We start from the raw sequence: 286,493 nt of genomic DNA on the forward strand, positions 1-286,493 counted from the left end.
GCAGCCACGGTAAGTCAGTGGTGGAGGGAGTGAATGTTTACGGTAGTGGATGGGGTGCCAATCAAGCGGGCTGCTTTGTCCTGTATGGTGTAGAGCTTCTTGAGTGTTGTTGGAGCTGCACTCATCCAGGCAAGTGGAGAGTATTCCATCACACTCCTTACTTGTGCCTTGTAGATGGTAGAAAGGCTTTGGGGAGTCAGGTGAGACACTCGCTGCAGAATACTCAGCCTCTGACCTGCTCTTGTTGCCACAGTATTTATGTGGCTGGTCCAGTTAAGTTTCTGGTCAATGGTGACTCCCCAGGATGTTGATGGTGGGGGATTGGTCAGTGCTATTGTGGGGAAACACTATGTAGATAAACCTGTATAATCCCCTTTTAACTGTATACCCCTCCCCCTGCAAGACAGTTGCAAGCCGAGAGGAATAAGGCACGTTCAGACTTGCCTGCTGCTGAGAGAAGGAAAACCAATCAGGTTCCAGCAGGTGACCTATCCGTGAGTCATCACAGGCTCGCGGGCTTCACGAATTCAGTACTGTATTGCGAGAGTTGGAGTAAAGACCTATTTCTTGTAGCTCGCTGTGTTGCCTATTTTTTTTTTTTTTTTTTTTTAAAACGCGGGAGACCGTAGTCCCCCACATTGGTGACCCCGAATGTCGGCGGCCGAAGCCCCCGACTCACGCAGCCCTACAGAGGCCAGCAACGACCCGATGGCAACCAGCAGCAGCCTGATGTCGGCCGGCGCCGCGTCCTTGAAGCTCCCCACCTTCTGGGAACACCAAGCACCAGCTTGGTTCGCGCACTTGGAGGCCCAATTCACCCTTCGCAGGGTTCAAGATGAAGAAAGGTACCTCCACGTAGTCTCAGCACTAGCAAGCTCGACCGCCGCCGAAGTTCTCGACCTGCTGGGGAATCCACCACAGACCGGCAAGTACTCAACCATTAAGGGCCGCTTGCTGCAGGCTTACGGCCTGTCCAGGGAGGAGAGGGCCCGCAGGCTTCTCTCACTACCAGGCCTCGGCGATTCTACCCCGGCCCAGTTGATGAGCCGGATGCTTGCGCTCCTGGGCTCTGAACCGCAGTGCTTCTTGTTTCGGGCCCTTTTCCTCAGCCTGCTTCCTCAGCAGGTACAGACTGCCCTCGCGGGGTCCCCGATCACGGACTGCGTACAACTGGCAGCCGCCGCGGACAAAGTCTTCGCCATCGCCCAACTCGGCTGTGCAGCCGCGAGGCTCCCCGACACCACCGAGCGCGCGCCGCCACACCAGGCCGCAGAACTATGCTACTACCACGCGCGTTTCGGCCACAAGGCCCAACGCTGCAGAGCACCCTACTCTTTCGATCAAACCAAGATGGCCGGCTGGCCCAACGCACCAGCCCCGCGCCGCCGCCTAGGCCCGCTCGACCACACCCCCGCCGCCACGATGGCCATCGGCACCGCAGGTAAACTGCTGTACATAACCGACTCTCAGGGCGCAGATTCCTTTGCGACACCGGAGCCCAATGCAGCATAATTCCTGCCTCCCAGCTCGACATCCAGGCAGGCCGCAGCGGCCCGCCCCTCGTGGCGGCAAATGGCGCAGCCATCGCTACTTTCGGAAAGCGACTGGCCAAGGTTTGTTTCAACGGCCAGCGATTTACGTGGGATTTCGTGACGGCCTCGGTGGCACATCCCTTGCTGGGGGCCGATTTTCTTTGCGCCCACGGACTCCTGGTCGACGTCCATGACAGGCGCCTGATCGACGCAGCAACTTTCGCTTCACTGGCCTGCCAGCAGAGCAACAGCCCGGCCCTCGTCGGGTCCTACTCCGCCCTGGCGCATGACGACTACGCCCGCCTACTCGCAGATTTCCCGAGGCTCACACAACCGACCTTCTCAGCCGCGGCAGTCAAGCATGGGGTCGAGCACCACATCGCCACTACGGGACCACCAGTGTTCGCTCGAGCCAGACGCCTGGACCCAGCCAAGATGGCGGTGGCCAAGGAAGAATTCGCCATGATGGAAAAACTGGGCATCATCCGCCGCTCGAACAGCCCTTGGTCATCCCCCCTCCACATTGTGCCCAAGCCGGGCGGTGGCTGGCACCCCTGCGGCGACTACAGACGGCTCAACGATGCCACCACGCCCGATAGATACCCCATTCCGCACATCCAAGACTTCTCGGCACACCTAGCAGGAAAGTCCGTCTTTTCCAAGGTCGACCTGATTCGCGGCTACCATCAGGTCCCCGTCCACCACGCAGACGTCCAGAAGACGGCGGTCATCACCCCCTTCGGACTGTTCGAATTCCTGCGCATGCCCTTCGGGCTTAAGAACGCCGCACAGGCCTTCCAACGGCCCATGGACTCCGTCCTACGGGACCTGAGCTTCCTGTTCGTCTATCTGGACGATATCCTCGTGGCCAGCACCAGCAAGGCCGAGCACATCGCGCATTTGCGCTCCCTTTTCCAGCGCCTCAGCCAACACGGGCTAATCGTCAACCCGGCCAAATGGCAGTTCGGAGCAGCCCAAATTGACTTTCTCGGCCACAGAATCTCGCTAAGGGGAGCCATTCCCCTACCTTCCAAGGTGCAGGCGGTGGCGGACTTTCCCCAGCCCACCTCGGTCAAGGCGCTGCAGGAATTTTTGGGGATGGTCAATTTCTATCACCGGTTCGTGCCCAAGGCCGCCGCACTCATGCGCCCCCTCTACGAAGCCACCAGGGGCAAAACGGGCAAAGAGCAACTCACCTGGTCCAGCAAGATGGCGACAGCCTTCCACCAGACCAAAAGCGCCTTGGCCAACGCCACACTACTGGCCCACCCCATCCCGGGCGCCAAGACCGCCCTCACCACGGACGCCTCGGATTACGCCGTCGGCGCCGTCCAGCAAGTGGGTCGAAGGCGCGTGGCAGCCACTGGCATTTTTCAGCCGACAGCTGCGCAAGAACGAGCAGGCCTACAGCACGTTTGACAGAGAGCTCCTGGCCATGTTCCTGGCAATCCGGCACTTCCGTTTCCTCCTGGAAGGCCGGCCGTTCACCGCATTCGTGGACCACAAGCCGCTCACTTTTGCCATGGCCAAAGTAACCGAACCCTGGTCCGCGCGCCAACAGCGCCAACTCAACTTCATCTCGGAGTTCACCACGGACATCCGCCACGTCGCTGGCAAGGACAATTTGGTGGCCGACTGCCTCTCAAGGCCCTCGCTCCACGCAGTGCACCTGGGCGTCGACTACGCCAGCATGGCGAGAGACCAGGCCGCCGACGCGGAGTTCCAGGCCCCCAGGACGTCAACTACCAGCCTCACCCTGGCCGACATCCACTTCCACACAGCCGGCACAACCCTCCTGTGTGACGTCTCAGTCCCCTCGCCTAGGCCGGTCGTTCCATCCGCCTGGCGCAAGCGAGTTTTCGACATCATCCACGGCCTCTCACATCCAGGGATGCGTGCGTCTCAGAAACTTATGTCCACCAAGTTCGTCTGGCCTGGACTCCACAAGGATGAGAGAGACTGGACCAACACATGCGTGGCGTGTCAGCGCGCTAAGGTCCAGCAGCACACCAAGGCGCCATTGGAGTGTTTCCCGGTGCCCGAGAGGCGTTTCGACCACGTCCACGTCGATCTGGTAGGCCCCTTGCCGCCGTTGCACGGTTTTACACACCTGCTCATGATCGTCGACCGCACCACCAGATGGCCAGAGGTGGTTCCCCTCGCCTCCACCACCACGACCGACGTCGCGCGAGCATTCGTCTCGATATGGGTGGCCCGGTTCGGCGTGCCGACCGACATATCCTCGGACAGAGGCCTCCAGTTCACCTCCCACTTGTGGAATGCCATCACCGCCGGCTTCGGCACCAAGTTGCACAGGGCAACAGCCTACCACCCGCAGGCCAACGGGCTCTGCGAGCGCTTTCATCGTTCTTTGAAAGCCTCCCTCCGCGCCAGCCTGGCCGACACCAGCTGGATCGACAAACTACCCTGTGTTCTCCTGGGATTGCGCACCGCGCCCAAAGAGGGCCTCCATGGCCGAGATGGTCTACGGCTAACCGCTCAGAGTACCAGGCGACTTCCTCCCCGACAACGGAGCCGTGGTCGGCCGCCAGACAGCTTTCCCTGCACCAGGACGCGGCCCAGCAATTCCGTCCAGTGCCCACTTCGCAACACGGCCCGCAGCCGTCCTACGTGCCTCGAGACTTACGACATGCGGAGTTCGTCTTCGTGCGCCGGGGCGCGCACAGAGGCCCGCTGCAGGCACCATACACCGGCCCCTTCCCAGTATTGGAGACGGGGGACAAAGCTTTTCTTATCGACGTCGGCGGGAAGCCGGACCTTATTTCAGTAGACCGCCTCAAACCGGCGCACCTGGACCTCAGCTTCCCTTGTCGGCCGGCTCTTCCCCCACGGTGGGACAGACCTCCCGCGTTGGCGGTGGCCCCACAAGAGGACCAAGACACGCCAGAACCTTACTTCCCAGCCGCCGCCCCACCTTCGCCGGCAGCCCATCCAGCCAGCAGACCAGCCGACGAACCAACCGGCCGACCTCCCAGACAGCCCTCCTCACACGCCAGATGGCTACTACAGCCGCTACGGCCGCTTGGTCAAACCTCCGCAGAGACTGACTTTTACAGTTAACGAGGATTCTGGGGGGGGGGGGGGGGGGGCGTATGTTGCCACATTGGGGAAACACTGTGTATGTAGATAAACCTGTATAATCCCCTTTTAACTGCTGTATTCCCCTCCCCCCGCAAGACAGTTGCAAGCTGAGAGGAATAAGGCACGTTCAGACTTGCCTGCTGCTGAGAGAAGGAAAACCAATCAGGTTCCAGCAGGTGACCTATCCGTGAGTCATCACAGGCTCGCGGGCTTCACGAATTCAGTACTGTATTGTGAGAGTTGGAGTAAAGACCTATTTCTTCTGGCTCGCTGTGTTGCCTTTTTTTTTTATAAACGCGGGAGACCGTAGTCCCCCACACTGTGACAATATTCTCTACTTCTACATGTCTTTAGCATGCATTTTAGCAACTATACAGTATTTACTAAACGTACTCAAGACATCTAATGGCAGATTAATACCGCACTTATCTTTGACAGACTGTTCAATTTGAACACATTTGACCTTTCTGTGCTGTACAGTGGAGTATCATCTAGCCATTAACATTTACTGGTTCTACTTTTGGCATAGATGCTCTGATCACGAGATCTATTGCTCCATTTGCAGCCATACAATTAACTGAACATATTAAACAAAAATAAAGGGACTCATTTTGGTAATGTTTACCTTTCAAGGGATGGGATCAGAGAATTCAGAAACAGGATCTCAATATACAGCATCTGTGAAAAGAAAAAGGAATCTGCTCAATTATTCTTTAAAATTGAATGTTTTGTCCCCATTTCTCCCTTAAGACAGCCATCTCTGCCCCCAACTTCCTTTAGTTGAGGTCACTGAAAACCTCTCTAGTGTACAGCTCCCACCTATTCAGTCATTTTACAAGGCAAAAATAAAAGTTTAAAAAAGTTCAACTTTTTTAAACTTCCTTCGTCTTTAGCAATGGTGCTGGTATAGGAACAGGTTCTTCCCCTTCAGTGTCATCCTAAGGCTGAATTTACAAGTCACATCTTCAAATACGTCTTTACCTCCTCTAAATAATCCACGTGGTAGTCCTCAGCAGTGATGCTGAGAGAGTGTGTATTTTTCTACGTTCTGCAATGCAACTGCTCACTCCTCTTTCACATCAGGCTGAATAAGCATCATGGACAGTTTGCAGATGGATAAACGTCAACTACTCCTCAGATAAAATTAGGGACCAAAAAGCATTAAAATCCTTCCTGTTTTGATAGAAACATAGAAGATAGGAGCAGGAGTAGGCCATTCGGCCCCTCAAGCCTGCTCCGCCATTCAATGCGATCATGACTGGTCATCCAATTTCAGTACCCGGTCCCTGCTTTCTCCCCATACCCCTTGATCCCTTTAACCTTAAGAATTATATCCAACTCCTTCTTCAATATATTTAATGAATTGGCCTCTACTGCCTTCTTTGGTAGAGAATTCCACAGGTTCACCACTCTCTGGGTGAAGAAATTCCTCCTCATTTCTGTCTTAAATGGCCTACCCCTTATCCTTAGACTGTAACCCCTGGTTCTGGACTCCCCGACCATCGGGAACATCCTTCCTGCATCTAGTCTGTCCAGTCCTGTCAGAATTTTATAAGTTTCAATGAGATCCCCTCTCATTCGTCTAAACTCCAGCGAGTAGAAGCCCAATCGTCCCAATCTCTCCTCATACGTCATTCCTGCCATCCCAGGAATCAGCCTGGTGAATCTTCGCTGAACTCCTTCCATGGCAAGAACATCCTTCCTCAGATAAGGTGACCAAAACTCCACACAATACTCAAGGTGTGGCCTCACCAAGGCCCTGTACAACTGCAGCAAGACATCCTTGTTCCTGTACTCAAACCCTCTTGCTACGAAGGCCAACATACCATTTGCCTTCTTAACCGCCTGCTGCACCTGCATGCTTACCTTCAGCGACTGGTGCACAAGGACACCCAGGTCTCTCTGCACTTCCCCTTCTCCCAATCTATTGCCATTCAGAAAATAATCTGCCTCCTGTTTTTGCCACCAAAGTGGATAACCTTACATTTATCCACATTATATTGCATCTGCCATGTTTTTGCCCAATCACCCAACCTATCCAAATCATCCTGGAGTTTCTCGGCATCCTCCTCACAGCACACACTCCCACCCAGCTTTGTGTCGTCTGCAAATTTGGAGATATTACATCTAGTTCTCTTGTCTAGATCATTAATATATATTGTGAATAGCTGGGGTCCAAGGACCGATCCCTGCGGTACCCCACTAGTCACTGCCTGCCACTCGGGAAAAGACACGTTTATTCCAACTCTTTGCTTTCTGTCTGCCAACCAGTTCTCTATCCAAGTCAATACCTTGCCCCCAATCCCATGTGCCTTAACTTTACACGCTAATCTCTTATGCGGGACCTTATCGAAAGCCTTCTGAAAGTCCAAATACACCACATCCACTGGTTCTCCCTTATCTATTTTACCAGTTACATCCTCAAAAAATTCTAGTAGATTAGTCAAGCACGATTTACCTTTTGTAAATCCATGTTGACTTTGTCCGATCCGGTCACTGTTTTCCAAGTGCTCTATTACATCTTTTATAATGGACTCTAGCATTTTCCCCCACTTCCGATGTCAGGCTTACCGGTCTGTAATTCCCCGTTTTCTCTCTACCACCTTTTTTGAATAGTGGGGTAACATTAGCTACCCTCCAATCCATGGGTACTGTTCCAGATTCCATCGAATGTTGGAAGATGATCAGCAATGCATCTACTATTTCTAGGGCCACTTCCTTAAGTACCCTGGGATGTAGATTATCAGGCCCTGGGGATTTACCGGCCTTCAATCCCATCAATTTCCCTAACACCATTTCCCTACAAATACTGATTTCTTTCAGTTCCTCCCTTTCATCAGACCATCGCGAATGGTCCAGTATGTTCCCCGACATCTCCGGGAGGTTATTTGTGTCCTCCTTTGTGAAGACAGAACCAAACTATGTATTTAATTGGTCTGCCATTTCTTTGTTCCCCATTATAAATTCCCCTGACTCTGACTGTAAGGGACCTACGCTTGACTTCACCAATCTTTTTCTCTTCACATATCTATAAAAGCTTTTACAGTCAGCTTTTAATGTTCCCTGATTACATTCTGTTCCACTGGGTACTCATTCGGACTCACGATTTGCTATTTAAGCATTCTAATGTTGCATTTAAAGACTCACTTGATGGAGTACTTCCCCAGCATAGGCTGTTGTTTCTGCTGGTGCAGAAACCACCTTCGACATTGCAGGGATGGTTTCTACAGCAGTTGGACCCAGTTTAAAACTGCAAGGTTCTACATGCACCATTGAATTGATGATGCTTACAAACCACTTCCCATGGGGAACCTTCATACAATAAATTCAGTACACTGGATTAAATGGGGCGAGTGTAAGCATTTCAGTCTCAGCCGAACAACAGCTTAAAAAAAAATAATGGCTGCCTTGTTCCACATTTACACAACCTAAGGCACAGGATGAAGCTACCTCTCTGGACAGGTACACTATCCATGGCAATGCAAGCACCGCTGCTGACTTTGAACGCAAGAATTAGGAGCAGGAGTAAGCCATACGGCCCTTCGAGCCTGCTCCGCCATTCAATACGATCATGGCTGATCATCGACCTCAACTCCACTTTCCCAACCGATCCCCATACCCCAAGATTCTCCTAGAGTCCAAAAATCTATCACACCTTGAATATACTCAACAACTCAGCATCCACAGCCCTTTGGGGCAGAGAATTCAGAAGATTCACAACCCTGAGTGAAGAAATTCCTCATCTCGGACTTAAAAGGACAATCCCTTATCCTGAGACTATGTCCCCTAGTTCTCGACTCTCCAGCCAGGGGAAACAACCTCTCAGCATCTACCCTGTCAATCCCCCTCAGAATCTAATATGTTTCAATGAGATCATCTCTCATTCTGCTAAACTCCGGCGAGTACAGGCCCAATCTACTCAATTGAAGCTGCTATCAGTGGGGAATCAGTCATTTAAATATCCTTAAGAGTGTAACCAGATGATGCTACATACAGCTTAGAACCCCCAACTAAAGATTTTCTATTTACAAAGATACTTGGCTCATTCATAGTGTAGTATAAATAAAGACCTGCTGCACAGTGAAGGATTTCCTAAGCTCTTGTGGCTTTTCACTTGGTGGGTATTTCATGAACAGCTTACTTTCCATGGTGAAGTGCCAGAGTTGCTAGCAGTTTTGCTTTTCATTTAAGCTGTGCTAAATGGGAACCGCTTGCCAGTTATTTTTGCAGACTCCTTGAACACTAACATAGACAAGAAATGTTTGACAAGCCGATTTGTGCATATCAATGATCCTTAATATGGTTCCCAGATACTCCAGCAAGCCCCAACTACAAAATTCAAAACACTAAAATCTAACGGTAATGTGCCACTAAAAGATATTTGCAGTGGTTGTTGGGTGCCATGAGAGCGGAGCTCTAGGATAAACCTAGAATCAGTGCTTTCCCTATTTATGTTTTGCAGTGTTCCAATGTCTCTATTGATTCCTTTGTATCGTGGTCCACATATTACACCGCCTCTAACAGCAGCTCCAAGAACTCATCACTGAGCTCACTTCATTTGCATCAGTGTAAAACCAAGAGCTACAGATGAGCAGAGGACAGTTCAATACAGAAGAGCAGAGGAGAGTGTGATTTAGAATCAGATTTTCACTCCATTCCTGATACTTTGTGCACACAGTGACAATTATTAGTGGCAGCACCTACTTTGGGAAATTATTCTATCAATTATTGAAACTTGGGTAGAGAGTACAATGTAGTTATTAAATCCATTTCAGGTCGTTGCACTGTAATTTGAATCCCAGCTCATTCACATCACTAGTAAATTTCTCACTGGGTACATAGGCCAATTTCTAGTGCATGAGCTGAACAAAAAAAAATCAAAAACTGGTTGCAAAAGTAAAACATTTACCTACATGATCTGAATTACCACAATGTGGGTATTGTACTGCCACACCTCACCACCAACTGAAGTGATCACTGAAAATACATACATCAATTCATTGTCAGAGCCTTACTTAGTGGACATTGGAAGTCATTTCTATAATTTCACATCAGACAGGAACACTGTTATTCTACACAATCTCGTACATATATCTGTTCTGTACCGCTGCTGTTTCACAGCTATTCACCTTGATTAAGACAATTCAACCAGCTGAAATCTACACTAAGGATTAAACTTCCTACACATCACTAATCTATAATCAGGTTTGTACTACAATTTCCCTCTTTGTCAGATCAATAACACCTCAATAAAATGAGAAGTATCCAGTATCAGGTGCAGCATGTATTAGATGCGTAGTAAAGATTTTTTTAAGTGCATTCCCGTCCGACAGTTCTGGCATTAGAGGATTGGTCAGAGTTGCATGCTGTCGGATCACACTCCAACAGTAATGATGCAAACTTAGCTCTGAGGAATTATTGAGACATTATTCAGAAAATTAGCAGGGACAGAGATGTGACATGGGAGACCACCTTTCCGTCCCTCAGTTTCTCTTTCCCACCCAAATTAAAAACAAAAAACTGGGATTCAAACTACAGAATCAAAAGCTGTTTAAAAAACACAAGGGGCATTTTCAAATATCACATTACTACAGCATCAAGCAGGGCTATAACCAACCAACGAAATAGTTCAATTATCTTAACGATGGTTTGAATATTCAATAAGCCACAAACAGTGTGAAATGTTCATTAAATGTGAACTCTGTCTTCCATATTAACACACAGCCATCAAAATGCAAGCACCCAGGTCACTACAATGGTATATTGTACCCATTCCACACATCAGCTGCCTGCCTAACAGACCAGAGACTGAAGTAATTAATCGCATTGCTTGCTCAGTTAATGAAATGCCAGCAGTCTCCTGCAGCACAAAATCCACAGTCACATCAATATTATATACAATACTGTGCCGTGCACATTCTGGTTGGCATCACAACAGGGTGATTAGTCAATTAAAATCTGTAAAGTTAGTCACTAATTTGCACAGATCCGATGAGATTTTCAACAAGTACAACAGACCGAAGGATTGTAATTTTATGGCTGCTGAGTTCCGAGTTGGACTAACCTCGGTTAAACCACAAAGAAAGAGTCAAATATTAGCTTTGTCGCAACAGTGAGCTCCCTCTTAATTCCGAGCAAGACTGCGTTTTGATGATGTAGAAATTTCCTCCACTCCAAACAATGATCTCCTGTTATTGATTAAAGTTCAAAGTGTTGAGAAAATCGTATTACGTACAGAACAAGTTTTGTTAACAACCCATGTCCAATGAGCAGTTAAGAGTTGAACCACTGAACATTTTTAGTCATTCGATTTTTCCTTTCCTCACAAACTAACCCTCATGACCTCATCACCCATGAGGGTAATGCAGTCCAGTTGAGACACAGTGATAACCAACAAGAGGCAATTATAACAAGGCGAGAAGTCTTCAATCTCTTCTCCAAGTGTCGGAATAGCTCAGTAGGCAGCACTCTTGTATGAGTCAGAAGATTGTGGGTTCAAATCCCACTCTGGGACTTGAGTGCACAATCTCAGCTGATATTTTAGTGCAATACTGAGGGAGTGCCACACTTGGATGAGCTGTTAATCCGAAGCTCCACCTGCCTGTTCGGATGACGTCAAAGATCCCATCGCACTATTCACATAAGTGGAAGGAGTCCTCCCGGTGTCCTGGCCAACAGTCAACCCTCAACCAACATCACCACTGTTAACAGATCGACGAGTCCTTAACCTCATTGCTGTTGGTGGGATTTTACTGGGTGAAAATTGGCTGTCGTGTTTGGACCTCAAAAGTAATTTGTGTAAAGCGCTTTGAGATGTTTTTCTATATGAATGAAAGTCTTTCTTTCTCATCCCAACACATGGCATGTACCACAAATGTGAAGGGTCAATCTGAACAAGAAACCGAACTTCAATCATTTAAAGAAATATTCCAAAATTCTCAACGAACACACATTCCATTGAGAAATAAAAACTCCACGGGAAAAGTGATCCATCCGTGGCTAACTAAAGAAGTTATGGATAGAATTAGATTAAGAGAAGTTTAAAATGTTGCAAAGAATAGTAGTAAGCCTGAGGATTGGGAGAGCGAAACCAGCAAAGGATAACAAAAAAAAGATTAAAAAAGGGAGAAAATAGAATGAGAGTAAACTAGCAAGAAATATAAAAACAGCTTCTACCAGTATGTAAAAGGAAGATATGAGGAGAAGGCAGGGACAGGGTACTGAATTTGGATGATCAGCCATGATCTCATTGAATGGTGGAGCAGGCTCGAAGGGCCGAATGGCCTCCTCCTGCTCCTATCTTCTATGTTTCTATGTTTTAAAAGTAAGCGTTGGTCCCTTAGAGGCTGAGACAGGAGAAATTATAATGGGAAACAGGGAACTGGCAGAGATATTAAACAAATATTTTATATCTGTCTTCACAGTAGAAGACACAAAAAGCATACCAAAAAGAGTGAGGAACCAAGGGGCTAATGAGAGTGAGGAACTTAAAGTAATTAATATCAGTAGAGAAAAAGTACTTGAGAAGCTAATGGAACTAAAAGCTGACAAATCCCCTGGACCTGATGCCCTACATCCTAGGGTTCTAAAAGAGGTGGCTGCAGAGATAGTGGATGCATTGGTTGTGATCTTCCAAAATTCCCTAGATTCTAGAACAGTCCCAGCAGATTGGAAGGTAGCAAATGTAACCCCACTATTCAAGAAAGTTGGGAGAGAAAACAGGGAACTACAGGCTAGTTAGCCTGACATCAGTTATCGGGAAAATGCTGGAATCCATTATTAAGGAAGTGGTAATAAGACACTTAGAAAATCATAATATGATTAGGCAGAGTCAACATGGTTTTATGAAAGCAAAATCATGCTTAACAAATTTATTTGAGTTTTTTGAGGATGTAACTAGCAGGGTAGATAAAGGGGAACCAGTGGATGTAGCATATTTGGATTTCCAAAACTCATTCAATAAGGTGCCACATAAAAGGTTACTGCACAAGATAAGAGCGCATGGGGTTGGGGGTAATATATTGGCATGGATAGGGGATTGGCTAACTAACAGAAAACAGAGAGTCGGGATAAATGGGTCATTTTCCAGTTGGCACTCAGCAACTAGTGGGGTGCCACAGGGATCAGTGCTGGGGCCTCAACTATTTACAATCTATATTAATGACTTGGATGAAGGTACCGAGTGTACTGTAGCCAAATTTGCTGATGATACAAAGATAGGTGGGTTAGCAAGTTGTGAGGAGGACACAGAGTCTGCAAAGGGATATAGAGAGGTTAAGTGAGTGGGCAAAAATTTGGCAGATGGAGTATAATGTGGGGAAAATGTGAGGTTATTCACTTTGGAAGGAAGAATGAACAAGCACATTATTTAAATGGAGTGAGACTACAGAATGCTGTGGTACAAAGGGATCTCTTCTCCTCCTCTTCTAGTACATGAAACACAAAAAGTTAGCATGCAGGCGCAGCAAGTAATTAGGAAGGCTAATGGGATATTGGCCTTTATTGCAAGGGGTATGGAGTATAAAAGTAGGGAAGTTTTGATGCAAATTTACAGGGCGTTGGCAAGACCACACCTGGAGTACTGTGTACAGTTTTGGTCTCGATATTTAAGGACGGATATACTTGCATTGGAGGCAGTGCAGAGAAGGTTCACGAGGTTGATTCCTGGGATGAAGGGGTTGATGTATGACAAAAGGTTGAGCCTATACTCATTGGAGTTTCGAAGAATGAGAGGTGATCTTATTGAAACATACGATTCTGAGGGGGATTGACAGGGTGGATGCCGAGAGGATGTTTCCCCTAGTGAGGGTATCTAGAACGAGGGGGCATAATTTTAGAATAAGGGGTCGCCCATTTAAGACGGAGATGGAGGAATTTCTTCTGAGGGTCGTGAGTCTTTGGAATTCTCTTCCCCAGAGAGCTGTGGAGGCGGAGTCATTGAATATATTCAAGGCGGAGATTGACAGACATTTGAACTACAAGGGAGTCAAGAGGTATGGGGAGAGAGCGGGAAAGTGGTGTTAAGGCCAAGATTGGATTAGCCATGATCTTACTGAATGGTGGAGCAGGCTTGAGGGGCCAATTGGCCTACTCCTGCTTCTTATGTTCTTATGGGTAAAATATTAGCACGGATAGAGGATTGGTTAATGGACAGAGAACAGAGAGTAGGGATAAACAAGTCATTTTCCAGTTGGCAGGCTATAACTAGTGGAGTGCCGCAAGGATCAGTGCTTGGGCCTCAGCTATTTACAATCGATACTAATGACTTAGATGAAGGGACCGAGTGCAATGTATCCAAGTTAACGGACGATATAAAGTTAGGTGGGAAAGTAAGTTGTGAGGAGAACACAAAGAGCCTGCAAAGGGATATAGTGGGCAATAAAGTGGCAGATGGCGTATAATGTGGGGAAATGTGAGGTTATTCACTTTGGTAGGAAGAATAGAAAAACAGATTTTTTTTTAAATGGTGAGAAACCATTAAATTCTGGTGTTGAGAGATTTAGGTGTCCTCAAAGTTAGCATGCAGGTACAGTAAGCAATTAGGAAGGCAAAAGGCATTTTAACCTTTATTGCAAAGGGAATGGAGTATAAAAGCAGGGAAGTCTTGCTACAACTGTACAGGGTATTGGCGAGACCACACCAGGAGTACTGCATACAGTTTTGCTCTCCTTATTTAAGGAGGGATATACTTGCATTGGAGGCAGTTCAGAGAAGGTTCACGAGGTTGATTCCTGAGATGAAGGGGTTGTCTTATGACGAAAGGTTGAGCCTATACTCATTGGAGTTTAGAAGAATGAGAGGGGATCTTATTGAAACATACAAGATACTCAGGGGGCTTGACAAGGTAGATGCAGAGACTATGTTTTCCTCTCATGGGGGAATCTAGAACTGGGGGGCATAGTTTCAGAATAAGGAGTCACCCATTTAAAACTGAGATGAGGAGGAATTTCTTCTCTGAGGGTCATAAATCTGTGGGATTCTCTGCCCCAGAGAGCTGTGGAGGCTGGGTCATTGAATATATTTAAGGTAGAGATAGACAGATTTTTGAACAATAAGGGAGTGAAGGGTTATGGGGAGCGGACAGGGAAATGGAGCTGGGCCCAAGATCAGATCAGCCATAATCTTATTGAATGGCGGAGCAGGCTCTAGGGGCCAATTGGCTTACTCCTGCTCCTATTTCTTATGTTCTTATCTCATTGAAACATAAGATTCTGAAGGGGATTGACGGGGTAGATGCCGAGAGGTCATTGCGCCTAGCTGGAGAGTCTCGGACTAGGGGGCATAGTCTCAGGATAAGGGGTCAGCCATTTAAGACTGAGATGAGGAGGAATTTCTTCACAGAGGGTTGTGAATCTTTGGAATTCTCTACCCCAAAGGGCTGTGGATGCTGAATTATTGAGTATATTCAAGGCTGAGATAATCTAGGGAAATCAAGGAATATGGAGATAGGGCAGGAAAGTGGAGTTGAGGTCAAAGATCAGCCATGATCTTATTGAATGGCGGAGCAGGCTCAAGGGGCCATATGGCTTACTCCTAATACTGGTTATGCTCTAAATCCAAAACTTGAGAATCCAGCACTGAGCATCAAACTAGCACTCTGCAAAAATCTATCACTTTGGTCATGGAACATCTTATCCATCAAAGCAATTAATGAAATAGAGCTACAGTTCGATCAGAAAAGCATAATATTGCAATGCCTTGATCTGAAAGAGTGTGAAAGTATGAACGGCGAGAGGCTGCACCCCCCTCCCTCGTTCTCTGCTCCACCACCACAAACCTTGTCCAAGTGGTGGCATCGCACGTTACTGCTCATGGTGAATCAGAGAATGCACTGTTCGTAGGAGGGAATTGGGGGAGGGGACACATCGAAAGTCAAAGAAGTTCTTTTGCTCGTTTCTTGTAAAAATAACATTTTACAAGCAAGTTTAATTGTTGTGAAATATCTATTATACAGAAAACTTTCTGGTATCCGGCACTGACGGGACCGAGCTGGTGCCGTTAGATCAAAACTGCCGTATAATCCAGCCCTAATGTTGAAACATAGAGCTTTTCAGCTCCGTGTGAATCAACAAACGCTGTTGCTTAGCAACAACTTCAAAACACTCGGCTGCAGCTGCAAGCATCTCTAGCTGAAGCTGTTGCTTAGCTACAGACCTTGCAGAGCCTGACTGGGAAAATAAAAGCAACAAGTAAAAAAACCTATAGAAAACGGCTCCTGAATTTTGCCGGTAGATAGAGCTTTCCGGACTTTTAACCTCTGGTTAAACGAAAGTTTCCTGTAGAAGCTTCAATGTGAACCCAGAATGCGTTTGTGGGGAAAATAATGTAAAGCTTTAAAAAATCATTTTGAACAACTTAACTGATTGATTTATCAGTTCTCAGTTACATCTAATTTGTTGCAGCTGTGAATTTTAAAAATTAGAGTAATTTGACTGATCTTTAAAGAACTTAACTATAATAGAAGAAAATCTACCAGAGTTGATTTTACTTTTACAAATATAAAATCTGAGCCAATCAGCTGCAAGAAATTAGCATACAAGAAAGCATGATGCCCAAAGTGACATGGACAGAAAGTGACATGGACAGGAAGTGAGCACTGCCATCTCGTTAATGTTCTAATGGCACTCACACATCTCCCATGGCATTGCTTGCAGTGAGCGAGTGGTTATGCTGTTGTAAGGACTGCTGAATTCACGTACGAACCGGGGTCAAGCAAGGCTGTGTCATCACACCAACGCTCTTCTCGATCTTCCTTGCTACAATGCTCCATCTCACCTTCAGTAAGCTCCCCACTGGAGTGGAGCTAATTTACAAAACAAACGGGAAACTGTTCAACCTCCGTCGCCTCCAGTCCAGATCCAAGGTCGTCCCATCCTCTGTCGTCGAATTACAGTAGGCAGACGACGCGTGTGTCTGCGCACACTGAGGTCAAACTCCAAATCATCGTCAACACCTTCACCGAAGCGTACGAGAGCATGGGCCTTATACTAAACATCCGTAAGACAAAGGTCCTCTGCCAACCTGCCCCGCCACACAGTATTGCCCCCCGATTATCAAAATCCACGACAAGGCCTTGGACAACATGGACCACTTTCCATACCTCGGGAGCCTACTGTCAACAAGGGCAGATGTTGACGACGAAGTCCAACGCCGCCTTCAGTGTGCCAGTGCAGCCTTCGGTCGCCTGAGGAAGCGAATGTTTGAAGACCAGGACCTCAAGCCCGGCACTAAGCTCATGGTCCACAGAGCAGCAATGATAACCACCCTGCTGTATGCCTCAGAGACATGGACCATGTACAGCAGGCACCTCAAAGCACTGGAGAGGTGCCACCAACGCTGCCTCCGCATGGCAAGATAGGCGCACCAATGTCAGTGTTCTTGCTCAGGTCAACATCCCAAGCATTGAAGCTTTGACCACACTCGATCAGCTCCGATGGACGGGTCACATTGTCCGCATGCCCGATAAGAGACTCCCAAAACAAGCGCTCTACTCTGCTCAGACACGGCAAGAGAGCCCCAGGTGGGCAGAGGAAACGCTCAAGGGCACCCTCAAAGCCTCCTTGAAAAAGTGCAACATCCCCACCGACACCTGGGAAACCCTGGCCCAAGACCGCACAAAGTGGAGGAGAAGCATCCGAGAAGGTGCCGAACACCTCGAGTCTCTTCGCCGGGAGCAAGCAGAAGCCAAGCGCAGGCAGCGCACGTCAACCCAAGCACCCCACCCACCCACCCCACCTGTGACAGAGACTGTAGGTCCTGCATTGAACTCATTTTTAGTGTGCTAGCAAGTCATCCTCGGTTCCGAGGGACTGCTTAAGAAGTAACTGTGTGCAAATGACATGAGATCTGCTCGTATCTGTTTATTTCTGTTGTCACTATTTTGTCATTTTTTTAAATCAACATTTACCATTGTAAATTGCGATGTCAATACTTCCCATTCAGTTTTACTCGGTCAACTGTCACAATATAGTTGCAGGCTCTGTAGAGAAACTTTCTGAAGTCTTACTTCAAACACCATCTTGTATATAAAAATAAACTTATCGTCATCAACTGATTGTGGGCAATACCATCGGCAATTTGCTAGTTAGAAAAAAAGATTTGCGTCTCTTTCAGTCAGACTCTTCTCAAATAAGTTACCAAAGATTTCTTTGCATGGGTTTTCTTTAATTTCTTAGGATGTGGATGACACTGGCATGGCCACATTTATTGCTCATCCCTAGCTGCCCCAAGGGCATCGAGGCAAATCCATATAGGCTAGGACTGGAGTCACAAGTAGGCCAGACCATGTAGGAGGTGGCAGGTTTCCTTCCCTGAAGTACATTTGTGAACCAGGTGGGTTTTTACAACAAACCAGTTTTCATGTTCACTTTTTTCCCCCCCTGTTGCCAGCCCACAGATGACACTTTCGATGGAGATGCAACATTGCTGAAGCCACACTGTGAGCCCTTTAAAAAAAATGTGACACTACAGATGCATCAAGGCACAAGGCTTTTCATTACAGTAGAATGGGAAAAGCTGAGTGCAATGTTCGGTTTTGAACAGCTCTATTACATATTAAAATCTGGTAAAGCACAGTCAAACCTGTATTTACCAGTCAGCTTAGAAAAAATCAGATGGTTGGTTGGTTGGTTGAAAAATCAGTAACAAGGGTGCAAAAGACTTTTAAACCCCAATCCTGCTCTCCAAGTCACGTTAAATGATTGAGACAGTCTACAATGGTGCTGCACATTCCATTGCCTTTTGTGTTGCTCTGAGCACAATGTATCTCTTTAATCAGGAGGAGTGAAAAGCTAGCTTCTCAAGACTGTCGAATGAAAAACTCAAAAGAAAACCAGTATTTCCAGCAAATATTGTCTGGACTATCATGCCTGCCAAGTAATAAATGTAAAATCATGTTTCCATCCTCGTAAGTGACCCACTGGACAATACTGGAAGTGGCCATTTTGGAACCCTGGGAAATGACAGCATTCCAAATGATGCAGCAGTAACCCCACCCACATAAATCAGTGGATTATATAAATTAGGTACATACTTCAGACATGTATTTTTGTTCTCATTTTCTCCCTGCCCCTCCCTGTAATGATCAGTAACCTGTCATTCTAGAATGGTGCACTAGGTGGAGCTGTATGTATATATAAGAGTGGACTACCCACGATGCACTAGGCTACCCAGAAGGCAGTAGTCAAGATGGATGCTGTAGAAGTCCACATGGCATGAATAAAGTGACTAGCTAGAAGCTAGCTATTCATAATGAAAACGACTAGTTATTAATGAACATAACACTCCCCACCCCACAAAGCCACCAACTCATCTCCCAAGTAGCAAGTGTCAACACAAATTTTGTGTTCTTCCAATATCTGACTAAGTTTAAATCATCAAGTTTAGGAACCACGGGCAGTTGAATTATAAAGCGCCTTTTTTTAAACTGTTAGTGTAAGGAGCTCCCTTGAAATTCCTGCTCCTTCATTTTTAGAACATATACATTGGACAGAAACGATCAGTAAAGTGGACAAGTGAAGTAGCAGACCATGATTACAGAATCTAAAACCAGATCCAAAATCAGCATGCCATTTAATTAGACGGGTGGGAATTCAGCACAGCTGGGATCCACCAGCAGGAATTCGGTGCCGTGGGATATTTAGCTAACAATATTATCTTTAGTGGCAATACAGAAAATACTCAAGATGCCAAAACAGCAGTTGCAGCAGATTCACCTGCATGATGGCAGAGACAGGAAACAGTCCCTGAATCTATCCCCATTTAAAAAAAAATTGAATATAACGTTTCACAAATATAGCACAGAAACCGACAAAGCCATCCACAGATTAAAAGGAAATCATAAAATGTGGGTAACAAGCTATTGTATGTGAAGGAGGCACAAATACAACAGAGAAATTTCTAATGAGTCAGGTCAGACCTCTTACAGAGCAATGCTGTACACCACCAAAACCAAACAAAAACCAGTTAAAACCTGCCAGGAAACAAACTGTTACTTTATTACTTTTCAAACAGGAATCACTGCTGACAAAGAACAAGTCAAACAATACAGCTACTTACATGTTTAACGCAGCATTCTGCTCAAGGCAAATTCACTCCTGCAATTCGCAGACTGGTGTGAAACTCTATACCGCACTCAGAAGTCTGCAGCTCCCACTTATAGAAAGCCTGTAATGTGAGGAGGCAGGATAGAAGAAAAGAATGTCACTGAGCTGTCCATAGCGCACACAAATAAAATAGCATTTCTCATCTTTATTTTAAAAAATATTTACAAACTAATTTTCACTGCCCTCTCCAGCTGGGAGAGCTGATCAATGAGGTGAACATATCTCTACACTCAGTCTCACTGGCTTGCTGTGGATCAACAGGTGCTGTATGTTGCTCCTCCCCCCGCCCCATCCAGGTAAGACACACAACAAAAGAATCACCCATTAATGATCCAGCAGAGATCAGGTGGTGGGTGGAGAAAGCGCAGGAGATCCAGCAGCTAGCCGACAACCATGACGTGCGTGGCTACTTTAACAGTCAAGATCGCCTACGGCCCAAGCACCCAAGATCCTACCCCACTGCGGGCCAAGAACGGAGAGGTACTCATCAAGGACATAGAAACATAGAAGATAGGAGCAAGAGTAGGACATTCAGCCCCTTGAGCCTGCTCCGCCATTTAATGAGATCATGGCTGCTCATCCAAATTCAGTACCCTGTCCCTGCCTTCTCCCCATATCCCTTAATCCCCTTAGCCTTAGGAAATATATCCAACTCCTTCTTGAATATATTTAATGAATTGGCCTCAACTGCCTTCTGTGAGGTAGAGAATTCCACAGGTTCACCACTCTCTGGGTGAAGAAATTCCTCCTCATCTCAGTCCTAAATGGCTTACCCCTTATCCTTAGACTGTGACACCTGGTTCTGGACCCCCCCGCCATCGGGAACATCCTTCCTGCATCTAGTCTGTCTAGTCCTGTTAGGATTTTATACGTTTCAATGAGATCCCCTCTCATTCTTCTAAACTCTAGCGAATAGAAGCCTAATCGACCCAATCTCTCTTCATACGTCATTCCTGCCATCCCAGGTATCAGCCTGGTGAATCTTCGCTGCACTCCCTCCATGGCAAGAACATCCTACCTCAGGTAAGGCGACCAAAACTGCACACAATACTCAAGATGTGGTCTCACCAAGGCCCTGTACAACTGCAGCAAGACATCCTTGCTCCTGTACTCGAATCCTCCTGCTATGAAGGACAACATACCATTTGCCTTCTTAACCGCCTGCTGCACCTGCATGCTTACCTTAAGCGACTGGTGCACAAGGACACCCAGGTCTCGTTGCACTTCCCCTTTTCTCAATCTATTGCCGTTCAGCTAATAACCTGCCTTCCTGTTTTTGCCACCAAAGTGGATAACCTCGCATTTATCCAAATTATACTGCATCTGTCCAATCATCCAACCTGTCCAAATCATACTGGAGTTTCTCTGCATCCTCCTCACAGCACACACGCCCACCCAGCTTTGTGTCATCTGCAAACCTGGAGATATTACATCTAGTTCCCTCGTCTAGATCATTAATATATATTGTGAATAGCTGGGGTCCTAGCACCGATCCCTGCGGTACCCCACCAGTCACTGCCTGCCACTCGGAAAAAGACCCGTTTATTCCAACTCTGCTTCCTGTCTGCCAACCAGTTCTCTATCCAAGTCAGTACCTTACCCCCAATCTCATGTGCTTTAACTTTGCACGCTAATCACTTATGCGGGACCTTATCGAAAGCCTTCTGAAAGTCCAAATACACACATCCACTGATTCTCCCTTATCTATTCTACCAGTTATATACTCAAAAAATTTCTTTTGTAAATCCATGTTGACTTTGTCTGATCCTGTCACTGTTTTCCAAGTGCTCTGTTATTACATCTTTTATAATGGACTCTAGCATTTTCCCCACTACCGATGTAATTCCCCGTTTTCCAATCCATGGGAACTGTTCCAGAGTCTATAGAATTTTGGAAGATGACCAGCAATGCATCTACTATTTCTAGGGCCACTGCCTTAAGTGCCCTAGGGTGTAGATGATCAGGCCCTGGGGAAACATAGAAACATAGAAGATAGGAGCAGGAGTAGGTCATTCGGCCCTTCGAGCCTGCTCCGCCATTCAATGAGATCATGGCTGATCATCCAAATTCAGTACCCTGTCCCTGCCTTCTCCCCATATCCCTTGATCCCTTTAGCCTTAAGAAATATATCCAACTCTTTCTTGAATATATTTAATGAACTGGCCTCCACCGCCCTCTGTGGCAGAGAATTCCACAGGTTCACCACTCTCTGGGTGAAGAAATTCCTCCTCATTTCAGTCCTAAATGGCTTACCCCTTATCCTTAGACTATGACCCCTGGTTCTGGACTCCCCGGCCATCAGAAACATCCTTCCTGCATCTAGTTTGTCGGTGATCGGCCTTCAATAATTTCCCTAACACCATTTCCCCACAAATACTGATTTCATTCAGTTCCTCCCTCTCATTAGACCCTATGTTCCCCGACATCTCTGGGAGGTTATTTGTGTCCTCCTTTGTGAAGACAGAACCAAACTATGTATTTAATTGGTCTGCCATTTCTTTGTTCCCCATTATAAATTCCCCTGATTGACTGCAAGGACCTACGCTTGACTTCACCAATCTTTTTCTCTTCACATATCTATAGAAGCTTTTACAGTCAGTTTTTATGTTCCCTGCAAGCTTACTCTCACACTATTTTCCCCCTCTTAATTAATCCCTTTGTCCTCCTTTGCTGAATCCTAAACTACTCCCAATCCTCAGGTTTGCTGCTTTTTCTGGCCAATTTATATGTCCTCTCCTTGGATCTTATGCTATCACTAATTTCCCTTGTTAGCCACGGTTGAGCCACCTTTTTTGTTTTATTTTTCTGCCAGACAGGGATGAACAAATTCTGTAGTTCATCCATGCAATCTTTAAATGTTTGCCATTGCCTATCCACCGTCAACCCTTGAAGTAACATTCCCCAATCCATCCTAGCCAACTCGCACCTCATACCATCGTAGTTTCCTTTATTTAAATTCAGGACCCTAGTCTCTGAGTCAACTACTTCACTCTCCATCTTAATGAAGAATTGCATCACAGGGAGGCAGTCAGTGCCCGCTGGAAGGAGCACTTCGAAGATCTCCTTAACTAAGACTTTGTCTTCGACGCGAGTGTCCTCAACTCCGTCCCACAGCATGCTACCCGCCACCATCTCAGCACAATCCCAGCCGGCATGAGGTTGAAAAGGCTATCCAACAACTGAAGAACAACAAGGCCTCAGGAGCAGATGGAATCCCTGCCGAGACGCTAAAGCATGGCGGAGAAGCACTACTAGCACAAATTCATGAACTCAGTTCTCTTATCTGGAAGGAGGAGAGCATGCCAGGGGATCTCAGAAACGCCGTAATTATGACCATCTTCAAGAAAGGTGACAAGTCCGATTGCGGTAATTACAGAGGAGTTTCCCTGCTGTCTGCCACAGGGAAAGTCATCGCAAGAATCCTCCTCAATCGCCTTCTCCCAGTAGCTTAAGAGCTCCTCCCAGTGTCACAATGCAGATTCCGCCCACGAAGGAGCACAATGGACATGATCTTCACCCCGTGCCAATTACAAGAGAAATGCAGGGAACAGCACCAGCCGCTGTACATGGCCTTCTTTGACCTCACAAAGGTCTTTGACACTGTCAACCGTGAGGGATTATGGAGTGCCCTCCTCAAATTCGGCTGCCCTCAAAAGTTTGTCACCATCCTCCGCCTGCTTCACGACGACACGGACCGGGTTCAAGCAAGGCTTTGTCATCGCACCAACGCTCTTCTCAATCTTCCTTGCTACAATGCTCCATCTCACCCTCGGTAAGCTCCCCGCTGGAGTGGAGCTAATTTACAGAACAAAACAGGAAACTTTTCAACCTCCGTCGCCTCCAGTCCAGATCCAAGGTCGTCCCTTCCTCTGTCGTCGAATTACAATAAGCAGACGACGCTTGTGTCTGCGCACACTCGGAAGTCGAACTCCAAACCATCATCAATACCTTCACCGAAGCGTACGAGAGCACGGGCCTTACATTAAGCATCCATAGGACAAAGGTCCTCTACCAACCTGCGCCCGCCACACAGAACTGCCCCCCGATTATCAAAATCCATGACGAGGCCTTGGACAAGGTGGACCACTTTCCATACCTCAGGAGCCTGTCAACAAGGGCAGACGTCGATGACAAAGTCCAACACCGCCTTCACTGTGCCAGTGCAGCCTTCGGTCGCCTGAGGAAGAGAGTGTTTAAAGACCAGGACCTGAAACCCAGCACTAAGCTCATGGTCTACGGGGCAGCAGTGATACCTGCCCTGCTGTATGCCTCAGAGACATGGACCATGTACAGCAGGCACCTCAAAGCACTGGAGAGGTACCACCAATGCTGCCTCCGCAAATCCTGCAAATCCATTGGCAGGATAGGCGCACCAACATCAGTGTTCTTGCTCAGGCCAACATCCCCAGCATCGAAGCTTCGAGCACACTCAATCAGCTCCGATGGACGGGTCACATCGTCTGCATGCCTGATACGAGGCTCCCAATACAAGTGCTCTACTCGGAGCTCCGGCACGGCAAGAGAGCCCCAGGTGGGCAGAGGAATCGCTTCAAGGACACCCCCAAAGCCTCCTTGAAAAAGTGCAACATCCCCACCGACACCTGGGAATCCTTGGCCCAAGACCGTACCAAGTAGAGGAGAAGCATCCGGGAAGGCATCGAATACCTCGAGTCTCTTCGCCGGGAGCAAGCGGAAGCCAAGCGTAAACAGCATCAACCCAAGCACCCCACCCACCCGCCCCTTCAACCACCGTCTGCCCCACCTGTGACAGACTGTAGGTCCCACATTGGACTCATCAGTCACCTGAGGACTCATTTTTAATGTGGAAACAAGTCATCTTCGGTTCCGAGGGACTGCCTAAGAAGAACAACGAGGAGAGTGCAGATTAAAATGATGCAGGATAGCCATGAATGGAACGAAATAATAACCACAGGACCCCTTAGAACATTGTGTTGACTAAGATTATCGGTCAGATTGACGGCCTTTTGATTGCATATTTACACTACTCAGCTGTGCTGGAACAAATTCAATTTTCATGCACGAGCTTGAACTACCTGTGCACTCAGTTACAGAACTAATGGTAACAAGGCAGAATGTGAATTACTGGAGTATGGGAAGTGTAGAGGAGGGGGAGCAGTGGAGAGATAAGATATGAGAAACTACAGATGGTAATGAACTTTCAAAGTCAAAATAAGCACCAACATTAAAATCAACCAAGTCTTGTTGCAGTCTAATAATCCCTTCATATTTTCCCACTCTCAAAGGCACTGACTTGACCAAGAGGCCACTCCAGCAGGCTGTTCAACAGTCATTTCACCAGAGTTCAATCCAGTCTTCATTCTACATCCACACAGCTACACTTTCCACCAGGGATCACTGGGTTGTGATCACTGGAGATTTTGTCTGATTTTTTGTTTTGTCTAACTGTTGTTCCATTGAGATTGGCTCAGTGTAAAATGAATAAACCAGAGTGCCTTGGGCTGCATGATTTAGTACCACACCCTGTCGTGCATTTACTACTAAGAAACTTTCCACTTATAATATCTTTAATTCAGGGATTGGGGCAGTAATCTGCATTCTCAAAAGTATGCGACAGGATTGAGCGCACAAAACATTTTGAAAAATGCTTAGAGGGTTTCATAAGGAGCCTTTTTAAAATTAATTCACATACTTCTTGCTTCGATTTTGTAAACATAACTTTCACTTCAAAACCAACACCAAATGATACCATTGCTCAGCTTAGCTCAGTGCTACTCTCCACCTGTATCACGTGGGCTCAGAATCTGCAATGGGTAATGATGGTGATCTGTCATCGTTCACCATCATTACCCCTCGGAAACTGACCACAACTTCAGGATTTAGCGTGAAAATCCTGAAGTTGTGGTCAGTCATTCACTGCTCCGACACTGGCTGCGCTTTGGGACCACCCCCTGCACCCCCCCCCCCCCCCTAAACAGCCGGCAATCAGTGAAATAATTGAAACTGACAAAAACCTTGGGCTTTTCCGCATTAATATCGCTGTTAAATACTGCATTAAATATTAAGGTTAGTTGGAATAGGTGTAATTGGGGTTAACAGTGTATTGATTGGTAACATTCTGGGCCTGAAAAAATAATTTTTAGATTTTTGTGTCAAATTTTGCATGATAAAAATTACAATTTTTTTTTATACTTGATTTTTTTTTAAAGTTTGCTCATGATATTTCAGCTTCTACCTTATCTCTATGTGAAAGTCCCAATCTTTATTTAGCTCTCTAACATTTTTTTTAAAAAGTCTGGATAAAAGCAGCTTCTCATTTTCCTGGTTGTGAAAATCCTTCAATGTGATTGGCTGCTTAGATAGCTTGTTGACATCACAGCAACTCTTCCCTGGGAATCCCCATGACAGAGCACTGCAATCAATTGAACGTGGAAAAAGTCAAAATTCTCACCACAGAGATCGAGAGATGTCTGGCAGCTTTCTTCGGGGCCAGCAGCGAGCGCATTTGGTTAACCACTGACTGCAAATTACAGGCCAAGGGTTCATGTCAAGCCACACTCCAGGGACATGAGCACATAAACTGGGCTGGCACTTTAGTCCACTGCTCAGGAAATTCTACATTGGATGAGACGTTAAACCGGGGCCCCATCTATCTGTTCAGGTGGGCATGAAAGATCCCATGGCAAGAGTTCTCCTGATGTCCGGGCCAACATTTGTCCCTCAACTAGTACCACCATAACAGATTATTTAGTCCTTTATCTCAATACTGTTTGTGGGACCTTGCTGTGCACAAATTGGCTGCTGCAGTTACCTACCAAACAACAGTGACTACACTTCAAAGTTAATTCATTGGTTGTGAAGCTCTTTGGATGTCTGGAGGCATAAAATGTGCTATATAAACATAGGTTTGTTCTTTCTTTTACAAAGTAAGGTAAAGCACATTCCTGTGGGGACAAGGCAGGAAAAAAAAAAATCGACCAGCAAAGTCAGCATCAAAGTACAGCTGAAACATCTTCACTGCGGGCTCTAGGGATATACACAATCATACTTGAAATATTTTCATTTTAACAATGCAAAATGGAGAAACTGCCCAAGGATGAACTCTGTCAGCTGTGGCTCAGTGGGTAGCACACTCGCCTCTGAGTCAGAAGGTTATGGGTTAAAGTCCCACTCCAGGGTCTTGAGCACAAATATCTAGGCTGACACTCCAGTGCAGTGCTGAGGAAGTGCTACACTGTTGCAGTTGCCGTCATTCAGATGAGATGTTAAACCGAGTCCCCGTCTGCTCTACCAGGTGGACGTAAAAGATTCCAAGGCACTATTTCGAAGAGCAGGGGAGTTATCCCCGGTGTCCTGGCCAATATTTATCCCGCAATCCACGCAACAAAAACAGAATTATTTGGTCATTATCACATTGCTGTTTTTGGAAGCGGGAGCGCAGAGAGCGCCGAGAGCGGGAGCGCAAAGAGCGCCGAGAGCGGGAGCGCAAAGAGCGCCGAGAGCGGGAGCGCAAAGAGCGCCGAGAGCGGGAGCGCAAAGAGCGCCGAGAGCGGGAGCAGTGGGACAAAGAGCGCCGAGAGCGGGAGCAATGGCGCAAAGATCGCTGAGTGCAGGAGCAGCACCGGAAGGAGTGGACCTGTTGGGGAGCAAGAGCGAGCAGTTAAAAGGTGCAGTCCCGAGCAGCAGCAAGTTAACAGAGGCAGTTTTTGAAAAAGTGACATCAGAGTAAAAAAAAGTGACGCCGGCACAAGGGAAGGAGCTGATTGGCGAGTAGCTGGCAAGTGTTTTTTTTTCAGTTTATAAGTTTATTTCTGCTAAGTTAATTAATAGCCTATTAAATAGAGGGAGAGAGCTCATTGGTGAGTAACTGGGGAGTGTTTTTTGTTAAGTTTATTTCTGCTGGGTTAGTTCTTAGTCTATTAAATAGAGGCATGGCAGGCTAGCTCAGTCCCATGGAGTGCACATTCTGTGCCATGTGCGAAGTCCTGGACGCTTCGCGTAGCCTGGACTACCACATGTGCAGGAAGTGTCGGCAGCTACAGCAACTCGAGCTCCGGGTTTCGGAGCTTGAGCAGCGGCTGGACTCACTGCGGTGCATCCGTGAGGCTGAGAGTTACGTGGATAGCACATTTCTAGAGGTGGTCACCCCGCAGCTTAAGAGTATGCAGGCAGAGAAGGAATGAGTGACTGCCAGACAGAAGAGGGTGCCAAGCAGGTAGTGCAGGAGTCCCCAGAGTGCATCGTGCTCTCCGACCAGTATCTGTTCCGAGTACTGGTAAGGGCAATGGCTCCTCTGGGGAGTGCAGCCAGAGTCAAGTCCAAGGCACTATAGGTGACTCAGCTGCACCTTGGGGGGGGGCGGGGGGGGGGGGTAGGAAAAAGAGTGGAAGCGCAATAGTGGTAGGGGATTCAATAGTTAGGGGAGCAGACAGGCATTTCTGCGGCCGTAGAAATGACTCCAAGATGGTATGTTGCCTCCCTGGTGCCAGGGTTAAGGATGTCATTGAGCGGCTGCAGGACATTCCAGGGGGGGGGGGGGGGGGGGGGCTGGTGGTGAACAGCCAGAGGTCGTTGTCCATATCGGTACCAACGACATAGGCAGAAAGAGGGATGAGGTCCTACAGGCAGACTATAGGGAACGAGGAGAGAAATTAAAAATCAGGACCACAAAGGTAGTAATTTCCAGATTGCTCCCGGTGCCACGTGCTGTTGAGTATAAGAATAGGAGGATAGAACAGATGAATGCGTAGCTGGAGAGATGGTGCAGGAGGGAGGGCTTCAGATTTCTGAGGCATTGGGATCGTTTCTGGGGAAAGTGGGACCTGTACAAGCCAGACGGGTTACCCCTCAACAGAGCCGGGACCAATATTCTCAAGGGGAAGTTTGTTAGTGCTATTGGGGAGGGTTTAAACTAGCTTGGCAGGGGGATGGACACCAGCATATAGGAGTAAAAAAAAGAGGAATAAGATGCATAAAAGATTAATTGTATAAACAAGGAAGGCTAGAGTGCAGTTTGCCACGGAGTGCAGCTTGGAACAGAGTGTAAGCCTGCAAGTTTGGTGAGTAAGGGAGTTCAGTGAGGAGAGGAGGGAGGTGCTCCTTTCTTCTTTTTATATCTTTGTCAGCCTCCAGGAGAGCAGGGGTTAAAAATCTGCTGCATGAGAGGGGGGAAGAGAAGCAGCGGGAGTTCGGTTCTGTGAAGTCCCCCAACCGCATTCGGAGAAAAATAAAAGGTGACATCACAGGGAAAAGGCAGAGGCAGCAGACCTGAGCGGGAGCGAGAGCGGAGCAAATAAACAGCGTGGCAGAGGAAGGCCTGAGAGCAGAGGCAGCGGATCGGACAACAAAAACAAGGAGTGATGTCACAGGAAAGCAGGGAAGTGATTGGTTGGTCAGTATTTCTCGGTTTTCTTGGGCATTGGTTTAAATTAAGAGCCGGGATTAAAAACTAAACGTTCAAAACTTAAACACTTACTTAATTAAATATGTTAGAGATGGCAGGGCAGGCGATGTGTTACTGCTGCAACATGTGGGAGCTGGTGGACACCATTGAGCCCATGGCGACCACATTTGCAGTAAGTGTTGGTTGCTCGAGGAGCTTCGGCTCTGTGTTGATGAGCTGGAGTCCGAGCTTCAAACACTGCAACACATCAGAGAGTTACCTGGATGCGGTGTTCCAGGAATCAGTCTCACACCTTAGATTTAATTAATTCAAATTTGGTCCACGGTCAGGGACAGGTGGGTGTGACTATGAGCGAGGCAGGTATGGGGACCCAGGAGGTATTGGTGGAGGAACCTCAGCCCTTGCTCTTGTCCAACAGTTACGAGGTTCTTACTCCGTGTGAATGAGAGCAGGGACTGCAGGGAGGATGGGCAAACTGGCCACAGCACCGTGGTACAGGGAGTCATTCAAGTGGGGGAGGGGAGCAAAAAGAAATGTGATAGTGGTAGGGAACAGTTCTCTGCAGCCAAGAGCATGAGTCCCGAAGGTTATGTTGCCTGCCCGGGTTAAGGAAATCTCCTCGGGGCTGGAGAGGAACTTGGAGTGGGAGGGGAAAGATCCAGTTGTCCTGGTCCATGTAAGAACCAACGACATAGGTAGGACAAAGAAAGAGGTTCTGCTGAGGGAGTATGAGCAGCTAGGGGCTAAATTAAAAAGCAGAACCACAAATGTAATAACCTCTGGATTACTACCTCAGCCACGTTCAAATTGGCATAGGGTAAATAAGATCAGAGAGATAAACGGGTGGCTCAAAGATTGGTGTGGGAGAAATGGGTTTCGATTCCTGGGGCACTGGCACCAGTACTGGGATAAGAGGGAGCTGTTCCGTCGAGACGGGCTTCATTTGAACCAGACTGGGACCAGTGACCTGGTGAATCGAATAACTAGGGCTGTAGATAGGGCTTTAAACTAAATAGTAGGGGGGGGCGGGGATACACTGAGCAGAAATTTAAAAAGTCAAAGAAAAATGAGAAGGCAAAAGTGAAGGGTAGCGATAGGGGTAATGATAACCAGAGTGTGACAGGAAGGGACAGAGCGTATACACGTATGAGTGCATCAGAAAGAGGGGTCAGAGTAGGGAAAAATGGTAAAAAGACATTAAAAGCTCTATATCTGAATGCACACAGCATTCGTAACAAGATAGATGAGTTGACAGCACAAATAGAAATAAATGGGTATGATCTGATCGCCATTACAGAGATGTGGCTGCAAGGTGACCAAGGCTGGGAACTGAATATTCAGAGGTATTTGCCATTTTGTAAGGATAGGCAGAAAGGAAAAGGAGGTGGTGTAGCTCTGTTAATAAGGGATGAGATCAGTGCAGTAATGAGAAATTATATTGGCCTAGAAGATGAAGACGTAGAATCAATTTGGGTGGAGATATGAAATAATAATGCTAAAAAGTCACTGCTGGCCCCCAATCAGAAGCCACACTGTAGGTCAGAGTATAAATCAAGAAATAATAGAGGCTTGTAAGAAAGGTACGACTGTAATCATGGGAGATTTTAACCTTCATATTAATTGGACAAAGCAAATTGGCAAAGGTAGACTTGAGGAAGAGTTCTTAGAGAGTGTATACGGGATGGTTTCTTGGAACAATATGTTGTGGAACCAACCAGGGAGAAGACTATTTTAGATCTGGTAATGTGTAATGAGGCTGGATTAATTAATGATCTCGAAGTGAAGGATCCTCTTGGGAAGAGTGATCATAGCATGGTAGAATTTCAAATTTAGTTTGAGGGTGAAAAAGCTAGGTCTCAAACTAGTGTCCTGAACTTAAACAAAGGTACATAAGAACATAAGAAATAGGAGCAGGAGTAGGCCAATCGGCCCCTCGAGCCTGCTCCACCATTCAAGATCATGGCTGATCTGATCATAACCGCCAATCCACTATCACAGAACCATCTCCTGAATCTAACAGAATTAGACACACGAAATAGGAGCAGGATCAGGCCATACGGCCCCTGGGCCCGCTCCGCTACCCACAGGGCCATGACCGATCCGAACCTAGACTCATGTCCAAATTCCTGCCCGCTCCCCGTAACCCTTAATTCCCTTTACTTCTAGGAAACTGTCTATTTCTGTTTTAAATTTATGTAATGATGTAGCTTCTACAGCTTTTTGGAGCAGCATATTCCATGGACCTACCACCCTCTGAGTGAAGTAGTTCCTCCTCATCTCAGTTTTGAAAGAGCAGCCCCTTATTCTAAGACTATGCCCCCTAGTTCTAGTTTCACCCATCATCGGGAACATCCTCCCCGCATCCACCCGATCCGACCCCTTCACAATCTTATATGTTTCAATAAGATCGCCTCTCATTCTTCTGAACTCCAATGAGTAGAGTCCCAATCTACTCAACCTCTCCTCATATGTCCATCCCCTCATCCCCGGGATTAACCGAGTGAACCTTCTTTGTACTGACTCACGAGCAAGTATGTCCTTTCTTAAGTATGGACACCAAAACTGTACGCAGTATTCCAGGTGCGGTCTCACCAATACCTTGTACAACTGAAGCAATACCTCCCTATTTTTATATTCTATCCCCCTAGCAATGAAAGCCAACATTCCATCACTTGCTGCACCTGCATACTAACCTTTTGAGTTTCGTGCACCAGGACCCCCAGATCCCTTTGTACTTAAGTAATTACAAAGGTATGAAGGCAGACTTGGTTAAAGTGGACTGGGAAAATATATTACAGGGTAAGACTGTAGAAAAGCCGTGGCAAACATTTAAGGAGATATTTCATAACTCTCAGCAAAGATATATTCCAGTGAGAAAGAAAGACTCGAAGAGAAGGATGAACCATCCGTGGCTAACTAAGGAAGTAAAGGATGGTATCAAATTGAAAACAAAGGCATACAATGTTGCAAAGAATAGTGAAAGGTCAGAAGATTGGGAAATTTTTTTAAACCAGCAAAGGGCGACTAAAAAAAATGGTAGAGAGAAGATAGCTTATGAGAGTAAGCTAGCAAGAAATATAAAAACAGACAGCAAGAGCTTCTACAGGCATATAAAAAGGAAGAGAGTAGCTAAAGTAAACATTGGTCCCCTAGAGGATGAGACTGGGGAATTAATAATGGGAAACAGGGAAATGGTGGAGACTTTGAACAAATATTTTATATTGGTCTTCACGGTAGAAGACACTAAAAGCATCCCAATAATGGATAATCAAGGGGCTATTGGGGTGGGGGGGACCTTAAAACAATCACTATCACTAGAGAGAAAGTACTAGGCAAATTAATTAGACTAAAGTTGGACAAGTCCCCTGGAACCAATGGCCTGCATCCTAGAGTCTTAAAAGAGGTGGATGCATTGGTTGTAATCTACCAAAATTCCCTGGATTCTGGAGAGGTCCCAGCAGACTGGAAAACCGCAAATGTAACGCCCCTATTCAAGAAAGGAGGGAGACAGAAAGCAGGCAACTGTTGACCGGTTAGCCTAACATCCGTCATTGGGAAAATGCTGGAGTCCATCATTAAGGAAGTGATAGCAGGACAGTAAGAAAATCATAATAAAGTAAACTCTTGTTTAAATGGCACTTCATCATTCGGAATATTTTAATAACCGGCAAAATAGATATATCTCAATACAAAACACCACCTCAATAACCGGTAATCGTGCCGAATCCATCCAGCACTCGTTTTGCCGAGTCCGAGTCTCCCGTGGTGGCCGAGTTAGTCAGTGGTGATGGTGAGTGGAAAAGCAGCACCGTGGTAGGTATACCCCTCTGTTATCCAGAATTTATCAACCGGCACCATCCTTGTCCCATAGGTGCCGGTTAAGAAAGAGTTTACTGTATAGTCAAGCAGAGTCAGCATGGTTTTATCAAAGGGAAATCATGTTTGACAAATTTGCTGGAGTTCTTTGAGGATGTAACGAGCAGGGTGGATAAAGGGGAACCAGTAGATGTCATGTATTTGGATTTCCAGAAGGCATTCGATAAGGTGCCACATAAAAGGTTACTACACAAGATAAGAGCTCACGGGTTTGGGGGTAATATAGTAGCATGGATAGAGGATTGGCTAGCTAACAGAAAACAGAGTTGGGATAAATGGGTCATTTTCAGGTTGGCCAACTGTAACTAGTGGGAAGCCACAGGGATCAGTGCTGGGGCCTCAACTATTTACAATCTATATTAATGACTTGGATGAAGGGATTGAGTGCAATGTAGCCAAATTTGCTGATGATACAAAGATAGAAACATAGAAGATAGGAGCAGGAGTAGGCCATTCGGCCCCTTGAGCCTGCTCCGCCATTCAATGAGATCATGGCTGATCATCCAAACTCAGTACCCTGTCCCTGCCTTCTCCCCATATACCTTGGTGGCATAGTGGTTAGCACTGTTGCCTCACAGCGCCAGAGACCCGGGTTCGAATCCAGCTTCAGGCGACTGTCTGTGTGGAGTTTGCACATTCTCCACGTGTTTGCGTGGGTTTTCTCCGGGTGCTCCGGTTTCCTCCCACAGTCCAAAGATGTGCGGGTTAGGTTGATTAGCTATGATAAATTGACCCTTAGTGTTAGGGGGATTAAATACGTGGGGTTACAGGGATAGGGTGGGATATGTGTTGGTGTAGGGGTTACGGGGATCGGGTGGGATATGTGTCAGTGCAGGCTCGATGGGCCGAAATGGCCTCTATCTGCACTGTGGGGTTTCAGTGATTCTGTGATTCTCCCCATATACCTTGATCCCTTTAGCCTTAAGAAATATATCAAACTCCTTCTTGAATATACTTAATGAATTGGCCTCAACTGCCTTCTGTGGTAGAGAATTCTGCAGGTTCACCACTCTCTGGGTGAAGAAATTCCTCCTCATCTCAGTCCTAAATGGCTTACCCCTTATCCTTAGACTGTGGCCCCTGGTTCTGGACTCCCCGCCATCAGGAACATCCTTCCTGCGTCTAGTCTGTCTAGTCCTGTTAGAATTTTATAAGTTTCAATGAGATCCCCTCTCATTCTTCTAAACTCCAGCGAGTATAAGCCCAATCGACCCAATCTCTCTTCATAAGTCATTCCTGCCATCCCAGGCATCAGTCTGGTGAATCTTTGCTGCACTCCCTCCATGGCAAGAACATCCTTCCTCAAATAGGGCGACCAAAACTGCACACAATACTCAAGGTGTGGTCTCACCAAGGTCCTGTACAACTGCAGCAAGACATCCTTGTTTCTGTACTCGAACCCTCTTGCTACGCAGGCCAACATACCATTTGCCTTCTTAGCCGCCTGCTGCACCTGCATACTTACCTTCAGCGACTGGTGCACAAGGACACCCAGGTCTCGTTGCACTTCCCCTTCTCCCAATCTATTGCCATTCAGATAATAATCTGCCTTCCTGTTTTTGCCACCAAAGGTGGGAAAGCAAATTGTGTGGAGGACGCAAAGAATCTCCAAAGGGATATAGATAGGCTAAGTGAGTGGGCAAAAATCTGGCAGATGGAGTTTAATGTGGGAAAATGCGAGGTTATCCACTTTGGTAGGAAAAATAAAAAAGCAAATTATTTTTTAAATGGAGAGATTACAAAATGCTGAGGAGCAGAGGGATCGGGGAGGTCCTTGTACATGAATCACAAAAAGTTAGCATGCAGGTACAGCAAGTAATTAGGAAGGCAAATGGAATGTTGGACTTTATTGCAAAGGGAATGGAGTACAAAAGTAGAGAAGTCCTGTTGCAACTGTACAGGGCATTGGTGAGACCACACCTGGAGTACTGCGTACAGTTTTGGCCTCCTTATTTAAGAAAGGATATACTTGCATTGGAGGCAGTTCAGGGAAGGTTCACGAGGTTGATTCGGGAGATGAAGGGGTTGTCTTATGAAGAAAGGTTGAGCAGGTTGGGCCTATACTCATTGGAGTTTAGAAGAATGAGAGGGGATCTTACTGAAACATAAGATTCTGAAGGGGCTTGACAGGGTAGATGCAGAGAGGATGTTTCCCCTCGTGGGGGAATCTAGAACTAGGGGGCACAATTTCAGAATAAGGGGGCGCCCTTTTAAATCGGAAATGAGGAGGAATTTCTTCTGAGGGTCGTGAATCTTTGGAATTCTCTTCCCCAGAGAGCTGTGGAGGCTGGGTCATTGAATATATTTAAGGTGGAGAGAGACAGATTTTTGAAAGGTAAGGGAGTCGAGGGTTATGGGGAGCGGGCAGGGAAGTGGAGTTGAGGCCAAGATCAGATCAGCCATGATCTTATTGAATGGCAGAGCAGGTTCGAGGGGCCAAATGACCTACTCATGCTCCTACGTCTTATGTCCTTATGTGTTGGATAGTACTAGAGGCAGTAGTAGTACCATATTAGATAGGAGCAGACTAAGAAAAATTCAAAAATGGGTTTAGAATGCATGTATGTAAATGCACAAAGTATGGTGAATAAGGTTGGTGAGCTATAAGCACAATTAGCCATGTGGCAATATGATGTTAAGGCAATAACGGAAACATGGCTTAAAAACAGCGAATCAATACCTGATCAAACACAAGAAGGGAAACAGAAAGCAGCGAGGACTGGGCACTTAACATTCAAGGGTACAAGGCGTTCAGAAAAGATAGGGCAGGAAAGAAGGGAGTTGAGGTGGCAGTGCTGATTAAGGAAGACATTGTAGTGTTGGAAAGGGAGGATGTTCTTCAGTGGACAAGGACAGATTCCATTTGGTTAGAGTTGAGGAGCAAAAAGGGTATATCACACTACTGGGGGTACTCTATAGATCCTACATGCAGAATTCTGTAAAAGTATCCTCCGGACTCAAAGGAAAACCGTAAACAATGCATGCAGGGCAGAACTAGGCCAATATCCATTAATAATTACTATCCAAAAAAGAGCCACCAAATTTTGGAAACACCTAAAAATGAGCAACCCCCACTGCTATCATTACGAAGCCCTGAAATGCCAAGAGAGGACCATAAAGAAGAATACCCTCAGTCAGCTAGTCCTGGGACTCAGTGAAGTAACTACTAACACTACTAACTGATATACCTATCAATTCCTCCAATGAAAAGCGACGAGTTAAGAAAGTAACTATAGGTTTTTATTGGCTAAATAACAGAGCCCACCCTCGTGGGTGATCGGATCCAACAAGGAGGAATACCAGCCAGTCGACCACCTTTATACCTGGGCAGGTAGGTGGAGCCATGGGCGGAGTCAGCAGTGGTCAGCCCAGGTATAACAGCGTGACAAGAGGCGACCTCGTATAGTGATACAACAGTGTGAACAGTGATAACGATATAACAGTGATAACTATAGTGTAACGATAGTGAACGATAAAAGTGGTTTACCACACTAACAATAACCAGCCCCAGGACAGTGACATCGTAGCACAGAGAATTCGACCCAACACAATTGTCACTAAGCAAAAGGAAAAATATCTATATATTGGGCAGAAACAACAAAAACCCAAAACAAACTCATTTGCTACTTGGCACTAAACAGACAATACAACATGGCTGAATATCTGACCATGGTAAAGGATAGCAAACTGAGAAAAACCTTGACAAGGTACAGACTTAGTGAACATAGCCTGGCCATCGAAAAAGGCAGACACAGACAGACCCGGCTGCCAAGAGAGAACAGGATATGCTCTCACTGCAGTCAGGGAGTGGTGGAGACAGAGATGCACTCCCTCACAGCTTGTGGAAAATATCAGGGCATCAGGGAGAATTTCTACCCAAAATTCACAAAAATATGCCCTGAATTCAGAAATTTGAATGACGACCAAAAACTCCCATACCTACTAGGGGAACAGAGAAATTGTGTAACCTTAGCGGCACACTATGTTCCAGCTTGCCATAAACAGAGGGACAACCATTAAACCTAAGAAAAGAGTACATACAAATTATACGAATGTATATTTATACACTCGGGGGTATATCTGTTTATACACTGTATGGATAGATCTGCGTTTATGTGTTCAACCATAAATGTTTTCGATGCTTTGGCAACATAATATGTACCTTATCATGCCAATAAAGCGATTTGAATTGAATTGAATAGTGAGAGGGAGGTAGAGGAGCAAATCTGCAGGGAAATCGCAGATATGCAAGAGCTAGAGTGGTGATATTGGGGGAATTTAATTACCCAAATATCGATTGGGATAATGCTATGGTAAAGGGAAAGGAGGGGGAGAAATTTCTGAAATGTGTTCAGGAGAATTTCCTCGACTAGTCTGTTCTTGGCCCAACTCGGAAGGAGGCATTGCTGGATCTGGTGCTGGGGAATGAGGTGGGCCAGGTCGACCAAGTGTCTGTTGGAGAACACTTGGGTACGAGTGATCATCGTATCATAAGATTTAGATTAGCAATGGAGGGGAGCAAGGAACAATCTAGAGTGGAACTTCTAAACTGGAATAGGGCTAACTTCAATGGGATGCAAAAGGATCTAGCCAGGGTAAAATGGAACCAAAGACCGACAGGAAAACTGCAACGGAACAATGGGTGATCTTTAAGGAGATGTTCCAAGTACAGGCTAGTTACATTCCAACAAGAGGGAAGGGTAAGGGAACCAAAGCAAGGGCTCCTTGGATGACGAGAGAGAAGGTGATGAAACAAAAAAGGAGCGTATGGTGCATGTCAGGTGAATTCTTCAAGGGGGAACCAGACCAAATACAGTAAGTTGAAAGGGGAAGTGAAGATGAAAATAAGATTGGCAAAGAGAGAGAGTAGAATGGTGGTTAACATAAAAGGGAACCCAAAAATCTTCTACCAGCATGCAAACAGTAAACGGGTAGTAAGAGGTGGGTGGGGCCTATTAGAGACAAAGAAGGTGATATATGCTTAGAGGCACAGGGCAAGGCTAGAATACTCAATGAGTACCTTGTATCGGTGTTTGCTAAGGAGATGGATGCTGACAAAATATTGGGAGAAGTGGAAAAGATAGAAGCAATGGAAGGGGCGAAAACTGATGGGATGTACTGGAAAGGCTGGTATACTTCGAGTGGACAAGTCGCCTGGTCCACATGGCTTGCATCCCAGGTTGCTAAGAGAATTGGGGGAGGGGATAGCAGAAGGGTTTGCCATAATTTTCCAATCTTCCCGACATGTGGGGGAGGTGCCAGAGGATTGGAAAGTGGCAAACGTGACACCATTGTTCAAGAAAGGGTGTAAGGACAATCCTAGTAACTACAGGCCGGTCAGTTTAACATCAGCAGTGGGTAAAGTTTTAGAAACAATAATCAAGGAAAAAATTAACGGGCACTTGGAGAGGTTTAAGCTAATTAAGGAAAGCCAACACGGATTTGTAAAAGGTAGATAGTGTTTGACTAATCTAATTGAATTTTTTGATGAAGTAACAGAGGAAGGGAATGCAATGGATGTTGCCTACATGGATTTTAGGAAGGCGTTTGACAAAGTACCACATAGAAGGCTGGTTAACAAAACTGAGGCTCATGGAGTAGGTGGGTCAGTAGCTTGGATAAGGAATTAGTTGAAGGACAGAAAACAGTGAGTTGTGGTAAATGGCTGTTTTTCAGACTGGAGGATGGTAGACAGTGGTGTTCCCCAAGGGTCAGTGCTGGGGCCACTGCTATAGCTATATATATATATATATAATTTCTAAATTTGCCGATGACACCAAACTTGGGGGTGTGACAAACAGTGAGGATGATATCAATCGACTACAACAGGACATAGAAAGGCTAGCAGAATGGGCAGACAAGTGGCAGATGGAATTTAATACAGAAGTGTGAGGTGATGCATTTTGGCAGAAGGAACAGGGAGAGGCAATATACACTTAATGGCACGGTTTTAAAGAGTGTGCAGGGACAGAGGGACCTGGGAGATATTGAGAGAGTGGTTAACAAAGCATATGGGATATTGGACTTCATAAATAGAGGTATTGAGTACAAAAGTAGAGAAGTTATGCTGAACCTTTATAAAGCGCTGGTTAGGCCACAACTAGAGTATTGCATCCAGTTCTGATCACCACACTTTAGGAAGGATGTGAAGGCCCTTCAGAGGGTGCAGAGGAGATTTACCAGAATGGTTCCGGGGATGGGGGATCTTAGCTACAAGGACAGGTTGGAGAAGCTGGATTTGTTTTCATTAGAGCAAAGAAGGCTGAGGGGTGATTTGATACAGGTGTATAAGATTATGACGGGTTTGGATAGGCTAGATGGGGAACGGCTGCTCCCACTAGTTGATGATACAAGGACTAGGGGACACAGATTTAAGGTTTTGAGCAAGAGATACAGGGGAGAATGTGAGGAGAAACTTTTTTATGCAGCGAGTGGTGATGACCTGGAATTCACTGCCGACGGAAGTGGTGGAAGCGGAGACACTCAATGTTTGCAAGGGGAGACTGGATAGGCACTTGAGGGAAATAAACTTGCAGGGCTACGGGGATAGAGCGGGGGAATGAGACTGACTGGATTGCGCTAGAGAGCCAGCATGGACTCGATGGGCCGAACGGTGTCCTGCTGTGCCGTTATGACTCAGATGTCTGGTGGTCGTGAAAGGTGCTATGTAAATACAAGTCTTTCTTTCATACTATAACTGTAGTGGTTTCACTTTGCACTGACATTTGTGAGTACGCACGACTGAGAAATTTTGACCATCGCTAGTGCCCATCACCCATGATTTTCTATCAACTGATTTCAATGAATGGAAACGGTAGCATAGTGGTTATGTTACTGAACTAGTAATCCATAGGCTTGGACTAATGATACAGAGACGTGAGTTCAAATCCCACCATGGCAGCTGGGGAATTTAAATTCAGTTAATTAAATAAATCTGGAATAAAAAAGCTGGTATCAGTAATGGAGATTATGAAACCACCAGATTGTCGTAAAAACCCGTTGGGTTCACTAATGTCCTTACCCGGGCTGGCCTACATGGCTCCAGACCCATAGTGGTCGACTCTTAATGGCCGGGCAAGCCACTTAGTTGCCAAGAAGATGGCTCATCTCAAGGGCAATTAGGGATGGGCAATAAATGCTGGCCTTTCCAGCAATGCCAATGAAACAAAAAAAAAAATCACAGCTGCATGTCTGCAACTTTCTGATATTCACTGGTGGTGGAAAAAGATCCACGTCAACCAGCATGCACTCGTAAAATGTAGGCTAAAGTGTAAATAAAACCTGGAAATGGAGCAAGTGCCCACTAGGGTGAAGAGCCTATTAGACACATTTGTACCAAACTGAAAGATAGAAAGTTGGTCACACCAGTGCTATACCAACCTCCTGGCACTGCTCTCCCCCGTTTACACTTCCAGCCTTCCGAATTGTCCATAAGAGTCCGTGATCCCATAGAACTGCAGTTAAGAGAATTTGTGTCTTTGCCGTTGCTGCAATTTTATAATTCAAGAGCTTCTACAAACATTGATGGCTTCACTGACTCTTACTTCAACTCAGCTGCCTACATAACAGACTCAGGAAATCCTTTAAATCTATATCCTAGACTTAAAATCATCAGCTCTAAAGTTCTGATTTATGCTTGAAATATGATTATCTAATGATGAATACCTCATATCGGTTCTATCACTAAGACCACTTACTTCCATCTTTGTAACATCGCCCGGCTCCGCCTCAACTTATCTGCTGCCGAAATCCAAGCCTTTTTCACCTCTAGACTTGACTATTCCAACGCACGCCTGGCTGGCCTCCCACATTCTACCTTCCATAAACTTGGTCATCCAAAACTCTGCTGCCCATGTCCTAACTCGCACCACTCACTCACACATCACCCCTGTGCTCGCTGACTACAATGGCTCCCAATTAAGCAACCCTCAATTTTAAAATTCTCATCCTTGTTTTCAAATCGCTCCATGGCTTCGCCACTCCCTATCGCTAATCTCCTCCAGTCCTATAATCCCCCTAGACCTTTGCATTCTGCCTATTCTGGCCTTTTGAACATCCCTGATTTTAAATGCTCCATCGGCAGTTGTGCCTTCAGCTACCTCAGTCCTAAACTCTGGAAGTCCCTACCTAAATCACACTGCCTCTCCACTTCTCTTTCCTCCTTTAAAACGCACCTTAAAACCTACCTCTTTGATCAAGCTTTGGGTCATTTGCCCTACCATCTTATATGGCTCGGTGTCATTTTTTTAATAATACTCATGAAGTGCTTTAGGGACATTTTATTACATAAAAGGCACGATATAAATTGTTGTTGTTGAGTGTTGTCTATACAATGAAGGAAATTAACTTCTCGCTCTCCTGAAGGCAGTGAGTCATGATGGAATACAATGCTGAGGTTAATGCTTGCACCTGATCCAATATCAGCAGCTCACCCAAGGAGCCATTATTCAAATGTGTGCCCAGGCAACAAGTGCTGGTAGGCTGTTTGACCATGGAACAGCACACTCTACCAAGTCCAATCTCATCCTCACCAGATGTCCGTGCGCACACATTCCTCCAGCACAAGCTGCCGAATAGTAATCAGGCTTATATTCCCTTCAAGCAGAAAAACCAAGGTTAACAGTGGCTAGCATTTAAAGAAATATTTCATATTTCTCAACAAAAATACATTCCATTGAGAAATAAAATCTCCACGGGAAAAGTGATCCAACCGTGGCTAACTAAAGAAGTTAAGGATAGCATTAGATTGAAAGAAGCTTATAATGTTGCAAAGAATAATAGTAAGCCTGAGGATTGGGAGAGCTTCAGAAACCAGCAAAGGTTGACCAAAAAATTGATAAAAAGGGAGAAAATAGAATGAGAGTAAACTAGCAAGAAATATAAAAACAGACTAAGAGCTTCTACAAGTATGTAAAAGGAAGAGTAGCAGCAAAAGTAAGCGTTGGTCCCTTAGAGGCAGGCTGAGACAGGAGAAATTATAATAGGAAACAAGGAACCGGCAGAGATATTAAACAAATATTTTGTATCCATCTTCACAGTAGAAGACACAAAAAGCATACCAAAAATAGTGAGGAACCAAGGGGCTAATGAGAGTGAGGAACTTAAAGTAATTAATATCAGTAGAGAAAAAGTACTTGAGAAGCTCATGGGACTAAAAGCCAACAAATCCCCTGGACCCCATGGTTTTGATCTTCCATAATTCCCTAGATTCTGGAATGGTCCCAGCAGATTGGAAGGTCGCAAATGTAACACCGCTATTCAAGAAAGGGAGAGAAGAAAAAAAAATAGGTAACTACAGGCCAGTTAGCCTGACATCACTCGTCGGGAAAATGCTGGAATCCATTGTTAAGGAAGTGGTATCAAGTCACTTAGAAAATCATAACATGATTAGGCAGAGTCAACATGGTTTTATGAAAGGAAAAATGTGTTCGACAAATTTATTGGAGTTTTTTTGAGGATGTAACTAGCAGGGTAGATAAAGGGGAGCCAGTGGATGTAGTATATTTGGATTTCCAAAAGGCATTCGATAAGGTGCCACATAAAAGGTTATTACACAAGATTAGGGCTCATGGGGTTGGGGGTAATATCGTAGCATGGATAGAGGATTGGTTAACAGAGTAGGGATAAACTAGTCTTTTTCAGGTTGGCAGGCTGTAACTAGTGGGGTGCTGCAAGGATCAGTGTTGGGGCCTCAGCTATTTACAATCTATATTAATGACCTTGGTGAAGGGACCGAGTGTAATGTATCCAAGTTTGCTGATGATACAAAGCTAGGTGGGACAGTAAGCTGAGGAGAACACAGAGTTGGCAAAGGGCTATAGATAGACTAAGTGAGTTGGCAGTAAGGTGGCAGATGGAGTATAATGTAGGGAAATTAGGTTATTCACTTTGGTAGGAAGAATAGAAAAACAGAATACTTCTTAAATGGTGAGAAACTTTCAAATGGTGGTGTTGAGAGATTTGGGTGACCTAGTGCAAGAAGGGGTTTGAGGGGGAATTTCTTCACCCAGAGGGTTGTGGGGGTCTGGAACTCCCTGCCTGAAAGGATGGTAGAGGCAGGAACCCTAACCACATTTAAAAAGTACTTGAATGTGCACATGGGATGCTCTAACCTGCAGGGCTACGGACCAAGAGCTGGGAAGTGGGATTAGGCTGGATAGCTCTTTGTTGGCCGGCGCGGACACAATGGGCTGAAATGGCCTCCTTCCATGCTGTAACTTTCTATGATTCTAAGAAACACAGAAAGCTAGCATGCAGGTACAGCAAGCAATAAGGAAGGCAAATGGCATGTTGGCCTTTATTGCAAGGGGGTTGGAGTTTTTTTTAAAAATTTGTTTATAGGATTTGGGCATCGCTGGCAAGGCCAGCATTTATTGCCCATCCCTAATTGCCCCTGAAAAGGTGATGGTGAGCCATCTTGAACCGCTGCAGTCAGTGTAGTGAAGGTACTCCCACAGTGCTGTTAGGTAGGGAGTTCCAGGATTTTGACCCAGCGACCATGAAGGATCATACTTCCAAGTCAGGATGGTGTGTGACTTGGAGGGGAACTTGGAGGTGGTGGTGTTCCCATGCGCTTGTTGCTACAGTATTTATGTGGCTGGTCTAATTTAGTTTCTGGTCAATGGTGACCCCCAGGATGTTGATGGTGGGGGATTCAGCGATGGTAATACCGTTGAATGTCACGGGAGGTGGTTAGACTCTCGCTTGTTGGAGATAGTATAAGAGTAAGGAAGTCTTGCTACAATTGTACAGGGCCTTGGTGAGACCACACCTGGAGTACTGTCGAGTTTTGGTCTCCTTATTTAAGGAAGGATATACTTGCCTTGGAGGCGGTGCAACGAAGGTTCACTAGATTGATTCCTGGGATGAGAGGGCTGTCCTATGATGAGAGATTGTGTAGAATGGGCTTTTCTCTCTGGAGTTTAGAAGAATGAGAGGTGATCTCACTGAAACATACAAGATTCTGAAGGGGATTGACAGGGTAGATGCGGAGAGGTTGTTTCCCCTGGCTAGAGTGTCTAGAACTAGGGGGCATAGTCTCAGGATAAGGGGTAGGCCATTTAAGACTGAGATGAGGAGGAATTTCTTCACTCAGTGGGCTATGAATCTTTGGAATTCTCTGCCCCAGAATCATTACGTATATTCAAGGCTGAGAGAGATTTTTGGACTCTAGGGGAATCAAGGGATATGAAAAATCGGGTGGGAAAGTGGAGTTGAGGTTGATGATCAGCCATGATCTTATTGAATGGTGGCGCAGGCTCGAGGGGCCGTATGGCCTACTCCTGCTCTTATTTCTTATGTTCTAACTATACCAACTCAAGTGCTACTCTGGTCAAGACTGGTAAACAATGTTAATTACAGGATTTGAACCTTGGATCCCTCTGCATGGCCAAGCAACACATGCTGCATTTCCCACTGAGACAGTGTTTCTTTTTCCAGATTATCTGATCCAACTACCAAAATCACCAATCCCACAATTAGTGGAATCCAGTTGAATGAGCACCAGTTGCTCCTAATTCACTGGAAAGGTTTTATTAACTTTGCGGATAACTGTCTTTCTGGAGACAATTTCAGGGATTGAAACTTTCGACCAAACCTGCTAGTCCAAGGTGTGATGATGGGTCCTGAAATCAAACTGCTTAAATAGAGAATTCTTACCATGAGTCACGCCAGTGTGCCGTGCAATAGCACTTGTATATTTAGTAAAAGGAACACAAGAGTGCTCCTGGCATACTTATATTGCCAATTTCTTGAAATTGTGCTGCAATAGCAGTTCCTAGTTCAGATACTGTTCAAATCACTATTTAACTGGTGGCAGCACCTTCTTCAATGGCTTGGGAATGGTCCTAGTCATTTTGCTGACCAACTTCAGCCACTCGACCCACCAGTTATCAAATATAGCTGCCTCTGATGACACCAACCACAACTACTTGGGGTGTTACACCATACTTACAATCGCAACAGCATCTTATTTACATTTGCAATTTGCTACAGACAGATCAGCAAACAGGCAAAGTAACTGCAGAATTAGACTTCTCAATATGCAACGAAGTTAGAAAGAGAAAATTCTGACGAAAGGCCATCGACCTGAAACGTGAACTCGGTTTCTCTCTCTACAGATGCTGCCTGACCTGTTGAGTTTTTCCAGCATTTTCTGTTTTTATTTACTCGTTTAGCACCTCAGCCTTCTGCCTCCACCGTTAGATCCCCATTTTCATCCCTAACCAGCCCCATCGCTCCTCTGACAACCCTTTTACTGTTAATATGCCTGTAGAAGACCTCTGGATTTGCTTTTATGTTAGCCACCAATCTATTCTCGTACTGTCTATTTGCCAGTCTTATTTCCTTTTTCACTTCCTCATTGTACTTTTTATATTCAGCCGGATTCTCCCTTGCATTATCAAGCTGACATTTATCATACACCCACTTTTTCTGCTTCATCCTAGTCTCTAACTCCTTTGTCATCCAGGGAGCTCTGGCTTTGGTTGCCCTCCCTTTCCCCCTTGTGGGATTGTACCTAGACTCAAATTACACCTACCACAATAACAGAAAATGCTGGGAAAACTCAGCATTAGTGTTATACAGCTCAAAAGACTCTCTCCAGATACCATCCAGGTCTGGAAAGACAGCATCATTGTACTTCTGAAAGTTTTGCACAGTTCAAGTGGGCATAATGTGGCAACAGCACGGTTTTCATCCCGTTACAAATCAGAAATTTTATTATTGTATCTTTTCTATGGGATTTTAGATAAGGTATGTAAGTGAATTAAAAATTGGCTTCAGATACCTGCAGCTGGGGAAAGAATTCCTTTGTATTTATGACTGGGGGGAGGGGGTTTGGCCAATACACAAACCTGTGCGGATTCCTTCTCACTTTCATTGAGACAAGCTATCAATGCGAGTGTAGACAAGTTTTTGACCTGCAAGTCAGCCAGGATGCAGAAGCTTTGTTCTAAGTGGTACGGACATTAAGGGGTTCTCTGTAAACTGATTTTTGTTGCTATCAAATGTTCGTGTTTGAGTTTTCAGACTAGGGGGAAGTGGACAAATTCACTCTTAACAGCTGGCCCATTGGAGGATATACGTTCAAAAAATTAATCTATCAAGATTAACACCGGATATGAAAGGCTTATATCTTAAAAAAATCACTTGCAATTTCTCATACAGTAATTCACTTTCTCCTTCTGGATTGAAAGGGGATCCATGCCATTAGTAGGAATATGTACTTTAATACTCAGGTACAAACATTACCATCAGGAAGTCTACAAAAAACCATTTGCTCCAAAAGTTCACAGATTATATCGATAGTCCCAGAAATACATGATGAAAATATTTTGAACTCATGACAGAGATTCACACTTCAATTAACTCCGAGATAACACTACGCAAAAGACCCAGATATAAATTAGGGGAGAAAAAATGTTGGGAAATACTTTAGTATAAAGCACTTCAGCCCTGCACTTTCTGCCCCAAGTTCTCAGCTCAAATCCCTCACAGTCAGTACCATGGACCATCATAGATCCTAATCCACAGGATTTCCTGTGCAGCCACTTTGCTCATGCTCAGATAGCTGACCAATGGAGCAGCTACTGTATGAAGAGAAACCCAATACAGTGTTCTTTCCTGGCTGGAAAAAAAGTACACTGACATTTTATACGGTCACTTGTACAGTGGTAGACCTATGACCTAAAAGTACCACTTCACTCTGATGCTCTCTTGTGGCATGCTGTCAACTGGCTCTGTTTGAAAGCCAACAGGATAGCTGTCTGCTTTTTGGGTAACTTCCAACAGCTCCTCTGGATGTCATCAGGTTAGGTCACCTCTTCTATACTGGCAGGTACTATCTGCAGTCAGTGTACCATGTGAATGCTGGCAATGGCACATTAGGTAAAAAGACCTTGGGGTTAGCATTATTGTCCATGAGAAATGCCCCCACTACTGACTCTTGGAGCCAAGAGAATTTGCAATTTTAGCCCCTTGCTGAATCAAAGGTTAGATAGCAATCTAATCATGCAGTACAAAGAATGCCAGCATTCAACTTGACAGCGCCAATTAGGGCCCATCTGCTAAACAACCAGCTGGCTCACATTCTTCTTTCAATGCAGGCTGACCAATTTACAACACAACATACGTAGCTTGAGGCTACAAATTAAACACCTTCAAAAAAAAACCTTGATCATAAAGTTAAACAGCTCCAGAGCTCCCGTCTCTGCCTCCACTGCAATTGTTTGGCAGATAACGCAAATGGCAGGATTTAATGAGCTTTGCAGCATAGAATGATTAAAACTTAAAAATAGACTGCAAATAACTCCCTATTACATGAATGTTCACAAAATAGAACTAAAGGCATTTTTCCATTTCTGTGGATTCTCCTTCCTGGTCTTGAAAGAGTGCTCTATATGTACAGCTCTCCTGCCTTTACACACTTCAGTGGAGCCAGCCTCAATATAGGTCAGCTCCACAACTAGAAACCCGCTTAATCATCAAAACAGGCTGTACCATTTTCAAGACATTCAAAATCATGACGGCAGCCTGTAGATACGCTGAAATTGACTCAGCGCATTTGTTGCCGAAGGCTCAGGAGTTACAGCAACCAACAGAAAATCAGGAGATGCAACAAAATCTGCACCGACTCTGCCATTTACAAAACCGGGTCTCTTTATCTTTGGTAGTGATGTCAACTGAATGGGAACTGCACATCAGGAGTCGATGGCACAACCATAATTCAGAAGCCTCTTAAAAGCAGTTCATTCGTATTTCAGAACTTTAAAGTAAAATTTCTGTGCAGATGACACAAAACTTGGAAGTATAGTGAACAGCGAAGAGGATAGTGATAGACTTCAAGACGACAGACAGGCTGGTGAAATGGGCGGACACGTGGCAGATGAAATTTAACGCAGAAAAGTGCGAAGAGATCCATTTTGGTAGGAAGAACGAGGAGAGGCAATATAAACTTACGGGTACAATTCTAAAGGGGGTGCAGGAACAGAGAGACCTGGGGGTATGTGTGCACAAATCGTTGAAGGTGGCAGGGCAGGTTGAGAAAGCGGTTAAAAAGCATACGGGATCCTGGGCTTCATAAATAGAGGCATAGAGTACAAAAACAAGGAAGTTATGAAGAACCTTTATAAAACACGGGTTTGGCCTCAACTGGAGTATTGTGTCCAATTCTGGGCATCGCACTTTAGGAAGGATGTGAAGGCCTGAGAGAGGGTGCAGAAAAGATTTACAAGAATGGTTCCAGGGATGAGGGACTTCAGTTACGTAGATGGACTAAAGAAGCTGTGATTGTTCTCCTTGAGCAGAGAAGGTCGAGAGGAGGTGATGGGTCTAGACAGAGCAGATATAGAGAAACTGTTCCCATTGGCGGAAGGGTTGAGAACCAGAGGATACAGATTCAAGGTGATTGGCAGAAGAACCAAAGGTGATATGAGGAAAAACTTTTTTTGCACAGCGAGTGGTTAGGATCTGGAATGCACTGCCTGAAAGGGTGGTGGAGGCGGACTCAATCGTAGCTTGCAAAAGGGAATTGGATAAGTACCTGAAGGAATTTTTTTTTTGCAGGGCTACAGGGAATGGGCAGGGTAGTGGGACTAGCTGAAGTGCTCTTGCAGAGAGCCGGCACCGGCACGATGGGCCGAATTGCCTCCTCCTGTGCTGTAACCATTCGATGATTCTATGAATAGAGAGGTATCCTGATTTGAATATTGAGAGTTATGATTGTCAATAGCTTCATCCAGATAAAGACTTTTCATATTGCACCTTTCACATCCTCAGGATGTTGAAGTTTTATTTTATCAAATACAGCAGCCAGTTTGCAGAATTAGGTAGTTGTGCAAACTGGCTGCTGTATTTGCCTATAAAACAACACTTCGACATCGTAAAGAAGTGAAAGGTGATTAACTCCAAATAGCCAGGTGTTAAACTTTGGGCTCCATCTTCCTTATGTTCATGGCTAGACTACAGTTTTTTTTTTAAATGGTGAGAAACTATTAAATGTTGGTGTTCAGAGAGATTTGGGTGTCCTCGTACAGGAAACATGGAGTTAGCATGCAGGTACTGCAAGCAATTAGGAAGGCAAATGGCACATTGGCTCTTCGCCCTCCTTTTAGGAACAGCTTCTTTCCCAGGGCTGTCATCCTACTGATCTCCACAAATAAACTCTAAAGCCTGCACATCTGCCAATGCACTTTATTATGGTCATGTTTATGTTAATATACTACAAGCCAAATGTATGTTGAATGTTTAAATGTCTTAATCCAAATGTACACTCTCGGGAGCCGCAAGCCTACATTTCGTTGTACTGCACTTGTGCACTAACAATGACAATAAAAGTTGATTTGATTTGATGTGAAGGTTGGAGTATAAGAGTAAGGAAGTCTTGCTACAACTGTACAGGGCCTCGGTGAGACCACACCTGGAGTACTGTGCAGTTTTGGTCTCTTTATTTAAGGATATACTTGCTTTAGAGGTGGTGCAATGAAGGTTCACTAGATTGATCCCTGGGAGGAGAGGGTTGTCCGATGAGAAGAGATTGACCCTTTGCTCTCTGGAGTTTAGAAGAATGAGGGGTGATCTCATTGAAACATAAGATTCTGAGGGGGATTGACAGGGTCGATGCTGAGGGATTGTTTCCCCTGGCTGGAGGGTCTAGAACTAGGGGGCATCGTCTCAGGATAAGGGGCCGGCCTTTTAAAGACGGAGATGAGGAGGAATTTTTTCCCACACGGGGTTGTGAATCTTTGGAATTCTCTACCCCAAAGCGCTGTGAATGCTGAGTCGTTGAGTATATTCAAGACTGAGATAGATAGATTTTTGGGCTCCAGAGGAATTAAGGGATACGGAGATCGGGCTGGAAAGCGGAGTTGAGGTCGATGATCAGCCATGATCTTATTGAATGGCGGAGCAGGCTCGAGGGGCCATAAGGCCTACTCCTGATTCTTATGTTCCATAAACTGTCTTTAAACCAAAATCTACATCTTTATTCTCTGCCACATATGGATTAGCTTAACCCAAGTTTAACAATTGTCTTGAATCGTGATAAATTGCTTACTGAAGAAAATGTGACATACCCATTATGTCCTCCATCATCTCTGAAGGCAGAAATATAACATGCCATCAGACCACTACATATAGACTCTACAAGGCTATTACCCCACCCGTGGCCCTGGCAATCAGTCCTATTTGCAGTTAAATTTCCTATTTACTGGTTAGTTCTAGAAATAGCAAAGACATTGGTCACAATCTTTCAATTTTCATTGGATACAGGAGTAGCGCCGCAGGACTGGAGGGTTGCTAATGCTATACATTTTGAGCGTCCTGAATCCGGCAACCTTGGGACCGAGGCCGAGCCGGTTTTCGTGTTTTTCCGGACTTTGGAACATGTTTCTGATGTCCGAAGTCTGGAAATATCGCAACCTGGGCTCGGGCGTTTCCGGATTTCGGACATCAGAAACACGTTCCGAGTGGGGAAACGCCTGGGCCGCTCCGTGTAGCGCTGACGCGTTTCTCTGCCCCTCCCCTTCTGTTAAAGGGGAGGGACGCTGCGAGCTCTGCAGAGCATCCGATGGCCCACACTAGGCCACCAGGGCGGCGTGGGGCCGTGGCCGCAGCCTGGCGGAAACACAGTGGGGCTGTGCAGATGAAGGAGGTTGAAACATAACACTAAAGTTTTATTGCATCACTCACATTTTTCATAGGATTTTTCAAAAATAACAAAAGTTAATGGCTTTTTGAAGTACAGGTTGAGCGTCCAAAATCCGGAGTTCTGGATTCCGGAACATTTTACGGATTCCGGACGATGCTACCACCAATTGTCCCAGAGTTCAGATTCCAGAACATTCCGGATTTTGGACGCTCAACCTGTACCACTATTTAAGAAAGGGGCGTGGGATAAACCAGGAAAAACAGACCAGTCAGCCTAACATCTGTGGCGGGGAAGTTATTGGAAACCATCATCAGGGACAAAATAAACTTTCATTTGAAAAGGCATGGGTTGATCAAGGAGAGCTAGTATGGATTTGTTAAAGGCAAATCGTGTCCAACTAACTGGATTGAATTCTTTGATGAGGTAACAGAAGGTTGATCAAGGTAGTGCAGATGATGTTGTATATATGGAATTTCAGAAGGCATTCAACAAAGTGCCACACAAAAGGCTTATTAAGGGGAAAGTGGCGGTATGGATATGAAATTGGCTCCGTGCCAGGAAGCAGTGGTGGATGGATGTTTTTCAGACTGGGAGTTGGACAGGTACACGAGGATGAGGAACTTACAGGGTTACCGACAAAAAGCAGGGATGTGGGATGAAGCATGACTGCTTTAAGAGCCAGCACAGGCTCGATGGGCTGAATGGCCTCCTTCTGTGTTGTAAGTTTGTATGATTTCTGTTTGAATTTTGTGGGCCTGGAGATTTGGAAAGAGCTGTTTTCAGCACTGTTGCTTCATTGGTGGAGAAATCCTAAATCAGATCAACACTACTGTATTAATATCTTGCTGTGTATTTTATATTTGGATATATTTTCTCTCTAAATCTGAACAAGTAGATTAGCAACTTGAAATATATCCAAACCAAGAGGATTGTGGATTTAAACTTCAAATTTGGTCCCTGAAGCTCCATGGTACAGATTTATGCAGTTCATGAATATCACATCTGATATCTCCCTGGGCTAAACTACTTGTTCAGATTTAGAGATAAAATATATCCAAATATGAGACAGCCAGATATTAATACAGTACTAAAACCAAACTTGCATTACAAAAATGATTTTTACTGCACCTCTGTGCGGTCAGTCACTGTTGCAGGTCTTCAGTCATTTCTTAATAGTCTCTGATGGCAATTTACAAGAGGCAGAATTAGTATACCACAGCACAAGTAAAGGCTCGGTGACCATCAGACTACAGACCACAAAAGGTTTTTAAGATTAACCTATTAATTTCAGCCTGCACACATTGGTCTGACATGGTAATTTTCACTTTTTGAAGAAGAACGTAGTGAGCATATGACCTCCAGTATATGATTATATAATAACTTGGGGGTAACAGGAAATCCGTGGCATGATATGCCACTCACAGCACACATAACAGACACAAGTTTCAGTTCATAGAAGATCAAACCTGCCTTTACTGCAAGCATGAGAGAGTTGGAGAAAGCCTGAACTACAACACACATCTGAAAAGCTAAATTTTCCTGTTGACTAAACACGTGATCTGTACCCAACATTGAAGCATTACAAAGAATTACATCGGGATATACGGCACAGAAACAGGCCATTCAGCCCAACCAGTCCATGCCGGCATTTATGCTCCACACGAGCCTCCTCCCGTCTTTCCTCATCTAACTATCAGCATAACGCTCTCTTCCCTTCTTCCTTATATGCTTATCTAGCTTCCCCCAAATGCATCTATACTATTCACCACATTTATTCCCGTTGGTAGCGAGTTCCACATTCTCACCACTCTCTTCAGAATTCCCTATTTGATTTCTTGGTGACTATCTTGTATTGGTGGTCTCTCTCTTCCCCACAAGTGGGGACTCTGTCTACTCTATCAAAACCGTTCATAACTTTAAAAACCTCTATTGAGTCACCCTTCAGCCTTCTCTTTTCAAGAGTTAAGACACAAAGCCTGTTCATCTTTTCCTGATGGGTATAACCCTATAGTTCTGGTATCATCCTTGTAAATGTTATTTGCAGTCTCTCCAGTGCCTCTATACCCTCTTTATAATATGGTGACCAGATCTATACACAGTACTCCAAGTGTGGTCTAGCCAAGGTTCGATACAAGTTTAGTATAACTTCTCTACTTTTTAATTCTATCCCTCTAGAAATAAACCCGTGTGCTTGGTTTGCCTTTTATATGGCTTTATATTATTGACCTGCGTGTCACAACTTTGTGATGTGTTATTTGTACTCCCAGATCCTTTTGCTCCTCTACCCATTTACATTCTTGTTTTCCAAGTAATAGGTGACCTCTTACTTTTCTTACCAAAATCTAATACCTCACACTTATCTATGTTGAAATTCATTTGCCAATTATATTCCCATTCTGCAAGTTTATTAATATTTTCCTGTAATTTGTTGCAGTCCTCCTCAGTATGGTGTCAGCCTTGGCTCAGTTGGTAGCACTTTCACCGGAGTAGGAACATTGTGGGTTCAAATCCCACTCCAGAGAATTAAGCACAAAAATCTAGGCTGGCACTCCAGTGCAGAACTGAGGGAGGGTTGCACTGTCGGAGATGCCGTCTTTCAGATGAGACGTTAAACCACGATGTCTGCCCTCTCGGGTGGATGTAAAAAGTCCCATGGCACTATTTCAAAAAAGAGCAGGGGCATTATCCCCTGTGTCCTGGCCAATATTTATCCCTCAACCAACATCACTAAATCAGATTGTCTGGTCATTATCACAGTGTGGTTTGTGGGACCTTGCTGTGCGCAAATTGGCTGCCGCGTTTCCTACATTACAACAATGATTGCATTTCAAAAGTACTTCATTGGTTGTAAAGCTCTTTGGGACAACCTGAGGTCATGAAAGGTGCTATATAAATGCAAGTCTTTCTTTTTTCTTTCTTTACTATCCCTCCCAATTTGGTGTCGTCCAGAAATTTAGAAATTAGAATTTTGATTCCAAAGTCTAAATCTTTAATATAAATTGTGAACAAGTGCTCCCAGCACTGATCCTTGTGGGACTCCACTTCCCACCTTCTGCCACTCTGAATAGATACCCTTTACCCCAACTCTGCTTTCTGTCTTGCAGCCAGCTATCCATCCATTCTGCTACTTGCCCCCTGACTCTATACTCTGACCTTATTCATTGGAAGGCCTTTTGGAAATTTAGATATATTAAATCTACTACATTACCCCTATCTACTCTCTGTTACCTCTTCTTCAATGAGGTTGGCCAAGCAAGACTTTCCCTTTTGAAATCCACGTTGACTATGTTATATTTTTGGTTTCTAGATCTTTTTCTATTTTCTCCTTCAATAAGGATTGCATTATATTTCCTACTGCGGTAAACTCATTTAAACGGCACTTAATCATCCGGAATTCTTTAATAACCAGCAAAATAGATAACTGGTAATCTAGCCGAATCCAGCCAGTTTTCGTTTTCCCGAGTCCAAGTTTCCTGCGGTGGCCAAGTTAGTCCGTGGTTTTTATTATTTTTGTGTTAAAAATGGCCTACCTCTCTGTTATCTGGAATTTTTCATCAACTGGCACCATCCCGGTGCCAGATACGAAAGAGTTTACTGTACCATGTTAAGCTGACTGGTCTATAGTTCCCTGAACATTTTCCGTCTCCCTTCTTAAATATTGGTATAAAATGTTAGCTATCCGCCAGTCCTCTGACACTACACCTTTTTCTAATGAATTATTAAATATGTGCAACAGTTCCACTGCTATCTCTTTTATCCTGACCACCCCTTAGTGGCCCTATTCCCATCCCAACTTTCCTTTTTTAATTTCTATGCCTGTAGAATATTTTACTATTTTGTTTTGGGTTCCTTGATAATTTAATTTAATAGTTCCTCTTTGCCTTTCTAATTTTTTTGACTTCTCTCCTGGTCTCTTCACATTCTCCCTGGTCAAGCTCTCCCGTCAAGCTCTCCCCTGCTGTCCATGTACTTAGTGTATGCCTCTTTCCTTACCCTCAATTTTTCCCAAATGTCTTTATTTAGCCATGGTGTCTCATTAGTGTTTAGTTTGTTCGTGTTTTTAGCGGAATATATTTTTCCATTGAACACTGTTTTAAATGTTTCCTTTTGCTATTCTGCATCATTGTTTACAAATATTGTTGTCCATTTTATTTTCTCAAGTTCTATTCTCAGCCCCTCAATCAGCTTTTCTCTAATCAGTTACCCTAGTCTTTATCATGCTTATATCCTTCTCAATTATCATAAACTATATTATATTACAGTCACTATTGCCTAAATGGTCCCCTACTTTTACTTCTCTTATCTGCTTGGGTTCATTTCCCAATTATTAGACCCAGTAGCAAATGCTCCCTTGCTGGGCTTTTTAGATACAGTAACATTAACTCGCTGCATAAAAATATTTCTCATCTCCCCTCTGGTTCTTTTGCCAATGACCTTAAATGTGTTTTCTCTGATTACCAACCCACCTACCAGTGGAAACAGTTTCTCCATATTTACTCTATCAAAACTCTTCATAATTTTGAACACCTCAATTAAATCATCATCTCACCTTCTCTGCTGCAAGGAGAACAATCGCTTCTCTAGTCTCACCACTTAACTGAAGTCTCTCATCCTTGGTACCATTCTAGTAAATCTTCTTTAAGGCCTTGGCATCCTTCCTAAGTGTGGAGCAAATAATTGGACACAATTTTCCAGCTGAGGATTATTGTGTCCAATCCAGGAGAAGGGGAGTAAGACGAGAGGAGAAGAGAGAACGAAACAACAGCTTGCATTTAAATAACACCTTTAACGTACATAGCGCCTTTAAGCGCCCAAGGCAATTCACAAAACAAAATTTGACACCAAGCCACAAAAATATTAGGGCAGACTTGGACAAAGAGGTAGGTTTTAAGGGGCGTCTTAAAGGAGGAAGAGGGAGGCAGAGAAGTTTAGGGAGCGAATTCGGCAGCATGCCAATGGTGGAGTGATTAAAATTGGCGATGTGCAAGAGGCCAGAATTGGAGGAGGAGAGAGAGAGAGAGAGAGACATGATCGAGTTCAACGTAGCGTTTGAAATGGAGAAAGGTGAAACAGCTAAGATTCTAGAAAATGCTGGAAATACTCAGCAGGCCAGGCAGCATCCGTGGAGAGAGAAACAGAGTCTCCACAGATGCCGCCTGGCCTGCTGAGTATTTCCAGCATTTTCTGTTGTTATTTCAGATTTCCAGCATCCGCAGTATTTTGCTATTGTACTAAGATTCTAGATTTGGGTAAGGCCGACTTCAAAGGGATGAGACAGAGACTGTCCACAGTAAACTGGGCAAATCTGTTAATGGGTAAAAACGACCGAAGATCAGTGGGAGATGTTCAAAAAAGAATTTAAGGCGAAACAGAACCAGTTTATACCCAAGGGGCAAGAGCTCTACTTGCCAATAAAAGCCCTGGATGACGAACGAGTTAAGGGACAGCATAAAACACAGAAAAAACAGACAAAAATGCAAAAAATAGCACAGATCCTGGCGAATGGGAAAGATACAAAGAACAGCAAAGGGTCACAAAACAGATAGTAAGAGCTACAAAAAGGGAGTATGAAAGGAAAAGCAAAATCAATACGAAGAATTTTTACAATTATTAGGAAAAAGATGGTATTCAGGAGCAATGTTGGCCCCTTAAAAACTGAAAGTGGTGATATTGTCAATGATAAGAAGGAAACGGTGGACATGTTAAATAATTATTTTGCATCAGTATTTACAGTAGAGGATAGCATGCCAGAAATCCCAAGGAAACTAAATCAGGGACGGAGACTCTAAAATTAATGCAAGTAAAATAACAGTAATGAAGAAACTAATGTCACTAAAGAGTGACAAATCCCCAGGACCCGATGGTTTCCATCCCAGGGATTTAAAGGAAGTAGGTGAGCACATTACAGATGCCCTAACTATAATCTTCCAAAGTTCTCTCAATTCAGGAACCGTTCCTTTAGATTGGAAAATTGTGCATGTCACTCCGCTATTTAAAAATGGGGAGAGGGAAACAAGGGAATTATAGACCAGTTAGCCTAACATCTGTTGTCAGGAAATTGCTAGAGTCTATAATTCAGGAGAGGGTGACTGAACACCTTGAACATTTTCAGTTGATCAGAGAGAGCCAGCATGGATTTGTGAAAGGTGCCTGACAAAGCTGATTGAATTTTTTTTTTGAGGAGTTGACTAAAGTGGTGGACAGGGGAATGACTATGGATGTTATTTATATGGACTTCCAGAAGGCTTTTGATAAAGTCCCACATAAGAAGCTGTTAACTAAGGTAGAAGCCGACGTCAACTCAAATTTCTCTCCACAGATGTTGCCTGACCTGCTGAGTTTTTCCAGCATTTTCTGTTGTTATTTTGGATTTCCAACATCTGCAGTATTTTGCTATCGGGCAAATTATTGACCTGGTTAGGAAATTGGTTGAGCAGCAAGAGACAGGCAGTAGGGATAATGGGTCACATATCCAAATTAGCTGATGACGCAAAGATAGGCGGCATTGTAGGCAGTGTAGATGAAAGCATAAAATTACAAAGGGATAGACAGATTAAGTGAATGGGCAAAACTGTGGCAAATGGGTTTCAATGCAGGTAAATGTGAGGTCATCCACTTTGGACCGAAAAAGGATAGAACAGGGTACTTTTGAAATGGTGAAAGATTAAAAACAGTGGAGGTCCAAAGAGACTTGGGGGTTCAGGTCCATAGATCATTATAATGTCATGAACAGGAACAGAAAATAATCAAAAAGGCCAATGAGATGCTGACCTTTATGTCTAGAGGACTAGAATACAAGGGAGTAGAAGTTATTCTGCAGCTATACAAAACCCTGGTGAGACCCCACACCTGGAGTACTGGGAGACCCCACACCTGGAGTACTGGGAGACCCCACACCTGGAGTACTGGGAGCAGTACTTGTGGCATTGGAGGGAGTGCAGCGTAGGTCGACCAGAATGATAGCCGGACTTCAAGGGTTAAGTTACGAGGAGAGATTAAACAAATTATCGTTGTATTCCCTAGAATTTAGAAGGTTAAGGGGTGATCTGATTGAGGTTTTCAGGATATTAAGGGGAACAGATAGGGTCGATAGAGACACTATTTCCGCTGGTTGGGGATTCTAGAACTAGGGGGCATAGTCTAAAAATTAGAGCCAGACCTTTCAGGAGTGAAATTAGGAAACACTTCTACACAACAAAGGGTGGTAGACGTTTGGAACTCTCTTCCACAAACTGCAATTGATGCTAGATCAATTGTTAATTTCACACCTTTGACTGCTGTGATTATCTCTCTGCCGAGGTGTGATAAATGGCAGTTGGAAACATTACCTGTAAACATCTGACATGATTCTCTGACTATATAAACTGTGTCTTTATGCATTTCTCCACTTCACCTGACGAAGGAGCAGCGCTCCGAAAGCTTGTGATTTCAAATAAAGCTGTTGGACTATAACCTGGTGTTGTGTGACTTCTTACATTAAATCAGATTGATAGCTTTTTGTTAACCAAAGCTATTAAGGGATATGGGCCAAAGGCGGGTATATGGAGTTAGGTCGCAGATCAGACATGATCTCATTGAGGGGTTGAATGGCCTACTCCTGCTCCTATGTTCCAGAAATGTAAACTTGTGTGCATCAGCTGAAGTGCTTTTGACAAGACTACCAAATAAGGCAAGGCTACTTCCAGATTGATAGAGAATAATATGTTAATATATAAGCTTTTTCCTTTGTTCAAGCAACACAAGACTGAACCCATGCCTAGGTTCGTCAGTTTTGTGACTATACTCCCCTTGTAAATTGCTTTTTATGCGGAAGTTAAAGAATAAAATGATTATAACCAGAAGACTGAACTCGTTACTACTCAAGTGAACAGAAATCTGTTTTAAAACAAGGGGCGAGGCCATGGAGAGATTTGAAAACAAGAATAAGACTTTTAAAATTGAGGTGTTGCTTAACCAGGAGACATTGTAGGTCAGCGAGCACAGGGGTGATTGGTGAATGGGACTTGGTGCAAGTTAGGATACGGGCAGAAGGCAAAGAAACAGAAGGAAGGAAAGGAGGAAAGAAAGAAAAAGGAAAGAATGGAATCATCATATGGCAAGTTTCATGACATTCCAAAGCACTTCACAGTCAATCAAGTATTTTGAAGTGTAGGTAATGCAGCAGTCAATTTGCTCACAGCAAAGTCCTAAAAACAGCAATGAGATAAATAACCAGATCATCCGATTTTAGGTGTTGGTTGAGGGATAATTATTAGCCATGACAACTCTTCTGCTTGTCTTCGAGTAGTTACATGGAATCTTTACATCCATCTGAGAGGGCAGGTAGGGCTTTGATTTAACGTCCCATCTGAAAGACGACACCTCCAACAGTGTAGCATTCCCTCAGTACTGCACTGAAGTGCCAGCTTACATTATGTGCTCAAGTCTCTGGAGTGGCGCTTGAATCCACAACCTTGACTCCGAGGCGAGAGTGCTACCACTGAGGCAAGGCAGACACCTTATTCAGACAGAGGCAACATGACACCTCCTTAGGGCTATAGAGTAGTTTAGATAGCAAGAAATGTCAATTCCACTGTCATTTAGAAATTGTGTGATTGTATTAGAATATCAATGTCACAAGACTGACAAAATCTCAGTTAATCTGCTCTCTATATAATACAAACTGTGTACTTGGGAATAAAGCTTTCACTTTGTGTCCTAATATATACCAATTGCCTTTGTGGTTGAGTCTAATATGTTACAATGCAGATCTGGAAAGGCCTTACAAACTAATAGTTACAAGTATAATCCTTATCCTGTATAGGTACACAAAATTACCAGCAGTAAATTAATACACTTTTTATACTGTTACATCATTTCCAGGGGGGGTATGCTATACTCATTACAGTTTTGCAGTTATTCTGTGTGAACTTTACTATTTCAAGATTACTGTCCAGGTAACTGATATTTCAATAATGAATTCACACACTGCCACGTCTCTTCATTCTTTAGAATCAGCTCTCCACTGGTTAATGGTGTACCACAGCTAAAAATCTGTCCTATCTAATCAATGTCTCGCCACTGTCTCCAACCTATTCAGTGTTGTCTCTAGGCTATTTAGATTCTTGGTACCAATGCACTATGGCGATGGGTCAGTTAAAAAAAATCATACATATGCCATTAATGTTGCGCTAATACACTTTTAGTCTGATACTCTTATTTTATCACTTCACTCTCAAAATCCTCTCTCCAGGCACAAACAACTTGCATTTATATCCGTCTTCTCTTAGGCAGTCCCTCGAAACCAAGGATGACTTGCTTCCACATTAAAAATATGAGTTCGCAGGTGACTGATGAGTCCAATGCGGGACCTACAGTCTCTGTCACAGGTGGGGCAGATGGGGCGGGTGGGTGGGGTGCTTGGGTTGACGTGCGCTCCTTGCGCTTGGCTTCCGCTTGCTCCCGGCAAAGAGACTCGAGGTGTTCGGCGCCTTCCCGGATGCTTCTCCTCCACTTTGTGCGGTCTTGGGCCAGGGATTCCCAGGTATCGGTGGGGATGTTACACTTTTTCAAGGAGGCTTTGAGGGTGTCCTTGAAGCATTTCCTCTGCCCACCTGGGGCTCTCTTGCCGTGCCGGAGCTCCGAGTAGAGCGCTTGTTTTGGGAGTCTTGTATCGGGCATGTGGACAATGTGACCCGTTCTCGGGAGCCTACTGTCAACAAGGGCAGACGTCCAACACCGCCTTCAGTGTGCCAGTGCAGCCTTCGGTCGCCTGAGGAAGAGAGTGTTTGAAGACCAGGACCTCAAACCCGGCACTAAGCTCATGGTCTACAGAGCAGCAGTGATACCCGCCCCCCCTGTATGCCTCAGAGACATGGACAATGTACAGCAGGCACCTCAAAGCACTGGAGAGGTACCACCAATGCTGCCTCTGCAAGATCCTGCAAATCCATTAGCAGGATAGGCGCACCAACGTCAGTGTTCTCGCTCAGGCCAACATCCCCAGCATCGAAGCTTTGACCACGCTCGATCAGCTCCGATGGACAGGCCACATTGTCCGCATGCCCGATACGAGACTCCCAAAACAAGTATTTATATAGCACCTTTATCATAGTAGACTGTCCCAAGGCACTTCACAGAAGAGTAATCAGATAAAAATTGACAGAGCCAAAAGAGACATTTGGACAAGAGGTAGGTCGTAAGGAGCGTCTTAAAAGGAGGTGGAGAGACGAAGAGGTTTAGAAAGAGAATTCCAGAGCTTAGGACCTAGACAGCTGAAGGCACAGTCACCAATGGTGAAGCGAAGGAAGTGAGGGTACATAAGAGGCCACAGTTGAAGGATGGCTTCTTGGATGATTGTAGGGCTGGAGGAGGTTAGAGAGATATGGAAAGGTGAGGCCATGGAGGGATTTGAAGGCAAGAATGAGCATTTTAAAATTAAGTAGTTGGTGGACCAGAGCCATTGTAGGTCAGCAAGCACAGAGGTGATGGGTGAACAGAACTTGGCGAGAGTTAAAATACGGGCAGAGTTTTGGATGAGCTTATGTTTATAGAGAGTGGAGACCAGGAGGGAATTTGGAATAGTTGAGTCTGGAGGTAACAAAAGCATGGATGAGGGTTTCAGCAGCATATGGGCTGAGGCAGGGGTGCAGACTGGCGATATTACGAAGGTGGAAGTAGGAGTCTTGGTGATGGAAAAGATATGGGGTCGAAAGCTCAACTCCAGGCCAAATAGGACATCGAGGTTGCAAACAGTCTAGTTCAGCCCGAGACGGTGGCCAGGTTGGGGATCATCCTGGACTGGATGTTGGACAAGCAGTCTAACAACACAGAGGTAGTGGAGGGGTCAAGAGTAAGGTAGAGCTGGGTGTCGTCAGCGTACATGTGGAACCTGATCTAGTGTTTTCAGATGATATTGCCATGGGTCAGATGACAAATACCACATTTGGAAGGGCAGTTGTAATGTTAAGACACTTTCAGTTCAAATGCTGATTGTATGAAACTTCACACACTAACCCTTATTCTGTACAAAATCCTGTGACAGCACTGCATTCCGTGACTGAACCATTTCTTGGTATTCTTTCCAAAGAGGACAAAATCCTCACAGTTACAGAGCTGACCCAAACTAAGAAAAACTTATTTTGGCTGTGAACCAGTGACATGCCTAGTGCTCATCCTAAATCTATGCCGTACAAATATCTATCAACAGTGCCAGAGCAAGTCAAAGGAAATAAGAATTTCACTCTCTGTAAAATCTTAGACTTTTGGGTGATTTTATAGAGGTATATAAAATAGGTAAAGGGGTAGATCGTGTTCCTATTGATAGATTGGGGAAGACCAAGAATAATGTGTATAAGTTACGCAAGGGTAGGGCTAGGTTAGATGTTGGACGGTTCTTCTCTTCCCGGCGGAACAAGTTGCTGGCTCATACAGCAAGTGCTGACTCTCTTCACACCTTCAAAAGAGAGTTGGCCAATTCCTGGCTGGGATGGAAATCACATCTTATAAAAGGGAGATAAAATACCAGTTAATATAAGCATAGTCAATATGATCTCCTGGACTAGTTAAGATGTCAGAGAGGAGTTTTTCCAGATTTTTTTCCCAATTGGCCATGGATTGTTTTTTCTTCTCCCAGGAGATTGCGTGGCTGCTGACGGATAGGGGGATGTCGAATCATGGTGCTTCACACATCACTTCATCAGCTAGAAGCTGATTAAGCAGTTGCAACTTGTTTGACTCTCAAAAGGTATATATTAGACACTAGTTGGCAAAAACAGAGCTTGGAGACAGAGCTGGGTGAACGCAGTCGGAGTGGATCGCAAGCAGAGTGGAAAAATTTGGTGAGTGCAGGAATTCGGCGGAGAGGAGGAAGCAGGTGAGACGTCTGTGGTAAACCACTGTTTGTATTCCACTGTGTACATGCCTGGACATGCCTCGGCTGACTCCTCCCACAAGTCCTAGTATAAAGGTGACTGCTCCCCAGCCCCTTTGTATTTCTGGACCGGTCGACCACTCGAGGCAGACCTTCATTCTTTTGTTAATAAAAGCCTTTAGTTACTCTCTTAACTCTCAGCCTTTTATGAGTAATTGATAGTGCATCAATTTTATTAACAAAATTTTTATAATGGAGAAGATCTTCACACCAGCATGCCTGGACTTAGATCATCGGGAGGCGGACTCATCCACCAAGTTTACTCACTGGCTTAAGTGTTTCGAAAAATTCCTGACCGCCTCCGCAGCAATCAAATCGGACGAGGACAAACTGGATGTCCTGACCTCCAAAGTGAACCACCGAGTGTACTCGGTCATCCAAGACGCGACCTCGTACGCGGACGCTATCAAGCTCCTCAAGGACCAGTACACGCGCCCAGTGAACGAAGTGTACGCCAGGCACCTTCTGGGGAGTCGTAAACAACCACCTGGGGAATCGACCGTGGAATACCTTCAGGCACTGTCTGTGCTTGGCCGGGCCTGTGGTTGTAAGGATGTAAGGGCCGCCGTGTACACAGAGGAACTTATCCGGGACGCTTTTGTAGCGGGCCACAGATCCAATTACACCCGACAGCGACTGTTGGAGCAGAGTGACCTCGACCTCAACAAGGCCTCTGAACTCGCACTATCACTGGATGCAGCCTACCGGGGCATGGATGCCTACTCCTCTGCACCGTGGACGCCGCGGGGAATGACAGCCTGGGACACGGTAGGACCGCCTCATAGCGCCGTGCCACCCCAGCCACACCCCAGCAACGGCCCAACTACCGCAGCAGTGTCCCAAGGCCAGACAGCAGTGCCCCAAGGCCAGAAATGCTACTTCTGTGGCCAGGCAAAACACCCCAGAGCGCGCTGCCCGGCGAAAAACGCGATCTGCTCGGGCTGCGGGAAGAAGGGACACTACGCTAACGTCTGCAGGGCCAAAGCCACCCCGAACCCCAGCAGCGCCGCGTGTGGGCCATGCGGGCCGCCATCTTGGGCCTCCCCGGCCATGTGCGAACCACCGGTACAGCAGCCATTTTGGACGCCTCCAGCCACATGGGGATCATGGACGCCATCTTGGATGACAGCCGGAACGCAGCAGGCCCCCAACACCGCCTCATCTGATACCCGCAGCGACACACCGACCCCTACGCTGGCATCCGTTACACTGGACCAAGCGAGACCGCACCAGCTGGCCAGTTCCACAATGGACATTAAGGTAAATGGCCACGATACAATCTGCCTTTTTGACTCTGGGAGCACGGAGAGCTTCATCCACCCCGACACGGTGCGGCGTTGCTCTCTCCCAGTCCTGCCTGCGCACCAGCGGATTTCTATGGCCTCCGAGTCCCAGTCGGCGGACATCGGCGGCTACTGCGTAGTGACACTCGTAGTAGACGGGACCGTGTACGATCATTTTAAACTTCTGGTCCTGCCCGACCTCTGCGCTGCCGTCCTGCTGGGGTTAGATTTTCAGTGCCACCTTAAAAGTGTTACGATGGCGTACGGTGGACCCCTACCCCCACTCACAGTCCGCAGCCAGCAGCTCCCAAATTGCCCGCCGCGCACCAGGTGCAACCTCTCCACACTCAGAGTCACCCCCCCCCCACTGTTTGCTAACCTCACCCCCGACTGTAAGCCCATCGCCACAAAGAGCAGGCGATAAAGTGCCGGGGACAGGGTTTTCATTAAAACCGAAGTGGAGCGGCTCCTGAAGGAAGGGATTATGGAGGGCAGCACCAGCCCCTGGCGAGCCCAGGTTGTGGTCGTTAAGACCGGCGAGAAGCAGCGCCTGGTCATCGACTACAGCCAGACAATAAATCGCTACACCCTGCTGGACGCCTACCCACTCCCCCGCATAGCTGATATGGTCAACCAGATCGCGCAGTACCGCGTCTTCTCGACCATTGACCTGAAATCAGCGTACCACCAGCTCCCTATCCGCCCTGAGGACCGCCAGTATACTGCCTTTGAGGCAAACGGCCGCCTCTATCACTTCCTTAGGGTTCCCTTTGGCGTCACCAACGGGGTCTCCGTCTTCCAAAGGGAGATGGACCGGATGGTAGATCAAAATGCGTTGCAGGCCACTTTCCCATATCTGGACAATGTGACCATCTGCGGCCGTGATTTGCAGGACCATGACCAGGAACTGCCAAGTCTGCGCTGAGTGCAAACCGCACTTTTATAGACCAGACAGGGCCCACCTGATAAAAGCCACTCGCCCCTTCGAGCGCCTGAGCGTTGATTTTAAAAGGGCCTCTCCCCTCCTCCGACCGCAATGTGTACTTCCTCAATATTATTGATGAGTACTCCCGTTTCCCATTCGCCATCCCCTGCCCGGACATGACCAGTGCCACGGTCATTAAATGTCTGAACGACCTCTTCACCCTGTTCGGTTTCCCCAGCTATATCCATAGCGACTGGGGCTCATCGTTTATGAGCGACGAACTCCGTCAGTACCTGCTAACTAGGGGTATTGCCACAAGCAGGACCACCAGTTACAACCCCCGGGGGAACGGACAGGTGGAAAGAGAAAATGCGACAGTTTGGAAGGCCGCCCTGTTAGCCTTAAAGTCTAGGCGCCTTCCAACCTCCCGCTGGCAGGATGTGCTCCCCGATGCGCTCCACTCTATTCGGTCACTGCTCTGCACTGCCACTAACGCCACCCCTCATGAGAAAATGTTTGTCTTCCCAAGGAAGTCCACATCGGGGACATCGCTACCGCCATGGCTGACGTCCCCAGGGCCGGTCCTACTGAGAAGGCACGTGAGGACCCATAAAACGGACCCCCTGGTCGAGAGGGTCGACCTCCTCCACGCCAACTCCCACAGTATGCTTACATTGCATACCCGGACGGGCGGGAGGACACAGTCTCCATAAGAGACCTTGCACCCTCGGGGGCCGCAGTAACCCACTACTCACTACCACCCCCCCCCCAACGATCCGATATCCAGCCCCAGCAGACGGCAGGCCTGGGCCCAGCGACCCGCTCGACACCTACGAGGACGACACGCCTGTGCCACAGCCCACGCGGGACTCGATGCCGGAAGCTCCACTACCCCTGCCGTCGCCACGCCGATCACAGCGGCAGACAAGACCTCCGGAGAGACTCCAATACACTAACTTTTAATACATTTCACCCCGCCGGACTCAATTTTAAACAAAGGGTGAATGTGGTAAACCACTGTTTGTATTCCACTGTGTACATGCCTGGACATGCCTCGGCTGACTCCTCCCACAAGTCCTAGTATAAAGGTGACTGCTCCCCAGCCCCTTTGTATTCTGGACCGGTCGACCACTCGAGGCAGACCTTCATTCTTTTGTTAATAAAAGCCTTTAGTTACTCTCTTAACTCAGTCTTTTATGAGTAATTGATAGCGCATCAACGTCTGACTGAAAGCGAAAAGTGGAGCCACAGAACCCAAGGACTTTTAAGCTAATAGGACCGAAAACAGACCTTCGGGAGAACGACAGGAGCGGCCGGAGATAGGTAGACCAGAGAGCTCGGAGGGTGCGCGAGCGTCAGTGAGCGAGGCAAGAAAAAAAACGATAGTGACGTCAGCACAAGGGAAGGAGCTGATTGGCAAGTAGCTGGTAATTTTTTTTTGTTTTAAGTCTTATTGCTGTTGTTAGTTAATAGTCTATTAAGTGGAGCCATGGCAGGGCACTTCAGTCCCGTGGAATGCACCATCTTGTGCCGTGTGGGAAATCCAGGACGCTTCCCGTTCCTGGACAACCACATGTGCAGGAAATGTCGTCATCTGGAGGAACTCAAGCTCCGGGTTTCGGAGCTGGAGCAGCAGCTGGCGTCACTGCGGTGCATCCGTGAGGCTAAGCGCTACATGGATAGCACGTTTCAGGAGGTGGTCACCCCGCAGCATAAGAGTGTTCAGGCAGAGAGGGAATGGGTGACCACCAGACAGACAAGGAGGACCAGGCAGGTAGTGCAGGAGTCCCCTGAGTGAATCTCACTCTCTAACCGTACTGAATACTGGTGAGGGCGATGGTTTCTCTGGGGAATACAACCATAGCCAAGACCATGGGTGGCTCAGCAGTACGAGGGGGTGGGGAAAATAGAAAGATCAGGAAAGCAATAGTGATAGGGGATTCAACAGGGGAACAGACAGGCGTTTCTGCGGCTGCAGACGTGATTCCAGGATGGTATGTTGCCTCCCTGGTGCCAGGGTCAAATGTGTCACTGAGCAGCTGCAGGACATTCCGAGGGGGGAGGGAGAACAGCCAGAGGTCGTGGTCCATATCGGTATCAACGACAAAGGTAGAAAGAGGGATGAGGTCCTGTAGGCAGATTTCAGGGAGCTAGGAAAGAAATTAAAAAGCGGGACCTCAAAGATAGTAATCTCCAGATTACTCCCGGTGCCACGACCTAGTGAGTATAGAAATAGGAGGATAGAGCAGATGAGTGCTTGGCTGGAGAGATGGTGCAGGAGGGAGGGCTTTAGATTCCTGGGGCATAGAAACATAGAAAAATACGAGCAGGAGTGGGCCATTCGGCCCTTCGAGCCTGCTCCGCCATTCAATATCATGGCTGATCCTCTATCTCAATACCATATTCCCACTCTCTCCCCATACTGCTTGATGCCTTTTGCATCTAGAAATCTATCCATCTCCTTCTTAAATATATTCAGTGACTTGGCCTCCACAGCCTTCTGTGGGAGAGAATTCCACAGGTTCACCACCCTCAGTGAAGAAATTTCTCCTCATCTTAGTCCTACCCCATATTCTGAGACTCCTCGTTCTAGACCCCCCCCCCAGCCAGGGGAAATGTCCTCCCTACATCCAGTCTGTCTAGCCCGGTCAGAATTTTATACGTTTCAATGAGATCCCCTCTCATTCTTCTAACTCTAGTGAGTACAGGCCTAGTCAACCCAATTTCTCCTCATACAACAGTCCTGCCATCCCAGGAATCAGTCTGGTGAACCTTCGCTGCACTCCCTCTATGGCAAGTATATCCTTTCTTAGGTAAGGAGACTGAAACTGCACACAGTACTCCAGGTGTGGTCTCACCAAGGTCCTGTACAACTGCAGCAAGACATCCTTGTTCCTGTACTCGAACCTCTCGCTACGAAGGCCAACATACCATTTGCCTTCTTAACCTCCTGTTGCACCTGCATGCTTACCTTCAGCGGCTGGTGCACAAGGACACCCAGGTCTCGTTGCACTTCCCCTTCTCCCAATCGATTGCCATTCAGATAATAATCTGCCTTCCTGTTTTTGCCACCAAAGTGGATAACCTCACATTTATCCACATTATACTGCAGCTGCCATGCTTCTGCCCAATCACCCAACCTGTCCAAATCATACTGGAGTTTCTCGGCATCCTCCTCACAGCACACACGCCCACCCAGCTATGTGTCATCTGCAAACTTTATTTAGGTTAAAGCCCTATCTACCTCCCTAGTTATTTGATTCGCCAGAACTCTGGTCCCAGCATGGTTCAGGTGTAGTCCGTCCCAACGGAACAGCTCTCTCTTTCCCCAGTACTGGTGCCACTGCCCCACGAATCGAAACCCACTTCTCCCACAACAATCTTTGAGCCACATATTCATCTCCCTGATCCTATTGACCCTATGCCAATTTGCTCGTGGCTCCAGTAATAATCCAGAGATCATTTTACCTTTGTGGTTCTGCTTTTTAATTTAGTCCCTAGTTGCTCAAACTCTCAGCAGAACCTCTTTTTTGTCCTACTTATGTCATTGGTACCTACGTGGATCATGACAACTGGATCCTCCCCCTCCCACTCCAAGTTCTTCTCCAGCCCGGAAATGTCCTTTACCCTGGCACCGGTTGGGCAACATGGCCTTAGGGACTCACGCTCCTGGCTGCAGAGAACAGTGTTTATCCCCCTAACTATACCGTTGCCTACTACAACCACCTTCCTTTTTACTCCCCCCACTTGAACGGCTTCCTGTACCACGTTGCCGTGGTCAGATTGCGCGTCCTCCCCACAGTCCCCGCACTTGTCCACAAGGGTTAAAAGAACCTCGAATCTATTGGACAAGTGCAGGGACTGAGGCTCCTGCAATACTACCTCCTGGATCCCCGTACCTGCCTCACTCGCAGTCACACCCTCCTGTCCCTGACCACGTGTCAATTCTAAAATATTTACTCTAAGGGGTGTGACTGCCTCCTGGAGCAAAAGGTCCAGGTAACTTTCTCCCTCCCTGATGTCTCGCAATATCTGCAACTCGGACTCCAGCTCCTCAACTCAGAGCCGAAGTTCCTCGAGCCGCAGACACTTACCACAGAAGTAGTCACCCTGGACAAAAATGTCCACAAGCTCCCACACATTGCAGCAGCAACACATCTCCTGTCCTCCCATTATTTTATTTATTTAATTAATTAATTAGTTTCGTGTTAATCAAATTGGGACCGGTTCTGGGGGAGGTGGGTACAGGCCGGACAGGTTGCACCTCAACAGAGCCGGGACCAATATCCTCATGGGGGGGGGGGGGGGGGCTTGCTAGTGCTGTTGGGGAGGGTTTAAACTAATTATGCCGGGTGGTGGGCACCAGCATGTAGCATGAGAAGGGCGAAACAAGGTGCACAAAGGATTAGGAGAGACAGACAGCACTAGAGTAAGAAATAGCACGGTATTAGGTGGGGTCAGACCAAGAGAATACAAGAAAGTCTAAGATAGGTTTACATGTATGTAAATGCACGAAGCATGGTAAATAAGGTTGGTGAGCTGCAAGCGCAATAGCCACATGGGAATATGATGTCGTGGTGATAACGGAGACCTGGCTCAAAAAAGGGTAGGAATGGATACTAAATATTCCTGGAGATAAGGTGTTCAGGAAAGATAGGGAAGGAAAGAAAGGAGGTGGGGTGGCAGTATTGATTAAGGAGAATATGACAGTGCATGAGAGAGAGGATGTCCTGAAGGACAGAATCTATCTGGTTAGAGTTAAGAAACAATAGATGTGCCATTACACTACTAGGTGTATTCTATAGGCCAAGTAGTGGGAAGGATATAGAGGAGCAAATGTGCTGGGAAATTAGAGAGGTGCAAGAACGATAGAGAAGTGAAAAGGGGGGCTTCAACTATCCTAATATAGACCGGGATAGCAAGTGTGTAAAGAGCAGAGAGGGGGAAACATTTCTGAAGTGTATTCAGGAGAACCTTCTTGATCAGTAGGTTTCCAGCCCAACGAGGAAAGAAGAAAAAGAGGGGTAGAGATATAGTAATAGGGGATTCTATTGTAAGGGGAATAGATAGGCGTTTCTGCGGCCGCAAACGAGACTCCAGGATGGTGTGTTGTCTCCCTGGTACAAGGGTCAAGGATGTCTCGGAGTGGCTGCAGAACATTTTGGAAGGGGAGGGTGAACAGCCAGTTGTCGTGGTGCATATAGGTACCAACGATATAGGTAAAAACCGGGATGAGGTTCTACAAGCTGAATATAGGGAGTTAGGAGGTAAATTAAAAAATAGGACCTCAAAAGGTAGTAATCTCAGGATTGCTACCAGTGCCACGTGCTAGTCAGACTAGAAATAGAAGGATATTTCAGATGAATACGTGGCTAGAAGAATGGTGCAAGGGGGAGGGATTCAAGTTCCTGGGACATTGGAACTGGTTCTGGGGGAGGTGGGACCAGTACAAACCGGACGGTTTGCACCTGGGCAGGGCCGGGACCAATGTCCTGGGCGGGGGTGGGGGGGGGGGTGGTGTTTGCTAGTGCTCTGGGGGAGGGTTTAAACTAAAATGGCAGGGTGTTGGGAACCTGAGCAGGGAGACAGAGGTAAGGGAAACAAGGATAAAAGCAAAAGATAGGAAGGAGAAAAACAAAAGTGGCAGTCAGAGAAATCAACGGTTTAAATCAAACATGGCCACAGTAAATAATAATTCTAAAAGGTCTAAGAGCATTAAAAAAAAAGCCTGAAGGCTTTGTGTCTTAATGCGAGGAGCATTCGGAATAAGGTGAATGAATTAGCTGCACAAATAGAGGTAAACGAATATGATTTGATTGGGATTACGGAAACATGGCTCCAGGGTGGCCAAGGCTGGGAACTCAACATCCAGGGGTATTCAATATTCAGGAAACATAGGCAAAAAGGAAAGGGAAGTGGGGTAGTGAGATAAAGAATAGATTTGCCTTTCTAATCTAGGCTTTATTAACTTAAAAATCCTGCAGCACATCTTTCAACACTCAGTCCCAACTAAAGGCTGGAAAGAACTGAATTTAAGATGGCCACCACAAATCACATGACATCAACTACCAATGAGATTACAGCATATATCCCAAGGCAGGAAACAAACAACCAATCACAATACTTCTTACTAAACAAATAATCACCATTCACCCCTCCTTTTAAAATATACTCCAACCTAAATAACCTTTACAATTTATAATTAATTATTTACAACTAAAACTATGCACAGACAAAATAAAACTATTCAACATGACACAATACTAAGTGAGCAACAACAAATAGTAACATTGCACATAAGTATTAAGTATCTCTCAACTAAAACAATATAATATAATATTTCAACAATTTTAAAACATTACTATCAATTTAAAAGTCCATTTTCAATCGGTCGACCGGATATCTTGTTCGTGTCGACCTTCTTAACCTTGGTGAAATTCCTTGCCCTCCCACACCAGGAGACACAGAAGTATCTTCTGCAGGAAGGCTATCCATATCCCGATTTTCAACGGTTTCCGGATTAGAAATCCCATCAGGAGGTAAACTGGGACGGTCATGAACATCCATCGAGGGCTGACTAATAGAAGTATAATTATCTGCAGTCGGATTGGAAATATTCGTAGTATCTGTAACAGCATCCACATTATCTGAATCATGACTATTGTTAATATCCTCAGAAGAGGGCTGGCCACCACAAGGAGCCAAGTCTTTAATTGAAACGGTACTTTCTTTCCCATCTTGGAATCGAATATGAGCATATTGGGAATTTGCCTCCAACAGCTCCACCTCCTCCACTAAAGGATCATATTTTGACAATCTAACATGGCGTCGAAGCAGCACAGGTCCCTGTATAGTAAGCCATGAAGGTACCGAATATCCCGTAGTAGATCTCCGCGGGTAGTTAAAGAGCCTTTCATGGGGGGTCACATTAGTAGCCGTTGAAAGCAATGATCTAATGGAATGCAGGGCATCAGGCAGTACCATTTCCCACTGTGTATTCTTAAGGTTCCGGGATGTCAAAGCCAACATAACTGCCTTCCAGATCACCCCATTGTATCGTTCGCACTGTCCATTACCCTGGGGATTATACGGGGTAGTTCTGCTAGTAGAAATTCCCCGACTCTGAAGATATTCCTTCAACTGGGAAGACATAAAAGAACTTCCCTGATCCGAATGGATATATGCAGGCATCCCAAAGATGACAAAAAGTTGAGTCAGACATTTGATAACTGTAGCAGCTGATACATCTGCGCAAGGAAAAGCAAAAGGGAACCTTGAAAACTCATCCACAACTGTAAATATATATCGGTTTTGAGTAGTTGAAGGAAGAGGCCCCTTAAAATCGACGCTCAAACGTTCAAAAGGAGAAGTAGCCTTTATAAGATGAGCTCGTTGAGGCTTAAAGAAATTCGGTTTACACCGAGCACAGATAGAACATGATGAAGTCATCCGCTTGACGTCTTCAACTGAAAAGGGCAAATTCTTACTGCGTACGAAGTGTATCATCCTCGTAACCCCAGGATGGCATAAGGCATTGTGAAGATTAATAAGCGTATCTCCGTGAATCACAGAACAATAAGCCCTCGACAGCGCATCAGCAGCAACATTATCCTTCCCCGGACGATAAACTATATCAAAATGGTAACATGCCAACTCAATCCTCCACCTCATTATTTTATCATTCTTAATCTTTCCAAAATGTTTGACATCAAACATAAAGGACACAGACTTTTGATCAGTTACCAACGTAAAATGTCACCCCGATAAATAATGTCTCCATTTACGCAGTGCTTCTACTATTGCATACGCCTCTTTCTCTATTGAAGAATGCCTTTTTTCACTATTGTTCAAGGTACGTGAGAAAAAGGCCACAGGTCTTCCATTTTGGTTCAGAGTAGCCCCAATTGCAAAATCAGAAGCGTCCGTCTCAATCACAAAAGGAACCTGCTCATCAATAGAATGCACAACTGCTCCAAGGATATCCTTTTTAAAATTATCAAAACACGTCCTGGCCTCCCATGATAGAGGATATGTCGTAACCCGAATAAGAGGCCGGATCTTCTGTGAAAAATTTGCAATCCAATTAGAATAGTAAGAAAACAGTCCAACAACTCGTTGCAAAGCCTTAGAATTAGTAGGACAAGGTAAATCAACCAATGGTCGCAGACGTTCTGGGTCTGGTTTAATCTTGTTTCCCGAGATAATGTACCCCAGTAGATTTACCTCAGTGGTCGAAAAGGTACACTTCTCTTTATTGAAAGTTAAACCAACTTTTTCCGCAGCTTGAAGGAATCTTTCTAAATTAGAATCATGCTCCACCCTTGATTTGCCACACACCGTGATGTCATCTAAGTATGAAAAGGTGTCAGAGAGGGAATTATCACTTATAAAAGCATCCATTGCCCGTTGAAAACAAGCAACACCATTAGTAACACCAAATGGTATTCGGCAAAACTGATACAGCTTTCCACCAGCCTCAAAGGCCGTATATGGTTGATCCTTCTTAACAATAGGAATCTGATGATAAGCACTCTTTAAATCAATAGTGCTAAAAACCTTATACTGAGATACTTTATTGATAAGCTCATCAATCTTAGGCAAAGGGTACGCATCTAATTGAGTATACCTATTAATAGTTTGGGAATAGTCTATCACCATTCGTTTCTTATGTCTCTCGTTAATCGTGACAACTACCTGTGCCCGCCAAGGCGAACAACTAGGTTCAATGATTCCTTCCAATAAGAGACGTTGAACTTCAGAATTAATAAATTCTCTATCCTGACTGCTATACCTTCTTGACTTGGTAGCAATTGGCTTACAATCCGGCATCAAATTGGAAAAAAGTGATAATGGAGAAATGGATAAAGAGGTTAATCCACAAATAGATAAAGGTGGCTTAGTCCCTCCAAATGAAAGACTGAGAGACTCGTGTAACTGAAGCACATCATGACCAATCAAAATATCCGCACAGAGATTAGGCAAAACAGATAGGCGTATATCAGTATACGTATTACCTAGAAGAATCAATTTCACAAGGCAACAACCAGCTACTTGCGAAGTGAGAGTCGTCCGAGCCATACACACCTGATAGGAAACAGGCGAAATTTTCAAATGCTTCTCCTTTGCAAACTGAAGACTTATAAAACTCTCGGTACTGCCCGTATCTATAAAGGGCCTTCACTTCCAACCCATTAACTTGGGCCGTAACTATAGCTTTGTTTAGGCCATGAGCAAATGCAGCAGAAATTGATGCAATAAACGCCCTATCTAAAGGCTGAATAGTCACAGAGGAGGTAATTGAACCTGATGATTTACACACACTTGCGTAATGACCGCTCTTGCCGCATTTACTACACATAGCCTCCCGAGCAGGACACTTCAGACGAGGGTGCCGGACGTTCCCACAAAAATAACACTTCTGAATCCTAGAGGCAACAGCCACTGAAGTAGAAACTGTTTCAGAATCTAGTAAACCACTCCTATTAAGTCCACATAATTCCTTTTCATCCGGAACTGCCGAAACCACAGTCACAGGCCGATTAAAAAGAGCATAAAAATCCGAACTTCTCTGAGCCACATCCAATGTAGAAGCTTGCTCAAAAGCACTCTTAAGATCCAAAGTCTTATTTTCTAACAACCGCTGACGAATTGATCTAGACAGTAATCCATTAATAAAAGCATCCCGTACCGATTCTTCCTTATATTCTTCAGCCGTCACGGCCTTATAATTACAGTTAACACTAAGGCACCGAAGTGCTTGTAAATAAGTATCCAAAGATTCTCCCACCTGCTGCCTACGGGCAGATAGAAGGTGACGTGCAAATACCTCATTCTTTGGTTTAACAAAAATCTTTTCCAATGTAGAAATAGCCACTTCGTAAGTTTTACAGTCCAAAATATACTTATACACATCCGGAGCAATGTAGTTGATCAGCATATTCAGCTTATTTAGAGACTCTTGATCCAACACGCCCAAAAAGTTTTTAAATGTACAATACCAGTGTTTCCATTTATCATCCACTCCTGCAGAATTAGGGTCAGCATTGAATCGTTCTGGTTGAAGATATCGCTCCATTCTGACATAGTTAATAAATTGAGATAAAGAATAGATTTGCCTTTCTAATCTAGGCTTTATTAACTTAAAAATCCTGTAGCACATCTTTCAACACTCAGTCCCAACTAAAGGCTGGAAAGAGCTGAATTTAAGATGGCCACCACAAATCACATGACATCAACTACCAATCAGATTACAGCATATATCCCAAGGCAGGAAACAAACAACCAATCACAATACTTCTTACTAAACAAAGAATAATCACCACAGGTAGCATTGCTGGTTAAAGAAGGGATTAACACAATTGTAAGGAAGGATATTAGCTCTGATGTGGAATCTGTATGGGTAGGACTGAGAAATACCAAGGGGCAGAAAATGTTAGTGGGAGTGGTATATAGACCTCCAAACAGTAAGGCGGAGGTTGGGGATGGCATTAAAAGGGAAATTAGAGAAGCGTGCAATAAGGGCACAGCAGTTATCATGGGTGACTTAAATCTACATATAGATTGGGCTAACCAAATTAGTAACAATACTGTGGAGGAGGAATTCCTGGAGTGTTTATGGGATGGTTTCCTGGACCAATATGTCGAGGAACTAACTAGAGATCAGGCCATCTTAGACTGGATATTATGTAATGAGAAAGGATTAATTAGCAATCTTGTTGTACGAGGCCCCTTGGGTCGGAGCGATCATAATATGATCGAATTCTTCATTAAGATGGAGAGTGAAGTAGTTGACTCAGAGACTAGGGTCCTGAATTTAAATAAAGGAAACTACGATGGTATGAGGCGCGAGTTGGGGAGGATTGATTAGGGAATGTCACTCAAAGGGCTGACGGTGGATAGGCAATGGCAAACATTCAAAGACCGCATGGATGAACTACAGAATTTGTTCATCCCAGTTTGGCATAAAAATAAAACAAAAAAGGTGACTCAACCGTGGCTAACAAGGGAAATTAGGGATAGCATAAGATCCAAGGAGAGGACACATAAATTGGCCAGAAAAAGCAGTAAACCTGAGGATTGGGAGCAGTTTAGGATTCAACAAAGGAATTAATTAAGGGGAAAACAGAGTATGAGAGTAAGCTTGCAAGGAACATAAAAACTCACTGTAAAAGCTTTTATAGATATGTGAAGAGAAAAGATTGGTGAAGTCAAGCATAGGTCCCTTGCAGTCAGAATATGGGGAATTTATAATGGGGAACAAAGAAATGGCAGACCAATTAAATACATATTTTGGTTCTGTCTTCACAAAGGAGGACACAAATAACCTCCCAGAGATGTCGGGGAACATAGGGTCTGATGAAAGGGAGGAACTGAAAGAAATCAGTATTTGTAGGGAAATGGTGTTGGGGAAATTGACGGGATTGAAGGCCGATAAATTCCCAGGGCCTGATAATCTACATCCTAGGGTACTTAAGGAAGTGGCCCTAGAAATAGTAGATGCATTGCTGGTCATCTTCCAACATTCGATGGAATCTGGAACAGTACCCATGGATTGGAGGGTAGCTAATGTTACCCCACTATTCATAAAAGGTGGTAGAGAGAAAAGAGAGAGAGAATTACAGACCGGTAAGCCTGACATTGGTAGTGGGGAAAATGCTAAAGTTCATTATAAAAGATGTAACAGCAGAGCACTTGGAAAACAGTGACAAGATCGGACAAAGTCAACATGGATTTACAGAAGGTAAATCGTTCTTGACTAATCTACTGGAATTTTTTGAGGATGTAACTGGTAAAATAGATAAGGGAGAACCAGTGGATGTGGTGTATTTGGACTTTCAAAAGGCTTTCGATAAGGTCCCGCATAAGAGATTAGCGTGTAAAGTTAAGGCACATGGGATTGGGGGCAAGGTATTGACTTGGATAGAGAACTGGTTGGCAGACAGAAAGCAGAGTTGGAATAAACGGGTCTTTTTCCGAGTGGCAGGCAGTGACTAGTGGGGTACCACATGGATCGGTCCTTGGACCCCAGCTATTCACAATATATATTAATGAGCTAGACGAGGGAACTAGATGTAATATCTCCAAGTTTGCAGACAACACAAAGCTGGGTGGGCGTGTGCGCTGTGAGGAGGATGTCGAGAAACTCCAGTATGATTTGTACAGGTTGGGTGATTGGGCAGAAGCATGGCAGATGCAATATAACATGGATAAATGTGAGGTTATCCACTTTGGTGTCAAAAACAGGAAGGCAATTATCTGAATGGCAATAGATAAGAAGGGGAAGTGCAACGAGACCTGGGTGTCCTTGTGCACCAGTCACTGAAGGTAAGCATGCAGGTGCAGCAGGCGGTTAAGGCGGCAAATGGTATGTTGGCCTTCGTAGCGAGAGGGTTTGAGTACAGGAACAAGGATGTCTTGCTGCAGTTGTACAGGGCCTTGGTGAGACCACATCTTGAGTATTGTGTGCAGTTTTGGTCGCCTTATCTGAGGAAGGATGTTCTTGCCATGGAGGGAGTGTAGCGAAGATTCACCAGGTTGATACCTGGGATGGCAGGAATGACATATGAGGAGAGATTGGGTCGATTGGGCTTATACTCACTGGAGTTTAGACGAATGAGAGGGGATCTCATTGAAACTTATAAAATTCTGACAGGACTGGACAGACTAGATGCAGGAAGGATGTTCCCGATGATCGGGGAGTCCAGAACCAGGGGTCACAGTCTAAGGATAAGGGGTAAGCCATTTAGGGCAGAGATGAGGAGGAATTTCTTCACCCAGAGAGTGGGGAACGTGTGGAATTCTCTACCACAGAAGGCAGTAGAGGCCAATTCATTAAATATATTCAAGAAGGAGTTGGATATATTTCTTAAGGCTAAAGGAATCAAGGGATATGGGGAGAAAGCAGGGACAGGGTACTGAATTTGGACTATCAGCCATGATCTCATTGAATGGCGGAGCAGGCTCGAGGGGCCGAATGGCCTACTCCTGCTCCTATCTTCTATGTTTCTATGAGGCATTGCTGGATCTGGTTCTGGGAAATGAGGTGGGTCAAGTGGAGCAAGTGTCAGTGGGTGAACATTTAGGGAACAGTGATCATAGCATCAAAAGGTTTAGATTAGCTATGGAGGACAAAGAGCAATCTAGAGTAAAAATACTTAATTGGAGGAGGGCCACTTTCAGTGGGTTGAGAACAGAGCTGGCTGGGGTAAATTGGAATCAAATATTGGCAGGCAAAACTGTAATCAATCAATGGGCTGCCTTTAAAGAGATGATTCAGGTACAGTCGAGGTACATTCCCATGAGGTGGAAAGGTAAGGCAACCAAAGTCAGAGCTCCCTGGATGAGGAAAGAGATGGAAAGCAAGATGAAGCAGAAAAGGGGGGGGGGGGGGGTGGTGGCGTATGACAGATGTCAGGTTGAGAATACAAATGAGAACCAGGCTGAATATAGAAAGTTCAGAGGGGCAGTGAAAAAGGAAATAAGAGGGACAAAGAGAGAGTATGAGAATAGATTGGCAGCTAACAAAAGGGAATCCAAAAGTCATCTATAGGCATAAATAATAAATGGGTCATAAGGAGGGGTGGGGCCAATTGGGGACCAAAAAGGAGACCTACGCATGGAGGTAGAGGGCACAGCAGAGGTACGAAATCAGTGCTTTGCATTTGTCTTCACCAAGGAAGATGCTGCCAAAGTCATGGTTGAAGAGGAGGTAGTTGAGATACTGGATGGGATAAAAATTGATCGAGGAGGTACAAGAAAGACTGGCTGTACTTAAAGTGGATAAGTCTCCAGGACTGGATGGGATGCATCCTAAGATGCAGAGGATTGAAATTGCAGAGGTACTGGCCATAAGAGGGGAGGGGTGATCTCTGAGGGGTAGAGGAGGGGCATCCGGAGGAGGAAGGGGGAGGGGTGCCCAGAGGGGGGGCGGGGGGGGCAATAAATAAATGATTTTTTTTTTTTAAATGAGCGCGTATTGTGTGTTGGTCCTACAACATGCATAATATTATGTGCGTTGTTTGCTGGACTCGACTATTCCAATGTTCTCCTGGCAGGGCCTCCGATCTTCCACCCTCAATGAACTTGAGTTTATTCAAAACTCTGCTGCACGTATCCTAACAGGCAAGTCCCATTCACCCATGCTCGCTAAGCTGCACAGCCGACTGGAATTCCTGCACAGCACATTAAAGGGGCCACACACCCAAAAGAAAGTTAGGGGGAACATTGGGCCATAATTTGTGACCCCTACTGGTGCGTATGAGTTGCGCAAACGCCCGTAGGGGTCGTGCAAGTTCCGGGATTAGGCATGCACAGTGCATGCACTAAAATCCAGAACTTACGATCTGTCAGGAATCTTCTTGACAGATCGCCCGCATTTCCAGGAGAAGGGCCTCCCGGGCAAAGAGTTGCGCCATTTGCCCAACGAATGCCCATGAAATTCTTACACCTGGTGAAAGCAGATATGGATCATCCACTCGGCACTTCTGGCTGAAGATGGTTGCAAACGCTTCAGCCTTGTCTTTTGCACTCACCTGCTGGGCTCTACCATCAGTGAGGATGGGGATATCATGGAGCCTCCTTCTCCAGTTAGTTGTTTAATGGACCACCACCATTCACAACTGGATGTGGCAGGGCTGCAGAGCTTTGATCTGATCCGTTGATTGTGGGATCACTCAGCCCTGTCTATACCGTGCTGCTTCCGCCTTTTAGCATGCATGTAGTCCGGTGTTGCAGCTTCTCCAGGTTGGCACCTCATTTTTAGGTACGCCTGCTGCTGCTCCTGGCATGCTCTTCTACACTCCTCATTTAACCAGGGTTGGTCCCCTGGCTTGGTGGTAATGGTAGAGTGAGGGATATGCTGGGCCATGAGGTTACAGATTGTGATGGAATACAATTCTGCTGCTGGCCTACAGCGCCTCATGGATGCCCAGTTTTGAGCTGCTAGATTTGTTCTGAATCTATCCCATTTAGCACGGTGGTAGTGCCACACAACACGATGGAGGGTGTCCTCAGTGTGAAGACGGGACTTGGTCTCCACAAGGAATGTGCGGTGGTCACCGCTACCAATGTGGTCATGGACAGATGCATCTGCGACAGGTAGATTGGCGAGGACGAGGTCAAGTAGGTTTTTCCCCTCGTGTTGGTTCTCTCACCACTGTCACAGGCCCAGACTGGCAGTTATGTCCTTCAGGACTCGGCCAGCAGTGGTGCTACCGAGCCACTCTTGGTGATGGACATTGAAGTCCCCCACCCAGAGTACATTCTGTGCCCTTGCTACTCTCAGTGCTTCTTCCAAGTGGTGTTAAACACGGAGGAGTACTGATTCATCAGCTGAAGGAGGGCGGTAGGTGGTAATCAGCAGGAGGTTTCCTTGCCCGTGCTTGACCTAAAGCCATGAGACTTCATGGGGTCCGGAGTCAATGTTGAGGACTCCCAGGGCCACTCCTTCCCGACTGTATACCACTGTGCCGCCACCTCTGATGGGTCTGTCCTGCCAGTGGGACAGGACTTACCCAGGGATGGTGATGGAGGAGTTTGGGACATTGGCTGAAAGGTATGATTCTGTGAGTGTGACTGTGTCAGGCTGTTGCTTGACCAGTCTGTGGGACAGCTCTCTAATTTTGGCACAAGTCCCCAGATGTTGGTGAGGAGGACTTTGCAGGGTCGACTGGGCTGGATGTGCCATTGCCGTGTCCGTAGCCGGTACAGAGGTCGATGCCAAGTGGTCTGTCCGGTTTAATTCTTATTATGTTTCGTGGCGGTTAGTTACAACTGAGTGACTTGTTAGACCATTTCAGGGGGCAGTTAAGAGTCAACCACACTGCTGTGGGTCTGGAGTCACATATCAACCAGACCAGGTAAGGACGGCAGATTTCCTTCTCTAAAGGGCATTAGTGAACCAGATGGATTTTTACAACAATCCAATAATTTCATGGTCACCATTACTGATACTAGCTTTTTATTCCAGATTTATTTAATTAACTGAATTTAAATTCCCCAGCTGCCGTGGTGGGATTTGAACTCACATCTCTGGATCATTCGTCCAGGCCTCTGGATTACTAGCCCAGTTATCCCCAGTGTCCTATCCAATATTTATCCCTCAATCAACAGGACAAAACAGATTATCTGGTGATGATCACATGGCGGTTTGTGGGAGCTTGCTGTGTGCAAATTGGTTGCTGCATTTCCTACATTACAACAGAGACTACACTTCAAAAAGTACTTCATTAGCTGTAAAGTGCTTTAGGATGTCCAATGGTCGTGAAAGGTGCTCTATAAATGCAAGTCTTACTTTTTTTTTAAACTCAGGCAGGATCTAATTACACATTCCAGACAAACTGCTGGGTGCATCTTGTCCTCCAAGTGGTCCAATCAGAACTTTGGTGTTACAAATAGTTACAGCCTTATTTGGCCTGGAGAGCCACTACAAGTTTTGGTTAGCTGTTGAGGGCCACACACCAATGTTCAAGGGGCGCGGCCGTGCACCAATCGTGAGGTCCCACGCAGACCGCTCACCAGCTCCTGCCGCTGGAAGAGATACTGCGCATGCGCGGCCGCACAGCAAATTTAAAGGGACTGGGCACAGAAAAAAATTAGAGGGAACATTGCATAAACATAAATTCAGATAGTAGTCAGATACTATCTTAAATACATAACAGGTAGTGTAAAATAGTAAAATCTTCCATTACTAAATGAATGAAATGATCGATCAATCATATGTTGTACTGAAAGTCTACGTGGCTGTTTGGCAGAGCGGCTCTGCGGGACCTCCGAGAGAGGTGTTCTCTTTTTAGTGTACCAATTATGGGCGCCCGAGGCTTTGCAAGGGCTGAACTACAATCACGTTTACCTGGAGTCCTTGTGCTCCGGGATCCACTTCCGTGTCTAAAACAGCAATGAGAACCCCCTTGCCATCGTATTCTGGGTACCGGGTGAAGAAAGACGCAGCGGTCGAAGTGTCTTCGAGATGAGCACCATGACTCGATTCTAAAATGTACAGGGCATATTAAAGTACACAGTGCATTCTGGGTACGAACGTCTGCCATTGGGGCCCAGAATCGCAGAACGGATCTGTTAGATCCGTGATTCTGAGAGTATGATGTTTTTCAATAACCACACGGATGCTGTAACTTAACAATCAACAGGTGTTTACTGGATTAGAGTAGTCTCAAGACTGGGATACAGAGGCATGCTCAAGGCTTATATACAGGTGTGGTCACTGCCGGTACAACAGTATACAGGAGCTGTAAAAGTAGTTCTCTCTTAAAAGGTACATACACTACAATTCCTCCGCTTTTAGATTAGTACCCATAATATTCAAATAACAATTAACACTTTAACATGTACATTAAACAACAATAGTCCATTTATAGATTCAGTCTTTGGGGCGGCTTCCTGATCCTTTCGGGATAGCGCCTTTCCCGAGGTTCTTGTTCTTGGTGCGGAGGCGATTCTGGCCCCTTTTCGTCGGTTATTTCATCCGTTTCCACTGCTACTGTTTGAGGTAGATGCTACCGGTATGTCGGGTTCATCCCCAGGGACGCGAGACATGGGGTTGACTCGTCCCTGTGACGCTAAGATCTGATCGACGTGGCGTCTCACAATGTTCTCCCCGACATCCACTGTGTACATTAATGTTCCCTGCCTTGTGCATATCGTTCCGGGTTGCAATTTCTCTGTTCAGCAGTCACGGGCCAAGACTGGTTGCCCTACATTGAAGCTCCTTGTCGGCTTCTCATTGATGTGCTGGAATTGTTTATCTTCAACATTTCTTCGCACATTTGGTCTGAGCAAGTCCAGACGAGATCTCAACCTTCGGTTAAAGAACATCATGGCCGGGGTCTGGTTGGTAACTGCATGTGTCACGTTTCGGTAGGCTAATAAGAAATTGTCCATCTTATGCTGTAGTGGAATTTCATCGTCGCACATGGCCTTTATCGCCTTCTTAAAGGTTTGTACGAACCTCTCAGCCAATCCATTGGTGGCTGGATGATACGGGGCGGATGTGTAATGCCTTACCCCATTCCTTCTCATAAATTTTCGAAACTCTTCGGACACAAACTGTGGTCCATTATCAGAGCAAATCTGCTCTGGCAAGCCGTTCCTGGCAAAGGTGGTCCGTAGGACTGCAATCGTCTTCTCTGTAGTGTTTGAGGACATCTTTATCACCTCATGCCATTTCGAATGAGCATCCACTGCTATTAAGAACATTGAGTCCATGAATGGACCAGCGAAATCAATATGCACCCGTTGCCATGGAGAGGAGGGCCACTCCCATGGGTGTAGAGGGGCATGTGGTGGTGCATTTTGGACCTTCTGGCATCCTGAGCAGCTCTTGGTTAGGTCTTCGATTTGTTGATCGATTCCCGGCCACCACACAAGCCCTAGCAAGGCTTTTCATTTTCACTCCCCCCCCAGATGACCTTCATGAAGCTCATTTAGCACTCTCTCCCTTAACTTGGGTGGAATCACCACTCTGGATCCACACATCACTGTCCCCTGGCATACTGACAGCTGTTCTCTTCTGGATGAGAATGCTGGCAACAGTGAGTCGCCATGTGTTGGCCATCCCCTCACCGTCAAATCATATACCCGAGACAGCGTCGGATCATTGCGGGTCTCCTTCTCTATATCCGCGTTCGTTACTGGCAATCGTTCAATTACTGACGAATAAAATATCTCGATAGGGTCCACTGCTGGTGCTTCCTCCACAGTAGGCAGTGGCAGGCGCGATAGCCCATCAGCGTTTCCATGCCTTTATATTCTATTTCATATTGATTCGCCCCTAGAAACAGGGACCATCTTTGTAACCGTTGTGCAGTCATTACTGGAACGCCCTTGTTAGGATTAAAGATGGAGACAAGTGGTTGGTGGTCAGTTAGCAAGGTGAACTTCTGCCCATGCAGATAGTGGTTGAATTTTTTTACTCCCCATACTAGGCTGAGGGCCTCCCTGTCAATCTGGGCGTAGTTGCGCTCGGCTGAGGTTAGTGACCGAGACGCAAAGGCTACTGGCCTCTCCAACCCGTCTGGGAATTTGTGCGACAGCACCGCTCCAATACCTTAGGGTGATGCATCACATACCAAACGAATTGGTAGTGCTGGGTTGAAATGGGCCAACACCTCTTTTGATGTGATCAATTCTTTACACTTCTGGAAAGCTCGTCTACGTTCGTCATTCCACTTCCATGGTACCCCTGTTTGCAGTAGGGTGTTCAGTGGGTGTAATACCGTGGACAAATTTGGCAAGAACTTATGGTAGTAGTTTACCAGCCCGAGGAACCACCTCAGTTGTGACACATTTTCCGGTGCTGGAGCCTTAACTACTGCCTCAATCTTTTCAGGGGACTGATGTAACCCCTCTTCATCGATGACGTGGCCACAATACGAGATCTGCTTCTGGAAAAACTCGCACTTGTGGCGATTAGCTCGTAGCCCATATTCCTTTAATCTGGTGAGCACCTTCTCCAAGTTGGCGAGGTGATCACTGTCATTTTCGCCCGTGGCCAGGATGTCGTCCAAATAACACTGGGTCCCTGGAATCCCTTGCAGGACTTGATCCATCGCCCTTTACCAAATAGCCGGAGCCGATGCTACCCCGAACACCAGCCGGTTGTATTGATAGAGACCTTTATGAGTGTTAATCGTAAGGTATTGTTTCGAGGCTTCTTCTACCTCCATTTGCAAGTACGCCTGGGCTAGATCAATTTTGGTGAAGCGTTTACCTCCAGATAGCGAGGCGAAAATATCCTCAATTCGTGGAAGCGGATATTGTACTGTGTGAAAGACTGGGTTCACTGTCACCTTAAAATCCCCACAGATGCGGACCTTCTTTGGTTCCCCAGGTGTATATTACTCAACGACCTCTTCATTACAGGAACGATGGGTGTAGCCCACTCGCTCCAGTCTACTTTGGACAGTACTCCTGAACGTTCCAACCCTTCCAGCTCTGCTTCAACAGTTGGTCTGATCGCATAAGGCACTGGTCTGGCCTTAAGAAACTTTGGGCTTGCATTTTCCTCTATTTTAATCGTTGCTGTTATGCCTTTTAGTGTTCCAAGTCCCTCCTGGAACACTCTTTTGCGTCAGTTAGCATTTTTGACAGTCGTCCAGGTGTGACGTCATCATCCTTTTTGGCCTCAACCTTCAGTGCCTGTATGGAATGCCAATCTAATTTTATCTTCCGGATCCATTCACGTCCTAGCAGTGGTGGTCCTCCATCTGGCAATACATATATATCCATTTTAGGTATTTCCTGGCCTTTATATATCACTTTCACCCTTATTTTTCCTTTGGGGTAGACTTTTTGCCCCGTGTACGTCTTCAAGACAATCTCTGTAGCTTTCAAGGGTATATGTGAAAATAGCCGCTTGTAGTCCCTTTGGTTTATGACTGTTAGGGCTGATCCTGTGTCCAATTCCATTTTCATTTGGACTCCGTCTATCTTGAGTGTAACCCAGATAGTCTGGTGATCCTCCATTTTGGTTACCTTATGTAGTTTCAGACAACCCATCTCCTTGCTTCCGGAGTCCGTCACTTTTCTGTTCGTCTGAACTACTGTCCATCACCTTGTGTACCTTTTTGTACTTCTCCTGTGGAGATTTCTTACTGTCGGTTTTCTTCCCAGACCTGCAGACTCTTGCTATGTGTCCTGCTTTTCCACACTGTCTGCACACTTGGTCCTTGAACCAACAATCCTTCTGGTCGTGTGTTGTTCTGCCGCAGCGATAGCACTTCCCTGTTCCATAGGACATTTCATTGGTGCCATATTCTTGCGGTCTCCGTTGTATCTCTGCAGCGCCCCTTGCGGCTGCTTCGTGTGATACTGCCATACTGAAAGCCTTGTCCAGCGTAAGATCCTTTTCTGATAGAAGCCGTTTCTGGGTTCCTTCACTTTGCAGCCCACACACAAACTTGCCCCTTAACGTATCTGCTAGTCCAGCTCCAAACTGGCAGTGTTTCGATAGCTTGTGCAGTTCCGTTAAGTACTCAGCATTGCTTTCGTCTGTGTTGGTTCCTTTTATGGAACTTAAACCCCACACCGCTGCTGATAGCAGAACGATTTAAGTGGTCCTGTAGGATTTCTACTATGCTTTCGAAATTCTTGTTCACAGGCTTCTCTGGGGTTATTAGGTTTCGCAGTAACCCATAAGTTTTTGCACCAATGGAATTTAACAAAACCAGTGCTTTCCTAGCATCTGGCACTTCATTCGCCCTGCAGTACACCTCAATACGTTCCACATATGTCGCCCAATCTTCGACTTCATTGTCGAACGTAGAGATACTGCCACTCTTCAGCATCCCTGGGTGTGATTTAACTGTCAACAATGGCGTCTCCCGCGCTTCCCCTTCTCCGCTGGCACAAAACGGCGTCTCCCGTGCTTTCCTTCCTTCCCGCGCTCGCCCTTCTCCGCTGCGGCTTCTAAAAATGGCGTCTCCCGCGCTCTTCCTTCTTCTCCATGGCTCAATGGCGTCTCCCGCGCTCTCCCTTCTCCCCGCGGACACTGTTCTGCCCTTGAGCCCTGGCTGTGCGTTCATTTTTTTTGTGCGCCTTTCCCGTTTCCGCCGCTTGGTCCTGAACCCGGCTGCTGCTTTACCCTCTCTCTCTCCGTTTTGTTTTTCCTCGATGCCGCTCGGTTTTCAACCCCCGGCTGCGCCCTCTGCGCTTCACCCTCTGTCTTACCCCGTCGACGCTGCTCGACTTTCCGCCGTCGTCGGCTCCAGCCGCCGCTGTCCGGGAAGGGTCTGCGCTGTACCTGTCGTCAGTCTATTGCTGATCGTCGTGGCTGGGAAACCAAGCCCGGCTCTCCACAGCCTCCCCTGCGATGTTCACTCTCTGCCGGACGACTGGGCGGTTGCTCGTGGTCAACGCCTGTGCTTCTGGCCTCGACTTTCTTCCACCGCCCTCCCGGAGCGAATCCTCGAAGGGAAATGCAGAGTTGCAGGTAGATTCGAATCGACACTCGTTCGCCACTGTTAGATCCGTGATTCTGAGAGTATGATGTTTTTCAATAACCACACGGATGCTGTAACTTAACAATCAACAGGTATTTACTGGAGTAGGGTAGTCTCAAGACTGGGGTACAGAGGCATGCTCAAGGCTTATATACAGGTGTGGTCACTGCCGGTACTACAGTATACAGGAGCTGTAAAAGTAGTTCTCTCTTAAAAGGTACATACACTACAGGATCCTTTTAAGATCGGGCCGGGGAGAGTCGCTTATGCAACTTGATAAATTGAATTAAGTATTAGTGTGCGTTCCCTGGCTGCAGTTCAGGTCCGTCTCTGACCCATGAGCAGAGAACATGACTAATGTGCAGCTCGAGCCCTGGCTGGTGTTCTATTTCTGTCCCGTCCAGCAGGCCGGATAGTGTGACTTGGTGAACCGTATTTTGCCCACCACTGCACAATATAAATGTACGTTGTTGCTTTTGTGCCCTGGCAGCACCACACAACCCCACTCCATCTGCTACACCTGGCAGTAATGCCCATTTACAAGTCATCTGCCAAGCCTGGCAACACCAAACATATTGGCATTCCATCTCCCCTCTTTAGTGACACAGCCCTATCCACATTCTTTCTAACTCTAGCAGCATCATGTTCAGCTAGACATTTTGCGGTCAGTATACTGACCCACTGAAATTATGCACTCTTTTACTGGTCAGCCGTGTCCTGTATGGCCATTTCCCCTCTTGCTGGTCATAGTTTGAACAGAGCATAATCGGCACATGGTTGCACACACTGGAATAGAATAAACAGTTTTTGTACAGATTTAATTCACAACTTTGTAGAAACACATTGAACAGGTTTGAGAAAGTGATAAAATAATGTTACTACTGTTGGTAACATTTAATTCACTTGACAGAATTGTCTGATTATTTCACTGCTTCTGTGTAATATGTTTAAAATACCCTAAATATCAAAATATAACAGTTGCTCTTATTTAAAAGAATACATGTGCTACAGGACAATATTAAGCCTATAGCCATGAAAGACTGCTACAATACACCCAGAGTATCCTCCATTTCTCTAATGGTTTGATATTCAGAATACGTCATGGTGCCCGTGGTTGCAACACTTTAGAAAGTGCAATGCAATATATGGTCCTCGGTGAACATGTTATACTCAAAAAGCAGGTTTCTTCGAGAAACCAAATAACCAGAACATGTTCCCAGAAGTTCAACATTCACAAGCACCGGGTTAGGGATTATGCTCGAAATACCAAACACAAAATAAATAGGGTCCAAAATACAGTACAACATGAACAAAAATGAGTCACACTCACTGCTGCATCCCAACTGTGTTGATATAATTAAACGGATCAATCAAAAGGAAGATACTTAGTCAGGAGCAAAAGCACAAATACAAATGTCATTGCAGACTCAAAAGGGCTCACTTACAAATCAACCTCCCCTCTCAACACAGTGTAAATCTGTGCTACTTATAGCACTTGTTAAACCCTTCTTTAACACAAAAGCAATTAGTCATACTAATCTACCTGGATGGGTTCTATTTTGATGGGTTTTACAAAAACGGGCACAAGGTAAATGAGAAATTTCACCCATTCACAGACACTGGTAGAATCATAGAATGGTTACAGCACCAAAGGTGGCCATTCGGCCCGTCGAACCCATGCCGGCTCTCTGCAAAAGTACTTCAGCTAGTCCCACACCACCGCCCTTTCCCTGTAGCCTTGCAAATTTCTTTCCTTCATATACTTATCCAACTCCCTTTTGAAAGCAGTGATTGAATCTACCTCCACCACCCTTTCAGGCAGTGCATTCCAGATCTTACACACTCGCTGCGTAAGAAAGATTTTTCTTACGTCGTCTTTGGTTTTTTTGCCAATCACCTTAAATCTGTGTTCTCTGATTCTCGACCCTTCTGCCAATGGGAACAGTTTCTCTTTATCTACTCTGTCCAGACCCCTCATGATTTTGAACATCTCTATCAAATCTCCTCTCAACCTTCTCTGCTCTAAAGAGAACAACCCCAGCTTCTCCAGTCTATCCACGTAACTGAAGTCCCTCATTCCTGGAATCATTCTTGTAAATCTTTTCTGCACCCTCTCTAAGGCCTTCACATCCTTCCTAAAGTGCAGTGCCCAGAATTGGACACAATACTCCAATTGAGGCCAAACCAGTGTTTTATAAAGGTTCATCATAACTTCCTTGCTTTTGTACTCTATGCCTCTATTTATGAAGCCCAGGATCCCGTATGGTTTTTTAAACTGCTGTCTCAACCTGCCCTGCCACCTTCAACGATTTGTGCACACATACCCCCAAGTCTCTGTCCGTGCACCCACTTCAGGATTGTACCATTTAGTTTCTATGTCCTGTCCTCAATCTTTCTACCAAAATGTATCACTTCGCACTTGTGTTAAATTTCATCTGCCACGTGTCTGCCCAATTCACCAGCCTGTCTATGTCTTCCTGAAGTCTATCACTCTCCTCCTCACTGTTCACTATACTTTCAAGTTTTGTGTCATCTGCAAATTTTGAAATTGTGCCCTGCACACCAAAGTCCAAGTCAGTAATATATATCAAGAAAAGCAATGGTCCTAGTACTGACCCCTGGGAACACACTATACCTTCCTCCAGTCCAAAAAACAACCGTTCACCACTACTCTGTTTCCTATCACTTAGCCAATTCCCTATCCATGCTGCCACTGTCCCTTTTATTCCATGGGCTTCAACTTTGCTGGCAAGCCTATTATGTGGCACTTTGGCGAACGCCTTTTGGAAATCCATGCACACGACGTCAACTGCATTGCACTCATGAACCCTCTCTGCTACTTCATCAAACAACTCAATCAAGTTAGTTAAACACGATTTGCCTTTAACAAATCCGTGCTGGCTTTCCTTAGTTAACCCACACTTGTCCAAGTGACTGTTAATTTTGTCCCTGATTACGGTTTCTAAAAGATTCCCCACTACCGAGGTCAAACTGACTGGCCTGTAGTTGCTGGGTTTATCTTCACACCCTTTTTTGAACAATGGCGTAACATTTGCAATTCTCCACTCCTCTGGCACCACCACCGTATCTAAGGAGGATTGGAAGATTATGGCCAGTACCTCTGTGATTTCCTCTATCAATTCCCTCTTCCGCTCCTGGTGACTTATCTACTTTAAGTACAGCCAGCCTTTCTAATACCTCCTCTTTATCAATTTTTATCCTATCAAGTATCTCCACTACCTCCTCCTTTACTATGTCTATGGCAGCATCCTCTTCCTTGGTGAAGACAGATGCAAAGTACTCGTTTAGTATCTCAGCCATACCCTCTGCCTCCATGCGTAGGTCTCCTTATTGGTCCCTAATCGGCCCCACCCCTCCTCTTACTACCCTTTTACTATTTATATGCCTATAGAAGTCTTTTGGATTACCTTTTATGTTGGCTGCCATTCTATTCTCATACCCTCTCTTTGCCCCTTATTTTCTTTTTCACTTCTCCTCTGACATTTCTATATATAGCCTGATTCTCAGGTATATTTGCAACCGGACATCTGTCATACGGGCTCTTTTTCTGCTTCATCATGTTCTCTATCTCTTTCATTATCCAGGAAGCCCCGTCTCCCTAGTGGGAATGTATTTCAACTGTACCTGAACTATTTCCTCTTTAAATGCAGCCCGTTGTTCCATTACAGTTTTGCCTGCCAATCTTTTGATTCCAGTTTACACTGTGGAAGCATTAAAAGAAAAGACCTGCATTTATATAGCACCTTTCACGGCCTCAGATCGCTCCAGAGTACTTTACAACCCATAAATTAACTTGAAATTGGAAAGGATACACAGGGATATTGTCCTTTACACTGAATCCAATCGAGGGGTTCAGTCAAGGTATTCAGAGCATACTAGACATCCTTTACACTGAATCCAATCGAGGGGTTCAGTCAAGGTATTCAGAGCATATTAGACATCCTTTACACTGAATCCAATCGAGGGGTTCAGTTAAGGTATACAGGAGCATACTAGACATGCTTTACACTGCAGCAATCCAATCGAGGGGTTCAGTCAAGGTATTCGGAGCATACTAGACATCCTTTACACTGAATCCAATCGAGGGGTTCAGTCAAGGTATACAAAGCATACTAGACATCCTTTACACTGCAGCAATCCAATCGAGGGATTAAAATGATAAATCACAAAATCCTCACTGAATGTTCTCAGCTAAATCCCTCAAATGGATTATACTGTCGCACGTCGTGCATTTATACTACAAGGCCAGGTGGACAAAGGAGAAAAATTACAGGAAAAAGGGGGAAGCTTACCTAACAGTATCTCCAGAAAAAGAAATAATGGCATCAGAAATTAAATAATGGGGTGTGTCGTGAAGTTAGGGATACCAATCAAATCATTCGAGGTACAAAAGCCAAATACTGCGGATTCTGGAAATCTGAAACAGAAAATGCTGGAAATACTCAGCAAGCCAGGCAGCATCCGTGGAGAGAGAAACAGAGTTAACGTTTCAGGTCTGGGACCCTTCATCAGAACAGTTCTGATGAAGGGTCCCAGACCTGAAACGTTAACTCTGTTTCTCTCTCCACGGATGCTGCCTGGCCTGCTGAGTATTTCCAGCATTTTCTGTTGTTAAATCATTCGAGGTACTGTATTACACAGCAGCCTAGTGGATACCAAGTCATTTTTGAATGGTGAAATAAACAAGAATTCCTCCTCATACCATTTCTCCAGTTTCCTTAGTTCTCCCACACTGTACCCTGGTCAAGAACAACCAGCTCCAGGTCTCCAGTTACACTTAGTATCCAGTGACCAGGCTGTGCAAAAGCCCAGCCACAGCGACTGATCTTCAGAATTTCCCCGATTCCTGTGAAGAATGGTCTGGTCTCAGTTCAATATGTCTCTCCTGCTCCTCAAAGATGGAAATCAGTAACACATCACATGAAGAACTGAAAGCATCAACTTGCTGGACCTTCATGTCACCTAATGCATTTCTGAATCATCCAAAGGAGAAAATCTGCTGGGGAGTTAGCATTATTACTAAACTCCAGAACAGTGATCAGAACTGTCAGCCAGGTGGAAAGGGTAATAAACTAGATGCTTCATTTTGAGAAATAATTGGCATCTATTAATGCTTTTAGACATGTACAGCAGTGTTTCATCATATTAACAGTACATCAGAGCCAGCAACACCTACTATTCATTAACACCCACAGTGTCAAACAGTTCTTTTAAAAAAGAGAAAACTTGTTTATAATTTCTATTAAGACAAGCACGTTTTAACCAACTCAAACCAACATTTCTCAGAAATGATAACAAGAATTCATTACACCTTAATGAAGTGCTATATTATATAGTGTCACAAAATTTGTATGAATAAATTACCACACAAAAATACAAGCAAAGCTTTTTAAAGATAGCATCGCTATCAGTGAAACAGATTAAACCTGTACTAGAAGAGTTTGTGCCTCTGATGTCCAGATGTTAAGTTTCCACTCTCACCTGTGTAATCAAGTGAGGCATACTACAGTACCCGAGTCACTCAGATACTCCCACTGTACAGCAAGCGAAAAAGACAGCTGAAAATGTTGCATATCTTAAATAAAAGCAGAAAGTGCTGGAAATACACACCAGGTGTGCCAGCATCTGGAGAGAAAATCGGTCAAAGTTTCAAGTCTATACTCAAACCGTTATCTTTCCTCTATTCAGATGTTGATGGACCTGAACACAGCGTATTTCCAGCATTTTCTAGTTTTACTCTGAGTGCACATTGGCTCTTGGGTCAAGGTCATCTCAATCGGGATGGTATATGACATCTGCAGGCCGGAGAAAGGAAGAGGAGAAATAATTTAACAAGGCAAATAAATAGAAAGCAAGGATAAATGCACTGATGAGAAATCTTAAGCTTCACAAAAAGATTCCTCCAGCTTGTCTTGTCTGCACATTACTCATGCTGCAGACAGGTGACCTGTTCCCATGTTTCCACAAATATATCAGTCAACTGGAACAGTCATAGCCATGTTTAGTTCTCAGTGCAGTCCAGCTCTCTTACAACTTATCTTGGGGGCTTCACCTTCATTATATGGTCAGTAACGTAGGGCTGTACCGATCTATTCAAACTTAAGAGCACGTTACAGTGGATGTCTCAAAATAGAGGGGCTGTCTGGATTAAACATTTCCAAAAAGGCTCAAAATTTCTTCAAACAGGCTTCTAATAACTCAAGGAACCAACTGTAATAAGTCATTCTTTTTAGCATTTGTGCAGATAAAATATTCCTCAGCTTTACAGAGCAACCAATCCTCAAAGTTGGCTCTAATTCCAATAACATTTTATAACCAATAAAAGTCCCACACTGCAGCAATAGGCCATTCCTTGGAACAAAGTCCATTTTCAGAATGTGGACACTGCTCCTGGCTCTGCCTCCCTCGACACCACTACATATTTCATTTAATGTAAAACGGACAAAGCATTTGTCACAAATTACATACAAATCTTCTTTATACAGCTATCTCCCTGAGGGAGAGTGGACCGAGACAACAGTCAGTGTACAGCTAACTCCCTGAGGGAGAGTGGACTGAGAGACACCAGCCAGTGTGCACATACCTCCAAGTGAGAGGGACACCAGTCAGTGTACAGGTATCTCCGAGGGAGAATGGACTGAAAGATACCAGCCAGCAGTGTACAGATAGCGCCGAGGGAGAGGGACTGAGAGACACCAGTCAGCGTACGGATAATCTCTCTGTTACAGCAAGTGCTGATGCTTTCTTGATCAGTTCAAAGGATGAAGTCCAATTGATGCTGTGATAAGGATTGAGAGAGTTTTAAGATAATGGGCTGCCAGTGTTCGGTTGACTGTGAACAGTTCTGTTCTCCATATTGTAAAAAGGATATAGAGGCACTGGAGAAGGTGCAAAAAAAGATTCACAAGGTTGATACCAGAACTGAGAGGTTATTCCTTATCAGGAAAGATTGAACAGGCTGGGGCTCTTTTCTCACTAGGAGAGAGAAGGCCGAGGGGTGACCTGATACAGGTCTTTAAAATTATGAAAAGAGTTTTGATAGGGTAGACGTAGAGAAGATGTTTCCACTTGTGGGGAAGACCAAAACTACAATACAAGATAGTCACTAATAAAGCCAATAGATAATTCAGGAGAAACTTCTTTACCCAAAGAGTGGCAAGAATGTGGAACTCGCTACCACAGGGAGTAGTTGAGGCGAAAAGCAGAGATGCATTTCAGGGGAAGCTAGGTAAGTACATCGGGAACATGGGAGCAGCAGTAGGACATTTAGCCCCTTGAGCCTGTTCCACCATTCAATGAGGTCATGGCTGATCTGTGACCTAACTCCATATACTGTACCTGCCTTTGAACCATATTCCTTAATACCTTTGGTTAACAAAAAAAATCAATCAGATTTAAAATTAACAATTGACCTCCTAGCATCAATTGCCATTTGCAGAAGAGAGTTCCAAATGTCTACCACCCTTCGCATGTAGAAGTGTTTCCTAACTTCACTCCTGAAAAGCCTGGCTCTAATTTTTAGACTATGCCCCATAGTCCTAGACTCCCCAACCAGCAGAAATAGTTTCTCTCTGTCTACTGTCAGTTCCCCTTAATATCTTGAAAACTTCAATCAAATCACTCCTAAACCTTCTAAATTCCAGGGAATACAATCCTAGTTTGTGTAATCTCTTCTTGTAATTTAACCCTGGGAGTCCAGGTATCATTGGAGTAAATCTACGCTGCACTCCCACCAAGGCCAATATATCCGAATGGCCTATTTCTGTGACGTAATTTCTCGGTAATTTGTGGGGGGGGGGGGGGGTGGCGGAGACATGGGAACACCATCGCCTCCAAGTGCCTTCACCACACGGACTGCAGCTGTTCAACCGGCTCACCACCACCTTCTCAAGGGCAATTAGGGATGGGCAGTAAATGCTGGCCTAGCCAGCGACGCCTACATTCCAGGAATGAATTTTAAAAAGTTTAGTCCATAAAATTGATTACTCTGTGAAGAATTTCCTGATAATCCTAAAATTCACTTTTACTACTTTAAACTTGTGTACCCTGGATTTATTCCTGCAATTTAAAGTAATATTTATGGTTAGCTTTTTCTATCCTCTTAATATTACATACCCCATTAAGATTACTTTGCAGACATCTTTTTAGGTTGGAATAGCCAAGTTTCTCCAGTATTTTCTCATAATTCAGAAACCGGACATTAGTGATCAGCCTTGCAGCTATTCTCCACACTACTTCCACCATTTGAATGCCTTCTGTTTCTTGACAGCCATTGCTGGACACCGTGTTCAAGGTGTGGTCAAAGAGTACAACACAGTAACCATAACACAGACCTGGCTACAAGCTGGGCATGAATAGGAGCTTAATATTGCAGGCTATAAGGTCTTTATTAAGAACAGGGCTATGGAGAAAGGAGGAGGATTAGCAATATTGCTGAAGGACAATATTACAGCAGTTGAAAGAAAGGATGAGCAGGCAGTGGCAACACTAGGCCGAATTAAGAAACAGCAAACGATGCAATACTGGTGGGAATTGTCTGCAGGCCTCTTGACAGCAGGGATGGATAAATACGAAGATCAGGAGTATAAAGCAATGGCAAAGCAGTTATAATGGGAGGTTTTCATTTTCTCAGACTGGGAGATGCAAAACAGCTCGAGCGGTAAAGACAATGAATTTCTAGAGTATATCCTTTTCTAAAACAATACGATTTAGAACTGACATAGGAACAGGCCGTACTAGATTTAGCAATAACGAGCCAGAATTAATTAATAATCTGACAGTAAGGAAGCATCTTTACAAAGTGACCATAACATGATATAGTTTGCCATTAAGTTCGAGAAGGAGAAAGGTCACACACACACAAACAAAAGTTATAAACTTAAGTATGGCTGACTTTGAAAGAATGAGACACAAGCTGAAGACGTTAAACTGGGCTGAGCAGTTAACAGGTGAACCTACAGAGAAACAGTAGGAGGTATTCAATGAAGTATTTTGTACAATACAAAACCAAAACTTCCACTTATACAGTCAAGCAATTATGGTCAACATACGAGATAAGATCCAGTATAAAGCTAAAGGAAGTGGCTTACACAAATGCAAAAAGTGGTAATCCAGCAGACTGGGAGAAATATAGAAAGCAACAAAGGGACACAAAGAAAATATTAAGAGCTGCAAAAAGGAAATATGGAAAAAAGTGCAAGTATTATAAAGGCTAATAGTAAAAGTTTATATAAATAGTAAGAGTGGCTATGGCAGATGTGGGCCAATTAAAGACAGTAATAGACAACAAGGTCATGGCAGATTCTTTAAATGAGTATTTGGTATCCATTTTCACAGAAGAGGAAGGGGATAGGATACCAGTGATAGAAGGGAAACTAAAAAGAAATCAAGGGGAGGAACTTATTGGACTCAATAGAATAAATCAATCTCCAGGAGCTGATGGTTTCCACCCTAGGATATTAAAAAAAGGTGAGGAAATTGCAGGAGCATTAGTCATAATCTGTCAAAGCTTTCTTGATTTGGGAATTGTGCCATTAGATTGGAAAATTGCAAATGTCACTCCATTATTTAAGAAGGGTTGGAGAGAGAAACCAGGTACTACAGGCCTGTCAGTTCAACATCAGTTGTGGGGAAGCTGCTGGAACCTGTCATTAGGGAATCAAATGTCTGAGCACTTGAACAAATATGAGCTGATCAGAGAGCCAGCATGGCTTTAAGGGCAAGTAGAGAGGGCTTTAAACTAACTAATGGGGGGGGAGGTTCCTAGAGAGCAAATAATAAAAATGACAACAGAGAAGGTCAGACTTAGGTAGCAGTGGGGAAACTGAAAACCAGAGCGGGTCAGGAAGGGGCAGAAGGTATGGAGTAAAAGGTAAAGTAATAAAAAGGGCAAAAGCAGGAACCAAGTGTCACAAAACATCTTTGAAAGTTCTCTATCTGAATGCACGTAGCATTCGTAACAAAATAGACGAGTTAATGGCACAAATGACTACATATGGGTATGATCTTGTGGCCATTACAGAAACATGGCTGCAGGGTGACCATGACTGGGAATTAAACATACCAGGTTATTTAACGATCAGGAAGGACTGGCAGGAAGGAAGGGGAGGTGGGGTGGCTATGTTAATAAAGGAAGGAATCCCTGTAATACAGAGAAATGATATTGGGTCAAAAGATCAGGATAATGAAACAGTTTGGGTGGAGGTAAGGAATAATAAGGGGAAAAAAACACTAGTGGGCGTAGTCTATAGGCCTCCGAACAGTGGCAACTCTGTTGGACGGAGTATCAATCAGGAAATAGTTGAGGCTTGTAATAAGGGAACATCTATAATTATGGGGGATTTTAACTATCATATTAATTGGACAAATCAAATTGGGCAGGGCTGCCTTGAGGATGAGTTCATTGAGTGTATTAGGGATGGGTTTCTTGAGCAGTATGTAACTGAACCGACCAGGGGGCAAGCAACCTTAGATCTGGTCCTGTGTAACGAGACAGGATTAATTAAAAATGTCCTAGTAAAGGATCCCCTTGGAATGAGTGACCATAACATGGTTGAATTCCATATTCAATTAGAGGGTGAGAAGGTTGGATCTCAAACAAGCGTGCTAAGCTTGAATAAAGGAGACTATGAAGGTATGAGAGCGGAATTGAGTAGAGTGGATTGGGAAAATAGATTAAAGGGTAAGACGATACATGATCAGTGGTGTACATTTAAGGAGTTATTTTACAACTTCCAAAAAATATATTCCACTGGGAAAAGGGTGTAAAAGAAAAGACAGCCATCCGTGGCTAAGTAAAGAAATTAAGGATAGCATTCGACTAAAAACAAGGGCATATAAGGTAGCCAAATCTAGTGGGAGGATAGAGGATTGGGAAAACTTTAAAAGACAGCAAAAAATAACAAAAAGTTTGATTAAGAAAGGGAAGATAGATTATGAAAGTAAATTAGCAAAAAATATAAAAACAGATAGTAAGAGTTTTTATAGTTATATAAAAAGAAAAAGGGTGGCTAAAGTAAATGCTGGTCCCTTGGAGGATGAGACCGGGAAATTAATGGTGGGAAATATGGAGATGGCAAAAACACTGAATGAATATTTTGTATCAGTCTTTACAGTAGAAGACACTAAGAATATCCCAACACTGGACAAACATGGGGCTAAAGGGGGGGGAGGAGCTAAACACGATCAAAATCACTAAGGAAGTGGTACTCGGTAAAATAATGGGACTCAAGGCGGATAAATCACCTGGACCTGATGGCTTACATCCTAGGGTCTTGAGGGAAGTGGCGGTAGGGATTGTGGATGCATTGGTAATAATTTTCCAAAACTCCCTGGACTCGGCAAAGGTCCCGGCAGACTGGAAAACTGCTAATGTAACACCCTTATTTAAAAAGGGCAGTAGACAGAAGGCTGGAAACTATAGACCGGTTAGCCTAACATCTGTGGTAGGTAAAATATTGGAGTCCATTATTAAGGAGACAGTAACAGGACATTTGGATAATCATAATTTAATAGGGCAAAGTCAGCATGGTTTTATGAAGGGGAAGTCACGTTTGACAAATTTGCTGGAGTTCTTTGAGGAAGTAACATATAGGGTGGATAAAGGGGAACCAGTGGACGTAGTGTATTTAGACTTCCAAAAGGCATTTGACAAGGTGCCACACAAAAGATTATTGCTTAAGATAAAAAATCACAGGATTGGGGGTAATATTCTGGCATGGGCAGAAGATTGGCTGTCTAACAGAAGGCAGAGAGTTGGGATAAATGGTTCATTCTCAGACTGGCAATCAGTAACTAGTGGTGTTCCGCAGGGGTCAGTGCTGGGTCCCCAACTCTTTACAATCTGTATTAACGATTTGGAGGAGGGGACCGAGTGTAACATATCAAAGTTTGCAGATGATACTAAGATGGGAGGGAAAGTAGTGAGTGAGGAGGACATAAAAAACCTGCAAGGGGACATAGACAGGCTAAGTAAGTGGGCAGAGATTTGGCAGATGGAATACAATACTGGAAAGTGTGAGGTTATGCATTTTGGCAGGAAAAATCATAGAGCAAGTTATTATCTTAATGGCAAGAAACTGGAAAGTACTGAAGTACAAAGGGATCTGGGGGTCCTGGTGCACAAAACTCAAAAGGTTAGTATGCAGGTGCAGCAAGTGATTAAGGCGGCCAATGGAATGTTGGCTTTCATTGCTAGGGGGATAGAATATAAAAATAGGGAGGTATTGCTTCAGCTGTACAAGGTATTGGTGAGACCGCACCTGGAATACTGCGTACAGTTTTGGTGTCCATACTTAAGAAAGGACATACTTGCGCTCGAGTCAGTACAAAGAAGGTTCACTCGGTTAATCCCAGGGATGAGGGGATGGACATATGAGGAGAGGTTGAGTAGATTGGGACTCTACTCATTGGAGTTCAGAAGAATGAGGCGATCTTTGTGGTAAACCACTGTTGTTGTTGTTGTTGTACACTGTTGTACCTATGCATGCCTCAACATGTCTCGGCTGGCTCCACCCACACAGGCCCAGGTATAAAGGTGATTGACCTGCAGCCCCCTGGCTTCTTGGAACCCAGTCAACCACGAGAGGCATGCTCTGTTCTTTGCTAATAAAAGCCTTTAGTTACTCTCTTAACTCTCAGTCTTTTATGAGTAATTGATAGCGCATCAATCTTATTGAAACATAAAAGATTGTGAAGGGGTTGGATCGGGTGGATGCGGGGAGGATGTTCCCGATGATGGGTGAAACTAGAACTAGGGGGCATAGTCTTAGAATAAGGGGCTGCTCTTTCAAAACTGAGATGAGGAGGAACTACTTCACTCAGAGGGTGGTAGGTCCATGGAATATGCTGCCCCAAAAAGCTGTAGAAGCTACATCGTTACATAAATTTAAAACAGAAATAGACAGTTTCCTAGAAGTAAAGGGAATTAAGGGTTACAGGGAGCGGGCAGGAATTTGGACATGAGTCTAGGTTCGGATCGGTCATGGCCCTGTGGGTAGCGGAGCGGGCCCAGGGGCCGTGTAGCCTGATCCTGCTCCTATTTCAGGTGTCGAATTCTGTTAGATTCAGGAGATGGTTCTGTGATAGTGGATTGGCGGTTAGGATCAGATCAGCCATGATCTTATTGAATGGCGGAGCAGGCTCGAGGGGCCGATTGGCCTGCTCCTGCTTCTTATGTTCTTAAATCTAACTGAATATTTTGAGGAGGTTACCAATAAAGTGTTTATGGATGTTGCTGTATGGATTTCCAGAAGGCATTTGATAAGGTTCCACACAAGAGATTATTAGCAAAAATGAGCGTGCACAGAATTGGTGGAAACCTTTTGACGGATTGGAAACTGGTTGGGAGGTAAGAGAGTGGGGATAAGTGGTAAGTACTCTGAAATGTCCAAGCTAACACCAGACTCAGAGAATGAACTATCAGGGATTGGATCTGGAGACTAGCAGTCAGGGACATTGTTGCCATGAAAAAGAGATAAGTACAGTCCCCACCTTGTACACCGTCCTCGCTCATCACAGCCAGCCACCTTTCTCGGGCAAATGGCAGTCACCGCTCGCAGCAGTGTCCTGGAGATTAATCTGGAATTCCAAGACTCCAGGACAGTCCTGGAGAGTTGGCAACCCTAAATATACCTTACAGCCTCAGCTTGTTTTTATTGCTTTCTTCTGTTCCCTTTAAAACTTCACGTTTGCTCCCTTTTGCTTATATTTCTCACTTTTTTTCTTTGTTTGCACCCTTTTAGTTTAACTTCTCTCAAGTGCTCCCTTGACGATTTTAGTATTGTCTCTTTGCTCGATTATCAGGTTGCCAAAATGCAGTTTCTGCCAAAACAAGTAATTTTCAAGTCATCACATTAAAAAGGTTCTAAATCATTTCTACTTCTGATGGAACACATTAAATGCTAGAAATATTTTTACTCCTAATTCCATTATTTTAAGATCTTAAGTAGGGCAGACTTTAGATGGAAAAGATTCTACAAACAAAATCTCTACACAGTGCAGTGTAAATCTTCAGCATCATGATCAAAAAATATCAGGCCACAAATTCTAATCACTGGTAGTTTAAGGTTGATTTCCTTGCTTCCTTCTCTTTCCACAGTATTTTGTTGAGTCACTGTAGGAGTGCAATCTCACTGGCTGCAAATCAAGTCTAACACTTCAAATCAGTTAACATCAGTAAAACAAACAGCCAGTGAGTTTGCTAATGTTTTCACCACCAGATTCACACACATGTGCGCACACAGTTAGATAAATCAGTCTGTTGTTGAACTTGGTGAATGGCACTTGCTATGGTACTTCATTTACTTCTAAATTGAGATGACCAATCACAAAGACAACCTACTTCTACCTCCACAACAACACCTATCTTCAGCCATACCTAAGCCCACCTTCTGCTCAAGCCCTCACCAAGCCTTTGTCACCGCCAGACTAGGTTATTCCAATGTTCACCTGGCCGGGCTCTCATCCTCTGTAAACTTCAGCTCATCCAAAACTCTTCATATCCCATCCGCCTATCCCTCCTGTCCTTGCTGACGTATAAGCACCCCTGATCTCCCAAAGCCTCAATTTTAAAATAGTCACCCTCATGTATCCATACCTCCTTGGCCTTAACCCACCCTGCAACTTACTTCACCAGCACAACAAACCCCCCACCTCCCGAAACTCTCCATTCCTCCGATTCTGATCTCTTGCACAACCCCCTCCCTTCGTTCACCATTGGCCATCATGCCATCATCTGCCTAGGCCCCACACGCTAGTTCCCTCCCTAAACCCCTTGCCTTCTTCAAGACCCTCCTTAAAACCCACCTCTTTGACTAAGTTTGGTCATCCCTCATAATAGCTCCTTCTTTGGCTTGGTATCTATTATTATGTATCAGTGAAGTGGTTTCGGACTTTTCTACATTAAAGGCGCTATATAAATAAAAGTTACAGTTGTCCTCACACTCCGATTTCCCCTAAATAGCTTTTAATTTAAGTATAATGTGAATCACCATGATCTAGAAGCTGTGATGCAAGTAAGCAATAGCTATATAGAGAGGCTTCTACTTAACTGCAATGGAGGAAAAACACAGACAAAAAGTACAATTAGTGCATTTTTTTCTAAAACGTTAATATTCTAAAAAGGACTACAGAATTAGATTCTGGTCTAAAAGTTGCTCCGGTCTAACTGATACTTTAGTAAATCGGACACAACCCTGTGATTCCATTTTTGTTATTCAACTTTCTGTGCAGGTGCAACACTTGGTCTAGCTTCCATTTAAAATAATGTACAAGGTGTATCACATGTGGAGGCAGTTCATTACAATGCAAGCTGCTGATATGGAAGAGCTGCTTTTCAAATTACTGCCGTCCACACAGACTGAATGAAGGCATTCGCTTTGGCTGAGACAAGATGACCTACAAGAGCCATTCATCCATGAGTTTCTTTCCTCAACACCCAAACTGTCGGTTACAAATAGGGTTGCAAAGGGGTGGAAAGTTTCCGGGAAATTTCCGGAAATTTTCCACGGGAAGTTTAGCTTGGGAATTTTGCCCAAAAAAGCACATGCTAGCATAATATTGGTTTTTTTGTATTTCTTTCTTTCCCCCCCCCCCCACAGGTCCTCTCTTAAAATTACTAACAGAGAGGGAATCTTAATTATTAAGGAATTTCTTAATCAATATATGTTTATCTTCTTACTTGGCTTGTTTTAATAATTACAAGTTTTGTGTGTGACTGTGAACAAATGTGTCCTGATTGGTTGGATGAGTGGATGAGCGATTAGCTCCCTCTTTGTAATATTTGCATATCGAATTGTGATTGGCCTGCAGGCATCTGTAAGACTGCTATAGTTTTTTTTAAGATCCAGGTTAGGGGTCCTGAGGGAAATCATTTTGTTTTCTGCTGATGTTGTGATGATGCAGTAAGTAAATCAGACTTTTTACCAAATAAACCAGTTACTTGTTGAACTCTTGTCCTTCAATTTAAAATATACAAAATACACTATTGGTGATGTAGCGTCATGTGTGTACAGGTCATGCTTCCATCACATGGAGCATCAGCAAAAATGTTCTCACCCTGTTGCAATCGTGCTGATCGACCGCAGTTCGACACAGAGATGAATGCCCTTTATTTCTCTGCATAGAACAATGCCACGTTTACCGTCGGATGTGTGGAAGCATTTTACCCCAGGCATTAAAGATGGAAAGACTGTGTACATGTGCAAACACTGTAGAAAGCCATATGTAAAGAATGCCACAAAGATGCAGCAGCATTTATCCAAATGCAACAACTTCACTCAAAGCTCACAGCAGTCAGCCCAGAGTTCCTCTGCTTCCATTCAAGAAGATGATGGTTCTCATTCAGCATCAGGCTCCTTATCATCAGCAACTCCTGGCCCACTTGGAAGGTTCTTTGATACAATGGATAACCATAGCCAGAAGAATGCAGATGAGTGCCTTGCTCGAGCTGTATATGCAACAGGCTCACCCCTCATGCTCACAGCCAATGTGTACTGGAAGAGATTTTTCAATGTTATTCGCCCTGCATACTGTCCTCCCACCAGACATGCTTTGTCTACTTATTTGCTGGAGGCTGAGTATAACAGAGTCCAAGGAAAGCTCAAAGAAACGATAGCGATGGCAGACTGTGGTGCAGTTATCTCAGATGGGTGGTCAAATGTACGCGGGGAGGGCATCATAAACTACATCGTCTCCACTCCTCTCCCAGTGTTCTTCAAGAGCACAGACACGAAGGACAACAGACACACAGGCACATACATTGCTGATGAGCTGAAAGCGGTCATCAATGATCTTGGATCACAAAAGGTCTTTGCAGTAGTTACTGACAATGCTGCAAATATGAAGGCTGCTTGGGCTCAAGTGGAGGAGGCCTACCCTCACATTACGTCTATTGGGTGCGCAGCTCATGGGCTTAACCTGCTCCTCAAGGACATCATGGGTTTGAGAACCATGGAAGCACTGTACAAGAGAGCCAAGCAAGTTGTTAAGTATGTCAGGGGAAAACAGGTAGTTGCAGCAACCTACAACTCCAAGCAAATGACAAAGAACAAGAACACCACACTGGAGCTGCCCAACAACACTAGATGGGGTGGTGTTGTCATAATGTACAACAGCCTTCTGGAGGGTAAGGAGTCGCTGCAAGAAATGGCAATATCCCAGTCTGTGGATATGGAAACCACCATCAAGAAAATACTGCTGGATGATGTGTTTTGGGAGAGAGAGTGGTTAGCAGCCTTAAACTACTCTCACCAGTAGCATCTGCAATTGCTCAGATTGAAGGAGATGACACTGTCTTGTCAGATGTTCTCAGGCTTTTTACTGATTTAAAAGAACAAATCAGCATTGCCCTACCCACATCCCTGCTGCTCAAAGCAGAGGAGAAGGCAATTGTTCAATTCATACAGACGCATCAAGCCGATTCATGCTGCAGCATACATGCTGGACCCCAAAGCATGTGGGGAGACCAATACTTTCTGGAGAACAGATCAACAGCGCTTACCGTGTGATTTCTACCCTCTCACACCATCTCAATCTGGATGTGGGCAAAGCTCTGGGAAGTCTGGCAAAGTTCTCTACCAAGCAAGGTCTTTGGAATGGGGATGGGATATGGGAATCATGCAAGCATATCAGTGCACATACCTGGTGGAAGGGACTTTGTGCATCTGAGGCCCTGTCACCTATTGCATCGGTGATACTCCAAATCCCACCTTCATCAGCGGCCTCTGAACGAAACTGGTCACTTTTTGGGAATACGCATACAAAGGTGCGCAACAGGCTGACTAACGAGAGTGGAGAAACTGGTGGCTATCCGGGTGAACCTACAACTTATTGAGCCAGATACAGAAGTGTCCACCACACAGCTAGACACTGACACAGAGGATGAAATGGACACGTCAGAGTCAGAGAATCAGGAGGAGCAATGAGGAGTAGAAGACTCAGAAGACTCAGGAGTAGAAGACTCAAAGGGACAAAATAAGGACAAATTACAGGCTAAATAAGCTGACGCTCTTTTTATTTTATTTTAGATGGGTCTTTTTTGTGGGGGTTCAATAAAGTTCAAAATTATAACATAAATAAAGTTTTGAAAGCCTGTTTTTATTTGTATGGAACAGTATGTCTATTTTGACGACAAAGATAATATAAGGGTCAGAGACAAAAACTATCAGTGTGCAAAAAAAGTCAAAAATCCCATAAATTCCCAAAATTCCCGAAAATTCCCATGGAAAGTTTCCTCTTTTAAAAATTCCCAGAATTTTGCAACCCTAGTTACAAATACTCCAGCCATTAGAGTCTCCCAGACACCCCTCAAAAAAACAGGTAGTGAAGCCCTATTAAAGAATCTTGTGCATGGAAAACAGACAATGTACAAGACACGATCACAAATTATTAAAAACAGGCTCTGCTTCAGTTGGCTTTTCTCATTTGCCAGAAGGGGAGGCGGGGCGCGCGCGCGCCGCAAGGGGAGGCGGGGCCGAGGGGGGCGCGCGCCGCAAGGGGAGGCGGGGCCGAGGGGGGGCGCGCGCGCGCGCCGCAAGGGGAGGCGGGGCCGAGGGGGGGCGCGCGCGCCGCAAGGGGAGGCGGGGCCGAGGGGGGGCGCGCGCGCCGCAAGGGGAGGCGGGGCCGAGGGGGGGCGCGCGCGCCGCAAGGGGAGGCGGGGCCGAGGGGGGGCGCGCGCGCGCCGCAAGGGGAGGCGGGGCCGAGGGGGGGCGCGCGCGCGCCGCAAGGGGAGGCGGGGCCGAGGGGGGGCGCGCGCGCGCCGCAAGGGGAGGCGGGGCCGAGGGGGGGCGCGCGCGCGCCGCAAGGGGAGGCGGGGCCGAGGGGGGCGCGCGCGCGCCGCAAGGGGAGGCGGGGCCGAGGGGGGCGCGCGCGCGCCGCAAGGGGAGGCGGGGCCGAGGGGGGGCGCGCGCGCCGCAAGGGGAGGCGGGGCCGAGGGGGGGCGCGCGCGCCGCAAGGGGAGGCGGGGCCGAGGGGGGGCGCGCGCGCCGCAAGGGGAGGCGGGGCCGAGGGGGGGGCGCGCCGGAAGGGGAGGCGGGGCCGAGGGGGCGTGCGCCGGAAGGGGAGGCGGGGCCGAGGGGGCGCGCGCCGGAAGGGGAGGCGGTGCCGAGCGCCGGAAGGGGAGGCGGGGCCGAGGGGGCGCGCGCCGGAAGGGGAGGCGGGGCCGAGCGCGCGCCAGAAGGGGAGGCGGGGCCGAGCGCGCCAGAAGCCCCATATGCTTATATGGGATCCTTGGCTTTATAAATCGAGGTGTAGAGTTCAAAAGCAAGGAAGTTATGCAAAACCTTTATGAAACACTGGTTCGGCCTCAGCTGAAGTATTGTGTTCAATTCTGGGCACCACACTTCAGGAAGGATGCCAAGGCACTGGAGAGGGTGCAGAAGAGCTTGACAAAAATGGTACCAGGGATTATTCTCCTTACAGCAGAGAAGGTTACGATGAGATTTGATAAATGTCCAAAATCATGAATGGTTTTGATCGAGTAAAACCAGAGACCATTTCCAGTGGCAGAAGGGTCAGTTACCAGAGGACACAGATTTAACGTGATTGGCACAAGAGCCAAAGGGGACGAGGAAACTTTTTTTGTGATATGGAGTGCACTGCCTGAAAGGGTGGTGAAAGCAGATTCAATACTAATATTCAAAAGAGAATTGGATAAATACTTGAAAGGAAAAAGTGTACAGGCCATGGGGAAAGAGCAGGGGAGTGGGACTAATTGGACAGTTCTACCGAAGAACAGACACAGGCACGATGGACCGAATGGCCTCCTTCTGTGCTGCATCATTCTATGATTCTATATATAAAAGTGATCTACAAAATTAAAAAAACCTTCTTCACCCACGACCTAACAAATGACATTAACTTCACTCATTCAAACTAAAGACAATTTGATGTGATCTATGGCACTTACAAAATTTACACTGCTGCAGTGCAGCCGATGGCAAAAGCCCTGTCCATGCCATCGACTGCATTTAGGAATATAAACTGCTCCAATCGCTTTTCATGGGTCTTGAACCTACCAGGGACCTACCAGCTCTGCCTCTGCCCGAACCTACCAGCTCTGCCACTGCCCAAACCTACCAGGGACCTACCAGCTCTGCCTCTGTCCAAACCTACCAGGGACCTACCAGCTCTGCCTCTGCCCGAACCTACCAGCTCTGCCTCTGTCCAAACCTACCAGGGACCTACCAGCTCTGCCTCTGTCCAAACCTACCAGGGACCTACCAGCTCTGCCCGAACCTACTAGGGACCTACCAGCTCTGCCTCTGCCCGAACCTACCAGGGACCTACCAGCTCTGCCTCTGCCCGAACCTACCAGGGACCTACCAGCTCTGCCCGAACCTACCAGGGACCTACCAGCTCTGCCTCTGCCCGAACCTACCAGCTCTGCCCGAACCTACCAGGGACCTACCAGCTCTGCCCGAACCTACCAGTTCTGCCCGAACCTAACAGGGACCTACCAGCTCTGCCTCTGCCCGAACCTACCAGGGACAGCTGATAGAGAACACACAGAGAAACGTGGTTACCCGCCCCACCTGCGACAGAGACTGGAGGTTCCGCATTGGACTCAGCAGTCACCGGAGAACTCATTTTTAGTGTGGAAGCAAGTCATCAACAGTTCTGAGGGACTGCCTAAGAAGAAGAGAACTGCTGTACCAGTTTAAGGACAGCAGTGCCAAGCAGAAGTGGTTTGAAGTTCCGGCTTGAAATATCTAGTTTTCCAATTCTGTCCTCTTCTGCAGCTTCAATTTCTCCATAATATTATTCCTTTCATTTTCATCAAGATCACAGATGTCACTTCTGGGAGAAGAACACCTAACCATCCAGATTCAGCACAGTACTGAAATGAAGAGTAAACCTCCTCTGGTCTTTTTATATTCATTCACGGTATGTGGGCATCGCTGGCAAGCCAGCATTTATTGCCCATTCTTGGTTACCCTTGAGAAGGTGGTGGTGAGCTGCCTTCTTGCACCACTGCAGTCCGTGTGGTGAAAGTACTCCCACAGTGCTGTTAGGTAGGGAGTTAGATACATATAGATAGGAGCAGGAGTAGGCCATTCGGCCCCTCGAGCCCACTCCGCCATTTAATGAGATCATGGCTGATCATCCAAATTCAGTACCCTGTCTCTGCTTTCTCCCCATGTCCCTTGATCACTTTAGCCTTAAGAAATATATCTAACTTCTTCTTGAATATATTTAATGAATTGGCCTCAACTGCCTTCTGTGGTAGAGAATTCCACAGCTTCACCACTCTCTGGGTGAAGAAATTCCTCATCTCTGTCCTAAATAACACCCCTTATCTTTAGACTGTGACCCCTGGTTCTGGACTCCCCCACCATCGGGAACATCCTTCCTGCATCTAGTCTGTCTAGTCCTGTTAGAATTTTATAAGTTTCAATGAGATCCCCTCTCATGCTTCTAAACTCCAGCGAATATAAGCCCAATCGACCCAATCGCTCCTCGTATGTCATTCCTGCCATCCCAGGGATTTTAACCCAGCAACAATGAAGGAACGGCAATATATTTCCAAGTCAGGATGGCATGTGGAACTGCGAGGTGATAGCGTGCCCATGCACCTGCTGCCCTGGTCCTTCTAGGTGTTAGAGGTCGTGGGTTAACAGCCACGGTATGCCAGTAGTGAGGGAGCGAATGTTTAAGGTGGTGGATGGGGTGCCAATCAAGCAGGCTGCTTTGTCCTGGATGGTGTCAAGCTTTGAGTGTTGTTGGAGCTGCACTCATCCAGGCAAGTGGAGAGTATTCCATCACATTCCTGACTTGTGCCTCATAGCTGGTGGAAAGGCTTTGGGGAGTCAGGAGGCGAGTCACTCACCACAGAATACCCAGCCTCTGACCTCTTGTAGCAACAGTATGTGTGTGGCTGGTCAAGTTAAGTTTCTGGTCAATGGTGACCCCCCAGGATGTTGATGGTTAGGGATTCAACGATGGGGATGCCGTTGAATGTCAAGGGGCGGTGGTTAGACTCTCGCTTGCTGGAGATAATCATTGCCTGGCACTTGTGGCGCAAATGTTACTTGCCACTTATCAGCCCAAGCCTGAACGTCGTCCAGGTCTTCCTGCATGCCGGCATGGACTGCTTCATTATGAGTTGCAAATGGAACTGAACACTGCAATCAGCAAGCATCCCCACTTATGATCTTATGATAATCTGACATTCCTGGAGCGATGTCCTGGAGCTGAGATGACAACCACCTTCCTTTATGCTAGGTATAACTCCAGCCAGTGGAGAATTTCCCCCCCCCCCCAATTCCCATTGACTTCAGTTTTACTAGGGCTCCTTGATGCCACACTCGGTCAAATGCTGCCTTGCTGTCAAGGACAGTCACTCTCACCTCACCTCTCGAATTCAGCTCTTTTGTCCATGTTTGGACCAAGGCTGTAATGAGATCTGGAGCAGAGGGGTCCTGGTGGAACCCAAACTGGACATCAGTGAGCAGGTTGTCAGTGAGTAAATGCCACTTGACGACGCTTGTTGACGACACCTTCCATCACTTTGCTGATGATTGAGAGTAGACTGATGGGGTGGCAATTGGCCGGATTGGATTGGTCCTGCTTTTTGTGGACAGGACATACCTGGGCAATTCCACTTTGCCAGCTAGATGCCAGTGTTGTAGCTGTACTGGAACAGCTCGGCTAGTTCTGGAGCACAGGTCTTCAACACTACAGCCGGGATGTTATCCGTGCCCATAGCCTTTGCTGTATCTATTGCGCTCAACCGTTTATTGATATCAGAGAGAGTGAATCGAATTGGCTGAAGACTGGCTTTTGTGATGGTGGGGACCTCAGGAGGAGGCAGATATGGATCAGCCATTCGGCACTTATGGCTGAAGGTGGTTGCAAACGCTTCAGCCTTGCCTTTTGCACTTGCAAGCTGGGCCCCGCCATCATTGAGGATGGGGTTGTTCCTGGAGCCTCCACCTCCCAGCAGTTGTTTAATTGGCCACCACCATTCACGACTGGATGTGGCAGGACTGTAGCACTTTGGCTGATCTGTTGGTTGTGGATTCACTTAGCTGTCTATAGCATGCTGTTTCTGTTGTTTAGTATGAATGGAGTCCTGTGTTGTACCTTCACCAGGTTGGCACCTCATTTTTAGATATATCTGGAGCTGCTCCTGGCATGCTCTTTGAACCAGGGTTGGCCCTCTGGCTTGCTGGTAATGGTAGAGTGAGGAATATACCAGGCCATGAGCTGGAATACAATTCTGCTGCTGCTGCTGATGGCCCACAGCGCCTCATGGATGCCCAGTTTTGAGCTGCTCGATCTGTTCTGAATCTATCCCATTTAGCACGGTGGTAGTGCCACACAACACGATGGAGGGCGTTCTCAATGTGAAGACGGAACTTTGTCTCCACAAGGACTGTGTGGTGGTCACACCTACCAATACGGTCATGGACAGATGCATCTGCGACAGGTAGATTGGTGAGGACGAGGTCAAGCAGGTTTTTCCTGTGTCGGTTCTCTCACCACCTGTCGCAGGCCCAGACTGGCAGCTATGTCCTTCATGTCTCAGCCAGCTCGGTCGGTAGTGGTGCTACCGAGCCACTCTTGGTGATGGACATTGAAGTCCCCCACCCAGAATACATTCTGTGCCCTTGCTACCCTCTGCGCTAATAATGTGCTTTAACGAGAAAAGACTCTTCACCAACATTTCGATTTCTCAGAAAACTGCCCTCCTGATGCCCTACAGTCAACTTGTCTTTACTGGAAATATCAGACACATCAATTTCAGTCTGAAACTTCCGAATGCACTTCAGAGAGTTCTGGGCAAATCTGTTGGAGTACCAAAGACCAAAGGGTTAACAAAGCCTTTTCCACTTTACCTTGTAGTCAAAATAACAAAGACAAGGCTTAATTCTAAGTGGACATCCAACCCAGCTCCCCATTCGACTACAGAGCCTCTCAAGAGAGCACAGAGATCAAGTCCACATTAATCCAGAGTGCCTTTCTGAATTGTTTGACTGTCAAATTTGTAAAAACTGTAGATTTCCAAGAAAGAACTTTAAGGCACTGTACTTAGCACTGCCCTTGTGAAACTGGCACAGCTATGAAAAACTTGCTCAGAAGCAATTAAATGGAACTTCTGCATTTTTATGGCTTTACAATCGGGAGAAAAATTCCATCAAAACTTAAACTACTATAGCCCTGTGTTTTTTTTTTTTAAATCATCAGTAATGGTTTTGCAAGAACCTGGTGTTACTGCTAATTTACAGCTCTAACCCAAAGTATGACATAGCCACGAGGCAGGTGCCCGAGTGAAAAACAAATTGAGATTTCATACCCAGTCGATGTGAATCATACTCTGATTCACAATGGATATGTAAAGAAAAAAAACTGGAATGGCTGCGAAATAGAAACAGATAATGCTGTAAATACAGAGCAGGTTCGTCAGACTGTTTGTCAAACTACTCTGTACTTGCAGCATTTATCATTTTTAGTTCAGCTTTACAATACAATGTGGTTGCTTTCATACGATGGTTTTAAAAACATATGAAAAATGAGTCCCAATTTTCTCCATTTTGTGTTCTCTCAGAAGAGGCACCCATCAAAAAAAAATGCAATTGTTATAGCAAATATAGTAAATTGCACTGTGGCAAAACAAATAAAAGGTCCAGTCTGTCATAAAGGACAGGTACCTACTGAGTGCAGCATCAACAAGTTCTTTGTGGGTAGAGGCGTGTGCCCAATTCTGTTGTAGGAATATTAACAAAACTCTCATGCGTCATAAAATGATTTTGCTGATGTCAGCATAAGAAGTTGAGGACAATTACTGCTCCCTATTTGACCAGAAGTCAATCCAGTCTCATGAGGTTAGGCACAGTAGCGCTGATTAGTTTGATCACAGCCCCAGAGCAGCTACGTATTTAAATGTCAAACAGATTTAGATGCCTCTAGGCATGTAAACAATGGGGAATTTCAAACTCTGTGCACCATCTGTGAGCACAACTTTCAGTAATGCTGACTACAAACAAGAATTAAACACAAGGAAACAAAACATTTCATTCACACAATTCTCTGGGGAAGGAAGCAGCTTCAGCCCCAAACAGATGTAAATGGCCTTTAAACTCCACCATGATTTGACTACCTTTGTAATCAGACCTGGGACAAGTGAAATATTCTCTTTAACTAGTCAGTGGTTCTCCTTAAACAAACCATTTTAAAATTCTACTTGAAAACCAATGCCCATGAGTATGCTGGGGATGCATTTCCTGCAGTACATTCCAACAGAGTTCCTCAGGCACTGGCCGAGTCAGTAAGCATCCAACATATACTTTTCAATTATCACAACTTGTATTAACTACAGACACAGCCAACAGCATAACCATCATAACCAGTGTATACAGCTGGGAACTGTTAAATGATAACCAATTGGAAAGTTAATGGCTCATACTAAAAGTACTGAGGGAGGGGCTGTCTTTCGGATGAGACATTAAACCGAGGCCCCATCTGCTCTCTCCTGGCACTATTTCGAAGAGCAGGGGAGGTTTTTTTGCCAATATTTATCCCTCAATCAATATCATTTAAAAAAATCATCTGGTCATTATCACATTGCGGTTTGTAGGAGCTTGCTGTGTGCAAATTGGCTATCGTGTTTCTTAAATTACAACAGTGGCTACACTTCAAAAAGTACTTCACTGGCTGTAAAGCGCTTTGAGATGTCCTGAGGTCATGAAAAGCGTTATATAAATGCAAGTCTTTCTTTCTCATACTCACTTATGATCTTCAGAATATAAGCCTTTTATGTTTCCTACATTACAAATGTGACTACACTTCAAAACTACCTCACTGGTTGTAAAACGCTGTATGTGATAGCTCTTCTCCCCCATTACCCCCACACACCTCCTGCCTAGAGGACAGAATGGGCTGGAGACACGGTTTCAGGCCTCCGACAGCCAGCTGCTGCGAGGTGTATGTGGATGGGATCAGGTGAAGTACTATATTCCTACTGTTAACAATGCTCCTTCAATGTAAAGCTTGCTTATGTTGTCCTTGGAGGGGAAAAGAGAACACTGCATCTACAGGAAACTTTGTGCTATCCGGCACCGACGGGACCGAGCTGTTGCCGTCCCATCAAAACTGCCGGACAAACCAGCGCTAATGTTGAAACATATGGAGATTTTGAGCTCCGTATCTGGCAACAAACCCCAACAGCTTCTAAACAGTCGGCCGTACCTTGCAAGCGTCTCTGTAGCTTAGCAACAGCTTCAGCGAGACCTTGCAGAGCCTGACTGGTGGGAAAAAAAGCAACGAAAAGAAAAAAAACCTAACGAAACGGCTCCTGATTTTTGCCGGTGGCTCGAGCATTCTGGACAGTTAACCTCCGGATAAACCAAAGTTTCCTGTATACTGATAACAGTCTGGGCTATATTCAGTATAAAATAAAAAAACACAACCACAAGTACCCAACAGAATTCAAGCCACATTCACATTGCAAACTTGGTGCAAATCATAATCTCATGCCAATAAAGCCAGCCACTTAAATTTAAATACACATGGTCTAGGAACATTATCTGCCAGGTATAGGGAGGGCAGGAGAAAATAAGATACCGTACATACAGAAAACAGAGCATCCTTCCAATAGGATTTTTGTTGCAGATACCTTAGACTGCAGCTTTAATGAGTCAGCCATCCCTTCCAACTGCATACACAGATCAGAGTAAACAACTGCATCCTTCACTGCTGTCACCACTTACTAACCAGCTGTAAACTCACAGATCACTTGCAGCTGTAATTGTAAATGGCGCTCATCTCCAGCTGCTTAAAGCCCGGCTTCTGATTGCTGGCACCATGCCGTATGCTCCGTTATACTTGACACTGAATTTAATTGAATTCCTCGCACTGGTTTTGACTCTAGGAATGACAATATTGGTACAGAATTCTTCATGCGGCTTTCACCCCAGGAATGCCACAACATTAGATGCGGACAGTCGTCTGCCAATAATGCAAAAACAAAACTGAAAGCTGCCCACTACATCTGGTGAGTTTTATGTTGTGTACCAGATTTACCAGAGTGACATTTTTTGCCACGATGAGTTTCCTCCAACAATCACCTAAATGGACAGAAGTCACTGATTGTCAAATACAAGAACTGCATCAATTTGTAAATGTCGCATGGTAAAGCACAAAGACATCAAAACCAGACAGTTAAATAAAAATTCATGTGCAAACGCACTTCTATTCGCTGCAATGTAAATATCTCACTTAGAGCAAGAATTCAACATTAGTGCTTGACCACTAGAGATAGGCGCACCAACGTCAGTGTTCTCGCTCAGGCCAACATCCCCAGCATCAAAGCTCTGACCACGCTCGATCAGCTCCAATGGACCGGCCTCATCATCCGCATGCCCGATACGAAACTCCCAAAACAAGCTCTCCACTTGGAGCTCTGACTCTGCAAGAGAGCCCCAGGTGGGCAGGGGAAATGCTTCAAGGACACCCTCAAAGCCTCCTTGAAAAAGTGCAACATCCTCACCGATACCTGGGAATCCCTGGGCCAAGACTGCACAATGTGGAGGAGAAGCATCCGGGAAAGCACCAAACACCACGAGTCTCTTCGCCGGGAGCAAGCGGAAGCCAAGCACAAACAGCGGAAGGAGCGCACATCAACCCAAGCACCCCACCCACCCGCCCCTTCAACCACCGTCTGCCCCACCTGTGACAGAGTCTGTAGGTCCCGCATTGGACTCATCAGTTACCCAAGAACGCATTTTTAGTGTGGAAGCAAGTCATCTTCGGTTCCGAGGGACCGCCTAAGATGATGTGCCCACAAACAGTGCATGCTCACGGTCCTGTGCTCCCACACACAGGAAGATTCCTCATGCTCACGGTCCTGTGCTCCCACACACAGGAAGATTCCCCATGCTCACGGTCCTGTGCTCCCACACACAGGAAGATTCCCCGTGCTCACGGTCCTGTGCTCCCACACACAGGAAGATTCCCCATGCTCACGGTCCTGTGCTCCCACACAGGAAGATTCCCCGTGCTCACGGTCCTGTGCTCCCCCACACAGGAAGATTCCCCGTGCTCACGGTCCTGTGCTCCCCCACACAGGAAGATTCCTCATGCTCACGGTCCTGTGCTCCCACACACAGGAAGATTCCCCGTGCTCACGGTCCTGTGCTCCCACACACAGGAAGATTCCCCATGCTCACGGTCCTGTGCTCCCACACAGGAAGATTCCCCGTGCTCACGGTCCTGTGCTCCCCCACACAGGAAGATTCCCCGTGTTCACGGTCCTGTGCTCCCACACAGGAAGATTCCCCGTGTTCACGGTCCTGTGCTCCCACACACAGGAAGATTCCCCGTGCTCACGGTCCTGTGCTCCCCCACACAGGAAGATTCCCCGTGTTCACGGTCCTGTGCTCCCACACAGGAAGATTCCCCGTGTTCACGGTCCTGTGCTCCCACACACAGGAAGATTCCCCGTGCTCACGGTCCTGTGCTCCCACACACAGGAAGATTCCCCGTGCTCACGGTCCTGTGCTCCCACACACAGGAAGATTCCCGTGCTCACGGTCCTGTGCTCCCACACACAGGAAGATTCCCGTGCTCACGGTCCTGTGCTCCCACACACAGGAAGATTCCCCCAGCAGTGGTTTGTAAAAATCTTGTGCACTTGTGTACATAGCAGGGACCATGTTAAATATTATGTTGTTAGACCAATAGTTTTGCAGTACAGGCCAGAGACTTGTCAGCTACTAATCCTGATGCCTAGTGGCTCTCTTACCTTAATTTTGTTCCCTTGACAATCTACAAGATCAATCTCACTTAAAGAAGCAATATGTTAGCTTCAGCAGTATTGTTTTGAATGGAGTTGGAACATACTGCACATTACTTTACTATAAAAGAAAATGCTGAAATGTGGTGGTTAGGGGGGGTGCGGCAGTCCTAACCAATTTCCAGCAATGTCATTGCAGATAGTAGACTCAATTGGCACTGCAGTGCAATAAGGTTTTATTTCCTTACTTGTTCCTAGGGACTGGCAAATGTACTGCAAATAAACTGAGAAAAATATTCATAAAAAACAGGACAGTATTGAGGTTAACAGCAAAATTACTTTTTATCTTTTAAAAAATTTTCTAAGACATCCCATAAGTCAGAGTGAAGAGAAATCTCTGCTGCTGGGCATCTGCCGATGGTGCAGTTAAGATGTCAGCAAGGATGGACACAAGATCAGAACTGGGCGACGCCATTCAATATTCCAATTTTACCTTCCCTCCTATAGGAGGGAGGTGGGGAGAACAATTGATCTGTTTTACACATGTGGGGCCAGAAACTTGGTTGGATGATTTCTAAACCAAGTCTGTACTTTATTAAGACAGAAGTGATCTTGCTTCCCTTGCAGGAGTGATAACCATTGTGCCTACTTCCTAACTTATAAATGGTACAAATGCAAATTGGTTTATTATGTTCCATTTCTGCCCTCCTGAACACAAGCTGCAATTTAATACGAATACAGTTTCAATGGGTGTCAGGAGCTCCCTGGTAATCAATCTCCATATGGGAGCCCAGGATGAGCGTCAGTGGGCTTTACATCTGTGGAGCCAATATAGCTGCACCCAATATAGCTGCACCCAACTCTGACTTCACCCAGCATCACACCCACACTACCAGCTGAGGGCAACAAACATTGATCAGAAGCAGAAACATTGTCCAGTGTGTTTTGATCCCTAGTCTAGAATTAACTAAGGCTAACTAACATTTCCACTGATGCTCAGAGTACAATTAGGCAGGTCATCAGGCACCTCCTGGCTCGATATCACAGCACATTTAGACACAGGGCACGATGGTTCTCAGCACTCTGTCATTAACGGATAGTGGGCATCAAACTCGGCTGGAAAATACCGAACAGCAGTTCTGCACAAAACAGAGTTCTGGATTGCTTCATCACCCTTAATCCATTTTGGGAAGCTTTCACTTTAACTGTGCAGAGTAGGGTCATGATTAGAACACTGTTCAGGGGCACAAAGCAACTCGCACCATTGTACACTGTAGATGTCTTTACATTATAGTACTGAGCAGAGCAGCAACTTTTGATGATCTCTGCCAGGGTATGATATGGGCTTGAAGGAGCAGCCAAGTACGAGGAAGTTGAATTAACATTTGCAGAGACCACCATTGACTCAGAACTGCTTGCTTCAGTATCAACTGTAAATTAATTCAGCTGTTAGTTGCAGAATTCTTGCAAAACTATATTCCCAGTGTCAACAGCACTTAATACAGTAAAAATCAAACTGTCAAAACAAAAGGATGTTATTCATAACTGTCTAACACTTCAAATTTAAAACTGGTTCTGATGGGGGAGACATCCTCAGATTTTGTCTTGTGAATCAAAATTCAGCTTAAAGGATGTAAAGACTGCAAGACACCCACACAGGATATTGCAGATTGCATACAAACATAAAACATTTGAAAGGATAAGAAGTTACATCTGAACAAAAATCAGTGCATACTGTCAACACACTTTATTTCAGCCTGAAACTTTCAGGTCTCCTGCCTTACACACCACGAACAGAAACATTCAGGGTGCATGCAGGCTGAAAATCTCGCAATTTGGAGTATTCCAACTTAAAATGTGCAAATGTTGACAGATGTATAGGAAAATTCTAAAATATTAAGAGTACCAGGAATTATTTAACTGGATTATTGTACGTTCACAGTAATCACATCCAGCAGAGAGTGATCTGAAAACCCAGGATGGGGCTCAGCCCCACAACCTTTTGACTGTGCTACGAACTGAACCAAGCTGATGACTTGAATCCCTCCTCCCATTCGATTTTTTCCGATGCTCTCATGCAAGCAGTAACTCTTATGGGGGCATTATTCAACAGCCCTCCACCCAAGTAGCCATTCTTCATTTGTGTGCCGAGATAGTGAATATTAATAAACTATTTGGCATGGGAGTGGGCACTCCACAGTAGAGCTGAATCCTGGCTCGTGTCTTGTCCTTCCCACACGCCCCCCACCCTGAAGACACTGAAACAACTTGAATCACACCTGCTGCCCTAGTTCAGATTGCTTAAACAGCAGACTAAACATTAAACCTAAGACACCAGATAGTGTGGATCAGCACATAACGAAATACGTATTTATACTGAAATATTAAAGTAGTACGTAGGAACACAGGGACAGGAGTAGGCCATTAAGCCCCTCGAGCCTGTTCCATCATTCAATTAGATCACAGCAGGCCTGTACCTCAACTCCATTTGCCCGCTGTTGCGCCATATCCTTTGACACCATTATCTAATAAAAATCTATTGATCAAGAAGGCAGCCCACCACCACCTTCGAGGGCAATGAGGGATGGGCAATAAATGCTGGCTTTGTCAGCGACACCCACATCCCATGAATGAATATTTTATAAAAATGTCATTGCCCTTTGTGAACAAACAGATCGTCAGCCAGTGGATTGGAGGCAGGACAGGACATACAGCAAACCGTCTATGGAGAGTGGAGGATACTTACATCATTTACATTTATCATTTCTCCAGCAAAATGCAGTGAGTGGAGGATAGTTGCAGGATACAAATAATGTGCATAAAGTCAATCCCTGTCACTCTCAGCAGTGCAGTCTCCAGGTGTGACTGATGGGGAATTGCCCAATCAGCTCCATTCTGGCCAGGACCTGACTTCACAACTAAAAGGCCTAGCTCTGATTTTAAGAATATGCCCACTTGTTCTCTATTCCCCCACCAGGAAATAGTTTCTCTGTATCTTTCCTATCAAACCCTTTGGTCATTTGAAACAACTCATTAAGATTATCCCATAACCTTCTAAACTCAGGGGAATACACGCCAAAGTTTGCGCAACCTGTGAATGAGTGCTGGGGCCTCAGCTATTTACAATCTACATCAATGACTTAGATGAAGGGACCGAGAGTAATGTATCCAAGTTTGCTGACGATACAAAGTAAGCTGTGGGAAAGTAAGCTGTGAGAAGGATGCGGAGGCTGCAAAGCGGTATAGACAGGTTAAGCGAGTAGGCAAGAACATGGCAGATGGAATATAATGCGGAGAAATGCAAAGTTGTCCACTCTGGTAGGAAAAATAGAAATGCAACTTATTTTTAAATGGCGAGAGACTGGGAAATGTTGGTATTCAGAGGGATCTGGGTTTAACGCAGAAAAGTGCATTTTGGTAGAGAGAAGATACAAGCTAAAGGGTACAATCCTAAAGGGGGTGCACGAACAGAGAGATCTGGGGGTATGTGTGCACAAATCGTTGAAGGTGGCAGGGCAGGTTGAGAAAGCGGTTAAAAATGCATACGGGATCCTGGGCTTCATAAATAGAGGCATCGAGTACAAAAGCAAAGAAGTTATGATGAATCTTTATAAAACTCTGGTTCGGCCTCAACTGGAGTATTGTGTTCAATTCTGGGCACCGCACTTCAGGAAGGATGTGAAGGCCTTAGAGAGGGTGCAGAAAAGATTTACGAGAATGATTCCAGGGATGAGGGACTTTGTTACGTGGATAAACTGGAGAAGCTGGGGTAGTTCTCCTTAGAGCAAAGAAGATCGAGAAGATTTGATAGAGGTGTTCAAAATCATGAGGGGTCTAGACAGAGCGAAACTGTTCCCATTGGCAGAAGGATCACGATCGAAAGGACACAGATTTAAGGTGATTGGCAATAGAACCAAAGGCAACATGACAAAACACTTTTACTCAGAAGTGGTTAGGATCTGGAATGCACTGCCTGAAAGGGTGGTGGAAGCAGATTCAATCCTGGCTTTCAAAAGGGAGTTGGATAAGTCCCTGAAGGGAAAAAATTAGCTGGGGGGTGGCGGGGGGAAGGGAGTGAGCTGGGGGGGGGGGGGGGGGGGGGGGGGGGAGAAGAGCGAGCCGGGGGGGGGGGGGGGAAAGAGGGGAGCGAGCCAGGGGGAGGGGGGGGAAAGAGGGGAGCGAGAGCGAGCCGGAGGGCGGGGGGGGAGGAGGGAGCTTGGGGGAGGGGGAGGGGGGAGTAAACAATGCATGCAGGGCAGAACTAGGCCAATATCCATTAATAATCACTATCCAAAAAAGAGCCACCAAATTTTGGAAACACCTAGAAATGAGCAACCCCCAATGCTATCATTACAAAGCCCTGAAATGCCAAGAGAGGACCATAAAGAAGAATACCCTCAGTCAACTAATCCTGGGACTCAGTGAAGTAACTAACACTACTAACAATAACCAGCCCCAGGACAGTGACAGCGTAACACAAAGAATTCGACCCAACACAATCGTCGCTAAGCAAAAGGAAAAATATCTGTCATATTGGGCAGAAACAAAAACCCAAAGCAAACTCAAATGCTACTTGGCCCTAAACAGACAATACAACATGGCTGATTACCTGACCATGGTAAAGGATAGCAAACTGAGAAAAACCTTGACAATGTACAGACTTAGTGAACATAGCCTGGCGATCGAAAAAGGTAGACACAGGCAGACCCGGCTACCAAGAGAGGACAGGATATGCTCTCACTGCAGTCAGGGAGAGGTGGAGACAGAGATGCACTTCCTCACAGCTTGTAGAAAATATCAGGGCATAAGGGAGAATTTCTACCCAAAATTCACAAAAATATGCCCGGAATTCAGAAATTTGAATGACGACCAAAAACTCCCATACCTATTCGGGGAAGAGAGAAATTTTGTAACCTTAGCGGCACACTACGTTACAGCTTGCCATAAACAGAGGGACAACCACTAAATATAAGAGTATATACAAATTATATGATGAATGTATATATTTATACTCAGGGATATATCTGTTTGTACACTGTATGGATAGATCTGTATTTTTGAGTACAACTATGAATGTTTTTCGATGCTTTGGCAACATAAGATGTACCTTGTTATGCCAATAAAGCGATTTGAATTGAATTGGGAGGAGGGCAGCTGGGGGGGGGGGGGGGGACTCACTCCACTGCCAGCTCACGGCATCCCCCTCGCCCTCAGCTTCAGCTCCAGCTCATTCCCCCCCTCAGCTCCAGCTCCCTTCCCTCAGCTCACTGCCTCCCCCCTCTCAACTCGAGCTCACTTATCTTCCGCCCCCCTCAGTTCGAGCTCCGATTCAAACCGTCTCTCTCCACCAACCACCACAGAACCATCCTCAGATCGGTTTCCAGGCCCCCCTCCCCCGTCCTATCATTTATACTCAACAAGTTAATAAGTTAGCGCACTCTGCGCTCAGTTACTAGTTAGTATCACTAGTTACTGAATTCGACTAGGGTCCGCCCTATGGCAGTTCGGTATGTTGTTGGCCTGTTTCTCACCTTGCTGCCGGCGCTGTCTGTGTGTGTCCCTGAGCGGAGCCACGGTCGCCTCCAGCCCCTCGCGCTCGCTCGCTCTCTCTCTCTCACTCACCGCCAGCCGCCATACCACCGCGGGGCACGCTGGGTATCCCCCGCACAGCCGCCTGACGTCACCCGAGAGCCGCACGCTGCGGAACCTACGTCACAAGGGGAATCCTTGGCTGGGGAGGGGGGGTTCCCGCCTGCATTGCATCGCCTCCCTTCAACACTGCCTTACCCCGCAGGCTCTTCAACTGTGGAAGCCTCAAACCCATATCCAATATTAAGAGGGGTGACGAGAAGGTTGGTCAAAGAAATGGATTTTAAGGAGGGTCTTAAAGGAAGAATCATAGAATGGTTGGTTACAGCACACAAGGAGGCTATTCACCCGTCCCGGCCCTCAGCTACTCCCACTCCCTGCAAATTTTTTCCCTTCAGGTACTTATCTAATTCCCTTTTGAAAGCCGTGATTGACTCTGCCTCCATCACCCTTTCAGGCAGTGCATTCCAGATCCTAACACTCGCTATGTAAAAAAGTTTTTCTTATGTAGCCTTTGGTTCTTTTGCCAATCACCTTAAATCTGTATCCTCTAATTCTCAACCCTTCTGCCAATGGGAACAGTTTCTCTTTATCTACTCTGTCCAGACCCCTCATGATTTTGAACACCTCTATCAAATCTCCTCTCAATCTTCTCTGCTCAAAGGAGAACTACCCCAGCTTCTCCAGTCTATCCACGTAACTATAATAATTGCACAATACTGCGGATGCTGGAAATCTGAAATAACAACAGAAAATGCTGGAAATACTCAGCAGGCGAGGCAGCATCCGTGGAGAGAGAAACAGAGTTAACATTTCAGGTCTGGGACCCTTCATCAGAACTGGAAAAAGCTGGAGATGTAACATATTAAGCAGGTGCAGAGACCGGGGCGGGGGTTAGGAGGGGAGGATGGAGTAGAAAGAACATCCTGTACTTTTGTAAGAGGCAGAAAAGATAAAATGTTGCAAATGGGAATGGCAAAAATCATACTGCATGAAAAATGGGGGCAGGGATGTTGTGTCTGTGTGTTGATAGAGACACTGAAGACAGAAGTTGGTTCATAGGTGTTTACTAAGCAAAGTCTGGAGGGGAACTAACGGATATAACACAATATACAGGCTTATATAGCCCGAGTGGCCATTACCGGCATTACAGCACACATGGGGCTCTTAAAGGCACATACATTACAATTCCTCCCCTTTTAGCTAACCAGTACATAATATTTTAAGTAATTATTAATTACATGTTATAAGAAAAATAATATACACATTGCTGCAGTTAATTAATTATAAGTCAGTCTCTCTGGGGGCTTCCTGACTCGGTCCGGATAACGCCTCGGTGGTGTAGTAGTTTCTGGTGGTGTAGTAGGTTCTTTTGGCAAGGCTGATTCGGCTTGAATGCCAGTGTCGGGTTCATCGGGTTCCAGTATCACCGGATCGGAGGTAGATATGGGTATCTCTACTTCATCGTTAGGCGTATAGAGTTGTGGTGTAGGTTGTCCCTTTTCGGATGACTCTATGATTTGGTCAGCATGGCGCCTTATTATGCTTTCTCCGATGTCCACGGTATACATCAGTGGTCCTAGTCGTGTGCAGATAGTTCCAGGCTGCCATTTCTCGGTACGGTAGTCCCGGGCCAAAACTTGTTGACCTATCTGGAAGGTTCTAGTTGGCCTTTCATTCATGCCTTGAAATTGCCGGTTCTCCACGTCCCTTCTGATGTTGGGCTTGATCAAATCCAGCCGGCATCTTAGGCTTCTATTGAAGAACATCATGGCGGGAGTTTGGTTGGTAACCATATGTGTTGCATTCCTGTATGCGAACAAGAAGTTATCCACCTTGTGCTGAAGTTTTATGTCTTCATTACCCATGGCCTTTATGGCCTTCTTGAAGGTCTGGACAAACCTTTCAGCCAATCCATTGGTGGCGGGATGGTATGGGGCGGATGTGTAGTGCTTAACCCCATTGTTTTTTAAGAACTTCCTGAATTCTTCGGACACAAATTGCGGTCCATTATCAGAACAGATCTGTTCCGGCAGCCCATTCCTGGCAAATATGGTCCTTAATACTGTGATGGTTTTTTCCGTGGTGGTGGAGGACATCTTTATTACCTCCGGCCACTTGGAGTGTGCATCAACCGCGATTAAGAACATTGAGTCCATAAATGGACCAGCAAAGTCGATGTGTACCCTTTGCCAGGGAGATGAGGGCCACTCCCATGGATGTAGAGGGGCTTGGGGTGGAGCGTTTTGGACCTTCTGGCATCCTAGGCAGCTCTTGGTCATTTCTTCTATGTCTCCATCGATACCTGGCCACCATACAAATGCTCTGGCTAGGTTCTTCATTTTCACTCCACCCAGATGCCCCTCGTGAAGCTCCTTTAGCACTTTATCCTGGAGTTTGGGTGGCATCACCACTCTGGATCCACACATCAAGGTTCCTCGGCATACCACAGAAACCCCACAGTGCAGATAGAGGCCATTTCGGCCCATCGAGTCTGCACCGACACATATCCCACCCAATTCCCGTAACCCCTACACCATCCCTGTCCAGTCTAATCCCATTTTCCAGCATTTGGTCCATAGCCTTGTATGCAATGGCATTTCAAGTGCTCATCCAAATGCTTCTTGAATGTTGTGAGGGTTCCTGCCTCCACCACCCTTTCAGGCATTGAGTTCCACATTCCAACCACCCTCTGGGTGAAAAAGTTCCTCCTCAAATCCCCTCTAAATCTCCTGCCCCTTGAAACTATGCCCCCTGGTTATTGACCCCTCTACTAAGGGGAAAAGTTCCTTTCTATCTACCCTATCTATGCCCCTCATAATTTTGTACATCTCAATCAGGTCCCCCCTCAGCCTTCTCTGCTCTAAGGAAAACAACCCCAGCCTGTCCAGTCTCTCTTCATAGCTGAAGCGCTCCAGCCCAGGTAACATCCCGGTGAATCTCCTCTGCACCCTCTCCAATGCAATCCCATCCTTCCTATAGTGTGGCGACCAGAACTGCACACAGTATTCCAGCTGTGGCCTAGCTAGCGTTTTGTACAGCTCCATCATAACCTCCCTGCTCTTATATTCTATGCCTCGGCTAATGAAGGCAAGTATCCCATATGCCTTTTTAACCACCTTATCTACCTGTCCTGCTGCCTTCAGGGGAATTTTTAATGGGGAACAAAGAAATGGCAGACCAACTAAATACATATTTTGGTTCTGTCTTCACAAAGGAAGACACAAATAACCTCCCAGAGATGCCGGGGAACATAGGGTCTGATGAAAGGGTGGAACTGAAAGAAATCAGTATTTGTAGGGAAATGGTGTTAGGAAAATTGATGGGACTGAAGGCTGATAAATCCCCAGGGCCTGATAATCTACATCCTAGGGTACTTAAGGAAGTGGCCCTATAAATAGTAGATGCATTGCTGGTCATCTTCCAGAACTCGATAGACTCTGGAATGGTACCCATGGATTGGCGGGTAGCTGATGTTACCCCACTATTCAAAAAAGGTGGTAGAGAAAAAGCAGGGAATTATAGACCGTTAAGCCTGACATCGGTAGTGGGGAAAATGCTAGAGTCCATTATAAAAGATGTAATAGCAGAACACTTGAAAAGCAGTGACAGGATCGGACAAAGTCAACATGGATTTACAAAACGTAAATCGTGCTTGACTAATCTACTGGAATGTTTTGAGGATGTAACTGGTAAAATAGATAAGGGAGAACTGGTGGATGTGGTGTATTTGGACTTTCAGAAGGCTTTCGATAAGGTCCCGCATAAGAGATTAGCGTGTAAAGTTAAGGCACATGGGATTGGGGAAAATGCTAGAGTCCATTATAAAAGATGTAATAGCAGAACACTTGAAAAGCAGTGACAGGATCGGACAAAGTCAACATGGATTTACAAAACGTAAATCGTGCTTGACTAATCTACTGGAATGTTTTGAGGATGTAACTGGTAAAATAGATAAGGGAGAACTGGTGGATGTGGTGTATTTGGACTTTCAGAAGGCTTTCGATAAGGTCCCGCATAAGAGATTAGCGTGTAAAGTTAAGGCACATGGGATTGGGGGCAAGGTATTGACTTGGATAGAGAACTGGTTGGCGGATAGAAAGCAAAGAGTTGGAATAAACGGTTCGTTTTCCGAGTGGCAGGCAGTGACTAGTGGGGTACCGCAAGGATTGGTCCTAGGACCCCAGCTGTTCACAATATATATGAATGATCTGGACGAGGGAATTGGATGTAATATCTCCAAATTTGCAGACGACACAAAGCTGGGTGGGAGGGTATGCTGTGAGGAGGATGTCGTGAAACTCCAGTACGATTTGGACAGGTTGGGTGATTGGGCAGAAACATGGCAAATGCACTATAATAATGTGGATAAATGTGAGGTTATCCACTTTGGTGGCAAAAACAGGAAGGCAGACGATTATTTGAATGGCAATAGATTGGGAGAAGGGGAAGTGCAAAGAGACCTGGGTGTCCTTGTGCACCAGTCGCTGAAGGTAAGCATGCAGGTGCAGCAGGCGGTTAAGAAGGCAAATGGTATGTTGGCCTTCATAGCAAGAGGGTTCGAGTACAGGAACAAGGATGTCTTGCTGCAGTTGTACAGGGCCTTGGTGAGACTGCACCTTGAGTATTGTGTGCAGTTTTGGTCGCCTTATCTGAGGAAGGACGTTCTTGCCATGGAAGGAGTGCAGCGAAGATTCACCAGGCTGATTCCTGGGATGGCAGGAATGACGTATGAGGAGAGATTGTGTCGATTGGGCTTATACTCACTGGAGTTTAGAAGATTGAGAGGGGATCTCATCGAAACCTATAAAATTCTGTCAGGCCTGGACAGACTAGATGCAGGAAGGATGTTTCCGATGGCCGGGAAGTCCAGAACCAGGGGTCATAGTCTAAGGATAAGGGGAAAGCCATTTAGGACTGAAATGAGGAGGAATTTCTTCACCCAGAGAGCGGTGAACCTGTGGAATTCTCTGCCACAGAGGGCGGTGGAGGCCAGTTCATTAAATATATTCAAGAAGGAGTTGGATATAATTCTTAAGGCTAAAGGGATCAAGGGATATGGGGAGAAGGCAGGGACAGGGTACTGAATTTGGATGATCAGCCATGATCTCATTGAATGGCGGAGCAGGCTCGAGGGGCCGAATGGCCTACTCCTGCTCCTATCTTCTATGTTTCAGGGATCTATGTACATGCATACCAAGGTCCCTCTGATCCTCTGTCCTTCCTAGGGTCCTACCATTCATTGTGTATTCCCTTGCCTTGTTAGTCCTCCCAAAATGCAGCAACTCACACTTTTCAGGGTTAAATTCCATTTGCCACTGTTCTGCCCATCTGACCAACCCGTCTATATCGTCCGGTAACCTGAGGCTTCCCTCCTCGCTATTTACCACTCCACCAATTTTCGTGTCATCTGCAAACTTACTGATCATACCTCCTACATTCATATCTAAATCATTAATGTACAATACAAACAGCAAAGGACCCAGTACCAATCCCTGCGGTACACCACTGGACACAGGCTTCCAGTCACAGAAACAACCTTCGACCATCACCCTCTGCCTCCTGCCACTAAGCCAATTTTGGATCCAATGTGCCAAGTTGCCCCGGATCCCATGGGCTCTTACCTTCTTGACCAGTCTACCATGCGGGACTTTGTCAAAAGCCTTACTGAAGTCCATGTAGACCACATCAACTGCACTACCCTCAGCCACACACCTAGTCACCCCCTCGAAAAATTCAATCAAATTGGTCAGACATGATCTCCCCCTGACAAAGCCATGCTGACTATCCTTGATTAATCCTTACCTCTCCAAGTGGAGACTAATTCTGTCCCTCAGAATTTTTCCAATAATTTCCCTACCACTGATGTTAGGCTCACTGGCCTGTAATTCCCTGGTTTATCCCTACTACCCTTCTTGAATAATGGTACTACGTTAGCTGTTCTCTAGTCCTCTGGCACATCCCCTGTGGCCAGAGAGGTTCTGAAAATATGTGTCAGAGCCCCTGCAATCTCCTCCCTTGCCTCACACAGCAGCCTGGGATACATCTCGTCTGGGCCTGGGGATTTATCCACTTTTAAGCCCGCTAAAACCACTAATACCTCCTCCCTCTCAATACTAATTTGTTCAAGTATATCACAATCCTCCTGCCTGATTTCCATGCCTTCTCCATAGTGAACACAGATGCAAAATATTCATTTAAAACCTCACCTACATCTTCTGGCTCTACACACAGATTGCCACTTTTGTCCCTAATGGGCCCTACTCTTTCCCTGGTTATCCTCTTGCCCTTAATATACTTAAGAAACATCTTGGGATTTTCCTTTATTTTGCCCGCCAGTGTTTTTTCATGCCCCCTCTTCGCACTCCTAATTTCTTTTTTAAGTACCCCCCTGCACTTTCTATACTCCTCTAGGGCTTCCACTGTTTTTAGTCCTTTGTATCTGCCAAAAGCCTCCCTTTTTTTCCTAATCCATTCTTGTATATCCCTTGACATCCAGGGTTCCCTGGGCTTGTTGGTCCCACCCTTGACCTTTACAGGAACATGTTGGCATTGCACTCTCTCTATTTCCTTTCTGAAAGACTCCCAGTGCTCTGATGTGGATTTTCCTACAAGTAGCTGATCCCAGTCCACTTTGGCCAGATCCTGCCTTATCATATTAAAATTGGCCTTCCCCCAATTTAGAACCTTTATTTCCAGTCCATCTTTGTCCTTTTCCGTGACTACCTTAAATCTCACCGAATTATGGTCACTGTCATCAAAATGCTCTCCTACTGACACTTCTACCACTTGCCTGGCTACATTCCCTAGAATTAGGTCCAGTACCGCCCCCTCTCTTGTAGGACTTTCTACATGGCTCAAAAAACTCTCCTGGATGCACTTTAAGAATTCTGCAGCCTCTAAGCCTTTCGCACTCTGACTATCCCAGTTAATATTGGGGAAGTTGAAATCCGCTACTATTATTACCCTATTATTTCTACACTTCTCTGAGATTTGCCTACATATCTGTTCCTCTATCTCCCCCTGACTGTTTGGGGGCCTATAGTACACTCCCAGCAAAGTGCTTGCCCCCTTTTTGTTTTTAAGTTCTACCCATGTGGCCTCATTAGAGGAACCTGCTAAGATATCATCCCTCCTTACAGCAGTAATTGACTCCTTAATTAACATTGCGACACCTCCCTCCTCTTTTACACCCCCCTCTGTCTCGCCTGAAGATTTTATACCCCGGAATATTGAGCTGCCAGTCCTGCCCCTCCCTCAACCATATCTCTGTGATAGCAACAATTACATACTCCCATGTGTTCATCAACACCTTCAATTCATCTGCCTTACTCGCAAGGCCCTTGCATTAAAATAAATGCCATCCAGCCTTGCCATACTCCCTTGTGCCGTTACATGTGTGCTCTGCCTTCCAGGCTGACTTATTTTTTCCTCTACATTTGGCTGTGCATCACCCCCTACTATATTCAATTCAATTCAATTCAATTCAAATCGCTTTATTGGCATGACAAGGTACATCTTATGTTGCCAAAGCATCGAAAAACATTCATGGTTGTACACAAAAATACAGATCTATCCATACAGTGTATAAACAGATATATCCCTGAGTGTATAAATATACATTCATATAATTTGTATATACTCTTTTCTTATATTTAGTGGTTGTCCCTCTGTTTATGGCAAGCTGTAACGTAGTGTGCCGCTAAGGCTACACAATTTCTCTCTTCCCCTAGTAGGTATGGGAGTTTTTGGTCATCATACAAATTTCTGAATTCCGGGCATATTTTTGTGAATTTTGGGTAGAAATTCTCCCTTATGCCCTGATATTTTCTACAAGCTGTGAGGAAGTGCATCTCTGTCTCCACCTCTCCCTGACTGCAGTGAGAGCATATCCTGTCCTCTCTTGGTAGCCGGGTCTGCCTGTGTCTACCTTTTTCGATCGCCAGGCTATGTTCACTAAGTCTGTACATTGTCAAGGTTTTTCTCAGTTTGCTATCCTTTACCATGGTCAGGTAATCAGCCATGTTGTATTGTCTGTTTAGGGCCAAGTAGCAATTGAGTTTGCTTTGGGTTTTTGTTGTTTCTGTCCAATATGACAGATATTTTTCCTTTTGCTTAGCGACGATTGTGTTGGGTCGAATTCTTTGTGTTACGCTGTCACTGTCCTGGGGCTGGTTATTGTTAGTAGTGTTAGTAGTTACTTCACTGAGTCCCAGGACTAGTTGACTGAGGGTATTCTTCTTTATGGTCCTCTCTTGGCATTTCAGGGCTTCGTAATGATAGCATTGGGGGTTGCTCATTTCTAGGTGTTTCCAAAATTTGGTGGCTCTTTTTTGGATAGTGATTATTAATGGGTATTGGCCTAGTTCTGCCCTGCATGCATTGTTTACGGTTTTCCTTTGAGTCCGGAGGATACTTTTACAGAATTCTGCATGTGGGATCTCAATTGGGTGTTTGTCCCATTTTGCAAATTCTTGTTGTGTTAGCGGTCCCCACACCTCACTGCCATAGAGTGCAATTGGTTCAATTACTGATTTAAAAATTTTGAGCCAAATGCTAATTGGGATTTCTATTTGGATTGATTTTTTAATGACATAGAAAGCCCTTCTTGCTTTCTCTTTCAGTTCATTCACAGCCAGATGAAAATTTCCCGTAGAACTGATTTTTAAGTCCAAGTATGTGTAGTTAGTGGTTTGTTCAATTTTGGTTGTTCCTAGTGTGAAATTTATTTTGGGTCCCTGATGTCTGGATCTTTGCTGGAACACAAGGACTTTGGTTTTTTGGGGATTTATTGTCAGGGCCCAGGTCTGGCAGAACGACTCCAGCAGATCCAGGTTCTGCTGTAGACCCTCCTTAGTTGGTGACAGCAGAACCAGGTCATCTGCATAGAGGAGGAATTTAACCTTGGATTCATATAGGGTGAGGCCGGGTGCTGTAGATTGTTCAAGTAGTTTTGCCAATTCATTTATGTAAATATTAAAGTGTCGGTGAGATGGGCGAGCCCTGCGTCACCCCCCGCCCCTGTGGGAAGTATTTTGTTTGTTTGTCTCCAATTTTAACTGCACATTTGTTGTTTGTATACATTGATTTAATTACATCATATGTTTTTCCCCCTACCCCGCTTTCGATAAGTTTCAGGAATAAACCGTCGTGCCAGATGGAATCGAAAGCCTTCTGGAAATCTATAAAGCATGCGTAGATTTTGCTTTTGTTTTGATGAACGTGTTTGTCAATTAGGGTCTGTAGGTTGAAGATATGATCTGATGTTCTATTGTTTGGCAGGAATCCAATTTGGCTTTTACTCAAGACATTGTGCTCCTCAAGGAAGTTTATAAGTCTTTTGTTTATGATACTACAGAATACCTTCCCCAGGTTACTGTTTACACAGATGCCTCGATAGTTATTTGGGTCGACTTTGTCCCCACTTTTGTATATGGGCATTATGAGTCCTTTGTTCCAGATATCAGGGAAGTAACCGACACTCAGAACCAAGTTGAAGAGTTTTAGGATAGCCAGTTTAATTTAATCTTCTGTGTGTTTAAACATCTCGCTTAGTATGCCGTCTGCACCGCAAACTTTTCCTGGTCGCAGGTCCTTGAGTTTTTCAACTAGTTCTTTTTCTGTTATTATGGAGTCTAGCGGGTTTTGGTTATCTTTTATGGCCATTTCGAGCTTTTCCAGTTTTTTGCATATTTGGTGTTGCTCTGGGCTTAGTGTGTTTTTCTGGTATAATTTTTCAAAGTGGTTTTCCCATGTGTCTCCATTTTGAATGGCCAATTCGTCGTGTTGTTTTTTGTGTAATGTATTCCAGTTGTCCCAGAAACAATTGGAATCAATGGATTCCTCAATGGAGCTGAGTGTATTCTTAATATACTGCTCTTCTTTGGTTTTGAGTGTGTTTCTGTATTGTGTTAGTGTCTGACAATAAGTAAGGCGTAATTCCTCGTTTTCTGGCTGTCTGTGTTTTTGGTTTGATATTTTTCTAAGTTTTTTCCTCATGTTATGGCAATCTGAGTCAAACCATTTTTCATAGTTTTTTGTTTTGGGTTCTTGCGAGCTTTCAAGTTTGACCTTGTTGCCAAATTATCAAAAATATTGTTTAGGTTATTCACTGCCCGGTTTACGCCTTCTTTATTGTGAGTGTATATGTTATCCAGAAAGGTGTCCAATAGAGCTTGAGTTGATTCATTGCTAATTGCTTTCTGGTATTTTTCCGTGCTGTTTTTGGCCCATCTGTACGACTTTTTGGTGTTGTACAGCTTACTGGGTTGTGTTTCTGTGTTGGTTGTTTCTGTCTTTTTAAGATACATAGTAATTTGACTGTGGTCTGACAGTGTTGTTTGTGGTTTGACTGAATGCTCTGAAAGAGGGGGTCCAAATCCGTAATCATATAGTCTCCGGTGCTACAGCCAAGAGGTGAGCAATAGGTCGATCTTCCTAGGAGGTCTCCCATGAACCTACCATTGACATTGTACAGACCCAGGCTTCGACAGAGCTGCAGGAGCTGTTTTCCGTTGGTATTTGTCTGCTTGTCGCAGTTATGCCTGTATGGATGGGAAGGGATATCGAAGTGGTTATTCCTGAATATGTAATTGTTTCCCTGATTATTGGTGAAGTCTGGTTCTTCGCCAGTTCTTGAATTGAGGTCACCACAGATCAACACGTTCCCCTGGGCCTGGAATTGGATAATCTCCCTCTCAATGTTGGAGAAGGTGTCCTCTTTAAAGTACGGGGATTCCATTGGGGGGATATAGAGTGCGCAAATGAAAACATCTTGGGTGTTAGAGATAATCCCCCTCTCAATTTTGAGCCACATGTGGTTTTCGCCCTTTTTTATAAATTTGATGCAATTCTTAAGCTCTGTTTTAAACCAAATCAGTATGCCTCCGGAGTCTCTGCCTTGGGTTACTCCTGGCAATTTATTGGAGGGGACCACCAGCTCTGTGTACCCTTGGGGACGGCCAGTGTGTCCTTCTCCTCTGTACCAAGTTTCCTGTAAAATGATAATATCCAGATCTTTAGTTTCATCTATGAACTCTGGGGTCCTACTCTTCACGTCGAGCACCGAAGAGCGTAGACCTTGGATATTCCAGGTCAAAATATATAAGGATTTCATGTTAAGTTTGATCTTTTACTATGATAGGTTAAAGAATGATATGTGTTTGTCATGTCTAAATGGGGAAAAAAAGATCATCTCAATTGTCTAGAAATGCTAATACTACTTGGTTACAATTCATTCTAGTAATTAGTCCTTGATTTTTTTTTTTCATTTTCTGATCCATAAGGCGGAAGTAGATGCTGCTGCATGTCTGCTTAGTGTCTCTATAGCTCCACTCCACATCCCATCCCCCTGCCAAGTTAGTTTAAACCGCTCCCCCCACCCCCAGCGGTACTAGCAAACCTCCCCCCAAGGATGTTGGTCCCGTTCCAGTTCAGGTGCAACCCGTCCGATTTGTTCAGGTCCCACCTTCCCCAGAAGCTGACCCAGTGATCCAAGAAACTAAAGCCCTCCCTCCTGCACCAACTCTTTAGTCACGCATTCATCTGTTCTATCCCCCGATTCCTATACTCACTAGCACGTGGCACCAGGAGTAATCCAGAGATTACAACCTTTGAGGTCCTGCTTTTTACTCTGCTACCTAGCTCCCTAAATTCTTGTTGCAGGACCTCATCCCTCTTTCTACCCATGTCATTGGTACCAATGTGAACCATGACCCCTGACTGTTCGCCCTCCCCCTTCAGAATGCCCTGCAGCTGTTCAGTGACATCCTTGACCCTGGCACCAGGGAGGCAACAAACCATCCTGGAGTCACGTCTGCGGCCACAGAAATGTCTATCTGTTCCCCTTACGATACAATCCCCTATCACTATTGCTCTCCCATTCTTTTTCCTCCCCTCCTGTGCAGCTGAGCCACTCATAGTGCCACAGACTTGGCTCTTGCTGCATTCCCCTGAGAAACCATCTCCCCCAGCAGTATCCAAAACGGAAAATCTGTTGGAGAGAGAGATGGACCCAGGGGACTCCTGCACTACCTTCCTAGTTCTTTTACTCTTTCTGGCGGCCACCCATTTCCTGTCTGCCTGTGCACTCTTTACCTGCGGTGTGACCACCTCTTTAAACGTGCTATCCACGAAGATCTCAGCTTTGCGGATGCTCCACAGTGACTCCAGCTGCAGCTCCAGCTCCGAAACGTGGATTTCGAGTAGCTGCAGCTGGAGACACTTCCTGCACATGTGTTCACCCTGGACACCTAAAGTGTCCCTGACTTCCCACATAGCACAGGAGGAGCACTCCACGCAGCCAAGCTGCCCTGCCATGTCCTACCCCTAATTTACTCCCTTTACTTCCTTTAAATTAAAGAATATTAAATACACTAGGGACCTTAGTTCCCTTTAACACTACTTACTCTAAACTAGAGACCTTACTTTTACTTTAACGACTGGAATGTAGAAATACCACTGGTTCTCTGTCCCCTCTTATGCAGCTTTTTAGCTCCTGCTCTCCTGGAAGCTGAAAAAGGGACACCTCCCTCCCCGAACGCCCTCACTCACCAAACTCGCAGCTTAACACTCTGTTCCGATCTGCACTCCGTAGATGTAGATCAGCAAGGACAGGGATGAAGGGTGAGCAGGACAGCATGGGATAGGATACAGGCAGCACAGTTTTGGATGAGCTGAAATTTATGGAGGATGGGTGGACTGCCAGACAAGTATTGGAATAGTCTTGCTTGTAGGTGACAAAAGCCTTGCTGGAGGAGGATTTCAGCAGCAGATGGTGTGAGGTAGGGGTGGAGATTGGGTGATATTACGGCAGTGGAAGTAGGCAGTCTTGTTATGGAGGAGATATAGCAACAGAAGCTCAGCTCATGGTCAAATAAGGCAGACAGAGATTGCAAACAGTCATCGAGTCATAACTGTGGTGTATGTGCCTTTAAGAGCAATTATGGTGTATGTGCCTTTAAGAGCCCCAGGTGTGCGTAATGCCGGTAATTGCCACTTGGGCTATATAAGCCTGTGTATTGTGTATATCCTTTAGAAACCCCCCCCCAGACTTGCTTAGTAAATACCTATGAACCAACTCCTGTCTTCAGTGTCTTTATCTACACACGGACACTACAGTGGCGACGAAGTGGAAACGGACTTACCTGCAATTCGGCAGCACCTCAAGGACATCGATTCCTCCAGCGTCCAGAAGACTCAAGGAAGTAAGAGAAACTGTGGTTTCACCAGCTGGCCAAGCTGGTGACAGGTACTGCGCTAATCCTTCCTGGGCGTCAGGCTGGAGCTCCAGCGGCGGGCTCTACAGCTGAGACAGGCAGCGAAATCGGAGGCAAGCAATAACGGACTGGGAGGGTGCACTCGAGAGACGGCCGGCACGGCAAGCAGGTCAGCGTTTAGACCTCCGTCGGGAACGAGTCTCCAACAGTGAATAAACGGAAACCACAGTAAAACAGCGTTGTTATCAGTAGCAGCGGCGGGAAAGCGCGGGAAGCGCCATATCGTTGCTACAGAGAAAAAAAAAGCGCGGGAAGCGCCATATCTTTTCTGAAATGCCTAAATCTGGTAATATTGAGGCTTTTGATGGCGAAATAGAAGATTCGACCACATACGTGGAAAGAGTAGAGGTTTATTGCACTGCAAATGGAATAGCAGATGAAAAAAAAGCTTCAGTACTTCTGAACTTAATGGGCGCGAAGACATACGGGCTGTTACGAAATTTAATCACTCCAGCCAAACCAAAGGACAAGACTTTTAAAGAAATTGTTGATACCCTGCAGGAGCATTTAAACCCAACACCGCTGCTGATAGCGGAACGATTCAAGTTCTTCAAGAGAAATCAACACAAGAATGAAAGTAACGCTGATTACCTAACCGAATTAAGAAAGCTATCAAAGTACTGCCAATTCAGAGCAGGACTATCGGATTATCTTCGAGACAAATTTGTTTGCGGTCTCTTAAGTGAAGGAACACAAAAAAGACTACTTTCTGAAAAAGATTTAACATTGGACAAAGCTTTCAGTATGGCTGTATCATACGAAGCAGCAGCAAAAGGAGCTGCAGAGATACAACAAGAGACACAGGACTTCGGCACCCATAAAATGACACAGGAGTTCGAAAGATGTTATCGCTGCGGCAGATCCACCCATAACTAGAGGGACTGCTGGTTCAAGGGCAAAGCATGCAGGCAATGTGGTAAGATTGGACACATTGCACGGGTATGCCAATCTGGACAAAATAAATCCACTGACAGGAAACAAAAAATCAATAAAGAAAAGTACAGGAAGGTACAAATGATGACGGACAATAGCTCTGAAGACCAGAATAGCGATAGCGACTCCGGAAACAAGAGACTAAGCTGTCTCAAATTACATAATGTACTTGCCAAAGAGGATTACCAAACCATTTGGGTTACCCTCACAATAGCAGGGTCCCCAGTTAAAATGGAGCTAGATACAGGATCAGCTCTAACCGTAATAAATCGACGAGATTACGAGAGGCTATTTTCGCATATACCTCTAAAAGACACATCCATTATCTTAAAAACATATACGGGGCAGAAAGTCTACCCCAAAGGAAAAATAAGGGTGCCTGTGGTATACAACGAAAAAGAAATACAAAAGTTGTATTTATACATTCTACAAGATGGTGGTCCACCATTGTTGGGACGTGAATGGATAAGGAAGATACGTTTAGACTGGCACTCCATTCAGGCACTGACGGTGACCAGTAAGGAAAAAAACAATGATGACATCATACCTGAACGATTAAAAGACATCTTGGCCAACGCCAAAGAAGTGTTTCAAGAGAAACTAGGAACCTTGAAAGGCATCACCGCCTCAATAAAAGTAGAAGATACAGCAATTCCAAAAATTTTTAAGGCAAGACCGGTGCCATACACGATACGTCCGGCAGTCGAGGCAGAGCTGGAGAATTTGGAAAAGGCAGGCGTATTATCCAAAATAGATTGGAGCGAATGGGCAACACCCATCGTTCCAGTTATGAAAAAAACATTGAAAAATAACTCTGAGGAACAGGAAAAAATTCGCATCTGTGGGGACTTTAAGGTGACTGTAAACCCGGTCCTTCACACGGTACAATATCCTCTTCCGAGGATAGAAGATATTTTCGCCTCACTATCCGGAGGAAAACGTTTCACCAAAATTGACTTGGCACAGGCATATCTACAGATGGAGGTTGAGGAGACCTCTAAAAAGTATCTCACAATAAACACACACAAAGGCCTGTACCAGTACAATCGACTGGTTTTTGGAATAGCATCAGCTCCAGCTATCTGGCAAAGAGCTATGGAGCAAGTCCTGCAAGGGATTCCGGGGACTCAATGCTACCTAGACGACATCCTTATAACAGGAGAAAACGACAACGAGCACCTTGCCAATTTGGAGCAGGTGCTCACTAGGCTGAAAGAACGGGGCCTACGAGCAAATCGCCCCAAGTGCGAATTTTTCCAAAATCAGATATCATATTGTGGCCACATAATTAATAAGGAAGGGTTGCATAAGTCACCTGAAAAAATTGAAGCAGTTATAAAAGCCCCAGCACCTGAAAATGTTTCACAATTAAGGTCATTCCTGGGATTAATAAATTACTATCATAAATTTTTACCGAACTTATCAACTATTCTACACCCTCTTAATGATCTTCTACAGACAGGAGTGATTTGGAAATGGAACGAAGACTGTAAACGTGCCTTCCATAAATGTAAAGACTTAATCACATCCGAGAAAGTTTTGGCTCATTACAACCCATCACTACCAATCAGACTGGCGTGCGATGCATCCCCTTACGGCATAGGAGCGGTATTGTCCCATAAATTCCCTGATGGCTCGGAACGGCCGATAGCTTTTGAGTCACGCTCATTGAACTCAGCTGAGCGTAACTATGCCCAGATAGACAGGGAAGCACTCAGCCTGGTATGGGGAGTGAAGAAATTCAACCATTACCTACACGGACAAAAATTTACCTTGCTGACTGAACATCAACCCCTCATCTCCATATTCAACCCTAAAAAAGGTGTCCCCATTATGACGGCACAAAGACTGCAGAGGTGGTCCCTTTTTCTAGGGGTACACCAATACAACATTGAATACAAAGGGTCAAAACAGCATGGGAATGCTGACGGTTTATCGCGCCTACCGTTGCCAACGATAGAAGAGGCACCTACAGTAGACCCAGTAGAGATATTCCACTCTACCATAGTGGAATGTCTACCGGTGACAAATTCTGCCATTGAAAGGGAGACAAGAAATGACCCTACTCTCTCACGGGTCTACGATTTAACAGTGAAGGGATGGCCAGCACATGGCAAACCACTGTTGCCAGCATTCTCGCAAAGAAGAGAACAGCTGTCAGTGTGCCGAGGAACCTTGATGTGTGGATCCAGAGTGGTGATTCCACCCAAACTCCAGGATAAAGTGCTAAAGGAGCTTCACGAGGGGCATCTGGGTGGAGTGAAAATGAAGAACCTAGCTAGGGCGTTTGTATGGTGGCCAGGTATCGATGGAGACATCGAAGACATGACCAAGAGCTGCCTAGGATGCCAGAAGGTCCAAAATGCTCCGCCACAGGCCCCTCTACATCCATGGGAGTGGCCCTCATCTCCCTGGCAAAGGGTGCACATCGACTTTGCTGGTCCATTTATGGACTCAATGTTCTTAATCGCAGTTGATGCACACTCCAAGTGGCCGGAGGTAATAAAGATGTCCTCCACCACCACGGAAAAAACCATCACAGTATTAAGGACCATATTTGCCAGGAATGGGCTGCCGGAACAGATATGTTCTGATAATGGACCGCAATTTGTGTCCGAAGAATTCAGAAAGTTCTTAAAGAACAATGGGGTAAAGCACTACACATCCGTCCCATACGATCCCGCCACCAATGGATTGGCTGAAAGGTTTGTCCAGACCTTCAAGAAAGCCATCAAGGCCATGGGTAATGAAGACATAAAACTTCAGCACAAGGTGGATAACTTCTTATTTGCATATAGGAATGCAACGCATATGGTTACTAACCAAACTCCCGCCATGATGTTCTACAATAGAAACCTAAGATGCCGGCTGGATTTGGTCAAGCCCAACATCCGAAGGGACGTGGAGAACCGGCAGTTTCAGGGCATGAATGAAAAGCCAACTAGGGCCTTCCAGATAGGCCAACCGGTTTTGGCCCGGGACTATCGTACCGAGAAATGGCAGCCTGGAACTATCTGCACACGACTAGGACCACTGATGTATACCGTGGACATCGGAGACAGCATAATAAGGCGCCATGCTGACCAAATCATCAAGTCATCCGAAAAGGGACAACCTACACCACCACTCTATACATCTAACGATGAAGTAGAGATACCCATATCTACCTCCGATCCGGTGATACTGGAGCCCGATGAACCCGACACTGGCCTTCAAGCCGAATCAGCCTTGCCAGAAGAAACTACTACACCACCAGAAACTACTACACCCCCGAGGCGTTATCCGGACTGAGTCAGGAAGCCTCCTGAGAGACTAACTTATAATTAATTAATACAGCAATGTATATTATTTTGCATATAACATGTAATTAATAATTACTTAAAATATGATGTACTAGTTAGCTAGAAGGGGAGGAATTGTGGTGTATGTGCCTTTAAGAGCAATTATGGTGTATGTGCCTTTAAGAGCCCCAGGTGTGCGTAATGCCGGTAATTGCCACTTGGGCTATATAAGCCTGTGTATTGTGTATATCCTTTAGAAACCCCCCCCCCCCCAGACTTGCTTAGTAAATACCTATGAACCAACTCCTGTTTTCAGTGTCTTTATCTACACACGGACACTACAATAACGGCACAGAAGGAGGCCATTCGGCCTATCGAGTCCGTGCCAGCTCTCTGTAGGACAATCCAGTCAGTCCCATTCCCCCGCTCTATCCACGTAGCCCTGTAAGTTTATTTCCCTCAAGTGCCTATCCAGTCTCCCCTTGAAAACATTGCGTGTCTCCACTTCCACCACTTCCGTCGGCAGCGAGTTCCAGGTCCTCACCACTCACTGCGTAAAAAAGTTTTTCCTCACGTTCCCCCTGTATCTCTTGCCCAAAACCTTAAATCTGTGTCTCCTAGTCCTTCTACCATCAACTAGTGGGAACAGCCTTTCCCCGTCTAGCCTATCCAAACCCGTCATAATCTTGTACACCTCTATCAAATCACCTCTCAAACTCCTTTGCTCTAATGAAAACAAATCCAGCTTCTCCAACCTGTCCTTATAGCTAAGCTCCCCCATCCCCGGAACCATTCTGGTAAATCTCCTCTGCACTCTCAAGGATCTTCACATCCATCCTAAAGTGTGGTGACCAGAACTGGACGCAATACTCCAGTTGTGGCCTAACCAGCGCTTTATAAAGATTCAGCATAACTTCTCTACTTTTGTACTCAATACCTCTATTTATGAAGCCCAAGATCCCATATGCTTTGCTAACCACTCTCTCAATATGTCGTGCCACCTTCAGGGACCTATTCACTTTAACTTCCAGGTCCCTCTGTCCCTGCACACTCTTTAATACGGTGCCGTTAAGTGTATATTGCCTCTCCCTGTTCCTTCTGCCAAAATGCATCACCTCACACTTCTCTGTATTAAATTCCATCTGCCACTTGTCTGCCCATTCTGCTAGCCCTTCTAAGTCCTGTTGTAGTCGATTGGTATCATCCTCGTTGTTTGCCACACCCCCAAGTTTGGTGTCATCGGCAAATTTAGAAATTCTACTCTGTATTCCAATATCCAGGTCATTTATATATATCAAAAAAAGCAGTGGCCCCAGCACTGACACTTGGGGAACACCACTGTCTACCATCCTCCAATCTGAAAAACAGCCATTTACCACAACTCACTGTTTTCTGTCCTTAAGCCAATTCCTTATCCAAGCTGCCACTGACCCATCTATTCCATGAGCCTCAATTTTGTTAACCAGCCTTCTATGTGGTACTTTGTCAAACGCCTTCCTAAAATCCATGCAGACAACATCCATTGCATTCCCTTCATCAATCCTCTTTGTTACTTCATCAAAAAATTCAATTAAATTCGTCCAACACGATCTGCCTTTTACAAATCCGTGTTGGTTCTCCTTAATTAGCTTAAACCTTTCCAAGTGCCCGTTCATTTTTTCCTTGATTATTGTTTCTAAAACTTTACCCACCACTGATGTTAAACTGACTGGCCTATAGTTACTAGGATTGTCCTTACACCCTTTCTTGAACAATGGTGTCACATTTGCCACTTTCCAATCCTTAGGCACCTCCCCCGCATCTACAGAAGATTGGAAAATTATGGCAAACCCTTCTACTATCTCCTCCCGCAATTCCCTGAACAACCTGGGATGTAAGCCATCTTGACCAGGCGATTTATCCATTCTAAGCATACCCAGTCTTTCTAGTACATCCTGTCTACCAATTTTCACCCCTTCCATTGCTTTTACCTTTTCCACTTCTACTGATATTTTGTCAGCATCCACCTCCTTAGTAAACACCGATACAAACACTCATTGAGTATTCTAGCCTTGCCCTGCGCCTCGAAGTATATCATAGCTCCCCTTGCGGTATAAATGAGCACCTCATGACTCTTCGGCTCACCTTAGCCCGGAACCATTGCGCTACAGTCATCAGTGTGTACGCCCCAACACTGGAAGCCACAGACGAGACCAAAGAGTGATTCTACTCCAGCCTCGATCAATCCCTATCCCGAGTCCCAACGGGCGACAAGCTGATCCTCCTTGGCGACTTTAACGCCAGAGTTGGAAAGGACACAGACCTCTGGGGAGATGTGATTGGCAGAGAGGGGGTAGGGAAAGCCAACTCCAATGGTACCCTCCTCCTGACGAAATGCTTAGAATATGGCCTCGTCATAACCAACACCTTGTTCCATCAGAGAGACAAGTACAAGGCTTCATGGCAACACCAAGCACTGACATCTGCTGGACTACGCCATCGTCAGAGCGAGGGACCGCAAGGACATCCACATCTCCCGCGCCATGACAGGAGTTGATGACTGCTGGACAGACCACCGCCTAATCCACTCTGTCATTTCCATCAATGTAGCCCCAAAACAGCGGCGGCAACAGAAACAATGCCGCAGGAAAATCAACGCTGGAGCACTCAAAGACCCCGCTAAGAAATCCCTATTTAGCCTGCACCTCACAACCAACCTGATGACGCCCAATGATGTTCACAGCGCCTGGTCTGCACTCAAGGCCTCCATATTCAGCACCTGTGAAGAGACGCTCGGTCACTCGACCAGGAAACACCAAGACTGGTTCGACGAGAACGACCAGGAGATCCAGGAACTAATAAGCCGCAAGCGCAAGGCATTCCTGATCTGGAAACAGCAACACAGCTCGAGAGCAAGAAAGCAGCTCTACAGATGCCTGAAGGCGGAGGTCCAACAAAAAACTTGCGACCTAAAGAACAGATGGTGGGTGGAGAAAGCACAGGAGATCCAGCAGCTAGCTGACAACCACAACGTGCGTGGATTCTTTAGCATAGTCAAGACCTCCTATGGCCCAAGCACCCAAGGTTCTACCCCACTGCGGGCCAAGAACGAACAAAGTGTGGTGAATAAGGTTGGTGAGGTACAAGCACAATTAGCTGTGTGGCAATATGATGTTGTGGCAGTAATGGAAACGTGGCTTAAAAATGGTGAGGACTGGGCACTTAATATTCAAGGGTACAAGTTGCTCTGAAATCCGGAGCTTGAGTTGCTGCAGTTGGTGACTCTTCCTGCACACGCGGTCGTCCAGGCCGCAAGAATCGTCCAGGATTTCCCACATGGCACAGGATGAGCAAATCACGGGACTGAGTTGCCCTGCCATGCCTCTATTTACCAGACTATGGAGGTAATTTAGCAGAAATAAAGTTAACAAGAAACACCCAACAGCTACCCACCAATCAGCACCAACCTCTATTAGATAGGCTATGAACTACTTAGCAGAAATATACTGAAACCAGAACAAAAAAAAAACTTCCCACGAATACGCACCCGATACTCACCTCTCAGCTCTCTTGCACCAGCGACAATTTTGAATTCTGACGTTACTCCTTCGTTGTGTCACTTGCCGACTGTCACCCTCGCAGGTAGTCCACTCGCTCAGACTCCCAGGTCTCTGCTCCGCGCTGCCTTTATCCCCGGTCTCTCACTCCATTCCTCCCGCAGGTCCGCTAGCTCAGACTCCCAGGTCTCTCCACCGCGCTGCCTTTATCCCCAGTCTCTGACTCAGTTCCTCCCGCAGGTTCGCTCGCTCAGACTCCCAGGTCTCTGCTCCACGCTGCCTTTATCCCCGGTCTCTCACTCCGTTCCTCCCGCAGGTCCACTCGCTCAGACTCCCAGGTCTCTGCTCCGCGCTGCCTTTATCCCCGGTCTCTCACTCCGTTCCTCCCGCAGGTCCGCTCGCTCAGACTCCCAGGTCTGCTCCGCGCTGCCTTTATCTCCGGTCTCTAACTCCTATCCGCCCGCAGGTCCACTCGCTCAGACTCCCAGGTCTCTGTTCCACGCTGCCTTTATCCCCGGTCTCTGACTCAGTTCCTCCCGCAGGTCCGCTTGCACAGACTCCCAGGTCTCTGCTCCACGCTGCCTTTATCCCCGGTCTCTGACTCTGTTCCTCCCACAGGTCCACTCACTCAGACTCCCAGGTCTCTGCGACGCGCTGCCTTTATCCCCAGTCTCTGACTCCGTTCCTCCTGCAGGTCCGCTTGCTCAGACTCCCAGGTCTCTGCTCCGCGCTGCCTTTATCTCCAGTCACTGACTCCGTTCCTCCCGCAGTTCTGCTCGCTCGGACTCCCCGGTCTCTGCTCTGTGCAGCCTTTATCCCCGGTCTCTGACTCCATTCCTCCCGCAGGTCCGCTCGCTCAGATTCCTAGGTCTCTGCTCCGCGCTGCCTTTATCCCCGGTCTCTGACTGCGTTCCTCCTGCAGGTTCGTTCGCTCAGACACCCCGGTCTCTGCTCCGCGCTGCCTTTATCCCCGGTCTCTGACTCCGTTCCTGTTGCAGGTCCCCTCGCTCAGACTCCCAGATCTCTGCTCCATGCTGCCTTTATCCCCGGTCTCTGACTCCGATCCTCCGGCAGGTCCGCTCGCTCAGACTCCCAGATCTCTGCTCCACGCCTCCTTTATCCCCGGTCTCTGACTCCATTCCTCCCGCAGGTTCGCTCGCTCAGACTCCCAGGTCTCTGCTCCGCGCTGCCTTTATCTCCGGTCTCTGACTCCGATCCTCCCGCAGGTCCGCTCGCTCAGACTCCCAGGTCTCTGCTCCGCGCTGCCTTTATCCCCAGTCTCTGACTCCGTTCCTCCCACAGGTCCGCTCGCTCAGACTCCCAGGTCTCTGCTCCGTGCTGCCTTTATCTTCAGTCTCTGACTCCGTTCCTCCCACAGGTCCGCTCGCTCAGACTCCCAGGTCTCTGCTCCGTGCTGCCTTTATCTCCGGTTCCCGACTCCGCTCCTCCCACAGGTTCGCTCACTCAGACTCCCAGGTCTCTGCTCCACGCTGCCTTTATCTCCGCTCACTGACTCCGTTCCTCCCGCAGGTCCGCTCGCTCAGACTCCCAGGTCTCTGCTCCGCGCTGCCGTTATCTCTGGTCTCTGACTGCATTCCTCCTGCAGGTTCGCTCGCTCAGACTTCCCGGTCTCTGCTCCGCGCTGCCTTTATCTCCAGTCACTGACACCGTTCCGTCGCAGGTCCGCTCACTCAAACTCCCAGGTCTCTGCTCCGCGCTGCCTTTATCCCCAGTCTCTGACTCGGTTCCTCCCACAGGTCCGCTCGCTCAGACTCCCAGGTCTCTGCTCCACGCTGCCTTTATCCCCGGTCTCTGACTCTGTTCCTCCCACAGGTCCACTCGCTCAGACTCCCAGGTCTCTGCTCCGCGCTGCCTTTATCCCCGGTCTCTGACACCGTTCCTCCCGCAGGTTCGCTAGCTCAGACTCCCAGGTCTCTGCTCCGCGCTGCCTTTATCCCCGGTCTCTGACTCTGTTCCTCCCGCAGGTCCGCTCGCTCAGACTCCCAGGTCTCTGCTCCGCGCTGCCTTTATCTCCGGTCTCCGACTCCGCTCCTCCCGCAGGTCCGCTCGCTCAGATTCCCAGGTCTCTGCTCCGCGCTGCCTTTATCCCCGGCCTCTGACCCCATTCCTCCCGCAGGTTCGCTCACACAGACTCCCAGGTCTCTGCTCCGCACTGCCTTTATCTCCGCTCACTGGCTCCGTTCCTCCCGCAGGTCTGCTCGGTCAGACTCCCAGGTCTCTGCGCCGCGCTGCCTTTATCCCCGGTCTCTGACTCCGTTCCTCCTGCAGGTTCGCTCGCTCAGACTCCCCGGTCTCTGCTCCGCGCTGCCTTTATCTCCAGTCACTGACACCGTTCCATTGCAGGTCCGCTCACTCAAACTCCCAGGTCTCTGCTCCGCGCTGCCTTTATCCCCGGTCTCTGATTCTGTTCCTCCCACAGGTCCGCTCGCTCAGACTCTCAGGTCTCTGCTCCGCGCTGCCTTTATCCCCGGTCTCTGACTCTGTTCCTCCCGCAGGTCCGCTCGCTCAGACTCCCAGGTCTCTGCTCCGTGCTGCCTTTATCTCCGGTCTCCGACTCCGCTCCTCCCACAGGTCCGCTCGCTCAGACTCCCAGGTCTCTGCTCCACGCTGCTTTTATCCCCGGTCTCTGACTTCGTTCCTCCCACAGGTCCGCTCGCTCAGACTCCCAGATCTCTGCTCCGCGCTGCCTTTATCCCCGGTCTCTGACCCCATTCCTCCCGCAGGTTCGCTCACTCAGAATCCCAGGTCTCTGCTCCGCACTGCCTTTATCTCCGCTCACTGACTTCGTTCCTCCCGCAGGTTCGCTAGCTCAGAATCCCAGTTCTCTGCTCCGCGCTGCCTTTATCCCTGGCCTCTGGCTCCATTCCTCCCGCAGGTCTGCTCGGTCAGACTCCCAGGTCTCTGCGCCGCGCTGCCTTTATCCCCGGTCTCTGACTCCGTTCCTCCTGCAGGTCCGCTCGCTCAGACTCCCAGGTCTCTGCTCCGCGATGCCTTCATCCCCGGTCACTAACTCTGTTGCTCCCACAGGTCCCCTCACTCAGACTCCCAGATCTCTGCTCCACGTTGCCTTTATCCCCGGTCTCTGACTCCGTTTCTCCCGCAGGTTCGCTCACTCAGACTCCCAGGCCTCTGCTCCGCGCTGCCTTTATCCCGAGTCTCCGACACCTTTCCTCCCGCAGGTCCGCTTGCACAGACTCCCAGGTCTCTGCTCCACGCTGCCTTTATCCCCGGTCTCTGACTCTGTTCCTCCCACAGGTCCACTCACTCAGACTCCCAGGTCTCTGCGACGCGCTGCCTTTATCCCCAGTCTCTGACTCCGTTCCTCCTGCAGGTCCGCTTGCTCAGACTCCCAGGTCTCTGCTCCGCGCTGCCTTTATCTCCAGTCACTGACTCCGTTCCTCCCGCAGTTCTGCTCGCTCGGACTCCCCGGTCTCTGCTCTGTGCAGCCTTTATCCCCGGTCTCTGACTCCATTCCTCCCGCAGGTCCGCTCGCTCAGATTCCTAGGTCTCTGCGCCGCGCTGCCTTTATCCCCGGTCTCTGACTGCGTTCCTCCTGCAGGTTCGTTCGCTCAGACACCCCGGTCTCTGCTCCGCGCTGCCTTTATCCCCGGTCTCTGACTCCGTTCCTGTTGCAGGTCCCCTCGCTCAGACTCCCAGATCTCTGCTCCATGCTGCCTTTATCCCCGGTCTCTGACTCCGATCCTCCGGCAGGTCCGCTCGCTCAGACTCCCAGATCTCTGCTCCACGCCTCCTTTATCCCCGGTCTCTGACTCCATTCCTCCCGCAGGTTCGCTCGCTCAGACTCCCAGGTCTCTGCTCCGCGCTGCCTTTATCTCCGGTCTCTGACTCCGATCCTCCCGCAGGTCCGCTCGCTCAGACTCCCAGGTCTCTGCTCCGCGCTGCCTTTATCCCCAGTCTCTGACTCCGTTCCTCCCACAGGTCCGCTCGCTCAGACTCCCAGGTCTCTGCTCCGTGCTGCCTTTATCTTCAGTCTCTGACTCCGTTCCTCCCACAGGTCCGCTCGCTCAGACTCCCAGGTCTCTGCTCCGTGCTGCCTTTATCTCCGGTTCCCGACTCCGCTCCTCCCACAGGTTCGCTCACTCAGACTCCCAGGTCTCTGCTCCACGCTGCCTTTATCTCCGCTCACTGACTCCGTTCCTCCCGCAGGTCCGCTCGCTCAGACTCCCAGGTCTCTGCTCCGCGCTGCCGTTATCTCTGGTCTCTGACTGCATTCCTCCTGCAGGTTCGCTCGCTCAGACTTCCCGGTCTCTGCTCCGCGCTGCCTTTATCTCCAGTCACTGACACCGTTCCGTCGCAGGTCCGCTCACTCAAACTCCCAGGTCTCTGCTCCGCGCTGCCTTTATCCCCAGTCTCTGACTCGGTTCCTCCCACAGGTCCGCTCGCTCAGACTCCCAGGTCTCTGCTCCACGCTGCCTTTATCCCCGGTCTCTGACTCTGTTCCTCCCACAGGTCCACTCGCTCAGACTCCCAGGTCTCTGCTCCGCGCTGCCTTTATCCCCGGTCTCTGACACCGTTCCTCCCGCAGGTTCGCTAGCTCAGACTCCCAGGTCTCTGCTCCGCGCTGCCTTTATCCCCGGTCTCTGACTCTGTTCCTCCCGCAGGTCCGCTCGCTCAGACTCCCAGGTCTCTGCTCCGCGCTGCCTTTATCTCCGGTCTCCGACTCCGCTCCTCCCGCAGGTCCGCTCGCTCAGATTCCCAGGTCTCTGCTCCGCGCTGCCTTTATCCCCGGCCTCTGACCCCATTCCTCCCGCAGGTTCGCTCACACAGACTCCCAGGTCTCTGCTCCGCACTGCCTTTATCTCCGCTCACTGGCTCCGCTCCTCCCGCAGGTCTGCTCGGTCAGACTCCCAGGTCTCTGCGCCGCGCTGCCTTTATCCCCGGTCTCTGACTCCGTTCCTCCTGCAGGTTCGCTCGCTCAGACTCCCCGGTCTCTGCTCCGCGCTGCCTTTATCTCCAGTCACTGACACCGTTCCATTGCAGGTCCGCTCACTCAAACTCCCAGGTCTCTGCTCCGCGCTGCCTTTATCCCCGGTCTCTGATTCTGTTCCTCCCACAGGTCCGCTCGCTCAGACTCTCAGGTCTCTGCTCCGCGCTGCCTTTATCCCCGGTCTCTGACTCTGTTCCTCCCGCAGGTCCGCTCGCTCAGACTCCCAGGTCTCTGCTCCGTGCTGCCTTTATCTCCGGTCTCCGACTCCGCTCCTCCCACAGGTCCGCTCGCTCAGACTCCCAGGTCTCTGCTCCACGCTGCTTTTATCCCCGGTCTCTGACTTCGTTCCTCCCACAGGTCCGCTCGCTCAGACTCCCAGATCTCTGCTCCGCGCTGCCTTTATCCCCGGTCTCTGACCCCATTCCTCCCGCAGGTTCGCTCACTCAGACTCCCAGGTCTCTGCTCCGCACTGCCTTTATCTCCGCTCACTGACTTCGTTCCTCCCGCAGGTTCGCTAGCTCAGAATCCCAGTTCTCTGCTCCGCGCTGCCTTTATCCCTGGCCTCTGGCTCCATTCCTCCCGCAGGTCTGCTCGGTCAGACTCCCAGGTCTCTGCGCCGCGCTGCCTTTATCCCCGGTCTCTGACTCCGTTCCTCCTGCAGGTCCGCTCGCTCAGACTCCCAGGTCTCTGCTCCGCGATGCCTTCATCCCCGGTCACTAACTCTGTTGCTCCCACAGGTCCCCTCACTCAGACTCCCAGATCTCTGCTCCACGTTGCCTTTATCCCCGGTCTCTGACTCCGTTCCTCCCGCAGGTTCGCTCACTCAGACTCCCAGGCCTCTGCTCCGCGCTGCCTTTATCCCGAGTCTCCGACACCTTTCCTCCCGCAGGTCCGCTCGCTCAGACTCCTAGGTCTCTGCTCTGCGCTGCCTTTATCTCCACTCACTGACTCCATTCCTCCCGCAGGTCCGCTCGCTCAGACTCCCAGATCTCTGCTCCGCGCTGCCTTTATCCCCGGTCTCTAACTCCGTTCCTCCCACAGGTTCGCTCACTCAGACTCACAGGTCTCTGCTCCGCGCTGCCTTTATCCCCAGTCTCTGACTCTGTTCCTCCCACAGGTCCGCTCGCTCAGACTCCCAGGTCTCTGCTCCACGCTGCCTTTATCCCCGGTCTCTGACTCCCTTCCTCCCGCAGGTCCGCTCGCTCAGACTCCCAGGTCTCTGCTCCACGCTGCCTTTATCCCGAGTCTCCGACACCTTTCCTCCCGCAGGTCCGCTCGCTCAGACTCACAGGTCTCTGCTCCGCGCTGCCTTTATCCCCAGTCTCTGACTCTGTTCCTCCCACAGGTCCGCTCCCTCAGACTCCCAGGTCTCTGCTCCGTGCTGCTTTTATCTCCGGCCTGCGAGTCCGCTCCTCCCGCAGGTCCGCTCGCTCAGACTCCCAGGTCTCTGCTCCGCGTTGCTTTCATTCCCGGTCTCTGACTCCGTTCCTCCCGCAGGTTCGATCGCTCAGACTCCCAGGTCTCTGCTCCGCGCAGCCTTTATCTCCGGTCTCTGACATCGTTCCTCCCGCAGGTTCGCTCACTCAGACTCCCAGGTCTCTGCGCCGTGCTGCCTTTATCTCCGTTCACTGACTCCATTCCTCCCGCAGGTTTGCTAGCTCAGAATCCCAGTTCTCTGCTCCGCGCTGCCTTTATCCCCAGTCTCTGGCTCCGTTCCTCCCGCAGGTCCACTCGCTCGGACTCCCAGGTCTCTGCTCTGCGCTGCCTTTATCCCCGGTCTCTGACTCTGTTCCTCCCACAGGTCCGCTCGCTCAGACACCCAGGTCTCTGCTCCGCGCTGCCTTTATCCCCGGTCTCTGACTCTGTTCCTCCCGCAGGTCCGCTCGCTCAGACTCCCAGGTCTCTGCTTCGTGCTGCCTTTATCTCCGGTCTCCGACTCCGCTCCTCCTGCAGGTCTGCTCGCTCAGACTCCCAGGCCTCTGCTCCATGCTGCTTTTATCCCCGGTCTCTGACTTCGTTCCTCCCACAGGTCCGCTCGCTCAGACTCCCAGATCTCTGCTCCGCGCTGCCTTTATCCCCGGTCTCTGACCCCATTCCTCCCGCAGGTTCGCTCACTCAGACTCCCAGGTCTCTGCTCCGCACTGCCTTTATCTCCGCTCACTGACTCCGTTCCTCCCGCAGGTTCGCTAGCTCAGAATCCCAGTTCTCTGCTCCGCGCTGCCTTTATCCCTGGTCTCTGGCTCCGTTCCTCCCGCAGGTCTGCTCGGTCAGACTCCCAGGTCTCTGCGCCGCGCTGCCTTTATCCCCGGTCTCTGACTCCGTTCCTCCTGCAGGTTCGCTCGCTCAGACTCCCCGGTCTCTGCTCCGCGCTGCCTTTATCTCCAGTCACTGACACCGTTCCATTGCAGGTCCGCTCACTCAAACTCCCAGGTCTCTGCTCCACGCAGCCTTTATCCCCGGTCTCTGACTCTGTTCCTCCTGCAGGTTCGCTCGCTCAGACTCCCCGGTCTCTGCTCCGCGCTGCCTTTATCTCCAGTCACTGACACCGTTCCATTGCAGGTCCGCTCACTCAAACTCCCAGGTCTCTGCTCCGCGCTGCCTTCATCCCCGGTCTCTGACTCTGTTCCTCCCACAGGTCCGCTCACTCAGACTCCCAGGTCTCTGCTCCGCGACGCCTTAATCCCCGGTCACTAACTCTGTTGCTCCCACAGGTCCCCTCACTCAGACTCCCAGATCTCTGCTCCGCGTTGCCTTTATCCCCGGTCTCTGACTCCGTTCCTCCCGCAGGTTCGCTCACTCAGACTCCCAGGTCTCTGCTCCGCGCTGCCTTTATCCCGGGTCTCCGACACCTTTCCTCCCGCAGGTCCGCTCGCTCAGACTCCCAGGTCTCTGCTCTGCGCTGCCTTTATCTCCGCTCACTGACTCCGTGCCTCCCGCAGGTCCGCTCGCTCAGACTCCCAGATCTCTGCTCCACGCTGCCTTTATCCCCGGTCTCTGACTCCGTTCCTCCCACAGGTTCGCTCACTCAGGCTCACAGGTCTCTGCTCCGCGCTGCCTTTATCCCCAGTCTCTGACTCTGTTCCTCGCACAGGTACGCTCGCTCAGACTCCCAGGTCTCTGCTCCGCGCTGCCTTTATCCCCGGTCTCTGACTCCGTTCCTCCCACAGGTCCGCTCGCTCTGACTCCCAGGTCTCTGCTCCGCGCTGCCTTTATCCCCGGTCTCTGACTCTGTTCCTCCCGCAGGTCCGCTCGCTCAGACTCCCAGGTCTCTGCTCCGCGCTGCCTTTATCTCCGGTCTCTGACTCCGTTCCTCCCACAGATCCACTTGCTCAGACTCCCAGGTCTCTGCTCCACGCTGCTTTTATTCCCGGTCTCTGACTCCGTTCCTCCCGCAGGTTCGATCGCTCAGACTCCCAGGTCTCTGCTCCGCGCTGCTTTTATTCCCGGTCTCTGACTCCGTTCCTCCCGCAGGTTCGATCGCTCAGACTCCCAGGTCTCTGCTCCGCGCAGCCTTTATCTCCGGTCTCTGACATCGTTCCTCCCGCAGGTTCGCTCACTCAGACTCCCAGGTCTCTGCGCCGCGCTGCCTTTATCTCCGCTCACTGACTCCATTCCTCCCGCAGGTTTGCTAGCTCAGAATCCCAGTTCTCTGCTCCGCGCTGCCTTTATCCCCAGTCTCTGGCTCCGTTCCTCCCGCAGGTCCACTCGCTCGGACTCCCAGGTCTCTGCTCTGCGCTGCCTTTATCCCCGGTCTCTGACTCTGTTCCTCCCACAGGCCCGCTCGCTCAGACACCCAGGTCTCTGCTCTGCGCTGCCTTTCTCCCCAGTCTCCGACACCTTTCCTCCTGCAGGTCTGCTCTCTCAGACTCACAGGTCTCTGCTCTGCGCTGCCTTTATCACCGGTCACCCACTCCGTTCCTGTCGCAGAACCCCTCGCTCAGACTCCCAGATCTCTGCTCCACACGGCCTTTATCCCCGGTCTCTGACTCCGATCCTCCCGCAGGCCCGCTCGCTCAGACTCCCAGATCTCTGCTCCGCGCTGCCTTTTTCCCCAGTCTCTGAATCTGTTCCTCCCACAGGTCCGCTCGCTCAGACTCCCAGGTCTCTGCTCCGCGCTGCCTTTATCCCCGGTCTGTGACTCCGTTCCTCCCGCAGGTTCGCTCGCTCAGACTCCCAGGTCTCTGCTCCGCGCTGCCTTTATCCCCGGTCTCTGACTCCGTTCCTCCCACAGGTCTGCTCGCTCAGACTCCCAGGTCTCTGCTCCGCGCTGCCTTTATCTCCGGTCTCTGACTCCGTTCCTCCCACATGTCCGCTTGCTCAGACTCCCAGGTCTCTGCTCCGTGCTGCCTTTATCTCCGGTCTGCGAATCCGCTCCTCCCGCAGGTCCGCTCGCTCAGACTCCCAGGTCTCTGCTCCGCGCTGCATTTATTCCCGGTCTCTGACTCCGTTCCTCCCGCAGGTTCGATCGCTCAGACTCCTAGGTCTCTGCTCCGCGCTGCCTTCATCTCCGGTCTCTGACCCCATTCCTCCCGCAGGTTCGCTCACTCAGACTCCCAGGTCTCTGCTCCGCGCTGCCTTTATCTCCGCTCACTGACTCCGTTCCTCCCGCAGGTTCGCTAGCTCAGAATCCCAGTTCTCTGCTCCGCGCTGCCTTTATCCCCAGTCTCTGGCTCCGTTCCTCCCGCAGGGCCACTCGCTCGGACTCCCAGGTCTCTGCACTGCGCTGCCTTTATCCCCGGTCTCTGACTCTGTTCCTCCCACAGGTCCGCTCGCTCAGACACCCAGGTCTCTGCTCCGCGCTGCATTTATCCCCGGTCTCTGGCTCTGTTCCTCCCGCAGGTCCGCTCGCTCAGACTCCCAGGTCTCTGCTCCGCGCTGCCTTTATCTCCGGTCTCTGACTCCGTTCCTCCCACAGGTCCCCTCACTCAGACTCCCAGATCTCTGCTCCGCGTTGCCTTTATCCCCGGTCTCTGACTCCGTTCCTCCCGCAGGTTCGCTCACTCAGACTCCCAGGTCTCTGCTCCGCGCTGCCTTTATCCCGAGTCTCCGACACCTTTCCTCCCGCAGGTCCGCTCGCTCAGACTCCCAGGTCTCTGCTCTGCGCTGCCTTTATCTCCGCTCACTGACTCCGTTCCTCCCGCAGGTCCGCTCGCTCAGACTCCCAGATCTCTGCTCCGCGCTGCCTTTATCCCCAGTCGCTGACTCTGTTCCTCCCACAGGTCCGCTCGCTCAGACTCCCAGGTCTCTGCTCCGCGCTGCCTTTATCCCCGGTCTCTGACTCCCTTCCTCCCGCAGGTCCGCTCGCTCAGACTCCCAGGTCTCTGCTCCGCGCTGCCTTTATCCCCGGTCTCTGACTCTGTTCCTCCCGCAGGTCCGCTCGCTCAGACTCCCAGGTCTCTGCTCCGTGCTGCCTTTATCTCCGGTCTCCGACTCCGCTCCTCCCGCAGGTCCGCTCGCTCAGACTCCCACGTCTCTGCTCCACGCTGCTTTTATCCCCGGTCTCTGACTTCGTTCCTCCCACAGGTCCACTCGCTCAGACTCCCAGATCTCTGCTCCGCGCTGCCTTTATCCCCGGTCTCTGACCCCATTCCTCCCGCAGGTTCGCTCACTCAGACTCCCAGGTCTCTGCTCCGCACTGCCTTTATCTCCGCTCACTGACTCCGTTCCTCCCGCAGGTTCGCTAGCTCAGAATCCCAGTTCTCTGCTCCGCGCTGCCTTTATCCCTGGTCTCTGGCTCCGTTCCTCCCGCAGGTCTGCTCGGTCAGACTCCCAGGTCTCTGCGCCGCGCTGCCTTTATCCCCGGTCTCTGACTCCGTTCCTCCTGCAGGTTCGCTCGCTCAGACTCCCCGGTCTCTGCTCCGCGCTGCCTTTATCTCCAGTCACTGACACCGTTCCATTGCAGGTCCGCTCACTCAAACTCCCAGGTCTCTGCTCCACACATCCTTTATCCCCGGTCTCTGACTCTGTTCCTCCCACAGGTCCGCTCGCTCAGACTCCCAGGTCTCTGCTCCGCGCTGCCTTTATCCCCGGTCTCTGACTTCGTTCCTCCCACAGGTCCGCTCGCTCAGACTCCCAGATATCTGCTCCGCGCTGCCTTTATCCCCGGTCTCTGACCCCATTCCTCCCGCAGGTTCGCTCACTCAGACTCCCAGGTCTCTGCTCCGCACTGCCTTTATCTCCGCTCACTGACGCCGTTCCTCCCGCAGGTTCGCTAGCTCAGAATCCCAGTTCTCTGCTCCGCGCTGCCTTTATCCCTGGTCTCTGGCTCTGTTCCTGCCGCAGGTCTGCTCGGTCAGACTCCCAGGTCTCTGCTCCACACATCCTTTATCCCCGGTCTCTGACTCTGTTCCTCCTGCAGGTTCGCTCGCTCAGACTCCCCGGTCTCTGCTCCGCGCTGCCTTAATCCCCGGTCACTAACTCTGTTGCTCCCACAGGTCCCCTCACTCAGACTCCCAGATCTCTGCTCCGCGTTGCCTTTATCCCCGGTCTCTGACTCCGTTCCTCCCGCAGGTTCGCTCACTCAGACTCCCAGGTCTCTGCTCCACGCTGCCTTTATCCCGAGTCTCCGACACCTTTCCTCCCGCAGGTCCGCTCGCTCAGACTCACAGGTCTCTGCTCCGCGCTGCCTTTATCCCCAGTCTCTGACTCTGTTCCTCCCACAGGTCCGCTCCCTCAGACTCCCAGGTCTCTGCTCCGTGCTGCTTTTATCTCCGGCCTGCGAGTCCGCTCCTCCCGCAGGTCCGCTCGCTCAGACTCCCAGGTCTCTGCTCCGCGTTGCTTTCATTCCCGGTCTCTGACTCCGTTCCTCCCGCAGGTTCGATCGCTCAGACTCCCAGGTCTCTGCTCCGCGCAGCCTTTATCTCCGGTCTCTGACATCGTTCCTCCCGCAGGTTCGCTCACTCAGACTCCCAGGTCTCTGCGCCGTGCTGCCTTTATCTCCGTTCACTGACTCCATTCCTCCCGCAGGTTTGCTAGCTCAGAATCCCAGTTCTCTGCTCCGCGCTGCCTTTATCCCCAGTCTCTGGCTCCGTTCCTCCCGCAGGTCCACTCGCTCGGACTCCCAGGTCTCTGCTCTGCGCTGCCTTTATCTCCGCTCACTGACTCCGTGCCTCCCGCAGGTCCGCTCGCTCAGACTCCCAGATCTCTGCTCCACGCTGCCTTTATCCCCGGTCTCTGACTCCGTTCCTCCCACAGGTTCGCTCACTCAGGCTCACAGGTCTCTGCTCCGCGCTGCCTTTATCCCCAGTCTCTGACTCTGTTCCTCGCACAGGTACGCTCGCTCAGACTCCCAGGTCTCTGCTCCGCGCTGCCTTTATCCCCGGTCTCTGACTCCGTTCCTCCCACAGGTCCGCTCGCTCTGACTCCCAGGTCTCTGCTCCGCGCTGCCTTTATCCCCGGTCTCTGACTCTGTTCCTCCCGCAGGTCCGCTCGCTCAGACTCCCAGGTCTCTGCTCCGCGCTGCCTTTATCTCCGGTCTCTGACTCCGTTCCTCCCACAGATCCACTTGCTCAGACTCCCAGGTCTCTGCTCCACGCTGCTTTTATTCCCGGTCTCTGACTCCGTTCCTCCCGCAGGTTCGATCGCTCAGACTCCCAGGTCTCTGCTCCGCGCTGCTTTTATTCCCGGTCTCTGACTCCGTTCCTCCCGCAGGTTCGATCGCTCAGACTCCCAGGTCTCTGCTCCGCGCAGCCTTTATCTCCGGTCTCTGACATCGTTCCTCCCGCAGGTTCGCTCACTCAGACTCCCAGGTCTCTGCGCCGCGCTGCCTTTATCTCCGCTCACTGACTCCATTCCTCCCGCAGGTTTGCTAGCTCAGAATCCCAGTTCTCTGCTCCGCGCTGCCTTTATCCCCAGTCTCTGGCTCCGTTCCTCCCGCAGGTCCACTCGCTCGGACTCCCAGGTCTCTGCTCTGCGCTGCCTTTATCCCCGGTCTCTGACTCTGTTCCTCCCACAGGCCCGCTCGCTCAGACACCCAGGTCTCTGCTCTGCGCTGCCTTTCTCCCCAGTCTCCGACACCTTTCCTCCCGCAGGTCTGCTCTCTCAGACTCACAGGTCTCTGCTCTGCGCTGCCTTTATCACCGGTCACCGACTCCGTTCCTGTCGCAGATCCCCTCGCTCAGACTCCCAGATCTCTGCTCCACACGGCCTTTATCCCCGGTCTCTGACTCCGATCCTCCCGCAGGCCCGCTCGCTCAGACTCCCAGATCTCTGCTCCGCGCTGCCTTTTTCCCCAGTCTCTGAATCTGTTCCTCCCACAGGTCCGCTCGCTCAGACTCCCAGGTCTCTGCTCCGCGCTGCCTTTATCCCCGGTCTGTGACTCCGTTCCTCCCGCAGGTTCGCTCGCTCAGACTCCCAGGTCTCTGCTCCGCGCTGCCTTTATCCCCGGTCTCTGACTCCGTTCCTCCCACAGGTCTGCTCGCTCAGACTCCCAGGTCTCTGCTCCGCGCTGCCTTTATCTCCGGTCTCTGACTCCGTTCCTCCCACATGTCCGCTTGCTCAGACTCCCAGGTCTCTGCTCCGTGCTGCCTTTATCTCCGGTCTGCGAATCCGCTCCTCCCGCAGGTCCGCTCGCTCAGACTCCCAGGTCTCTGCTCCGCGCTGCATTTATTCCCGGTCTCTGACTCCGTTCCTCCCGCAGGTTCGATCGCTCAGACTCCTAGGTCTCTGCTCCGCGCTGCCTTCATCTCCGGTCTCTGACCCCATTCCTCCCGCAGGTTCGCTCACTCAGACTCCCAGGTCTCTGCTCCGCGCTGCCTTTATCTCCGCTCACTGACTCCGTTCCTCCCGCAGGTTCGCTAGCTCAGAATCCCAGTTCTCTGCTCCGCGCTGCCTTTATCCCCAGTCTCTGGCTCCGTTCCTCCCGCAGGGCCACTCGCTCGGACTCCCAGGTCTCTGCACTGCGCTGCCTTTATCCCCGGTCTCTGACTCTGTTCCTCCCACAGGTCCGCTCGCTCAGACACCCAGGTCTCTGCTCCGCGCTGCATTTATCCCCGGTCTCTGGCTCTGTTCCTCCCGCAGGTCCGCTCGCTCAGACTCCCAGGTCTCTGCTCCGCGCTGCCTTTATCTCCGGTCTCTGACTCCGTTCCTCCCACAGGTCCCCTCACTCAGACTCCCAGATCTCTGCTCCGCGTTGCCTTTATCCCCGGTCTCTGACTCCGTTCCTCCCGCAGGTTCGCTCACTCAGACTCCCAGGTCTCTGCTCCGCGCTGCCTTTATCCCGAGTCTCCGACACCTTTCCTCCCGCAGGTCCGCTCGCTCAGACTCCCAGGTCTCTGCTCTGCGCTGCCTTTATCTCCGCTCACTGACTCCGTTCCTCCCGCAGGTCCGCTCGCTCAGACTCCCAGATCTCTGCTCCGCGCTGCCTTTATCCCCAGTCGCTGACTCTGTTCCTCCCACAGGTCCGCTCGCTCAGACTCCCAGGTCTCTGCTCCGCGCTGCCTTTATCCCCGGTCTCTGACTCCCTTCCTCCCGCAGGTCCGCTCGCTCAGACTCCCAGGTCTCTGCTCCGCGCTGCCTTTATCCCCGGTCTCTGACTCTGTTCCTCCCGCAGGTCCGCTCGCTCAGACTCCCAGGTCTCTGCTCCGTGCTGCCTTTATCTCCGGTCTCCGACTCCGCTCCTCCCGCAGGTCCGCTCGCTCAGACTCCCACGTCTCTGCTCCACGCTGCTTTTATCCCCGGTCTCTGACTTCGTTCCTCCCACAGGTCCACTCGCTCAGACTCCCAGATCTCTGCTCCGCGCTGCCTTTATCCCCGGTCTCTGACCCCATTCCTCCCGCAGGTTCGCTCACTCAGACTCCCAGGTCTCTGCTCCGCACTGCCTTTATCTCCGCTCACTGACTCCGTTCCTCCCGCAGGTTCGCTAGCTCAGAATCCCAGTTCTCTGCTCCGCGCTGCCTTTATCCCTGGTCTCTGGCTCCGTTCCTCCCGCAGGTCTGCTCGGTCAGACTCCCAGGTCTCTGCGCCGCGCTGCCTTTATCCCCGGTCTCTGACTCCGTTCCTCCTGCAGGTTCGCTCGCTCAGACTCCCCGGTCTCTGCTCCGCGCTGCCTTTATCTCCAGTCACTGACACCGTTCCATTGCAGGTCCGCTCACTCAAACTCCCAGGTCTCTGCTCCACACATCCTTTATCCCCGGTCTCTGACTCTGTTCCTCCCACAGGTCCGCTCGCTCAGACTCCCAGGTCTCTGCTCCGCGCTGCCTTTATCCCCGGTCTCTGACTTCGTTCCTCCCACAGGTCCGCTCGCTCAGACTCCCAGATATCTGCTCCGCGCTGCCTTTATCCCCGGTCTCTGACCCCATTCCTCCCGCAGGTTCGCTCACTCAGACTCCCAGGTCTCTGCTCCGCACTGCCTTTATCTCCGCTCACTGACGCCGTTCCTCCCGCAGGTTCGCTAGCTCAGAATCCCAGTTCTCTGCTCCGCGCTGCCTTTATCCCTGGTCTCTGGCTCTGTTCCTGCCGCAGGTCTGCTCGGTCAGACTCCCAGGTCTCTGCGCCGCGCTGCCTTTATCCCCGGTCTCTGACTCCGTTCCTCCTGCAGGTTCGCTCGCTCAGACTGCCTGGTCTCTGCTCCGCGCTGCCTTTATCTCCAGTCACTGACACCGTTCCATTGCAGGTCCACTCACTCAAACTCCCAGGTCTCTGCTCCACACATCCTTTATCCCCGGTCTCTGACTCTGTTCCTCCTGCAGGTTCGCTCGCTCAGACTCCCCGGTCTCTGCTCCGCGCTGCCTTAATCCCCGGTCACTAACTCTGTTGCTCCCACAGGTCCCCTCACTCAGACTCCCAGATCTCTGCTCCGCGTTGCCTTTATCCCCGGTCTCTGACTCCGTTCCTCCCGCAGGTTCGCTCACTCAGACTCCCAGGTCTCTGCTCCACGCTGCCTTTATCCCGAGTCTCCGACACCTTTCCTCCCGCAGGTCCGCTCGCTCAGACTCACAGGTCTCTGCTCCGCGCTGCCTTTATCCCCAGTCTCTGACTCTGTTCCTCCCACAGGTCCGCTCCCTCAGACTCCCAGGTCTCTGCTCCGTGCTGCTTTTATCTCCGGCCTGCGAGTCCGCTCCTCCCGCAGGTCCGCTCGCTCAGACTCCCAGGTCTCTGCTCCGCGTTGCTTTCATTCCCGGTCTCTGACTCCGTTCCTCCCGCAGGTTCGATCGCTCAGACTCCCAGGTCTCTGCTCCGCGCAGCCTTTATCTCCGGTCTCTGACATCGTTCCTCCCGCAGGTTCGCTCACTCAGACTCCCAGGTCTCTGCGCCGTGCTGCCTTTATCTCCGTTCACTGACTCCATTCCTCCCGCAGGTTTGCTAGCTCAGAATCCCAGTTCTCTGCTCCGCGCTGCCTTTATCCCCAGTCTCTGGCTCCGTTCCTCCCGCAGGTCCACTCGCTCGGACTCCCAGGTCTCTGCTCTGCGCTGCCTTTATCCCCGGTCTCTGACTCTGTTCCTCCCACAGGTCCGCTCGCTCAGACACCCAGGTCTCTGCTCCGCGCTGCCTTTATCCCCGGTCTCTGACTCTGTTCCTCCCGCAGGTCCGCTCGCTCAGACTCCCAGGCCTCTGCTCCATGCTGCTTTTATCCCCGGTCTCTGACTTCGTTCCTCCCACAGGTCCGCTCGCTCAGACTCCCAGATCTCTGCTCCGCGCTGCCTTTATCCCCGGTCTCTGACCCCATTCCTCCCGCAGGTTCGCTCACTCAGACTCCCAGGTCTCTGCTCCGCACTGCCTTTATCTCCGCTCACTGACTCCGTTCCTCCCGCAGGTTCGCTAGCTCAGAATCCCAGTTCTCTGCTCCGCGCTGCCTTTATCCCTGGTCTCTGGCTCCGTTCCTCCCGCAGGTCTGCTCGGTCAGACTCCCAGGTCTCTGCGCCGCGCTGCCTTTATCCCCGGTCTCTGACTCCGTTCCTCCTGCAGGTTCGCTCGCTCAGACTCCCCGGTCTCTGCTCCGCGCTGCCTTTATCTCCAGTCACTGACACCGTTCCATTGCAGGTCCGCTCACTCAAACTCCCAGGTCTCTGCTCCGCGCTGCCTTCATCCCCGGTCTCTGACTCTGTTCCTCCCACAGGTCCGCTCACTCAGACTCCCAGGTCTCTGCTCCGCGACGCCTTAATCCCCGGTCACTAACTCTGTTGCTCCCACAGGTCCCCTCACTCAGACTCCCAGATCTCTGCTCCGCGTTGCCTTTATCCCCGGTCTCTGACTCCGTTCCTCCCGCAGGTTCGCTCACTCAGACTCCCAGGTCTCTGCTCCGCGCTGCCTTTATCCCGGGTCTCCGACACCTTTCCTCCCGCAGGTCCGCTCGCTCAGACTCCCAGGTCTCTGCTCTGCGCTGCCTTTATCTCCGCTCACTGACTCCGTGCCTCCCGCAGGTCCGCTCGCTCAGACTCCCAGATCTCTGCTCCACGCTGCCTTTATCCCCGGTCTCTGACTCCGTTCCTCCCGCAGGTTCGCTCGCTCAGACTCCCAGGTCTCTGCTCCGCGCTGCCTTTATCTCCGGTCTCTGACTCCGTTCCTCCCACAGGTCCCCTCACTCAGACTCCCAGATCTCTGCTCCGCGTTGCCTTTATCCCCGGTCTCTGACTCCGTTCCTCCCGCAGGTTCGCTCACTCAGACTCCCAGGTCTCTGCTCCGCGCTGCCTTTATCCCGAGTCTCCGACACCTTTCCTCCCGCAGGTCCGCTCGCTCAGACTCCCAGGTCTCTGCTCTGCGCTGCCTTTATCTCCGCTCACTGACTCCGTTCCTCCCGCAGGTCCGCTCGCTCAGACTCCCAGATCTCTGCTCCGCGCTGCCTTTATCCCCAGTCTCTGACTCTGTTCCTCCCACAGGTCCGCTCGCTCAGACTCCCAGGTCTCTGCTCCGCGCTGCCTTTATCCCCGGTCTCTGACTCCCTTCCTCCCGCAGGTCCGCTCGCTCAGACTCCCAGGTCTCTGCTCCGCGCTGCCTTTATCCCCGGTCTCTGACTCTGTTCCTCCCGCAGGTCCGCTCGCTCAGACTCCCAGGTCTCTGCTCCGTGCTGCCTTTATCTCCGGTCTCCGACTCCGCTCCTCCCGCAGGTCCGCTCGCTCAGACTCCCACGTCTCTGCTCCACGCTGCTTTTATCCCCGGTCTCTGACTTCGTTCCTCCCACAGGTCCACTCGCTCAGACTCCCAGATCTCTGCTCCGCGCTGCCTTTATCCCCGGTCTCTGACCCCATTCCTCCCGCAGGTTCGCTCACTCAGACTCCCAGGTCTCTGCTCCGCACTGCCTTTATCCCCGGTCTCTGACTCTGTTCCTCCCGCAGGTCCGCTCGCTCAGACTCCCAGGTCTCTGCTTCGTGCTGCCTTTATCTCCGGTCTCCGACTCCGCTCCTCCTGCAGGTCTGCTCGCTCAGACTCCCAGGCCTCTGCTCCATGCTGCTTTTATCCCCGGTCTCTGACTCTGTTCCTCCCACAGGCCCGCTCGCTCAGACACCCAGGTCTCTGCTCTGCGCTGCCTTTCTCCCCAGTCTCCGACACCTTTCCTCCCGCAGGTCTGCTCTCTCAGACTCACAGGTCTCTGCTCTGCTCTGCCTTTATCACCGGTCACCGACTCCGTTCCTGTCGCAGATCCCCTCGCTCAGACTCCCAGATCTCTGCTCCACACGGCCTTTATCCCCGGTCTCTGACTCCGATCCTCCCGCAGGCCCGCTCGCTCAGACTCCCAGATCTCTGCTCCGCGCTGCCTTTTTCCCCAGTCTCTGAATCTGTTCCTCCCACAGGTCCGCTCGCTCAGACTCCCAGGTCTCTGCTCCGCGCTGCCTTTATCCCCGGTCTGTGACTCCGTTCCTCCCGCAGGTTCGCTCGCTCAGACTCCCAGGTCTCTGCTCCGCGCTGCCTTTATCCCCGGTCTCTGACTCCATTCCTCCCACAGGTCTGCTCGCTCAGACTCCCAGGTCTCTGCTCCGCGCTGCCTTTATCTCCGGTCTCTGACTCCGTTCCTCCCACATGTCCGCTTGCTCAGACTCCCAGGTCTCTGCTCCGTGCTGCCTTTATCTCCGGTCTGCGAATCCGCTCCTCCCGCAGGTCCGCTCGCTCAGACTCCCAGGTCTCTGCTCCGCGCTGCATTTATTCCCGGTCTCTGACTCCGTTCCTCCCGCAGGTTCGATCGCTCAGACTCCTAGGTCTCTGCTCCGCGCTGCCTTCATCTCCGGTCTCTGACCCCATTCCTCCCGCAGGTTCGCTCACTCAGACTCCCAGGTCTCTGCTCCGCGCTGCCTTTATCTCCGCTCACTGACTCCGTTCCTCCCGCAGGTTCGCTAGCTCAGAATCCCAGTTCTCTGCTCCGCGCTGCCTTTATCCCCAGTCTCTGGCTCCGTTCCTCCCGCAGGGCCACTCGCTCGGACTCCCAGGTCTCTGCACTGCGCTGCCTTTATCCCCGGTCTCTGACTCTGTTCCTCCCACAGGTCCGCTCGCTCAGACACCCAGGTCTCTGCTCCGCGCTGCATTTATCCCCGGTCTCTGGCTCTGTTCCTCCCGCAGGTCCGCTCGCTCAGACTCCCAGGTCTCTGCTCCGCGCTGCCTTTATCTCCGGTCTCTGACTCCGTTCCTCCCACAGGTCCCCTCACTCAGACTCCCAGATCTCTGCTCCGCGTTGCCTTTATCCCCGGTCTCTGACTCCGTTCCTCCCGCAGGTTCGCTCACTCAGACTCCCAGGTCTCTGCTCCGCGCTGCCTTTATCCCGAGTCTCCGACACCTTTCCTCCCGCAGGTCCGCTCGCTCAGACTCCCAGGTCTCTGCTCTGCGCTGCCTTTATCTCCGCTCACTGACTCCGTTCCTCCCGCAGGTCCGCTCGCTCAGACTCCCAGATCTCTGCTCCGCGCTGCCTTTATCCCCAGTCGCTGACTCTGTTCCTCCCACAGGTCCGCTCGCTCAGACTCCCAGGTCTCTGCTCCGCGCTGCCTTTATCCCCGGTCTCTGACTCCCTTCCTCCCGCAGGTCCGCTCGCTCAGACTCCCAGGTCTCTGCTCCGCGCTGCCTTTATCCCCGGTCTCTGACTCTGTTCCTCCCGCAGGTCCGCTCGCTCAGACTCCCAGGTCTCTGCTCCGTGCTGCCTTTATCTCCGGTCTCCGACTCCGCTCCTCCCGCAGGTCCGCTCGCTCAGACTCCCACGTCTCTGCTCCACGCTGCTTTTATCCCCGGTCTCTGACTTCGTTCCTCCCACAGGTCCACTCGCTCAGACTCCCAGATCTCTGCTCCGCGCTGCCTTTATCCCCGGTCTCTGACCCCATTCCTCCCGCAGGTTCGCTCACTCAGACTCCCAGGTCTCTGCTCCGCACTGCCTTTATCTCCGCTCACTGACTCCGTTCCTCCCGCAGGTTCGCTAGCTCAGAATCCCAGTTCTCTGCTCCGCGCTGCCTTTATCCCTGGTCTCTGGCTCCGTTCCTCCCGCAGGTCTGCTCGGTCAGACTCCCAGGTCTCTGCGCCGCGCTGCCTTTATCCCCGGTCTCTGACTCCGTTCCTCCTGCAGGTTCGCTCGCTCAGACTCCCCGGTCTCTGCTCCGCGCTGCCTTTATCTCCAGTCACTGACACCGTTCCATTGCAGGTCCGCTCACTCAAACTCCCAGGTCTCTGCTCCACACATCCTTTATCCCCGGTCTCTGACTCTGTTCCTCCCACAGGTCCGCTCGCTCAGACTCCCAGGTCTCTGCTCCGCGCTGCCTTTATCCCCGGTCTCTGACTTCGTTCCTCCCACAGGTCCGCTCGCTCAGACTCCCAGATATCTGCTCCGCGCTGCCTTTATCCCCGGTCTCTGACCCCATTCCTCCCGCAGGTTCGCTCACTCAGACTCCCAGGTCTCTGCTCCGCACTGCCTTTATCTCCGCTCACTGACGCCGTTCCTCCCGCAGGTTCGCTAGCTCAGAATCCCAGTTCTCTGCTCCGCGCTGCCTTTATCCCTGGTCTCTGGCTCTGTTCCTGCCGCAGGTCTGCTCGGTCAGACTCCCAGGTCTCTGCGCCGCGCTGCCTTTATCCCCGGTCTCTGACTCCGTTCCTCCTGCAGGTTCGCTCGCTCAGACTGCCTGGTCTCTGCTCCGCGCTGCCTTTATCTCCAGTCACTGACACCGTTCCATTGCAGGTCCACTCACTCAAACTCCCAGGTCTCTGCTCCACACATCCTTTATCCCCGGTCTCTGACTCTGTTCCTCCTGCAGGTTCGCTCGCTCAGACTCCCCGGTCTCTGCTCCGCGCTGCCTTAATCCCCGGTCACTAACTCTGTTGCTCCCACAGGTCCCCTCACTCAGACTCCCAGATCTCTGCTCCGCGTTGCCTTTATCCCCGGTCTCTGACTCCGTTCCTCCCGCAGGTTCGCTCACTCAGACTCCCAGGTCTCTGCTCCACGCTGCCTTTATCCCGAGTCTCCGACACCTTTCCTCCCGCAGGTCCGCTCGCTCAGACTCACAGGTCTCTGCTCCGCGCTGCCTTTATCCCCAGTCTCTGACTCTGTTCCTCCCACAGGTCCGCTCCCTCAGACTCCCAGGTCTCTGCTCCGTGCTGCTTTTATCTCCGGCCTGCGAGTCCGCTCCTCCCGCAGGTCCGCTCGCTCAGACTCCCAGGTCTCTGCTCCGCGTTGCTTTCATTCCCGGTCTCTGACTCCGTTCCTCCCGCAGGTTCGATCGCTCAGACTCCCAGGTCTCTGCTCCGCGCAGCCTTTATCTCCGGTCTCTGACATCGTTCCTCCCGCAGGTTCGCTCACTCAGACTCCCAGGTCTCTGCGCCGTGCTGCCTTTATCTCCGTTCACTGACTCCATTCCTCCCGCAGGTTTGCTAGCTCAGAATCCCAGTTCTCTGCTCCGCGCTGCCTTTATCCCCAGTCTCTGGCTCCGTTCCTCCCGCAGGTCCACTCGCTCGGACTCCCAGGTCTCTGCTCTGCGCTGCCTTTATCCCCGGTCTCTGACTCTGTTCCTCCCACAGGTCCGCTCGCTCAGACACCCAGGTCTCTGCTCCGCGCTGCCTTTATCCCCGGTCTCTGACTCTGTTCCTCCCGCAGGTCCGCTCGCTCAGACTCCCAGGCCTCTGCTCCATGCTGCTTTTATCCCCGGTCTCTGACTTCGTTCCTCCCACAGGTCCGCTCGCTCAGACTCCCAGATCTCTGCTCCGCGCTGCCTTTATCCCCGGTCTCTGACCCCATTCCTCCCGCAGGTTCGCTCACTCAGACTCCCAGGTCTCTGCTCCGCACTGCCTTTATCTCCGCTCACTGACTCCGTTCCTCCCGCAGGTTCGCTAGCTCAGAATCCCAGTTCTCTGCTCCGCGCTGCCTTTATCCCTGGTCTCTGGCTCCGTTCCTCCCGCAGGTCTGCTCGGTCAGACTCCCAGGTCTCTGCGCCGCGCTGCCTTTATCCCCGGTCTCTGACTCCGTTCCTCCTGCAGGTTCGCTCGCTCAGACTCCCCGGTCTCTGCTCCGCGCTGCCTTTATCTCCAGTCACTGACACCGTTCCATTGCAGGTCCGCTCACTCAAACTCCCAGGTCTCTGCTCCGCGCTGCCTTCATCCCCGGTCTCTGACTCTGTTCCTCCCACAGGTCCGCTCACTCAGACTCCCAGGTCTCTGCTCCGCGACGCCTTAATCCCCGGTCACTAACTCTGTTGCTCCCACAGGTCCCCTCACTCAGACTCCCAGATCTCTGCTCCGCGTTGCCTTTATCCCCGGTCTCTGACTCCGTTCCTCCCGCAGGTTCGCTCACTCAGACTCCCAGGTCTCTGCTCCGCGCTGCCTTTATCCCGGGTCTCCGACACCTTTCCTCCCGCAGGTCCGCTCGCTCAGACTCCCAGGTCTCTGCTCTGCGCTGCCTTTATCTCCGCTCACTGACTCCGTGCCTCCCGCAGGTCCGCTCGCTCAGACTCCCAGATCTCTGCTCCACGCTGCCTTTATCCCCGGTCTCTGACTCCGTTCCTCCCGCAGGTTCGCTCGCTCAGACTCCCAGGTCTCTGCTCCGCGCTGCCTTTATCTCCGGTCTCTGACTCCGTTCCTCCCACAGGTCCCCTCACTCAGACTCCCAGATCTCTGCTCCGCGTTGCCTTTATCCCCGGTCTCTGACTCCGTTCCTCCCGCAGGTTCGCTCACTCAGACTCCCAGGTCTCTGCTCCGCGCTGCCTTTATCCCGAGTCTCCGACACCTTTCCTCCCGCAGGTCCGCTCGCTCAGACTCCCAGGTCTCTGCTCTGCGCTGCCTTTATCTCCGCTCACTGACTCCGTTCCTCCCGCAGGTCCGCTCGCTCAGACTCCCAGATCTCTGCTCCGCGCTGCCTTTATCCCCAGTCTCTGACTCTGTTCCTCCCACAGGTCCGCTCGCTCAGACTCCCAGGTCTCTGCTCCGTGCTGCCTTTATCCCCGGTCTCTGACTCCCTTCCTCCCGCAGGTCCGCTCGCTCAGACTCCCAGGTCTCTGCTCCGCGCTGCCTTTATCCCCGGTCTCTGACTCTGTTCCTCCCGCAGGTCCGCTCGCTCAGACTCCCAGGTCTCTGCTCCGTGCTGCCTTTATCTCCGGTCTCCGACTCCGCTCCTCCCGCAGGTCCGCTCACTCAGACTCCCACGTCTCTGCTCCACGCTGCTTTTATCCCCGGTCTCTGACTTCGTTCCTCCCACAGGTCCACTCGCTCAGACTCCCAGATCTCTGCTCCGCGCTGCCTTTATCCCCGGTCTCTGACCCCATTCCTCCCGCAGGTTCGCTCACTCAGACTCCCAGGTCTCTGCTCCGCACTGCCTTTATCCCCGGTCTCTGACTCTGTTCCTCCCGCAGGTCCGCTCGCTCAGACTCCCAGGTCTCTGCTTCGTGCTGCCTTTATCTCCGGTCTCCGACTCCGCTCCTCCTGCAGGTCTGCTCGCTCAGACTCCCAGGCCTCTGCTCCATGCTGCTTTTATCCCCGGTCTCTGACTTCGTTCCTCCCACAGGTCCGCTCGCTCAGACTCCCAGATCTCTGCTCCGCGCTGCCTTTATCCCCGGTCTCTGACTCCGTTCCTCCCACAGGTCCGCTCGCTCTGACTCCCAGGTCTCTGCTCCGCGCTGCCTTTATCCCCGGTCTCTGACTCTGTTCCTCCCGCAGGTCCGCTCGCTCAGACTCCCAGGTCTCTGCTCCGCGCTGCCTTTATCTCCGGTCTCTGACTCCGTTCCTCCCACAGATCCACTTGCTCAGACTCCCAGGTCTCTGCTCCACGCTGCTTTTATTCCCGGTCTCTGACTCCGTTCCTCCCGCAGGTTCGATCGCTCAGACTCCCAGGTCTCTGCTCCGCGCTGCTTTTATTCCCGGTCTCTGACTCCGTTCCTCCCGCAGGTTCGATCGCTCAGACTCCCAGGTCTCTGCTCCGCGCAGCCTTTATCTCCGGTCTCTGACATCGTTCCTCCCGCAGGTTCGCTCACTCAGACTCCCAGGTCTCTGCGCCGCGCTGCCTTTATCTCCGCTCACTGACTCCATTCCTCCCGCAGGTTTGCTAGCTCAGAATCCCAGTTCTCTGCTCCGCGCTGCCTTTATCCCCAGTCTCTGGCTCCGTTCCTCCCGCAGGTCCACTCGCTCGGACTCCCAGGTCTCTGCTCTGCGCTGCCTTTATCCCCGGTCTCTGACTCTGTTCCTCCCACAGGCCCGCTCGCTCAGACACCCAGGTCTCTGCTCTGCGCTGCCTTTCTCCCCAGTCTCCGACACCTTTCCTCCCGCAGGTCTGCTCTCTCAGACTCACAGGTCTCTGCTCTGCGCTGCCTTTATCACCGGTCACCGACTCCGTTCCTGTCGCAGATCCCCTCGCTCAGACTCCCAGATCTCTGCTCCACACGGCCTTTATCCCCGGTCTCTGACTCCGATCCTCCCGCAGGCCCGCTCGCTCAGACTCCCAGATCTCTGCTCCGCGCTGCCTTTTTCCCCAGTCTCTGAATCTGTTCCTCCCACAGGTCCGCTCGCTCAGACTCCCAGGTCTCTGCTCCGCGCTGCCTTTATCCCCGGTCTGTGACTCCGTTCCTCCCGCAGGTTCGCTCGCTCAGACTCCCAGGTCTCTGCTCCGCGCTGCCTTTATCCCCGGTCTCTGACTCCGTTCCTCCCACAGGTCTGCTCGCTCAGACTCCCAGGTCTCTGCTCCGCGCTGCCTTTATCTCCGGTCTCTGACTCCGTTCCTCCCACATGTCCGCTTGCTCAGACTCCCAGGTCTCTGCTCCGTGCTGCCTTTATCTCTGGTCTGCGAATCCGCTCCTCCCGCAGGTCCGCTCGCTCAGACTCCCAGGTCTCTGCTCCGCGCTGCATTTATTCCCGGTCTCTGACTCCGTTCCTCCCGCAGGTTCGATCGCTCAGACTCCTAGGTCTCTGCTCCGCGCTGCCTTCATCTCCGGTCTCTGACCCCATTCCTCCCGCAGGTTCGCTCACTCAGACTCCCAGGTCTCTGCTCCGCGCTGCCTTTATCTCCGCTCACTGACTCCGTTCCTCCCGCAGGTTCGCTAGCTCAGAATCCCAGTTCTCTGCTCCGCGCTGCCTTTATCCCCAGTCTCTGGCTCCGCTCCTCCCGCAGGGCCACTCGCTCGGACTCCCAGGTCTCTGCTCTGCGCTGCCTTTATCCCCGGTCTCTGACTCTGTTCCTCCCACAGGTCCGCTCGCTCAGACACCCAGGTCTCTGCTCCGCGCTGCATTTATCCCCGGTCTCTGGCTCTGTTCCTCCCGCAGGTCCGCTCGCTCAGACTCCCAGGTCTCTGCTCCGCGCTGCCTTTATCTCCGGTCTCTGACTCCGTTCCTCCCACAGGTCCCCTCACTCAGACTCCCAGATCTCTGCTCCGCGTTGCCTTTATCCCCGGTCTCTGACTCCGTTCCTCCCGCAGGTTCGCTCACTCAGACTCCCAGGTCTCTGCTCCGCGCTGCCTTTATCCCGAGTCTCCGACACCTTTCCTCCCGCAGGTCCGCTCGCTCAGACTCCCAGGTCTCTGCTCTGCGCTGCCTTTATCTCCGCTCACTGACTCCGTTCCTCCCGCAGGTCCGCTCGCTCAGACTCCCAGATCTCTGCTCCGCGCTGCCTTTATCCCCAGTCTCTGACTCTGTTCCTCCCACAGGTCCGCTCGCTCAGACTCCCAGGTCTCTGCTCCGCGCTGCCTTTATCCCCGGTCTCTGACTCCCTTCCTCCCGCAGGTCCGCTCGCTCAGACTCCCAGGTCTCTGCTCCGCGCTGCCTTTATCCCCGGTCTCTGACTCTGTTCCTCCCGCAGGTCCGCTCGCTCAGACTCCCAGGTCTCTGCTCCGTGCTGCCTTTATCTCCGGTCTCCGACTCCGCTCCTCCCGCAGGTCCGCTCGCTCAGACTCCCACGTCTCTGCTCCACGCTGCCTTTATCCCCGGTCTCTGACTCCGTTCCTCCTGCAGGTTCGCTCGCTCAGACTGCCTGGTCTCTGCTCCGCGCTGCCTTTATCTCCAGTCACTGACACCGTTCCATTGCAGGTCCACTCACTCAAACTCCCAGGTCTCTGCTCCACACATCCTTTATCCCCGGTCTCTGACTCTGTTCCTCCTGCAGGTTCGCTCGCTCAGACTCCCCGGTCTCTGCTCCGCGCTGCCTTAATCCCCGGTCACTAACTCTGTTGCTCCCACAGGTCCCCTCACTCAGACTCCCAGATCTCTGCTCCGCGTTGCCTTTATCCCCGGTCTCTGACTCCGTTCCTCCCGCAGGTTCGCTCGCTCAGACTCCCAGATCTCTGCTCCACACGGACTTTATCCCCGGTCTCTGACTCCGATCCTCCCGCAGGCCCGCTCGCTCAGACTCCCAGATCTCTGCTCCGCGCTGCCTTTTTCCCCAGTCTCTGAATCTGTTCCTCCCACAGGTCCGCTCGCTCAGACTCCCAGGTCTCTGCTCCGCGCTGCCTTTATCCCCGGTCTGTGACTCCGTTCCTCCCGCAGGTTCGCTCGCTCAGACTCCCAGGTCTCTGCTCCGCGCTGCCTTTATCCCCGGTCTCTGACTCCGTTCCTCCCACAGGTCTGCTCGCTCAGACTCCCAGGTCTCTGCTCCGCGCTGCCTTTATCTCCGGTCTCTGACTCCGTTCCTCCCACATGTCCGCTTGCTCAGACTCCCAGGTCTCTGCTCCGTGCTGCCTTTATCTCCGGTCTGCGAATCCGCTCCTCCCGCAGGTCCGCTCGCTCAGACTCCCAGGTCTCTGCTCCGCGCTGCATTTATTCCCGGTCTCTGACTCCGTTCCTCCCGCAGGTTCGATCGCTCAGACTCCTAGGTCTCTGCTCCGCGCTGCCTTCATCTCCGGTCTCTGACCCCATTCCTCCCGCAGGTTCGCTCACTCAGACTCCCAGGTCTCTGCTCCGCGCTGCCTTTATCCCCGGTCTCTGACTCTGTTCCTCCCGCAGGTCCGCTCGCTCAGACTCCCAGGTCTCTGCTCCGTGCTGCCTTTATCTCCGGTCTCCGACTCCGCTCCTCCCGCAGGTCCGCTCGCTCAGACTCCCACGTCTCTGCTCCACGCTGCTTTTATCCCCGGTCTCTGACTTCGTTCCTCCCACAGGTCCACTCGCTCAGACTCCCAGATCTCTGCTCCGCGCTGCCTTTATCCCCGGTCTCTGACCCCATTCCTCCCGCAGGTTCGCTCACTCAGACTCCCAGGTCTCTGCTCCGCACTGCCTTTATCTCCGCTCACTGACTCCGTTCCTCCCGCAGGTTCGCTAGCTCAGAATCCCAGTTCTCTGCTCCGCGCTGCCTTTATCCCTGGTCTCTGGCTCCGTTCCTCCCGCAGGTCTGCTCGGTCAGACTCCCAGGTCTCTGCGCCGCGCTGCCTTTATCCCCGGTCTCTGACTCTGTTCCTCCTGCAGGTTCGCTCGCTCAGACTCCCCGGTCTCTGCTCCGCGCTGCCTTTATCTCCAGTCACTGACACCGTTCCATTGCAGGTCCGCTCACTCAAACTCCCAGGTCTCTGCTCCACACATCCTTTATCCCCGGTCTCTGACTCTGTTCCTCCCACAGGTCCGCTCGCTCAGACTCCCAGGTCTCTGCTCCGCGCTGCCTTTATCCCCGGTCTCTGACTTCGTTCCTCCCACAGGTCCGCTCGCTCAGACTCCCAGATATCTGCTCCGCGCTGCCTTTATCCCCGGTCTCTGACCCCATTCCTCCCGCAGGTTCGCTCACTCAGACTCCCAGGTCTCTGCTCCGCACTGCCTTTATCTCCGCTCACTGACGCCGTTCCTCCCGCAGGTTCGCTAGCTCAGAATCCCAGTTCTCTGCTCCGCGCTGCCTTTATCCCTGGTCTCTGGCTCTGTTCCTGCCGCAGGTCTGCTCGGTCAGACTCCCAGGTCTCTGCGCCGCGCTGCCTTTATCCCCGGTCTCTGACTCCGTTCCTCCTGCAGGTTCGCTCGCTCAGACTGCCTGGTCTCTGCTCCGCGCTGCCTTTATCTCCAGTCACTGACACCGTTCCATTGCAGGTCCACTCACTCAAACTCCCAGGTCTCTGCTCCACACATCCTTTATCCCCGGTCTCTGACTCTGTTCCTCCTGCAGGTTCGCTCGCGCAGACTCCCCGGTCTCTGCTCCGCGCTGCCTTAATCCCCGGTCACTAACTCTGTTGCTCCCACAGGTCCCCTCACTCAGACTCCCAGATCTCTGCTCCGCGTTGCCTTTATCCCCGGTCTCTGACTCCGTTCCTCCCGCAGGTTCGCTCACTCAGACTCCCAGGTCTCTGCTCCACGCTGCCTTTATCCCGAGTCTCCGACACCTTTCCTCCCGCAGGTCCGCTCGCTCAGACTCACAGGTCTCTGCTCCGCGCTGCCTTTATCCCCAGTCTCTGACTCTGTTCCTCCCACAGGTCCGCTCCCTCAGACTCCCAGGTCTCTGCTCCGTGCTGCTTTTATCTCCGGCCTGCGAGTCCGCTCCTCCCGCAGGTCCGCTCGCTCAGACTCCCAGGTCTCTGCTCCGCGTTGCTTTCATTCCCGGTCTCTGACTCCGTTCCTCCCGCAGGTTCGATCGCTCAGACTCCCAGGTCTCTGCTCCGCGCAGCCTTTATCTCCGGTCTCTGACATCGTTCCTCCCGCAGGTTCGCTCACTCAGACTCCCAGGTCTCTGCGCCGTGCTGCCTTTATCTCCGTTCACTGACTCCATTCCTCCCGCAGGTTTGCTAGCTCAGAATCCCAGTTCTCTGCTCCGCGCTGCCTTTATCCCCAGTCTCTGGCTCCTTTCCTCCCGCAGGTGCACTCGCTCGGACTCCCAGGTCTCTGCTCTGCGCTGCCTTTATCCCCGGTCTCTGACTCTGTTCCTCCCACAGGTCCGCTCGCTCAGACACCCAGGTCTCTGCTCCGCGCTGCCTTTATCCCCGGTCTCTGACTCTGTTCCTCCCGCAGGTCCGCTCGCTCAGACTCCCAGGCCTCTGCTCCATGCTGCTTTTATCCCCGGTCTCTGACTTCGTTCCTCCCACAGGTCCGCTCGCTCAGACTCCCAGATCTCTGCTCCGCGCTGCCTTTATCCCCGGTCTCTGACCCCATTCCTCCCGCAGGTTCGCTCACTCAGACTCCCAGGTCTCTGCTCCGCACTGCCTTTATCTCCGCTCACTGACTCCGTTCCTCCCGCAGGTTCGCTAGCTCAGAATCCCAGTTCTCTGCTCCGCGCTGCCTTTATCCCTGGTCTCTGGCTCCGTTCCTCCCGCAGGTCTGCTCGGTCAGACTCCCAGGTCTCTGCGCCGCGCTGCCTTTATCCCCGGTCTCTGACTCCGTTCCTCCTGCAGGTTCGCTCGCTCAGACTCCCCGGTCTCTGCTCCGCGCTGCCTTTATCTCCAGTCACTGACACCGTTCCATTGCAGGTCCGCTCACTCAAACTCCCAGGTCTCTGCTCCGCGCTGCCTTCATCCCCGGTCTCTGACTCTGTTCCTCCCACAGGTCCGCTCACTCAGACTCCCAGGTCTCTGCTCCGCGACGCCTTAATCCCCGGTCACTAACTCTGTTGCTCCCACAGGTCCCCTCACTCAGACTCCCAGATCTCTGCTCCGCGTTGCCTTTATCCCCGGTCTCTGACTCCGTTCCTCCCGCAGGTTCGCTCACTCAGACTCCCAGGTCTCTGCTCCGCGCTGCCTTTATCCCGGGTCTCCGACACCTTTCCTCCCGCAGGTCCGCTCGCTCAGACTCCCAGGTCTCTGCTCTGCGCTGCCTTTATCTCCGCTCACTGACTCCGTGCCTCCCGCAGGTCCGCTCGCTCAGACTCCCAGATCTCTGCTCCACGCTGCCTTTATCCCCGGTCTCTGACTCCGTTCCTCCCACAGGTTCGCTCACTCAGGCTCACAGGTCTCTGCTCCGCGCTGCCTTTATCCCCAGTCTCTGACTCTGTTCCTCGCACAGGTCCGCTCGCTCAGACTCCCAGGTCTCTGCTCCGCGCTGCCTTTATCCCCGGTCTCTGACTCCGTTCCTCCCACAGGTCCGCTCGCTCTGACTCCCAGGTCTCTGCTCCGCGCTGCCTTTATCCCCGGTCTCTGACTCTGTTCCTCCCGCAGGTCCGCTCGCTCAGACTCCCAGGTCTCTGCTCCGCGCTGCCTTTATCTCCGGTCTCTGACTCCGTTCCTCCCACAGATCCACTTGCTCAGACTCCCAGGTCTCTGCTCCACGCTGCTTTTATTCCCGGTCTCTGACTCCGTTCCTCCCGCAGGTTCGATCGCTCAGACTCCCAGGTCTCTGCTCCGCGCTGCTTTTATTCCCGGTCTCTGACTCCGTTCCTCCCGCAGGTTCGATCGCTCAGACTCCCAGGTCTCTGCTCCGCGCAGCCTTTATCTCCGGTCTCTGACATCGTTCCTCCCGCAGGTTCGCTCACTCAGACTCCCAGGTCTCTGCGCCGCGCTGCCTTTATCTCCGCTCACTGACTCCATTCCTCCCGCAGGTTTGCTAGCTCAGAATCCCAGTTCTCTGCTCCGCGCTGCCTTTATCCCCAGTCTCTGGCTCCGTTCCTCCCGCAGGTCCACTCGCTCGGACTCCCAGGTCTCTGCTCTGCGCTGCCTTTATCCCCGGTCTCTGACTCTGTTCCTCCCACAGGCCCGCTCGCTCAGACACCCAGGTCTCTGCTCTGCGCTGCCTTTCTCCCCAGTCTCCGACACCTTTCCTCCCGCAGGTCTGCTCTCTCAGACTCACAGGTCTCTGCTCTGCGCTGCCTTTATCACCGGTCACCGACTCCGTTCCTGTCGCAGATCCCCTCGCTCAGACTCCCAGATCTCTGCTCCACACGGCCTTTATCCCCGGTCTCTGACTCCGATCCTCCCGCAGGCCCGCTCGCTCAGACTCCCAGATCTCTGCTCCGCGCTGCCTTTTTCCCCAGTCTCTGAATCTGTTCCTCCCACAGGTCCGCTCGCTCAGACTCCCAGGTCTCTGCTCCGCGCTGCCTTTATCCCCGGTCTGTGACTCCGTTCCTCCCGCAGGTTCGCTCGCTCAGACTCCCAGGTCTCTGCTCCGCGCTGCCTTTATCCCCGGTCTCTGACTCCGTTCCTCCCACAGGTCTGCTCGCTCAGACTCCCAGGTCTCTGCTCCGCACTGCCTTTATCTCCGGTCTCTGACTCCGTTCCTCCCACATGTCCGCTTGCTCAGACTCCCAGGTCTCTGCTCCGTGCTGCCTTTATCTCCGGTCTGCGAATCCGCTCCTCCCGCAGGTCCGCTCGCTCAGACTCCCAGGTCTCTGCTCCGCGCTGCATTTATTCCCGGTCTCTGACTCCGTTCCTCCCGCAGGTTCGATCGCTCAGACTCCTAGGTCTCTGCTCCGCGCTGCCTTCATCTCCGGTCTCTGACCCCATTCCTCCCGCAGGTTCGCTTACTCAGACTCCCAGGTCTCTGCTCCGCGCTGCCTTTATCTCCGCTCACTGACTCCGTTCCTCCCGCAGGTTCGCTAGCTCAGAATCCCAGTTCTCTGCTCCGCGCTGCCTTTATCCCCAGTCTCTGGCTCCGTTCCTCCCGCAGGGCCACTCGCTCGGACTCCCAGGTCTCTGCTCTGCGCTGCCTTTATCCCCGGTCTCTGACTCTGTTCCTCCCACAGGTCCGCTCGCTCAGACACCCAGGTCTCTGCTCCGCGCTGCATTTATCCCCGGTCTCTGGCTCTGTTCCTCCCGCAGGTCCGCTCGCTCAGACTCCCAGGTCTCTGCTCCGCGCTGCCTTTATCTCCGGTCTCTGACTCCGTTCCTCCCACAGGTCCCCTCACTCAGACTCCCAGATCTCTGCTCCGCGTTGCCTTTATCCCCGGTCTCTGACTCCGTTCCTCCCGCAGGTTCGCTCACTCAGACTCCCAGGTCTCTGATCCGCGCTGCCTTTATCCCGAGTCTCCGACACCTTTCCTCCCGCAGGTCCGCTCGCTCAGACTCCCAGGTCTCTGCTCTGCGCTGCCTTTATCTCCGCTCACTGACTCCGTTCCTCCCGCAGGTCCGCTCGCTCAGACTCCCAGATCTCTGCTCCGCGCTGCCTTTATCCCCGGTCTCTGACTCCGTTCCTCCCACAGGTTCGCTCACTCAGACTCACAGGTCTCTGCTCCGCGCTGCCTTTATCCCCAGTCTCTGACTCTGTTACTCCCACAGGTCCGCTCGCTCAGACTCCCAGGTCTCTGCTCCGTGCTGCTTTTATCTCCGGTCTGCGAATCCGCTCCTCCCGCAGGTCCGCTCGCTCAGACTCCCAGGTCTCTGCTCCGCGCTGCTTTTATTCCCGGTCTGTGACTCCGTTCCTCCCGCAGGTTCGATCGCTCAGACTCCCAGGTCTCTGCTCCGCGCAGCCTTTATCTCCGGTCTCTGACATCGTTCCTCCCGCAGGTTCGCTCACTCAGACTCCCAGGTCTCTGCGCCGCGCTGAATTTATCCCCAGTCTCTGGCTCCGTTCCTCCCGCAGGTCCACTCGCTCGGACTCCCAGGTCGCTGCTCTGCGCTGCCTTTATCCCCGGTCTCTGACTCTGTTCCTCCCACAGGTCCGCTCGCTCAGACACCCAGGTCTCTGCTCCGCTCTGCCTTTATCCCCGGTCTCTGACTCCGTTCCTCCCGCAGGTCCACTCGCTTAGACTCCCAGGTCTCTGCTCCGCGCTGCCTTTATCCCCGGTCTCTGACACCGTTCCTCCCGCAGGTTCGCTAGCTCAGACTCCCAGGTCTCTGCTCCGCGCTGCCTTTATCCCCGGTCTCTGACTCTGTTCCTCCCGCAGGTCCGCTCGCTCAGACTCCCAGGTCTCTGCTCCGTGCTGCCTTTATCTCCGGTCTCCGACTCCGCTCCTCCTGCAGGTCCGCTCGCTCAGACTCCCAGGTCTCTGCTCCATGCTGCTTTTATCCCCGGTCTCTGACTTCGTTCCACCCACAGGTCCGCTCGCTCAGACTCCCAGATCTCTGCCCCGCGCTGCCTTTATCCCCGGTCTCTGACCCCATTCCTCCCGCAGGTTCGCTCACTCAGACTCCCAGGTCTCTGCTCCGCACTGCCTTTATCTCCGCTCACTGACTCCGTTCCTCCCGCAGGTTCGCTAGCTCAGAATCCCAGTTCTCTGCTCCGCGCTGCCTTTATCCCTGGTCTCTGGCTCCGTTCCTCCCGCAGGTCTGCTCGGTCAGACTCCCAGGTCTCTGCGCCGCGCTGCCTTTATCCCCGGTCTCTGACTCCGTTCCTCCTGCAGGTTCGCTCGCTCAGACTCCCCGGTCTCTGCTCCGCGCTGCCTTTATCTCCAGTCACTGACACCGTTCCATTGCAGGTCCGCTCACTCAAACTCCCAGGTCTCTGCTCCACGCAGCCTTTATCCCCGGTCTCTGACTCTGTTCCTCCTGCAGGTTCGCTCGCTCAGACTCCCCGGTCTCTGCTCCGCGCTGCCTTTATCTCCAGTCACTGACACCGTTCCATTGCAGGTCCGCTCACTCAAACTCCCAGGTCTCTGCTCCACGCTGCCTTCATCCCCGGTCTCTGACTCTGTTCCTCCCACAGGTCCGCTCACTCAGACTCCCAGGTCTCTGCTCCGCGATGCCTTAATCCCCGGTCACTAACTCTGTTGCTCCCACAGGTCCCCTCACTCAGACTCCCAGATCTCTGCTCCGCGTTGCCTTTATCCCCGGTCTCTGACTCCGTTCCTCCCGCAGGTTCGCTCACTCAGACTCCCAGGTCTCTGCTCCGCGCTGCCTTTATCCCGAGTCTCCGACACCGTTCCTCCCACAGGTTCGCTCACTCAGACTCACAGGTCTCTGCTCCGCGCTGCCTTTATCCCCAGTCTCTGACTCTGTTACTCCCACAGGTCCGCTCGCTCAGACTCCCAGGTCTCTGCTCCGTGCTGCTTTTATCTCCGGTCTGCGAATCCGCTCCTCCCGCAGGTCCGCTCGCTCAGACTCCCAGGTCTCTGCTCCGCGCTGCTTTTATTCCCGGTCTCTGACTCCGTTCCTCCCGCAGGTTCGATCGCTCAGACTCCCAGGTCTCTGCTCCGCGCAGCCTTTATCTCCGGTCTCTGACATCGTTCCTCCCGCAGGTTCGCTCACTCAGACTCCCAGGTCTCTGCGCCGCGCTGCCTTTATCTCCGCTCACTGACTCCATTCCTCCCGCAGGTTTGCTAGCTCAGAATCCCAGTTCTCTGCTCCGCGCTGCCTTTATCCCCAGTCTCTGGCTCCGTTCCTCCCGCAGGTCCACTCGCTCGGACTCCCAGGTCTCTGCTCTGCGCTGCCTTTATCCCCGGTCTCTGACTCTGTTCCTCCCACAGGTCCGCTCGCTCAGACACCCAGGTCTCTGCTCCGCGCTGCCTTTATCCCCGGTCTCTGACTCCGTTCCTCCCGCAGGTCCACTCGCTTAGACTCCCAGGTCTCTGCTCCGCGCTGCCTTTATCCCCGGTCTCTGACACCGTTCCTCCCGCAGGTTCGCTAGCTCAGACTCCCAGGTCTCTGCTCCGCGCTGCCTTTATCCCCGGTCTCTGACTCTGTTCCTCCCGCAGGTCCGCTCGCTCAGACTCCCAGGTCTCTGCTCCGTGCTGCCTTTATCTCCGGTCTCCGACTCCGCTCCTCCTGCAGGTCCGCTCGCTCAGACTCCCAGGTCTCTGCTCCATGCTGCTTTTATCCCCGGTCTCTGACTCTGTTCCTCCCACAGGTCCGCTCGCTCAGACTCCCAGATCTCTGCTCCGCGCTGCCTTTATCCCCGGTCTCTGACCCCATTCCTCCCGCAGGTTCGCTCACTCAGACTCCCAGGTCTCTGCTCCGCACTGCCTTTATCTCCGCTCACTGACTCCGTTCCTCCCGCAGGTTCGCTAGCTCAGAATCCCAGTTCTCTGCTCCGCGCTGCCTTTATCCCTGGTCTCTGGCTCCGTTCCTCCCGCAGGTCTGCTCGGTCAGACTCCCAGGTCTCTGCGCCGCGCTGCCTTTATCCCCGGTCTCTGACTCCGTTCCTCCTGCAGGTTCGCTCGCTCAGACTCCCCGGTCTCTGCTCCGCGCTGCCTTTGTCTCCAGTCACTGACACCGTTCCATTGCAGGTCCGCTCACTCAAACTCCCAGGTCTCTGCTCCACGCAGCCTTTATCCCCGGTCTCTGACTCTGTTCCTCCTGCAGGTTCGCTCGCTCAGACTCCCCGGTCTCTGCTCCGCGCTGCCTTTATCTCCAGTCACTGACACCGTTCCATTGCAGGTCCGCTCACTCAAACTCCCAGGTCTCTGCTCCGCGCTGCCTTCATCCCCGGTCTCTGACTCTGTTCCTCCCACAGGTCCGCTAACTCAGACTCCCAGGTCTCTGCTCCGCGACGCCTTAATCCCCGGTCACTAACTCTGTTGCTCCCACAGGTCCCCTCACTCAGACTCCCAGATCTCTGCTCCGCGTTGCCTTTATCCCCGGTCTCTGACTCCGTTCCTCCCGCAGGTTCGCTCACTCAGACTCCCAGGTCTCTGCTCCGCGCTGCCTTTATCCCGAGTCTCCGACACCTTTCCTCCCGCAGGTCCGCTTGCTCAGACTCCCAGGTCTCTGCTCTGCGCTGCCTTTATCTCCGCTCACTGACTCCGTTCCTCCCGCAGGTCCGCTCGCTCAGACTCCCAGATCTCTGCTCCACGCTGCCTTTATCCCCGGTCTCTGACTCCGTTCCTCCCACAGGTCCGCTTGCTCAGACTCCCAGGTCTCTGCTCCGTGCTGCCTTTATCTCCGGTCTGCGAATCTGCTCCTCCCGCAGGTCCGCTCGCTCAGACTCCCAGGTCTCTGCTCCGCGCTGCTTTTATTCCCGGTCACCGACTCCATTCCTGTCGCAGGTCCCCTCGCTCAGACTCCCAGATCTCTGCTCCACGCTGCCTTTATCCCCGGTCTCTGACTCCGATCCTCCCGCAGGTCCGCTCACTCAGACTCCCAGATCTCTGCTCCGCGCTGCCTTTTTCCCCAGTCTCTGAATCTGTTCCTCCCACAGGTCCGCTCGCTCAGACTCCCAGGTCTCTGCTCCGCGCTGCCTTTATCCCCGGTCTGTGACTCCGTTCCTCCCGCAGGCCCGCTCGCTCAGACTCCCAGGTCTCTGCTCCGCGCTGCCTTTATCCCCGGTCTCTGACTCCGTTCCTCCCACAGGTCCGCTTGCTCCGACTCCCAGGTCTCTGCTCCGTGCTGCCTTTATCTCCGGTCTGCGAATCCGCTCCTCCCGCAGGTTCGATCGCTCAGACTCCTAGGTCTCTGCTCCGCGCTGCCTTTATCTCCGGCCTCTGACTCCGTTCCTCCCACAGGTCCGCTCGCTCAGACTCCCAGGTCTCTGCTCCGCGCTGCCTTTATCCCCGGTCTCTGACTCCGTTCCTCCCACAGGTCTGCTCGCCCAGACTCCCAGGTCTCTGCTCCGCGCTGCCTTTATCTCCGGTCTCTGACTCCGTTCCTCCCACAGGTCCGCTCGCTCAGACTCCCAGGTCTCTGCTCCGCGCTGCATTTATTCCCGGTCTCTGACTCCGTTCCTCCCGCAGGTTCGATCGCTCAGACTCCTAGGTCTCTGCTCCGCGCTGCCTTTATCTCCGCTCACTGACTCCGTTCCTCCCGCAGGTTCGCTAGCTCAGAATCCCAGTTCTCTGCTCCGCGCTGCCTTTATCCCCAGTCTCTGGCTCCGTTCCTCCCGCAGGTCCACTCGCTCGGACTCCCAGGTCTCTGCTCTGCGCTGCCTTTATTCCCGGTCTTTGACTCTGTTCCTCCCACAGGTCCGCTCGCTCAGACACCTAGGTCTCTGCTCCGCGCTGCATTTATCCCGGGTCTCTGACTCTGTTCCTCCCGCAGGTCCGCTCGCTCAGACTCCCAGGTCTGTGCTCCACGCTGCCTTTATCTCCGGTCTCTGACTCCGTTCCTCCCACAGGTCCGCTTGCTCAGACTCCCAGGTCTCTGCTCCGTGCTGCCTTTATCTCCGGTCTACGAATCTGCTCCTCCCGCAGGTCCGCTCGCTCAGACTCCCAGGTCTCTGCTCCGCGCTGCTTTTATTCCCGGTCACCGACTCCATTCCTGTCGCAGGTCCCCTCGCTCAGACTCCCAGATCTCTGCTCCACGCTGCCTTTATCCCCGGTCTCTGACTCCGATCCTCCCACAGGTCCGCTCGCTCAGACTCCCAGATCTCTGCTCCACGCTGCCTTTATCCCCGGTCTCTGACTCCGATCCTCCCGCAGGTCCGCTCGCTCAGACTCCCAGATCTCTGCTCCGCGCTGCCTTTTTCCCCAGTCTCTGAATCTGTTCCTCCCACAGGTCCGCTCGCTCAGACTCCCAGTTCTCTGCTCCGCGCTGCCTTTATCCCCGGTCTGTGCCTCTGTTCCTCCCACAGGTCCGCTCGCTCAGACACCCAGGTCTCTGCTCCGCGCTGCCTTTATCCCCAGTCTCCGACACCTTTCCTCCCGCAGGTCCGCTCTCTCAGACTCCCAGATCTCTGCTCCGCGCTGCCTTTATCCCCGGTCTCTGACTCCCTTCCTCTTGCAGCTCTGCTCGCTGAGATTCCCAGGACTCTGCTCCGCGCTGCCTTTATCTCCAGTCACTCACTCCGTTCCTCCCGCAGGTCCACTCGCTCAGACTACCAGCTCTCTGCTCCGCGCTGCCTTTATCTCCGGTCTCCGACACCTTTCCTCCCACGGGTCCGCTCGCTCAGACTCCCAGGTCTCTGCTCCACGCTGCCTTTATCCCCGGTCTCTGACTCCGTTCCTCCCGCAGTTTCGCTCGCTCAGACACCCAGGTCTCTGCTCCACGCTGCCTTTATCCCCGGTCTCTGACTCCATTCCTCCAACAGGTCCGCTCGCTCAGACTCCCAGGTCTCTGCTCTGCGCTGCCTTTATCTCCAGTCACTGACTCCGTTCCTTCCACAGGTCTGCTCGCTCAGACTCCCAGGTCTCTGCTCTGCGCTGCCTTTATCTCCAGTCACTGACTCCGTTCCTCCCGCAAGTCCGCTAGCTCAGACTCCCAGGTCTCTGCTCCACGCTGCCTTTATCCCCGGTCTCTGACTCTGTTCCTCCCACAGGTCCACTCGCTGAGACTCCCAGATCTCTGCACTGTTCGGCCTTTATCTCCGGTCTCGAACTCCGTTCCTCCCACAGGTCCGCTCGCACAGACTCCAAGGTCCCTGCTCCGCGCTGCCTTTATCACCGGTCACCGAATCTATTCCTCCCGCAGCTCCGCTCGCTCAGACTCCCAGGTCTCTGCTCCGCGCAGCCTTTATCCCCGGTCTCTGACTCCGTTCCTCCCACAAGTCCGCTCGCTGAGACTCCTGGGTCTAGGTTCTGCGCTGCCTTTATCCCCGGTCTCTGACTCCGTTCCTCCAACAGGTCCGCTCGCTCGGACTCCCAGGTCTCTGCTCCGTTCTGCCTTTATCACCGGTCTCCGACTCCGCTCTTCCTGCAGGTTCGCTCGCTCAGACTCCCCCGTCTCTGCACCGTGCTGCCTTTATCTCCAGTCACTGACTCCATTCCTGTTGCAGTTCCGCTCACTCAGACTCCCAGGTCTCTGCTCCGCGCTGCCTTTATCCCCGGTCTCTGACTCTGTTCCTCCCACAGGTCTCCTCGCTCAGACTCCCAGGTCCCTGCTCCGCGCTGCCTTTATCCCCGGTCTCTGACCCCGTTCCTCCCGCAGGTTCGCTCACTCGGACTCCCAGGTCTCTGCTCCGCGCTGCCCTTATCCCCGGTCTCTGACTCTGTTCCTCCCACAGGTCCCCTCGCTCAGACTCCCAGATCTCTGCTCCGCGCTGTCTTTATCCCCGGTCTCTGACCCCGTCCCTCCCGCAGGTTCGCTCACTCAGACTCCCAGGTCTCTGCTTCGCGCTGCCTTAATCCCTGGCCTCTGACTCCGTTGCTCCCACAGGTCCGCTTGCTCAGACTCCCAGGTCTCTGCTCCACACTGCCTTTATCCCCAGTCTCTGACTCCGTTCCTCCCACAGGTCCGCTCGCTCGGACTCCCAGGTCTCTGCTCCGTGCTGCCTTTATCCCCAGTCTCTGACTCCGTTCCTCCCGCAGGTCCGCTCGCTCAGACTCCGAGGTCTCTACTCCGCGCTGCCTTTATCTCCGGTCACCGACTCCGTTCCTCCCACAGGTCACCTTGTTGACCCTCCCAGGTCTCTGCTCCGTGCTGCCGTTATCTCCTGTCTCTGACTCCGTTCCTCCCGCAGGTCCGCTCGCTCAGACTCCCCGGTCTCTGCTCCGCGCTGCCTTTATCTCCGTTCACTGACTCCGTTCCTTCCACAGGTCCGCTCGCTCGGACTCCCAGATCTCTGCTCCGTGCTGCCTTTATCCCCGGTCTCTGACTCCGTTCCTTCCACAGGTCCGCTAGCTCAGACTCCCAGGTCTCTGCTCCGCGCTGCCTTTATCCCCGGTCTCTGACTCTGTTCCTCCCGCAGGTCCGCTAGCTCAGACTCCCAGGTCTCTACTCCGCGCTGACTTTAACTCCGGTCACCGACTCCATTCCTCCCACAGGTCACTTTGCTGACCCTCCCAGGTCTCTGCTCTGCGCTGCCTTTATCTCCGGTCTCTGACTCCGTTCCTCCCGCAGGTCCGCTCGCTTAGACTCCTCGGGCTCTGCTCTGCGCTGCCTTTATCACCGGTCACCGACTCCATTCCTCCCGCAGCTCCGCTCGCTCAGACTCCCAGGTCTCTGCTCCGCGCTGCCTTTATCCCCGGTCTCTGAGTCCGTTCCTCCCACAAGTCTGCTCGCTGAGACTCCTGGGTCTAGGTTCTGCGCTGCCTTTATCCCCGGTCTCTGACTCCGTTCCTCCAACAGGTCCGCTCGCTCATACTCCCAGGTCTCTGCTCCGCGCTGCCTTTATCCCCAGTCTCTGACTCCATTCCTCCCACAGGTCCGCTCGCTCGGACTCCCAGGTCTCTGCTCTGTTCTGCCTTTATCACCGGTCCCCGACTCCATTCCTCCCGCAGGTCCGCTCGCTCGGACTCCCAGGTCTCTGCTCCGCGCTGCCTTTATCCCCGGTCTCTGACTCTGTTCCTCCCACAGGTCCCCTCGCTCAGACTCCCAGACCTCTGCTCCGCGCTGCCTTTATCCCCGGTCTCTGACCCCGTTCCTCCCGCAGGTTCGCTCACTCAGACTCCCAGGTCTCTGCTCCGTGCTGCCTTAATCCCTGGTCTCTGACTCCGTTGCTCCCACAGGTCCGCTCGCTCAGACTCCCAGGTCTCTGCTCCGCGCTGCCTTTATCACCGATCTCCGACTCCGCTCCTCCTGCAGGTCCGCTCACTGAGACTCCCAGGTCTCTGCTCCGCGCTGCCTTTATCACCGGTCTCTGATTCCGTTGCTCCCACAGGTCCGCTCGCTCAGACTCCCAGGTCTCTGCTCCACACTGCCTTTATCCCCAGTCTCTGACTCCGTTCCTCCCACAGGTCCGCTCGCTCGGACTCCCAGGTCTCTGCTCCGCGCTGCCTTTATCCCCAGTCTCTGACTCCGTTCCTCCCGCAGGTCCGCTCGCTCAGGCTCCGAGGTCTCTACTCCGCGCTGCCTTTATCTCCGGTCACCGACTCCGTTCCTCCCACAGGTCACCTTGTTGACCCTCCCAGGTCTCTGCTCCGTGCTGCCGTTATCTCCTGTCTCTGACTCCGTTCCTCCCGCAGGTCCGCTCGCTCAGACTCCCCGGTCTCTGCTCCGCGCTGCCTTTATCTCCGTTCACTGACTCCGTTCCTTCCACAGGTCCGCTCGCTCGGACTCCCAGATCTCTGCTCCGCGCTGCCTTTATCCCCGGTCTCTGACTCCGTTCCTTCCACAGGTCCGCTCGCTGAGACTCCCAGGTCTCTGCTCCGCGCTGCCTTTATCTCCGCTCACTGACTCCGTTACTTCCACAGGTCCGCTAGCTCAGACTCCCAGGTCTCTGCTCCGCGCTGCCTTTATCCCCGGTCTCTGACTCTGTTCCTCCCGCAGGTCCGCTAGCTCAGACTCCCAGGTCTCTACTCCGCGCTGACTTTAACTCCGGTCACCGACTCCATTCCTCCCACAGGTCACTTTGCTGACCCTCCCAGGTCTCTGCTCTGCGCTGCCTTTATCTCCGGTCTCTGACTCCGTTCCTCCCGCAGGTCCGCTCGCTTAGACTCCTCGGGCTCTGCTCTGCGCTGCCTTTATCCCCGGTCTCTGACTCTGTTCCTCCCACAGGTCCACTCGCTGAGACTCCCAGATCTCTGCACTGTTCGGCCTTTATCTCCGGTCTCTAACTCCGTTCCTCCCACAGGTCCGCTCGCACAGACTCCCAGGTCCCTGCTCCGCGCTGCCTTTATCACCGGTCACCGACTCCATTCCTCCCGCAGCTCCGCTCGCTCAGACTCCCAGGTCTCTGCTCCGCGCTGCCTTTATCCCCGGTCTCTGAGTCCGTTCCTCCCACAAGTCCGCTCGCTGAGACTCCTGGGTCTAGGTTCTGCGCTGCCTTTATCCCCGGTCTCTGACTCCGTTCCTCCAACAGGTCCGCTCGCTCATACTCCCAGGTCTCTGCTCCGCGCTGCCTTTATCCCCAGTCTCTGACTCCATTCCTCCCACAGGTCCGCTCGCTCAGACTCCCAGGTCTCTGCTCTGTTCTGCCTTTATCACCGGTCCCCGACTCCATTCCTCCCGCAGGTCCGCTCGCTCGGACTCCCAGGTCTCTGCTCCGTGCTGCCTTTATCCCCGGTCTCTGACTCTGTTCCTCCCACAGGTCCCCTCGCTCAGACTCCCAGACCTCTGCTCCGCGCTGCCTTTATCCCCGGTCTCTGACCCCGTTCCTCCCGCAGGTTCGCTCACTCAGACTCCCAGGTCTCTGCTCCGTGCTGCCTTAATCCCTGGTCTCTGACTCCGTTGCTCCCACAGGTCCGCTCGCTCAGACTCCCAGGTCTCTGCTCCGTGCTGCCTTTATCACCGATCTCCGACTCCGCTCCTCCTGCAGGTCCGCTCACTGAGACTCCCAGGTCTCTGCTCCGCGCTGCCTTTATCACCGGTCTCTGATTCCGTTCCTCCTGCAGGTCGGCTCGCTCAGACTCCCAGGTCTCTGCTCCGCGCAGCCTTAACTCCGCTCATTGACTCCGTTCCTTCCACAGGTCCGCTCGCTGAGACTCCCAGATCTCTGCTCCACGCTGCCTTTATCCCCAGTCTCTGACTCCGTTCCTCCCGCAGGTCCGCTAGCTCAGACTCCCAGGTCTCTGCTCCGCGCTGCCTTTATCCCCGGTCTCTGACTCTGTTCCTCCCACGGGTCCGCTAGCTCAGACTCCCAGGTCTCTACTCCGCGCTGACTTTAACTCCGGTCCCCGACTCCATTCCTCCCGCAGGTCCGCTCGCTCGGACTCCCAGGTCTTTGCTCCGCGCTGCCTTTATCCCCGGTCTCTGACTCTGTTCCTCCCACAGGTCCCCTCGCTCAGACTCCCAGATCTCTGCTACGCGCTGCCTTTATCCCCGGTCTCTGACCCCGTTCCTCCCGCAGGTTCGCTCACTCAGACTCCCAGGTCTCTGCTCCGTGCTGCCTTTATCACCGGTCTCTGATTCTGTTCCTCCTGCAGGTCGGCTCGCTCAGATTCCCAGGTCTCTGCTCCGCGCAGCCTTTATCTCCGCTCACTGACTCCGTTCCTTCCACAGGTCCGCTCGCTCAGACTCCCAGATCTCTGCTCCGCGCTGCCTTTATCCCCGGTCTCTGACTCCGTTCCTTCCACAGGTCCGCTCGCTGAGACTCCCAGATCTCTACTCCGTGCTGCCTTTATCCCCAGTCTCTGACTCCGTTCCTCCCGCGGGTCCGCTAGCTCAGACTCCCAGATCTCTACTCCGCGCTGACTTTAACTCCGGTCACCGACTCCATTCCTCCCACAGGTCACCTTGCTGACCCTCCCAGGTCTCTGCTCTGCGCTGCCTTTATCTCCGGTCTCTGACTCTGTTCCTCCCGCAGGTCCGCTCGCTCAGACTCCCCGGGCTCTGCTCCGCGCTGCCTTTATCCCCGGTCTCTGACTCTGTTCCTCCCGCAGGTCTGCTCGCTCAGACTCCCAGGTCTCTGCTCCGTGCTGCCTTTATCCCCGGTCTCTGACTCCGTTCCTTCCACAGGTCTGCTCGCTCAGACTCCCAGGTCTCTGCTCCGCGCTGCCTTTATCCCTGGTCTCTGACTCCGTTCCTTCCACAGGTCTGCTCGCTCAGACTCCCAGGTCTCTGCTCTGCGCTGCCTTTATCTCCAGTCACTGACTCCGTTCCTCCCGCAGGTCCGCTAGCTCAGACTCCCAGGTCTCTGCTCCACGCTGCCTTTATCCCCGGTCTCTGACTCTGTTCCTCCCACAGGTCCACTCGCTGAGACTCCCAGATCTCTGCACTGTTCGGCCTTTAGCTCCGGTCTCGAACTCCGTTCCTCCCACAGGTCCGCTCGCACAGACTCCAAGGTCCCTGCTCCGCGCTGCCTTTATCACCGGTCACCGAATCCATTCCTCCCGCAGCTCCGCTCGCTCAGACTCCCAGGTCTCTGCTCCGCGCAGCCTTTATCCCCGGTCTCTGACTCCGTTCCTCCCACAAGTCCGCTCGCTGAGACTCCTGGGTCTAGGTTCTGCGCTGCCTTTATCCCCGGTCTCTGACTCCGTTCCTCCAACAGGTCCGCTCGCTCGGACTCCCAGGTCTCTGCTCCGTTCTGCCTTTATCACCGGTCTCCGACTCCGCTCTTCCTGCAGGTTCGCTCGCTCAGACTCCCCCGTCTCTGCACCGTGCTGCCTTTATCTCCAGTCACTGACTCCATTCCTGTTGCAGTTCCGCTCACTCAGACTCCCAGGTCTCTGCTCCGCGCTGCCTTTATCCCCGGTCTCTGACTCTGTTCCTCCCACAGGTCTCCTCGCTCAGACTCCCAGGTCCCTGCTCCGCGCTGCCTTTATCCCCGGTCTCTGACCCCGTTCCTCCCGCAGGTTCGCTCACTCGGACTCCCAGGTCTCTGCTCCGCGCTGCCCTTATCCCCGGTCTCTGACTCTGTTCCTCCCACAGGTCCCCTCGCTCAGACTCCCAGATCTCTGCTCCGCGCTGTCTTTATCCCCGGTCTCTGACCCCGTCCCTCCCGCAGGTTCGCTCACTCAGACTCCCAGGTCTCTGCTCCCCGCTGCCTTAATCCCTGGCCTCTGACTCCGTTGCTCCCACAGGTCCGCTCGCTCAGACTCCCAGGTCTCTGCTCCACACTGCCTTTATCCCCAGTCTCTGACTCCGTTCCTCCCACAGGTCCGCTCGCTCGGACTCCCAGGTCTCTGCTCCGTGCTGCCTTTATCCCCAGTCTCTGACTCCGTTCCTCCCGCAGGTCCGCTCGCTCAGACTCCGAGGTCTCTACTCCGATCTGCCTTTATCTCCGGTCACCGACTCCGTTCCTCCCACAGGTCACCTTGTTGACCCTCCCAGGTCTCTGCTCCGTGCTGCCGTTATCTCCTGTCTCTGACTCCGTTCCTCCCGCAGGTCCGCTCGCTCAGACTCCCCGGTCTCTGCTCCGTGCTGCCTTTATCTCCGTTCACTGACTCCGTTCCTTCCACAGCTCCGCTCGCTCGGACTCCCAGATCTCTGCTCCGCGCTGCCTTTATCCCCGGTCTCTGACTCCGTTCCTTCCACAGGTCCGCTCGCTGAGACTCCCAGGTCTCTGCTCCGCGCTGCCTTTATCTCCGCTCACTGACTCCGTTACTTCCACAGGTCCGCTAGCTCAGACTCCCAGGTCTCTGCTCCGCGCTGCCTTTATCCCCGGTCTCTGACTCTGTTCCTCCCGCAGGTCCGCTAGCTCAGACTCCCAGGTCTCTACTCCGCGCTGACTTTAACTCCGGTCACCGACTCCATTCCTCCCACAGGTCACTTTGCTGACCCTCCCAGGTCTCTGCTCTGCGCTGCCTTTATCTCCGGTCTCTGACTCCGTTCCTCCCGCAGGTCCGCTCGCTTAGACTCCTCGGGCTCTGCTCTGCGCTGCCTTTATCCCCGGTCTCTGACTCTGTTCCTCCCACAGGTCCACTCGCTGAGACTCCCAGATCTCTGCACTGTTCGGCCTTTATCTCCGGTCTCTAACTCCGTTCCTCCCACAGGTCCGCTCGCACAGACTCCCAGGTCCCTGCTCCGCGCTGCCTTTATCACCGGTCACCGACTCCATTCCTCCCGCAGCTCCGCTCGCTCAGACTCCCAGGTCTCTGCTCCGCGCTGCCTTTATCCCTGGTCTCTGGCTCCGTTCCTCCCGCAGGTCTGCTCGGTCAGACTCCCAGGTCTCTGCGCCGCGCTGCCTTTATCCCCGGTCTCTGACTCCGTTCCTCCTGCAGGTTCGCTCGCTCAGACTCCCCGGTCTCTGCTCCGCGCTGCCTTTGTCTCCAGTCACTGACACCGTTCCATTGCAGGTCCGCTCACTCAAACTCCCAGGTCTCTGCTCCACGCAGCCTTTATCCCCGGTCTCTGACTCTGTTCCTCCTGCAGGTTCGCTCGCTCAGACTCCCCGGTCTCTGCTCCGCGCTGCCTTTATCTCCAGTCACTGACACCGTTCCATTGCAGGTCCGCTCACTCAAACTCCCAGGTCTCTGCTCCGCGCTGCCTTCATCCCCGGTCTCTGACTCTGTTCCTCCCACAGGTCCGCTAACTCAGACTCCCAGGTCTCTGCTCCGCGACGCCTTAATCCCCGGTCACTAACTCTGTTGCTCCCACAGGTCCCCTCACTCAGACTCCCAGATCTCTGCTCCGCGTTGCCTTTATCCCCGGTCTCTGACTCCGTTCCTCCCGCAGGTTCGCTCACTCAGACTCCCAGGTCTCTGCTCCGCGCTGCCTTTATCCCGAGTCTCCGACACCTTTCCTCCCGCAGGTCCGCTTGCTCAGACTCCCAGGTCTCTGCTCTGCGCTGCCTTTATCTCCGCTCACTGACTCCGTTCCTCCCGCAGGTCCGCTCGCTCAGACTCCCAGATCTCTGCTCCACGCTGCCTTTATCCCCGGTCTCTGACTCCGTTCCTCCCACAGGTCCGCTTGCTCAGACTCCCAGGTCTCTGCTCCGTGCTGCCTTTATCTCCGGTCTGCGAATCTGCTCCTCCCGCAGGTCCGCTCGCTCAGACTCCCAGGTCTCTGCTCCGCGCTGCTTTTATTCCCGGTCACCGACTCCATTCCTGTCGCAGGTCCCCTCGCTCAGACTCCCAGATCTCTGCTCCACGCTGCCTTTATCCCCGGTCTCTGACTCCGATCCTCCCGCAGGTCCGCTCACTCAGACTCCCAGATCTCTGCTCCGCGCTGCCTTTTTCCCCAGTCTCTGAATCTGTTCCTCCCACAGGTCCGCTCGCTCAGACTCCCAGGTCTCTGCTCCGCGCTGCCTTTATCCCCGGTCTGTGACTCCGTTCCTCCCGCAGGCCCGCTCGCTCAGACTCCCAGGTCTCTGCTCCGCGCTGCCTTTATCCCCGGTCTCTGACTCCGTTCCTCCCACAGGTCCGCTTGCTCCGACTCCCAGGTCTCTGCTCCGTGCTGCCTTTATCTCCGGTCTGCGAATCCGCTCCTCCCGCAGGTTCGATCGCTCAGACTCCTAGGTCTCTGCTCCGCGCTGCCTTTATCTCCGGCCTCTGACTCCGTTCCTCCCACAGGTCCGCTCGCTCAGACTCCCAGGTCTCTGCTCCGCGCTGCCTTTATCCCCGGTCTCTGACTCCGTTCCTCCCACAGGTCTGCTCGCCCAGACTCCCAGGTCTCTGCTCCGCGCTGCCTTTATCTCCGGTCTCTGACTCCGTTCCTCCCACAGGTCCGCTCGCTCAGACTCCCAGGTCTCTGCTCCGCGCTGCATTTATTCCCGGTCTCTGACTCCGTTCCTCCCGCAGGTTCGATCGCTCAGACTCCTAGGTCTCTGCTCCGCGCTGCCTTTATCTCCGCTCACTGACTCCGTTCCTCCCGCAGGTTCGCTAGCTCAGAATCCCAGTTCTCTGCTCCGCGCTGCCTTTATCCCCAGTCTCTGGCTCCGTTCCTCCCGCAGGTCCACTCGCTCGGACTCCCAGGTCTCTGCTCTGCGCTGCCTTTATTCCCGGTCTTTGACTCTGTTCCTCCCACAGGTCCGCTCGCTCAGACACCTAGGTCTCTGCTCCGCGCTGCATTTATCCCGGGTCTCTGACTCTGTTCCTCCCGCAGGTCCGCTCGCTCAGACTCCCAGGTCTGTGCTCCACGCTGCCTTTATCTCCGGTCTCTGACTCCGTTCCTCCCACAGGTCCGCTTGCTCAGACTCCCAGGTCTCTGCTCCGTGCTGCCTTTATCTCCGGTCTACGAATCTGCTCCTCCCGCAGGTCCGCTCGCTCAGACTCCCAGGTCTCTGCTCCGCGCTGCTTTTATTCCCGGTCACCGACTCCATTCCTGTCGCAGGTCCCCTCGCTCAGACTCCCAGATCTCTGCTCCACGCTGCCTTTATCCCCGGTCTCTGACTCCGATCCTCCCACAGGTCCGCTCGCTCAGACTCCCAGATCTCTGCTCCACGCTGCCTTTATCCCCGGTCTCTGACTCCGATCCTCCCGCAGGTCCGCTCGCTCAGACTCCCAGATCTCTGCTCCGCGCTGCCTTTTTCCCCAGTCTCTGAATCTGTTCCTCCCACAGGTCCGCTCGCTCAGACTCCCAGTTCTCTGCTCCGCGCTGCCTTTATCCCCGGTCTGTGCCTCTGTTCCTCCCACAGGTCCGCTCGCTCAGACACCCAGGTCTCTGCTCCGCGCTGCCTTTATCCCCAGTCTCCGACACCTTTCCTCCCGCAGGTCCGCTCTCTCAGACTCCCAGATCTCTGCTCCGCGCTGCCTTTATCCCCGGTCTCTGACTCCCTTCCTCTTGCAGCTCTGCTCGCTGAGATTCCCAGGACTCTGCTCCGCGCTGCCTTTATCTCCAGTCACTCACTCCGTTCCTCCCGCAGGTCCACTCGCTCAGACTACCAGCTCTCTGCTCCGCGCTGCCTTTATCTCCGGTCTCCGACACCTTTCCTCCCACGGGTCCGCTCGCTCAGACTCCCAGGTCTCTGCTCCACGCTGCCTTTATCCCCGGTCTCTGACTCCGTTCCTCCCGCAGTTTCGCTCGCTCAGACACCCAGGTCTCTGCTCCACGCTGCCTTTATCCCCGGTCTCTGACTCCATTCCTCCAACAGGTCCGCTCGCTCAGACTCCCAGGTCTCTGCTCTGCGCTGCCTTTATCTCCAGTCACTGACTCCGTTCCTTCCACAGGTCTGCTCGCTCAGACTCCCAGGTCTCTGCTCTGCGCTGCCTTTATCTCCAGTCACTGACTCCGTTCCTCCCGCAAGTCCGCTAGCTCAGACTCCCAGGTCTCTGCTCCACGCTGCCTTTATCCCCGGTCTCTGACTCTGTTCCTCCCACAGGTCCACTCGCTGAGACTCCCAGATCTCTGCACTGTTCGGCCTTTATCTCCGGTCTCGAACTCCGTTCCTCCCACAGGTCCGCTCGCACAGACTCCAAGGTCCCTGCTCCGCGCTGCCTTTATCACCGGTCACCGAATCTATTCCTCCCGCAGCTCCGCTCGCTCAGACTCCCAGGTCTCTGCTCCGCGCAGCCTTTATCCCCGGTCTCTGACTCCGTTCCTCCCACAAGTCCGCTCGCTGAGACTCCTGGGTCTAGGTTCTGCGCTGCCTTTATCCCCGGTCTCTGACTCCGTTCCTCCAACAGGTCCGCTCGCTCGGACTCCCAGGTCTCTGCTCCGTTCTGCCTTTATCACCGGTCTCCGACTCCGCTCTTCCTGCAGGTTCGCTCGCTCAGACTCCCCCGTCTCTGCACCGTGCTGCCTTTATCTCCAGTCACTGACTCCATTCCTGTTGCAGTTCCGCTCACTCAGACTCCCAGGTCTCTGCTCCGCGCTGCCTTTATCCCCGGTCTCTGACTCTGTTCCTCCCACAGGTCTCCTCGCTCAGACTCCCAGGTCCCTGCTCCGCGCTGCCTTTATCCCCGGTCTCTGACCCCGTTCCTCCCGCAGGTTCGCTCACTCGGACTCCCAGGTCTCTGCTCCGCGCTGCCCTTATCCCCGGTCTCTGACTCTGTTCCTCCCACAGGTCCCCTCGCTCAGACTCCCAGATCTCTGCTCCGCGCTGTCTTTATCCCCGGTCTCTGACCCCGTCCCTCCCGCAGGTTCGCTCACTCAGACTCCCAGGTCTCTGCTTCGCGCTGCCTTAATCCCTGGCCTCTGACTCCGTTGCTCCCACAGGTCCGCTTGCTCAGACTCCCAGGTCTCTGCTCCACACTGCCTTTATCCCCAGTCTCTGACTCCGTTCCTCCCACAGGTCCGCTCGCTCGGACTCCCAGGTCTCTGCTCCGTGCTGCCTTTATCCCCAGTCTCTGACTCCGTTCCTCCCGCAGGTCCGCTCGCTCAGACTCCGAGGTCTCTACTCCGCGCTGCCTTTATCTCCGGTCACCGACTCCGTTCCTCCCACAGGTCACCTTGTTGACCCTCCCAGGTCTCTGCTCCGTGCTGCCGTTATCTCCTGTCTCTGACTCCGTTCCTCCCGCAGGTCCGCTCGCTCAGACTCCCCGGTCTCTGCTCCGCGCTGCCTTTATCTCCGTTCACTGACTCCGTTCCTTCCACAGGTCCGCTCGCTCGGACTCCCAGATCTCTGCTCCGTGCTGCCTTTATCCCCGGTCTCTGACTCCGTTCCTTCCACAGGTCCGCTAGCTCAGACTCCCAGGTCTCTGCTCCGCGCTGCCTTTATCCCCGGTCTCTGACTCTGTTCCTCCCGCAGGTCCGCTAGCTCAGACTCCCAGGTCTCTACTCCGCGCTGACTTTAACTCCGGTCACCGACTCCATTCCTCCCACAGGTCACTTTGCTGACCCTCCCAGGTCTCTGCTCTGCGCTGCCTTTATCTCCGGTCTCTGACTCCGTTCCTCCCGCAGGTCCGCTCGCTTAGACTCCTCGGGCTCTGCTCTGCGCTGCCTTTATCACCGGTCACCGACTCCATTCCTCCCGCAGCTCCGCTCGCTCAGACTCCCAGGTCTCTGCTCCGCGCTGCCTTTATCCCCGGTCTCTGAGTCCGTTCCTCCCACAAGTCTGCTCGCTGAGACTCCTGGGTCTAGGTTCTGCGCTGCCTTTATCCCCGGTCTCTGACTCCGTTCCTCCAACAGGTCCGCTCGCTCATACTCCCAGGTCTCTGCTCCGCGCTGCCTTTATCCCCAGTCTCTGACTCCATTCCTCCCACAGGTCCGCTCGCTCGGACTCCCAGGTCTCTGCTCTGTTCTGCCTTTATCACCGGTCCCCGACTCCATTCCTCCCGCAGGTCCGCTCGCTCGGACTCCCAGGTCTCTGCTCCGCGCTGCCTTTATCCCCGGTCTCTGACTCTGTTCCTCCCACAGGTCCCCTCGCTCAGACTCCCAGACCTCTGCTCCGCGCTGCCTTTATCCCCGGTCTCTGACCCCGTTCCTCCCGCAGGTTCGCTCACTCAGACTCCCAGGTCTCTGCTCCGTGCTGCCTTAATCCCTGGTCTCTGACTCCGTTGCTCCCACAGGTCCGCTCGCTCAGACTCCCAGGTCTCTGCTCCGCGCTGCCTTTATCACCGATCTCCGACTCCGCTCCTCCTGCAGGTCCGCTCACTGAGACTCCCAGGTCTCTGCTCCGCGCTGCCTTTATCACCGGTCTCTGATTCCGTTGCTCCCACAGGTCCGCTCGCTCAGACTCCCAGGTCTCTGCTCCACACTGCCTTTATCCCCAGTCTCTGACTCCGTTCCTCCCACAGGTCCGCTCGCTCGGACTCCCAGGTCTCTGCTCCGCGCTGCCTTTATCCCCAGTCTCTGACTCCGTTCCTCCCGCAGGTCCGCTCGCTCAGGCTCCGAGGTCTCTACTCCGCGCTGCCTTTATCTCCGGTCACCGACTCCGTTCCTCCCACAGGTCACCTTGTTGACCCTCCCAGGTCTCTGCTCCGTGCTGCCGTTATCTCCTGTCTCTGACTCCGTTCCTCCCGCAGGTCCGCTCGCTCAGACTCCCCGGTCTCTGCTCCGCGCTGCCTTTATCTCCGTTCACTGACTCCGTTCCTTCCACAGGTCCGCTCGCTCGGACTCCCAGATCTCTGCTCCGCGCTGCCTTTATCCCCGGTCTCTGACTCCGTTCCTTCCACAGGTCCGCTCGCTGAGACTCCCAGGTCTCTGCTCCGCGCTGCCTTTATCTCCGCTCACTGACTCCGTTACTTCCACAGGTCCGCTAGCTCAGACTCCCAGGTCTCTGCTCCGCGCTGCCTTTATCCCCGGTCTCTGACTCTGTTCCTCCCGCAGGTCCGCTAGCTCAGACTCCCAGGTCTCTACTCCGCGCTGACTTTAACTCCGGTCACCGACTCCATTCCTCCCACAGGTCACTTTGCTGACCCTCCCAGGTCTCTGCTCTGCGCTGCCTTTATCTCCGGTCTCTGACTCCGTTCCTCCCGCAGGTCCGCTCGCTTAGACTCCTCGGGCTCTGCTCTGCGCTGCCTTTATCCCCGGTCTCTGACTCTGTTCCTCCCACAGGTCCACTCGCTGAGACTCCCAGATCTCTGCACTGTTCGGCCTTTATCTCCGGTCTCTAACTCCGTTCCTCCCACAGGTCCGCTCGCACAGACTCCCAGGTCCCTGCTCCGCGCTGCCTTTATCACCGGTCACCGACTCCATTCCTCCCGCAGCTCCGCTCGCTCAGACTCCCAGGTCTCTGCTCCGCGCTGCCTTTATCCCCGGTCTCTGAGTCCGTTCCTCCCACAAGTCCGCTCGCTGAGACTCCTGGGTCTAGGTTCTGCGCTGCCTTTATCCCCGGTCTCTGACTCCGTTCCTCCAACAGGTCCGCTCGCTCATACTCCCAGGTCTCTGCTCCGCGCTGCCTTTATCCCCAGTCTCTGACTCCATTCCTCCCACAGGTCCGCTCGCTCAGACTCCCAGGTCTCTGCTCTGTTCTGCCTTTATCACCGGTCCCCGACTCCATTCCTCCCGCAGGTCCGCTCGCTCGGACTCCCAGGTCTCTGCTCCGTGCTGCCTTTATCCCCGGTCTCTGACTCTGTTCCTCCCACAGGTCCCCTCGCTCAGACTCCCAGACCTCTGCTCCGCGCTGCCTTTATCCCCGGTCTCTGACCCCGTTCCTCCCGCAGGTTCGCTCACTCAGACTCCCAGGTCTCTGCTCCGTGCTGCCTTAATCCCTGGTCTCTGACTCCGTTGCTCCCACAGGTCCGCTCGCTCAGACTCCCAGGTCTCTGCTCCGTGCTGCCTTTATCACCGATCTCCGACTCCGCTCCTCCTGCAGGTCCGCTCACTGAGACTCCCAGGTCTCTGCTCCGCGCTGCCTTTATCACCGGTCTCTGATTCCGTTCCTCCTGCAGGTCGGCTCGCTCAGACTCCCAGGTCTCTGCTCCGCGCAGCCTTAACTCCGCTCATTGACTCCGTTCCTTCCACAGGTCCGCTCGCTGAGACTCCCAGATCTCTGCTCCACGCTGCCTTTATCCCCAGTCTCTGACTCCGTTCCTCCCGCAGGTCCGCTAGCTCAGACTCCCAGGTCTCTGCTCCGCGCTGCCTTTATCCCCGGTCTCTGACTCTGTTCCTCCCACGGGTCCGCTAGCTCAGACTCCCAGGTCTCTACTCCGCGCTGACTTTAACTCCGGTCCCCGACTCCATTCCTCCCGCAGGTCCGCTCGCTCGGACTCCCAGGTCTTTGCTCCGCGCTGCCTTTATCCCCGGTCTCTGACTCTGTTCCTCCCACAGGTCCCCTCGCTCAGACTCCCAGATCTCTGCTACGCGCTGCCTTTATCCCCGGTCTCTGACCCCGTTCCTCCCGCAGGTTCGCTCACTCAGACTCCCAGGTCTCTGCTCCGTGCTGCCTTTATCACCGGTCTCTGATTCTGTTCCTCCTGCAGGTCGGCTCGCTCAGATTCCCAGGTCTCTGCTCCGCGCAGCCTTTATCTCCGCTCACTGACTCCGTTCCTTCCACAGGTCCGCTCGCTCAGACTCCCAGATCTCTGCTCCGCGCTGCCTTTATCCCCGGTCTCTGACTCCGTTCCTTCCACAGGTCCGCTCGCTGAGACTCCCAGATCTCTACTCCGTGCTGCCTTTATCCCCAGTCTCTGACTCCGTTCCTCCCGCGGGTCCGCTAGCTCAGACTCCCAGATCTCTACTCCGCGCTGACTTTAACTCCGGTCACCGACTCCATTCCTCCCACAGGTCACCTTGCTGACCCTCCCAGGTCTCTGCTCTGCGCTGCCTTTATCTCCGGTCTCTGACTCTGTTCCTCCCGCAGGTCCGCTCGCTCAGACTCCCCGGGCTCTGCTCCGCGCTGCCTTTATCCCCGGTCTCTGACTCTGTTCCTCCCGCAGGTCTGCTCGCTCAGACTCCCAGGTCTCTGCTCCGTGCTGCCTTTATCCCCGGTCTCTGACTCCGTTCCTTCCACAGGTCTGCTCGCTCAGACTCCCAGGTCTCTGCTCCGCGCTGCCTTTATCCCTGGTCTCTGACTCCGTTCCTTCCACAGGTCTGCTCGCTCAGACTCCCAGGTCTCTGCTCTGCGCTGCCTTTATCTCCAGTCACTGACTCCGTTCCTCCCGCAGGTCCGCTAGCTCAGACTCCCAGGTCTCTGCTCCACGCTGCCTTTATCCCCGGTCTCTGACTCTGTTCCTCCCACAGGTCCACTCGCTGAGACTCCCAGATCTCTGCACTGTTCGGCCTTTAGCTCCGGTCTCGAACTCCGTTCCTCCCACAGGTCCGCTCGCACAGACTCCAAGGTCCCTGCTCCGCGCTGCCTTTATCACCGGTCACCGAATCCATTCCTCCCGCAGCTCCGCTCGCTCAGACTCCCAGGTCTCTGCTCCGCGCAGCCTTTATCCCCGGTCTCTGACTCCGTTCCTCCCACAAGTCCGCTCGCTGAGACTCCTGGGTCTAGGTTCTGCGCTGCCTTTATCCCCGGTCTCTGACTCCGTTCCTCCAACAGGTCCGCTCGCTCGGACTCCCAGGTCTCTGCTCCGTTCTGCCTTTATCACCGGTCTCCGACTCCGCTCTTCCTGCAGGTTCGCTCGCTCAGACTCCCCCGTCTCTGCACCGTGCTGCCTTTATCTCCAGTCACTGACTCCATTCCTGTTGCAGTTCCGCTCACTCAGACTCCCAGGTCTCTGCTCCGCGCTGCCTTTATCCCCGGTCTCTGACTCTGTTCCTCCCACAGGTCTCCTCGCTCAGACTCCCAGGTCCCTGCTCCGCGCTGCCTTTATCCCCGGTCTCTGACCCCGTTCCTCCCGCAGGTTCGCTCACTCGGACTCCCAGGTCTCTGCTCCGCGCTGCCCTTATCCCCGGTCTCTGACTCTGTTCCTCCCACAGGTCCCCTCGCTCAGACTCCCAGATCTCTGCTCCGCGCTGTCTTTATCCCCGGTCTCTGACCCCGTCCCTCCCGCAGGTTCGCTCACTCAGACTCCCAGGTCTCTGCTCCCCGCTGCCTTAATCCCTGGCCTCTGACTCCGTTGCTCCCACAGGTCCGCTCGCTCAGACTCCCAGGTCTCTGCTCCACACTGCCTTTATCCCCAGTCTCTGACTCCGTTCCTCCCACAGGTCCGCTCGCTCGGACTCCCAGGTCTCTGCTCCGTGCTGCCTTTATCCCCAGTCTCTGACTCCGTTCCTCCCGCAGGTCCGCTCGCTCAGACTCCGAGGTCTCTACTCCGATCTGCCTTTATCTCCGGTCACCGACTCCGTTCCTCCCACAGGTCACCTTGTTGACCCTCCCAGGTCTCTGCTCCGTGCTGCCGTTATCTCCTGTCTCTGACTCCGTTCCTCCCGCAGGTCCGCTCGCTCAGACTCCCCGGTCTCTGCTCCGTGCTGCCTTTATCTCCGTTCACTGACTCCGTTCCTTCCACAGCTCCGCTCGCTCGGACTCCCAGATCTCTGCTCCGCGCTGCCTTTATCCCCGGTCTCTGACTCCGTTCCTTCCACAGGTCCGCTCGCTGAGACTCCCAGGTCTCTGCTCCGCGCTGCCTTTATCTCCGCTCACTGACTCCGTTACTTCCACAGGTCCGCTAGCTCAGACTCCCAGGTCTCTGCTCCGCGCTGCCTTTATCCCCGGTCTCTGACTCTGTTCCTCCCGCAGGTCCGCTAGCTCAGACTCCCAGGTCTCTACTCCGCGCTGACTTTAACTCCGGTCACCGACTCCATTCCTCCCACAGGTCACTTTGCTGACCCTCCCAGGTCTCTGCTCTGCGCTGCCTTTATCTCCGGTCTCTGACTCCGTTCCTCCCGCAGGTCCGCTCGCTTAGACTCCTCGGGCTCTGCTCTGCGCTGCCTTTATCCCCGGTCTCTGACTCTGTTCCTCCCACAGGTCCACTCGCTGAGACTCCCAGATCTCTGCACTGTTCGGCCTTTATCTCCGGTCTCTAACTCCGTTCCTCCCACAGGTCCGCTCGCACAGACTCCCAGGTCCCTGCTCCGCGCTGCCTTTATCACCGGTCACCGACTCCATTCCTCCCGCAGCTCCGCTCGCTCAGACTCCCAGGTCTCTGCTCCGCGCTGCCTTTATCCCTGGTCTCTGGCTCCGTTCCTCCCGCAGGTCTGCTCGGTCAGACTCCCAGGTCTCTGCGCCGCGCTGCCTTTATCCCCGGTCTCTGACTCCGTTCCTCCTGCAGGTTCGCTCGCTCAGACTCCCCGGTCTCTGCTCCGCGCTGCCTTTGTCTCCAGTCACTGACACCGTTCCATTGCAGGTCCGCTCACTCAAACTCCCAGGTCTCTGCTCCGCGACGCCTTAATCCCCGGTCACTAACTCTGTTGCTCCCACAGGTCCCCTCACTCAGACTCCCAGATCTCTGCTCCGCGTTGCCTTTATCCCCGGTCTCTGACTCCGTTCCTCCCGCAGGTTCGCTCACTCAGACTCCCAGGTCTCTGCTCCGCGCTGCCTTTATCCCGAGTCTCCGACACCTTTCCTCCCGCAGGTCCGCTTGCTCAGACTCCCAGGTCTCTGCTCTGCGCTGCCTTTATCTCCGCTCACTGACTCCGTTCCTCCCGCAGGTCCGCTCGCTCAGACTCCCAGATCTCTGCTCCACGCTGCCTTTATCCCCGGTCTCTGACTCCGTTCCTCCCACAGGTCCGCTTGCTCAGACTCCCAGGTCTCTGCTCCGTGCTGCCTTTATCTCCGGTCTGCGAATCTGCTCCTCCCGCAGGTCCGCTCGCTCAGACTCCCAGGTCTCTGCTCCGCGCTGCTTTTATTCCCGGTCACCGACTCCATTCCTGTCGCAGGTCCCCTCGCTCAGACTCCCAGATCTCTGCTCCACGCTGCCTTTATCCCCGGTCTCTGACTCCGATCCTCCCGCAGGTCCGCTCACTCAGACTCCCAGATCTCTGCTCCGCGCTGCCTTTTTCCCCAGTCTCTGAATCTGTTCCTCCCACAGGTCCGCTCGCTCAGACTCCCAGGTCTCTGCTCCGCGCTGCCTTTATCCCCGGTCTGTGACTCCGTTCCTCCCGCAGGCCCGCTCGCTCAGACTCCCAGGTCTCTGCTCCGCGCTGCCTTTATCCCCGGTCTCTGACTCCGTTCCTCCCACAGGTCCGCTTGCTCCGACTCCCAGGTCTCTGCTCCGTGCTGCCTTTATCTCCGGTCTGCGAATCCGCTCCTCCCGCAGGTTCGATCGCTCAGACTCCTAGGTCTCTGCTCCGCGCTGCCTTTATCTCCGGCCTCTGACTCCGTTCCTCCCACAGGTCCGCTCGCTCAGACTCCCAGGTCTCTGCTCCGCGCTGCCTTTATCCCCGGTCTCTGACTCCGTTCCTCCCACAGGTCTGCTCGCCCAGACTCCCAGGTCTCTGCTCCGCGCTGCCTTTATCTCCAGTCTCTGACTCCGTTCCTCCCACAGGTCCGCTCGCTCAGACTCCCAGGTCTCTGCTCCGCGCTGCATTTATTCCCGGTCTCTGACTCCGTTCCTCCCGCAGGTTCGATCGCTCAGACTCCTAGGTCTCTGCTCCGCGCTGCCTTTATCTCCGCTCACTGACTCCGTTCCTCCCGCAGGTTCGCTAGCTCAGAATCCCAGTTCTCTGCTCCGCGCTGCCTTTATCCCCAGTCTCTGGCTCCGTTCCTCCCGCAGGTCCACTCGCTCGGACTCCCAGGTCTCTGCTCTGCGCTGCCTTTATTCCCGGTCTTTGACTCTGTTCCTCCCACAGGTCCGCTCGCTCAGACACCTAGGTCTCTGCTCCGCGCTGCATTTATCCCGGGTCTCTGACTCTGTTCCTCCCGCAGGTCCGCTCGCTCAGACTCCCAGGTCTGTGCTCCACGCTGCCTTTATCTCCGGTCTCTGACTCCGTTCCTCCCACAGGTCCGCTTGCTCAGACTCCCAGGTCTCTGCTCCGTGCTGCCTTTATCTCCGGTCTACGAATCTGCTCCTCCCGCAGGTCCGCTCGCTCAGACTCCCAGGTCTCTGCTCCGCGCTGCTTTTATTCCCGGTCACCGACTCCATTCCTGTCGCAGGTCCCCTCGCTCAGACTCCCAGATCTCTGCTCCACGCTGCCTTTATCCCCGGTCTCTGACTCCGATCCTCCCACAGGTCCGCTCGCTCAGACTCCCAGATCTCTGCTCCACGCTGCCTTTATCCCCGGTCTCTGACTCCGATCCTCCCGCAGGTCCGCTCGCTCAGACTCCCAGATCTCTGCTCCGCGCTGCCTTTTTCCCCAGTCTCTGAATCTGTTCCTCCCACAGGTCCGCTCGCTCAGACTCCCAGTTCTCTGCTCCGCGCTGCCTTTATCCCCGGTCTGTGCCTCTGTTCCTCCCACAGGTCCGCTCGCTCAGACACCCAGGTCTCTGCTCCGCGCTGCCTTTATCCCCAGTCTCCGACACCTTTCCTCCCGCAGGTCCGCTCTCTCAGACTCCCAGATCTCTGCTCCGCGCTGCCTTTATCCCCGGTCTCTGACTCCCTTCCTCTTGCAGCTCTGCTCGCTGAGATTCCCAGGACTCTGCTCCGCGCTGCCTTTATCTCCAGTCACTCACTCCGTTCCTCCCGCAGGTCCACTCGCTCAGACTACCAGCTCTCTGCTCCGCGCTGCCTTTATCTCCGGTCTCCGACACCTTTCCTCCCACGGGTCCGCTCGCTCAGACTCCCAGGTCTCTGCTCCACGCTGCCTTTATCCCCGGTCTCTGACTCCGTTCCTCCCGCAGTTTCGCTCGCTCAGACACCCAGGTCTCTGCTCCACGCTGCCTTTATCCCCGGTCTCTGACTCCATTCCTCCAACAGGTCCGCTCGCTCAGACTCCCAGGTCTCTGCTCTGCGCTGCCTTTATCTCCAGTCACTGACTCCGTTCCTTCCACAGGTCTGCTCGCTCAGACTCCCAGGTCTCTGCTCTGCGCTGCCTTTATCTCCAGTCACTGACTCCGTTCCTCCCGCAAGTCCGCTAGCTCAGACTCCCAGGTCTCTGCTCCACGCTGCCTTTATCCCCGGTCTCTGACTCTGTTCCTCCCACAGGTCCACTCGCTGAGACTCCCAGATCTCTGCACTGTTCGGCCTTTATCTCCGGTCTCGAACTCCGTTCCTCCCACAGGTCCGCTCGCACAGACTCCAAGGTCCCTGCTCCGCGCTGCCTTTATCACCGGTCACCGAATCTATTCCTCCCGCAGCTCCGCTCGCTCAGACTCCCAGGTCTCTGCTCCGCGCAGCCTTTATCCCCGGTCTCTGACTCCGTTCCTCCCACAAGTCCGCTCGCTGAGACTCCTGGGTCTAGGTTCTGCGCTGCCTTTATCCCCGGTCTCTGACTCCGTTCCTCCAACAGGTCCGCTCGCTCGGACTCCCAGGTCTCTGCTCCGTTCTGCCTTTATCACCGGTCTCCGACTCCGCTCTTCCTGCAGGTTCGCTCGCTCAGACTCCCCCGTCTCTGCACCGTGCTGCCTTTATCTCCAGTCACTGACTCCATTCCTGTTGCAGTTCCGCTCACTCAGACTCCCAGGTCTCTGCTCCGCGCTGCCTTTATCCCCGGTCTCTGACTCTGTTCCTCCCACAGGTCTCCTCGCTCAGACTCCCAGGTCCCTGCTCCGCGCTGCCTTTATCCCCGGTCTCTGACCCCGTTCCTCCCGCAGGTTCGCTCACTCGGACTCCCAGGTCTCTGCTCCGCGCTGCCCTTATCCCCGGTCTCTGACTCTGTTCCTCCCACAGGTCCCCTCGCTCAGACTCCCAGATCTCTGCTCCGCGCTGTCTTTATCCCCGGTCTCTGACCCCGTCCCTCCCGCAGGTTCGCTCACTCAGACTCCCAGGTCTCTGCTTCGCGCTGCCTTAATCCCTGGCCTCTGACTCCGTTGCTCCCACAGGTCCGCTTGCTCAGACTCCCAGGTCTCTGCTCCACACTGCCTTTATCCCCAGTCTCTGACTCCGTTCCTCCCACAGGTCCGCTCGCTCGGACTCCCAGGTCTCTGCTCCGTGCTGCCTTTATCCCCAGTCTCTGACTCCGTTCCTCCCGCAGGTCCGCTCGCTCAGACTCCGAGGTCTCTACTCCGCGCTGCCTTTATCTCCGGTCACCGACTCCGTTCCTCCCACAGGTCACCTTGTTGACCCTCCCAGGTCTCTGCTCCGTGCTGCCGTTATCTCCTGTCTCTGACTCCGTTCCTCCCGCAGGTCCGCTCGCTCAGACTCCCCGGTCTCTGCTCCGCGCTGCCTTTATCTCCGTTCACTGACTCCGTTCCTTCCACAGGTCCGCTCGCTCGGACTCCCAGATCTCTGCTCCGTGCTGCCTTTATCCCCGGTCTCTGACTCCGTTCCTTCCACAGGTCCGCTAGCTCAGACTCCCAGGTCTCTGCTCCGCGCTGCCTTTATCCCCGGTCTCTGACTCTGTTCCTCCCGCAGGTCCGCTAGCTCAGACTCCCAGGTCTCTACTCCGCGCTGACTTTAACTCCGGTCACCGACTCCATTCCTCCCACAGGTCACTTTGCTGACCCTCCCAGGTCTCTGCTCTGCGCTGCCTTTATCTCCGGTCTCTGACTCCGTTCCTCCCGCAGGTCCGCTCGCTTAGACTCCTCGGGCTCTGCTCTGCGCTGCCTTTATCACCGGTCACCGACTCCATTCCTCCCGCAGCTCCGCTCGCTCAGACTCCCAGGTCTCTGCTCCGCGCTGCCTTTATCCCCGGTCTCTGAGTCCGTTCCTCCCACAAGTCTGCTCGCTGAGACTCCTGGGTCTAGGTTCTGCGCTGCCTTTATCCCCGGTCTCTGACTCCGTTCCTCCAACAGGTCCGCTCGCTCATACTCCCAGGCCTCTGCTCCGCGCTGCCTTTATCCCCAGTCTCTGACTCCATTCCTCCCACAGGTCCGCTCGCTCGGACTCCCAGGTCTCTGCTCTGTTCTGCCTTTATCACCGGTCCCCGACTCCATTCCTCCCGCAGGTCCGCTCGCTCGGACTCCCAGGTCTCTGCTCCGCGCTGCCTTTATCCCCGGTCTCTGACTCTGTTCCTCCCACAGGTCCCCTCGCTCAGACTCCCAGACCTCTGCTCCGCGCTGCCTTTATCCCCGGTCTCTGACCCCGTTCCTCCCGCAGGTTCGCTCACTCAGACTCCCAGGTCTCTGCTCCGTGCTGCCTTAATCCCTGGTCTCTGACTCCGTTGCTCCCACAGGTCCGCTCGCTCAGACTCCCAGGTCTCTGCTCCGCGCTGCCTTTATCACCGATCTCCGACTCCGCTCCTCCTGCAGGTCCGCTCACTGAGACTCCCAGGTCTCTGCTCCGCGCTGCCTTTATCACCGGTCTCTGATTCCGTTGCTCCCACAGGTCCGCTCGCTCAGACTCCCAGGTCTCTGCTCCACACTGCCTTTATCCCCAGTCTCTGACTCCGTTCCTCCCACAGGTCCGCTCGCTCGGACTCCCAGGTCTCTGCTCCGCGCTGCCTTTATCCCCAGTCTCTGACTCCGTTCCTCCCGCAGGTCCGCTCGCTCAGGCTCCGAGGTCTCTACTCCGCGCTGCCTTTATCTCCGGTCACCGACTCCGTTCCTCCCACAGGTCACCTTGTTGACCCTCCCAGGTCTCTGCTCCGTGCTGCCGTTATCTCCTGTCTCTGACTCCGTTCCTCCCGCAGGTCCGCTCGCTCAGACTCCCCGGTCTCTGCTCCGCGCTGCCTTTATCTCCGTTCACTGACTCCGTTCCTTCCACAGGTCCGCTCGCTCGGACTCCCAGATCTCTGCTCCGCGCTGCCTTTATCCCCGGTCTCTGACTCCGTTCCTTCCACAGGTCCGCTCGCTGAGACTCCCAGGTCTCTGCTCCGCGCTGCCTTTATCTCCGCTCACTGACTCCGTTACTTCCACAGGTCCGCTAGCTCAGACTCCCAGGTCTCTGCTCCGCGCTGCCTTTATCCCCGGTCTCTGACTCTGTTCCTCCCGCAGGTCCGCTAGCTCAGACTCCCAGGTCTCTACTCCGCGCTGACTTTAACTCCGGTCACCGACTCCATTCCTCCCACAGGTCACTTTGCTGACCCTCCCAGGTCTCTGCTCTGCGCTGCCTTTATCTCCGGTCTCTGACTCCGTTCCTCCCGCAGGTCCGCTCGCTTAGACTCCTCGGGCTCTGCTCTGCGCTGCCTTTATCCCCGGTCTCTGACTCTGTTCCTCCCACAGGTCCACTCGCTGAGACTCCCAGATCTCTGCACTGTTCGGCCTTTATCTCCGGTCTCTAACTCCGTTCCTCCCACAGGTCCGCTCGCACAGACTCCCAGGTCCCTGCTCCGCGCTGCCTTTATCACCGGTCACCGACTCCATTCCTCCCGCAGCTCCGCTCGCTCAGACTCCCAGGTCTCTGCTCCGCGCTGCCTTTATCCCCGGTCTCTGAGTCCGTTCCTCCCACAAGTCCGCTCGCTGAGACTCCTGGGTCTAGGTTCTGCGCTGCCTTTATCCCCGGTCTCTGACTCCGTTCCTCCAACAGGTCCGCTCGCTCATACTCCCAGGTCTCTGCTCCGCGCTGCCTTTATCCCCAGTCTCTGACTCCATTCCTCCCACAGGTCCGCTCGCTCAGACTCCCAGGTCTCTGCTCTGTTCTGCCTTTATCACCGGTCCCCGACTCCATTCCTCCCGCAGGTCCGCTCGCTCGGACTCCCAGGTCTCTGCTCCGTGCTGCCTTTATCCCCGGTCTCTGACTCTGTTCCTCCCACAGGTCCCCTCGCTCAGACTCCCAGACCTCTGCTCCGCGCTGCCTTTATCCCCGGTCTCTGACCCCGTTCCTCCCGCAGGTTCGCTCACTCAGACTCCCAGGTCTCTGCTCCGTGCTGCCTTAATCCCTGGTCTCTGACTCCGTTGCTCCCACAGGTCCGCTCGCTCAGACTCCCAGGTCTCTGCTCCGTGCTGCCTTTATCACCGATCTCCGACTCCGCTCCTCCTGCAGGTCCGCTCACTGAGACTCCCAGGTCTCTGCTCCGCGCTGCCTTTATCACCGGTCTCTGATTCCGTTCCTCCTGCAGGTCGGCTCGCTCAGACTCCCAGGTCTCTGCTCCGCGCAGCCTTAACTCCGCTCATTGACTCCGTTCCTTCCACAGGTCCGCTCGCTGAGACTCCCAGATCTCTGCTCCACGCTGCCTTTATCCCCAGTCTCTGACTCCGTTCCTCCCGCAGGTCCGCTAGCTCAGACTCCCAGGTCTCTGCTCCGCGCTGCCTTTATCCCCGGTCTCTGACTCTGTTCCTCCCACGGGTCCGCTAGCTCAGACTCCCAGGTCTCTACTCCGCGCTGACTTTAACTCCGGTCCCCGACTCCATTCCTCCCGCAGGTCCGCTCGCTCGGACTCCCAGGTCTTTGCTCCGCGCTGCCTTTATCCCCGGTCTCTGACTCTGTTCCTCCCACAGGTCCCCTCGCTCAGACTCCCAGATCTCTGCTACGCGCTGCCTTTATCCCCGGTCTCTGACCCCGTTCCTCCCGCAGGTTCGCTCACTCAGACTCCCAGGTCTCTGCTCCGTGCTGCCTTTATCACCGGTCTCTGATTCTGTTCCTCCTGCAGGTCGGCTCGCTCAGATTCCCAGGTCTCTGCTCCGCGCAGCCTTTATCTCCGCTCACTGACTCCGTTCCTTCCACAGGTCCGCTCGCTCAGACTCCCAGATCTCTGCTCCGCGCTGCCTTTATCCCCGGTCTCTGACTCCGTTCCTTCCACAGGTCCGCTCGCTGAGACTCCCAGATCTCTACTCCGTGCTGCCTTTATCCCCAGTCTCTGACTCCGTTCCTCCCGCGGGTCCGCTAGCTCAGACTCCCAGATCTCTACTCCGCGCTGACTTTAACTCCGGTCACCGACTCCATTCCTCCCACAGGTCACCTTGCTGACCCTCCCAGGTCTCTGCTCTGCGCTGCCTTTATCTCCGGTCTCTGACTCTGTTCCTCCCGCAGGTCCGCTCGCTCAGACTCCCCGGGCTCTGCTCCGCGCTGCCTTTATCCCCGGTCTCTGACTCTGTTCCTCCCGCAGGTCTGCTCGCTCAGACTCCCAGGTCTCTGCTCCGTGCTGCCTTTATCCCCGGTCTCTGACTCCGTTCCTTCCACAGGTCTGCTCGCTCAGACTCCCAGGTCTCTGCTCCGCGCTGCCTTTATCCCTGGTCTCTGACTCCGTTCCTTCCACAGGTCTGCTCGCTCAGACTCCCAGGTCTCTGCTCTGCGCTGCCTTTATCTCCAGTCACTGACTCCGTTCCTCCCGCAGGTCCGCTAGCTCAGACTCCCAGGTCTCTGCTCCACGCTGCCTTTATCCCCGGTCTCTGACTCTGTTCCTCCCACAGGTCCACTCGCTGAGACTCCCAGATCTCTGCACTGTTCGGCCTTTAGCTCCGGTCTCGAACTCCGTTCCTCCCACAGGTCCGCTCGCACAGACTCCAAGGTCCCTGCTCCGCGCTGCCTTTATCACCGGTCACCGAATCCATTCCTCCCGCAGCTCCGCTCGCTCAGACTCCCAGGTCTCTGCTCCGCGCAGCCTTTATCCCCGGTCTCTGACTCCGTTCCTCCCACAAGTCCGCTCGCTGAGACTCCTGGGTCTAGGTTCTGCGCTGCCTTTATCCCCGGTCTCTGACTCCGTTCCTCCAACAGGTCCGCTCGCTCGGACTCCCAGGTCTCTGCTCCGTTCTGCCTTTATCACCGGTCTCCGACTCCGCTCTTCCTGCAGGTTCGCTCGCTCAGACTCCCCCGTCTCTGCACCGTGCTGCCTTTATCTCCAGTCACTGACTCCATTCCTGTTGCAGTTCCGCTCACTCAGACTCCCAGGTCTCTGCTCCGCGCTGCCTTTATCCCCGGTCTCTGACTCTGTTCCTCCCACAGGTCTCCTCGCTCAGACTCCCAGGTCCCTGCTCCGCGCTGCCTTTATCCCCGGTCTCTGACCCCGTTCCTCCCGCAGGTTCGCTCACTCGGACTCCCAGGTCTCTGCTCCGCGCTGCCCTTATCCCCGGTCTCTGACTCTGTTCCTCCCACAGGTCCCCTCGCTCAGACTCCCAGATCTCTGCTCCGCGCTGTCTTTATCCCCGGTCTCTGACCCCGTCCCTCCCGCAGGTTCGCTCACTCAGACTCCCAGGTCTCTGCTCCCCGCTGCCTTAATCCCTGGCCTCTGACTCCGTTGCTCCCACAGGTCCGCTCGCTCAGACTCCCAGGTCTCTGCTCCACACTGCCTTTATCCCCAGTCTCTGACTCCGTTCCTCCCACAGGTCCGCTCGCTCGGACTCCCAGGTCTCTGCTCCGTGCTGCCTTTATCCCCAGTCTCTGACTCCGTTCCTCCCGCAGGTCCGCTCGCTCAGACTCCGAGGTCTCTACTCCGATCTGCCTTTATCTCCGGTCACCGACTCCGTTCCTCCCACAGGTCACCTTGTTGACCCTCCCAGGTCTCTGCTCCGTGCTGCCGTTATCTCCTGTCTCTGACTCCGTTCCTCCCGCAGGTCCGCTCGCTCAGACTCCCCGGTCTCTGCTCCGTGCTGCCTTTATCTCCGTTCACTGACTCCGTTCCTTCCACAGCTCCGCTCGCTCGGACTCCCAGATCTCTGCTCCGCGCTGCCTTTATCCCCGGTCTCTGACTCCGTTCCTTCCACAGGTCCGCTCGCTGAGACTCCCAGGTCTCTGCTCCGCGCTGCCTTTATCTCCGCTCACTGACTCCGTTACTTCCACAGGTCCGCTAGCTCAGACTCCCAGGTCTCTGCTCCGCGCTGCCTTTATCCCCGGTCTCTGACTCTGTTCCTCCCGCAGGTCCGCTAGCTCAGACTCCCAGGTCTCTACTCCGCGCTGACTTTAACTCCGGTCACCGACTCCATTCCTCCCACAGGTCACTTTGCTGACCCTCCCAGGTCTCTGCTCTGCGCTGCCTTTATCTCCGGTCTCTGACTCCGTTCCTCCCGCAGGTCCGCTCGCTTAGACTCCTCGGGCTCTGCTCTGCGCTGCCTTTATCCCCGGTCTCTGACTCTGTTCCTCCCACAGGTCCACTCGCTGAGACTCCCAGATCTCTGCACTGTTCGGCCTTTATCTCCGGTCTCTAACTCCGTTCCTCCCACAGGTCCGCTCGCACAGACTCCCAGGTCCCTGCTCCGCGCTGCCTTTATCACCGGTCACCGACTCCATTCCTCCCGCAGCTCCGCTCGCTCAGACTCCCAGGTCTCTGCTCCGCGCTGCCTTTATCCCCGGTCTCTGAGTCCGTTCCTCCCACAAGTCCGCTCGCTGAGACTCCTGGGTCTAGGTTCTGCGCTGCCTTTATCCCCGGTCTCTGACTCCGTTCCTCCAACAGGTCCGCTCGCTCATACTCCCAGGTCTCTGCTCCGCGCTGCCTTTATCCCCAGTCTCTGACTCCATTCCTCCCACAGGTCCGCTCGGTTGGACTCCCAGGTCTCTGCTCTGTTCTGCCTTTATCACCGGTCCCCGACTCCATTCCTCCCGCAGGTCCGCTCGCTCGGACTCCCAGGTCTCTGCTCCGCGCTGCCTTTATCCCCGGTCTCTGACTCTGTTCCTCCCACAGGTCCCCTCGCTCAGACTCCCAGACCTCTGCTCCGCGCTGCCTTTATCCCCGGTCTCTGACCCCGTTCCTCCCGCAGGTTCGCTCACTCAGACTCCCAGGTCTCTGCTCCGTGCTGCCTTAATCCCTGGTCTCTGACTCCGTTGCTCCCACAGGTCCGCTCGCTCAGACTCCCAGGTCTCTGCTCCGCGCTGCCTTTATCACCGATCTCCGACTCCGCTCCTCCTGCAGGTCCGCTCACTGAGACTCCCAGGTCTCTGCTCCGCGCTGCCTTTATCACCGGTCTCTGATTCCGTTCCTCCTGCAGGTCGGCTCGCTCAGACTCCCAGGTCTCTGCTCCGCGCAGCCTTAACTCCGCTCATTGACTCCGTTCCTTCCACAGGTCCGCTCGCTGAGACTCCCAGATCTCTGCTCCACGCTGCTTTCATCCCCAGTCTCTGACTCCGTTCCTCCCGCAGGTCCGCTAGCTCAGACTCCCAGGTCTCTGCTCCGCGCTGCCTTTATCCCCGGTCTCTGACTCTGTTCCTCCCGCGGGTCCGCTAGCTCAGACTCCCAGGTCTCTACTCCGCGCTGACTTTAACTCCGGTCCCCGACTCCATTCCTCCCGCAGGTCCGCTCGCTCGGACTCCCAGGTCTCTGCTCCGCGCTGCCTTTATCCCCGGTCTCTGACTCTGTTCCTCCCACAGGTCCCCTCGCTCAGACTCCCAGATCTCTGCTACGCGCTGCCTTTATCCCTGGTCTCTGACCCCGTTCCTCCCGCAGGTTCGCTCACTCAGACTCCCAGGTCTCTGCTCCGTGCTGCCTTTATCACCGGTCTCTGATTCTGTTCCTCCTGCAGGTCGGCTCGCTCAGATTCCCAGGTCTCTGCTCCGCGCAGCCTTTATCTCCGCTCACTGACTCCGTTCCTTCCACAGGTCCGCTCGCTCAGACTCCCAGATCTCTGCTCCGCGCTGCCTTTATCCCCGGTCTCTGACTCCGTTCCTTCCACAGGTCCGCTCGCTGAGACTCCCAGATCTCTACTCCGTGCTGCCTTTATCCCCAGTCTCTGACTCCGTTCCTCCCGCAGGTCCGCTAGCTCAGACTCCCAGATCTCTACTCCGCGCTGACTTTAACTCCGGTCACCGACTCCATTCCTCCCACAGGTCACCTTGCTGACCCTCCCAGGTCTCTGCTCTGCGCTGCCTTTATCTCCGGTCTCTGACTCTGTTCCTCCCGCAGGTCCGCTCGCTCGGACTCCCCGGGCTCTGCTCCGCGCTGCCTTTATCCCCGGTCTCTGACTCTGTTCCTCCCGCAGGTCCGCTCGCTCAGACTCCCCGGGCTCTGCTCCGCGCTGCCTTTATCCCCGGTCTCTGACTCTGTTCCTCCCACAGGTCCACTCGTTGAGACTCCCAGATCTCTGCACTGTTCGGCCTTTATCTCCGGTCTCTAACTCCGTTCCTCCCACAGGTCCGCTTGCACAGACTCCCAGGTCCCTTAAAAACCGGCGGCAGTTGCGAGGCCCGACCACTCGGAGCAGCAGAGAGCAGCGAGGAGGAGCCCGGCTTAAAAACCGGCGGCAGTTGCGAGGCCCGACCACTCGGAGCAGCAGAGAGCAGCGAGGAGGAGCCCGGCTTAAAAACCGGCGGCAGTTGCGAGGCCCGACCACTCGGAGCAGCAGAGAGCAGCGAGGAGGAGCCCGGCTTAAAAACCGGCGGCAGTTGCGAGGCCCGACCACTCGGAGCAGCAGAGAGCAGCGAGGAGGAGCCCGGCTTAAAAACCGGCGGCAGTTGCGAGGCCCGACCACTCGGAGCAGCAGAGAGCAGCGAGGAGGAGCCCGGCTTAAAAACCGGCGGCAGTTGCGAGGCCCGACCACTCGGAGCAGCAGAGAGCAGCGAGGAGGAGCCCGGCTTAAAAACCGGCGGCAGTTGCGAGGCCCGACCACTCGGAGCAGCAGAGAGCAGCGAGGAGGAGCCCGGCTTAAAAACCGGCGGCAGTTGCGAGGCCCGACCACTCGGAGCAGCAGAGAGCAGCGAGGAGGAGCCCGGGTTAAAAACCGGCGGCAGTTGCGAGGCGTACCAAATCAACAGCAGAGGAGAGGGGTAAATAGTAATCAGTGTGTGACGTCACCAGGGAGCAGCTGGTGCAGTCGGGAGAGCAGGAGGCCAGTAACTCTTATATAGGTGGAGCTGTTGCTAAACCCGAAACACTACAGTGTAGTGTCTCCCACCCTTCCACCTCCTCTAACCTTTTAGGGGTTAGGGGAAGTTGAAAAGGTCGGTTCAATTTATTTTATTTCAGGAGCCTAACCTAGGTGGAAAAGGTTCCAGGACAGGAGGCGGCAGTGAAAATACAACACCAGAAAACAGGTAGGTGACTGGTTGGTGAGTACTTTCACAAACTTATTCTAAGTAGAATTCAATAATTAAGCTAAATCGTAGTAAATAAAAGGGTATTGTAAGGGTTAAGTCATGGAAGGGCAGCTCGGACCCGTACCATGCTCCTCCTGTGCCATGTGGGAAATCAGGGACACTGTCCCTGACAACTATGTGTGCAGGAAGTGTGTCCAGCTGCAGCTCCTAGCGGACCGCATGGCGGCGCTGGAGCTGCGAATGGACTCACTCTGGAGCATACGCGATGCTGAGGATCTTGTGGATAGCACATTCAGTGAGTTGGTCACACCGCAGGTAAAGGCTAGCTCAGACAGTAAATGGGTGACCAAAAGGCAGGGTAAAGGCAGGAAGGTAGTGCAGGAGTCACCTGCGGTCATCTCCCTCCAAAACAGGTTTACCGTTTTGGGTACTGTTGGGGGAGATGACTTATCAGGGGAAGGCACCAGCAGCCAGGCTCAGGGCACCATGACTGGCTCTGCTGCACAGAAGGGCGGGAAAAAGAGGGATAGGGCTATAGTGATAGGGGATTCAATTGTAAGGGGGATAGATAGGAGTTTCTGTGGCCGAGACCGAGACTCCAAGATGGTATGTTGCCTCCCTGGTGCAAGGGTCAAGGATGTCTCGGAGCGGGTGCAGAGCATTCTGAAGGGGGAGGGGGATCAGCCAGTTGTCGTGGTACATGTAGGTACCAACGATGTAGGTAAAAAGAGGGAGGAGGTCCTACAAGCTGAATTTAGGGAGTTAGGAGCTAAATTGAAAAGTAGGACCTCAAAGGTAGTAATCTCTGGATTGCTACCAGTGCCACGAGCTAATAAGTTTAGAGAGAGTAAGATAGATAAGCTAAATACGTGGCTTGAGCAGTGGTGCAAGGGAGAGGGATTTAAATTCCTGAGGCATTGGAACCAGTTCTTGGGGAGGAGTGACCTGTACCAAGGGGACGGTCTACACCTGAACTGTGAGGGAGCCGATGTCCTCGGGGTAATATTTTCTAGGGCGGTTCGGGAGGATTTAAACTAATTTGGCAGGGGGATGGGAACCTAGGTAGTGGAAAAGAGGGAAGTCATATGAAGTCAGAAATAGATGGTAGAAAGGTGAGAAGCAATAAGCAAAGGAGAGAAACACAAAGGGCCAAACTAATTCATAATGAGAGTGTGAAAAAAGCAAGCCTGAAGGCTTTGTATCTTAATGCTAGAAGCATTAGGAACAAGGTGGATGAATTAGTTGTGGAAATAGAGGTAAACAAGTATGATTTGATTGGGATTACAGAAACGTGGCTGCAGGGTGGGCAAGGCTGGGAACTTAACATCCAGGGATATACAATATTTAGGAAGGATCGGCAAAAAGGTAGGGGAGGTGGGGTAGCATTGCTGGTAAAGGAGGGGATTAATGCAATGGAAAGGAAGGATATTAACTCGGATGAAACGGAATCTGTATGGGTAGAAATGAGAAATAGCAAGGGGAGGAAAACGTTAGTGGGTGTGATATATAGGCCTCCAAATAGTAATATGGAGGTGAGGGAAGGCATAAAAAGGGAAATTAGAGAAGCGTGCGATAAGAGCACAGCTGTCATCATGGGTGACTTTAATTTACATATTGATTGGACTACCCAAATTAGTAAAAATTCTGAGGAGGAGGAATTCCTGGAATGTTTTCGGGACGGTTATCTGGACCAATATGTCGAGGAGCCGACTCGAGATCAGGCCATTTTAGACTGGGTATTGTGCAATGAGAAGGGACTTATCAGCAATCTTCTTGTACGAGGCCCCTTGGGTCAGAGCGATCATAATATGATCGAGCTCTCAGTCGAGATGGAGAGTGAGGAAATTGAATCAGAGACTAAGGTCCAGAACTTAAATAAAGGGAATTACGAGGGTATGAGACGGGAATTGGGTAAGATTGACTGGGTGGTGTTTCTGGGGGGATTGACAGTGGATAGACAATGGCAAGCATTCAAAGATAGAATGGAAGAATTCCAGAACATGTTTATACCGGTTTGGCATAAAAATAAACCTAAAAAGGTGACTCAACCGTGGATAACGAGGGAAATTAGGGACAGCATAAAATCAAAAAAAAGGGCATATCAACTGGCAAAAAAAAGCACCAGACCGGAAGATTGGGGGCAGTACAGGATACAGCAAAAGAGGACAAAGGGATTAATCAGGGAGGGGAAAATAGAATACGAAAGTAAACTTGCAGCAAACATAAAGACAGACTGCAAAAGCTTTTATCGGTATATCAGGAGGAAAAGACTGGTAAAATCCCAAGTCGGTCCCTTGCAGTCCGATTCGGGAGAATATATAATGGAGAATAAGGAAATGGCAGACCAATTAAACTCATACTTTGGTTCTGTATTCACAAAGGAGGACACAAATAACCTCCCAGGAATATCGGCAAACATAGGGACTAATGAGAGGGAGGAGCTGACAGAAATTAGTATCTCTAGGGATATGGTGTTGGGTAAGTTGAGGGGACTGAAGGCCGACAAATCCCCGGGGCCTGATAAACTACATCCTAGGGTACTTAAGGAGGTGGCCCTGGAGATAGCAGATGCTCTAAGGATCATCTTCCGGAACTCCATTGACTCGGGAACAGTACCCGTGGATTGGAGGGTAGCTAATGTTACCCCAATATTTAAAAAGGGGGGTAGAGAGAAAGCAGGGAATTATAGACCAGTAAGCCTTACATCGGTTGTGGGCAAAATGCTAGAGTCCATTATTAAGGATAAAATAGCGGAGCACTTGACAAATGGGGAAAGGATCGGACAGAGTCAACATGGATTTACAAAGAGTAAATCGTGTTTGACTAATCTGCTGGAATTTTTTGAGGAAGTAACTGGTAAAATAGATGGGGGAGAGCCAGTGGATGTGGTGTACCTTGACTTCCAGAAAGCCTTCGATAAGGTTCCACACAAAAGATTATCATGCAAAATTAAGGCTCATGGAATTGGGGGCAAAGTATTAACGTGGATAGAGAACTGGCTGGCGGATAGAAAACAGAGAGTTGGAATAAACGGCTCGTTTTCGGAGTGGCAGGCAGTGACCAGCGGGGTGCCGCAAGGATCTGTCCTGGGACCCCAGCTGTTCACAATATATATAAATGATCTGGATCAGGGAATTGGATGCAATATTTCCAAATTCGCTGACGACACTAAACTAGGAGGAGGGGTGGGCTCTGATGAGGATGTCAGGAGGCTACAGTGCGATTTGGACAGGTTGGGGGAATGGGCGGATACGTGGCAGATGCACTATAATGTGGATAAATGCGAGGTTATCCACTTTGGGGGTAAAAACAGGAGGGTAGATTATTATCTAAATGGCAATAGATTGGGAGATGGGGAAGTGCAGAGGGACCTGGGTGTTCTTGTGCACCAGTCACTGAAGGAGAGCATGCAGGTGCAACAGGCGATTAAGAGGGCAAATGGTATGTTGGCCTTCATATCAAGGGGGTTCGAGTATAGGAATAGGGATACCTTACTACAGCTGTACAAGGTGCTGGTGAGACCGCATCTGGAGTATTGTGTACAGTTTTGGTCGCCCCATCTGCGGAAGGATGTTCTTGCCATGGAAAGAGTGCAACGGCGATTCACCAGGCTGATACCTGGAATGGCGGGAATGACCTACGAAGAGAGATTAAATAGTTTGGGCTTGTACTCACTGGAGTTTAGAAGATTGAGAGGGGATCTCATCGAAACATATAAAATTATGGCAGGCCTGGACAGGCTGAATTCAGAGAGAATGTTTCCAATGGCCGGGGAGCACAGAACCAGGGGCCACAGTCTAAAAATAGCGGGCAAATCATTTAAAACAGAGATGAGGAAGAATTTCTTCACTCAAAGAGTGGTGAGCCTGTGGAATTCCCTGCCACAGAGGGCTGTGAAGGCTAATTCAATAAATATTTTCAAGAGAGAATTGGATATATTTCTGAAGGCTAAGGGGATTAAGGGTTACGGAGAAAAGGCGGGGACGGGGTACTGAACTGGTAAGATTAGCTATGATCTCAGACGAAGATCAGCCATGATCTCATTGAATGGCGGAGCAGGCTCGAAGGGCCGAATGGCCTACTCCTGTTCCTATCTCTATGTTTCTATGTTTCTATGTTTGCTCCGCGCTGCCTTTATCACCGGTCACCGACTCCATTCCTCCCGCAGCTCCGCTCGCTCAGACTCCCAGGTCTCTGCTCCGCGCTGCCTTTTTCCCCGGTCTCTGACTCCGTTCCTCCCACAAGTCCGCACGCTGAGACTCCTGGGTCTAGGTTCTGTGCTGCCTTTATCCCCGGTCTCTGACTCCGTTCCTCCAACAGGTCCGCTCGCTCAGACTCCCAGGTCTCTGCTCAGCGCTGCCTTTATCCCCAGTCTCTGACTCCGTTCCTCCCACAGGTCCGCTCGCTCGGACTCCCAGGTCTCTGCTCCGTTCTGCCTTTATCACCGGTCTCCGACTCCGCTCCTCCTGCAGGTCCGCTCACTGAGACTCCCAGGTCTCTGCACCGCGCTGCCTTTATCTCCAGTCACTGACTCCATTCCTGTTGCAGTTCCGCTCACTCAGACTCCCAGGTCTCTGCTCCGCGCTGCCTTTATCCCCGGTCTCTGACTCTGTTCCTCCCACAGGTCTCCTCGCTCAGACTCCCAGGTCTCTGCTCCGCGCTGCCTTTATCCCCGGTCTCTGACCCCGTTCCTCCCGCAGGTTCGCTCACTCAGACTCCCAGGTCTCTGCTCCGTGCTGCCTTAATCCCTGGTCTCTGACTCCGTTGCTCCCACAGGTCCGCTCGCTCAGACTCCCAGGTCTCTGCTCCGCGCTGCCTTTATCACCGGTCTCTGATTCCGTTCCTCCTGCAGGTCGGCTCGCTCAGACTCCCAGGTCTCTGCTCCGCGCAGCCTTTATCTCCGCTCACTGACTCCGTTCCTTCCACAGGTCCGCTCGCTCGGACTCCCAGATCTCTGCTCCGTGCTGCCTTCATCCCCGGTCTCTGACTCCGTTCCTTCCACAGGTCCGCTCGCTGAGACTCCCAGATCTCTACTCCGCGCTGCCTTTATCCCCAGTCTCTGACTCTGTTCGTCCCGCAGGTCCGCTAGCTCAGATTCCCAGGTCTCTGCTCCGCGCTGCCTTTATCCCCGGTCTCTGACTCTGTTCCTCCCGCAGGTCCGCTAGCTCAGACTCCCAGGTCTCTACTCCGCGCTGACTTTAACTCCGGTCACCAACTCCATTCCTCCCACAGGTCACCTTGCTGACCCTCCCAGGTCTCTGCTCTGCGCAGCCTTTATCTCCGGTCTCTGACTCCGTTCCTCCCGCAGGTCCGCTCGCTCAGACTCCGAGGTCTCTGCTCCGCGCTGCCTTTATCCCCGGTCTCTGACTCTGTTCCTCCCACAGGTCCCCTCGCTCAGACTCCCAGATCTCTGCTCCGCGCTGTCTTTATCCCCGGTCTCTGACCCCCTTCCTCCCGCAGGTTCGCTCACTCAGACTCCCAGGTCTCTGCTCCGCGCTGCCTTAATCCCTGGCCTCTGACTCCGTTGCTCCCACAGGTCCGCTCGCTCAGACTCCCAGGTCTCTGCTCCGTGCTGCCTTTATCTCTGCTCACTGACTCCGTTCCTCCCCCAGGTCACCTCGCTGACCCTCCCAGGTCTCTGCTCCACGCTGCCTTTATCCCTGGTCTCTGACTCTGTTCCTCCCGCAGGTCCGCTCTCTCAGACTCCCAGGTCTCTGCTCCGCGCTGCCTTTATCACCAGTCACCGACTCCATTCCTCCCGCAGCTCCGCTCGCTCAGGCTCCCAGGTCTCTGCTCCACGCTGCCTTTATCCCCAGTCTCTGACTCCGTTCCTCCCACAGGTCCGCTTGCTCGGACTCCCAGGTCTCTGCTCCGCGCTGCCTTTATCCCCAGTCTCTGACTCCGTTCCTCCCACAGGTCCGCTTGCTCGGACTCCCAGGTCTCTGCTCCGCGCTGCCTTTATCCCCAGTCTCTGACTCCGTTCCTCCCACAGGTCCGCTTGCTCGGACTCCCAGGTCTCTGCTCCGCGCGGCCTTTACCCCCAGTCTCTGACTCCGTTCCACCCGCAGGTCCGCTAGCTCAGACTCCGAGGTCTCTGCTCCGCACTGCCTTTATCACCGGTCACTGACTCCGTTCCTCCCACAGGTCGGCTCGCTCAGACTCCCAGGTCTCTGCTACGCGCTGCCTTTATCTCCGTTCACTGACTCCGTTCCTTGCGCAGGTCCGCTCGCTCGGACTCCCAGGTCTCTGCTCCGCGCTGCCTTTATCCCCGGTCTCTGACTCCGTTCCTTCCACAGGTCCGCTCGCTGAGACTCCCAGATCTCTGCTCCGCGCTGCCTTTATCCCCGGTCTCTGACTCCGTTCCTTCCACAGGTCCGCTCGCTGAGACTCCCAGATCTCTGCTCCGCACTGCCTTTATCCCCGGTCACCGACTCCATTCCTCCCACAGGTCACCTTGCTGACCCTCCCAGGTCTCTGCTCTGCGTTGCCTTTACCTCCGGTCTCTGACTCCGTTCCTCCTGCAGGTCCGCTCGCTCAGACTCCCCGGGCTCTTCTCCGTGCTGCCTTTATCCCCGGTCTCTGACTCTGTTCCTCCCACAGGTCCACTCACTGAGACTCCCAGATCTCTGCACAGTTCGGCCTTTATCTCCGGTCTCTAACTCCGTTCCTCCCACAGGTCTGCTTGCACAGACTCCCAGGTCCCTGCTCCGCGCTGCCTTTATCACCGGTCACCGACTCCATTCCTCCCGCAGCTCCGCTCGCTCAGACTCCCAGGTCTCTGCTCCACGCTGCCTTTATCCCCGGTCTCTGACTCCGTTCCTCCCACAAGTCCGCTCGCTGAGACTCCTGGGTCTAGGTTCTGTGCTGCCTTTATCCCCGGTCTCTGACTCCGTTCCTCCAACAGGTCCGCTCGCTCAGACTCCCAGATCTCTGCTCAGCGCTGCCTTTATCCCCAGTCTCTGACTCCGTTCCTCCCACAGGTCCACTTGCTCGGACTCCCAGGTCTCTGCTCCGTTCTGCCTTTATCACCGGTCTCCGACTCCGCTCCTCCTGCAGGTCCGCTCACTGAGACTCCCCCGTCTCTGCACCGCCCTGCCTTTATCTCCAGTCACTGACTCCATTCCTGTTGCAGTTCCGCTCACTCAGACTCCCAGGTCTCTGCTCCGCGCTGCCTTTATCCCCGGTCTCTGACTCTGTTCCTCCCACAGGTCTCCTCGCTCAGACTCCCAGATCTCTGCTCCGCGCTGCCTTTATCCCCGGTCTCTGACTCTGTTCTTCCCACAGGTCTCCTCGCTCAGACTCCCAGATCTCTGCTCCGCGCTGCCTTTATCCCCGGTCTCTGACCCCGTTCCTCCTGCAGGTTCGCTCACTCAGACTCCCAGGTCCCTGCTCTGCATTGCCTTTATCACCGGTCCCCGACTCCATTCCTCCCCCAGGTCCGCTCGCTCGGACTCCCCGGTCTCTGCTCCGCGCTGCCTTTATCCCCGGTCTCTGACTCTGTTCCTCCCACAGGTCCCCTCGCTCAGACTCCCAGATCTCTGCTCCGCGCTGCCTTTATCCCCGGTCTCTGACCCCGTTCCTCCCGCAGGTTCGCTCACTCAGAGTCCCAGGTCTCTGCTCCGTGCTGCCTTAATCCCTGGTCTCTGACTCCGTTGCTCCCACAGGTCCGCTCGCTCAGACTCCCAGGTCTCTGCTCCGCGCTGCCTTTATCACCGGTCTCCGACTCCGCTCCTCCTGCAGGTCCGCTCACTGAGACTCCCAGGTCTCTGCTCCGCGCTGCCTTTATCCCCGGCCTCTGATTCCGTTCCTCCTGCAGGCCGGCTCGCTCAGACTCCCAGGTCTCTGCTCCGCGCAGCCTTTATCTCCGCTCACTGACTCCGTTCCTTCCACAGGTCCACTCGCTTGGACTCCCAGATCTCTGCTCCGCGCTGCCTTTATCCCCAGTCTCTGACTCCGTTCCTCCCGCAGGTCCGCTCGCTGAGACTCCCAGGTGTCTGCTCCGCGCTGCCTTTATCCCCAGTCTCTGACTCCGTTCCTCCCGCAGGTCTGCTAGCTCAGACTCCCAGGTCTCTACTCCGCGCTGACTTTAACTCCGGTCCCCGACTCCATTCCTCCCGCAGGTCTGCTCGCTCGGACTCCCAGGTCTCTGCTCCGCGCTGCCTTTATCCCCGGTCTCTGACTCCGATCCTCCCACAGGTCCGCTAGCTCGGACTCCCAGGTCTCCGCTCCGCGCTGCCTTTATCCCCGGTCTCTGACACTGTTCCTCCTGCAGGTTCGCTTGCTCAGACTCCCCGGTCTCTGCTCCGCGCTGCCTTTATCCCCAGTCTCTGACTCCGTTCCTCCTGCAGGTTCGCTCGCTCAGACTCCCCGGTCTCTGATCCGCGCTGCCTTTATCTCCAGTCACTTACTCCGTATCTGTCGCAGGTCCACTAGTTTAGACTCCCAGGTCTCCGCTCCACGCTGCCTTTATCCCCGGTCTCTGACTCTGTTCCTCCCACAGGTCCGCTCACTGAGACTCCCAGATCTCTGCTCTGTTCGGCCTTTATCCCCGGTCTCTAACTCCGTTCCTCTTGCAGATCCGCTCGCACAGACTCCCAGGTCTCTGCTCCGCGCTGCCTTCATCACCGGTCACCGACTCCATTCCTCCCGCAGCTCCACTCGCTCAGACTCCCAGGTCTCTGCACCGCACTGCCTTTATCCCCGGTCTCTGACTCCGCTCCTCCCGCAGGTCTGCTAGCTCAGACTCCCAGGTCTCTGCTCCACGCTGCCTTTATCCCCGGTCTCTGACTCCGTTCCTCCCACAGGTCACCTCGCTGACCCTCCCAGGTCACTTCTCCACGCTGCCTTTATCCCCGGTCTCTGACTCCGTTCCTCCTGCAGGTCCGCTCGCACAGACTCACAGGTCTCTGCACCGCGCTGCCTTTATCCCCGGTCTGTGACTCCGCTCCTCCCGCAGGTCTGCCAGCTCAGACTCCCAGGTCTCTGCTCCACGCTGCCTTTATCCCCGGTCTCTGACTCTGTTCCCCCCGCAGGTCCGCTCGCTCAGACTCCCAGGTCTCTGCTCCGTGCTGCCTTTATCTCCGCTCACTGACTCCGTTCCTTCCACAGGTCTGCTCGCTCAGACTCCCAGGTCTCTGCTCCGCGCTGCCTTTATCTCCAGTCACTGACTCCATTCCTCCCTCAGGTCCGCTAGCTCAGACTCCCAGGTCTCTGCTCCGCGCTGCCTTTATCTCCAGTCACTGACTCCGTTCCTCCCACAGGTCACCTCGCTGACCCTCCCAGGTCTCTGCTCCATGCTGCCTTTATCCCCGGTCTCTGACTCTGCTCCTCCCGCAGGTCCGCTCGCTCAGACTCCCAGGTCTCTGCTCCGCGCTGCCTTTATCCCAGGTCTCCGACTCTGTTCCTCCCGCAGGACCGCTCGCTCGGACTCCCAGGTCTCTGCTCCACGCTGCCTTTATCCCCGGTCTCTGACTCTGTTCCTCCCACAGGTCTCCTCGCTCAGACTCCCAGATCTCTGCTCCGCGCTGCCTTTATCCCCGGTCTCTGATCCCGTTCCTCCCGCAGGTTTGCTCACTCAGACTCCCAGGTCCCTGCTCCGCGCTGCCTTAATCCCTGGTCTCTGACCCCGTTCCTCCCGCAGGTCCGCTAGCTCAGACTCCCAGGTCTCTGCTCCGCGCTGCCTTTATCCCCGGACTCTGACTCTGTTCCTCCCACAGGTCCCTTCGCTCAGACTCCCAGGTCTCTGCTCCGTGCTGCCTTTATCCCCGGTCTCTGACTCTGTTCCTCCCGCAGGTCCGCTCGCTCAGACTCCCAGGTCTCTGCTCCGCGCTGCCTTTATCACCAGTCACTGACTCCATTCCTCCCGCAGCTCCGCTCGCTCAGACTCCCAGGTCTCTGCTCCGCGCTGCCTTTATCCCCAGTCTCTCACTCCGTTCCTCCCACAGGTCCGCTCGCTCGGAGTCCCAGTTCTCTGCTCCGTGCTGCCTTTATCCCCAGTCTCTGACTCTGTTCCTCCCGCAGGTCCGCTAGCTCAGACTCCCAGGTCTCTGCTCCGCGCTGCCTTTATCCCCAGTCTCTGACTCCGTTCCTCCCACAGGTCCGCTCGCTCGGACTCCCAGTTCTCTGCTCCGTGCTGCCTTTATCCCCAGTCTCTGACTCTCTTCCTCCCGCAGGTCCGCTAGCTCAGACTCCCAGGTCTCTGCTCCGCACTGCCTTTATCCCCAGTCTCTGACTGCGTTCCACCCGCAGGTCCGCTAGCTCAGACTCCGAGGTCTCTACTCCGCGCTGCCTTTATCTCCGGTCACCGACTCCGTTCCTCCCACAGGTCACCTTGCTGACCCTCCCAGGTCTCTGCTCCGCGCTGCCTTTATCTCCGGTCACCGACTCCGTTCCTCCCGCAGGTCCGCTCGCTCAGACTCCCAGGTCTCTGCTCCGCGCTGCCTTTATCTCCGGCCTCTGACTCCGTTCCTCCCACAGGTCCGCTCGCTCAGACTCCCCAGTCTCTGCTCCGCACTGCCTTTATCACCGGTCACTGACTCCGTTCCTCCCACAGGTCAGCTCGCTCAGACTCCCAGGTCTCTGCTCCGCGCTGCCTTTATCTCCGCTCACTGACTCCATTCCTCCCGCAGCTCCGCTCGCTCAGACTCCCAGGTCTCTGCTCCACGCTGCCTTTATCCCCAGTCCCTGACTCCGTTCCTCCCACAGGTCCGCTCGCTCGGACTCCCAAGTCTCTGCTCCGTGCTGCCTTTATCCCCAGTCTCTGACTCCGTTCCTCCCGCAGGTCCGCTAGCTCAGACTCCCAGGTCTCTGCTCCGCGCTGCCTTTATCCCCAGTCTCTGACTCCGTTCCTCCCGCAGGTCCGCTCGCTCAGACTCCCAGGTCTCTGCTCCGCGCTGCCTTTATCCCCATTCTCTGACTCCGTTCCTCCCGCAGGTCCGCTGGCTTAGACTCCGAGGTCTCTACTCCGCGCTGCCTTTATCTCCGGTCACCGACTCCGTTCCTCCCACAGGTTCGATCGCTCAGACTCCCAGATCCCTGCTCCGCGTTGCCTTTCTCTCCGGTCTCTGGCTCCGTTCCTCCTGCAGGTCCGCTCGCTCAGACTCCCAGGTCTCTGCTCCGCGCTGCCTTTATCCCCGGTCTCTGACTCCGTTCCTCCCACAGGTCTGCTAGCTCAGACTGCCAGATCTCTGCTCCACGCTGCCTTTATCTCCGGTCTCTGACTCTGTTCCACCCACAGGTCCGCTCGTTCAGACTCCCCGGTCTCTGCACGCGCTGCCTTTATCTGCAGTCACTGACTCCATTCCTGTCGCAGGTCCGCTCCCTCAGACTCCCAGGTCACTGCTCCACGCTGCCTTTATCACCGGTGACCAACTCCATTCCTCCCCAGGTCAGCTCGCTCGGACTCCCAGGTCTCTGCTCCGCGCTGCCTTTTTCCCCGGTCTCTGACTCTGTTCCTCCCACAGGTCCGCTCACTCAGCCTCCCAGGTCTCTGCTCCGCACTGCCTTTATTTCCGGTCTCTGACTCCGATCCTCCCGCAGCTCCGCTCCCTCGGTCTCCCAGGTCTCTGCTCCGCGCTGCCTTTATCCCCGGTCTCTGACTCTGTTCCTCCCGCAGGTTCGCTCACTCAGACTCCAAGGTCTCTGCTCCACGCTGCCTTTATCCCCGGTCTCTGACTCCGTTCCACCCGCAGGTCCGCTAGCTCAGACTCCGAGGTCTCTACTCCGCGCTGCCTTTATCTCCGGTCACCGACTCCGTTCCTCCCACAGGTCACCTTGCTGACCCTCCCAGGTCTCTGCTCCGCGCTGCCTTTATCCCGGGCACCGACTCCGTTCCTCCCGCAGGTCCGCTCGCTCAGACTCCCAGGTCTCTGCTCCGCGCTGCCTTTATCTCCGGCCTCTGACTCCGTTCCTCCCGCAGGTCCGCTCGCTCAGACTGCCCAGTCTCTGCTCCGCACTGCCTTTATCACCGGTCACTGACTCCGTTCCCCCCACAGGTCAGCTCGCTCAGACTCCCAGGTCTCTGCTCCGCGCTGCCTTTATCTCCGCTCACTGACTCCGTTCCTTCCACAGGACTGCTCGCTCGGACTCCCAGATCTCTGCTCCACGCTGCCTTTATCCCCAGTCTCTGACTCCGTTCCTTCCACAGGTCCGCTCGCTGAGACTCCCAGATCTCTGCTCCGCGCTGCCTTTCTCCCCAGTCTCTGACTCCGTTCCTCCCGCAGGTCCGCTAGCTCAGACTCCCAGGTCTCTGCTCCGCGCTGCCTTTATCCCCGGTCTCTGATTCTGTTCCTCCCGCAGGTCCGCTAGCTCAGACTCCCAGGTCTCTACTCCGCGCTGACTTTAACTCCGGTCACCGACTCCATTCCTCCCACAGGTCACCTTACTGACCCTCCCAGGTCTCTGCTCTGCGCTGCCTTTATCTCCGGTCTCTGACTCCGTTCCTCCCGCAGGTCCGCTCGCTCAGACTCCCCGGGCTCTGCTCCGCGCTGCCTTTATCCCCGGTCTCTGACTCTGTTCCTCCCACAGGTCCACTCGCTGAGACTCCCAGATCTCTGCACTGTTCGGCCTTTATCTCCGGTCTCTAACTCCGTTCCTCCCACAGGTCCGCTTGCACAGACTCCCTGGTCCCTGCTCCGCGCTGCCTTTATCACCGGTCACCGACTCCATTCCTCCCGCAGCGCCGCTCGCTCAGACTCCCAGGTCTCTACTCCGCGCTGCCTTTATCCCCAGTCTCTGACTCCGTTCCTCCCGCATGTCCGCTCGCTCAGACTCCCAGGTCTCTGCTCCGCGCTGCCTTTATCCCCATTCTCTGACTCCGTTCCTCCCGCAGGTCCGCTAGCTTAGACTCCGAGGTCTCTACTCCGCGCTGCCTTTATCTCCGGTCACCGACTCCGTTCCTCCCACAGGTTCGATCGCTCAGACTCCCAGATCCCTGCTCCGCGTTGCCTTTCTCTCCGGTCTCTGGCTCCGTTCCTCCTGCAGGTCCGCTCGCTCAGACTCCCAGGTCTCTGCTCCGCGCTGCCTTTATCCCCGGTCTCTGACTCCGTTCCTCCCACATGTCTGCTAGCTCAGACTCCCAGATCTCTGCTCCGCGCTGCCTTTATCTCCGGTCTCTGACTCTGTTCCGCCCACAGGTCCGCTCGCTCAGACTCCCAGGTCTCTGCTCCGTGCTGCCATTACCTCCGGTCTCTGACTCCGTTCCTCCTGCAGGTTCGCTCGCTCAGACTCCCCGGTCTCTGCACCGCGCTGCCTTTATCTGCAGTCACTGACTCCATTCCTGTCGCAGGTCCGCTCCCTCAGACTCCCAGGTCTCTGCTCCACGCTGCCTTTATCACCGGTGACCAACTCCATTCCTCCCCAGGTCCGCTCGCTCGGACTCCCAGGTCTCTGCTCCGCGCTGCCTTTTTCCCCGGTCTCTGACTCTGTTCCTCCCACAGGTCCGCTCACTCAGCCTCCCAGGTCTCTGCTCCGCACTGCCTTTATTTCCGGTCTCTGACTCCGATCCTCCCGCAGCTCCGCTCCCTCGGTCTCCCAGGTCTCTGCTCCGCGCTGCCTTTATCCCCGGTCTCTGACTCTGTTCCTCCCACAGGTCTCCTCGCTCAGACTCCCAGATCTCTGCTCCACGCTGCCTTTATCCCCGGTCTCTGACCCCGTTCCTCCCGCAGGTTCGCTCACTCAGACTCCAAGGTCTCTGCTCCATGCTGCCTTTATCCCCGGTCTCTGACCCCGTTCCTCCCGCAGGTTCGCTCACTCAGACTCCCAGATCTCTGCTCCGCGCTGCCTTTATCTCCGGTCTCTGACTCTGTTCCGCCCACAGGTCCGCTCGCTCAGACTCCCAGGTCTCTGCTCCGCGCTGCCATTATCTCCGGTCTCTGACTCCGTTCCTCCTGCAGGTTCGCTCGCTCAGACTCCCCGGTCTCTGCACCGCGCTGCCTTTATCTCCAGTCACTGACTCCATTCCTGTCGCAGGTCCGCTCACTCAGACTCCCAGGTCTCTGCTCCACGCTGCCTTTATCACCGGTGACCAACTCCATTCCTCCCGCAGGTCCGCTCGCTCGGACTCCCAGGTCTCTGCTCCGCACTGCCTTTATCCCCGGTCTCTGACTCTGTTCCTCCCACAGGTCCCCTCGCTCAGACTCCCAGATCTCTGCACCGCGCTGCCTTCATCCCCGGTCTCTGACCCCGTTCCTCCCGCAGGTTCGCTCACACAGACTCCCAGGTCTCTGCTCCGCGCTGCCTTAATCCCTGGTCTCTGACTCAGTTGCTCCCACAGGTCCGCTCGTTCAGACTCCCAGGTCTCTGCTCCACGCTGCCTTTATCCCCGGTCTCTGACTCCGTTCCTCCCACAGGTCCGCTAGCTCAGACTCCCAGGTCTCTGCTCCGCGCTGCCTTTTTCCCTGGTCTCTGATTCTGTTCCTCCCACAGGTCCGCTCACTCAGCCTCCCAGATCTCTGCTCCGCGCTGTTAAGTCTGTGAGTTGTTCAAGTAATTAATACTCAGACTTAATCAGTAACAATAAAACAGGTCTTTACTGGTTGGAGGTAGGGACTACACTGAATACAAGATTACTGCACAGTGCTTATATACCGGTGTGTTCACCCCCGGTATTACGTCTACAGCAGCCTGAGAAAGTAGTACATCTCTTAAGGTGGAACAGGCTTAAGCTCTCTTAAGGTGGAACAGGTTACATACACAACACTCCTCCCTTCTTAGCTTTATAGTCATCCCCCCATTTAACATAACGTAATAACATATATACATATATAACTTCATGTTTAACGTAACATATCACAGATTCAGTCTCTGCGGAAAACAGTTCACAGATTCAATCTCTGTGGTGTAGTCGGTTCACGTTACTCATTCAATAGTCCTTTCATGGATTTAACAGCTTGAACTTCCGAACTGATTTGGCTCCGTTCGGAGGGACCACGTGTGTGATCTGGTAGAGGTGATAATGGTTCAGATGGGTCATCTTCTGTTTTTACTTTTCCTTTTCTGCTTCTTGGAGACTCTCTGGGCTCCATTGTCAGCTGCCACAGCTGCCAGCTGCATGCGCAGTTCCTCCTTCTCTTCCTCCTGTTTCCGTCGTAGAGCCAGCTTCTCCCGATGTTCCGTAGACTTTTGGTGCTCCTCCATGATTTCTGCACTTTGGGAGTCGAAGTTACAAGCTGGGCAGGACAGGACATCGTAATATTCGGTGTCGTCCACCAGGTCATGGTAATATTCGGTGTCGTCCTGAGCTAGACCAGTGAGAGGGTCGTCTATTTCCTCCATACCCAGCTGGACGTTAGCCAGCTCTTGTTCCAAATCCAGACATCTTTCCTGAAGAGACTTCTTCATGTGTACCTCTGCATCCAGCTTTTTCTGGGCTTTCAGCAAGTCGTTTACTAGTGACCTCATTTGTGATTTTAATACTTCAACTTCCTTTGGAGATTGATTGATCGGACTATGCAATCCCTCTACCGGAGCAGCTGTTTCAGCGGTCTGTTGTTCTACATTGACGTGAGTCAGCGTACTTTTGGCATCCAATGGCTGCTCTGTTGCAGTCGTTTCAGTCTGTGTCATCACATCAGCCATCTCAATGACTTTTGAGAGCTCCGAACCCTTTTCCTTTGAAGATCGCAGCTCGTGTTCAAGTTTTTCCCATTTCAGAGTCTTGTCCCTCAGCATATGAAGGAGTTGGCTGACCGTTAACTCTTCTGACACCAGATTATGGCACGCACCTTCAGAACCTGAATCAGCTTTGATTCATTCGGCCTCCTCGCGCAGATGGTTGGTGTGCTCCTGCTCCATTTTCTGCATCAGTTGCTTCTGTTGCCTTTCCAGATTCTCCCACTCTGTAACAAAGAACTTTTTTATTTCATTCATCTCTTGCTCAAAACGGCAAATCATTTGTTCTAATTGCTGTTGTAGTTTGAAATGGAGTTGAGTTCGAGCCCAGTGTCCCTCAAAAATGTGCATATCAGTAGACTTGACAGACTCAGAATTCTCTGTTAAACTATGTTGTTGTTGCTCAGTGGAATTCTGTGCTGAAACTTTGTCTTTTGCACATGGGTTGGTCTTACCATCATCAGTTCTAGAGTCTGGGCTGATTATCTGCACCGAGTTCTCACTCTTTATGGCTTTTAGCGAATGCCAGTCCATATTTATGTTTCTAAACCACTCCCGGCCTAGTAGTGGTGGACCTCCCTCCGGTAGCACATATAAGTCCATTATTTGACTTCCTTCGCCCTTGTTGGCCACTGCAACCTTTATTGTCCCGATGGGGTACACTCTCTGCCCCGTGTAGGTTGTCAATATAATCTCCGTATCCTGTAGGGGAATATGTTGGAATAACCTTCTGTAATCTTTCTTATTCATGACCGACAATGCCGATCCAGTGTCCAATTCCATTTTTACTTGGACTCCTTCTATCTGAAGAGTAACCCAAATTGTCTGGAGGTCTGCACCCTTACCAACGTTGAGTACCCTTAAGCTAGCCAGTTCAATACTGCTTAAGCCAGCCAGTTCATTACTGCTAGCGTCTGAATCGGACTCCTGTTCGGCCACCTTGTGTACCTTTGCGTATTTCCCTTGCGGTGACTTCTTGTTGCTGGTCTTCTTCCCTGACCTGCATACTCTAGCTATATGTCCAAGCTTACCACATGTTCTGCATTCTTGGTTTTTAAACCAACACTGGTTCTGATCATGCGTTGTCTTTCCACAACGATAACATTTAACAGAACTCACACCCAATTTGTGTGCACTGAGCTCCGGTGACCGTAGCTGCATTACTGCCGTGCCTCTCGCTGCGGCTTCGTGTGCTGCTGCCATAGTGACCGCCTTCTCAAGCGTCAGCTCATTCTCCTCGAGCAGTCGCTTTTGTGTATCCTGTTTAAATAAACCACACACAAATTTGTCTCGTAGTGCATCTGTCAGTCCCGTTCCAAACTGGCAATATTTCGCTAATTTACGCAATTCCAGCAAATATTCAGCATTGCTTTCATGCTGTAGCTGCCTTCTGTCATAAAATTTAAATCGTTCCGCTAGCATCAGCGGCGTGGGGTTTAGATGATCTTTCAGGACAGTAACAATCTCATCGAACGTCTTATCCGCCGGTTCATCTGGTGATAACAGGTGTTTCAATTGCCCATATGTCTTCGCACCCATTAAATTTAATAATGTTAGAGCTTTATCTTGGTCACGAATTTTATTGGCCTTACAATAATTTTTTACTCTTTCAACATATATGGCCCAATCTTCGATGTCACTATCAAAGTTGCTAATATTCCCGTGTTTAGGCATTGTAGTACTTTATCAGATTTGCAATTTCTCAGATTTTTTTTTTTTTACTGCTATCCAAGATGGCGGCTTCCCGCTCTTGCCGTCGTCCTCCGCCCGCAAAATGGCGGTTTTCCCGCGCTTGGCGGTCTTCACCCGTCCCCCGACGCCGTCTCCCTTCAGCCCCGAGTGCGGCCCTTATCTCCGCCGCGATCGATGGCCCGCGCTTTTCACCGCGGCTCTCGTGCCTTCAGTGTCTGCCGACGCTGCGCCTTTCAGCCCGAGTGCGGCCCTTATCGGTGGTTGCGATCGATGGCCCGGCTGCGCCCCTCACTTCAAAGCGGCCCGGCCCTTATCTGCCGATCGCTATCGCCCTGTACCTCTCTCTTCCCCAGTCCTGTCTTCTACTCCGGTTCACAAGCTGATGGAGGCTTCAGGGTCCTAATGCCTGTCGCTTCCAGTGGGGTGGTGAGTGGTGAGGTTTGAAACCTCTCTTCAACCGCCGTGGAATAACTGCCGCAGGGTAAGAACCTGACTCGTCGCCAGTGTTAAGTCTGTGAGTTGTTCAAGTAATTAATACTCAGACTTAATCAGTAACAATAAAACAGGTCTTTACTGGTTGGAGGTAGGGACTACACTGAATACAAGATTACTGCACAGTGCTTATATACCGGTGTGTTCACCCCCGGTATTACGTCTACAGCAGCCTGAGAAAGTAGTACATCTCTTAAGGTGGAACAGGCTTAAGCTCTCTTAAGGTGGAACAGGTTACATACACAACACGCGCTGCCTTTATTTCCGGTCTCTGACTCCGATCCTCCCGCAGCTCCGCTCGCTCGGTCTCCCAGGTCTCTGCTCCGCGCTGCCTTTATCCCCGGTCTCTGACTCTGTTCCTCCCACAGGTCTCCTCGCTCAGACTCCCAGATCTCTGCTCCACGCTGCCTTTATCCCCGGTCTCTGACCCCGTTCCTTCCGCAGGCTCGCTCACTCAGAGTCCCAGGTCTCTGCTCCGCGCTGCCTTTATCACCGACGCCATCGCTCCCGCAGGTCCGCTCGCTCGGACTCCCAGGTCTCTGCTCCGCGCTGCCTTTATCACCGGTCACCGACTCCATTCCTCCCGCAGCTCCGCTCGCTCAGACTCCCAGGTCTCTGCTCCACGCTGCCTTTATCCCCAGTCCCTGACTCCGTTCCTCCCACAGGTCCGCTCGCTCGGACTCCCAAGTCTCTGCTCCGTGCTGCCTTTATCCCCAGTCTCTGACTCCGTTCCTCCCGCAGGTCCGCTAGCTCAGACTCCCAGGTCTCTGCTCCGCGCTGCCTTTATCCCCAGTCTCTGACTCCGTTCCTCCCGCAGGTCCGCTCGCTCAGACTCCCAGGTCTCTGCTCCGCGCTGCCTTTATCCCCATTCTCTGACTCCGTTCCTCCCGCAGGTCCGCTAGCTTAGACTCCGAGGTCTCTACTCCGCGCTGCCTTTATCTCCGGTCACTGACTCCGTTCCTCCCACAGGTTCGATCGCTCAGACTCCCAGATCCCTGCTCCGCGTTGCCTTTCTCTCCGGTCTCTGGCTCCGTTCCTCCTGCAGGTCCGCTCGCTCAGACTCCCAGGTCTCTGCTCCGCGCTGCCTTTATCCCCGGTCTCTGACTCCGTTCCTGCCACATGTCTGCTAGCTCAGACTCCCAGATCTCTGCTCCGCGCTGCCTTTATCTCCGGTCTCTGACTCTGTTCCGCCCACAGGTCCGCTCGCTTAGACTCCCAGGTCTCTGCTCCGTGCTGCCATTACCTCCGGTCTCTGACTCCGTTCCTGCCACATGTCTGCTAGCTCAGACTCCCAGATCTCTGCTCCGCGCTGCCTTTATCCCCGGTCTCTGACTCCGTTCCTGCCACATGTCTGCTAGCTCAGACTCCCAGATCTCTGCTCCGCGCTGCCTTTATCTCCGGTCTCTGGCTCCGTTCCTCCTGCAGGTCCGCTCGCTCAGACTCCCAGGTCTCTGCTCCGCGCTGCCTTTATCCCCGGTCTCTGACTCCGTTCCTGCCACATGTCTGCTAGCTCAGACTCCCAGGTCTCTGCTCCGTGCTGCCATTACCTCCGGTCTCTGACTCCGTTCCTCCTGCAGGTTCGCTCGCTCAGACTCCCCGGTCTCTGCACCGCGCTGCCTTTATCTGCAGTCACTGACTCCATTTCTGTCGCAGGTCCGCTCCCTCAGACTCCCAGGTCTCTGCTCCACGCTGCCTTTATCACCGGTGACCAACTCCATTCCTCCCCAGGTCCGCTCGCTCGGACTCCCAGGTCTCTGCTCCGCGCTGCCTTTTTCCCCGGTCTCTGACTCTGTTCCTCCCACAGGTCCGCTCACTCAGCCTCCCAGGTCTCTGCTCCGCACTGCCTTTATTTCCGGTCTCTGACTCCGATCCTCCCGCAGCTCCGCTCCCTCGGTCTCCCAGGTCTCTGCTCCGCGCTGCCTTTATCCCCGGTCTCTGACTCTGTTCCTCCCACAGGTCTCCTCGCTCAGACTCCCAGATCTCTGCTCCACGCTGCCTTTATCCCCGGTCTCTGACCCCGTTCCTCCCGCAGGTTCGCTCACTCAGACTCCAAGGTCTCTGTTCCACGCTGCCTTTATCCCCGGTCTCTGACCCCGTTCCTCCCGCAGGTTCGCTCACTCAGACTCCCAGATCTCTGCTCCGCGCTGCCTTTATCTCCGGTCTCTGACTCTGTTCCGCCCACAGGTCCGCTCGCTCAGACTCCCAGGTCTCTGCTCCGCGCTGCCATTATCTCCAGTCTCTGACTCCGTTCCTCCTGCAGGTTCGCTCGCTCAGACTCCCCGGTCTCTGCACCGCGCTGCCTTTATCTCCAGTCACTGACTCCATTCCTGTCGCAGGTCCGCTCACTCAGACTCCCAGGTCTCTGCTCCACGCTGCCTTTATCACCGGTGACCAACTCCATTCCTCCCGCAGGTCCGCTCGCTCGGACTCCCAGGTCTCTGCTCCGCACTGCCTTTATCCCCGGTCTCTGACTCTGTTCCTCCCACAGGTCCGCTCGCTCAGACTCCCAGATCTCTGCACCGCGCTGCCTTCATCCCCGGTCTCTGACCCGGTTCCTCCCGCAGGTTCGCTCACACAGACTCCCAGGTCTCTGCTCCGCGTTGCCTTAATCCCTGGTCTCTGACTCCGTTGCTCCCACAGGTCCACTCGTTCAGACTCCCAGGTCTCTGCTCCATGCTGCCTTTATCCCCGGTCTCTGACTCCGTTCCTCCCGCAGGTCCGCTAGCTCAGACTCCCAGGTCTCTGCTCCGCGCTGCCTTTTTCCCTGGTCTCTGACTCTGTTCCTCCCACAGGTCCGCTCACTCAGCCTCCCAGGTCTCTGCTCCGCGCTGCCTTTATTTCCGGTCTCTGACTCCGATCCTCCCGCAGCTCTGCTCGCTCGGTCTCCCAGGTCTCTGCTCCACGCTGCCTTTATCCCCGGTCTCTGACTCTGTTCCTCCCACAGGTCCACTCGCTCAGACTCCCAGATCTCTGCTCCGCGCTGCCTTTATCCCCGGTCTCTGACCCCGTTCCTCCCGCAGGTTCGCTCACTCAGACTCCCAGGTCTCTGCTCTGCACTGCCTTAATACCTGATCTCTGACTCCGTTGCTCCCACAGGTCCGCTCGTTCAGACTCCCAGGTCTCTGCTCCGCGCTGCCTTTATCCCCGGTCTCTGATTCTGTTCCTCGCGCAGGTCCGCAATCTCAGACTCCCAGGTCTCTACTCCGTGCTGCCTTTATCTCCGCTCACTGACTCCGTTCCTCCCCCAGGTCACCTCGCTGACCCTCCCAGGTCTCTGCTCCACGCTGCCTTTATCCCCGGTCTCTGACTCTGTTCCTCCCGCAGGTCCGCTAGCTCAGACTCCCAGGTCTCTGCTCCGCGCTGCCTTTATCACCGGTCACCGACTCCATTCCTCCCGCAGCTCCGCTCGCTCAGACTCCCAGGTCTCTGCTCCACGCTGCCTTTATCCCCAGTCCCTGACTCCGTTCCTCCCACAGGTCCGCTCGCTCGGACTCCCAAGTCTCTGCTCCGTGCTGCCTTTATCCCCAGTCTCTGACTCCGTTCCTCCCGCAGGTCCGCTAGCTCAGACTCCCAGGTCTCTGCTCCGTGCTGCCTTTATCCCCAGTCTCTGACTCCGTTCCTCCCGCAGGTCCGCTCGCTCAGACTCCCAGGTCTCTGCTCCGCGCTGCCTTTATCCCCATTCTCTGACTCCGTTCCTCCCGCAGGTCCGCTAGCTTAGACTCCGAGGTCTCTACTCCGCGCTGCCTTTATCTCCGGTCACTGACTCCGTTCCTCCCACAGGTTCGATCGCTCAGACTCCCAGATCCCTGCTCCGCGTTACCTTTCTCTCCGGTCTCTGGCTCCGTTCCTCCTGCAGGTCCGCTCGCTCAGACTCCCAGGTCTCTGCTCCGTGCTGCCTTTATCCCCGGTCTCTGACTCTGTTCCGCCCACAGGTCCGCTCGCTCAGACTCCCCGGTCTCTGCACCGCGCTGCCTTTATCTGCAGTCACTGACTCCATTCCTGTCGCAGGTCCGCTCCCTCAGACTCCCAGGTCACTGCTCCACGCTGCCTTTATCACCGGTGACCAACTCCATTCCTCCCCAGGTCAGCTCGCTCGGACTCCCAGGTCTCTGCTCCGCGCTGCCTTTTTCCCCGGTCTCTGACTCTGTTCCTCCCACAGGTCCGCTCACTCAGCCTCCCAGGTCTCTGCTCCGCACTGCCTTTATTTCCGGTCTCTGACTCCGATCCTCCCGCAGCTCCGCTCCCTCGGTCTCCCAGGTCTCTGCTCCGCGCTGCCTTTATCCCCGGTCTCTGACTCTGTTCCTCCCACAGGTCTCCTCGCTCAGACTCCCAGATCTCTGCTCCACGCTGCCTTTATCCCCGGTCTCTGACTCCGTTCCACCCACAGGTCCGCTAGCTCAGACTCCGAGGTCTCTACTCCGCGCTGCCTTTATCTCCGGCCACCGACTCCGTTCCTCCCACAGGTCACCTTGCTGACCCTCCCAGGTCTCTGCTCCGCGCTGCCTTTATCTCCGGTCACCGACTCCGTTCCTCCCGCAGGTCCGCTCGCTCAGACTCCCAGGTCTCTGCTCCGCGCTGCCTTTATCTCCGGCCTCTGACTCCGTTCCTCCCGCAGGTCCGCTCGCTCAGACTCCCCAGTCTCTGCTCCGCACTGCCTTTATCACCGGTCACTGACTCCGTTCCTCCCACAGGTCAGCTCGCTCAGACTCCCAGGTCTCTGCTCCGCGCTGCCTTTATCTCCGCTCACTGACTCCGTTCCTTCCACAGGTCCGCTCGCTCGGACTCCCAGATCTCTGCTCCACGCTGCCTTTATCCCCGGTCTCTGACTCCGTTCCTTCCACAGGTCCGCTCGCTGAGACTCCCAGATCTCTGCTCCGCGCTGCCTTTCTCCCCAGTCTCTGACTCCGTTCCTCCCGCAGGTCCGCTAGCTCAGACTCCCAGGTCTCTGCTCCGCGCTGCCTTTATCCCCGGTCACTGATTCTGTTCCTCCCGCAGGTCCGCTAGCTCAGACTCCCAGGTCTCTACTCCGCGCTGACTTTAACTCCGGTCTCTGACTCTGTTCCTCCCACAGGTTCGATCGCTCAGACTCCCAGATCCCTGCTCCGTGTTGCCTTTCTCTCCGGTCTCTGGCTCCATTCCTCCTGCAGGTCCGCTCGCTCAGACTCCCAGGTCTCTGCTCCGCGCTGCCTTTATCCCCGGTCTCTGACTCCGTTCCTCCCACAGGTCTGCTAGCTCAGACTCCCAGATCTCTGCTCCGCGCTGCCTTTATCTCCGGTCTCTGACTCTGTTCCGCCCACAGGTCCGCTCGCTCAGACTCCCAGGTCTCTGCTCCGCGCTGCCATTATCTCCGGTCTCTGACTCCGTTCCTCCTGCAGGTTCGCTCGCTCAGACTCCCCGGTCTCTGCACCGCGCTGCCTTTATCTCCAGTCACTGACTCCATTCCTGTCGCAGGTCCGCTCACTCAGACTCCCAGGTCTCTGCTCCACGCTGCCTTTATCACCGGTGACCAACTCCATTCCTCCCGCAGGTCCGCTCGCTCGGACTCCCAGGTCTCTGCTCCGCACTGCCTTTATCCCCGGTCTCTGACTCTGTTCCTCCCACAGGTCCCCTCGCTCAGACTCCCAGATCTCTGCACCGCGCTGCCTTCATCCCCGGTCTCTGACCCCGTTCCTCCCGCAGGTTCGCTCACACAGACTCCCAGGTCTCTGCTCCGCGCTGCCTTAATCCCTGGTCTCTGACTCCGTTGCTCCCACAGGTCCGCTCGTTCAGACTCCCAGGTCTCTGCTCCACGCTGCCTTTATCCCCGGTCTCTGACTCCGTTCCTCCCGCAGGTCCGCTAGCTCAGACTCCCAGGTCTCTGCTCCGCGCTGCCTTTTTCCCTGGTCTCTGACTCTGTTCCTCCCACAGGTCCGCTCACTCAGCCTCCCAGATCTCTGCTCCGCGCTGCCTTTATTTCCGGTCTCTGACTCCGATCCTCCCGCAGCTCCGCTCGCTCGGTCTCCCAGGTCTCTGCTCCGCGCTGCCTTTATCCCCGGTCTCTGACTCTGTTCCTCCCACAGGTCTCCTCGCTCAGACTCCCAGATCTCTGCTCCACGCTGCCTTTATCCCCGGTCTCTGACCCGGTTCCTTCCGCAGGCTCACTCACTCAGAGTCCCAGGTCTCTGCTCCGCGCTGCCTTTATCACCGGTCACCGACGCCATCGCTCCCGCAGGTCCGCTCGCTCGGACTCCCAGGTCTCTGCTCCACGCTGCCTTTATCCCCAGTCCCTGACTCCGTTCCTCCCACAGGTCCGCTCGCTCGGACTCCCAAGTCTCTGCTCCGTGCTGCCTTTATCCCCAGTCTCTGACTCCGTTCCTCCCGCAGGTCCGCTAGCTCAGACTCCCAGGTCTCTGCTCCGCGCTGCCTTTATCCCCAGTCTCTGACTCCGTTCCTCCCGCAGGTCCGCTCGCTCAGACTCCCAGGTCTCTGCTCCACGCTGCCTTTATCCCCATTCTCTGACTCCGTTCCTCCCGCAGGTCCGCTAGCTTAGACTCCGAGGTCTCTACTCCGCGCTGCCTTTATCTCCGGTCACCGACTCCGTTCCTCCCACAGGTTCGATCGCTCAGACTCCCAGATCCCTGCTCCGCGTTGCCTTTCTCTCCGGTCTCTGGCTCCGTTCCTCCTGCAGGTCCGCTCGCTCAGACTCCCAGGTCTCTGCTCTGCGCTGCCTTTATCCCCGGTCTCTGACTCCGTTCCTCCCACAGGTCTGCTAGCTCAGACTCCCAGATCTCTGCTCCATGCTGCCTTTATCTCCGGTCTCTGACTCTGTTCCGCCCACAGGTCCGCTCGCTCAGACTCCCCGGTCTCTACACCGCGCTGCCTTTATCTGCAGTCACTGACTCCATTCCTGTCGCAGGTCCGCTCCCTCAGACTCCCAGGTCACTGCTCCACGCTGCCTTTATCACCGGTGACCAACTCCATTCCTCCCCAGGTCAGCTCGCTCAGACTCCCAGGTCTCTGCTCCGCGCTGCCTTTTTCCCCGGTCTCTGACTCTGTTCCTCCCACAGGTCCGCTCACTCAGCCTCCCAGGTCTCTGCTCCGCACTGCCTTTATTTCCGGTCTCTGACTCCGATCCTCCCGCACCTCCGCTCCCTCGGTCTCCCAGGTCTCTGCTCCGCGCTGCCTTTATCCCCGGTCTCTGACTCTGTTCCTCCCGCAGGTTCGCTCACTCAGACTCCAAGGTCTCTGCTCCACGCTGCCTTTATCCCCGGTCTCTGACTCCGTTCCACCCGCAGGTCCGCTAGCTCAGACTCCGAGGTCTCTACTCCGCGCTGCCTTTATCTCCGGCCACCGACTCCGTTCCTCCCACAGATCACCTTGCTGACCCTCCCAGGTCTCTGCTCCGCGCTGCCTTTATCTCCGGTCACCGACTCCGTTCCTCCCGCAGGTCCGCTCGCTCAGACTCCCAGGTCTCTGCTCCGCGCTGCCTTTATCTCCGGCCTCTGACTCCGTTCCTCCCGCAGGTCCGCTCGCTCAGACTCCCCAGTCTCTGCTCCGCACTGCCTTTATCACCGGTCACTGACTCCGTTCCTCCCACAGGTCAGCTCGCTCAGACTCCCAGGTCTCTGCTCCGCGCTGCCTTTATCTCCGCTCACTGACTCCGTTCCTTCCACAGGTCCGCTCGCTCGGACTCCCAGATCTCTGCTCCACGCTGCCTTTATCCCCGGTCTCTGACTCCGTTCCTTCCACAGGTCCGCTCGCTGAGACTCCCAGATCTCTGCTCCGCGCTGCCTTTCTCCCCAGTCTCTGACTCCGTTCCTCCCACAGGTCCGCTAGCTCAGACTCCCAGGTCTCTGCTCCGCGCTACCTTTATCCCCGGTCTCTGATTCTGTTCCTCCCGCAGGTCCGCTAGCTCAGACTCCCAGGTCTCTACTCCGCGCTGACTTTAACTCCGGTCTCTGACTCTGTTCCTCCCACAGGTCCACTCGCTGAGACTCCCAGATCTCTGCACTGTTCGGCCTTTATCTCCGGTCTCCGACTCCGCTCCTCCTGCAGGTCCGCTCACTGAGACTCCCAGGTCTCTGCTCCGCGCTGCCTTTATCTCCGGTCTCTGACTCCGTTCCTCCCACAGGTTCGATCGCTCAGACTCCCAGATCCCTGCTCCATGTTGCCTTTCTCTCCGGTCTCTGGCTCCGTTCCTCCTGCAGGTCCGCTCGCTCAGACTCCCAGGTCTCTGCTCCGCGCTGCCTTTATCCCCGGTCTCTGACTCCGTTCCTCCCACAGGTCTGCTAGCTCAGACTCCCAGATCTCTGCTCCGCGCTGCCTTTATCTCCGGTCTCTGACTCTGTTCCGCCCACAGGTCCGCTCGCTCAGACTCCCAGGTCTCTGCTCCGCGCTGCCATTATCTCCGGTCTCTGACTCCGTTCCTCCTGCAGGTTCGCTCGCTCAGACTCCCCGGTCTCTGCACCGCGCTGCCTTTATCTCCAGTCACTGACTCCATTCCTGTCGCAGGTCCGCTCACTCAGACTCCCAGGTCTCTGCTCCACGCTGCCTTTATCACCGGTGACCAACTCCATTCCTCCCGCAGGTCCGCTCGCTCGGACTCCCAGGTCTCTGCTCCGCACTGCCTTTATCCCCGGTCTCTGACTCTGTTCCTCCCACAGGTCCCCTCGCTCAGACTCCCAGATCTCTGCACCGCGCTGCCTTCATCCCCAGTCTCTGACCCCGTTCCTCCCGCAGGTTCGCTCACACAGACTCCCAGGTCTCTGCTCCGCGCTGCCTTAATCCCTGGTCTCTGACTCCGTTGCTCCCACAGGTCCGCTCGTTCAGACTCCCAGGTCTCTGCTCCACGCTGCCTTTATCCCCGGTCTCTGACTCCGTTCCTCCCGCAGGTCCGCTAGCTCAGACTCCCAGGTCTCTGCTCCGCGCTGCCTTTTTCCCTGGTCTCTGACTCTGTTCCTCCCACAGGTCCGCTCACTCAGCCTCCCAGATCTCTGCTCCGCGCTGCCTTTATTTCCGGTCTCTGACTCCGATCCTCCCGCAGCTCCGCTCGCTCGGTCTCCCAGGTCTCTGCTCCGCGCTGCCTTTATCCCCGGTCTCTGACTCTGTTCCTCCCACAGGTCTCCTCGCTCAGACTCCCAGATCTCTGCTCCACGCTGCCTTTATCCCCGGTCTCTGACCCGGTTCCTTCCGCAGGCTCGCTCACTCAGAGTCCCAGGTCTCTGCTCCGCGCTGCCTTTATCACCGGTCACCGACGCCATCGCTCCCGCAGGTCCGCTCGCTCGGACTCCCCCGTCTCTGCTCCACGCTGTCTTTATCCCCAGTCCCTGACTCCGTTCCTCCCACAGGTCCGCTCGCTCGGACTCCCAAGTCTCTGCTCCGTGCTGCCTTTATCCCCAGTCTCTGACTCCGTTCCTCCCGCAGGTCCGCTAGCTCAGACTCCCAGGTCTCTGCTCCGCGCTGCCATTATCTCCGGTCTCTGACTCCGTTCCTCCTGCAGGTTCGCTCGCTCAGACTCCCCGGTCTCTGCACCGCGCTGCCTTTATCTCCAGTCACTGACTCCATTCCTGTCGCAGGTCCGCTCATTCAGACTCCCAGGTCTCTGCTCCACGCTGCCTTTATCACCGGTCACCGACTCCATTCCTCCCGCAGCTCCGCTCGCTCAGACTCCCAGGTCTCTGCTCCACGCTGCCTTTATCCCCAGTCCCTGACTCCGTTCCTCCCACAGGTCCGCTCGCTCGGACTCCCAAGTCTCTGCTCCGTGCTGCCTTTATCCCCAGTCTCTGACTCCGTTCCTCCCGCAGGTCCGCTAGCTCAGACTCCCAGGTCTCTGCTCCGCGCTGCCTTTATCCCCAGTCTCTGATTCCGTTCCTCCCGCAGGTCCGCTCGCTCAGACTCCCAGGTCTCTGCTCCGCGCTGCCTTTATCCCCATTCTCTGACTCCGTTCCTCCCGCAGGTCCGCTAGCTTAGACTCCGAGGTCTCTACTCCGCGCTGCCTTTATCTCCGGTCACCGACTCCGTTCCTCCCACAGGTTCGATCGCTCAGACTCCCAGATCCCTGCTCCGCGTTGCCTTTCTCTCCGGTCTCTGGCTCCGTTCCTCCTGCAGGTCCGCTCGCTCAGACTCCCAGGTCTCTGCTCCGCGCTGCCTTTATCCCCGGTCTCTGACTCCGTTCCTCCCACAGGTCTGCTAGCTCAGACTCCCAGATCTCTGCTCCATGCTGCCTTTATCTCCGGTCTCTGACTCTGTTCCGCCCACAGGTCCGCTCGCTCAGACTCCCCGGTCTCTGCACCGCGCTGCCTTTATCTGCAGTCACTGACTCCATTCCTGTCGCAGGTCCGCTCCCTCAGACTCCCAGGTCACTGCTCCACGCTGCCTTTATCACCGGTGACCAACTCCATTCCTCCCCAGGTCAGCTCGCTCAGACTCCCAGGTCTCTGCTCCGTGCTGCCTTTTTCCCCGGTCTCTGACTCTGTTCCTCCCACAGGTCCGCTCACTCAGCCTCCCAGGTCTCTGCTCCGCACTGCCTTTATTTCCGGTCTCTGACTCCGATCCTCCCGCAGCTCCGCTCCCTCGGTCTCCCAGGTCTCTGCTCCGCGCTGCCTTTATCCCCGGTCTCTGACTCTGTTCCTCCCGCAGGTTCGCTCACTCAGACTCCAATGTCTCTGCTCCACGCTGCCTTTATCCCCGGTCTCTGACTCCATTCCACCCGCAGGTCCGCTAGCTCAGACTCCGAGGTCTCTACTCCGCGCTGCCTTTATCTCCGGCCACCGACTCCGTTCCTCCCACAGGTCACCTTGCTGACCCTCCCAGGTCTCTGCTCCGCGCTGCCTTTATCTCCGGTCACCGACTCCGTTCCTCCCGCAGGTCCGCTCGCTCAGACGCCCAGGTCTCTGCTCCGCGCTGCCTTTATCTCCGGCCTCTGACTCCGTTCCTCCCGCAGGTCCGCTCGCTCAGACTCCCCAGTCTCTGCTCCGCACTGCCTTTATCACCGGTCACTGACTCCGTTCCTCCCACAGGTCAGCTCGCTCAGACTCCCAGGTCTCTGCTCCGCGCTGCCTTTATCTCCGCTCACTGACTCCGTTCCTTCCACAGGTCCGCTCGCTCGGACTCCCAGATCTCTGCTCCACGCTGCCTTTATCCCCGGTCTCTGACTCCGTTCCTTCCACAGGTCCGCTCGCTGAGACTCCCAGATCTCTGCTCCGCGCTGCCTTTCTCCCCAGTCTCTGACTCCGTTCCTCCCGCAGGTCCGCTAGCTCAGACTCCCAGGTCTCTGCTCCGCGCTGCCTTTATCCCCGGTCTCTGATTCTGTTCCTCCCGCAGGTCCGCTAGCTCAGACTCCCAGGTCTCTACTCCGCGCTGACTTTAACTCCGGTCTCTGACTCTGTTCCTCCCACAGGTCCACTCGCTGAGACTCCCAGATCTCTGCACTGTTCGGCCTTTATCTCCGGTCTCCGACTCCGCTCCTCCTGCAGGTCCGCTCACTGAGACTCCCAGGTCTCTGCTCCGCGCTGCCTTTATCTCCGGTCTCTGACTCCGTTCCTCCCACAGGTTCGATCGCTCAGACTCCCAGATCCCTGCTCCGTGTTGCCTTTCTCTCCGGTCTCTGGCTCCGTTCCTCCTGCAGGTCCGCTCGCTCAGACTCCCAGGTCTCTGCTCCGCGCTGCCTTTATCCCCGGTCTCTGACACCGTTCCTCCCACAGGTCTGCTAGCTCAGACACCCAGATCTCTGCTCCGCGCTGCCTTTATCTCCGGTCTCTGACTCCGTTCCTCCTGCAGGTTCGCTCGCTCAGACTCCCCGGTCTCTGCACCGCGCTGCCTTTATCTCCAGTCACTGACTCCATTCCTGTCGCAGGTCCGCTCACTCAGACTCCCAGGTCTCTGCTCCACGCTGCCTTTATCACCGGTGACCAACTCCATTCCTCCCGCAGGTCCGCTCGCTCGGACTCCCAGGTCTCTGCTCCGCACTGCCTTTATCCCCGGTCTCTGACTCTGTTCCTCCCACAGGTCCCCTCGCTCAGACTCCCAGATCTCTGCACCGCGCTGCCTTCATCCCCAGTCTCTGACCCCGTTCCTCCCGCAGGTTCGCTCACACAGACTCCCAGGTCTCTGCTCCACGCTGCCTTTATCCCCGGTCTCTGACTCCGTTCCTCCCGCAGGTCCGCTAGCTCAGACTCCCAGGTCTCTGCTCCGCGCTGCCTTTTTCCCTGGTCTCTGACTCTGTTCCTCCCACAGGTCCGCTCACTCAGCCTCCCAGATCTCTGCTCCGCGCTGCCTTTATTTCCGGTCTCTGACTCCGATCCTCCCGCAGCTCCGCTCGCTCGGTCTCCCAGGTCTCTGCTCCGCGCTAACTTTATCCCCGGTCTCTGACTCTGTTCCTCCCACAGGTCTCCTCGCTCAGACTCCCAGATCTCTGCTCCACGCTGCCTTTATCCCCGGTCTCTGACCCGGTTCCTTCCGCAGGCTCGCTCACTCAGAGTCCCAGGTCTCTGCTCCGCGCTGCCTTTATCACCGGTCACCGACGCCATCGCTCCCGCAGGTCCGCTCGCTCGGACTCCCCCGTCTCTGCTCCACGCTGTCTTTATCCCCAGTCCCTGACTCCGTTCCTCCCACAGGTCCGCTCGCTCGGACTCCCAAGTCTCTGCTCCGTGCTGCCTTTATCCCCAGTCTCTGACTCCGTTCCTCCCGCAGGTCCGCTAGCTCAGACTCCCAGGTCTCTGCTCCGCGCTGCCATTATCTCCGGTCTCTGACTCCGTTCCTCCTGCAGGTTCGCTCGCTCAGACTCCCCGGTCTCTGCACCGCGCTGCCTTTATCTCCAGTCACTGACTCCATTCCTGTCGCAGGTCCGCTCATTCAGACTCCCAGGTCTCTGCTCCACGCTGCCTTTATCACCGGTCACCGACTCCATTCCTCCCGCAGCTCCGCTCGCTCAGACTCCCAGGTCTCTGCTCCACGCTGCCTTTATCCCCAGTCCCTGACTCCGTTCCTCCCACAGGTCCGCTCGCTCGGACTCCCAAGTCTCTGCTCCGTGCTGCCTTTATCCCCAGTCTCTGACTCCGTTCCTCCCGCAGGTCCGCTAGCTCAGACTCCCAGGTCTCTGCTCCGCGCTGCCTTTATCCCCAGTCTCTGATTCCGTTCCTCCCGCAGGTCCGCTCGCTCAGACTCCCAGGTCTCTGCTCCGCGCTGCCTTTATCCCCATTCTCTGACTCCGTTCCTCCCGCAGGTCCGCTAGCTTAGACTCCGAGGTCTCTACTCCGCGCTGCCTTTATCTCCGGTCACCGACTCCGTTCCTCCCACAGGTTCGATCGCTCAGACTCCCAGATCCCTGCTCCGCGTTGCCTTTCTCTCCGGTCTCTGGCTCCGTTCCTCCTGCAGGTCCGCTCGCTCAGACTCCCAGGTCTCTGCTCCGCGCTGCCTTTATCCCCGGTCTCTGACTCCGTTCCTCCCACAGGTCTGCTAGCTCAGACTCCCAGATCTCTGCTCCATGCTGCCTTTATCTCCGGTCTCTGACTCTGTTCCGCCCACAGGTCCGCTCGCTCAGACTCCCCGGTCTCTGCACCGCGCTGCCTTTATCTGCAGTCACTGACTCCATTCCTGTCGCAGGTCCGCTCCCACAGACTCCCAGGTCACTGCTCCACGCTGCCTTTATCACCGGTGACCAACTCCATTCCTCCCCAGGTCAGCTCGCTCGGACTCCCAGGTCTCTGCTCCGCGCTGCCTTTTTCCCCGGTCTCTGACTCTGTTCCTCCCACAGGTCCGCTCACTCAGCCTCCCAGGTCTCTGCTCCGCACTGCCTTTATTTCCGGTCTCTGACTCCGATCCTCCCGCAGCTCCGCTCCCTCGGTCTCCCAGGTCTCTGCTCCGCGCTGCCTTTATCCCCGGTCTCTGACTCTGTTCCTCCCGCAGGTTCGCTCACTCAGACTCCAATGTCTCTGCTCCACGCTGCCTTTATCCCCGGTCTCTGACTCCATTCCACCCGCAGGTCCGCTAGCTCAGACTCCGAGGTCTCTACTCCGCGCTGCCTTTATCTCCGGCCACCGACTCCGTTCCTCCCACAGGTCACCTTGCTGACCCTCCCAGGTCTCTGCTCCGCGCTGCCTTTATCTCCGGTCACCGACTCCGTTCCTCCCGCAGGTCCGCTCGCTCAGACGCCCAGGTCTCTGCTCCGCGCTGCCTTTATCTCCGGCCTCTGACTCCGTTCCTCCCGCAGGTCCGCTCGCTCAGACTCCCCAGTCTCTGCTCCGCACTGCCTTTATCACCGGTCACTGACTCCGTTCCTCCCACAGGTCAGCTCGCTCAGACTCCCAGGTCTCTGCTCCGCGCTGCCTTTATCTCCGCTCACTGACTCCGTTCCTTCCACAGGTCCGCTCGCTCGGACTCCCAGATCTCTGCTCCACGCTGCCTTTATCCCCGGTCTCTGACTCCGTTCCTTCCACAGGTCCGCTCGCTGAGACTCCCAGATCTCTGCTCCGCGCTGCCTTTCTCCCCAGTCTCTGACTCCGTTCCTCCCGCAGGTCCGCTAGCTCAGACTCCCAGGTCTCTGCTCCGCGCTGCCTTTATCCCCGGTCTCTGATTCTGTTCCTCCCGCAGGTCCGCTAGCTCAGACTCCCAGGTCTCTACTCCGCGCTGACTTTAACTCCGGTCTCTGACTCTGTTCCTCCCACAGGTCCACTCGCTGAGACTCCCAGATCTCTGCACTGTTCGGCCTTTATCTCCGGTCTCCGACTCCGCTCCTCCTGCAGGTCCGCTCACTGAGACTCCCAGGTCTCTGCTCCGCGCTGCCTTTATCTCCGGTCTCTGACTCCGTTCCTCCCACAGGTTCGATCGCTCAGACTCCCAGATCCCTGCTCCGTGTTGCCTTTCTCTCCGGTCTCTGGCTCCGTTCCTCCTGCAGGTCCGCTCGCTCAGACTCCCAGGTCTCTGCTCCGCGCTGCCTTTATCCCCGGTCTCTGACTCCGTTCCTCCCACAGGTCTGCTAGCTCAGACTCCCAGATCTCTGCTCCGCGCTGCCTTTATCTCCGGTCTCTGACTCCGTTCCTCCTGCAGGTTCGCTCGCTCAGACTCCCCGGTCTCTGCACCGCGCTGCCTTTATCTCCAGTCACTGACTCCATTCCTGTCGCAGGTCCGCTCACTCAGACTCCCAGGTCTCTGCTCCACGCTGCCTTTATCACCGGTGACCAACTCCATTCCTCCCGCAGGTCCGCTCGCTCGGACTCCCAGGTCTCTGCTCCGCACTGCCTTTATCCCCGGTCTCTGACTCTGTTCCTCCCACAGGTCCCCTCGCTCAGACTCCCAGATCTCTGCACCGCGCTGCCTTCATCCCCAGTCTCTGACCCCGTTCCTCCCGCAGGTTCGCTCACACAGACTCCCAGGTCTCTGCTCCGCGCTGCCTTAATCCCTGGTCTCTGACTCCGTTGCTCCCACAGGTCCGCTCGTTCAGACTCCCAGGTCTCTGCTCCACGCTGCCTTTATCCCCGGTCTCTGACTCCGTTCCTCCCGCAGGTCCGCTAGCTCAGACTCCCAGGTCTCTGCTCCGCGCTGCCTTTTTCCCTGGTCTCTGACTCTGTTCCTCCCACAGGTCCGCTCACTCAGCCTCCCAGATCTCTGCTCCGCGCTGCCTTTATTTCCGGTCTCTGACTCCGATCCTCCCGCAGCTCCGCTCGCTCGGTCTCCCAGGTCTCTGCTCCGCGCTGCCTTTATCCCCGGTCTCTGACTCTGTTCCTCCCACAGGTCTCCTCGCTCAGACTCCCAGATCTCTGCTCCACGCTGCCTTTATCCCCGGTCTCTGACCCGGTTCCTTCCGCAGGCTCGCTCACTCAGAGTCCCAGGTCTCTGCTCCGCGCTGCCTTTATCACCGGTCACCGACGCCATCGCTCCCGCAGGTCCGCTCGCTCGGACTCCCAGGTCTCTGCTCCGCGCTGCCTTTATCACCGGTCACCGACTCCATTCCTCCCGCAGCTCCGCTCGCTCAGACTCCCCCGTCTCTGCTCCACGCTGTCTTTATCCCCAGTCCCTGACTCCGTTCCTCCCACAGGTCCGCTCGCTCGGACTCCCAAGTCTCTGCTCCGTGCTGCCTTTATCCCCAGTCTCTGACTCCGTTCCTCCCGCAGGTCCGCTAGCTCAGACTCCCAGGTCTCTGCTCCGCGCTGCCTTTATCCCCGGTCTCTGACTCCGTTCCTCCCACAGGTCTGCTAGCTCAGACTCCCAGATCTCTGCTCCGCGCTGCCTTTATCTCCGGTCTCTGACTCTGTTCCGCCCACAGGTCCGCTCGCTCAGACTCCCAGGTCTCTGCTCCGCGCTGCCATTATCTCCGGTCTCTGACTCCGTTCCTCCTGCAGGTTCGCTCGCTCAGACTCCCCGGTCTCTGCACCGCGCTGCCTTTATCTCCAGTCACTGACTCCATTCCTGTCGCAGGTCCGCTCATTCAGACTCCCAGGTCTCTGCTCCACGCTGCCTTTATCACCGGTCACCGACTCCATTCCTCCCGCAGCTCCGCTCGCTCAGACTCCCAGGTCTCTGCTCCACGCTGCCTTTATCCCCAGTCCCTGACTCCGTTCCTCCCACAGGTCCGCTCGCTCGGACTCCCAAGTCTCTGCTCCGTGCTGCCTTTATCCCCAGTCTCTGACTCCGTTCCTCCCGCAGGTCCGCTAGCTCAGACTCCCAGGTCTCTGCTCCGCGCTGCCTTTATCCCCAGTCTCTGATTCCGTTCCTCCCGCAGGTCCGCTCGCTCAGACTCCCAGGTCTCTGCTCCGCGCTGCCTTTATCCCCATTCTCTGACTCCGTTCCTCCCGCAGGTCCGCTAGCTTAGACTCCGAGGTCTCTACTCCGTGCTGCCTTTATCTCCGGTCACCGACTCCGTTCCTCCCACAGGTTCGATCGCTCAGACTCCCAGATCCCTGCTCCGCGTTGCCTTTCTCTCCGGTCTCTGGCTCCGTTCCTCCTGCAGGTCCGCTCGCTCAGACTCCCAGGTCTCTGCTCCGCGCTGCCTTTATCCCCGGTCTCTGACTCCGTTCCTCCCACAGGTCTGCTAGCTCAGACTCCCAGATCTCTGCTCCATGCTGCCTTTATCTCCGGTCTCTGACTCTGTTCCGCCCACAGGTCCGCTCGCTCAGACTCCCCGGTCTCTGCACCGCGCTGCCTTTATCTGCAGTCACTGACTCCATTCCTGTCGCAGGTCCGCTCCCTCAGACTCCCAGGTCTCTGCTCCACGCTGCCTTTATCACCGGTGACCAACTCCATTCCTCCCCAGGTCAGCTCGCTCGGACTCCCAGGTCTCTGCTCCGCGCTGCCTTTTTCCCCGGTCTCTGACTCTGTTCCTCCCACAGGTCCGCTCACTCAGCCTCCCAGGTCTCTGCTCCGCACTGCCTTTATTTCCGGTCTCTGACTCCGATCCTCCCGCAGCTCCGCTCCCTCGGTCTCCCAGGTCTCTGCTCCGCGCTGCCTTTATCCCCGGTCTCTGACTCTGTTCCTCCCGCAGGTTCACTCACTCAGACTCCAAGGTCTCTGCTCCACGCTGACTTTATCCCCGGTCTCTGACTCCATTCCACCCGCAGGTCCGCTAGCTCAGACTCCGAGGTCTCTACTCCGCGCTGCCTTTATCTCCGGCCACCGACTCCGTTCCTCCCACAGGTCACCTTGCTGACCCTCCCAGGTCTCTGCTCCGCGCTGCCTTTATCTCCGGTCACCGACTCCGTTCCTCCCGCAGGTCCGCTCGCTCAGACGCCCAGGTCTCTGCTCCGCGCTGCCTTTATCTCCGGCCTCTGACTCCGTTCCTCCCGCAGGTCCGCTCGCTCAGACTCCCCAGTCTCTGCTCCGCACTGCCTTTATCACCGGTCACTGACTCCGTTCCTCCCACAGGTCAGCTCGCTCAGACTCCCAGGTCTCTGCTCCGCGCTGCCTTTATCACCGGTCACTGACTCCGTTCCTCCCACAGGTCAGCTCGCTCAGACTCCCAGGTCTCTGCTCCGCACTGCCTTTATCACCGGTCACTGACTCCGTTCCTCCCACAGGTCAGCTCGCTCAGACTCCCAGGTCTCTGCTCCGCGCTGCCTTTATCTCCGCTCACTGACTCCGTTCCTTCCACAGGTCCGCTCGCTCGGACTCCCAGATCTCTGCTCCACGCTGCCTTTATCCCCGGTCTCTGACTCCGTTCCTTCCACAGGTCCGCTCGCTGAGACTCCCAGATCTCTGCTCCACGCAGCCTTTCTCCCCAGTCTCTGACTCCGTTCCTCCCGCAGGTCCGCTAGCTCAGACTCCCAGGTCTCTGCTCCGCGCTGCCTTTATCCCCGGTCTCTGATTCTGTTCCTCCCGCAGGTCCGCTAGCTCAGACTCCCAGGTCTCTACTCCGCGCTGACTTTAACTCCGGTCTCTGACTCTGTTCCTCCCACAGGTCCACTCGCTGAGACTCCCAGATCTCTGCACTGTTCGGCCTTTATCTCCGGTCTCCGACTCCGCTCCTCCTGCAGGTCCGCTCACTGAGACTCCCAGGTCTCTGCTCCGCGCTGCCTTTATCTCCGGTCTCTGACTCCGTTCCTCCCACAGGTTCGATCGCTCAGACTCCCAGATCCCTGCTCCGTGTTGCCTTTCTCTCCGGTCTCTGGCTCCGTTCCTCCTGCAGGTCCGCTCGCTCAGACTCCCAGGTCTCTGCTCCGCACTGCCTTTATCCCCGGTCTCTGACTCCGTTCCTCCCACAGGTCTGCTAGCTCAGACTCCCAGATCTCTGCTCCGCGCTGCCTTTATCTCCGGTCTCTGACTCTGTTCCGCCCACAGGTCCGCTCGCTCAGACTCCCAGGTCTCTGCTCCGCGCTGCCATTATCTCCGGTCTCTGACTCCGTTCCTCCTGCAGGTTCGCTCGCTCAGACTCCCCGGTCTCTGCACCGCGCTGCCTTTATCTCCAGTCACTGACTCCATTCCTGTCGCAGGTCCGCTCACTCAGACTCCCAGGTCTCTGCTCCACGCTGCCTTTATCACCGGTGACCAACTCCATTCCTCCCGCAGGTCCGCTCGCTCGGACTCCCAGGTCTCTGCTCCGCACTGCCTTTATCCCCGGTCTCTGACTCTGTTCCTCCCACAGGTCCCCTCGCTCAGACTCCCAGATCTCTGCACCGCGCTGCCTTCATCCCCGGTCTCTGACCCCGTTCCTCCCGCAGGTTCGCTCACACAGACTCCCAGGTCTCTGCTCTGCGCTGCCTTAATCCCTGGTCTCTGACTCCGTTGCTCCCACAGGTCCGCTCGTTCAGACTCCCAGGTCTCTGCTCCACGCTGCCTTTATCCCCGGTCTCTGACTCCGTTCCTCCCACAGGTCCGCTAGCTCAGACTCCCAGGTCTCTGCTCCGCGCTGCCTTTTTCCCTGGTCTCTGACTCTGTTCCTCCCACAGGTCCGCTCACTCAGCCTCCCAGATCTCTGCTCCGCGCTGCCTTTATTTCCGGTCTCTGACTCCGATCCTCCCGCAGCTCCGCTCGCTCGGTCTCCCAGGTCTCTGCTCCGCGCTGCCTTTATCCCCGGTCTCTGACTCTGTTCCTCCCACAGGTCTCCTCGCTCAGACTCCCAGATCTCTGCTCCACGCTGCCTTTATCCACGGTCTCTGACCCGGTTCCTTCCGCAGGCTCGCTCACTCAGAGTCCCAGGTCTCTGCTCCGCGCTGCCTTTATCACCGGTCACCGACGCCATCGCTCCCGCAGGTACGCTCGCTCGGACTCCCAGGTCTCTGCTCCGCGCTGCCTTTATCACCGGTCACCGACTCCATTCCTCCCGCAGCTCCGCTCGCTCAGACTCCCAGGTCTCTGCTCCACGCTGCCTTTATCCCCAGTCCCTGACTCCGTTCCTCCCACAGGTCCGCTCGCTCGGACTCCCAAGTCTCTGCTCCGTGCTGCCTTTATCCCCAGTCTCTGACTCCGTTCCTCCCGCAGGTCCGCTAGCTCAGACTCCCAGGTCTCTGCTCCGCGCTGCCTTTATCCCCAGTCTCTGACTCCGTTCCTCCCGCAGGTCCGCTAGCTTAGACTCCGAGGTCTCTACTCCGCGCTGCCTTTATCTCCGGTCACCGACTCCGTTCCTCCCACAGGTTCGATCGCTCAGACTCCCAGATCCCTGCTCCGCGTTGCCTTTCTCTCCGGTCTCTGGCTCCGTTCCTCCTGCAGGTCCGCTCGCTCAGACTCCCAGGTCTCTGCTCCGCGCTGCCTTTATCCCCGGTCTCTGACTCCGTTCCTCCCACAGGTCTGCTAGCTCAGACTCCCAGATCTCTGCTCCATGCTGCCTTTATCTCCGGTCTCTGACTCTGTTCCGCCCACAGGTCCGCTCGCTCAGACTCCCCGGTCTCTGCACCGCGCTGCCTTTATCTGCAGTCACTGACTCCATTCCTGTCGCAGGTCCGCTCCCTCAGACTCCCAGGTCACTGCTCCACGCTGCCTTTATCACCGGTGACCAACTCCATTCCTCCCCAGGTCAGCTCGCTCGGACTCCCAGGTCTCTGCTCCGCGCTGCCTTTTTCCCCGGTCTCTGACTCCGTTCCACCCACAGGTCCGCTCACTCAGCCTCCGAGGTCTCTACTCCGCGCTGCCTTTATCTCCGGCCACCGACTCCGTTCCTCCCACAGGTCACCTTGCTGACCCTCCCAGGTCTCTGCTCCGCGCTGCCTTTATCTCCGGTCACCGACTCCGTTCCTCCCGCAGGTCCGCTCGCTCAGACTCCCAGGTCTCTGCTCCGCGCTGCCTTTATCTCCGGCCTCTGACTCCGTTCCTCCCGCAGGTCCGCTCGCTCAGACTCCCCAGTCTCTGCTCCGCACTGCCTTTATCACCGGTCACTGACTCCGTTCCTCCCACAGGTCAGCTCGCTCAGACTCCCAGGTCTCTGCTCCGCGCTGCCTTTATCTCCGCTCACTGACTCCGTTCCTTCCACAGGTCCGCTCGCTCGGACTCCCAGATCTCTGCTCCACGCTGCCTTTATCCCCGGTCTCTGACTCCGTTCCTTCCACAGGTCCGCTCGCTGAGACTCCCAGATCTCTGCTCCGCGCTGCCTTTCTCCCCAGTCTCTGACTCCGTTCCTCCCGCAGGTCCGCTAGCTCAGACTCCCAGGTCTCTGCTCCGCGCTGCCTTTATCCCCGGTCTCTGATTCTGTTCCTCCCGCAGGTCCGCTAGCTCAGACTCCCAGGTCTCTACTCCGCGCTGACTTTAACTCCGGTCTCTGACTCTGTTCCTCCCACAGGTCCACTCGCTGAGACTCCCAGATCTCTGCACTGTTCGGCCTTTATCTCCGGTCTCCGACTCCGCTCCTCCTGCAGGTCCGCTCACTGAGACTCCCAGGTCTCTGCTCCGCGCTGCCTTTATCCCCGGTCTCTGACTCCGTTCCTCCCACAGGTCTGCTAGCTCAGACTCCCAGATCTCTGCTCCGCGCTGCCTTTATCTCTGGTCTCTGACTCTGTTCTGCCCACAGGTCCGCTCGCTCAGACTCCCAGGTCTCTGCTCCGCGCTGCCATTATCTCCGGTCACCGACGCCATTGCTCCCGCAGGTACGCTCGCTCGGACTCCCAGGTCTCTGCTCCGCGCTGCCTTTATCACCGGTCACCGACTCCATTCCTCCCGCAGCTCCGCTCGCTCAGACTCCCAGGTCTCTGCTCCACGCTGCCTTTATCCCCAGTCCCTGACTCCGTTCCTCCCACAGGTCCGCTCGCTCGGACTCCCAAGTCTCTGCTCCGTGCTGCCTTTATCCCCAGTCTCTGACTCCGTTCCTCCCGCAGGTCCGCTAGCTCAGACTCCCAGGTCTCTGCTCCGCGCTGCCTTTATCCCCAGTCTCTGACTCCGTTCCTCCCGCAGGTCCGCTCGCTCAGACTCCCAGGTCTCTGCTCCGCGCTGCCTTTATCCCCATTCTCTGACTCCGTTCCTCCCGCAGGTCCGCTAGCTTAGACTCCGAGGTCTCTACTCCGCGCTGCCTTTATCTCCGGTCACCGACTCCGTTCCTCCCACAGGTTCGATCGCTCAGACTCCCAGATCCCTGCTCCGCGTTGCCTTTCTCTCCGGTCTCTGGCTCCGTTCCTCCTGCAGGTCCGCTCGCTCAGACTCCCAGGTCTCTGCTCCGCGCTGCCTTTATCCCCGGTCTCTGACTCCGTTCCTCCCACAGGTCTGCTAGCTCAGACTCCCAGATCTCTGCTCCATGCTGCCTTTATCTCCGGTCTCTGAATCTGTTCCGCCCACAGGTCCGCTCGCTCAGACTCCCCGGTCTCTGCACCGCGCTGCCTTTATCTGCAGTCACTGACTCCATTCCTGTCGCAGGTCCGCTCCCTCAGACTCCCAGGTCACTGCTCCACGCTGCCTTTATCACCGGTGACCAACTCCATTCCTCCCCAGGTCAGCTCGCTCGGACTCCCAGGTCTCTGCTCTGCGCTGCCTTTTTCCCCGGTCTCTGACTCTGTTCCTCCCACAGGTCCGCTCACTCAGCCTCCCAGGTCTCTGCTCCGCACTGCCTTTATTTCCGGTCTCTGACTCCGATCCTCCCGCAGCTCCGCTCCCTCGGTCTCCCAGGTCTCTGCTCCGCGCTGCCTTTATCCCCGGTCTCTGACTCTGTTCCTCCCGCAGGTTCGCTCACTCAGACTCCAAGGTCTCTGCTCCACGCTGCCTTTATCCCCGGTCTCTGACTCCGTTCCACCCGCAGGTCCGCTAGCTCAGACTCCGAGGTCTCTACTCCGCGCTGCCTTTATCTCCGGCCACCGACTCCGTTCCTCCCACAGGTCACCTTGCTGACCCTCCCAGGTCTCTGCTCCGCGCTGCCTTTATCTCCGGTCACCGACTCCGTTCCTCCCGCAGGTCCGCTCGCTCAGACTCCCAGGTCTCTGCTCCGTGCTGCCTTTATCTCCGGCCTCTGACTCCGTTCCTCCCACAGGTCCGCTCGCTCAGACTCCCCAGTCTCTGCTCCGCACTGCCTTTATCACCGGTCACTGACTCCGTTCCTCCCACAGGTCAGCTCGCTCAGACTCCCAGGTCTCTGCTCCGCGCTGCCTTTATCTCCGCTCACTGACTCCGTTCCTTCCACAGGTCCGCTCGCTCGGACTCCCAGATCTCTGCTCCACGCTGCCTTTATCCCCGGTCTCTGACTCCGTTCCTTCCACAGGTCCGCTCGCTGAGACTCCCAGATCTCTGCTCCACGCTGCCTTTCTCCCCAGTCTCTGACTCCGTTCCTCCCGCAGGTCCGCTAGCTCAGACTCCCAGGTCTCTGCTCCGCGCTGCCTTTATCCCCGGTCTCTGATACTGTTCCTCCCGCAGGTCCGCTAGCTCAGACTCCCAGGTCTCTACTCCGCGCTGACTTTAACTCCGGTCACCGACTCCATTCCTCCCACAGGTCACCTTACTGACCCTCCCAGGTCTCTGCTCTGCGCTGCCTTTATCTCCGGTCTCTGACTCCGTTCCTCCCGCAGGTCCGCTCGCTCAGACTCCCCGGGCTCTGCTCCGCGCTGCCTTTATCCCCGGTCTCTGACTCTGTTCCTCCCACAGGTCCACTCGCTGAGACTCCCAGATCTCTGCACTGTTCGGCCTTTATCTCCGGTCTCTAACTCCGTTCCTCCCACAGGTCCGCTTGCACAGACTCCCTGGTCCCTGCTCCGCGCTGCCTTTATCACCGGTCACCGACTCCATTCCTCCCGCAGCGCCGCTCGCTCAGACTCCCAGGTCTCTAGTCCGCGCTGCCTTTATCCCCGGTCTCTGACTCCGTTCCTCGCACAGGTCCGCTCGCTCGGACTCCCAGGTCTCTGCTCCGTGCTGCCTTTATCACCGGTCTCCGACTCCGCTCCTCCTGCAGGTCCGCTCACTGAGACTCCCAGGTCTCTGCTCCGCGCTGCCTTTATCTCCGGTCTCTGACTCCGTTCCTCCCACAGGTTCGATCGCTCAGACTCCCAGATCCCTGCTCCGTGTTGCCTTTCTCTCCGGTCTCTGGCTCCGTTCCTCCTGCAGGTCCGCTCGCTCAGACTCCCAGGTCTCTGCTCCGCGCTGCCTTTATCCCCGGTCTCTGACTCCGTTCCTCCCACAGGTCTGCTAGCTCAGACTCCCAGATCTCTGCTCCGCGCTGCCTTTATCTCCGGTCTCTGACTCTGTTCCGCCCACAGGTCCGCTCGCTCAGACTCCCAGGTCTCTGCTCCACGCTGCCATTCTCTCCGGTCTCTGACTCCGTTCCTCCTGCAGGTTCGCTCGCTCAGACTCCCCGGTCTCTGCACCGCGCTGCCTTTATCTCCAGTCACTGACTCCATTCCTGTCGCAGGTCCGCTCACTCAGACTCCCAGGTCTCTGCTCCACGCTGCCTTTATCACCGGTGACCAACTCCATTCCTCCCGCAGGTCCGCTCGCTCGGACTCCCAGGTCTCTGCTCCGCACTGCCTTTATCCCCGGTCTCTGACTCTGTTCCTCCCACAGGTCCCCTCGCTCAGACTCCCAGATCTCTGCACCGCGCTGCCTTCATCCCCGGTCTCTGACCCCGTTCCTCCCGCAGGTTCGCTCACACAGACTCCCAGGTCTCTGCTCCGCGCTGCCTTAATCCCTGGTCTCTGACTCCGTTGCTCCCACAGGTCCGCTCGTTCAGACTCCCAGGTCTCTGCTCCACGCTGCCTTTATCCCCGGTCTCTGACTCCGTTCCTCCCGCAGGTCCGCTAGCTCAGACTCCCAGGCCTCTGCTCCGCGCTGCCTTTTTCCCTGGTCTCTGACTCTGTTCCTCCCACAGGTCCGCTCATTCAGCCTCCCAGATCTCTGCTCCGCGCTGCCTTTATTTCCGGTCTCTGACTCCGATCCTCCCGCAGCTCTGCTCGCTCGGTCTCCCAGGTCTCTGCTCCGCGCTGCCTTTATCCCCGGTCTCTGACTCTGTTCCTCCCACAGGTCTCCTCGCTCAGACTCCCAGATCTCTGCTCCACGCTGCCTTTATCCCCGGTCTCTGACCCGGTTCCTTCCGCAGGCTCGCTCACTCAGAGTCCCAGGTCTCTGCTCCGCGCTGCCTTTATCACCGGTCACCGACGCCATCGCTCCCGCAGGTCCGCTCGCTCGGACTCCCAGGCCTCTGCTCCGCGCTGCCTTTATCACCGGTCACCGACTCCATTCCTCCCGCAGCTCCGCTCGCTCAGACTCCCAGGTCTCTGCTCCGCACTGCCTTTATCCCCGGTCTCTGACTCTGTTCCTCCCACAGGTCCACTCGCTCAGACTCCCAGATCTCTGCTCCGCGCTGCCTTTATCCCCGGTCTCTGACCCCGTTCCTCCCGCAGGTTCGCTCACTCAGACTCCCAGGTCTCTGCTCCGCACTGCCTTTATTTCCGGTCTCTGACTCCGATCCTCCCGCAGCTCCGCTCCCTCGGTCTCCCAGGTCTCTGCTCCGCGCTGCCTTTATCCCCGGTCTCTGACTCTGTTCCTCCCACAGGTTCGCTCACTCAGACTCCAAGGTCTCTGCTCCACGCTGCCTTTATCCCCGGTCTCTGACTCCGTTCCACCCGCAGGTCCGCTAGCTCAGACTCCGAGGTCTCTACTCCGCGCTGCCTTTATCTCCGGCCACCGACTCCGTTCCTCCCACAGGTCACCTTGCTGACCCTCCCAGGTCTCTGCTCCGCGCTGCCTTTATCTCCGGTCACCGACTCCGTTCCTCCCGCAGGTCCGCTCGCTCAGACTCCCAGGTCTCTGCTCCGCGCTGCCTTTATCTCCGGCCTCTGACTCCGTTCCTCCCGCAGGTCCGCTCGCTCAGACTCCCCAGTCTCTGCTCCGCACTGCCTTTATCACCGGTCACTGACTCCGTTCCTCCCACAGGTCAGCTCGCTCAGACTCCCAGGTCTCTGCTCCGCGCTGCCTTTATCTCCGCTCACTGACTCCGTTCCTTCCACAGGTCCGCTCGCTCGGACTCCCAGATCTCTGCTCCACGCTGCCTTTATCCCCGGTCTCTGACTCTGTTCCTTCCACAGGTCCGCTCGCTGAGACTCCCAGATCTCTGCTCCGCGCTGCCTTTCTCCCCAGTCTCTGACTCCGTTCCTCCCGCAGGTCCGCTAGCTCAGACTCCCAGGTCTCTGCTCCGCGCTGCCTTTATCCCCGGTCTCTGATTCTGTTCCTCCCGCAGGTCCGCTAGCTCAGACTCCCAGGTCTCTACTCCGCGCTGACTTTAACTCCGGTCTCTGACTCTGTTCCTCCCACAGGTCCACTCGCTGAGACTCCCAGATCTCTGCACTGTTCGGCCTTTATCTCCGGTCTCCGACTCCGCTCCTCCTGCAGGTCCGCTCACTGAGACTCCCAGGTCTCTGCTCCGCGCTGCCTTTATCTCCGGTCTCTGACTCCGTTCCTCCCACAGGTTCGATCGCTCAGACTCCCAGATCCCTGCTCCGTGTTGCCTTTCTCTCCGGTCTCTGGCTCCGTTCCTCCCACAGGTCTGCTAGCTCAGACTCCCAGATCTCTGCTCCGCGCTGCCTTTATCTCCGGTCTCTGACTCTGTTCCGCCCACAGGTCCGCTCGCTCAGACTCCCAGGTCTCTGCTCCGCGCTGCCATTATCTCCGGTCTCTGACTCCGTTCCTCCTGCAGGTTCGCTCGCTCAGACTCCCCGGTCTCTGCACCGCGCTGCCTTTATCTCCAGTCACTGACTCCATTCCTGTCGCAGGTCCGCTCACTCAGACTCCCAGGTCTCTGCTCCACGCTGCCTTTATCACCGGTGACCAACTCCATTCCTCCCGCAGGTCCGCTCGCTCGGACTCCCAGGTCTCTGCTCCGCACTGCCTTTATCCCCGGTCTCTGACTCTGTTCCTCCCACAGGTCCCCTCGCTCAGACTCCCAGATCTCTGCACCGCGCTGCCTTCATCCCCGGTCTCTGACCCCGTTCCTCCCGCAGGTTCGCTCACACAGACTCCCAGGTCTCTGCTCCGCGCTGCCTTAATCCCTGGTCTCTGACTCCGTTGCTCCCACAGGTCCGCTCGTTCAGACTCCCAGGTCTCTGCTCCACGCTGCCTTTATCCCCGGTCTCTGACTCCGTTCCTCCCGCAGGTCCGCTAGCTCAGACTCCCAGGTCTCTGCTCCGCGCTGCCTTTTTCCCTGGTCTCTGACTCTGTTCCTCCCACAGGTCCGCTCACTCAGCCTCCCAGATCTCTGCTCCGCGCTGCCTTTATTTCCGGTCTCTGACTCCGATCCTCCCGCAGCTCCGCTCGCTCGGTCTCCCAGGTCTCTGCTCCGCGCTGCCTTTATCCCCGGTCTCTGACTCTGTTCCTCCCACAGGTCTCCTCGCTCAGACTCCCAGATCTCTGCTCCACGCTGCCTTTATCCCCGGTCTCTGACCCGGTTCCTTCCGCAGGCTCGCTCACTCAGAGTCCCAGGTCTCTGCTCCGCGCTGCCTTTATCACCGGTCACCGACGCCATCGCTCCCGCAGGTACGCTCGCTCGGACTCCCAGGTCTCTGCTCCGCGCTGCCTTTATCACCGGTCACCGACTCCATTCCTCCCGCAGCTCCGCTCGCTCAGACTCCCAGGTCTCTGCTCCACGCTGCCTTTATCCCCAGTCCCTGACTCCGTTCCTCCCACAGGTCCGCTCGCTCGGACTCCCAAGTCTCTGCTCCGTGCTGCCTTTATCCCCAGTCTCTGACTCCGTTCCTCCCGCAGGTCCGCTAGCTCAGACTCCCAGGTCTCTGCTCCGCGCTGCCTTTATCCCCAGTCTCTGACTCCGTTCCTCCCGCAGGTCCGCTCGCTCAGACTCCCAGGTCTCTGCTCCGCGCTGCCTTTATCCCCATTCTCTGACTCCGTTCCTCCCGCAGGTCCGCTAGCTTAGACTCCGAGGTCTCTACTCCGCGCTGCCTTTATCTCCGGTCACCGACTCCGTTCCTCCCACAGGTTCGATCGCTCAGACTCCCAGATCCCTGCTCCGCGTTGCCTTTCTCTCCGGTCTCTGGCTCCGTTCCTCCTGCAGGTCCGCTCGCTCAGACTCCCAGGTCTCTGCTCCGCACTGCCTTTATTTCCGGTCTCTGACTCCGATCCTCCCGCAGCTCCGCTCCCTCGGTCTCCCAGGTCTCTGCTCCGCGCTGCCTTTATCCCCGGTCTCTGACTCTGTTCCTCCCGCAGGTTCGCTCACTCAGACTCCAAGGTCTCTGCTCCACGCTGCCTTTATCCCCGGTCTCTGACTCCGTTCCACCCGCAGGTCCGCTAGCTCAGACTCCGAGGTCTCTACTCCGCGCTGCCTTTATCTCCGGCCACCGACTCCGTTCCTCCCACAGGTCACCTTGCTGACCCTCCCAGGTCTCTGCTCCGCACTGCCTTTATCTCCGGTCACCGACTCCGTTCCTCCCGCAGGTCCGCTCGCTCAGACTCCCAGGTCTCTGCTCCGCGATGCCTTTATCTCCGGCCTCTGACTCCGTTCCTCCCGCAGGTCCGCTCGCTCAGACTCCCCAGTCTCTGCTCCGCACTGCCTTTATCACCGGTCACTGACTCCGTTCCTCCCACAGGTCAGCTCGCTCAGACTCCCAGGTCTCTGCTCCGCGCTGCCTTTATCTCCGCTCACTGACTCCGTTCCTTCCACAGGTCCGCTCGCTCGGACTCCCAGATCTCTGCTCCACGCTGCCTTTATCCCCGGTCTCTGACTCCGTTCCTTCCACAGGTCCGCTCGCTGAGACTCCCAGATCTCTGCTCCACGCTGCCTTTCTCCCCAGTCTCTGACTCCGTTCCTCCCGCAGGTCCGCTAGCTCAGACTCCCAGGTCTCTGCTCCGCGCTGCCTTTATCCCCGGTCTCTGATTCTGTTCCTCCCGCAGGTCCGCTAGCTCAGACTCCCAGGTCTCTACTCCGCGCTGACTTTAACTCCGGTCACCGACTCCATTCCTCCCACAGGTCACCTTACTGACCCTCCCAGGTCTCTGCTCTGCGCTGCCTTTATCTCCGGTCTCTGACTCCGTTCCTCCCGCAGGTCCGCTCGCTCAGACTCCCCGGGCTCTGCTCCGCGCTGCCTTTATCCCCGGTCTCTGACTCTGTTCCTCCCACAGGTCCACTCGCTGAGACTCCCAGATCTCTGCACTGTTCGGCCTTTATCTCCGGTCTCTAACTCCGTTCCTCCCACAGGTCCGCTTGCACAGACTCCCTGGTCCCTGCTCCGCGCTGCCTTTATCACCGGTCACCGACTCCATTCCTCCCGCAGCGCCGCTCGCTCAGACTCCCAGGTCTCTACTCCGCGCTGCCTTCATCCCCGGTCTCTGACTCCGTTCCTCGCACAGGTCCGCTCGCTCGGACTCCCAGGTCTCTGCTCCGTGCTGCGTTTATCACCGGTCTCCGACTCCGCTCCTCCTGCAGGTCCGCTCACTGAGACTCCCAGGTCTCTGCTCCGCGCTGCCTTTATCTCCGGTCTCTGACTCCGTTCCTCCCACAGGTTCGATCGCTCAGACTCCCAGGTCTCTGCTCCGCGCTGCCTTTATCCCCGGTCTCTGACTCCGTTCCTCCCACAGGTCTGCTAGCTCAGACTCCCAGATCTCTGCTCCGCGCTGCCTTTATCTCCGGTCTCTGACTCTGTTCCGCCCACAGGTCCGCTCGCTCAGACTCCCAGGTCTCTGCTCCGCGCTGCCATTATCTCCGGTCACCGACTCCGTTCCTCCCACAGGTCACCTCGCTGACCCTCCCAGGTCTCTGCTCCACGCTGCCTTTATCTCCGGTCTCTGACTCCGTTACTCCCGCAGGTCCGCTCACTCAGAATCCCAGGTCTCTGCTCCGCGCTGCCTTTATCTCCGGTCACCGACTCCGTTCCTCCGACAGGTCGGCTCGCTCAGACTCCCAGATCTCTGCTCCGTGCTGCCTTTATCCCCGGTCTCTGACTCCGTTCCTTCCACAGGTCCGCTCGCTGAGACTCCCAGGTCTCTGCTCCGCGCTGCCTTTATCTCCGGTCACCGACTCCGTTCCTCCAACAGGTCACCTCGGTGACCCTCCCAGGTCTCTGCTCCGCGCTGCCTTTATCCCCGGTCTCTGATTCCGTTCCTCCTGCAGCTCCGCTAGCTCAGACTCCCAGGTCTCTGCTCCACGCTGCCTTTATCTCCAGTCACTGACTCCGTTCCTCCCGCAGGTTCGCTAGCTCAGTCTCCCAGGTCTCTGCTCCGCGCTGCGTTTATCTCCGGTCACTGACTCTGTTCCTCCCACAGGTCAACTCGCTGCCCCTCCCAGGTCACTGCTCCGCGCTGCCTTTATCCCCGGTCTCTGACTCTGTTCCTCCCACAGGTCTGCTCACTCAGACTCCCAGGTCTCTGCTCCGCACTGCCTTTATTTCCGGTCTCTGACTCCGATCCTCCCACAGGTCCGCTCACTCAGACTCCCAGGTCTCTGCTCCGCGCTGCCTTTATCCCCGGTCTCTGACTCTGTTCCTCCCGCAAGTTCGCTCACTCAGACTCCAAGGTCTCTGCTCTGTGCTGCCTTAATCCCTGGTCTCTGACTCCGTTGCTCCCACAGGTCCGCTCGCTCAGACTCCCAGGTCTCTACTCCGCGCTGCCTTTATCCCCGGTCTCTGACTCTGTTCCTCCCGCAGGTCCGCTAGCTCAGACTCCCAGGTCTCTACTCCGTGCTGCCTTTATCTCCGCTCACTGACTCCGTTCCTCCCCCAGGTCACCTCGCTGACCCTCCCAGGTCTCTGCTCCGCGCTGCCTTTATCACCAGTCACCGACTCCATTCCTCCCGCAGCTCCGCTCGCTCAGACTCCCAGGTCTCTGCTCCGCGCTGCCTTTATCCCCAGTCTCTGACTCCGTTCCTCTCAGAGGTCCACTCGCTCAGACTCCCAGGTCTCTGCTCCGTGCTGCCTTTATCCCCAATCTGTGACTCCGTTCCTCCCGCAGGTCCGCTCGCTCAGACTCCCAGGTCTCTGCTCCGTGCTGCCTTTATCCCCAATCTGTGACTCCGTTCCTCCCGCAGGTCCGCTAGCTCAGACTCCGAGGTCTCTACTCCGCGCTGCCTTTATCTCCGGTCACCGACTCCGTTCCTCCCACAGGTCACCTCGCTGACCCTCCCAGGTCTCTGCTCCGCGCTGCCTTTATCTCCGGTCTCTGACTCCGTTCCTCCCGCAGGTCCGCTCGCTCAGACTTCCCGGTCTCTGCTCCGCACTGCCTTTATCACCGGTCACCGACTCCGTTCCTCCCACAGGTCAGCTCCCTCAGACTCCCAGGTCTCTGCTCCGCGCTGCCTTTATCTCCGCTCACCGACTCCGTTATTTCCACAGGTCCGCTCGCTCGGACTCCCAGATCTCTGCTCCGCGCTGCCTTTATCCCCGGTCTCTGACTCCGTTCCTTCCACAGGTCCGCTCGCTGAGACTCCCAGGTCTCTGCTCCGCGCTGTCTTTATCCCCGGCCTCTGACTCCGCTCCTCCCGCAGGTCCGCTCGCTCAGACTCCCAGGTCTCTGCTCCACGCTGCCTTTATCTCCAGTCACTGAATCCGTTCCTCCCGCAGGTCCGCTCGCTCAGACTCCCAGGTCTCTGCTCCGCGCTGCCTTTATCTCCGGTCACCGACTCCGTTCCTCCAACAGGTCACCTCGCTGACCCTCCCAGGTCTCTTCTCCGCGCTGCCTTTATCCGCGGTCTCTGATTCTGTTCCTCCTGCAGCTCCGCTAGCTCAGACTCCCAGGTCTCTGCTCCACGCTGCCTTTATCCCCGGTCTCTGACTCTGTTCCTCCCGCAGGTCCGCTAGCTCAGACTCCCAGGTCTCTACTCCGCGCTGACTTTAACTCCGGTCACCGACTCCGTCCCTCCCACAGGTCACCTCGCTGACCCTCCCAGGTCTCTGCTCCGCGCTGCCTTTATCTCCGCTCACTGACTCCGTTCCTCCCGCAGGTCCGCTAGCTCAGACTCCCAGGTCTCTACTCCGCGTTGCCTTTATCTCCAGTCACTGACTCCGTTCCTTCCACAGGTCCGCTCGCTCGTACTCCCAGGTCTCTGCTCCGCGCTGCCTTTATCCCTGGTCTCTGACTCTGTTCTTCCCACAGGTCCGCTCGCTGAGACTCCCAGATCTCTAGTTTGTTCGGCCTTTATCTCCGGTCTCTAACTCCGTTCCTCCTGCTGGTCCGCTCGCACAGACTCCCAGGTCTCTGCTCCGTGCTGCCTTTATCTCCGGTCTCCGACTCCGCTCCGCCTGCAGGTTCGCTCGCTCAGACTCCCAGGTCTCTGCACCACGCTGCCTTTATCTCCGCTTACTGACTCTGCTCCTCCCGCAGGCCCGCTAGCTCAGACTCCCAGGTCTCTGCTCGACGCTACCTTTATCCCCGGTCTCTGACTCCATTCCTCCCGCAGGTCACCTCGCTCAGACTCCCAGTTCTCTGCTCTGTTCGGCCTTGATCCCCAGTCTCTGACTCCATTCCTCCTGCAGCTCTGCTCGCTCCGATTCCCAGGTCTCTGCTCCGCGCTGCCTTTATCCCCGGTCTCTGACTCAGTTCCTCCCACAGGTCTGCTCACTCAGACTCCCAGGTCTGAGCTCCTATCAATCTCTCCCCGGTGTGAGCTCCTATCAATCTGTCCCTGGTCTGAGCTCCTATCAATCTGTCCCCGGTCTGAGCTCCTATCAATCTCTCTCCAGTCTGAGCGGCTATCAATCTATCCCTGGTATGAGCTCCTATCAATCTGTCCCCGGTCTGAGCTGCTATCAATCTGTCACTGGTGTGAGCTCCTATCAATCTCTCCCCGGTCTGAGCTGCTATCATTCTGTCCCCGGTCTGAGCTCCTATCAATCTGTCCCCGGTCTGAGCTCCTATCAATCTGTCCCCGGTCTGAGCTCCTATCAATCTGTCCCCGGTCTGAGCTCCTATCTATCTGTCCCCAGTCTGAGCTCCTATCAATCTGTCCCCGGTCTGAGCTCCAATCAATCTGTCCCCGGTCTGAATCCGATCATACGGTTCCTGGTCTGAGCTCCTATCAATCTGTCCCTGGTCTGAGCTCCTATCAATCTGTCCCCGGTCTGAGCTGCTATCATTCTGTCCCCGGTCTGAGCTCCTATCAATCTGTCCCCGGTCTGAGCTCCTATCAATCTGTCCCCGGTCTGAGCTCCTATCAATTTGTCCCTGATCTGAGCTCCTATCAATCTGTCCCCGGTCTGAGCTCCTATCAATCTGTCCCCGGTCTGAGCTCCTATCAATCTGTCCCCGGTCTGAGCTCCGATAAATCTGTCCCCAGTCTGAGCTCCTATCAATCTGTCCCCGGTCTGAGCTCCAATCAATCTGTCCCCGGTCTGAATCCGATCATACGGTTCCTGGTCTGAGCTCCTATCAATCTCTCCCCGGTCTGAGCTCCTATCAATCTGTCCCCGGTGTGAGCTCCTATCAATCTGTCCCTGGTCTGAGCTCCTATCAATCTGTCCCCGGTCTGAGCTCCTATCAATCTGTCCCCGGTCTGAGCTCCTATCAATCTGTCCCTGGGCTGAGCTCCTGTCAATCTGTCCCCGGTCAGACCTCCGATCAATCTGTCCCCGGACTAAGCTCCTGTCAATCTGTCCCCGGTCTGAGCTCCTATAAATCTGTCCCTGGTCTGAGCTCCTATCAATCGCTCCCCGGTCGGAGCTCCTATCAATCTGTCCCACGTCTGAGCTCCTATCAATCTCCCCCAAGGTCTGAGCTCCTATCAATCTCACCCCGGTCTGTGCTCCTATCAATCTGAACCTGTCTGAGCTCCTATCAATCTGTCCCCGGTCTGAGCTCCTATCAATCTGTCCCCGGTCTGAGCTCCTATCAATCTGTCCCCGGTCTGATCTCCTATCAATCTGTCCTCGGTCGGAGCTCCTATGAATCTGTCCCCGGTCAGAGCTCCTATCAATCTGTCCCTGGTCTGAGCTCCTATCAATCTGTCCCTGGTCTGAGCTCCTATCAATCGCTCCCCGTGCTGAGCTCCTATCAATCTGTCCCTGGTCTGAGCTCCTATCAATCGCTCCTCGGTCTGAGCTCCTATCAATCTGTCCCCAGTCTGAGCTCCTATCAATCTCTCCTCGGTCTGAGCTCCTATCAATCTCTCCCCGTGCTGAGCTCCTATCAATCTGTCCCCGTTCTGAGCTCCTATCAATCTGTCCCGGGTCTGAGCTCCTATCAATTTCTCCCCGGTCTGAGCTCCGATCAATCTGTCCCTGGTCTGAGCTCCTATCAATCTATCCCCAGTCTGAGCTCCTATCAATCTGTCCCTGGTCTGAGCTCCTATCAATCGCTCCTCGGTCTGAGCTCCTATCAATCTGTCCCCAGTCTGAGCTCCTATCAATCTGTCCCCAGTCTGAGCTCCTATCAATCTGTCCCCAGTCTGAACTCCTATCAATCTGTCCCAGGTCTGAGCTCCGATCAATCTGTCCGTGGTCTGAGCTCCTGTCAATCTGTCCTGAGCCTGAGCTCCTATCAATCTGTCCCCGGTCTGAGCTCCGATAAATCTGTCCCTGGGCTGAGCTCCTATCAATCTGTCCCAGGTCTGAGCTCCGATCAATCTGTCCGTGGTCTGAGCTCCTGTCAATCTGTCCTGAGCCTGAGCTCCTATCAATCTGTCCCCGGTCTGAGCTCTGATAAATCTGTCCCTGGGCTGAGCTCCTATCAATCTGTCCCGGGTCTGAGCTCCTCTCAATCTGTCCCCGGTCTGAGCTCCTATCAATCTGACCCAGTCTGAGCTCCTATCAATCTGTCCCCGGTCTGAGCCCCTGTCAATCTGTCCTGGTTCTGAGCTCCTATCAATCTGTTCCCGGTCTGAGCTCCTATCAATCTCTCCCCTGTCTAAGCTGCTATCAATCTCTCCCTGGGCTGAGCTCCTATCAATCTGTCCCTGGTCTTAGCTCCTATCAATCTGTCCCTGGTCTGTGATCCTAACAATCTCTCCCCGGTCTGAGCTGCTATCAATCTCTCCCCGGGCTGAGCTCCTATCAATCTGTCCCCGGTCTGAGCTCCTATCAATCTCTCCCCGGACTCAGGTCCTATCAATCTCTCCCCGGTCTGAGCTCCTATCAATCTCTCACCGGTCTGAGCTCCTATCAATCTGGCCCCGGTCTGAGCTCCTATCAATCTCTCCCCGGTCTGAGCTCCTATCAATCTGACACGGTCTGAGCTCCTATCAATCTGTCCCCGGTCTGAGCTCCTATCAATCTGTCCCTGGGCTGAGCTCCTGTCAATCTGTCCCCGGTCAGACCTCCGATCAATCTGTCCCCGGACTAAGCTCCTGTCAATCTGTCCCCGGTCTGAGCTCCTATAAATCTGTCCCTGGTCTGAGCTCCTATCAATCGCTCCCCGGTCGGAGCTCCTATCAATCTGTCCCACGTCTGAGCTCCTATCAATCTCCCCCAAGGTCTGAGCTCCTATCAATCTCACCCCGGTCTGTGCTCCTATCAATCTGAACCTGTCTGAGCTCCTATCAATCTGTCCCCGGTCTGAGCTCCTATCAATCTGTCCCCGGTCTGAGCTCCTATCAATCTGTCCCCGGTCTGATCTCCTATCAATCTGTCCTCGGTCGGAGCTCCTATGAATCTGTCCCCGGTCAGAGCTCCTATCAATCTGTCCCTGGTCTGAGCTCCTATCAATCTGTCCCTGGTCTGAGCTCCTATCAATCGCTCCCCGTGCTGAGCTCCTATCAATCTGTCCCCAGTCTGAGCTCCTATCAATCTCTCCTCGGTCTGAGCTCCTATCAATCTCTCCCCGTGCTGAGCTCCTATCAATCTGTCCCCGTTCTGAGCTCCTATCAATCTGTCCCGGGTCTGAGCTCCTATCAATTTCTCCCCGGTCTGAGCTCCGATCAATCTGTCCCTGGTCTGAGCTCCTATCAATCTATCCCCAGTCTGAGCTCCTATCAATCTGTCCCTGGTCTGAGCTCCTATCAATCGCTCCTCGGTCTGAGCTCCTATCAATCTGTCCCCAGTCTGAGCTCCTATCAATCTGTCCCCAGTCTGAGCTCCTATCAATCTGTCCCCAGTCTGAGCTCCTATCAATCTGTCCCAGGTCTGAGCTCCGATCAATCTGTCCGTGGTCTGAGCTCCTGTCAATCTGTCCTGAGCCTGAGCTCCTATCAATCTGTCCCCGGTCTGAGCTCCGATAAATCTGTCCCTGGGCTGAGCTCCTATCAATCTGTCCCAGGTCAGAGCTCCGATCAATCTGTCCGTGGTCTGAGCTCCTGTCAATCTGTCCTGAGCCTGAGCTCCTATCAATCTGTCCCCGGTCTGAGCTCCGATAAATCTGTCCCTGGGCTGAGCTCCTATCAATCTGTCCCGGGTCTGAGCTCCTCTCAATCTGTCCCCGGTCTGAGCTCCTATCAATCTGACCCAGTCTGAGCTCCTATCAATCTGTCCCCGGTCTGAGCCCCTGTCAATCTGTCCTGGTTCTGAGCTCCTATCAATCTGTTCCCGGTCTGAGCTCCTATCAATCTCTCCCCTGTCTAAGCTGCTATCAATCTCTCCCTGGGCTGAGCTCCTATCAATCTGTCCCTGGTCTTAGCTCCTATCAATCTGTCCCTGGTCTGTGATCCTAACAATCTCTCCCCGGTCTGAGCTGCTATCAATCTCTCCCCGGGCTGAGCTCCTATCAATCTGTCCCCGGTCTGAGCTCCTATCAATCTCTCCCCGGACTCAGGTCCTATCAATCTCTCCCAGGTCTGAGCTCCTATCAATCTCTCACCGGTCTGAGCTCCTATCAATCTGGCCCCGGTCTGAGCTCCTATCAATCTCTCCCCGGTCTGAGCTCCTATCAATCTGACACGGTCTGAGCTCCTATCAATCTGTCCCCAGTCTGAGCTCCTATCAATCTCTCCCCGGTCTGAGCTCCTATCAATCTGACACGGTCTGAGCTCCTATCAATCTGTCCCCAGTCTGAGCTCCTATCAATCTGACCTGGTCTGAGCTCCTATCAATCTGTCCCCAGTCTGAACTCCTATCATACGGTCCCGGGTTTGAGCTCCTGTCAATCTGTCCCTGGTCTGAGCTCCTGTCAATCTGTCCCCGGTCTGAGCTCCTATCAATCTGTCCCCGGTCTGAGCTCCTATCAATCTGCCCCCGGTCTGAGCTCCTGTCAATCTGTCCCCGGTCTGAGCTCCTATCAATCTGCCCCCGGTCTGAGCTCCTATCAATCTGCCCCCGGTCTGAGCTCCTATCAATCTGCCCCTTGTCTGAGCTCCTATCAATCTGTCCCGGGTCTGAGCTCCTATCAATCTGTCCCCGGTCTGAGCTCCTAGCAATCACTCCCCGGTCTGAGCTCCTATCAATCTGTCCCCGGTCTGAGCTCCTACAAATCTGTCCCCGGTCTGACCTCCTATCAATCTGTCCCCGGTCTGACCTCCTATCAATCTGTCCCCGGTCTGAGCTCCTATCAATCTCTCCCCGGTCAGAGTTCCTATCAATCTGTCCCCGGTCTGAGCTCCTGTCAATCTGTCCCCGATCTGAGCTCCTATAAATCTGTCCCTGGTCTGAGCTCCTTTCAATCTGTCCTGGGTCTGAGCTCCAATCAAGCTATCCCCGGTCAGAGCTCCTATCAAAATCCCCCCGGTCTGAGCTTCTATCAATGTCTCCCCAGTCTGAGCTCCTATCAATCTGTCCCGGGTCTGAGCTCCTCTCAATCTGTCCCCGGTCTGAGCTCCTATCAATCTGACCCGGTCTGAGCTCCTATCAATCTGTCCCCGGTCTGAGCCACTGTCAATCTGTCCTGGGTCTGAGCTCCTATGAATCTGTCCCCGGTCAGAGCTCCTATCAATCTATCCCTGGACTTAGCTCCTATCAATCTCTCCCCGGGCTGAGCTCCGATCAATCTGCCCCGGTCTGAGCTCCGATCAATTTCTCCCCGGTCTGAGCTCCTATTAATCAGTCCCCAGTCTGAGCTCCTATCAATCTGTCCCCGGTCTGAGCTCCTATCAATCTGTCCCCGGTCTGAGCTCCTATCAATCTGTCCCCGGTCTGAGCTCCTATCAATCTATCCCCAGTCTGAACCTATCAATCGCTCCCCGGTCTGAGCTCCTATCAATCTGTTCCCAGTCTGAACCTATCAATCGCTCCCGGGTCTGAGCTCCTATCAATCACTCCCCGGTCTGAGTTCCTATCAATCTGTCCCCGGTCTGAACTCCTATCAATCTGTCACCGGTCTGAGCTCCTATCAGTCTGACCCGGGTCTGAGCTCCTATCAATCTGTCCCCGGTCTGAGCTCCTATCAATCTGTCCCAGGTCTGAGCTCCTATCAATCTGTCCCTGGTCTGAGCTCCTATCAATCTGTCCCTGGTCTGAGCTCCTATCAATCGGTCCCCGGTCTGAGCTCCTATAAATCTGTCCCTGGTCTGAGCTCCTTTCAATCTATCCCCAGTCTGAGCTTCTATCAATCTCTCCCCGGTCTGTGCTCCTATCAATCTGTCCAGGGTCTGAGCTCCTTTCAATCTGTCCCCGGTCTGACCTCCTTTCAATCTGTCCTGGGTCTGAGCTCCAATCAATCTATCCCCGGTCTGAGCTCCTATCAATCTCCCCCCGGTCTGAGCTCCTATCAATCTGTCCCCGGTCTGAGCTCCTATAAATCTGTCCCTGGTCTGAGCTCCTATCAATCGCTCCCCGGTCGGAGCTCCTATCAATCTGTCCCACGTCTGAGCTCCTATCAATCTCCCCCAAGGTCTGAGCTCCTATCAATCTCACCCCGGTCTGTGCTCCTATCAATCTGAACCTGTCTGAGCTCCTATCAATCTGTCCCCGGTCTGAGCTCCTATCAATCTGTCCCCGGTCTGAGCTCCTATCAATCTGTCCCCGGTCTGATCTCCTATCAATCTGTCCTCGGTCGGAGCTCCTATGAATCTGTCCCCGGTCAGAGCTCCTATCAATCTGTCCCTGGTCTGAGCTCCTATCAATCTGTCCCTGGTCTGAGCTCCTATCAATCGCTCCCCGTGCTGAGCTCCTATCAATCTGTCCCTGGTCTGAGCTCCTATCAATCGCTCCTCGGTCTGAGCTCCTATCAATCTGTCCCCAGTCTGAGCTCCTATCAATCTCTCCTCGGTCTGAGCTCCTATCAATCTCTCCCCGTGCTGAGCTCCTATCAATCTGTCCCCGTTCTGAGCTCCTATCAATCTGTCCCGGGTCTGAGCTCCTATCAATTTCTCCCCGGTCTGAGCTCCGATCAATCTGTCCCTGGTCTGAGCTCCTATCAATCTATCCCCAGTCTGAGCTCCTATCAATCTGTCCCTGGTCTGAGCTCCTATCAATCGCTCCTCGGTCTGAGCTCCTATCAATCTGTCCCCAGTCTGAGCTCCTATCAATCTGTCCCCAGTCTGAGCTCCTATCAATCTGTCCCCAGTCTGAGCTCCTATCAATCTGTCCCCAGTCTGAACTCCTATCATACGGTCCCGGGTTTGAGCTCCTGTCAATCTGTCCCTGGTCTGAGCTCCTGTCAATCTGTCCCCGGTCTGAGCTCCTATCAATCTGTCCCCGGTCTGAGCTCCTATCAATCTGCCCCCGGTCTGAGCTCCTGTCAATCTGTCCCCGGTCTGAGCTCCTATCAATCTGCCCCCGGTCTGAGCTCCTATCAATCTGCCCCCGGTCTGAGCTCCTATCAATCTGCCCCTTGTCTGAGCTCCTATCAATCTGTCCCGGGTCTGAGCTCCTATCAATCTGTCCCCGGTCTGAGCTCCTAGCAATCACTCCCCGGTCTGAGCTCCTATCAATCTGTCCCCGGTCTGAGCTCCTACAAATCTGTCCCCGGTCTGACCTCCTATCAATCTGTCCCCGGTCTGACCTCCTATCAATCTGTCCCCGGTCTGAGCTCCTATCAATCTCTCCCCGGTCAGAGTTCCTATCAATCTGTCCCCGGTCTGAGCTCCTGTCAATCTGTCCCCGATCTGAGCTCCTATAAATCTGTCCCTGGTCTGAGCTCCTTTCAATCTGTCCTGGGTCTGAGCTCCAATCAAGCTATCCCCGGTCAGAGCTCCTATCAATCTCCCCCCGGTCTGAGCTTCTATCAATGTCTCCCCAGTCTGAGCTCCTATCAATCTGTCCCGGGTCTGAGCTCCTCTCAATCTGTCCCCGGTCTGAGCTCCTATCAATCTGACCCGGTCTGAGCTCCTATCAATCTGTCCCCGGTCTGAGCCACTGTCAATCTGTCCTGGGTCTGAGCTCCTATGAATCTGTCCCCGGTCAGAGCTCCTATCAATCTATCCCTGGACTTAGCTCCTATCAATCTCTCCCCGGGCTGAGCTCCGATCAATCTGCCCCGGTCTGAGCTCCAATCAATTTCTCCCCGGTCTGAGCTCCTATTAATCAGTCCCCAGTCTGAGCTCCTATCAATCTGTCCCCGGTCTGAGCTCCTATCAATCTGTCCCCGGTCTGAGCTCCTATCAATCTGTCCCCGGTCTGAGCTCCTATCAATCTATCCCCAGTCTGAACCTATCAATCGCTCCCCGGTCTGAGCTCCTATCAATCTGTTCCCAGTCTGAACCTATCAATCGCTCCCGGGTCTGAGCTCCTATCAATCACTCCCCGGTCTGAGTTCCTATCAATCTGTCCCCGGTCTGAACTCCTATCAATCTGTCACCGGTCTGAGCTCCTATCAGTCTGTCCCGGGTCTGAGCTCCTATCAATCTGTCCCCGGTCTGAGCTCCTATCAATCTGTCCCAGGTCTGAGCTCCTATCAATCTGTCCCTGGTCTGAGCTCCTATCAATCTGTCCCTGGTCTGAGCTCCTATCAATCGGTCCCCGGTCTGAGCTCCTATAAATCTGTCCCTGGTCTGAGCTCCTTTCAATCTATCCCCAGTCTGAGCTTCTATCAATCTCTCCCCGGTCTGTGCTCCTATCAATCTGTCCAGGGTCTGAGCTCCTTTCAATCTGTCCCCGGTCTGACCTCCTTTCAATCTGTCCTGGGTCTGAGCTCCAATCAATCTATCCCCGGTCTGAGCTCCTATCAATCTCCCCCCGGTCTGAGCTCCTATCAATCTGTCCCCGGTCTGAGCTCCTATAAATCTGTCCCTGGTCTGAGCTCCTATCAATCTGTCCCTGGTCTGAGCTCCTTTCAATCTGTCCGGGGTCTGAGCTCCAATCAATCTATCCCCGGTCTGAGCTCCAATCAATCTATCCCCGGTCTGGGCTCATATCAATGTCTCCCCGGTCTGAGCTCCTATCAATCTGTCCAGGGTCTGAGCTCCTCTCAATCTGTCCCCGGTCTGAGCCCCTTTCAATCTGACCCAGTCTGAGCTCCTATCAATCTGTCCCCGGTGTGAGCCCCTGTCAATCTGTCCCTGGTCTGAGCTCCTATCAATCTCTCCCCGGTCAGAGCTCCTATCAATCTGTCCCTGGTCTGAGCTCCTATCAATCTCTCCCCGGGCTGAGCTCCAATCAATCTGTCCCTGGTCTGAGCTCCGATCAATTTCTCCCCGGTCTGAGCTCCTATTAATCTGTCCCCGGTCTGAGCTCCTATCAATCTGTCCCCAGTCTGAGCTCCTATCAATCTATCCCCAGTCTGAGCTCCTATCAATCTGTCCTGGGCCTGAGCTCCTATCAATCTCTCCCCGGGCTGAGCTACTATCAATCTGTCCCTGGTCTGAGCTCCTATCAATCTGTCCCTGGTCTGAGCTCCTATCAATCTGTCCCCGGTCTGAGCTCCTATCAATCTCTGCCCGTTCTGAGCGCCTATCAATCTGTCCCTGGTCTGGGCTCCTATCAATCTGTCCCGGTCTGAGCTCCTATCAATCTGTCCCCGGTCTGAGCTCCTATCAATCTATCCCCCGTCTGAGCTCCTATCAATCTGTCCCCAGTCTGAGCTCCTATCAATCTCTCCCCGGTCTGAGCTCCTATCAATCTGTCCCAGGTCTGAGCTCCTATCAATCTGTCCCCGGTCTGAGCTCCGATCAATTTCTCCCCGGTCTGAGCTCCTATTAATCTGTCCCCGGTCTGAGCTCCTATCAATCTGTCCCCGGTCTGTGCTCCTATCAAGCTGTCCCCGGTCTGAGTTCCTATCAATCTGTCCCCGGTCTGAGCTCCTATCAATCTGTCCCCGGTCTGAGCTCCTATCAATCTGTCCCCGGTCTGTGCTCCTATCAAGCTGTCCCCGGTCTGAGTTCCTATCAATCTCTCCCCGGTCTGAGCTCCTATCAATCTGTCCCCGGTCAGAGCTCCTATCAATCTCTCCCCGGTCTGAGTTCCTATCAATCTCTCCCCGGTCTGAGCTCCTATCAATCTGTCCCCGGTCTGAGCTCCTATCAATCTGTCCCCGGTCTGTGCTCCTATCAAGCTGTCCCCGGTCTGAGTTCCTATCAATCTCTCCCCGGTCTGAGCTCCTATCAATCTGTCCCCGGTCAGAGCTCCTATCAATCTCTCCCCGGTCTGAGTTCCTATCAATCTCTCCCCGGTCTGAGCTCCTATCAATCTGTCCACGGTCTGAGCTCCTATCAATCTGTCCCCGGTCTGAGCTCCTATCAATCTGTCCTGGGTTTTTTTGTGTCTGTGTATAATAAGACACAGACTGCAGGAGAACGGTACAACAGATGTTTACTCAACGTGGCTCAAGCTGGAACTGAACTGTACAGATTACTACTCAGTGTTATATACAGGTGTGGTCACTGCCGGTACTGCAGTATACATGAGCTGTAAAAGATAGTTCCCCCCATTAAAGGCATATACATTACAATTCCTCCCCTTTTAGATTAACAGTACCATAACACTCATTTAACAATTAAATATCAAACTAATTACAATTAACACTTTTAACATGCAACATTAGCTGAAAATAATCTATTTATATATTCAGTCTTTGGGGAAGCTTCCTGATCCTTTCTGGATAGTGCCTTTCCCGAGTGTCTTGCTCTTGGAGCGGAGGCGATTCTGGCCCCCTGTCGTCGGTTGGTTCATCAGCTTCCGATGCTACTGTTTCTGGGGTAGATGCGACCTGTACGTCGGGTTCATCACCAGGTACGTATGGGCGTGGCATGGGGTTGACTTGTTCCTGTGACTCTAGGATCTGGTCAGCATGGTGTCTCACGATGCTCTCCCCAACATCCACTGTGTACATTAGTGGGCCCTGCCGTGTGCATATCGTTCCTGGCTGCCATTTTTCTGTTCGGTAGTCGCGGGCCAGGACTGGTTGCCCTACATTGAAGCTCCTTGTTGGCTTCTCATGGATGTGCTGGAATTGCTTACTCTCAAAATCTCTTTGTACGTATGGTCTGAGCAAATCCAGGCGAGATCTTAACCTTCGGTTAAAGAACATCATGGCTGGGGCTTGGTTGGTGACTGCATGTGTCGCATTCCGGTAGGCAAACAGGAAATTGTCCACCTTGTGCTGCAGCGGAATGTTGTCATTGTACATAGCCTTTATTGCCTTCTTAAAGGTTTGTACGAACCTCTCAGCCAATCCATTTGTGGCTGGATGATACGGGGCGGATGTGTAATGCCTTACCCCATTCTTTTTCAAGAACCTCCGGAACTCTTCGGACACAAACTGTGGTCCGTTGTCAGAGCAAATCTGTTCTGGCAAGCCGTTCCTGGCAAAAATGGTCCGTAGGACTGCAATAGTTTTCTCCGTGGTGGTGGAGGACATTTTGATGACCTCAGGCCATTTCGAGTGCGCATCCACGGCTATTAAAAACATTGAGTCCATGAATGGACCAGCAAAATCAATATGCACCCATTGCCATGGAGATGAGGGCCACTCCCATGGGTGTAGAGGGGCCTGTGGTGGTGCATTTTGGACTTTCTGGCATCCTGAGCAGCTCTTGGTCAGGTCCTCGATTTGTTTATCGATTCCTGGCCACCACACATAAGCCCTGGCTAGGCTTTTCATTTTTACCCCTCCCAGATGACCCTCATGAAGCTCATTGAGCACTCTATCCCTTAACTTGGGTGGAATTACCACTCGGGATCCACACATCAAGGTCCCCCGGCACACTGACAGCTGTTCTCTCCTTGTCGAGAATGCTGGCAACAGTGAGTCGCCATGTGCTGGCCATCCCTTCACCGTCAAATCATATACCCGAGACAGTGTCGGGTCATTTCGGGTTTCCTTTCCCGATACAAGTATTAGTTACCGGTAGGTATTCAACTACAGTTGAATGGAATATTTCGACAGGATCCACTGCTGGTGCTTCCTCCGCAGTAGGCAGTGGCAGGCGTGATAGCCCATCAGCATTTCCATGCTGTTTCGTGCCCTTATATTCAATCTCATAGTGGTGCACCCCTAGAAAAAGTGACCATCTTTGTAGTCGTTGCGCAGTCATCACCGGAACGCCCTTCTTCAGATTAAAAATGGAGACAAGAGGCTGGTGATCAGTCAGCAAGGTGAATTTCTGCCCGTGCAGATAGTCATTGAACTTTTTCACTCCCCACACTAGGCTGAGGGCCTCCCTGTCAATCTGGGCGTAGTTACGCTCGGCTGAGGTTAGTGATCGTGACGCAAAGGTTATTGGCCTCTCTGAGCCGTCCGAGAATTTGTGCGACAGCACCGTTCCAATGCCGAAGGGTGACGCATCACATGCCAACCGAATTGGTAATGCCGGGTTGTAATGGGCCAATACCTCTTTCGATGTGATTAGTGTTTTGCTCTTCTGGAAAGCTCGTCTACATTCGTCACTCCACTTCCATGGCACCCCAGTTTGCAGTAGGGTGTTAAGTGGGTGTAGTATTGTAGACAAATTTGGCAAGAACTTATGGTAGCAGTTTACCAGCCCGAGGAACGACCTCAGTTGTGACACATTTTCCAGTGCTGGAGCCTTGACTTCTGCCTCAATCTTCTCTGGGGACTTATGTAACCCCTCTTTATCGATAACGTGGCCACAATACGAGATCTGTTTTCTAAAAAACTCGCATTTGGGGCGGTTAGCTCAGAGCCCATATTCCTGCAATCTAGTGAGCACCTGCTCCAGGTTGGCAAGGTGATCACTGTCATTTTCGCCCGTGACCAGGATGTCGTCCAAATAACACTGGGTCCCTGGGATCCCTTGCAGGACTTGTTCCATTGCCCTCTGCCAAATAGCTGGAGCTGATGCTACCCCGAATACCAGCCGGTTGTATTGGTAGAGACCTTTATGGGTGTTGATTGTGAGGTATTTTTTTGATGCTTCTTCTACCTCCATTTGCAGATACGCCTGGGCCAGATCAATCTTAGTGAAGCGCTTCCCTCCAGATAGCGAGGCGAAAATATCTTCAATCCGCGGAAGTGGATATTGTACGATGTGAAGGACCGGGTTCACTGTTACCTTAAAGTCCCCACAGATGCGAACCTTCTTTGGTTCCCCAGGCGTGCTGCTCAACGACTTTTTCATCACAGGGACGATGGGTGTAGCCCACTCGCTCCAGTCTACCTTGGACAGTACACCTGAACGTTCCAGACTCTCCAGCTCTGCTTCGACGGCTGGGCGGATCGCATAAGGTACCGGTCTGGCCTTAAAACATTTTGGGCTTGCGTTTGCTTCAATTTTAATCGTCGCTGTCATGCCTTTTCGTGTTACGAGTCCTTGCTGGAACACTTCTTTCACGTCAGTTAGGATCTTTGACAGTCGCCCAGGTGTGACGTCGTCATCCTTTTTGTCAGCCACATTCAGTGCCTGTATGGAATGCCAATCCAGTTGTATTTTCCGGATCCATTCACGTCCCAGTAATGGTGGTCCTCCATCTTGTAATACATACAGGTCTAGTTTTGGTCTTTCCTTACTGTTATATATAACGATCACCCTTATTTTTCCTTTGGGGTAGACTTTTTGCCCGTGTACGTCTTCAAAATAATTTTTGTGTCTCTCAGGGGTATGTGTGAGAATAGCCGCTCGTAGTCCCGTCGGTTTATGACTGTTAGGGCTGATCCTGTGTCCAATTCCATCTTTACCTGGACTCCTGCTATCTTGAGAGTGACCCAAATGGTTCGGTGATCCTCTGTTGTGATCACATTATGTAGTTTCAGCCAACTCAGTTCCCTGCTTTCGGAGTCGTTATCACTCTTTTGTTCATCTGAACTATTCTCCGTCATCTTATGTACCTTCTGGTACTTTCCTTTGGTAGGTTTCTTATTGCTGGTTTTCTTTCCCGACCTGCAGACTCGTGCTATGTGTCCTACTTTTCCACACTGTCTGCACACTTTGTCTTTGAACCAGCAATCATTCTGGTCGTGTGTTGTTCTGCCGCAGCGATAGCACTTCTCTGTTCTATATGACATTTCTTTTGTGCCATATTCTTGCGGTCTCTGTTGTATCTCTGCAGCACCCCGTGCTGCTGCTTCATATGATACCACAATGCTGAAAGCCTTTTGCAGCATAAGGTCCTTTTCAGATAAAAGCCGTTTCTGGGTTCCTTCACTTTGAAGCCCACACACAAACTTGTCCCTTAAGGTATCTGCCAGTCCCGCTCCAAACTGGCAGTGTTTTGATAGTTTGCGCAGTTCTGTTAAATAATGAGCATTGCTTTCATCCTTATGCTGGTTCTGTTTATGAAACTTGAATCTTACTGCTATCAGCAGCAGTGTGGGGTTTAAATGTTCCTGTAGTATCGTTACTATGTCTTCAAAACTCTTTTCCATTGGCTTCGTTGGGGTTACTAGATTTCGTAATAAACCATACGTCTTTGCACCCATTAAATTTAACAATACCGACGCTTTCTTGTCATCTGACACCTCATTTGCCTTGCAGTATACCTCTATTCGTTCGACATATGTAGTCCAATCTTCGACTTCATTGTCAAACGCGGTGATACTGCCACTCTTCGGCATTTTGGGTGTGGTTTAAAATGTCGTCTCCCAATGGCTTAAAATGGCGTCTCCCGCGCTTTCCTTTCTCCCCCGCTGCTGCCAACGCCGCTCCCGGCGGTTCTCGTGGCAATGGCGGTGCCCTGTAGGTTTCGCGCGCTTCCCCTGCGCTGCTGCCAACGCCGCTCTCGGCGGTCCTCGTGGCAATGGCGGCGCCTCGCGGGTTTCTGCGCGTCTCTCTCTCCCTCTCTTCGACGCTGCTCGGCCCCTGAACACCAGCTGCGCCCTATGCGCTCTGCCCTCTCTCTCTCTCCCCCATTGACGCTGCTCAGCCCTTTGCTGTGCCGCTCGGTCGGGCTCTAGCCTGCCGCTGTCCGGGAAGGGTCTGCGCACTACCTGTTGCCAGCCCGTTTCGCTGGACCACCTCGACTGGAAAGCCAAGCCTGGCCATCGAAAGCCTCCCCCGCAATTCTCGAGTCTCTGCTGGATGACTGGCGGTTGCCCGTGGTCGACGCCCGAGTCTCTGGCCTTGACCTCCAATCCACTGATCTCCAGGAACGAATCCCCGGGAGGTGATGCAGAGTTGCAGGTAGGTTCGAACTTGCCTTGTCGCCAATGTTGTGTCTGTGTATAATAAGACACAGACTGCAGGAGAATGGTACAACAGGTGTTTACTCAACGTGGCTCACGCTGGAACTGATCTGTGCAGATTACTACTCAGTGTTATATACAGGTGTGGTCACTGCCGGTACTGCAGTATACATGAGCTGTAAAAGATAGTTCCCCCCCCTTAAAGGTATATACATTACAGGTTTGAGCTCCTATCAATCTGTCCCCGGTCTGAGCTCCTATAATGCTGTCCCCGATCTGAGCTCCTATCAATCTGCCCCGGTCTGAGCTCCTATCAATCTGTCCCCGGTCTGAGATCCTATCAATCTGCCCCGGGTCTGAGCTCCTATAAATCTGTCCCCGGTCTGTGCTCCTGTCAATCTGTCCCCGGTCTGAGCTCCTATCAATCTGTCCCTGGTCTGAGCTCCTATCAATCTGTCCCGTGTCTGAGCTCCTGTCAATCTGTCCCGGGTCTGAGCTCCTATCAATCTGTCCCCGGTCTGAGCTCCTATCAATCTCTCCCAGGTCTGAGCTCCTATCAATCTGTCCCTGGTCTGAGCTCCTATCAATCTGTCCCGGATCTGAGCTCCTATCAATCTGCCCCGGTCTGATCTCCTATCAATCTGTCCCTGGTCTGAGCTCCTATCAATCTGTCCCCGGTCTGAGCTCCTATCAATCTGTCCCTGTTCTGAGCTGCTATCAATCTCTCCCTGGGCTGAGCTCCTATCAATCTGTCCCCGGTAGGGTTGCAAATGGGTGGAAAGTTTCCGGTAAATTTCCGGAAATTTTCCACGGGAAGTTTAGCTTGGGAATTTTGGGAATTTTGCCCAAAAAAGCACATGCTAGCATAATATTGTTTTTTTTGTATTTCTTTCTTTTTTTCCCCACAGGTCCTCTCTTAAAATTACTAACAGAGATGGAATCTTAATTATTAAGGAATTTCTTAATCAATATATGTTTATCTTACTTGGCTTGTTTTAATAATTACAAGTTTTGTGTGTGACTGTGAACAAATGTGTCCTGATTGGTTGGATGAGTGGATGAGCGATTAGCTCCCTCGATTTGTAATATTTGCATATCGAATTGTGATTGGCCTGCAGGCATCTGTAAGACTGCTATAGTTTTTTTAAGATCCAGGTTAGGGGTCCTGAGGGAAGTCATTTTGTTTTCTGCTGATGTTGTGATGATGCAGTAAGTAAATCAGACTTTATACCAAATAAACCAGTTACTTGTTGAACTCTGTTGTCCTTCAATTTAAAATATACAAAATAATACACTATTGGTGATGTAGCGTCGTGTGTCTACAGGTCATGCTTCCATCACATGGAGCATCAGCAAACATGTACTCACCCTGTTGCAATCGTGCTGATCGACCGCAGTTCGACACAGAGATGAATGCCCTTTATTTCTCTGCATAGAACAATGCCACGTTTACCGTCGGATGTGTGGAAGCATTTTACCCCAGGCATTAAAGATGGAAAGACTGTGTACATGTGCAAACACTGTAGAAAGCCATATGTAAAGAATGCAGCAGCATTTATCCAAATGCAACAACTTCACTCAAAGCTCACAGCTCAAAGCTCACAGCAGTCAGCCCAGAGTTCCTCTGCTTCCATTCAAGAAGATGATGGTTCTCATTCAGCATCAGGCTCCTTATCATCAGCAACTCCTGGCCCACTTGGAAGGTTCTTTGATACAATGGATAACCATAGCCAGAAGAATGCAGATGAGTGCCTTGCTCGAGCTGTACATGCAACAGGCTCACCCCTCATGCTCACAGCCAATGTGTACTGGAAGAGATTTTTCAATGTTATTCGCCCTGCATACTGTCCTCCCACCAGACATGCTTTGTCTACTTATTTGCTGGAGGCTGAGTATAACAGAGTCCAAGGAAAGCTCAAAGAAACGATAGCGATGGCAGACTGTGGTGCAGTTATCTCAGATGGGTGGTCAAATGTACGAGGGGAGGGCATCATAAACTACGTCGTCTCCACTCCTCTCCCAGTGTTCTTCAAGAGCACAGACACGAAGGACAACAGACACACAGGCACATACATTGCTGATGAGCTGAAAGCGGTCATCAACGATCTTGGATCACAAAAGGTCTTTGCAGTAGTTACTGACAATGCTGCAAATATGAAGGCTGCTTGGGCTCAAGTGGAGGAGGCCTACCCTCATATTACGTCTATTGGGTGCGCAGCTCATGGGCTTAACCTGCTCCTCAAGGACATCATGGGTTTGAGAACCATGGAAGCACTGTACAAGAGAGCCAAGCAAGTTGTTAAGTATGTCAGGGGAAAACAGGTAGTTGCAGCAACCTACAACTCCAAGCAAATGACAAAGAACAAGAACACCACACTGGAGCTGCCCAACAACACTAGATGGGGTGGTGTTGTCATAATGTACAACAGCCTTCTGGAGGGTAAGGAGTCGCTGCAAGAAATGGCAATATCCCAGTCTGTGGATATGGAAACCACCATCAAGAAAATACTGCTGGATGATGTGTTTTGGGAGAGAGTGGTTAGCAGCCTTAAACTACTCTCACCAGTAGCATCTGCAATTGCTCAGATTGAAGGAGATGACGCTGTCTTGTCAGATGTTCTCAGGCTTTTTACTGATTTAAAAGAACAAATCAGCATTGCCCTACCCACATCCCTGCTGCTCAAAGCAGAGGAGAAGGCAATTGTTCAATTCATACAGACACGTCAAGAATTTTGTGTCAAGCCGATTCATGCTGCAGCATACATGCTGGACCCAAAGCATGTTGGGAGACCAATACTTTCTGGAGAACAGATCAACAACGCTTACAGTGTGATTTCTACCCTCTCACACCATCTCAATCTGGATGTGGGCAAAGTTCTGGGAAGTCTGGCAAAGTTCTCTACCAAGCAAGGTCTTTGGAATGGGGATGGGATATGGGAATCATGCAAGCATATCAGTGCACATACCTGGTGGAAGGGACTTTGTGCATCTGAGGCCCTGTCACCTATTGCATCGGTGATACTCCAAATCCCACCTTCATCAGCGGCCTCTGAACGAAACTGGTCACTTTTTGGGAATACGCATACAAAGGTGCGCAACAGGCTGACTAACAAGAGAGTGGAGAAACTGGTGGCTATCCGGGCGAACCTACAACTTATTGAGCCAGATACAGAAGTGTCCACCACACAGCTAGACACTGACACAGAGGAGGAAATGGACACGTCAGAGTCAGAGAATCAGGAGGAGCAATGAGGAGTAGAAGACTCAGAAGACTCATGAGTAGAAGACTCAAAGGGACAAAATAAGGACAAATTACAGGCTAAATAAGCTGACGCTCTTTTTATTTTATTTTAGATGGGTCTTTTTTGTGGGGGTTCAATAAAGTTCAAAATTATAACATAAATAAAGTTTTGAAAGCCTGTTTTTATTTGTATGGAACAGTATGTGTATTTTGATGACAAAGATAATATAAGGGTCAGAGACAAAAACCATCAGTGTGCAAAAAAACTCAAAATTCCCATAAATTCCCATAAATTCCCAAAAATTCCCATGGAAAGTTTCCTCTTTTAAAAATTCCTAGAATTTTGCAACCCTAGTCCCCGGTCTGAGCTCCTATCAATCTGTCCCTGGTCTGTGATCCTATCAATCTCTCCGCGGTCTGAGCTGCTATCAATCTCTCCGCGGTTTGAGCTCCTATCAATCTGTCCCCGGTCTGAGCTCCTATCAATCTGTCCCCGGTCTGAGCTCCTATCAATCTGTCCCCGGTCTGAGCTCCTATCAATCTCTCCCCGGTCTGAGCTCCTATCAATCTCTCCCCAGTCTGAGCTCCTATCAATCTCTTCCCAGTCTGAGCTCCGATCAATCACTCCCCGGTCTGAGCTCCAATCAATCTCTCCTCGGTCTGAGCTCCTATCAATCTGTCCCTCGTCAGAGCTCCTATCAATCTGTCCCCGGTCTGAGCTCCTGTCAATCTGTCCCCGGTCTGAGCTCCTGTCAATCTGTCCCCGGTCTGAGCTCCTGTCAATCTGTCCCCGGTCTGAGCTCCTATCAATCTGTCCCCACTCTGAGCTCCTATCAATCTCTCCCCGGTCTGAGCTCCTATCAATCTGACCCTGGTCTGAGCTCCTATCAATCTGTCCCCGGTCTGAGCTCCTATCAATCTGTCCCCGGTCTGAGCTCCTATCAATCTGACCCGGTCTGAGCTCCTATCAATCTCTCCCTGGTCTGAGCTCCTCTCAATCTCTCCCCGGTCTGAGCTACTATCAATCTCTCCCTGGTCTGAGCTCCTCTCAATCTGTCCCTAGTCTGAGCTCCTATCAATCTGTCCCCGGTCTGAGCTCCTATCAATCTGTCCCTAGTCTGAGCTCCTATCAATCTCTCCCCGGTCTGAGCTCCTATCCATCTGTCCCTAGTCTGAGCTCCTTTCAATCTGTCCCCGGTCTGAGCTCCTATCAATCTCTCCCTGGTCTGAGCTCCTATCAATCTGTCCCTAGTCTGAGCTCCTATCAATTTCTCCCCGGTCTGAGCTCCTATCAATCTGTCCCCGGTCTGAGCTCCTATCAATCTCTCCCCGGTCTGAGCTCCTATCAATCTCTCCCCGGTCTGAGCTCCTATCAATCTCTCCCCGGTCTGAGCTCCTATCAATCTGTCCCTTGTCTGAGCTCCTATCAATCTGTCCTCGGTCTGAGCTCCTATCAATCTCTCCCTGGTCTGAGCTCCTATCAATCTCTCCCCGGTCTGAGCTCCTATCAATCTGTCCCTAGTCTGAGCTCCTATCAATCTGTCCCTGATCAGAGCTCCTATCAATCTCTCCCCGGTCTGAGCTCCTATCAATCTGTCCCCGGTCAGAGCTCCTATCAATCTGTCCCTGGTCTGAGCTCCTATCAATCTCTCCCCCGTCTGAGCTCCTCTCAATCTGTCCCCGGTCTGAGCTCCTAGCAATCTGTCCTCGGTCTGAGCTCCTATTAATCTGTCCCCGGTCTGAGCTCCTATCAATCTGTCCCCGGTCTGAGCTCCTATCAATCTGTCCTGCATCTCAGCTCCTCTCAATCTCTCCCCGGTCTGAGCTCCTATCGATCTGTTCCCGGTCTGAGCTCCTATCAATCTGTCCCCGGTCTGAGCTCCTGTCAATCTGTCCCCGGTCTGAGCTCCTATCAATCTGTCCCCGGTCTGAGCTCCTATCAATCTCTCCCCGGTCTGAGCTCCTATCAATCTGACCCTGGTCTGAGCTCCTATCAATCTGTCCCCGGTCTGAGCTCCTATCAATCTGTCCCCGGTCTGAGCTCCTACCAATCTGACCCGGTCTGAGCTCCTATCAATCTCTCCCTGGTCTGAGCTCCTATCAATCTCTCCCTGGTCTGAGCTCCTCTCAATCTCTCCCCGGTCTGAGCTCCTATCAATCTCTCCCTGGTCTGAGCTCCTCTCAATCTGTCCCTAGTCTGAGCTCCTATCAATCTGTCCCCGGTCTGAGCACCTATCAATCTGTCCCTAGTCTGAGCTCCTATCAATCTCTCCCCGGTCTGAGCTCCTATCAATCTCTCCCCGGTCTGAGCTCCTATCCATCTGTCCCTAGTCTGAGCTCCTTTCAATCTGTCCCCGGTCTGAGCTCCTATCAATCTCTCCCCGGTCTGAGCTCCTATCAATCTGTCCCTAGTCTGAGCTCCTATCAATTTCTCCCCAGTCTGAGCTCCTATCAATCTGTCCCTAGTCTGAGCTCCTATCAATCTGTCCCCGGTCTGAGCTCCTATCAATCTGTCCCCGGTCTGAGCTCCTATCAATCTCTCCCCGGTCTGAGCTCCGATCAATCTCTCCCCGGTCTGAGCTCCTATCAATCTCTCCCCGGTCTGAGCTCCTATCAATCTGTCCCTAATCTGAGCTCCTATCAATCTGTCCTCGGTCTGAGCTCCTATCAATCTCTCCCTGGTCTGAGCTCCTATCAATCTCTCCCCGGTCTGAGCTCCTATCAATCTGTCCCTAGTCTGAGCTCCTATCAATCTGTCCCCGGTCAGAGCTCCTATCAATCTCTCCCCGGTCTGAGCTCCTATCAATCTGTCCCCGGTCAGAGCTCCTATCAATCTGTCCCCGGTCTGAGCTCCTATCAATCTCTCCCCCGTCTGAGCTCCTATCAATCTGTCCTGCATCTCAGCTCCTCTCAATCTCTCCCCGGTCTGAGCTCCTATCAATCTGTTCCCGGTCTGAGCTCCTATCAATCTGTCCCCGGTCTGAGCTCCTGTCAATCTGTCCCCGGTCTGAGCTCCTATCAATCTCTCCCCGGTCTGAGCTCCTATCAATCTCTCCCCGGTCTGAGCTCCTATCAATCTGTCCCCAATCTGAGCTCCTATCAATCTGTCCCCGGTTTGAGCTCCTGTCAATCTGTCCCTGGTCTGAGCTCCTATCAATCTGTTCCCGGTCTGAGCTCCGATCAATCTCTCCCCGGTCTGAGCTCCTATCAATCTGTCCCCGGTCTGAGCTCCTGTCAATCTGTCCCTGGTCTGAGCTCCTATCAATCTGTCCCTGGTCTGAGCTCCTATCAATCTCTCCCCGGTCTGAGCTCCTATCAATCTCTCCCCGGTCTGAGCTCCTATCAATCTGTCCCTGGTCTGAGCTCCTATCAATCTGTTTCCGGTCAGAGCTCCTGTCAATCTGTCCCCGGTCTGAGCTCCTGTCAATCTGTCCCCTGTCTGAGCTCCTATCAATCTGTCCCCGGTCTGAGCACCGATCAATCTGACCCGGTCTGAGCTCCTAACTATCTGTCCCCGGTCAGAGCTCCTATCAATCTGTCCCCGGTCTGAGCTCCTGTCAATCTGTCCCCGGTCTGAGCTCCTGTCAATCTGTCCCCTGTCTGAGCTCCTATCAATCTGTCCCCGGTCTGAGCTCCGATCAATCTGACCCGGTCTGAGCTCCTAACTATCTGTCCCCGGTCAGAGCTCCTATCAATCTCTCCCCGGTCTGAGCTCCTATCAATCTGTCCCGGGTCTGAGGTCCTCTCAATCTCTCCCCGGTCTGGGCTCCTTTCAATCTCTCCCCGGTCTGAGCTCCTATCAATCTGTCCCCAATCTGAGCTCCTCTCAATCTGTCCCCAATCTGAGCTCCTATCAATCTCTCCCCAATCTGACCTCCTATCAATCTGTCCCCAATCTGAGCTCCTCTCAATCTGTCCCCAATCTGAGCTCCTATCAATCTGACCCGGTCTGCGCTCCTATCAATCTGTCCCCGGTCTGAGCTCCTATCAATCTGTCCCTGGTCTGAGCTCCTATCAATCTGTCCCCAGTGTGAGCTCCTATCAATCTGTCCCCGGTCTGAGCTCCTATCAATCTGTCCCTGGTCCGAGCTCCTATCAATCTCTCCCCGGTCTGAGCTCCTATCAATCTGTCCCTGGTCTGAGCTCCTATCAATCTGTCCCTGGTCTGAGCTCCTATCAATCTGTCCCCTGTCAGAGCTCCTATCAATCTGTCCCCGGTCTGAGCTCCTGTCAATCTGTCCCCAGTCTGAGTTCCTGTCAATCTGTCCCGGGTCTGAGCTCCTATCAATCTGTCCCCGGTCTGAGCTGCTATCAATCTGTCCCAGGTCTGAGCTCCTATCAATCTGTCCCGGGTCTGAGCTCCTATCAATCTGCCCCGGTCTGATCTCCTATCAATCTGTCCCCGGTCTGAGCTCCTATCAATCTGTCCCGGGTCTGAGCTCCTATCAATCTGTCCCCGGTCTGAGCTCCTATCAATCTGTCCCAGGTCTGAGCTCCTATCAATCTGTCCCGGGTCTGAGCTCCTATCAATCTGCCCCGGTCTGATCTCCTATCAATCTGTCCCCGGTCTGAGCTCCTATCAATCTGGCCCCGGTCTGAGCTCCTATCAATCTGGCCCCGGTCTGAGCTCCTATCAATCTGTCCCCGGTCTGAGCTCCTATCAATCTGTCCCTAGTCTGAGCTCCTATCAATTTCTCCCCGGTCTGAGCTCCTATCAATCTGTCCCTAGTCTGAGCTCCTATCAATCTGTCCCCGGTCTGAGCTCCTATCAATCTGTCCCCGGTCTGAGCTCCTATCAATCTCTCCCCGGTCTGAGCTCCGATCAATCTCTCCCCGGTCTGAGCTCCTATCAATCTCTCCCCGGTCTGAGCTCCTATCAATCTGTCCCTAATCTGAGCTCCTATCAATCTGTCCTCGGTCTGAGCTCCTATCAATCTCTCCCTGGTCTGAGCTCCTATCAATCTCTCCCCGGTCTGAGCTCCTATCAATCTGTCCCTAGTCTGAGCTCCTATCAATCTGTCCCCGGTCAGAGCTCCTATCAATCTCTCCCCGGTCTGAGCTCCTATCAATCTGTCCCCGGTCAGAGCTCCTATCAATCTGTCCCCGGTCTGAGCTCCTATCAATCTCTCCCCCGTCTGAGCTCCTCTCAATCTGTCCCCGGTCTGAGCTCCTATCAATCTGTCCTCGGTCTGAGCTCCTATTAATCTGTCCCCGGTCTGAGCTCCTATCAATCTGTCCCCGGTCTGAGCTCCAATCAATCTGTCCTGCATCTCAGCTCCTCTCAATCTCTCCCCGGTCTGAGCTCCTATCAATCTGTTCCCGGTCTGAGCTCCTATCAATCTGTCCCCGGTCTGAGCTCCTGTCAATCTGTCCCCGGTCTGAGCTCCTATCAATCTCTCCCCGGTCTGAGCTCCTATCAATCTCTCCCCGGTCTGAGCTCCTATCAATCTGTCCCCAATCTGAGCTCCTATCAATCTGTCCCCGGTTTGAGCTCCTGTCAATCTGTCCCTGGTCTGAGCTCCTATCAATCTGTTCCCGGTCTGAGCTCCTATCAATCTCTCCCCGGTCTGAGCTCCTATCAATCTGTCCCCGGTCTGAGCTCCTGTCAATCTGTCCCTGGTCTGAGCTCCTATCAATCTGTCCCCGGTCTGAGCTCCTATCAATCTCTCCCCGGTCTGAGCTCCTATCAATCTCTCCCCGGTCTGAGCTCCTATCAATCTGTCCCTGGTCTGAGCTCCTATCAATCTGTCCCTGGTCTGAGCTCCTATCAATCTGTTTCCGGTCAGAGCTCCTGTCAATCTGTCCCCGGTCTGAGCTCCTGTCAATCTGTCCCCTGTCTGAGCTCCTATCAATCTGTCCCCGGTCTGAGCTCCGATCAATCTGACCCGGTCTGAGCTCCTAACTATCTGTCCCCGGTCAGAGCTCCTATCAATCTGTCCCCGGTCTGAGCTCCTGTCAATCTGTCCCCGGTCTGAGCTCCTGTCAATCTGTCCCCTGTCTGAGCTCCTATCAATCTGTCCCCGGTCTGAGCTCCGATCAATCTGACCCGGTCTGAGCTCCTAACTATCTGTCCCCGGTCAGAGCTCCTATCAATCTCTCCCCGGTCTGAGCTCCTATCAATCTGTCCCGGGTCTGAGGTGCTCTCAATCTCTCCCCGGTCTGGGCTCCTTTCAATCTCTCCCCGGTCTGAGCTCCTATCAATCTCTCCCCAATCTGACCTCCTATCAATCTGTCCCCAATCTGAGCTCCTCTCAATCTGTCCCCAATCTGAGCTCCTATCAATCTGACCCGGTCTGCGCTCCTATCAATCTGTCCCCGGTCTGAGCTCCTATCAATCTGTCCCTGGTCTGAGCTCCTATCAATCTGTCCCCAGTGTGAGCTCCTATCAATCTCTCCCCGGTCTGAGCTCCTATCAATCTGTCCCTGGTCTGAGCTCCTATCAATCTGTCCCTGGTCTGAGCTCCTATCAATCTGTCCCCTGTCAGAGCTCCTATCAATCTGTCCCCGGTCTGAGCTCCTGTCAATCTGTCCCCAGTCTGAGTTCCTGTCAATCTGTCCCGGGTCTGAGCTCCTATCAATCTGTCCCCGGTCTGAGCTGCTATCAATCTGTCCCAGGTCTGAGCTCCTATCAATCTGTCCCGGGTCTGAGCTCCTATCAATCTGCCCCGGTCTGATCTCCTATCAATCTGTCCCCGGTCTGAGCTCCTATCAATCTGTCCCGGGTCTGAGCTCCTATCAATCTGTCCCCGGTCTGAGCTCCTATCAATCTGTCCCAGGTCTGAGCTCCTATCAATCTGTCCCGGGTCTGAGCTCCTATCAATCTGCCCCGGTCTGATCTCCTATCAATCTGTCCCCGGTCTGAGCTCCTATCAATCTGCCCCGGTCTGAGCTCCTATCAATCTGTCCCCGGTCTGAGCTCCTATCAATCTGTCCCGGGTCTGAGCTCCTATCAATCTGTCCCCGGTCTGAGCTCCTATCAATCTGTCCCAGGTCTGAGCTCCTATCAATCTGTCCCGGGTCTGAGCTCCTATCAATCTGCCCCGGTCTGATCTCCTATCAATCTGTCCCCTGTCAGAGCTCCTATCAATCTGTCCCCGGTCTGAGCTCCTGTCAATCTGTCCCCGGTCTGAGCTCCTATCAATCTGTCCCTGGTCTGAGCTCCTATCAATCTGTCCCCTGTCAGAGCTCCTATCAATCTGTCCCCGGTCTGAGCTCCTGTCAATCTGTCCCCGGTCTGAGCTCCTATCAATCTGGCCCCGGTCTGAGCTCCTATCAATCTGGCCCCGGTCTGAGCTCCTATCAATCTGTCCCCGGTCTGAGCTCCTATCAATCTCTCCCCGGTCTGAGCTCCTATCAATCTGTCCCTAGTCTCAGCTCCTATCAATTTCTCCCCGGTCTGAGCTCCTATCAATCTGTCCCTAGTCTGAGCTCCTATCAATCTGTCCCCGGTCTGAGCTCCTATCAATCTCTCCCCGGTCTGAGCTCCTATCAATCTCTCCCCGGTCTGAGCTCCTATCAATCTCTCCCCGGTCTGAGCTCCTATCAATCTGTCCCTAGTCTGAGCTCCTATCAATTTGTCCTCGGTCTGAGCTCCTATCAATCTCTCCCTGGTCTGAGCTCCTATCAATCTCTCCCCGGTCTGAGCTCCTATCAATCTGTCCCTAGTCTGAGCTCCTATCAATCTGTCCCCGGTCAGAGCTCCTATCAATCTCTCCCCGGTCTGAGCTCCTATCAATCTGTCCCCGGTCAGAGCTCCTATCAATCTGTCCCCGGTCTGAGCTCCTATCAATCTCTCCCCCGTCTGAGCTCCTCTCAATCTCTCCCCGGTCTGAGCTCCTATCGATCTGTCCTGCATCTCAGCTCCTCTCAATCTCTCCCCGGTCTGAGCTCC

General features: G+C 52.5%; 1 long non-coding RNA gene across 1 annotated transcript; it reads right to left on the bottom strand.

Moving 5' to 3' along the window:
• Positions 1-4,646: 4,646 nt before the first annotated feature.
• Positions 4,647-121,204, bottom strand: LOC147113176 (uncharacterized). Its single transcript, XR_015079632.1, has 3 exons — positions 121,000-121,204; positions 19,692-19,799; positions 4,647-5,312 (listed from the first exon to the last, which is right to left on the bottom strand). It is a non-coding gene; the product is annotated as an uncharacterized LOC147113176 (long non-coding RNA).
• Between the last annotated feature and the right edge of the window lie 165,289 nt (positions 121,205-286,493).

The sequence above is a fragment of the Somniosus microcephalus genome, chromosome 9, assembly GCF_052327205.1.
Source record: "Somniosus microcephalus isolate GS21.2 chromosome 9, FLI_Smic_1.0, whole genome shotgun sequence".
In the NCBI taxonomy this organism is placed as follows: domain Eukaryota; kingdom Metazoa; phylum Chordata; class Chondrichthyes; order Squaliformes; family Somniosidae; genus Somniosus; species Somniosus microcephalus.